This window comes from Sebastes fasciatus, chromosome 19, assembly GCF_043250625.1.
Source record: "Sebastes fasciatus isolate fSebFas1 chromosome 19, fSebFas1.pri, whole genome shotgun sequence".
NCBI classification, from domain to species: Eukaryota; Metazoa; Chordata; class Actinopteri; order Perciformes; family Sebastidae; genus Sebastes; species Sebastes fasciatus.
In genome coordinates this window covers 3,737,594-4,025,951 of record NC_133813.1, presented here as the reverse complement: position 1 = coordinate 4,025,951, position 288,358 = coordinate 3,737,594, and the positions used below count along the sequence as shown (strand labels likewise).

General features: G+C 39.6%; 12 protein-coding genes and 1 long non-coding RNA gene across 26 annotated transcripts in view; 6 read left to right on the top strand and 7 right to left on the bottom strand.

Annotated features, from left to right (window-relative positions):
• The window catches only part of otpa (orthopedia homeobox a), an 8,589-nt gene extending 5,637 nt beyond the window's left edge, over positions 1-2,952 (bottom strand). Inside the window, exons 1-3 of one of the 4 annotated variants that reach the window (XM_074617175.1) lie at positions 2,672-2,952; positions 787-1,205; positions 8-25 (exon numbers count right to left, since the gene is read on the bottom strand). In XM_074617175.1, the coding sequence (XP_074473276.1) occupies positions 8-25; positions 787-1,205; positions 2,672-2,747 (513 nt within the window). In that variant the 5' untranslated portion in view covers positions 2,748-2,952. The remainder of the gene's footprint in view (positions 1-7; positions 26-786; positions 1,206-2,671) is intronic. The other 3 variants (XM_074617178.1, XM_074617177.1, XM_074617179.1) reach the window with 3 other exon arrangements.
• Positions 2,953-10,179: 7,227 nt separating this feature from the next.
• Positions 10,180-23,578, bottom strand: tbca (tubulin cofactor a). Its single transcript, XM_074617184.1, has 4 exons — positions 23,424-23,578; positions 15,376-15,481; positions 12,657-12,743; positions 10,180-11,806 (listed from the first exon to the last, which is right to left on the bottom strand). The coding sequence occupies exons 1-4, from the start codon at positions 23,474-23,476 to the stop codon at positions 11,726-11,728; spliced, it is 327 nt and encodes a 108-aa protein (XP_074473285.1). The 5' UTR covers positions 23,477-23,578; the 3' UTR covers positions 10,180-11,725.
• LOC141757026 (uncharacterized) lies at positions 18,949-23,417 on the bottom strand. Its single transcript, XR_012591573.1, has 2 exons — positions 22,216-23,417; positions 18,949-21,951 (listed from the first exon to the last, which is right to left on the bottom strand). It is a non-coding gene; the product is annotated as an uncharacterized LOC141757026 (long non-coding RNA).
• A 42,921-nt stretch (positions 23,579-66,499) lies between the features above and the next one.
• ap3b1a (adaptor related protein complex 3 subunit beta 1a) lies at positions 66,500-131,600 on the bottom strand. 2 transcript variants are annotated; one of them, XM_074617158.1, is made up of 27 exons: positions 131,287-131,600; positions 118,074-118,149; positions 117,891-117,965; positions 115,468-115,563; positions 114,409-114,569; positions 113,208-113,274; positions 108,641-108,823; positions 107,237-107,392; positions 104,877-104,974; positions 104,697-104,751; positions 104,549-104,620; positions 104,297-104,359; positions 104,046-104,178; positions 103,159-103,268; positions 102,844-103,020; positions 100,981-101,167; positions 99,099-99,229; positions 98,043-98,175; positions 96,742-96,919; positions 93,897-94,053; positions 91,326-91,374; positions 89,993-90,096; positions 82,120-82,348; positions 78,069-78,153; positions 77,354-77,451; positions 75,484-75,622; positions 66,500-67,544 (listed from the first exon to the last, which is right to left on the bottom strand). In XM_074617158.1, exons 1-27 carry the CDS (start codon positions 131,409-131,411, stop codon positions 67,391-67,393), a joined length of 3,291 nt encoding a protein of 1,096 aa, XP_074473259.1. In that variant the 5' UTR covers positions 131,412-131,600; the 3' UTR covers positions 66,500-67,390. The 2 variants fall into 2 exon arrangements, with proteins under 2 accessions (XP_074473259.1, XP_074473258.1); XM_074617157.1 differs by lacking the exon at positions 131,287-131,600 and adding an exon at positions 120,602-121,250.
• Positions 123,526-130,708, bottom strand: LOC141757015 (uncharacterized). 3 transcript variants are annotated; one of them, XM_074617166.1, is made up of 5 exons: positions 126,707-130,708; positions 126,058-126,085; positions 124,573-125,627; positions 124,197-124,352; positions 123,526-123,964 (listed from the first exon to the last, which is right to left on the bottom strand). In XM_074617166.1, the coding sequence occupies exons 3-5, from the start codon at positions 125,608-125,610 to the stop codon at positions 123,737-123,739; spliced, it is 1,422 nt and encodes a 473-aa protein (XP_074473267.1). In that variant the 5' UTR covers positions 125,611-125,627; positions 126,058-126,085; positions 126,707-130,708; the 3' UTR covers positions 123,526-123,736. The 3 variants fall into 3 exon arrangements, with proteins under 3 accessions (XP_074473267.1, XP_074473268.1, XP_074473266.1); XM_074617167.1 differs by lacking the exon at positions 126,707-130,708 and having other exon boundaries at positions 124,573-125,022; positions 125,065-125,627; positions 126,058-126,507; XM_074617165.1 differs by lacking the exon at positions 126,707-130,708 and having other exon boundaries at positions 126,058-126,507.
• A 1,597-nt stretch (positions 131,601-133,197) lies between the features above and the next one.
• LOC141757061 (secretory carrier-associated membrane protein 1-like) lies at positions 133,198-145,608 on the top strand. 2 transcript variants are annotated; one of them, XM_074617225.1, is made up of 9 exons: positions 133,198-133,419; positions 139,744-139,821; positions 140,318-140,425; positions 140,897-141,008; positions 141,359-141,487; positions 143,210-143,369; positions 143,499-143,600; positions 144,356-144,473; positions 144,559-145,608. In XM_074617225.1, exons 1-9 carry the CDS (start codon positions 133,363-133,365, stop codon positions 144,706-144,708), a joined length of 1,014 nt encoding a protein of 337 aa, XP_074473326.1. In that variant the 5' UTR covers positions 133,198-133,362; the 3' UTR covers positions 144,709-145,608. The 2 variants fall into 2 exon arrangements, with proteins under 2 accessions (XP_074473326.1, XP_074473327.1); XM_074617226.1 differs by lacking the exon at positions 133,198-133,419 and adding an exon at positions 138,082-138,206.
• A 4,462-nt stretch (positions 145,609-150,070) lies between these two features.
• homer1 (homer scaffold protein 1) lies at positions 150,071-171,191 on the top strand. Of its 7 annotated transcripts, none has more exons than XM_074618585.1 (10): positions 150,091-151,037; positions 162,256-162,412; positions 163,993-164,124; positions 164,212-164,304; positions 165,823-165,876; positions 166,684-166,835; positions 168,088-168,247; positions 168,332-168,442; positions 168,541-168,621; positions 169,515-171,191. In XM_074618585.1, the coding sequence occupies exons 1-10, from the start codon at positions 151,033-151,035 to the stop codon at positions 169,701-169,703; spliced, it is 1,134 nt and encodes a 377-aa protein (XP_074474686.1). In that variant the 5' UTR covers positions 150,091-151,032; the 3' UTR covers positions 169,704-171,191. The 7 variants fall into 7 exon arrangements, with proteins under 7 accessions (XP_074474689.1, XP_074474686.1, XP_074474684.1 ...); XM_074618583.1 differs by having other exon boundaries at positions 168,061-168,247; XM_074618581.1 differs by having other exon boundaries at positions 168,058-168,247.
• A 340-nt stretch (positions 171,192-171,531) lies between these two features.
• On the bottom strand, positions 171,532-199,331 carry jmy (junction mediating and regulatory protein, p53 cofactor). Its single transcript, XM_074618580.1, has 10 exons — positions 198,054-199,331; positions 189,923-190,096; positions 181,289-181,439; positions 180,178-180,347; positions 179,252-179,417; positions 178,828-179,018; positions 178,647-178,727; positions 177,770-177,865; positions 177,176-177,686; positions 171,532-175,677 (listed from the first exon to the last, which is right to left on the bottom strand). Exons 1-10 carry the CDS (start codon positions 198,816-198,818, stop codon positions 175,367-175,369), a joined length of 2,616 nt encoding a protein of 871 aa, XP_074474681.1. The 5' UTR covers positions 198,819-199,331; the 3' UTR covers positions 171,532-175,366.
• A 6,907-nt stretch (positions 199,332-206,238) lies between these two features.
• bhmt (betaine-homocysteine methyltransferase) lies at positions 206,239-211,550 on the bottom strand. The gene is made up of 8 exons (XM_074617604.1): positions 211,392-211,550; positions 211,095-211,227; positions 210,609-210,721; positions 210,225-210,416; positions 208,807-208,954; positions 207,161-207,343; positions 206,847-207,075; positions 206,239-206,762 (listed from the first exon to the last, which is right to left on the bottom strand). Exons 1-8 carry the CDS (start codon positions 211,410-211,412, stop codon positions 206,582-206,584), a joined length of 1,200 nt encoding a protein of 399 aa, XP_074473705.1. The 5' UTR covers positions 211,413-211,550; the 3' UTR covers positions 206,239-206,581.
• Positions 211,551-219,821: 8,271 nt separating this feature from the next.
• On the top strand, positions 219,822-240,532 carry dmgdh (dimethylglycine dehydrogenase). Its single transcript, XM_074616721.1, has 16 exons — positions 219,822-220,078; positions 220,669-220,837; positions 222,869-222,967; positions 223,051-223,215; positions 225,011-225,215; positions 231,053-231,301; positions 231,381-231,579; positions 231,658-231,827; positions 231,935-232,088; positions 234,306-234,471; positions 234,555-234,685; positions 237,759-237,976; positions 238,321-238,478; positions 239,325-239,384; positions 239,509-239,643; positions 239,722-240,532. Exons 1-16 carry the CDS (start codon positions 219,954-219,956, stop codon positions 239,932-239,934), a joined length of 2,616 nt encoding a protein of 871 aa, XP_074472822.1. The 5' UTR covers positions 219,822-219,953; the 3' UTR covers positions 239,935-240,532.
• A 1,173-nt stretch (positions 240,533-241,705) lies between these two features.
• On the top strand, positions 241,706-249,146 carry LOC141756830 (arylsulfatase B-like). Its single transcript, XM_074616722.1, has 8 exons — positions 241,706-242,202; positions 243,905-244,091; positions 244,187-244,374; positions 244,718-244,925; positions 245,480-245,723; positions 246,013-246,083; positions 246,575-246,706; positions 247,769-249,146. The coding sequence occupies exons 1-8, from the start codon at positions 241,957-241,959 to the stop codon at positions 248,023-248,025; spliced, it is 1,533 nt and encodes a 510-aa protein (XP_074472823.1). The 5' UTR covers positions 241,706-241,956; the 3' UTR covers positions 248,026-249,146.
• Positions 249,147-250,982: 1,836 nt separating this feature from the next.
• LOC141757148 (arylsulfatase B-like) lies at positions 250,983-259,833 on the top strand. The gene is made up of 9 exons (XM_074617437.1): positions 250,983-251,345; positions 253,233-253,419; positions 253,515-253,702; positions 254,048-254,255; positions 254,810-255,053; positions 255,343-255,413; positions 255,905-256,036; positions 257,099-258,476; positions 259,054-259,833. The coding sequence occupies exons 1-8, from the start codon at positions 251,100-251,102 to the stop codon at positions 257,353-257,355; spliced, it is 1,533 nt and encodes a 510-aa protein (XP_074473538.1). The 5' UTR covers positions 250,983-251,099; the 3' UTR covers positions 257,356-258,476; positions 259,054-259,833.
• Positions 259,834-260,318: 485 nt separating this feature from the next.
• On the top strand, positions 260,319-285,957 carry LOC141757149 (arylsulfatase B-like). The gene is made up of 8 exons (XM_074617439.1): positions 260,319-260,681; positions 264,478-264,664; positions 264,759-264,952; positions 267,090-267,297; positions 271,193-271,436; positions 272,901-272,977; positions 279,922-280,053; positions 280,687-285,957. Exons 1-8 carry the CDS (start codon positions 260,436-260,438, stop codon positions 280,938-280,940), a joined length of 1,542 nt encoding a protein of 513 aa, XP_074473540.1. The 5' UTR covers positions 260,319-260,435; the 3' UTR covers positions 280,941-285,957.
• The last annotated feature ends 2,401 nt before the right edge of the window (positions 285,958-288,358 follow it).

Below are 288,358 nucleotides of genomic sequence, written 5' to 3'. Positions count from 1 at the left end.
GTCCTACCTGCACCCTGGACTCCGTCTGTAATAAATAAATAAATAAATGTACAAATTTCCAATAATTTAACACAATAAATTGATTTTTTTCAGACACAAAATAAGGAATAAAAGGTTGCTGCTAGGAGGGATTTAATTTGTATATTTATTACAGTATCGTGGTTATTAGCAGGTTTTTTTTTTTTTTTTAATGGACTTTTTACGCGGATTTATTCAGTTCTATAGCTCATATATTTGATGCTGCTTTAGATATCTCCATCTTAAATAACATGTCATTTTTTAAATTATTATTATTATAATATTAGATTTACTTATTTTTCTGTTTTTTTTTGGTCCTTTCCTTTTTTTTATTCCTTATTTTATTTTTATTTTTATTTTTATTTTTAGAGTACCATTAAAAAGACTGAGCAAAAAAAAAAAATAACATGTAAATGTCAAACGGTGCATGAGTCTCTGGGGTTTTGTGTCTGTGCATCAATAAATCTGCTGCAGAAAAACACTGATTTAGGATTTTTTTTTTATGTTTTTGGTTTTATTTTGCTGCAAAATAATACATTTTTTAACTATTTTTCTCACTCTTTTTAATTTGTATATTTATTACAGTATCGTGGTTATTAGCAGGTTTTTATTTTGAGTATTTATTTTATAGTTCTATAGCTCATATTTGATGTAGATATATGCATCTTAAATAACATGTCAAATGTCAAACAATGCATGATTCTCTGTGTTTTTTGTCTCATGCATCTAAACATGAAGATGCAAACAGATGAAAAGCATGCGTCCTACCTGCACTCTGCTCTCCGTCAGTCCGATCCTCAGAGCCAGTTCCTCTCGCATGAAGATATCTGGGTAGTGCGTCTTGGCGAAGCTCCTCTCCAGCTCGTTGAGCTGCGCAGGAGTGAACCGGGTCCGGTGTCGCTTCTGTTTCTGACTCTGACTCTGACTCTGGCTCTGCTGGCCTCCTCCTCCTGCAGACTGGTTGTTTGGGTTGTTGTTCTGCTGCTTCTCCTGCTGCTCTTTGCTGTTGACCTGCACGGTGTTGGATCCTCCACCGCTGCTGATCTCATCACCGGGGAGCATCGTGGAGCCTTCCACTCCGTCCGGACCTCCGAGCTCTCCAGAGAGTCCTGGATCAGGTCCTCCTCCACCGAGCCTGCATTTCAGAGCCTCTCTGTGACCCAGAAGCTCTGCAGCATCCTTCATCCCTGTATGCACAGACAAACCACATGCATGGTCACATTTCAACAGTAAACACTTTCGGCTATAGGAGGAAAAAAAACATTAGAAGCATTATATTTTAGCTGCAGTAGAAAATGATGCACATGCATTAAAACCATCTAGAAATTTAAAACACAGATAAAGAAATTAAGACAGCAATGAGTGCACATAGACCACTGCAGCATGCACATTACAATCTGCACGGCATCCTTCATCCCTGCACAGACAAACCACTTATTTTCTGCATCTGTGTTTTAAATTTCTACATGGTTTTAATACTAAAATATAATGCTTCTGTAAAGTGTTTGCTGGTGTTGATTAACATGTTCTCTCAGCTACAGGAGGGGGGAAAAAACATGTTAGTCAACACCAGCAAACACTTTACAGAAGCATTATATTTTAGCTGCTGCAGAAAATGATGCACATGCATTAAAACACTCTAGAAATTTAAAACACAGATGCAGAAATTAAGACAGCAATGAGTGCACAAGCTGTGGTTTGTTTGTGCAGGGATGAAGGATGCTGCGGAGCAGATTGTAATGTGCATGTTGTAGTTGTCTCTGTGCACTCATTGCTGTCTTAATCTGTGTTTTAAATTTCTAGATGGTTTTAATGCATGTGCATCATTTTCATTTTCAAGCATTATTATTTTAGCTGCTGCAGAAAATGATGCACATGCATTAAAACCATCTAGAAAGTAAAGAACTGGCAGCAGGGTTGCCTTTATGTTACCGTAAAATTAACATTATTATACTGTCGCTGAAATTTATAGCTTTGTACTGTTAATGAAAAATACAGTTTGAACTTTATTAATTTCACAGTATTTTACAGTTAATTTACTGTTTAAAGATACATTTAATAGCTGTTTTTCACCTTTCTTTTACATTATCTTACTGATTTGTTTTAATGCACTATTTAGGTTGTACAATGTACAAGCCTCACATGTGCAGATCAGGTCCCAGAATTAAATAAATACTGCATGAAACTGCATTAATACTGTTGAAATCCTGCTGTAAATTAACAGCAATTGTTTAGTCACATTTCAACAGTAAACACTTTCAGCTATAGGAGGGGAAAAAGAACATGTTAGTCAAACACTTTACAGAAGCATTATATTTTAGCTGCAGTATAAAAATGATGCACATGCATTAAAAACCATGTAGAAATTTAAAACGATGCAAAAGATGCAGAAATAAAAACAGCAATGAGTGCAGAGAGACAACTACAGCATGCACATTACAATCTGCTCCTTAAATACTCTTAATTCAATTCGATCACAGCGATATCTTAGGAAATTGTTAAATCAAATTACGCAGTAATATAATAATAATAATAATTACTTTTCCAATGAATTAAGCGAGTTTAGTTCACTTCAGTCACATTAAGATAATATAAGAAGCAAATTGACAATTTTCAGAGCTTGATTTGAAGATTAGAAGTGCCTCCAGCTTACAGTAGAGTTGAAGACCGGAGTTTGGTGATGATAACTCACCGAGGCGAGCATCCAGGAGGTCGGCATGAGAGAGCATTGCGCACCGCTCCAGGGCAAAAAAAAAATCTCTATGACTTTAACCTATTTAAGAAATATATATAGCCTAAATGAAAGCAAATTCGGTTTGTGGTTAAAAGGGAGGTTCGTTGCATTATAATGTAGTTTAGAGAAATGGGGAGGCGCTTAACAACGGAATGAACCCATGAGCTTCTCCAAACGAGGACCAATCACAGCTGAAGCCTGAGCTATGTCAGCTGCAGACCTCCAGCACCATACCACCACCTCCACCTCCTCCTCCTCCTCCACCACCATCCTCCTCCTCCTCCACCTTCCTCCACTCTCCTCCTCCTCTACTCCTCCTCCTCCACCACCTTCCTCCTCCTCCATCCTCTCACATCCACCCTCCTCATCCTCCATCCTCCTTTTCCTCCTCCTCCTCCTCCACCACCTCCTCCATCCATCCTCCATCCTCCTTTTCCTCCTCCTCCTCCATCCTCTCACATCCACCCTCCATCTTCCTTCTCCATCCTCTCACATCCACCCTCCTCATCCTCCATCCTCCTCCTCCACCCTCATCCTCCATCTTCCTCCTCCTCCTCCATCCTCCTCCATCATCTCATAACCACCCTCCTCATCCTCCATCCTCCAACCTCCTCCACCCTCCATCCTGCTCCTCCATCCTCTCACATCCACCCTCCTCCCTCCTCCTCCTCCTCCTCCTCCTCCTCCTCCTCCTCCTCCTCCTCCTCCTCCATCCTCTCACATCCACCCTCCTCCATCCTTCTCCTTCTCCTCCTCCTCCTCCTCCACCCTCCTCCTCCTCCATCCTCCATCCTCCTCCATTCTCTCACATCCACAACTTCATTCCTCCTCATTCCTGTAATTGGCTTTGATTTCTCCTCCAAATTACATCCAATAAAATAACCTGATTTAATATCTGTGTGAAAGCTTCGACCCATTTCAAGAAATGTTGGATCACCACAATATTTGTTTAATTGTGCATGCTGTTCTGTTTTTATAGTACACGAACATGGAGTTATTCATATGAGGAGGCTGCATTAACACATCCCATACTGGCTAATATAACACCTTGAATATATATTATTTCTTTATGTAATATATTATTTCTTTAAATTAATATTGTCTCTAGGTGGAGGCTTCAGATAAACCCAGCGTTTTTTTTGTTTGTTTTTTGCCTCTTCCAGCACTGTATATTATTCATTTATTTTTTTGTTATGTTGTATAGTCTTAAATTGTGTAAAACAAATAAACAAATATGAACTTGAGAATATGAAACTGCATTTATTATCATTATTCTTTTTTTTTTTAAGTCTCCATGATGATATTGTCGACCTCTTTAAATGCCTCTTGGAGACCAAGTGAACCTCTTCTAATATCCTCTGATTTCCCAGTCAGCCAAAACAACAAACTTTATATAATTCTAACCACCAGGCTCATTTTCAAGGCCATTAGGCTTTTTATGTAATTAGTGGAGAATCTATACGCCTTTTATTGCAAATATCAGAGTATAAATTAGAGGTAATTTACTAGTATTTAGGCCTGACTGTCAAAGAAAGGGAGGGACTTGGTATAAATGATGTGTGAGCAAATTAATGGAGGGGAGTTCAACATGATGCTGTGGATGATAAAGGGACACAGTTAATACACCTGAATAGATAGATGGGCAAACACCTAATCATGTTTACAACACGTGGAGATTGTAAACTCTTTATTCCTGATTTTTTTTTTTTTATATAATCTGTCTAAATTATTTATTCTCAAAGAGAGACAAGAAAAAAATAAGGAGCTCATTTTGTCCCTGAATAAACCACCACCACCACCATTAGACTCAATTAGCACAACTAAAGGGTCCTTTTTTTTATGCACACCAAAAATCAGACATGCTTTAGACAGATGTCTGGTCGTTTTGTGAAAGAGAGGAGCAGGTTTTATTTATTATGTGCTTGGAAAGAAAAGTGGCACAAAGGAGGCGTCCGAGCGTGAAACCTGCAGGCTCGTTTGGCTTCTTTTCTTTTCTTCATCCATCCATCCAGGCTTCAATCGCTTCTGCTCATCTTTTATTTGTCTGCAATCTGGTGGCACCAACAGCATGCAGACTGGGATGGATGCATGGATGGATGGATGCATGGATGGATGGAGAGGAGTCGAGTCTCTTTCGGATGCATCCTGGATGTGGACGCGTCTTTTATTCCAAGGAGGAAAAAGAAGAAGATGTTGGAGATATTTCTCATCGAGGCTCTAATTCTTTTTAGAAGCTGGACTTTCAATGGAAATACGCGTCTTTAATTCAAAATATTTAATTTTTTGTTTTTTGGATATAGCCCAGCATATGTAATTTATTTTATAGAATTATTAAGACGTTATTGCTGTTCGTATTTAATAATTACGCACAGATTACGCACAGCTTTTTTCTTAGTGCGCTTATACGGATCATTTAAAATCATCACATGATGGACTGCGCGCTTCATTTTACGACTTTTCAATAGCTCAGTGCTTTTATAGCTGCACAAACAAAAAGTGAATGACTCCTCTCGTGACAGCAGGTCATATTTAACCTAAAACAACCAGACAGAGAGAAGAGATGTCAGGAGGAAGAGGGAGATATTTGTTCTGTGGAAGGGCTGAAAAAAACACCCAAAATAAATATTATCTTTTCTGATATTTTTTTCATGGTGAATTATTGTTTTTTTTCCTCATATAAATTTGTGATTGCTGCTACAATTTATTTAGATTGAATCTTGCAAGATTTCATGCTTTATTTGGACAATTTATTAAATGCATTGGAGACTTAAAAACAAGCTATTATTATTGTTTTTGGGGTTTTATATTTATAAGCATTTTTTTCATGGTGAATTATTGTTGTTTTTTTCCCTCAAATAAATACGTTTGTGATTGCTGCTACAATTTATTTAGATTGCAAGATGTCATGCTTTATTTGAACAATTTATTCAATGCATTGGAGACTTAAACACAAGTTATTGGTATTGTTTTTGGGGTTTAATATTTATAAGCATTTTTTCATGGTGAAATATAGTTTTTTTTCCCCTAAATAAATACGTTTGTGATTGCTGCTACAATTTATTTAGATTGCAAGATTTCATGCTTTATTTGGAAAATAAAACAACAATTTATTCAATGCATTGGAGGCTTAAACACAAGTTATTATTATTATTATTGTTTTTTCTGGGGGGGGGGGGGGGGGGGTTATGTCAGGAAGAAGAGGTAGATATGTGTTCTGTGTAAGGACCAAAAAAATACCAAAAATAAATATTTTCTGATATTTTTTTCTAACATTTCGTTTAATATTTATAAGCATTTTTTCATGGTGAAATATTGTTTTTTTTCCCCAAATAAATTTGTGATTGCTGCTACAATTTATTTAGGTTGAATCTTGCAAGATTTCATGCTTTATTTGGACAATTTATTAAATGCATTTGAGACTTAAACACAAGTTATTATTATTATTGTTTTTTATGACCCAATTTGCTGTTTGATAAATCACTCTCCCTGGAAGTTGTTATTCCTATTAGATGCAATGTATTTAGTTCTAATTCAAAGGCATCTTTTCACTTAATAGTGTCAATAGATTGTGTGTGTGTGTGTGTGTGTGTGTGTGTGTGTGTGTGCATGAGTGTGTGTGTGTGTGTGTGTGTGTGTGTGTGCATGAGTGTGTGTGTGTGTGTGTGTGTTGAAGGTCTTGGTTTTGCTGACTTGATAAGGCTGTATAATTAGGGTAAACAAGGAGCACAGCACAGTTAGCTACATCTCTCCACTAACATGCTCGCATCAATCTTATCCATGACATAAATAAAAATAGACAAACAAATTCGCCCCCTGCAAGTTAATGTGGTGCATCTGAGCGGAAAGTAGACATTTTCACGCGTTGTGGAGATGAGGAGTGACTTTTAATAAAAACAGCAAAAAAAAAACACAGAAAAGTGTGATGCTGCTGCAGCTCTGATGCTGTGATGGTGTATATAAAGGATGGCTTTTTACCTTCACATCCATGTATGTATGTATTGCTGTTAATTTACAGCAGGATTTCAACAGTATTAACCTGTTATTGCTAAAAACATCACTTTACTGCTGATCAACTGTCTAAAGTATCATCAGTAACAGTTTCATGCAGTATTTTTTTTTTAATTCTGGGACCTGATCTGCACATGTGAGGCTTCTACATTGTACATGATTGTAAATCAGTGAATTAGCTTTATTGTTCTTCACTCACATGTTGTTCTGGTTTACATTCTGTGCTTGTAGCCAGCTATAGACACACATTTTGGGAAAAGTGTCAACAAGTCTATTATAGCCTTTTTTCCTAACAAGTGTCTTTAATTGTATTTAGTGTGACTATTCCTATGTCTTCCTATATTCCTAAAAAAATAATGTTTATTAAAATGTATGTAAAAAATAAATAGTGCATTAAAACAAATCAGTAAGATAATGTAAAAGAAAGGTGAAAAAAGCAGCTATATAATGTATCTTTAAACAGTAAATTAAATGTAAAATACTGTGAAATTAATAAAGTTTAAAACTGTATTTTTTATTAACAGTACAAAGCTGTAAATTTCAGCGACAGTATAAGAATGTTAATTTTACAGTAACATAAAGGCAACCCTGCTGCCAGTTCTTTACTGTTATTTATTTTATTTATTTATCTTAACAGTGTGTGATTGTTGTTGATGGACTCACAGTTAATACCATTTGGGGCTCGAACCTGTGGCCTTTTTGGTTACAGTACAGGCTCTCCAACACCACCACAAGGCCTGGGTGATTTTTTTCCTCTCCCTTTTCCTGTGATCCGCCTTTGCAGTCTGTATTCACTCAATTAGAGATTTCTGAGGAGAAAAACAATCGATCTTCCATCTGCACAAGCCCCAGTTTAACAAATGAGATTCTTGTTTCATGCAGCTGATTTGGTGACAGTCTTGGGGGATTAGGAGTAATAAGTTACTGTGTTGAGGAGGAGGAGGAGGAGGAGGAGAACAGCAGCTGATGCTGCAACTCGGCTGCAACCACAGCAGGCTGCTCTGCGTCCTCCTGCAACCAGAGGATAAAGTTTGACATGGACAAACAGCCTGTTTTTAATATCAATAAACTTGAAACTATCGGATCATTTACTGACTTGGATGCAAGCACATCTGGCTGTAGATTTAGGATGATAATGACATAATGATTCTGTAATTTGCTCTTTGTCTTCGTTTTAAATTATGTTTGTTGTTGTTTGTTTCTGTCCATCTTGGCCAGGACAGTCTTGAAAAAGAGATTTTTAATCTCACTGAGTCTTTACTCCTGGTTAAATAAAGGTTAAAATGTTATTTAGGTTACAGCAAGTATAGAAGTTCTGCTTTCAAAATTGTATTTAAAGCTATGTAAGTTCGCTATTAAAGAATCAAAGTAAAAGTAATCACTGTAAAGATATGGCCTCAGTAAGTAGCCTATTATATTAAACATTATAGGCCTTTAGGCTAATACTAATGATGCATTAACATGTAAGCAGCATATTAATGTTGTGGAGCTTGTTTGACCCATTTTATATAGTGGTTTGTATATGCATTGGATTTTATATATGGTCATCATAAGTTATTAAAATCTTCATCTGCAAAGTAGCATATAGTAAAAAGTACAATATTACCCGTTGGATTGTACCTGTGCTACAGTATATGCTCTCATTATTAGATTGGAAGGTAAGCTTGCTCCAGAGGTTATTTACAGGCCAATTTGTTCATTTAGTGCTAATTTTAGAAGGTCTATAGTCGGTTTCCCTGATAATTCACAGCAGATGAGTCAGGTGAGCTTAAAGCAAAGAGGTTGAAGCAGTTAGTTTTGTTTGAGAATTAGGAGAGTGAGAGTAACTATACTCAAGTGAGCCCCATTATTACTTTTTAATCAAGTTATAAGTGACCAATTGTTCAAGTACTGTACTTAAGTAGAATTTTGAAGTATACTTGCAGAGTATTTCCATGCCATTTATACTATAGTGCACTACATTTAACTCAATCTTAGTTTACAATATTATGCTTTTTACTCACTACATGTATCTGACACTTACTTTTTCAGATTTAGATTTTACATAGCAACACAAACATGTGATCAGTTTATAAAATAAGATGCATTTCAGTAGATTAAACTATTCATCACTAATTTACCAAATACATCATTAAAATGCTGCTCAAGTTTATGCATTAATAATATAAATCTAATGATATAACTCCCTGAAACTGTCCACTCTGCTGCCTAATTAGTGTTTTTATTTTGATAGTTTAGGTACATTTATTTTGCAGATAATACCTCCATACTTTTACTTAAGAAACTTAAGAAAATGCAGGACTTGTAACTGAGTATTATACATTGTTTACTGCTATTTTTCCTTCAGCATAGGATCTCAAAAGGATCTGAAAGTAACAACGCAGCTCCATATGCAATATTGCAAAGTAACCACTCAATTACTGTATTTAAGTCAGATTTTGAAGTATACCTTGGTATTTCCATTTTATGCTATTAATACTTCTAGTCCACTACCTTTCACATTGAGACATTATTGTGCTTTTTACTCCACTACATTTATCTGACACCTATCAGATTTAGATTTTACATACACAAACATGTGACCAGATTATAGAATAAGATGCATTTCAGTAGATTTAACTAATTAAAATGCTGCTCCCGTTTATGCATTAATATAAATCTAATTATATAATAACTCCCCACTCTGCTGCCTAATGAGAGCTTTTATTTTGATAGTTTAGGTACATTTATTGTGCAGATAATTCTTCCATACTTTTACTTAAGAAAATGCAGTATGTATTATTTGTTTACTGCTACTTTTCCTTCAGTATAGGATCTGAATACTTGCTACCCAGCAGCCACTACATGTTGAGAGCAGCCAGCAGCCTGCACGGGTCCTCTGGTCACATAAACCCAGATGTAGCGCCCCGTCGCCGCATCTCATGCCTCAATTAGCGCCGCTGCCCTCTGCACGGACTCGATTAGGCCGTGATTTATCCGAAAGAAATATAATTATACCTCCAAATAAAATAATCAGCATTGAAGAGCGATTTCCTTAACGAGATGGAGCGGGGTAGATGTCACGGAGTAGCAGCGCCTCATTAGGGCGGTAATGAGACTTTGGGGTGATCCCGATAATTATCGAAATCTGTAAAATAAGGATCAAGTCAAATGTAACCTTAATTTGTCTGGCAATTGAGTTCATTTATTAGTATGACTATTTAGGAAGGACTCTCTCAGCCTTAATACAAGGTGTCGTTATTTTAGGCCATTTGGATAATAGATGTAACGGCTGCAGGGACGTCACACTGCCTGTTTTATCATTCATGGCCATAACCAACATTTGTCTTTTGACTGACAGGGTTTCCCCAAAGTGCTCCTCTTTATTCTAGGTATCCTTTCCACTGCTCTTAACAGGATAATACAATTTAATCCATCAGTTCAGTGCCGAAACCATCACTTTATTAATCGATTAGTAGACTCAAAGAAAATTACAATCCCAACCATTTTCATGCCAAACATTCAACTGGTTTTAGTTCCTCAAATATGATCATTTGCTGCTCCTCAGCTGTTTTACATCACCGTTAGTTGAATATATATTTGTGTTTTGCACAAGCTGAGGAAACTTTTCTTTCTGACATTTCACAAAATCGAAAAAATGAAAATAATCGTTACTTGCAGCTTTGGTTAGTATTCTAGGATGCATCATCATCTAAAGTTTGGAGCAAAGATACGTAGAAAAGGAATGCAAAATCAATCTGAAATGTATTAATCTGTCACTTCATACTCACTACAGTTATCTGCAAGTTTTTAACCGTTTACAGTAGTCACCAGTGTAAAGCCTTCCCACTTCAAAACAACCCAGCAGTGGACCCACACCATTAAACGTGATGGTTATTATTGCAGAACAGACAAACGTGTGTGTATTTAATCAGCGTATTCTCATACAACGGTTCGTATAACATCTTACGAAATTATTTTTTTTTGTTTTCCTACAAATGTCCAGTAGCACGTGTCAATATCCGCTCATTACATGCATACAGTCTTTTCAAAATAAACTTCTCTCATCACAGGAAACTTGGTTAGGTTTAGGCAACAAAATTACTTTTTTAGGTTTAGGAAAAGATCATGGTTTGGCTTAACATAACACCGGAAGTGGCGTAACTTAAGTATGAAAGTCTGGTGTTTTTAGACTCACCCATGCATCCCGACCTCCTCCCTACACGGGATTCACCGCTAATATTTCTAAGGGCTGTCCCGAATACCATTATTTGGGCTTCAAATTTCTTCGGTGTGATATATTCTAAGGTATTCGATGCTTCGCGGAGCAGCGATTCAGTGCCGCTACCTCACACACACGTACCTCTACACACAACAAACCGTGATAGTCTGAGAATAACTAATACAAATTAATGATGAATATGAATAATGTTGTGGGATTATTCCTTATTTCATGAGCTATTTGGGGATTATTATTACATACTCATATAAAATAGTGATTTGGAGGTCGAATATCGTGGACATGGTCGAAGTTTCGAAGCATTTAGGTCAGCCCTACATTTGTTCTAGTTGACGATTACGTGGATTACATACAGATTGATATCGTGGGATATACACGAATTACAGTGCATCATTTTTCGTAGGTATAGCTATGAACGGTGTATGAGAACAGCATGTTGTAACCATGTCTATGAAGTCCAGATTGTGTATCAGTATGACGAATAAAATGTTAAGAAGAACCCCCTCTACTCCTCTCTGCTGTAATAAAGTGAATGTTTTATCGTGTTCTTGTGGGATTTTACACACACAGGAGGAGTGTGATCAAATGTGGTGGCACGTTAACAGTAAACAGTAGAAATAATTACATCAAGAACAGAGACGCTGAATGGATTCAGTTTGCCGCCACGGTTCCAAACAGGGCCTGACGAAAGGAATGGACATTTAAAGCAAGTGAATCTCACAGTGAGAACAGAAACAGATCAGAAATCATTCTTCAAGATCCACTGAGTCCGATATTTTTCTGGCCTCTTTGTACTCCTCTGATTCGCCCAAATCCGCTTCTGTTTCCTGGAAAGACACAAGCACACACACATGCTTTTGTTTTATTGCCATTTTAGGACAACATTGCCATCTCCGACACCCAAAAATTAGGAATTACAGCTGGCTACTTAAGAAATCCACAACTTTTTGTCTATTTAAAAAATATTTGCGCAAAAGTTGTTCTATGTCACTTCGTTGTCGTCATAAAACTTAAACGCCTGAGGTCATATCAGTCATTATTATTTTAGCGGGATCTAAATTTAGCAGTTAAGGGGTGGATCAAGAGATGGCGTGACTGTATGGTGTCCATGTCCCTTAATCAAGTGTGTGCAAGTTCCTGTGGTGGTCACCGAAGTGACAGCGCTATTAATGAACTGTGATGAGCGTGTGCAATATGTGCATGTCAGTCTAAAAGGAAGAAAGAAGGGAGGATGAGTGATATGAGAAGGGGACATGTTGCTAATTCCAGGTTAGCTCCCTCTGCCTACCAGCCAGCTCTCATGTGAGTGAGTCACACCACCAGCTGCCTGACTGTTGCTCTGCATTAATTGAGATGACCCTGAGACATGCATGCTTATGTTTGCTTCTCACCATATCAACTTAAGTCCTGAAGGGATTTGGACGCACACTGCGGTTGTACGGATACACAGAAATGTGTTTAATTGGTGTGACACGTGTGACACTTGAGCATATTCACATGTTTAGTTCATGTTTAGTGATTCTAAAATCACAAAAACATATATACCCCCGTAACCCCTTGTGGTATGTGGCCAAGCAGATAGTTGCAGTTTGGGCAAAGTGGATCTTTGAGCAAAATGCTAACGTCAGCATGTCCTGTTGTGAGATGGAAAACTTTATTTACACTTGTGTTACTTACTAAAATCTGAACCAGATCTTCATGTGCTTTCATCAGACGACGGCGGCAGTCTGGGATCATCATTTTGGACTCCTGCAACACCTCAATCTGAAACCAAACGGAGACCACATCAGTGCCATCACCGACTGTATTAATTGGACCCACCACTGCTCCTGTTATCATTCGTCATTACAAAAATTCAACACATCATCGAACATGTATTTTCCAAGTATAGAAGATTCATTTAAACAGCTAGGAACAGGCATATTCACTCGCTGCATTTCGTTGTAGGCTTGTTCCTGACAGTGACATGCAGGGTGTCCCACACACACTCGGCTGTGGTTAACATCTCCAAACAAGCCGGCGGTATGAAATATGTTATTGAGTTATCGATCGGGCAGGGAGTTGGGCAGCAGGGGACCACCTCGATCTGACTGCACACCTGGATAAATGAAGAAACCCTGAGCCGAGGGCACTGTGATCAGGCGTAAAGAGGTATTACTACGCCTGGAGTGAAACTGTGTTACAGCCTGGGGAACTTTCACAGCCGCGGCTAATGTGGAATTCCCCCAGCTGGCACCCTAAAGAGCAGAGAAGAGTTGGCTAACGCTGTCAGACACACTCACTCATGACAGATGCTTCCTCACCTAGGCCCTCTGTCGAGCTGGAGAGTCAAAACACGGACGCAGTTACACACATGTACATTACACGGCTGTGCACACTAACAGGCAGTCAGATGAACTCGTACGCAGGCGGGCTGGCAGACTAACTGACACGCTGAAAGACGGCAGACAACTAGTCGAGCTGGTTGCCATCTAGATATGACAAGGTGAGTCAGACTAAGCAGAGGAGTGCTGAAACAGAGAAAAGTCATGGTGCCCTCCCAGTGCAGTGGAATGATCCCATCAGTGCTGGATAAAGATGACACTTACAGCGTATTGATTCCATTAAAATAAAAACCTCTAATCCATCCTGCCTCAGACCTCTCATCTCCAACCATAATCCATCTGGCCCCCCAATCTCCACATTTAACACCAGCCAAGCCTGCTGCTCAGCCGGAGTCGCCGCTCTATGAATGAGCAAACAAAACAAAACACACACAGAATTTTAATTTTAGCAGTAAACACAATCAGACGCGGTGCCGGCTCTGCAGATCCTCCCTGCCTGGAACGTGTAGAAGTACAAAATCAAAATCAACTGGGACTCTGCGGAGCTGTACTCATGGACCATGCTGACGTTATTTGGCACTGTCCATATATTCAGGCTTTTTGGGATGTGGGGCATTTAATGTCAAGGTTTGATTTGATGTTTTGTTTCTCTCTTTTTGGAGATATGCCTAAAAGATTTGTGCCTTTTTATAAACACAACTACAGTATCAAAACTCCACTTTCCACGGGAAAAATGACTCACCCCAGAGGGGTGAACAAGACTTAAAAGTCTACAGCAGGGGTCTCCAACAAGTAGTTCACGAGCTACCCGTTTCTGAGTGTCCCGCTAAAGGTTCAAAGAATATTGTACATAAATGCACTTTGTAAACCTGTTTAAATTTCTATCCAATCTTTCCGGCTGGTAGCAGTCTACGAACAGAGAAGGTATAGGAGTTGAAAACAACTCTTAAAGGGACTGTTTGTAACTTTTTAAGCGTATAAATGTAGCGGGTCGCCACACATGCGCGTTCGCATATGCGCGCTCGCGTGTGGCCGGAGCCTCGTCTCCGCTGCCTGCTCTCCTTCACTCAGACAGCGCGCGCGTTCTCGCTGTCTCGCTCCACCTCTAGACTTGAACGCGCGCTCACTCCACACTGCAGAAGAGTTAGTTTAGCTCTGAGAATATCTAGTGAATGTAGAGGGGACGTTTGTGCAGAAATAACTGCTGCAGCTCCTCCAGACCAACAGAGGTTTTCTGTGCCTTGTGAAGTGACGGGGCTCCTCAACGAGTAACGTTATCGTCTCGTTACCAACCGGGTGCCGGTGTCTTCGGCTGCCGGCTGCGGTCGGGAGGCGATAACGTAACTCGTAAGCCTGCGCTGAGCAGGAAAAGCCAACACTAGGACCTTCGTCTGGTCAGCTAACATTACTGCCAAGCAGCTGAAATATAGAGTGATATTGTGGTTTTAGCTGACGTCTGTCGCCTCACTGTTTTGAGCGATGCTCGTTCATGTCTATGTAGAGCGAGCAAGCGCGAGCACGACGCTGACTTTCATTGATTTCAAGGCCACAGGTGTCGCTGTTAAGCAGCATTTCTGAATCTTACAAATAGTCCTTTAAATGACACAGTCGGTTTACCAAACTGACGAAGAAGGTCAACGCAGCAACATATCCGTGTTTTAGGGATTCATTCCTGTAGCACACGCTATGCACACGCAAATGACGGCGGGCTGCACGCGTAGTGAGAGAGAGAATGGAGAGGAGGGTAGGGACACTAAATTACCAGCATGTGTCAGTAATTATCAAACTCCTCTAAAGTAACATGATATAATTACATCTGCATCAAGCAAATTACAAAATCACTAATGATTCTCCTCTCAAAACCTAATTCTTCATTATCACTGTGGACTGACCTCATTACATGAATGAGGGGACACTCGAATCATCAAGATAGGATTCACTTCCTAACTATGGGAGAGCAAAAACCTCTTCACTTACTGGCTGAGATCAAACTGAAATGGATAATGCAAAGGTTTTCAAATTAAAGACACATGAATGTTGTACGGTATCCGATTGAAGCAAAGCACACATACCTGCTTCCTGAGGACATATTCATCTCCTGCCTCTGCTGTCATGCGATCAACCTTCTCCTGCTGCTGCACTAGTTCCTTTTTGTATGAAATCACCTCTTTCACCATCCTGCGGAGGACAGGAAGAGAGGAAAAGACAGTTCATAGTTAAAAGGCAGTGACACAGTGTTGTTCCACCAAACATGAAACATAAATGCACGGCCTCCCAGACAGATAATATAGGCCGGAGCATGAAAAAGGTGGGCTGTGATGGTCACCTTTTGCAGACAGGGCCATCTATCCTCATTCTCTCTCCAACGTGTCTCTGACTGAGGGGACACGGTGAGATCATCTCCCGCAGGATGGCAAGATACACAACCTCAATAACAACCACCCAACACATCAGTCCTCCTCACTGCTGCTACACACAGTACCGGCATCCAAGTGGAGATCAGCCTTATGCTTTGAAATGCAGTTTATCATCTACAGTATATGTTAATCTAAAGATACTTAGGATAGGAATACTGTATCTGAGAGAAACACTTTTCATATATTGTTAATATGAAGCTTTATTTCTGGAACAAACCTTCACTTTTACACTAAAATATTACTTATTTCGGAATTGATCGCAGTCACTGTTGTTCAAAGCTATGTATCATACAAACTGTTGCTACTGTATTTACTTGATTTTACCATTTTTATATAAATATAGATAGTAAATGAACATCATTCTTTCACATTTGATAACAAGAAATGATGTAATGTCATAATGCACAACACAAACCAAATGGTAACGCAACATTAGCACAAGTCATTTATCCAAAATTGACATTTGTCTTAAATTATTTTTTAACTGAATTGAATTAAATTTTCGAGGGATCAACTAATCCATTATTCGACCTAACGTTTCTGCACTGATCTCTAATCTAATGTATGTATTATATCAGAATCTCATCGTTAATGAAACATTCCTCTCACAATAATGGGCATGACGAAGTACAAGATGATAATCCTGATATATTATCACACAGACAACTGTGTGCTTTGCCTATTTCACGTTAATTCAGCGTAGGGATTTCCAGTACCAGAGACGTTTTTAAATATATACTCATAGCTGCCTTGCATGCTATTTAATTTAATTATTTTTTCTCTAGTGACACGGTTCACATCAAGATCATTTCAATACTGATAACAGATTTCTCTTTATTACCCCTACTGTAAAACAAACCGTTACCAATACATTTTTACAAATAAACGTCAGAATTTCTTAATTTTCAAGGGTCGAGTAACATCGAGCTCCAACTCCAACTTATTTTCTCGATTAATCGATTAGTTGTTTGGTCTATAAAATGTCAGAAAAATGTGAAAAATGTTGATCAGTGTTTCCCAAAGCCCAAGATGACGTCCTCAAATGTCTTGTTTTGTCCACAACTCAACGATATTCAGTTTACTGTCATAGAGGAGGAAAGAAACCAGAAAATATTCACATTTAAGAAGCTGGAATCAGACTCAAAATTACTCCAATTAATTGTTTATCAAAATAGTTGGTGATTAATTTAATAGTTGACAACGAATCAACTAATCATTGCAGCTCTAAAAGTCATTTTACAAGAAAAAATATAAAATGAAAAAACTAATTTAAGCTTCTAAATTGTGAGGATTTGTTGCTTTTCTTTGTCTCATTTGATAGTAAACTAAATATATTTGTCTTTTGGACTGTTGGTCAGACAAAACAAGGCTTTTAGAAACATTACCTTGAACTTTGGAGACGTTATAACGGACCTTTCTCACCATTTATAAACTAAACCAGAGTTTGAATGTTTCATATATGTGTTTAGGGCTGCATCTAACGATTATCTTTATTGTTGATTAATCTGTTGATTATTTTCTCGATTAGTTGTTTGGTCTATAAAATGGTGCAAAATGTCGATCAGTGTTTCCCAAAGCCCAAGATGATGTCCTCAAATGTCTTGCAGCAGCCACACAAATAAAAAACCTTTTGCTGTCCTCATGCCTTCCAGCTCACACATTATCGCCGAGCTTATCTGACTCCTTTATCCACCTCTATCGCCTCCACACACATACATACACCCACACACTTCTAGTCCTTTTTAGAGATTAATTGATCATCAATTTAGTCCCTAATTTGGACCAAGTCAGGTGGTAAATGGGCCTCTTTTCCTTGATTGTTAGTGAAAATGGGCCTGAGTACATTGATAAATTTTGATTATTTATCAATTACGGGCCAAATGGAACTAAATCTATTAAACAGATTCCGACCCTGATTGGCATAATGGAGTTTGAAAATATCGCTATTGATAATGATTCCCAACTAATAGTCTTTTTCCGGCTGTGCCTGCTTGTCGGAATGACAACACAAATTTAATTTTTCATAAAATCAGCTGCGCGTGCGTAAGTGAGTGATCCTTCATTAATCAGTAACATTACTAGAGACCCTTCCCTCCGTGTTGCGATGCTCCTTGCTTAGCCAAGGAAGCCAACAGCACTCTGTCATATTTTACATCAATTACCACTCATTCTAATACGGTTCCATCAAGAAGCTTTTAAACAGGCACCATATGCAATAGCAGCTCCACTCTCGTGCTTGATGCAGAGTGAGTGATGTCACCTGTTTAGAGTCAAAGAAGGTGGCAAAGAGAGGGGAAAGATGGAGGAAGGAAGGCTGGAATAATTTGAATAAAACTGAAGGACAGTCTAATAACAAAATGTCCATTCCTCCCCTTCCAGTCCTGATGTTAATTTCTTATTTCTCCCAGACTTGGAGCGCTGTGTGAATGAGGGGTGGGGTCGCGGCTGGTTTTAAATAGACCTGCCACCTCAGGCTTAATGGAAAAGGCAGCTCTCTGGAAAATAGAAAAAAAAGGGAATTAGAGCCAGCCGACACACACATTCGGCCGCCTCCTCTAGCACTGTATTTTTGAGCCACGATGTAGTCTGTGCTGGGACCGGAATGACAAAGGCAAATTACTGTTGTCATTTTATTAAGGGCATCCGCCTCGCTAGGGCAGAAAAGGCACTGACTGGAATGTGCAAAAGCCACTGGAAATAGGCCCGGCTAAAAGAGCAGGCAGGTTTCCTCTAAACTCCAATATATGAAAAGAGAGGAGGGAGGGAGCAAGGCAAGAGGAGAGAAGAAGGAGAAAGAGACTGAGCGGGAGGGACACCAGATTATGAAGAGACAGAAAGCAATGACAATCTGTACGTTTAAACCTAACAGCTTGATTAAGGGTCCATGTCAAGATATACTTTTGGTCTAGAGGGGGTGAGATGTAATATCTGTATCAAATAGTATACTCAGAAAGGCTGGGACGATGTTCCTATCTCCTGATACTTGGATGCCGATTCGATATGTATTGCGATTTTTTTAAGTATTGCGATTTTATATTACGATTTAATGTGATTTTTGTTAACTTTTTTAACACTAGACCATGGGAACAAGTTGAATTGTACACTTCTACTTTGGGAAATATCTAAATTAATACTGTAAAAATGTTTGATTTCCAGCAACCCAAAAATCAAAGAATAAAAGACATTTCCCTCACAAATTAGTGGTATTTTCTTTTTAATTTATAAGGGACATGTAATGTTTTATACTTCTGGTGAATATAATCCAATCAATCTTATTTCCATATATGTATGTTGTATATACAGTTCCCTTTGTTAACACCATATTTTGAAAACCGGACGTAGTCACATCTGTCTACTTCCTCTAACTTCTCCAAGTCCGTCTCTAGCTTTCCCGTCAGCTCCGTTCTCTTTATCCATCCATGTTCAGCTCCATCTGGGCCGTTTGAATGCATTTAACATAAATGTCAGTATCTGGGTGCTCTACAGTTGTAGCATCGGACGATTTGACCACATAGATGAGAGTGGCGGCCGGCTTGACCGTACGTTACCGCGATACAATAACGTTTCCTGTCCGTGACAGAGTTAGCATGCAGCTTTAGCCGTGATGTCTAGCTCTGCTTTTCCTGCAATGTGTGAAACCCAAAGTGTTTCCATCCTTTACTGTTTGTGTAGTGTTTACCACGCTGGATTTAACATGCGAGGGTGCAGGTCGTATCCACGTGGAACCTCTGCCGTTTTTTACATTTGCGTTTTGGCTCGCTGCGGTTTGTTTTGGTTGACGGATACGGAACGGATATGACGTCACGTTACTCAGACTACCACAATAAAAGCGGTAACTTTCTTCTACCTCCACATAGACTCAAATGCATTTAAATATCTTTTTTTTTTAAAATCACAATACATATGTGAATTGATTTTTTCCCCATCCCTAATACTCAACCTAAAATACATCAGTACAGTGTTAAGGGACAGTACTGGTTGATGAAGTACACTATTGTACTATTGTTTTTCCTACACACATTATCCTCTATGGGAAATCCAGCCACCATCATCACCACCTCAGGGAGCCTGTTAGTAATCTGACCCTCATCAAAACACGATCGATAGCACATTACACTATCACCACTGACAGGAGGGAATTAGAGGTCTGCCTGATCGACGACAGATACTCTCAGTCCATCACACAGAGACTTCTATACTGAGCACATTACCCCACCACATCTCATAATATCTACAGTATTTTCTATTCCAGCATGGTAAATCTGGACACGTTTAGCTCAGAATGGATGCCGACTCTATTAATAGGCTGGCTTAAAGTGGATGATGAGCTTGAGAGGTCCTACATCAAAAAGCTTGTGTTTTGTCCCCGATGTCATGTGCAAAACAAAACAGATTTATTATGCGACCGATTTGGAATTTCTATTCATTATTCTTTTGTACAAGTCCATTTTTTCAGAGACAAAAAATGAAGACAGCACAATCTTAGGCTACATCCATCATCAGCTAGAAAACAATGCAAACAGTAAAGAAGCAAAATGAATGGAGTGGGACATACAATTGCTTAAAATAGTGAACTTAGGTGTTTGGTCTTAGAAGCTCTTAAACATCTTGTGGATGCACACTGATGATATATTTTGTGTTTGACTCGTGGCTTATCTGTTTTTGCTGTAGATTTCTTTTGAAAAAATAAATGTGGTTTGTGAAAGCATCAAAATTAGAAATATTTTTACTTATTACTGTTATTTAATCACTTGACTCCTGTACGTGAATCAGATGTTTCCAATCAAATGTCTATCTATCACATCTGCAGCTGAAGCAAATAGTCAATTCATGATTGACAGAAGATTAATTTGGAACTATATTGATAATCGACTAAGTCATTTTTAAACTAAAAATGACAAATTCAGATTCCAACTATTCAAATGTGAATATTTGCTGGTTTCCTAGTCCACCACTGCTTCCTGGGGGATACCTTGATCTACAATAGTAAATTTACTATCTTTGGGTTCTGACCTGTTAATTGGACAAACCAAGCAATGTGAAGACGTCTCCTTGTACTATAGGAAATTGTGATGGGGCATTTTGCGCTCTTTTTCGGCATTTTACACCAAACGATTAATCAAATAAAAATTTGCAAATTAATATAACTTAGCAGTAGCGTAGCTTACCGGCATTCAGTGTTTGCTGTATTGTTTTGCAAAAAATATAACGTCATAGGTTACCTGTCTTTGTTTGCTCTTCCTTTTGATTTTAACATCATGACATTGACAGAAACATAATATATGTGTCCAAAATAAAGTCATAGAGGGTGCATGCACATCTAAAGATATCATCAGTGTATTGAAATCAGTATCCCAATAATAAAACCATTTAACTCTATTGGTATCTTAACAGATCAAACATTGTTTTCTCATGATCACAACTTAGGCCGTTTTGCCAGCAAACTTTCCAAGCTATAAAAGTTTTCAGGGTCTAAAGTATATATAAAGTAGTTTCAATGCCTTTTATTGAGATGGCTAAAAAGCCTAGTTGAAAAAGAAATTGAGCATCACAGCAGGTGCAAAGTGCTCCTAAAGGACAAGAGAGAACATGAGAGATTTTCTACTATTAACATGCTCTTACTGCAAACTCCACATTTCCTGCTGCTGCTTTTTACAGTAAAGGCCTTCTAACACAGGGAATTATGTACTGCTTTTATTGAGAAGTACTCGCAGTAAATCTAAAGTGAAGCTCTAATACAACTAACTTCCACTTGGATAATTGCAGCAGCTTAGTTTTGTCTGTTTTAAATCAGGTCAGAATTTGGTTTTACACTACATTTGCATTTTAACCACTCTTGTCGGTGGATTAGTTTTATTATCCATTCACTTCCCAATTGTTGCTACACAAATAATAGTACAAGCGTTTATAATGGTGTATTGTGTGTCATGACCGAAACAGGATATACTGAAGATTCCAGTCAAACCAGATCTGATGAACAATGACTGTACAAGATTAAACTTTCATTGCGCTGCAATACGTTTGTGTTTCTTGCAGGTAACAAAACATGTTCCATGCTTCCTGGAGATGTTTTGAATCCTACTGTTACTTGAGTTAAGTGATGAGCTGCGTGTGGTCTCATTAGTTTATGTGAATTATACAAATGTCTTAATAATCTTGCAATATTTGTTGATACAGCACCTTAACAAAGACGTAGCGGAGAGCTTGATGAAGGTGTAATATGAGTAACAACTCTGGGTTAACTAAGCTGAGGTTATATAATGTGGCTCGAGAAAAAGTTAGATAAATACTAAATGTTTAACTTTGCAGTTATTGACCAGAAACTGAATATTAAATGCCTCAGAACAAAATGATGGGGAAATAATTGATCAATCATTTGTCTTTTGCAGTTAATACAAATCAATTAAGAATCAAACAGCACCATACTTTACAAATTATAGGATGTTCTTATGTGCTGTGCTTAGTCACAGTAAACTTGTAAGGCCTAACAATAACCATAACCATACTAGCCTACATGATGCAGTGTCATCTGACTGTGCAGCTACATTTGTGTTTCTTGCGAGTAATAAAACATGTCCCATGCTTCCTGGAGATGTTTTGAATCCTACTGTTACTCACTGAGATCACAGATTGTGCAGACTGAGAATCAATAAGTTAAAAGAAGAGGTAGTTTAGTGATGAACTGTGGTCTCATCAGTTTATGTGAATTATACATATGTCTTATTAATATTGCAATATTTGTTAATAAAGCACCTTAACAATGACTTAGCAGAGAGCTTGATCAAAATGAAGTATGAGTAATGGGATAACTAAGCTGAGGTTATATACTGATGGAAAATAAATCCTTTTTGTGGCCTGAAAAGAAGTAAGATAAATTAGAAAATGAATACTAATTGAACAGATACTGAATATTAAATGCCTCAGAACAAAATTATGTGAAAACAATTGATCAAATGATGTGTCTAAATAGGTCTTTTTATTATTATTATTATTTAATAACAATATATTTAATAACAATGTTATTTTTTATTATTTATTGTGTTATTACAAATCAATTATAAGGATCAAAATTACACGTTTTAGTGTGGGAAATAAAACAGCCCCATACTTTACAAACTATAGGATGTTCTTATGATGTGATGAGCTTAGTCACAGTAAACTTGTAGGCCTAATGTGATGACCATACTACTAAAGGTAGCAGTAGCCTAAATGATGCAGTGTCATCTGACTGTGCAGCTGTTTCCTACATCTCCACAAATATCCAGCTATAGCATATATATATGAGCTAATAGTCAGCTCAGACTGGATGGGGAAAGTCTTGTTATATGGAGATAAAAACACAGCTACACAAAGCTGTGTTAAAAACAGCAGTGTAATATTAGTCAGTTTTCATTGTGAGCTTCTCTGGAGCTACTAGCTAGCTATGGTTTATTCTTATATTAACAGCTATTTAACTATTAAATTAATATAATATCATAAAAAAACAACTTTTAATGACCTCTTTCATCAGCATACATGACATTTAGAGGAATAAAGCAGCAGAATACCTCTCAGAAGAGACAAAAACGAGGTCACATGTTGTTAGCATTATGCTAGCTAACAAGCTAACTAGCACTGCATGTCTCACTAAAACACATTATTATTAAAGTAAAACGTTATTTAAGTCGAGTAAAGTGAGTTTGTATTATCACACAGAAGCTTACCTCCTGACGATGTTAGTTTTGATCTTAATCTGTCGTATTCTTGGGTCTGCCATTGCTGATGATGTGTGGTGTTAGTCGGCTGTAACTGCGGAGGCTAACTGTTAGCTGCTAACTGTGTGCGCAGGCTGGAAGTCAGTGATGACAAGCTGCTCGCAGATAAATCGATATCAAGGAGCAGCGGATGATTATCGAGTGTGTGGATCACAAACAGCAGAGTTAGAACTCGATGGAGGACAAGAATCATATGGAGGATTGAACCACTGGTCAACTATTGACCTATAAAATAAAATGAAATGAAATAAAATAAATTAAAATAAATTAAAATTAAATTAAATTAAATTAAATTAAATTAAATAGAATAAAATAAATTAAAATTAAAATATGTCTCTGTCTATTTAATGTATAATTCAACAATGGAGGAAAACAATCATATGGAGGATTGGACCACTGGTCAACTACTGAACAATAAAATAAAATAAAATAAAATAAAATAAAATAAAATAAAAAAATGTCTACGTCTATTTAATGTAGTTCAACAATCAATGGAGGACAAGAATCATATGGAGGATTGGACCACTGGTCAACTATTGACCTATAAAATAAAATAAAATAAAATAAAATAAAATAAAAAAATATATATGTCTCTGTCTATTTAATGTATAGTTCAACAAAGGAGGACAAGAATCATATGGAGGATTGGACCTCTGGTCAACTATTGACCTATAAAATAAAATTAAATAAAATAAAATAAAAATATGTCTATGTCGATTAAATGTAGTTCAACAATGGAGGACAAGAAGCATATGGAGAATTTGGACCACTGGTCAACTATTGACCTATAAAATAAAACAGAATCAAATAAAATAAAATAAAATAAAATTGTCTATTTAATGTAGATCAACAATTTATTTGATTCAGAAGAGGTAAAAAATAGTGCACAGTGGCTCACATTATTACACACAATAATGTGGTAGTGTTGAATTTTTATTTTCTTTATTCAACCTTTATTTAACCAGGCAAGTCAATTAAGAACAAATTCTTATCTACAATGGCGGCCTGGCAAATGGAAAAAAGCCTCTTGTGGGACGGGGGCAGAGGGTAAAATGAAACTTTACATTTAACAGCAAGCAAGGTATGCAGACTAGTAAACAAGCATCGGGCAGTAGCAGACAAACAGCATCAGGAAATACTACAATTACATATTTATATCAAAATATCAGCTATGCTAATGGACAATCATTGTTGTTGTGGTCTGTGACGGGTCAGGGAGCAAATATGCTTCTTTTTTCAACTTTGTAAGATTTTTTTTTTCTCAGTGATATGAGTCTAAAATTTAAAGCCAAAGAACTGAACTCAGTCCTTAAATGTTCTAGTGACAGAAACTACAGGGCGCTGACCGTGGTCCTGATCCTGATGCTGCCAGCAACAAGGGAGCTGTCTAAGGTACTGACACAGGTAGTAATGGTAATGGTTAACAGGATATTACAGCTAATGAATGACATGTCTAATCATAGATTTCACCTGTTTGTGTGGTTATACAGTATTTTCCATCTGCTGCTGCTTCCTCTGGTTGCTGAGTTTATTTCCCTTGTCTGATTTAACTATATGATAAACTGAGTTTTGTTATTGACACAGGCCTGGATCAACTTTATTGCTAGGTTTGTTGTTTTTTTGTATAGTGACTGTAGATGATAGAACCGTGTTGTTGTGTTTATTGTTTCGCCACATTAAAGTCACTCTGTCACTTTCAAATTATAACCATAACAGTGAATTTTTTTTTCATTATTATCATTATTATCCAATATGTATTTATTTATATTTTATTTTTACAAGATAATATGGAGTATACCACACTTACATTAACCATCAACAGAATAAAAGGCATTATTGTTTTATATATTTAGAGTTAGAGTAGTAGGTAGCTTTTAATCAGTTTATTGTTAAGATTTTAGTTATTTATGGTTTTTATTACTATTATCTATCTACATATCTATCTATCTTTGGCAGCAGTCAAATATAGTTTGGCCTTTTGTCTTTGTTGCTTTCCCACCTTGGATCAAACCATAAGAGAACTTGGGATATACAGTAAAATACATGACTTGGGTATCCACTGATATAATTCTGCTCTAAATCTTCTCCAGTGTATTTAACTATGTTTGCATTACAGTAACTTTGCTTTTACAGTAATATTTAGTGTCAGTGAGCATTAAGCTGTATATACAGACACATATTCAACGCTCTGTCTAAGTTAAGGTTTTATCAGCCTCAGAATAAGCCAATTTCTTTATTTACACAGTATATCACTTAAGGTAAACAATTGACATGGCTTATAAAGCTGTGTTACAAAGACAGCACATTCAATATCATTTGAATCTTTGTGCATCTGATATTGATTTGTGTGATCTATGAAAAAATAATCAATTTCATAGTTTTCTTCAAGGCTGCTTTTGTCAAAAGAATATATATATATTTGATTACAATCCAGTCTTCAGCATGCCAATACCATTAAAAGTTTATGTTACTCAACTACAGTTCTGCACATTATGGAATAAGAGCTTTAACACAGTTTTCCACAACAGTAGAATACTTCTTATATACATAAAAAAACAGCTTAATTGCTCATCACAACTGATCACAACAACTGATGAGCAGAGCAGTTGTCACGTTAAGGAGGAAATGAAAACAGCTTGATAGAGGGAGGAAATTTACACCTTTTCTCACGCAAAGAAATCCACAATCCAAATTCTCTCCATCAAAAAGAAATTGTGTTAAACACGTCCTCACCATTATATGTTTGCCATATAATTTGCAGTATTATTGACATTAGTTGACTGTGTGTTTGTTTCATCTGTCAAAATGAAAGATATTCCATCTTGTAACTGTCAGACAGAAGAACATAAGAAAAGTTGGAGTCCAATCTGAAGGTGTTTGAGTGGTGCAAAAATGATCAAATAGTGCATAAAATGCTGGTGTACGCAGACCCAAAATAGGTAAAAGGCAAATAACAGTTTGTTGTAAGTAGTGTGTCATCAGCAATATGTGGTGCTGCTGTTTGTTGTAACATAATTCCACTTTAATGCAGTATCACTCTTACATATCCGGCCTCAAATCAAGTAAAAATTAAAATATATACTCTATATGTTGTGATGATTCTCAACAAAAATCTATTTTTCTTGCTGCCACACAAAAAAATTATAATTTATTTCATGTGAATACATTAATTATTATGATTTTCATTTTGACATGACATTATTACTTAAAGCCTGGCAAAAAGAAAGAGACTCATTAAATGTTGCTTCTGCTTGTGTGATAGGCCTACCGGAAAATACAAATTCAATTCTACAATAAATTTGATATAAAAATAAACTCATCTTTATTACGCACGGTGGAGCGTTCTCAATACTTCTTGAATAACTGGCAAAGACGAGGTTTGCTGGAGGTAAACAGACATTAAAAAGTAATTTATTTGTATTTCTATCAAGGTAAATAGACATTATAACAACTTGAAGTTATAGATACAGATACATGCGTAAGGCAATGATGGAGTATAAAATACTGCACTTAAATGCAATTGTGAGGTACTTGAATACATCCATTTAATGGTACTTTATACTTCTACTTCACATCATTTTAGAGTCAATATTGTGATGAAAATACTGCAAATGCATCAGTAAAACCGATCCAATATAACACAGACAGGGGGCATTTCTCTGCATAATGAGTATACTTTTTATATTTATAATAAATTTAGCTGATTATACTTATATTTTGGTAACATTTTTAATGCATCCATCCTCCTCATTGCTCAATGTGCAGATCCACTGGCACAGTAAAGGGTTAAATTACAAAAACATGCAGGACCAGGATTCCCCTTCTAATGCAAAAATAATTATAATGAGTTGCTATTAATTTATATTATACCAAGACTAAATGGGTTAACATAAGAGGGTGGAAACCAGTTCATTCTCTCTGCAACCGGAACGATCTGATGATGTTAGATTTCAGATTTGCCATGCAATTAATGCACGACATTATTTAGAAAAATATTAATCCAAAAAGATATGAGCTTGTCTGGTAGACACGAATAAAACATGGTGCAGGGTTCTGTGTGTGTGTGGAGGCCTCCTCCAGGCCTGCATGCATGCAGGCATGGAGCAGCAGCAGCAGCAGCAGCATGGAGCAGCAGCAGCATGCATGGAGCAACGACAGCATGCATGGAGCAGCAGCAGCATGCAGCAGCAGCATCAACAGCAGCATGCATGGCAGTAGCAGCAGCATGCAGCAGCAGCAGCATGCATGCATGAGAGCAGCATCACCATGCATGGGAGCAGCATGCAGCAGCCATGCGTGCATGCATGCATGCATGGGATCGGCATGCAGCAGCATGCATGGGAGCAGCATGCAGCAGCAGCAGCAGCATGGAGCAGCATGGAGCAGCATGCAGCATGCAAGGGAGCAGGAGAGAAATCCTCTCCCGGGTAAAGCTCCTGTGATTGCATGTGAGAGGAGGAAAACCCCGCGGCTCTCTCTCTCCCTGCAGCTTCATGGCCGTTGATTATTGGTATTTTCCGAGTTTTCCAAACTAATAAGTGGCACTATCAAGCATTTGGAAGCGCCGCGAGACTACAGACAGACGGGCTGCTCCACTTAATTGATATTGAGCGAGGCGCTGGTCGGCGCGCACGAGGCCGCTGCTGGCTAATTTGCAGTTTAATCAGCGTTTGTAATGAGAGCCGCTGATTAGCGCGAGGTGGAAATAAAAGAGAGTTACAAGGAACGTCTGTCAGAGTCCGGTGATAATTCACGACTAATTGTAATGATTAGAGCAAACTGGATGACTTTGGAGTTTTCTAATGCGTTGAGCTCGTGCCTGTGTGTGTGTGTGTGTGTGTGTGTTTGTGCGTGCATTTGTCTTTATATATGGGCGTGCATGCGCTTGTGTGTGTGTGTGTGTTTGTGCGTGCATTTGTCTTTATATATGGGCGTGCATGCGCTTGTGTGTGTGTGTGTGTGTCTGAAAGAAAGAAAGATATGTTCCTTAGGCAATTTTCTCCATCAGAATGGGTAAAGCTTCTGCAAGTGTGTGTGAGAGAGAGATTCATGGTTTTCATGTTTGTTTGTTTTTTTGGGGGGGGTTGTTGTTGTTTTACATTTATCCTTTGATATTGTAATAAATTGTTATTAATTGTTTTTTATTTGTTTGTTTTATTTACACAACAAACATTAATTACTTCTTTGTTGTTTTCTTCCATTTACATGCATGTTCTTTTTAAATATCTATATATTGCAATTTGTTTAATGAATTGTATATATGTATATATATGTTTTTGTTTTTATTTTGTTCTTTTTTATTTTTATTTATTATTGAATTGACGCTTTGGCAATATTGTTCACCTGACAGTCATGATCAATAAAGCAAATTGATTTGAATTGAGAGAGAAAAAGAGAGAGAAAACAAGGCAGGAAGGAGGAAGAGGAGGAGGGAGGAGGAAGAGGAGAAGGAGGGAAGAGGAGGTGGAGGAAGATAGGGAGGAGGGAGAGGAAGAGGAGGAGGAGGAAGAAGATGAGAAGGAGGGAGGAGAAAGAGGAGGAGGAAGAGGAGGGAGGAGGAGGAATAGGAAGATGAGGGAGGAGGAGGAGGAAGATGAGGGAGGAGGAGGAGGAAGATGAGGGAGGAGGAGGAGGGAGGAGGAAGAGGAGGGAGGACGAAGAGGAGGAAGAGGGGGAAGATGAGGGAGAAGGAGGAAGAGGAAGAGAGGAGTAGATGGTTGATGGCCTCTGCAGTATAGTGAGGAGGGTGAAGAGGAAGAGGAGGAGGAGGAAGAGGAGGAAGAGGAGATTGTTGATGGACTCTGCAGTATAGTGAGGAGGGTGAAGAGGAAGAGGAGGAAGAGGAGAAGGTTGATGGACTCTGCAGTAGTGAGGAGGGTGAAGAGGAAGAGGAGGAAGATGAGGGAAGAGGAGGAAGAGGAGATGGTTGATGGAGTCTGCAGTATAGTGAGGAGGGTGAAGAGGAAGAGGAGGAAGAGGAGGAAGAGGAGATGGTTGATGGACTCTGCAGTATAGTGAGGAGGGTGAAGAGGAAGAGGAGGAAGAGGAGATGGTTGATGGACTGCAGTATAGTGAGGACTGAGGAGGGTGAGATGTATTCCTCGAGTCGAGCCTCGCCTCGGCCGCTGCTGGAATAGCAAATGAGAAATTAGTGAGAAATGTGTGTATGAACGCCGACGGTCAATTAGTGAGACGAAGAGAGGAAGAGGAGGAAGAGGAGGAGGAGGAAGAGAGGAAATCAGCTGGTACTCTCTCTCTCACACACCTTCTGCCCTCCCTCTCTCTCAGAAGCTTTATGTGATTTCCTCTGAATTATAATAAAAGTATAATAACATCTCTGACTGTGATGACGACATGAGAGATTATTATGGGATGTTTATCTGGTTGTATTTCCTGAACTCACATGAGTGGCTTTAATCACATTAAAGGGTCACTTCACTCAAATACAAACAACAGATTTTTTCACTCACCTCTGTGCAGATTGTCCATCTCCATTTGTACCTCTTTCTTAACACAATAGAGGTGAATGTGTTTTTCTTTATGGAGCTCACAGCATTGAAAAACTATATTTAATCCATTTTTTATTACTCTGGATAGTCTACAAACCTCACTGTGAACAGTTGTCATATTCTTCATTAGAAAGTAGCGCTAATAAAATGTGTTCACAGTGTTTTGTGGATTTTCCAGAGAAATAAGTTTTATTGTGGCTGAAGTTTTTTTTCTTCACATTTTCAGTTCTTTATTTTCCCACATGAGAAATATGGCCTCCAGCATGGCAAGAACACATTGATCCATAATCAATGCAGAATAAAATAGAAATAAAACTGTTATAGTTACAATAACAGCAAAAACAATAAGTAAAACGGGTACCACATAACTGCAATGTCCATGGTTGGACTCCTGTCATATGTCATGCATGTTTCCTGTCGCTCTCTGAAACTGTCAAAATAAAGGCAAAAAATGACTTATAAAAACAAGTTTAAAACTATAAAACAATAAGATATAAAACAGTTTACCTACATAGAGTGCAAATTAATTACGAGAGTAGAAATAAAGTCTATACTTCAACCTGAACTCATGTTGTTCAGCCAAACATTTTTCAAACCCACAGAACTTTATTTAATATCCTAGTGGGAGACACCAACGTTTCCAAATATGTGAAATGTGATATTTTTTTGTGTGGAAATGTGTCTACAATATAGAATATTTCCATTTGATGTAACAGTATAGCCATAAAAACTCAGCGATGCACAATATAAAATATGTAAAATAAGATGATTTTATGATCTTGAAGTAACTTAAAGGGAAAATAAACTGGATGTTAAGGGGTTAACAGAAGCAGCTCAAACACTTTATTTAAGGAGCGGTATATTGTCATTGTGTCATTGTGTTTGCCCTTTAACAGACTTCTCTATTAAATATGTTCATTAATACTTTTACTACCTTTATCAGCTTGTTCCTTTGTGTTTTGGTTGACCTTCAGGTTATTGTACCACCTTATGAGACCAAAGGTTAAAACAGACTCAATCAATAATCCGTTTTGTCATTTGGATGGTCTGGAGTCCATCAACACTGAGCATGCTGTATTTATAGTAACATTATTTATTTATCATGTAGAGAATAGCTGAGAAAACCAGCTGAAAGTGCTGATGTGGGGCTTACACACAGTATCTCACCATTAAAAATAAGTTTTTAAAACTGAATTGTTAATATTTTCAGTGATTTCAAGGCATAAATAGACTTTCAATAAAAAAACTATTGTAGTAGTATTTGCATTATAGTTTTATTTCTTAACATGTTTTCTGCTGTATTTGAGTATAAAATACTTTTTCTACAAACTTAAACTGTCCTACAATAATATTTTGAATGATTACCACTAAAGATTTGTAAATGTTCATAGGCGCCGGTGTAATTTTTCTTGTATTTTGGAGTTCCTGGTGGATTTATACTTTATTAAATTAACAAAATAATGAGTCAGACTTATAGCTGAGTTTATGCTGAAGCAAAACATACCGTGCACGTGGGGTCAGGACAGTTTAAAGGGTACAAAAACATTGAAGAAGTAATTTAATCCTGAGTCTTTGGCCTATAACTGAGAACAGTGTGATGAAAACGAGCCTTTTTAGTGACATGAATCAGTTCCTCGTTTTGTTGCCAGGAGGCCCCTTGGTGCCCCTCTCTTCTCAGGGGCCCCGTTGGCTCCTGATCCCCTTTTAGAGATCCACCACCCTCTAAAACCCTTATTAAAATGCATACGGCCTCCCTGGGCACCACAGCAGCAGCAGCAGCACGGATGACCTGCTTGGTATCAGGTGTGATGTGCCACTAAAGTGACCTTCTCCATCTGATCCTCTGGTCTGCTACACAGGTAGAGACGGAGCCGGACGGGCCGGCGTGGAGCCCGGCGATCGATTCTCCAGCGAGAGGTTATCTATACGTGGTATTTTAATGTCACGGAGTCAGGCCAAATTGATGGTGATAAATATTTGCCGGAAGATTAGGTGAGGGGAGTGTGTCGAGGGCGCTCTGTCTCAGACCTGTAACCCCGGCAGAGCTGTTTCCTCTCTGTGTCGGATTAGCCCCATCCATCCAGTGTCAATGGCTGTCTTGTTGAGAAAATCAGTGAGTAAACACGGCTGACAGAGAGAGAGAGCGTGTGTGTGTGTGTGTGTGTGTGTGTGTGTGTGTGTGTGTGTGTGTGTGTGTTAGGTGGTAGATAGGCGGCTGATTACTCATACAAATAGACTCCAAACTCCTCCTGGTCCCTCCAGAAATGTGTTTTCTCTCTCTTCACCTCCTCTCCTCTCCAATATTTACTCCCCCCTGCTGCCTCCGGAGGATCCCCTCCACCCCCCGCCTCCACCCTGTCCTGCTGTTCCCACTTTGTCCCCCATCAATCACCGCGGCATTGTGTCCTGGATGTTATATAGAGTGACTTAATATCCCCTCCTTCATCTCTATTCACTCCCAAACCCCATTCTGCATCAGGTCCAACGCTGCAGACACGTTTCTTTAAATAGGTGATGAGGGTATAAGAGAGTTTTTACTGTAAAACAATGTTCACTTTGTGTGTAATTCAATGATTCTCACATGTGAATTTGATGTAAATGTCTGAATTAAATTCAATGGTAATGCAGAGGTGCTTTATTTACGCTTATTTGCTTTCTTGCTGAGAATTAGAGACGAAGATCGAAGGGTAAAACAGCTAGTTTGGCTCTGTCCAAAGGTACTCTTTGTTTTTTTTTAGATGAGTTTTCGACGTGCTGCTGGGTAGATTTTGTCACATTCAGACAGGCTAGCTGTTTCCCTTGACTTCCAGTCTTTACGCTAAGCTAATCTAACCCTGTCTCCTAGAAATTCCGTTTATTTTAGGTCTGTCAATCGATTAAAATATTTAATTGCAATTAATCGCATGATTTCCCGTGGTTAATTGCAAATTAATCATATTTTTTATCTGTTCAAAATGTACCTTAAAGGGAGATTTATCAAGTATTTAATACTCTTATCAACATGGGAGTGGGTAAATATACTTTCTTTATGCAAATGTATGTATATATTTATATTGCCCAACAGGCAACAACAGCTGTCAGTGTGTCAGTGTGCTGACTTCACTATGACTTGCCCCAAACTGCATGTGATTATCATAAAGTGGGCATGTCTGTAAAGGGGAGACTCGTGGGTACCCATAGAACCCATTTACATTCACATATCTGGAGGTCAGAGGTCAAGGGACCCCTTTAAAAATGGACATGACAGTTTTTCCTCGCCACAGTTTTGCTCTAAACAGGCTACAGGAAATTTGGCAAAATGCAAACTACGCTGCTATACACAGGAACTAATAAAACAGGCTAAAAGACTAAAGTTTGTAAAGTAAATAAACTCATTTAGTCACTTTTTAGAAAACATAAACATAAAATCATCCAATTTCCTCTCTGATTGCTCACTAATTAACTTAGCTGGAGTCAATCTAAAAATATTCTAACTAGGTAATTAACTTGCAAACACTTTGATGCCATCCACTAACTTTATATTTCTGCAGCAGCACTTAGAACGAGCTGCAGGATTGTGGTTTAAATCCACTGGAATAGTATTTTGCCCTCTGTGTAAAATGAAGACATCACATCTCCAACGCCTCGTCCTCGTATTTTATGAAGGGTCTCTGACAAATAGGGCCTCCCCGCTACGCTTGGGTGGCCACCTTCATTCCGCACTTGGCTTGTTTACATAGCGCCAGGACCATTTCCACGGATTAAACAAATCACTGCCCGAGGGGGACATCCATAATCCGCTAACGGGTCACCAGCAAGACAGTTATAAATGCCTGTGTCTCGTATTAGGGGGGGTAGAATAGATGTCCGTGTCCAAAGATGACCTTCCCTGAATGCAGCACCCACTGCTCCCTGCAGTTTATTATAGGACAGAGAGGAGGAAAGGAAAGAAAGAAAGGCTTTGTCACAAAAAATGTTTTATTTTATTGTTATTAAATGGCTCATTTTAGCAAAAAGAATAAGAGTATTTCACTGGAGGAGGAGCAGAGAGGCTCGGTGATGAGAGCCCATCACCTTTTATCAGCTTCTATCAGTCTCTGAGAGCCTCTGTGACACCCACAGTAATAACGGGAGACGTTTTCTCCCACAAATACAAAGAAGATGGGTAAAATATTGTGTGGATCTCGGACCAATTTACTTCATCATTCCACATTACAGCCTCATGAATTGTTCAAATTTGATAACAAGCACTCAATTCACTTTATTATGTAAGTTAAATTAGACTTTTTCTAAAAAAAAGAAAAAAAGAAAAAGGAAAGCAGCATTCAGTGGCTCCTTGAATAAAATGTAATTTGTGTGAGAATTTGTTGTATCTGTCACAAATATTCACAATTAGCGGCGGTAATTATTTGATAGTTTCTGCAATTACGACTTAAACGGTGAAATTTGGAACTGTGTGGAACCCTAATTGGCCTAAATGCGATATTTTGCATATTTGCATAATGAGGAAATTGGTAGAAAATTGTGTTCATTCATTTGTGAAAAATCCTATGAATTTTGTGAATTTGAAAGGTCTGTTCCTGCAGTCTGTGACTTTGCTGGCGGCTCCCCGAGGAGCTCGATGGAAAGTGGGGCACCGGCAGACGGCCAAATGGAGGAGACTTGGAAGAGGAAGGGAGAAGAAAAAGGAAAGATGCAAAGGTTTTTAGAGAACTTTATGTTTGTCGTCTGGCACCAGAGATGATTTAAACGCCACTTAAGGTCCAAATTACAATGACCAAGAGGTTACTGAGAAACGTTGGTTGATTGTTTCTAAATATAAAACATAATCTCATTCTACATCTTTAATTGTCTTAATACATGCTGGTAAAGATCAACTGATTAAACATCTTTCAGAGTACAGATATTTGTTGCTTTAAGTGAACTTTAATGTACTTTTCCTGATTAACTAGAGCTGTTGTTCGATCTGGATTATTGTTCTTTCTTGTTCTCAATCTTCACGTTTGAAGGATAAGGCTGGAGACTTTCTACGTTTATCTTATTGTCAACAAATCCCATAAAAAGATCAAATCCAACAGTGAATTGATCCTACAAGTGTTGTCTAAAGCTCCATTATTGTCTAACTACTATTAAAACACACAAAGAGCCTCACATGTTCCTTCATTACCATGAACACACACAGAAAGTGGAAAATAGTTTAACAACGTTTTGTGTGTTGTTCTTGCATAGACTTAATGATATTTCTTTCACTTTACTAAAAGCAAACAATGACTACTTAGAGTAACTTATAATCACATTATAATGCATTATAAAAAAGATTATAATGTATTACAAACTGTGGGAATCATAATGCACAAAAAAAAGTCAGTGAGTGACCAACAATTATGAAGTATTGTTATAAAGCAAATATGAATCTTTATGAGTGCTTATAACTATAATTATACAATGCTATAAACAGATTATAACACATTATAAGTAAGTTTATAATGTGTTATAGACATGGGCATCATAGAAAGTGTTACCCATTTTGCGGTCAAACATAATTAAATTGCAATTATTATTTTTACTATTATAATATATAAGAATTATTCCTCATTTTCCTACGAATGTGCAGCGTCAATTCCTGCTTGAGTCTTTTCAAAATAAACTTTCATCTTCACAGGAAACAATTTTGTTTAGGCAAGAAACCACTTACTTAGGTTTAGGAAAGATCGTAGTTACGTTACGCGACACCGGAAGTGGCGTCACTTAAGTTACGTGTCAAAAACTACTTAGTTAGGTTGAGGAAAAGGTCGTGGTTTGGGTTAAAATAACACAAGAAGTAGTGTCACTTAAGTACGGAAGTTACGTTACAAATAAATCAACGTTGACTTCTGGTTTCACACAGGACACGAAAGTCCAGTATTTTTTGTTCGTCGCTCTTTATACTTCCTGGTTCCTGATAACATGGATTACATATAAATTGATTTTGTGGGATTTATACGAATTACAATGCATTTACTTTTCGTAGGTGTGAACGGTGTATGAGAACATCCTGGGATATGTGTAGCCACAGAGGAAGGAAGGAAATAAACAAAAAAATGAATATCTGCTTTTGATTGAAGTCTTTGACTTCCCAATAAGACGTTTTTATACAAACACTCTGACTCGTCGGGCCCCTGGGAGCCCTGTAGCGAGGACCCTTTCTTTAACATGCTAACAGGTGAAGTTATTAGCTCCTCGGTGTCAGGTGCAAGAAACCACATCTTTACAGTTTTCACTATCATGGTATATAAAAGTTTAACATGTTGGATTGAAATTAGTGAAATATTACATGATAATAAGATTTTAAAATGAACTTGTAAGCGGATAAACTGACATTTTAAGTGTTTGTTATTGTTCAGTATTTGTCAACAATGACTCATAGAGGGCATATGTTGAGTTTTAGTTGTTGATAAATAAACTTATATCTGCTTATAGCCATATTATAATCTATTTATTATGAGTGCTAAATAGGAGGAGTTAAAGTAAAGTGTTACCAACAAATCCATCCCTCTGAAACATGAACAATATGTTGATTCATCACTGACTGTTTGGCCTCTCTATTGATATAAAAACATTAAAAAAAAAAACTCAAAACTCAGATTGCATCATTTTCCTCTTAATGAGAATCTGCTTGTTTATGTTTTGTATTTTTGAGGATCATCCACATTAATTAGAATTTGACAGATCCAATTAAAACTGTAGGCCCATAATGATGCGACGGGGGTTGCCACCAGGGGAGCAGCCTCAAAACAAACAGAAACTAGTTTAATGTAAAGGTTGAGGGGGCCGGATCACAGAGCGTTGAGGAGGAGGAGGCGTGCGCGCACACGTGCACGCGGGCCTATTTTCCCCCTGTATAGCCGCTCTTCTCTGCCGTTTCCCCAGCACCTCATAAAGCTCATAGACAATAATGATCCTGCCATAGACTGTAATGATCCCGCCATTTCATGGGGTATTACACTATAATGATGATAGTCCTCCACATTTGCATCCCATCCAGCCTTTAGCTGCTGAGCTGCACCTCCATCTTTACCTGGCACGGGTAATTTATAGAGCAAAGGCGTGAATAAGCCGCTCTGGAATAATACAAGCCACACTTAGAGTCAACCGCGGAGATTTATTACAGGAGTGTAAACCCAAAAGGCAAATGCTTGGAGTAGTGTGTGTATGTGTGTGTTTGTGGTCGGTGTTCAAGAATGAAGACATCCATGACAAGCCGCCAATGACAGCACATAAAGGATGATGGGGCGGAGGGTGTGAGAGACCTGGGAGGAGAGGTGGGTGTGGTTGAATCATAAAAATATTTGTCTGCAAAAAAAAAAAAAAAAACTCCATAAATATGTTCTTTGCCCGAGAAATGTTTCACCACTATTCTTTACAAACAGAGAGACACGTGCAACACAAAGACGACACACAATCACTGCGAGGAGGGGAAAAAAAACAACAAGCCTGTGCGTATTTTACTCCGAGAGTTAATGGGAATAAAATACCTTGGTGGATGAGTGCAGATGTGTTTGATACAAATAGTCATTTTCCTATTTGCTGCCTCATTGAGCATGATGAATGATGGGAGTCAGGGAGGCGGCGTGATGAATGGCAGCACCTTGGCTCCATTGCATGCCCTATTGATTCTCCTTCTTTATTACTCCTACAACCCAGCTGGCTGCTCCTGCCCTCCCTACACTCTCTCCTCTCCACTGAGGGGAGAAGGAGGAGGACGAGGAGGAGGAGGGGGTCTTCTTCCTACTGTATAAGGCCCCACCTCTTACAGGAAGACTATGTGTGTGTGTGTGTGTAAACATGCAAGTGAACAAATGTGTGTGTGTGTGTGTGTGTGTGTGCTCGTGGGCTGCTGGGAGCTCATGGATAGGGGGGAAAAATGAGTTTTCTGATTAGCGGATTAGAGGCCAACCGTCTCTAATAGGGAGTTGTCTGGGAGCTGCTCAGTTAGGAGGAGCTCTCCGATGACGACGAGGAGGGAGAGGAAGCAACACAAGAAAGAAATCAGACTTTAAAATGTGTGATCAGAGGGAACGACAAGCGGACACGGGACAAGGACTTTACACAATTTATGCCAGGGATAAGTTAATAACAATCATCCTCATGGAAGGAGAAGAAGTCATTTTCAAATGGACAAAACAAGTCATTTGAGGACGTCATCTTCAACATCTGTCACCATTTTATAGACCAAACAACTAATCGATTTATCGAGAAAATAATCAACAGATTAATCGTTGCAATCCTAAACGCATATATTAAACATTAAAACTATTGTTCAGTCTATAAATGGTGAGAAAGCTCCGTTATAACGTCTCCAAAGCTCAAGATAATGTTTACAAAAGTCTTGTTTTGTCTGACCAACAGTCCACAAGCCAAATATATTTAGTTTACTATCAAATAAGACAAAGAAAAGCAACAAATCCTCACAATTTAGAAGCTAAAATATTTGAAAATAATTGTTATTTATAGCCCTAGTTTCAAGCATTTACACGTAAGCATTAGGAGGCTACAGTATAAGTTAGGTGAAATATATGTTTATTTAATTCAATTTAACATATATGCCTTTATTTAGAACATACGTAGCAGTCCTAAGAAATGTTTATTAAACTGATATTAAATTATTGTAAAATGTAATGTCCTATAAATCATAGAATTTAATAGTCAAATATATTTTTTACATATATATTTTACATTATATATATATATATTTTAAATAATATTACATTGAGTAATTTATGATGACACATATCTTTAACTTTTCTACATAAGTAAGGAGAGTTATAAAGTTGTTGCATGTCTTTCACACTCAATTATCTATTTCTAAATGAGATTTTTTTCTTTTTCTAAACGTTTTTTCTCAATTTGAATGTGTATATTTGATATTTACAGAGTTGCCCTTCTTGTTTGTATGTGAGCTTTTTTCTCATATTGCCAACAAATCCCATGAAAAGGTTCAACGCAACTATGAATTAATCCCACTAAGAAGTATTATCTGTGTACATCGTTGTCCAAAAACTATTAAAAACACATCATAGAGCCTCACTGTTGTACTGGGTGACATGTTGCTTTATTATAATGAATATATAATGTTTATTTTGACTCTTCTGCTGATGTAAATAATCCTAGAGCACCAAATGTGTATTAATCCGCCGCTTAAAATAGTCCCCAACAAATGCACTATTTACTCCTGTGTGAGTAACGTTTGATAAACACTACAGTGCCCAGCTGATTTAGGAAATCACTAAGTCTTTTTAAACATTAAACCTGTTTAATTCTTATTTCTTTTAGTCCCACTTCACCCGTTCATGACAGGCTAGAGTCGGAGCTGAAAGCCGTTTGAGTGGCAGCGCCGTGTTTTCTCCGTTAGAAGATGTGAGTCCACATCTTGCCGGGGACTGTAACCTCAGTCCCAGCGGCTCTGTCAAAACAAAGGCCTGTTCATCCATCCGTCCTCTCATCTGAGTCCACATCTGAGAGACGGAGGCCTCGGCCCGGACGACGGCCCCGTGGGGGGGTTTGTTGGACGTACGAGTGTGTTGTCACTGGTCTGTCTGTATGACAAGAGCTCATTCCTGGTGTGGCTCCAGCTTACTGCGACGTTATTGGCCAACGACATGACATGGAGAAGGATTAGATAAAGGTCATGACAGGGAAGATGTGGAGGTTGGAGACACAGTTCAGCTCCATTTCCAGACTTCGACTGAAATAGTTGCATGTGAAAAGATGCTGTGCGATTGAACTGGAAGAATGAAATGATTAAAGGACAATGAGACAACTTTAGTGGGTATGTGTCCAGAGTGAGCGACCCAACCTTATCAAGAATCTGATGTTATGATACAGCACATATGTAATTGTTGACATGTTCCAATGCTCTCTGCATTATTGTAACCAATAATTGCCTTTCTTATATGAATGTCTGGTAGGTTTCCTGCATGCTTGTTTGTTTGTTTGTTTTTGTTTCTTGATATACCTGTTATAAAACTCAATAGAACTTCAAATTATATATACAGCATATATATAATATAATATGAATATGGACAAATGAACTAATGACTGTTATTGCTGTGACTTTAAAGTAAGCATGCATCTGCAGAATCCTGATTAGTGAAACCTCCACCGCCCAAAATATCTCTTGTTCAGAAGTCGATCTAGCGGTTTGACCTGTTGCACTACAGATAATAAGAAGCATGTTGCATTCAGTAACGTTGTTGTCTTGGAAGAAACAGATTCATGGATTAAATCCATCTACAACTCACTGAGAATTAAACAACAAGCTGCAACGAAGCTGCAAAAGATGTTTGCTAAAGAAAAATCCCACATTTTAGCTTCTCCTCTGGAGCTAAACCCAGACAGCTTCTGAATGATGAGGTCTCCTGCAGTGGAGAGAACAGGTAGCTGTGCTAATGCTAGGTGAGCAGGAAAGACAGAGAGAGGTTCTCTTCAGAGTTTGGAGAGTCGGTCTGTTGCTTTTCTGCAGAGCAGAGTCACTACGATGGACAAGAACGACACCTCTAACTGTACAAGATGGCGACAGCTGCAGCTTCAAAATGCTTAGAAGACATACAAATTAAATATGCATGATGAAAATGAGACTAAAATTACACTGACGAAAAACTAGACTCTAAAATTTGACTAAAACATTACATTTTCGTCAAAAGACTAAAGCTAAATCCAGATCCAGGAGCCCAAACTGAGCTCCGCTGCAGAGTCATATTACCACAGTATTCAGCAGAAAGCAGATCTCTGTATGCATCATGAACGCCGCGTTCAACTCGGGTCAGTAAATCCAAATCCAGTCCCTGATTTGAAAAACAATACTCATTGAAAATAATGGGCAATCTCTGCAAGTGATGAATTAAATTTCGATTCATTTCCTAAATGGGCTGGGTAGAGATAGAAATGATCCCAACCAATAATATGCATACACATATCACCCTCCGAGACGCACACACACACACACTACCATCTTTGTCTCAGCATGGCCTGCGCGAAGCTTCCCAGACTAAATTACAAATGTTTCAGTGGATTGGAGTTGCAGGACATAATGAAGCAGTGCGGCACGCTGAGAGGTAATTACCCAGCAGCACTCCTGCCGTTCTGCAGCCCTGCGAGGTGAGAGAGAAGATGAATAGCCAAAGTACAAAACCACTGACCCCTCAAAAGTTTCATTTACCATCTCCCCCTTCTATCTCCCTCCCCCCTGGTTTTGGGGAGCTTGGAAGAGGTAATCATCTAGGGACAGTTTTGGTAGCTTGATGAATGGTGTGTGTGGCTTTGGTGCTCGTACACACACGCACACCTATTTATCTGCTCCGGCCTAAACCCAGCCGAGCAGGGCTGGAGATGCGGAGCATGCTGAGCCTTATTGAGTCACCAGAGCTAGTTGAGCGGAGAGACAGGCCAGGGGAGGAGGAGGAGGAGGTGGTGGAGGTGGTGGTGGTGTCGGAGGGATGGAGCGATGGAAAGAGGACAGACCGCCTGGCTGGGAGACGTGGAGCCGATCAATTTTCCCCTCCAGCCTATCAGTCATGTCCTCTCACTCTGTCCGTTTCTGCTGATGACACACTTTCTCTGCCCATCGGCCCATTTCCAGGCCAAGAGCGAGAAAAGAAAGTCGAGGAGGTGTGTGTGTATTTGTCTTACGTGTTTGTGTGTGTCAGTCAGGAGGCAGGAAGGAGAGAGAGAAGCACCTGGGGGTTGTCCGAGGGGAGCGGCGGTGAAGGCGGCGGGCTTCTGTCAAACTTTCCTCTCCCAGGAGTGCGAGCGAGGAGGACTGAGGAGCACGGAGGGGAAAGCAGAGCGGAGGCCCCTCAGGTGAGCCCGACTCAGCCTCCTCTCCCAGGCGTGCCAGCGGAGGTGGCAGGATCCAAAGCCTTGTCAATGCATAATGCATTAGAGGCCTCCTTCTACTGACAGCCCCCTCTGCCGCCTTCCACTCCGGCAGCCCGCCCGCTAATCAAAAGCGACACATCCGAATGTCCAGACGTACACACATGCGCACGCTCGCACACCCAAACAGACACACACACACACACGCGGGCAGAAATTTACTAATCAAAAAGTGTATTTCCTAGAGGCTGACTCCCAAGAGAAATCCAGCTGGAAGAAATTGGAATAATTTATTAGCTTACAAGTTTTCGTTGACAGTTAGCCCGAGGCTATTTATCTCAGTAATAGAGAACGTCTCCAATGTGGCAAAATTTACCAAATCAAACAGCTTTGATCAGAAAATGAATCTGGCAAGGCTGTCTGTCTCTGGGTGTCCCGCGAGGCGAGCGGGAAACAAACAAAACTGAGAGACGGAGAATCAGACTGCGAGAGAGAGAAAGAGAGAGAGATTATTTAACAAGTGACCACGGGGAGAGGGAGAAAAGCAGAGTGAAGGATAGGCTCACATTGCGAGTGAAATCTCTCGCTATAAATTATTATTAATTCAACAAAAGGGGGGCTTGGCGATAGTCAAAACGGAGGACATTGCTGGATAAATAATGTGACAACGGTAGAACATCAAAGCAATTTGTAGAGTTTACAGTCTCTCTTCATTGAGTTTGAGATGGGGGAAAAATCGTCCTGCTTTTTCATATTACAGCAACAGAATGGCTAATTCACTTTGTCAGCGACTAGAAAGACGGACGGAGAAAGTCCCGTCACACACGGAACAAAACTCCCTTCTGCTTTTTTGGAAATATTTCAATTCAGTTCCAACACAATCTGTGCACTCGTGTCCCAACTGTAAACCCTGAAGGGATTTGTCGACACCTCTAAGCCAAACCTATTTCCATTCCTCCACAGTATCTCTCTCTCTCTCTGTCACTCTGTCTCAGTGACAAAGACACTGAGGCGAGCTGTAAAACATGCTTTTGACATGATCCCCAGGCATGCCTCTCACTGTGAGGGACACATTCATTTGTCGAGGAGACTGACAGACAGTTCAAAGGGTCGTCAGGCTGACACCGAAGAGGGGACAGTAAACACACCACAACCGTCTCAATTAGTAGCCGGGGCCCTTTGATTCACAGCCGTCACGCGGAGATCCCGGAGATAGGTCTCATTATGTTAAATGCATGTCAATCACACTCGCCGCAGGGCAACAACGTGGAGAGATTGAGTCTGATGTGTGAGTTTAAAAAACAAAGATGAATCACATATTTGCAGCGTTTTTGAGTTTCACTCAAGCAGAATAAGAAACTCGGAGTCGCTGCTTTGACCTCGCAGCCGAACGGAGAAGTTTTACAGAACAAACAACAAAGTCTTTCCATAAGTGGAGAGCCTGCTCGGTAAAGAAACAATGATTGGATCACAGAGGGAAATTTCTCCATAGACTGGCATTAGCATTGACCCCCATCCTCCCCTCCATCCTCCCCCCCTCCACCTGTTCTGCTCCGCACCTCCTCCCTCTCCTCGTCCTCTCCAATCTATCCGCCTAATGAATTTTTACCTGGCACAGACTGTTTTAAACTCCATTTGGACTTGTGCCTACAATTACCTCCTCAGAGTCTCCAAAGTAACTGCGCTCAGCCTAATTAGTATGCATTATCAATTAACAAACTTAATAGCTGGCAGATTGATTGGATCCTCTGTAGGAGGGGGGGTGCTGAGGGGGGGCAGAGCTGGAGCGAAACACAAAATGAAAAATCATCTCCCTCCGCACTTCTCATTTCTCTTGCACACAGATTCATGTATGTACGTGAGTGTTTGAAGCTGTGAGCATGAATTATATGTAATATGAACACTGGTATGTTGGTTTTTATGATGTATTATCATTGGAAATATACAGAAAATATGGAAAAATTTGAATATATTTATATAAAATCTAGGCTACAGTTATATAATAATGTATCACTGATCAAAAACACTGCAGCAGAAGAAGCATTTTCATCCTTTACTGCAGTAAAAGCAGCAATACAGCAATAAAATACTCCATTACAAGCTCCTGCACCAAGCACAATGTACTTAAAGTATCAAAAGTAAAAGTACTTGTTATGTCACAGGATTAATATTTCTTATGCATTCATGTGTAAGTAGTATTTTACTGTCACAGTTGGTCGAGGTGGTTCTAAATACTTCTTCCACCACTGGGTATGCATATATATAATATGTGTTTTATGTTTGAGTAATCACAGGTTTAGTATGTACAATCTTACAAAATATATAGAAGTATAAAGCAGGATCAAATGGAAATAAGTCCCTAAAAATTGCTAAAACAGTACCTCTTCACCACCATAAAAATATATATATATATTACTATTACTATAAGTTGTATAAATGTAATAAATTACATATACATATATCCAGTTGCCGAGGAAGTAAAAGTAGCAATACTGCAATATAAAAGTACTCCAAACAAGTACAAATCATGCATTAATTTAGTTGCAGTAAAATGTACTTACAGTATGAAAAATAATATAAATAAATAAAAGTACTGTGTCATAGAATGCCCTATCAGTGTTATATTATTATATATTTTAATATTGGATTAATATATCTGATCATTTGTGAGTAGTATTTTACAGTCACAGCTGGTCGATGTGGAGATCATTTACTTTATACTGTTGGGTACTTTAATCTCTAACAATATATGAGCAATCATAAGTTTAGTATTTAAAATATTAACCTACAAAGTGTCTAAAAGTAGAAGTATAAAACAAGATAAAATGGAAATACAAGTACAAATAAAAATTGCAAGAACAGTACTGGGTTCCTCTTCACCACTATAAAAATATATACATTCTTTTACAAGTCATATAAATGTAATAAAATACATATTATATATACATATATACAGTGGTGGAGGACGTATTCAGTAAAAGTAGTAATACTGCAATATAAAACTCTATAACAAGTACAAATCCTGCATTAAGGTCAAAAGTAAAAGTACTCATTATGCAGAAAAACTGCCCTCCACTAGTGTTATATATATTATATTACTATTATATATCATACTATAGGATTATTATTACCGATGCATTACTATGCAAGTAATATTTTGCTGTTGTACTATAAACCATTGGGTAATTTAATGTATTATAATGCATCATATTTAATGAACTCATCATAGATTTAAGGTGTAAAATCGTAATATGTAGAGTAACTAGTAACTAAAGCTGTATATAAATAATAATAATAAAAGTAGTGGAGTAAAAGTAAAGTTTTCTTCTGAATTGTAGTTGAATAGAAGTATAAAAGTGCATAAAATAACCTTTAAAGGTCTTATTGATAACATTTTTTTGTTTTTAGAAAGGTGCCGAATAAAACTTTTCCTTGAAAAAAAATATTATTATTGTGAATTAATCAATTTAAAAATGAATGTTTTGTTTATCTGGCATTTGGTTCCCACTTCTAACAAAGCTTCTGAGCCAATAATATGACGTCGTTGGTATCACGTGGCGTCTCTGGGTCGTCAGTTAGTTGGCTAAATGGCTGAAATTAACGGTAAGTGTCTGGCAACGACTTGTTGTGAAGTAAATACAATGAAACGGGGGAGGGAGAATGTTATCAGTGGCACCTTTAAGTATTGTTCTTGAGTGAATGCACTTCGTTACATTCCTATATTTCTGCATATCTATCATCAGTTTTGTCCTTTCACACCATCACCACGTTGTCCTGCTCTGTACATACGATACGAGGCATTAAAGGACACTTCCTGTAATTCAGTATTAAGCAGCTTCATGAAGAAGAAAGGCGTCTGACGGAAGCCGCCGGCGCCGGTGAAAAATGAAAAGGCGTTAAGTGGCAGCCATGGGAGGCATGTTAGGCAAAGGAAACCAATTTGTCAGGGAGATGAAAATGATAGTTAAAGCAAGCATCCATTTTCTGGACATTGACGTCGCCATTAAATTATGCTGTCTGACATAAAAGTCGCTGAATGGAGAGGAATGTGTGCATTTTTCACTCTTCTCTTAATTAACGCCACCTGTTTCCACCCTCCAAAAACCCTTTCAGAATAATTCAGGAAACAGATCGCCTGCTGTGTGTTTGATGCTATACTGCCTTGTGTTGCAAAGCCTGAACGCTTCGCATAGATCCAACCAGACTTCTATGTTAAAAAGTCTTAATTTAATCTTATTATTGGGGTGCCATGCGGTGATATTATCCTGTTTGTCAGCGTTAAGCTGTGTAGCTTTAGGCAGCTACTTAGCAACACTACCAGTCCAGACTATTTAACTGCAGCGTGTGTTATGAGGGTAAATAATCCACCTTAATATTGCTCTTTATCCACGGCACTAATGCCCGAATAACATTCATAAACGCATTACCAAAACATGTTTGACAGAGTCGTTTTAGATGCAAATTGGCCAATACGTCCTCGGCTTTAAGTGCGCTGTCCGTGGCGCTAAAAATTACTGCTGCATTGATTCTCCGCATGCGCGTTGTAAATGAATCCAAAACATTTTCACCTGATTCAAACGGTTTGATTAAAGAAACTCGCTTATTTACATAAATATCAATAAGAAGACATTATGACAATTACTCGCCCTATTGGCCACAAACTTTATATGCTTGAAAATATACTTTATTTTCATTAGGAGGCATGAAATGCAGTCATTAGTGCATTAATTAAGGCCACTATAAACAATTATCTGGGTTAGTTTTTCAGTTATCCTGTAATGGGTCATTGTTGTGATAGAATCAACACCGCAGTGAGACTAATTTCTACACAATGCCACTTAGGACGCTACAAAGGCGGTGAATTTCTTGCAGCAAGAAAAGGACAAATAGAATAATGTTTGGTCTTTTATGGGAGGTTTTCTGTGGGAGAAATGGCATCTCAGCACATCAGCAGTTGGGGTCCGGAGGATAAAACAAAAAACAATCCATTACCGGGTGCAAACACCGGTTGTCCAGATAGTTCACAGCGCGGTAATACAGCGGCAGAAATGTGCTGTAAATGCAGGGAAGCAGCGAAATTGAAGAGTCACATACAATGAGTGTCACCTCAGGTGGGGGACAGTGGCCTCGGGGTGGGAGTCGGGGGGAGATAGGGGGAGTTAGGGGGAGTCGGGGGGAGACAGATGCAGCAGCACTTCCTAAAACACTGCAGCAACTTTGAAGAAACAAGAAACTTATCTTTCCCTAAATGTAAAACACTGCAGCCATTTAGACATTTTCTTTTTTTAAGTATGAGTTCACTTTTTAATCAGGAGGATTAATTGACTTCCTGATTAATTGGCGAGTCCATTAGTAGATCACAGTTAAATCAATGAGCAACTATTTTGATAATGAATATTCTCTGATTCCAGCTTCTTATATGTGAGGATTTACTGCTTTTCAGTGACAGTAAATTTAGTATTTTGGGGTTTTGGTCGGACAAAACACGACATTTTGAAGATGCCACCTTGCACTCTGGGAAAATTGTGATGTGCATTTATTCTGTATTTTTGACATTTCAAAGACCAAGCGACTTATCGAGGAAATAATCTGCAGATGAATCGATAACGAAAACAACATCAGTTGCAACTAGGGCTGTAAAAGTGAATGCGATAATAACGCGTTAATGCAAATTCGTTTTAACGGCACTAATTTGTGGGAATTTGCGATTCTTAGGTTGTAGCGGGCTCAGTTTTAGAGCTAGAGTGAAAATACTGGTATCATATGAAACTAGAAAACCTAAAGAAAAACACTCCAAACTTACACAAAATTTTGGCGAGGAAAAACTGGACATTTTCAAAAGGGTCCCTTGACCTCTGACCTCAAGATATGTGAATGAAAATGAGTTCTATGGGTACCCACGAGTCTCCCCTTTAGAATATATTAAGAATATATACATATATATATAAAGAATATATTAGAATACACAATACATATACCAGACTACTACTATTTTTAGCTTAATTAACCTATAGCAATGCAATGTATGTTATAAGACCCTAGGTTTTGTATATAAAAACAATTTAACTAGTATCTCCCAGATAAATGTAGTGAAGTAGAAGTGTAAAGTAGCTTTAAATGGAAGTACAAATACCTCAAAACTGTACTTAAAGTGTCAATCCTGAAGATTTCAGTCCTGGTTGATTTAGAATTTAGCAGTTTATCAGTATGGAGTCTTTTTGTTGATACGTGAGCACAGAAATAAATAGCAAGATTGTGTGCATAGTTGCATTTTTCGTGTGTATACAACAGCATATTTTCCGGGAATATCACCATAGACACCCAATTTATACTGCAAATATGTAAATATTGCATTACTTTCATCAGTATGCCAAAGGCTCACTATTGTGTTACCTCATTTGGCGATAGATAGTGACTTAACAGACGTTTATTTAGATTAAAATCGTCAAGATTGCCACTAAATGTATTCGGTTACTTTCCACCACTGATGAAAAAAATGCATTTTATTTGAGCTGAAACTTAAAAATCATGCGAGTGCAACAAACCAGCAGAAGGATGCAGCCCCATCGATGCCCGGCAGGTCCCCGAGGTGCACACAGAGGCTACAGAAAGGATGTAAATCACAGACCAATCAAGGAGGAGAGCCCACAGGTCCCTGTCCAGTTTAGCTCTTTAAATTGTGTCTAATCGACTGAGAGCACGTTTAAAAGGCGCGAATGAATGACTTATCACTAGTACTGATTCCATTTGTAGAGCTTAATGAACATCTGAATGGCTGCGGAGGCTCTCAGCACAAAGCAGGCGCAGTTATACTTCATACTATTGTGTTCTTTTACAAATGACCAAAACAAATATTATCTGGGTTTTACTGAACATCAATGTGTCAGGAGAAAGAGAAAGAGAAAGAGAGAGAGAGAGAGAAAGAGAAAGAGCATACAAGGGCATTGAGTCTTGTGTGTGAGCATGTGGCTCCTTCGTCTTTTTTTTTTTTTTTCACACTGATGTATATTTCGTTGTCCGCCGGCTTAATTTTGATTTATAGTCCGTCCATAAATTAGAAAAATATGTTTTAGAATTCCATCCCGGGGAAAAAGCGGCCCGTGATGTCAGGGGACTGGGTGATATTTAAGATGTCAGAAATACATATTGGATTAGTGCGCTTTGTTCCCCCGCAACAGCAGGTGTTTAATCATAGCTGATGGCTGGAGCGAAATGCGTTAGGACAGGCCAGCCACCAAAAAACTGGAGCTGCGTTCCCTTTGCGATAAATCATACGGCCCAGTGTTGTTACACCTCTCCCTCCTCCCTCTGTCTCCCCCTCTCTCTCATGCACACCCAGGTATGTTTACTCCATCACGTGCTGGCCACGCGCCTCTCACACCTTTCCACCTGCGGGTTAAACCAATTGATCAGCGGTGTAATTGAAGCAATAGTCCATTATCTGAGCCTGATGCGACGACAGTGAAACAAATAGGCTCTAATATTCATTTAGACCTAATAACAACACTCTGCCTTAGATAATGTGCTTTAAATACATTTATTTTTATTCTTCTTATGCAGCAATGTCACATAGTAGTTTGTGAAATTGTGAAATCAACCCGGTCTCACGGGAAGGCGTAAAAATACCACGACATTACACGGACATTCCGCGTGTCATTTGTACTCCACACAAACGTCCACAGTTAGGTTGAGGCAAGAAAACCACTTAGTTAGGGTAAGGGAAAACATCATGGTTGGGCTTAAAATAAGTAAGTAAACTATGTTAAATACACGTCACAAACGTTACCAAAAAACATGAGAAAAACGTCACTAACGTAACTTACAAAACAAGACAATGGTCAACAACAGTCTCGGGTCTCCTGGTTGAAAGTCCAGTGTTTGTTGTTGAACCCATCCACCTCCCCACCCGACCACCATAACTGGACTTTCTCGTTTTTTACACTACGTAACTAAACTCTTACCGCAGCATTTATACGCGGATGTGTTTACATTGCAGTCAGTATCGGGTACATGGAGTACAAGAGACACACGGAAATCAAGAAAGGCGTACTTATTGCACGCTAAACATCTTGCGCATTATCGTGGCATATATACGCCTTTTTGTGCAAACGGGCTGGCGAAATAGTCACGAAATTCAATGTATTGATTAGTGCACATAGACACGAATAAAACACCGGACTTTCACCCAGGAGACCGCTGTCCGTGTCCCGTGTGAAACCACCAATCAAAGTTGATTGATTTATTACGTAACTTTCGTACTTCAGTTATAGCACTTCTGATGTTATTTAACCCAAACCACAATCGTTACCTAACCCTAAACCTAACTAAGTAGTTTGTTGCCTAAACCTAACCAAGTCGATCTTTTCCTAAACCTAACTAAGTAGTTTGTTGCCTAAACCTAACCAAGTCAATCTTTTCCTAAATCTAACTACATAGTTTTGTTGCCTAAACCTAACCAAGTCGATCTTTTCCTAAACCTAACTAAGTCGATCTTTTCCTAAACCTAACCAAGTCGATCTTTTCCTAAACCTAACTAAGTAGTTTGTTGCCTAAACCTAACCAAGTCGATCTTTTCCTAAACCTATGTAGTTTGTTTCCTAAACCTAACCAAGTTGATCTTTTCCTAAACCTAACTAAGTAGATTTATTTTGAAAAGACTGGAGTGGAAATTGACACGTGCCTCACGTGTTGCTGGACATTCGTAGGAAAACACAATAAAATGACGTCGCTGAAAGTCGTGCTGAGCATCACGAAAAAGAAAACGGGAAATTTGTGTCTATGCACTCGCATCAAATAGATTAAATTCCTGCCGTGAGACTGTGTTGTCTGATGACAGTGAACGCAGCACAGTGTCATTTCCTCATATTAGCACGGATGAGCAGTTGAGGACAAACCCAACTACAGGCCTTTTAACGCTGATATAAATCAAATTAATGCTATCCATCATGCAAAGAAAAACACAAATTCACGCCTTGCTGGAGGTATAATTGATGTTTTGTTGTATTGTTTTGCCTTTGATGATCGTTTGAACTCCTGTTTTATGTCTCCACCTTCAAACCCATCATACCGTCATGATTATCAGCGTCTTTGTGCCCGGTACCGGCCTCTCTCCACGGCCCCACTGAGGCTCTGTTTTCCCCAGGATGGATGAGGGGTGGGGGCCCGGAGGGGGGGAGGCGGGGAGGCGTTTTGGAGAGCAAACATTTTCAAGGTCACCCGGTGAACTGGAACCGGGGAGGGGAGATGCATGGAGAAAATAGTGCGTTTTGACACCAGCGCGCCGTTTGATTAAAAGGCAAAGTAATGGGTTTAAACACACGCACCGAGAATGCCGCCAGACTCTGTTGGCTTTTTCCCCCGCAAATTACTTAACGGTGCAGTGATGGAAATAAGGTTGTAATGTTTGGTAATGGAAAAGAAAGCCTATATATTCTTTTTTTCTGCTCTTCTTGTTTTCTGACATACACAAAATAAATTGCCCGAGCTAATAACCATGGCGCATGAGATTTTTTTTTTTTTTTTTTTTTATCTACTCCTCCTCCAGTGTGTTGGGGGATTGGAGTTTTCATTTTACCATGAACAATAATGGTCAAAAGCATTAACAGTTGTGACTAGTGAGACAAATAGCATGGTGTGGACTTGTGGAGAGGAATTAAAGAAGTAGAAGAAAAACAAGAAAATGTCAAGCTTGCAGTTTCTAGTGTGGAGCCTTTAAAGGCACCTGCAGGATGAGAGGAACCTGCAGAGCATGAACAGAGAGGATTGCAAAACACACGGGGAAGATGATTTAATGCTGGCTGCGTGCGTGCGTGGGGAAAACAACCTCAAGCATATTAGCTTCTAGAGAAAAGTGCTAATCATGCATGCTCGCCAGTGGGAATACTCGCCTGCGAATCAAACCTCTAAATATAGGCTTTATTGAACATGGAAATTCAATAATCAAAGCACCTTGAAAAAGAGGGCAGAATCCACCGAGGGCCTCAGAGGCCGCGGGGTTTTTCTGTCTTTCTGTGTCTGTGATGGCTGCTCTGTTTATCCTGGAACCACCTCTCCAATGAGTCTCTTAATTCCTCTCTAATTCCGCGTGTCAGGGCCGTGTATACCCGCTGTCCCGCCCAATGGCCCTTTGTCGCCCCGTTCTCAACTCTCCCCAGCATTACTCAGCTCAATGACACACGGCAAATTGCATTTAATAAATTAGCTTAATGGATTCGACGATCGGTTAGCGGGCACAGTGTTTCCTCTGGTTAGGCAAAACATTTATATCCCACAATCCCTCTCTCTCTCTCTCTCTCTCTCTTACATCACACTATACAGGGATATGAACGCGTGCGTAAAAAGGCACCTTTTGTTTTGCTAATTCTGAAATCACTCATTCATAAGCTCACGTGCTTTCTCACTTGGCTCGAGCTCATTTTCCCAACATGTCTGGCAGTAAAAGGTGTCAGTTTTAACCTCCCGCGTCACTTAAACCACATGCGTAAAGGTGATTCCAACAACATTTTCTTCGCCTATAAATCACCATCATCATCACCATCACCGCGAGCATCATCATCCTCTCGTGAAGAGGCCACGCTGACTGCACGCGGTTAAATGTCATGACATCCCCCCCCCTACCTCCGCCTCCTCGCGCCACAACAATCCTTTATGGCCTCTGCATGTTTGGTTGCGCAAAACAATCTCATCGGACATTATTGATGTTACAGATGTTATAGTAATCAAATTATCGGCGTGTGAAGGGCCCCTCTGTCACCGCGCCGTGTGATGAATTATAGTAAAGGTCACAGCCTGCCGGTGCTTTATGGAGGTTTGTACGGTAACGCTCAGGTGAGCGCCTCCAGGGCCGACCGGGCGCGGTACCTCTCAAACATGCACACACACACATTATTCGTTCAGGTTAAGGGGTTCTTGCATCTCACGGGAAGCGAACGGAGGTGGGGAGTCACCTATTTTCATAACACAACTTTACCTTTTGCATTTACAGGTAATGGGAGCTTAACTTCCCATGAGCCTCTGGTGCTGAGAGAGAAGTTAAAGGCGACATATCGTGCTCATTTCCAGGTTGTATTTGGGGTTTCTGCTTGAACATGTTTACATGCTTTAATGTTTTAAAAAACACATTATTTTACTCCTACTGTCTGTCTGAATATACAACACAGTCTCACGGCAGTTTCTGAAATATTCATGAAATTTAATCTATTTGATTCGTGTACATAGACACAATTTTCCATTTTTTTCCATGACGCTCAGCACGACTTTCAACAACGTATTTTTAGTGCATTTTCCTACGAATGTCCAGCAACACGTGACGCACGTGTCGATTTCCGCCCCAGTCTTTTCAAAATAAAACTGCTCAATTTTTTAAGGTTTAGGAAAAGATCACGGTTTGGGTTTATATAACTCCAGAAGTGGCGTAACTTAAGTACGGAAGTTATGTAACAAAAACTACTTAGTTAGGTTTAGGAAAAGATTGCAGTTTGGGTTTAAATAACTCTGGAAGTGGTTAGGGTTAGGGTTAGGGTTAGGGTTAGGGTTAGGGTTAGGGTTAGGGTTAGGGTTAGTAAGTGCTGTAACTCAAGTACGGACGTTCCGTAACAAAAACTACTTAGTTAGGTTTAGGAAAAGATCGACTTGGTTAGGTTTAGGCAACAAACTACTTTGTTAGGTTTAGGAAAAGTTTTTGGTTTGGGTTTAAATAACATCGGAAGTGCTATAACTTAATACGGAAGTTACGTAACAAAAACTACTTAGTTAGGTTTAGGAAAAAATCGCGGTTTGGGTTAAAATAACTCCGGAAGTGGCGTAACTAAATTACAGATGTAAGTAAGTAAGGTTCATACTTGTATTTTAGGTTTCTACTAGAACATGTTTACATGCTTAAATGTTCAAAAAACAATTTTTTTTCCCTCATTCTGTCTGTCTAAATATACCCGTATTCACCCTCCATCTGTTTTAGAGCCTGTCTCTTTAAAAACCCTTCTGAAAAAGTTCAGTCCTGCTGCCACAAATACTCACTATAGAGAAACAAATCTTTTTTTGTTTAATGTTTACCAAAAACTACAGTACCCAGCTGTTGGAACCAATGTTAGTTTTGGTCTTTTCATGGGATTTGTTGACAATAAAGATTAACAATAAAGTAATTTATCTTTTAAATGCAACATGTTTCTGTGTGACTACAAGCTTAATCACATCAGACTAACTATTCTTATCTTCTCTACACACCCCCAAGATGCTGTTATTTATACACCCTTAACAGTATGTCTTTAATTAAGCTCTATATCGCATCTGTCTCTGTTTGAAGGAGCTAATTTACACCTGCATTGTCTTTACTTTGCTTTACACTGGTATCTGGTTTCAATGGAAAATTATACTTATTTATGTGAAAAGTATAAAAAGCAAAAAAACATTCCTGGTCTTATTCATTCCATATTCAAATATTTACCCTAACATGAGGCAATATACTTAATAGTATATATAAGTCAAAAGCATATGTCTGTTTGTACGATAAAATGGACCTTCATTTTTTACAGTTTACTGTTTTTCCATTGATTGTTTTTACTGTTTTGTCTTATTTTAATAATTTTGTATTCTTTTAAAGCACTTAGTGATCTTGTTCTATGAAAGGATATATACTAAATAAAACTTACTTATTTATTTACAGGTTGCACTGAATAACTTTGTTGGAATAATGCTGAAATGAGACGATTGGGCAAAAAATTAACCGCCAATAAGTCTGATAACAGAGTTATCGCTAACGTTTGCTTAATCAAGCTTCTCAAATGTAATGATTTGCTTCTTTTCTCTGTTTTCTATCTCTGCAAACTGAATTTCTTTGGGTTTTGGTTGGAAAAAGAAGTGATTCAAAGAGGTCACTTGGCGTTGAACACACTTTTGCGCCTCCTCAAACCTCTGCTACTCAATCTCATCCCACCCAAACTTCATCATCAACTAACAATTATTTTCATTGTTGATTATTTTCTCAATTAATCGATTAGTTGTTTGGTCTATAAAATGTCAGAAAATGTGGAAAAATGTGGATCAGTGTTTCGTCAAAGTCCAAGATGACGTCCTCAAATGTCTCGTTTTGTCCACAACTCAAAGATATTCAGTTTACTGTCATAGAAGAGGAAAGAAACCAGAAAATATTCACATTTAAGAAGCTAAAATCTGAGAATTTTGATTATATTTTTTCTTAAAAAATTACTCAAACTGATTAATCGATTATCAAAATAGTTGCCGATTAATTTAATAGTTGACAACTAATCGATTAATGGTTGCAGCTTTATATATTTGAACCTCAAAAATGTATTGTAGGTGGATAAACCACCTCCTAAATGAGGCAAACGTTAGGAATTATATATTAAGATCAATTAAATAAATAATTCCCTTCAAAGGGCCATACATTTCCTGAGGATTGGTGTCTCTTTACAGAGGAGGTAAACCGGTTTGGAGGTCACATTAATCCAGACGCAATCAGGTGTCAAAGTTTACCTTCCTCGAAAACTCTGTTAACTTTTTATCAAATCTTTTTTGTGACCAAGAAATCATCAGGAAATCAGTGATATTGAACAAACTAACCAACATCGTAGCATGTGGATCATCATTGCTGCTTTCAGGATGTTGATATACAATGATTACTAATAATTAATTATTACATTATGATGATTATTAAAGGTCATTTCTCATGATTTAATACATAATTACCTCATTTTTAAAAAATATTTTTGACTTACTTACATTTATTTCTTAATATTTTTTATTAAAACTAATAGATTTTTTTATTATTTTGTGATTTACAGTCCTCTTTATTAATATTTAGTGTGTTTCTTGACCAGATTAGTGAGCTGATGCATTCAACTGTCCCTGCAGGGATAAATAAATGTTGCAACCAGTGATTATATATATTATTATTATTATAATAAAAGACATACTGAACAGTTTCAGAAATAAAAGTGACTGTGTCAGATTGATATGGGTGTGCCATGTAGTCTGTAATATATGTAATGTTATGTTATGTATACTTGCCCCCTCTGCAGACCCTCAAACATGTGATACTGTTAATTCTAGCAGCCTATAAAAGGTGAATAAACCACCTCCTAAATGATGCAAACATTAGGAATATGAATCAATTTATATTCAGATCAATTAAATAAATAATTCCCTTCAAAGGGCCATAAATTTGCTGAGGATTGGTGTTTCTTTACAGAGGAGGTAAACTGGTTTGGAGGGAAGCTTTTGCTGTCAGTCCGGGTCACATTAATCCATCCAGACGCAATTAGGTGTCAGCAGCGCGCCTGTTCTCTGCGTCTGATGATGATAGCCTTGAGCTGAGAGAGAGAGGGAGAGATGGAGAGAGAGAGAGAGAGAGAGAGAGAGAGAGAGAGAGAGAGAGAGAGAGAGAGAGAGAGAGAGAGAGAGAGAGAGAGAGAGAGAGAGAGAGAGGGCCCTAATCAGGAGAGTAAACTCCGCTATATTTCAATTTGGGAGTGCGCTCTTCCGCTCCGGGGGTCTGTGGCACCGGTGATAAATAAAACGCCCATTTACTCCCCCTGTTCTTCCTCCTGCAGACATCATCCAAACTGCGCTCGCCACCAGGCCCGTAATCATAGCCCGCATTTGGACGCTGGAACATAAATCACACAATTGGAGACGCCATGATTAGAGATGCCAAACTCCAAACAAATGCAGCGTGTAACCTTGTCAGGCCTTGCGAGGCTGATCTGGAATCATCTCTCCAATCCAATGAGAGATGAAACTAAATGGAAACAATTGACTCTTATCCAAATATTCAAAACTCACACGATCCCGCGGTGTTAACCTAACAAGATTACAGCCCTCCTCTCCTTGTAATCCCTCAGTATTATGACACATCTGTTATTAACCGACGGGACAAAGGTGGCCGCACAAGTGGGCCAGGCCTTCAAATCCTTTTCAAATGTTAACCAGCATGTTCCCGTAGCCGGTTAAAGTGTTAATAGGCTGATTGAGTCCATTTATCTAATCCCTCCAGTTTCCCCCACTGCGCTCAGACCCTCCAAACCGACACTGGATTTGGGTGAAGTGCTGCACACGATCTCTATTCAAATATTTCCATATGACAACTGCTCCAATTAAAGGCCAGTCACTTTCTATTTAAGTTGCCTCAAAGGATCTCCGCAGTGTGCGTGGCGCAAACAAAAGGATCTATCCAAAAGCATTTAACTCCCCAAAAGTGACTCCAGCTCGACCCGGGACCCCTCAGAGGCCCCTCTCGGGGGATTAGAGGCTGGATTTGGGAGGAGAATTGGGGTTTGCAACACTGCCGTCCAACCCCCTCCTATTTCTTTTCTCTCTGCGCTAAAGAGGGGGCTGCATGTGCGTGTTCAGCACCGTGGAAATGAGATGCGCATTTAAATCTGAGAGCGGAGTCCACCGCCTGTGGCCGTGCGCTGCCAGGAAAGCTGCCCGCCCCGCCGGCCGGCCTGCCCGGGGGTTAATTAAGCAGCCTTCAGAGCTGCGGGAGAAGGAGAGGCCTGCAGGTCTGATGCTCTCTACATCTGTGATTTCTAGAAAATTCATCCACTCCCCTCCACCACCACACCACCCCCATCTCCTCTCAGTGCGTAAAGGGAGGATTTTTAAATAGCAAATTAGCATTCAGATGAGAGAGCCGTGCGTTATGGCGCTGCGCTGCAGAGCGGGACACAGTTACACATTATACAGTGAGTGGGGAGAGTTTTAAGTCTAAGGAAGGATACTGATGACTGCTGGTGACACAATCTGCTCTTTAGTGGGACAAAACACGAGTCAAACGCTGCCAAAGACGGTCCATTCACTGACTGGAGGGAAACCAGAACAGAAGTTCTCTCCTCAATCACATCAAGACTTCATGCAGCAGAAGACTTTAACACAAATAAAATACTTTCTAGGAACTTTCTTTGACATTTTGATGCATCATTTAGATTTTTGGAGCAAATTAAATGTATTAGGAGTGTTTTTCTTTTCTTCTTTTTTTACATAAGTTGCATACATCTTTTTTTTTAAAAACATGTCTCGGACAAATTGACATGAGAAAGTTTCTTTAAAAACACAATCTATGTTCTCCCTCAAATCAGGATGGAGACATATTAGTATAGAACAACAGAGTAACTGTGTATCCACACAAAGTGCCTTTAACCAGACTAACAATTACTTTAACTATTGATTCATCTGTGGATTATTTTTTATTGATAATGACAGAACAACAGGAAAGAGTATAGGAGAGAGGGGGGACACTTTTGTATCGACTCCAAATAAACTTCCATTACTCACACACTACTTGAGCAGTAATGCAAATAATTTGATCCCTGAACAGATAAAGGTGTCTGCTAACAGTTTATCAAGTTCTTTAGAGTCCAACCCAAACGTGAAAGGCACCGTTTTGTATACAAGGAGTGCATTTTCCCTACATTTTCCCTCCTCGGGTCATTTGGGACACCTTACTCTAGGCTACAAAATAGATTTCAAATTGAAAAAAGTCTAAATTTGAACACCTTACATTTACGATGGCACTTCTTTACACATTTCTTTGAGAGAAAGAAAACATTTCTAAAATTATTTTATTCTCATAAATTCCTGAGATATGGAAATTGGCAAAAACGTGTTTCTGACTGTCTGCTACTTGAGTAAACAATCACTCAGTGACTTCACAGTGGGTCTTATTCAGTTAGGAAAAGCCTGTGTCTTGTTTTTGTCTACTTTTTGTTGATTTGTAACAGGTAAGGAACTATAAACAATATACCGTCCCAACCGTCCCAACAAAGCAGCAAATCCTGACATTTGAGAAGCTGGAACCATTTGTACTTGATAGCCTGCCAGTGAGGGGAGATAGTCACACTTTAGCATCTTTAAACTTGAAAACAAGTGTCATATCATTACTTAATATCTTAGGGCTCATTGTTGATTAATGTGTTGATTACTCAGTAAAAGAAAGTCAGAAAACGGTGGTACATCCCCCCATCACAGGTCCCCAAACCACAAGATCTTCAGATCGCTTCTTTTGTCCGATCAACAATCCAAAAACCCCAAAAATATTCAGTTTACTGTCTCATAAGATCCTCAAACTGAAACCAGAGAATGATTTTCATTTCTGCTTGAATAATGACTGAAATGATCAATCAATTATCTAAATATCTGCCTATTAATCAACTAATAGATTCATCAACAAATCCAATTTTAATCTGCTTAGAATATTCTACATTTTATTTGTGGTGTTTCAAATATCTTGAGAGAGAGATGGAACCATACATTTCTATTATTATCATCAATGTCCAGTATCTATTATTATTAATAGGACTCCAACTAATTATTATTTCCATTATCGATGAATCATTCGATCTATAAAATGTCACGAAATAGAGAAAAATCAATCAACGTGACGTCTCCCAAATGTCTTGTTTTGTCCGATCCAACACTCCAAAAGTCCAATTTTCCGTCACATAAGATACACAAAAGCATAAAATCCTTGAACTGAAAAAACAAACCAGAGAATGTTTTTAATTTCTGCTTGAAAAATGATTGAAACGATCAAATGATTATTAAAATATATGCTTATTAATCAACTAATAGATTCATTAATCGTTAATCGATCGTTGCAAAATGCTGACTTTCCGACCACCATCTCAAATTTACAATATTCTACATTTTATTCGTGGTGTTTCAAATATGTCTTGATGAATGACTGAAGGCTCAACTAGATATGAGAGAGAGATGGAACCATACGTATCTATTACTATTATTAATGTCCAGTATCTGATACTATTATTAGGGCTGCAACTAATGATTATTATCAATATTGGGGAATCATTTGGTCTAGAAAATGTCAGAAAATACAGAAAAATCACAGTCAAAATTTCCAAAAGCTCAACGTGACATCTCCCAAATGTCAACCAACAGTCCAAAAGTCCAATTTATTGTCACGTAAAGACAAAGAACAGCAACACATCTTCACATTTGAGAAGCTGAAACCATCAAAGGGGAAAATAAACTCATGCAAACACAACGTAACAGGAAGCAAATCAGCGGTACGGCGGTGGCGAGTATGCAAATCATGAAAAATAAAAAGACAAATTCAGTTTTCTAAATGCAGGTAAATTCCTTGAATGAACAATACGTTCATTGAAAACAGAAACACACACAGAGAGGAGGCACTTCTCTGATTTCCAGACTCCACTCTGGCTTTTATGATCGCTGAGAGGACGGAGGGATGCAGATGCAAAGTGTTTGCGGGCGGCGAGGCCTGGCACTCTGCTCGCCGCGCTTTATTGTGTGCTCGCTGTCACATACAGGTCTTCATTAGGAGCGTCTAGAGACTTGGCGAGGGGGCTTTTGTGTGCGTGAATCACTGTGGTTTATGTGTCTTTTTGCACCACTAATACGCCACTATGTCAGATGGAGTCTGTTTTAGTGCAAGGCTTTATGGGGGCAAATTGGTGCCGAATAGGACGGCGGAGCACTTTAACAGCACTCACCTTCTCCTCACCCCTTTTAACTTATTAACTTATATTAACTCATTTTAACCTGTCAACAGCTCTGCATCTGTATCACAAATAAATCACAGCGGTGGGTTGTAGAAGAGTGTGTTTACCTCTGTGTGAAGCTTTTTACCTCCTCGTCACTATTAATGAAGCCAATCTCCGTTTTGACTGTGTGATCACTTTTTAACGCACTTGAGTGTTTTTTAAAGTGCAATCAAACGCTAATTAAAGGCTGGTGGAGGTTGTTTTTTTTTCTTTTCTAAATGCTCTTTTGTGCATGCTTTCACTATAAGAGAAACATAAGCATGAGTCAATTGTTAAATGCACCTGCAAGACGGCCCTCGGTGAGCTGCGTCTCTTTTAAAAGGGACACAGAAGTGGACGGTAAACAATGCAACGAAAGCCTTTCAAAGAATTAGTTCTTCCTTTTTGCTGTTTGAGTGACAGCGCAGAGCAGATCAGAGCATAAAGCCACAGTATACTGTCAACACACAGCTAATTATTCATTCAACATCACATCTCAGGAATAAATATTCTGATCACAAGAATCATAATATTCTCGTATCGCTGAGGAAATATTTACAGAGTGCTTTGTTACCTATACGAGTCAGAGCATGAAATATACGTTTCAATGTGCCATAAACGTCTCCTTCCTCGTCTCCTCTGGACTGTAGATTGATAAATGTGGGACACCAAAAAGGAAAGTGAAAAATCAAATCAGCAGAGCTGAATGTGTCTGTCCCTCTAATGAGCCGCTGATTGAACATTTCAGTGGGGAAACATGTAGTCATTAGTCTCCGTGCTCCAAAGAAGCATTTAAAAAGAAACTTCAGTAGAGGAAAAAAAAATCTAATTACAATACAGGAGACACAGGAATAGCTGTGAAGCATCAATTTAAGCATAATCACTACAATTACTGTTCCCACGGGTCTGCTGGAGTTACTCAGTGATTGTTTTGGGGGGAGAAATTGTATTTGTGTGGATATGACACCTTTTCCTCAGATGTCATGCATCTTCCCATTATCACGCAGGTCTTGGTTTTAAGTTAGGTGCGTTCAGCTCGTCGAGGGAACATCGTCTTGTGTTGCCGGAGGATTAACTGTGTTAGCGACTTGTGAAATGATCAGTTGCAGAATCTGTAATCTATTTATTAGCCTTTAACAATCACTTTTAGAGAGAAATCAGTTTGCCTGCAAGCGTAACGGCAGATTATACATTTTCATTTTGTTTCTTCTAACCCAACTTGTTTTTCTAGAAACACTGTCATGATTACTCTCACCTAGATGCAGACTTTGCTGTTTGGATTTTGAATATTTTTAAGAAATAGTCCCTAAACTATCTGCATGACTAGACACAACGGGGAGGTAAATGAGAAAATACATTTTGGTTTTGTAATTTTGGTGAATGGACCCTTTAAAGGAGCAGTGTGATTTGACTGCATCTAGCGGTGAGGCTGCAGATTGCAACCAACTGAGACTTCTCCCATTGGTGGCCGACGCAAAAACACGGATGTCCCTCTCTAGAGCCATCTGGAGCAGAGCCAGTGCGTAGAGTGTGTGTATATGTGGGATGTGAGTGGTGAAGCGAGAGAGAGAGCGGCGGCGACAGCAGCGAGTAACGTTATCGACTCCGGTCCAAGCAGGAAAAGTTAACAGTGTTTGGTTTGTCCGTTCGTGGCTTCTGTAGAAACATAACGGAGCAACATGGCGTACTCCATGAAAAGGACCCGCTCCCTATGTAGATATAAACGGCTCCTTGGTTAGGTTTAGGCAACAAAAACTACTTAGTTAGGTTAAGGAAAAGATGGTGGTTTAAGTTAAAATAACACCGGAAGTGCTGTAACTTAATTATGGAAGTTACATGACAACTAAATCAACGTTGACTTCTAGTTTCACACGAGGTATGAACGCCGGTCTCCTGGGCCAAAATCTGGTGTTTTTTTTATCCACCCATCCATCCTGACCTCCTCCTTATGCAGCGTTTGGCGCTCTTTATACTATACTGGTACACAATTACGTGGATTACATACAAATTGATTTTGTGGGATATATACGAATTACAGAGCAATACTTTTCGTAGGTGTAGCTACGAACGGTGCATGAGAACAGCCTGAGCAGAGCCGATGACTAGCATCTCAGTTTTATCTGAATTTAGGAACAGGACATGCTGTGAAAGTCAGTTTTTCACAGCAGATAAACAGGCTCTGATTTAATAATTTCAATTTGCCTTTACACACAACTTGTGCAAAATAAGCACAGGATGAAAACGGACCTCTCTCTGTCTCTGGGTGTGATATTTAAATATTCATCTGGTTGGTTATTGTTAAATCATGTGGCAAAAATGTCTCCATGCAGCGTCACTAACATGCATGTTGTTTGCCAGTGTAACAGTCTATAAATAGATAAGAGATAGAAAAGTCAAATCCTTGCTAATAAAAGGAGGAAATCCATAACTCCACAATGTGGACTGGCTCTGCTGTTTGTCTGTGGCTCCCTGTCAGAGGAACGAGCGGCTGATCAGAGACACGCCGGCTAATGAGAAGTTGCTCTCAGTGGTAAGGTCAGACAGGCGTTTCCTCAGCTGGAGGATCCTCTGCTTTTACCCCCCCTTTCATCGTCCCCTTCCTCCATCCTCTCTACTCTCTTCAAACACACACACACCGTGATAAGACCAACTGAACAGGCCCATCATGTCACTGTGCTGCAGCCCAGAGAGGGAAAGAAATCAAGCTGTCACTGCACAGCCATGTTGAGGGAGAGCTGAAGGGGAGGAGAGGCAGCCCCCCCGTTATCCCATTCCCTCCCCAGAGCCTATTATAGCAGGTGCCAACACCGGGAGATGGATCACACACACACACACACACACACACACACACACACACACACACACACACACACACACACACACACACACCCTTGTGCATCTACCAGTATGAGGACGCCCTATGTTGAGTTAATAAAAACTCTTTAAACTCTAATCTATACTTTACGAAGCCTCCGAAGTCTGAAAAGATGATAAAAAATTTATCATAAAACAAGACTTAAGTCTACAACCAGGATAGCAGCTCTGAGGTGCTAACATCAGCATGCTAACATGCACACGATGGCAATGCATGGTAATGTTAAGCAAGTATTACCATGTTCACCATCTTAGCATGATAGCATGCAACGTCTCCTCATACTGTACAACGGTTTGTATGACATCTTATGTAAAGTTATTCCTCATTTTTCATGCATTTTCCTACAAATGTCCAGCAACACATGTCAAATTTGGCTTGTTACATGCATAGTCTTTTCAAATCGTGGTTTGGGTTAAAATGAAGGCTGTTTAAGTTAACGCAATCATAACACGTTAACGCAAATTAGTTTTAACGCCAATAACTTGCAATTTTTAGGTTGTAGAGGTCTCAGTTTTAAAGCTAGAGTGAAGATACTGGCATCATATGAAACTAGAAAACCTAACAAATCCATTGGTACCAACCATGTCATACTAGCTTGTAGTGAAGGAGGTTAAATAACGCTCCAAACTTACGCTAAATTTTGGCGAGGGAAAAACTATCATGTCCATTTTAAAAGGAGTCCCTTGACCTCTGACCTCCAGATGTGTGAATGTAAATGGGTTCTATGGGTACCCACGAGTCTCCCCTTTACAGACATGCCCACTTTATGATAATCACATGCAGTTTGGGGCAAGTCATAGTCAAGTCAGCACACTGACACACTGACAGCTGTTGTTGCCTGTTGTTTGACATGTTATGATTTGAGCATCTTGTTTTATGCTAAATGCAGTACCTGTGAGGGTTTCTGGACAATATCTGTCATTGTTTTGTGTTGTTAATTAATTTATAATAATACATATATACATACATTTGCATAAAGCAGCATATTTGTCCACTCCCATGTTGATAAGAGGATTAAATACTTGACAAATCCTCCTTTACAAGGTACATTTTGAACAGATAATAAACGCAATTAATCGCGATTAACTATTTTAATCGATTAACAGCCCTAAAAATATCTGTTATAGCTACTTTAACTTCTCATCTACCGTTTGTTTGTATGATCAAATACCTGGAAAATGAATAACATTCCCATCAGCCTCAGCCTCAGCCTCACAAACATCAGCACCACTGTTCCCAGGTACAGCAACACAGAGCTGCTAGTGTGGCTGTAGACGTGTTTTCTTGTTTCAAAGCAAACACAAAGGAAGGAAGTGTAAATTAAATGTGTGAAGTCTTTCTAATTGGTCTTATTTTAATGTAGAACTTGTGAAATAGGTTTGATTCTGAAGAGTCCAGATGCTATCAGTATAAAAGCCTTAAAATGGTGAAACAATGTGTGTTGGTGTTTTTTCTATTTGTGAAGTTGTAAAATGTGGAAATAAGTTTGAAAATCTTCCATGTGGCTGTGGATCTGTGTGTGTGTGTGTGTGTGTGTGTGTGTGTGTGCGTGTGTAATGGGAACAGCTGGCTGAGGGAATGAGTACAGAGGGAGAGGTGATGGATGCGAGTGGAGCTCCTGTGACAGATGAGCTAACAGGTGTTCACCACAGCCCTCAGAGAGACGCTATTTATGAGCCGGAAAAGACAGCCAGACGCAAAGCACACTACGCCACCGCCGGCCCGCTCAACGCTAAAACACATCACGTACATCTGCACAACTTTACTCCACAATGAGCTACACAGCAGAACTGTCTGTAGGCGGCGGATTGGCTTTAGCTTGCTAAGAGCATCTTTACTCAGCAGTCGAGCTGAAGTCATCATTCTGCCTGCACAAAGGCCTCGTACATCTTCTTCTGCAGAATATTAACATTAAATAAATCTACAGCTACAATACAGTTTGCAGGAACAATCACGTAGTTGTTCTGTTACTACTCTTAATACCGACTCTATGGAATGGAGTATGGAACCTGCAAAAATAATAAATGACTTGATAAATAAATAAATAAATATGTCATTAAATGTAGAAAAAATAATTTAAAAAATAAATGTAGCCATTATTTAATTCATAAAAGGTGACATCAATTGATATTTCTGTTTTAATTTGCATCTTTATTTATTTATCTTTGTATTAATTCCCTTATTTATTTACTCTTCTGTTTAATTTTCCATTTTATTTATTTATATATTTATTTTTATTATTTTTTAAATCTATTTATTTATGTTTTCATTTTGTTTTATGTATTTATTTTTAAAATATATTTATTTATTTTTTCATTTTGTTTTATGTATTTATTTTTATTATTTGTTAAATCTATTTATTTATTTTTTCATTTATGTTTTATGTATTTATTTTTGTATTTATTTTTAAATTTTTAATATTATTTTTGCTACATTTAATGACATATTTATTTATTTATTTATCAAGTTATTTATTTATTTATTTTGGTACGTTCCATCCTCCATAGTTTTTGTTTATCTGTGACTTTTAATTAATTTAAGAATAAAACAGGTTATAAAACTGTTTGTTTTAGAGGCAGATATTTTCCCTTTAGTAAGTGCAGCTTAAAAAAAAAGATGGGGATGACGTATGTCTTTGCTCTTTTTGTACGGCACAGATTTAACGCTTTATTTTGTGTGTAAAATAAAAACAATAGAAACTTGTGTCTATTTTAAGAGAATAAATGCGTTCACACTGACAAGTATGGTAAAATGCACTTGAAATACCCGGATGGTGTACTCGCTGGACACTGTTACTACTGTAGTCGTCATTTCTGTTCTATTTCTGTTGGTTTGATACATGAATATATAATGAAATTAAAACGGTTTGTACTTCTTGTTTCATTAAGTGAAGTGGTAGATTTATGTTACAAGGTCATATTTATTATGATTTACATTAGCCTTCTATTTATCGTATCATTTAACGTAAACTATGGAAGTGAAAACTCTTCAGCTGGGGCCCAGATCACGAGTGCCTACTCCTGGTTTATAGGATACAACGCAGTGGATGGTGGATGTAAAACATGGGAGGAGAGGCGGAGGAAGAACATATGTCAGCAGGTGGAGTGACAGATTCATCAAAATCATGAAGTCATGAGTACATGGTACGCGCCTCAGCCTGCCAATTAGCAGAGCTCATCATTAACGACTTAGTGTTGCAGCCACGTTCATCTAAACAATCAGAGATGTTGGAGAGACACCGTCAGGTTAATATATAATAAATATACATATATATATATATACAGACAAATATTTATTGTTTTAATAAATTCACTTTTTATTGTTCAGCAAAAGCGATACAAATAAAAAGGCCTGGTTGATTTAAGTCTAACACATATATGTTTGGTTTTCTAAATAACATTATTTTCACGTAGAAGGCACTTTAACAGATGTGATTTGGGGGTAAAGGTTGGAATGTAAAACTACATCAGGGACAGAAGAGTGTTTATGATGTAATGAGAGTGTTTTAATGGCGTAGAGAAATCCTGCTTTTCTCTTATTCTTGGCACTAAAAAACAAAATCCATCAGTGCAAACACGCCGTCGCTTGGCTTGTGCACAGATGCCGATGAAATACAGTCAATGCTTTAGTGGAGTATCTCAATCTGTGTAACCGTTGAAGAGGGAGAGACAGATTGGCCTGTCGCACTGTGAATGAGGCATTGATATACTCTTTCTCCCTAAATATACGTACAGATGTTTGTACATAATAATGGTTGGTCAAAACCATAAATGGCGTAACATTTAAACCGTCACCACTGAGGTAAAAGACCAGTAGGTTTGACATGACGGGATGGAGGAGCGTCATGTTTAGAAGTGACGTATAAAGGAGAACGTAAGGGTCACATTTTATACTTCTATGATGCCTGCTGTGTGTTTTAAAAAAGGAGATCATCACTTTATTCAAGACTTTCAAAGTTATTCCTGTGATTCAGGACAATCCCTTCAAAAAGCACAGATAATAAAAATGACCTCCTTTATTTCCAGTTCATCCGGTGAAGTTTCTGATAAAAGTGCGTAAATGTGTCTGACTGAATTATCCTGAACCACAGAAATCAAATATGTGAAACCTTTAATGAAGTGTTGTTCCTCTTTTACCTTTACTATTGGGAGGATGGAGGAGGGAGGAGGGAGGAGGGGGACTCTACGCCTGGGCGAGGGCTTGTTTGAGGTCTCGGAGCAACATTGACGCCATGACGCTCTTCTCTGTGTTGATGGTAAGGAGGGCAGCGGAGGACTCCTTCAGCTCCAGCGACACCAAGACCAGGGCTCCGCTGCTGACCGTCCGCCCGGCAAACCTGCAGGAGAGTTAGAGAACGTGGGTCAGATTCACAAAACCACTAACTGATACTGAGCTGCGCCTTAAAGGGAGAGTTCACACAACTGTTTTCCATGGAACTACTTTCTACCAAAGAAATAGTTCCTATAAAAACGATGTTGTGTGGTTTATCTACAGTAACAGGGACAGTGTTTATGGAAAGAGAAGAAGAAGTGGAACTTTTAACTGGTTATGAAACAGACTCAATGTAATACTGATGCCTCTATATGACCTACATAAGCAAACAAGACAATCGGAGAGAAGATAGTTATTCTTAATGCTCGGCATCGGGTCCGATTCTCCACAACATCAGACGAAACGATTTACGCCTCGCAGGTTCACCAGAAACTCCTTCAGCTCAGACTCCAGCTCAGACTCCAGCTGGGCCTCCACCGCGGAGAAGACCAAAATCAACACAAAATGAAACGTCCTTATTGTGAATTTAAGTACGTTTTTCACTGCTGTGAGCACCACAGACAAAATCCCATTCACCTCCATTGTGTTGGGGCTGAAATTTCAGAGACAGATATCTAAAAAACATAAACAAATAATACCAAAGCATGGTATATAACTCTAGGGGTAAGTGAGACAACGGCTGCGGTCAAATAGTATAACAAAATGACGTCTTATGTCTTTTCCTAAACACTTTTCCTTGACCTCGATGGAAAACGTCATGAAGTCACGGAAAGATGTGAAGGAGGATTCATAAGGACTTCTACATGATACATAATTATGCAAATGTTATTGACGTGCATCTGCAGTGGTGCTGCTGCAAGGAATACGGCAACATCTCCTTTCCTCTTTTAAAGAATGGTCCGGTGTGCTGAAGGAGATAAGAAAGGAAGCACCTTTCCTCAGCATTTAGAGTCCAGCTCTCACCGTGGTTGCTATTTAGATTTCTTCCAGGTCATTTCACTCAGTTAGGGAACCTTCCTAAACAAAAAGACTATTCGACAGCAGCCAATTCTTTTTTTTTTTGTAATTTGGTTGACGCAAAAGTGGCAAAAATAAATCCAGAGACAAAACAACAGACAACGCACTGATCACAATTTCTAAATAGCTACTGAGTATTTTCCATCTACATGTCAAAGATGTGAATTTTTTTAATATCATATACATGTTTCAACAATTGATCATTACTGGGCAGGAGGATGAAGTGGGTTGGTGGTATTTAACGCTATTTGAGAATAAAAACAAAGGTATGCACATCAGTTTTATGTAGAATGAGACTCATTCGTACACTGAACTAAGCCTACTTCATTATTTCTATTCTTGTTATACAGTATATTCAATGCCGTGCCTAATCTCTTTATCGATGAAAGACTAAATTTCACCTTTCCTTTTTCATAATTCTCATAAAACACCAGGACGTGACGTCAATAGTTGACCGCTACATCAACGAACAGTTAACGTATAACAAACAAATCAAAAAGATAAATGCGTTGTCCAGCCTACACACTTAACTCACATTTCTCCCCCAAACCTGTAAATCGTCACGTTAGAGAATTCTCCAACACCTCACACCTTGTAATTACTCTAAATTAGTGAGCGAGACAAAGAAGGAAAATGATGTGACAGGAAATATAGAGAGCAGAGTAACAGACAGTCCATTATCCCAGCTGACTAAAGAGCCATTAGGGCTGAGACACGCCCTTCATGCCAGTCAAACTGAATTCAGCCTGTTTTTATGGACTGTGGGTGTCTATGAGTGTGTGGGAGCCTCTGGACCGGTATGGGGGGACGCCCCGTCCCACCGGCTCCCTCCGGACCAGCGGGAGAATTCTTGCTCCACCGTCTCCTTGGATACGGTCCCTGCAGACTGGGGGCAAATCTGGGCACACATGGTCCCCATTGAGAGCGCTAACAAGAGGCAGACAGGGGCTATGACCCAGCGTGACCCTCTTTGAGGGCGACAGAGCCGAGCCGAGCCCCCTCTCCCGCTCCCCTCTGCATCTCGGAGCCTCACGTGGCTAACTCCCAGCCATCTGCCTCCATTTAGCACTACATCCCCGCAACAAAGACCCCCCGTGGCAGCCCGCTTAGGCCTGACAAACAGCCCACAAAGAGCCCCACTTAGGCCTGACTAAAGCCTGTGAAGAGCCCCCACAGGACGGCCCGGACAGGCGCTGTCACAGAGCGGCGTGCTGCGCGGCAGGAGCGGCTAGCACGTCCACCAATTAGCACGCACACGTTAAAGACGGGGAGGGGGGACATGCATACACAATGAAACGCCGCTGGCTCACAAGCCTAGTGTGTCTGGGTGCGTCTCTGGGGAGCTGCTAAATTACCATCAACAGAGGAGAGGGAGTTTATCAGGGAGCTCTCAGGGAGGAGAGAGAGTCCTCCTCAGGCTTAATTAAAATATTAGCCACTTCAGCAGGAAACACAAGCCATTCAAGAAGAGGATTAATTTCCCTCAAAAACACCAACCTCTTTGCTTCTTTAAATAATTCAGGGGTTGCATATCAATCCAAATTACCAATTGTGGGAATTTATGCAAAAAATCCAACACAATCCTGAAAACCGGTACAGTAAACATACATCCGGTTCCCTTCAGCCCGTCTCTTTGCCCCCTCTGTCAGCAGCTTAAGGTGTCTATGTGGTCCCCGTGGCTTTGCTAATGGATTTAGGATATAAATCTATCATTTACTCAGCCAGTTAACACTACCCCGAGGCTGCTTTCATTTCGTCTCAGGAGACGCTGCTGTGGGCTTTTGTTCATGTGTTGTAATAAGAGCGAGTGAAGGCGTGTTTTGATTGTGTTTGACTTCCAAGCGTATTGCGTTTTGTGGTCGTGTGCACGCTCAGGTGCAAAGATCTACAACACAACATAAGTGCATTTTTAGGGACTAGAAGGGAAAAGATTAAGGACAAGCGGGCCTTAAACGGGTCATTGGTATTCTCCTGCACTCTTCACATACTGGGCTAAACACTGGATTAATTGCGGTGTATGGAAAAAAAAGCAAAGCATAACCCCTGGACTTAGAGCAGGCGGATTGGCATCGATCGGGAGGGCTACGGCTAAGCATCACTCTCCAATTATCTGTGATTCTCCTCAGTGCAGAGAGCCTGTGTGTGCCATCTGCCTCCCCTCCACCCTGCCACTGCAAACACAAAGTGGGGTTCACCTTTACATTCACCCTCACGCAGAGAAGACACGGGACGCCGACGATTCTGCAACCGAGAATGCAGGACTTAACCGACAGCGAGTACACGAGCCCCTCTGCATCTTAAGCAAACATTCGACCAGTGCATGATGTTCTCACTGAAATCAGAAGGCCGAATGTGTGGTGGTGGTGGCGGTGGTGGCTGCAGCTGGATATTTTTGTTCCATCCTGGTGTTTGGCCAGGTGGACAAGTGGAGGAGTGTCCTTCAACTGAGTGGTCAGTGAGGCCAGACCAGAGCCGAACACATGCGAGCAGACTCAAACCAGGCAGATGGCCAGAGCTATTAGCCCCAATTAGAACCAGGAACCCTCCACGCATCTCCAGAGCTCGGCCATACGGACAAACTGCAGCGCTGCACTCGAAGGGCAGACGGACGTGAAAGGAAGGAGAGGACACACATACTACAGAGGCTGATGGGAAACAAGAACTCAACGAGGATTCGAGCAAAATGCTCCCTACAACTGAGCTAAACATGCAAATGTGTTGCATCCTCATTGTTGCCTATTAACAATTGCACTCTTTGCATCATCTGAAGATAGATCATAAGCCTGCTGAAGCAATGTATAATAAAGAGACCAGTCGTTTAATTAGTCAGGTTATAAATGAGAGTCAATTAAACTTTAGATAGGAACAAGAATTCAACTTCACTGGAAAAAGGAAAATTCGGTGTTTTGAGAAACATAATTTAATTATATCAAAGTGTAAAGTAAAGAGAAAGCATAGCTTATAAATCAACGGGTTCAGGTTTTTTTTTTTTTAAATTAGGCTCTAACCAGAGGGATTGGCAATGCATGCAAAATTCGATCAAATTTGCTTTCAAACGGACTGAAAAATAGAGCACATTTATTCTATTCCGCCTGTTTAGACATAAACAAGAACAGCGTTTTCTACATTTGCTTTCTTGCTTGATTTATTGCCATCCTCCTTTCCAGCAATCAATTTCTGTGTTTCAGTGGCATCCCCCTCCGCTCGGCCTCGACGCCTGTTTGGGAAAAGCAGTGCTGCACCCTGCTGATAAACAAGAGGAGTGCAGCGGGGATGCACAGGTGCATGATGGGGGTAAAGGAAGGCTGTTGCTTTGTTAAACAGAACCTGTGTTAACTCCAATACTGCAATCTATCCCACAAGGTACCTGAGGTCAGTTTAAAGCACAGGCAATGTGTGTTGTGAACTGTATCATTCTTAGGATTCATATTGAAATCCCATCCATTACTTCTACATTAAAGCCAATCCCTCTCTCCTCCGGAGGGCAGAGACTTTGTGTGATCTCACCCGGATTAGAGAAGCCTTTCTCTGGGGAGATCAGAGGAGAAAAAGAAGGTCACACATCACATTTAATGCCAAGTGACCTCCACAATAAGCTCTCAGTGGGTGTATCCGATCAGATCGATCACTCTGCTCTCTCGGTGTGTGTGTTATTCAAAGTATGCAACACACACCAAAACACCACGACTAAAATGATCAGCGCTGAAAGGAAATTTAATCAACAACAATTAATTGTTTCAGTCATTTATCAAGCAAAAAAAGGCCAACATTCTCTGTTTCCAGCTCCTCAAATGTGAGGATGTGTTGCTCTTCTTTGTTCTGTATGACTGTAAATGAATATATTGGTTGGGCTGTCAATCAATTAAAATATGTAATCGCGATTAATCGCATGGTTGTCCATAGTTATTCACAATTAATCGCACATTTTTTATCTGTTCAAAATGTACCTTAAAGTGAGATTTGTCAAGTATTTAATACTCTTATCAACATGGGAGTGGGCAAAGATGCTGCTTTATGCAAATGTATGTATAGATTTATCACATTTAGCATTAAACAATATGCTCAAATCATAACGTGGCAGCCCAACAGGCAACAACAGCTGTCAGTGTGTCAGTGTGCTGACTTGACTATGACTTGCCCCAAACTGCATGTGATTATCATAAAGTGGGCATGTCTGTAAAGGGGAGACTCGTGGGTACCCATAGAACCCATTTTCATTCACTGATCTGGAGGTCAGAGGTCAAGGGACCCCTTTGAAAATGGACATGACCGTTTTTCCTCGCCAAGATTTAGCTTAAGTTTGGAGCGCTATTGATCCTCCTTCATGACAAGCTAGTGGTACTAATGGATTCCTTAAGTTTCTAGTTTTATATGATGTCAGTATCTTCACTCGAGCTTCAAAACTGAGCCCGCTGCAACCTCTGAAGATCGTTTGCGTTAATGCATTAAAGAAATTAGTGACGTTAAAAAGAATTTGCGTTAACGTGTTATTATCAAGGTTACTTTGACAGCCCTTGTTGAGACACTTGAAGAAGTCACATCATGACGACACATCGAGTTGGCGACTTAAAAGAGTAATCGTAACTAGAGCTGCAGCTGTTGATATATTCATTACTGTTTGCTCCGACGATTATTTTCTCCATTTATTGAACAATGTTTGGGGTAATAGAATATCAGCAAACAGTGAATAATGCCCGTCATAAGAGCCTGTGGTGACATATGCATGTCTTGTTTTGTCTGAGCATCAGCCCAAAACCCTAAAATATTCAGTTTACTGTAATAGAAAAGTAAGAAAATCTGAAAATATTCATATTTGGGAAGCTGAAACCAGTGATTTTTGGTGTCTTTTTTGCTTAAAAAGGATTAAAATAATTAATTAATTGAATAATTGTTGCAGCTCTAATCATAAGAAAAACCATAATTATATCAGTTAATTATTTGAACATGTGTGGCACCAAATAAAAAACATAAATGGACAGATTTAGAGATATTTGCGACAGCTTCCCAAAGACGAGGCTGTCAAACCGGCCCGTTACGTTTTGAGGAGAGAAGAACTCCATCATCTCCAATAAATGGACCTCCTGAGGACGGCGTGGAGGAGCCGGTCAACGCCAGCGGACGATATGGAGGAGAGTGTCTTCATTATTATAAGACTACGGGGCAGCAACATTGGGAGACGGTCTTCCTCTTTAGCCGTCACAGAAGCAGAAGAGAGATTGATAGCGTGGCGTCATTTGAGCTATTGGTTATTCTGAATGAAGTATGGGCTTATTGGATGCAGGCCTCTCCCGCTGGCTAACATTGATTTCCACTCACTCGTTCAGCTCTCGGTGCCCTTGTGCTTCTGTCGCCCTCTTATTCTTTCCCTCCCTGTCCCTTACTTATTCACTGCTTCCTACATGCTTCCTCTATTCCTTAAAAAAAAAAGAAATGATCACCAAAACGCAAGATCATTCAAAGACGAAGACACGAGACATGTCTGCTCAGAGCGAGGTAATAAAAAGACGGACAGAGAGGAGGACAGAGCACGGCGCAGAGGGATGGAGTGAAAGACAAAGAGGAAGTGAAAGAGAGACGGCGGCGTGGAGGGAGAGACAGATGGGGGCGCAGAGATGAAGTGAAAGAGAGACAGAGCAGGAAACAGAGGGAGAGAGGGAGGTGTAATTATCTATCAGGTGTTCGGGTGTGCGTGACAGAGGAGGAAGCTCATTAGCACACTCTGTGTACACCAATTACACAGCCAGGCTTCTCAGGGCATTCCCCTGGCATGTCTGTGTGAGGCTGCTGGGGGACACACAGACACTCTCACTCTGCGATACCCGCGTACACACTGTAAAACACAATTAGAACGGGCACGTGTACGCATCATTTTATCACTCAGACAGAACAAACAAACTCACAAAATAATGTCAAAGTCAGATTTTGGGATCTCTGCATCTATTAACAGTACTATGACAGCGTATAGGGGCGATTATAGGTAAAAAAATAAATAAATAATACAAATATGGATGCGGGGGAGGAGGATATCATTCCAAGAAACACAACTGAGAAGTTCCAAGAAAAACAAATTGAATATTCTCTGAAATTAAAGTCACAAATTTACTCAGAAAAATGTTGTTTGTTTTTTGTTGTCAAGGAACCACATCGCTTCACTTTGCAAGGTTTTAACCAACCTCATCACACCACAGACGCCACCATTACATTTATATTAGTATTTTTGTTAATAAAAGAACACAAGGAATGCGTATATGTATCTTTCAGGACCTTCGCCTCGCTCAGAGGTTGTCCGGTTATCTTTAGGATTTATCCGATAACCTATTGTTCACATTAATGAGCTAATATGAGAGTGGTTAAATCTTCTCATCTAACTTTCAACCAGAAAGCGAATAAGCATCTTATCCAAAATTGTATTCCTTTAATGGTTTTCATGACTTGGATCTGTTTAAATCTCTGCTGACACAGTAGAGGCACAGTTAGTACGTCAAAAGGACTGGTAGGTTCAATTTGGAAAGCTGTTTGGTACCCATATTATTGGACAAAGCCTATAACAGCAAAATTGTAAATAAACTGGATTTTGAGGCAGATACCGATATCATCTTATAGTTATACATTTTAATGTTTATTTTTTTAAACTCAACTTAACAAGAAAGATAAACAAATGTTTTTATCAGGATCCCCTAAATGTGGTTATTAAAGGATCTGTCGTTTAGTGTGAAATGCTCCGTCAAAGGTCTTATACAGTAAAGTGTACAATTACTCTAAAGAAGACGAAAAAATATATATATATTTATATATAAAAACTTACATTTATCTATCAGGCTGTATATCAGCTCAAGTATTATAATAATATCTGGATAAACTATCTGAATATGTAACAGTAAAACATAAGAAGAACGTCACAGAGCTTATATTAGACATGAACATGTGTGGAAATGAAGAATTGTATAATAACTGTGAGGTGAACGAGTGCATTCTGGACACCTCACCTGTGGAAGTTGTTTTGGCTGGATGAAACCTCTCCTACGTTGGAAACCGACAGGACCTGCTTGCTGATGGCCTGGCTGGAGGTGTTTGCTGTTGCCATGGTGACGGTTGCCGAGGTCTCATTCATGCCCAGGAGCTTACCTGAGAGGATGCAAAATGTTCAGCCATCAAACAAGGACAAGGTGTTTAAACTTAAGACTAAAAATATAGCAGCTGTATTTATACTACCAGTATAAAGTGTTATGGATATAAAACATCCATTAACTTGCTTGCTAAGAGTATTTTGGGACCTTTTTTTAAGGACAGACAGTGATGAAACAATAAAAGATAAAATACGTTTTGACAGTAACTAAAACGGGGGGAAGCTAAACAATAAAAGAGGCGCCGTCTTCAATAATGCAAATAGAGCTGGAAAAAAAGACTCTCAATTGAAGGCAAAGAGCCAGTTCATGTGCACTTAGTAATGAGCAAGGATTTGAGAGTAAGAATGGAGATAAATATGCACAAGTTAGGTAGAAATAAAAGAGGTCTTAAAGGCAAATATAATGAAAAACCTGTAAACTGAAAGAATTAATTAACTTCACTCAATTGGCATAAAGCAGCAATTTGCCAGAGAGAAAAAGGTCCAGCAAAGTAAGTTGTTCCACTCGGTTTAGTGTCTGAGTGCAAGGTGTATTCAGCAGAGCTCAAAACACGGCGAATGAAGATTAATTAAGGCAGAAGCAGCATTAAGGAGCCACTTAAGAGCACACTGATGGCTGAGATATGAATGTGCTTTCAGCTCTCAATAGCTGCCTCAGTATGAAGCTCTACAGGTGTGTGTGTGTTTGTGTAGGACATAGCATTAAGTGCTTCATAAGAGGAAAGCATTTTGCCTTAATGACAACAGTGAGGAAATGTTTATTAGAGGCAAGCCACTAGGATTTTATTTCACTTCATAAATATCATTTATGAATACTGCATACAGTATAAAACTATTTTAAAGATTTAAACCCCTATCTTTGTCGCTGTTATTAGGTCTGTAAAATGTATTTTAGATTAATCGTTAACAATTAAATCATCTTTAAAGAATAAGAGTGGTGATATTCTATATTTATTTTACTGTCAACATCCTTTTTACGTTATGTATTATGTATATATATATGTATATAAATATATATAAAATCTCTATATCAGTATCAGCCTAAAAAATTCAAGCCTACATTGACTGCTGCTGTAAATCCTCGCTAGAGTGCCTAGCTAGTCTGTCTATTAAGCTGAAAATAGTCCCCAACAAATGCACAACTTACTCCTGTTTGTGTAACGTTTGGTAAAAACTATAGTGCCCAGGGAAAAAAATGGAACTAAATATTTGTCAGCCTTTTTTAAAGATTCCTTATCCTTTAATTACAATGTTATCAACTAATTTGTGAAAAGATTATAGTCACTTGGGCATGAGATAATTCTTTCATTTGAGATCCAGCAGTCTTGAAACATTTACACAAAAGCTAAAAATGTGTGGTGGTGTCTGTATCTACAGAGAGCCTGCAGCCCTCGGCCTGGATGCTCTTATGTTGCTGTGTTCAGGCGACATTTCTGGGCGTCAACCTCTATAAAAAACGTAGCGACCAGGTGCCAGATCGTAAAGCACGCATCCAAGAGGAAGCTACGAAAATGGCAGACACAGCGCAGAAAAAACGCAAATAGTGAGATGAAACGTCAAGCGGACAAAGCTCGTTCCAAAACGAGAGTGAATCTGGGGTTGGCTTTCACCCGCCTACTTTGAATGTTGTGTTTACAAACTGCAACCGACAAATCCTCCTCATTGTGCCTTTAAGCTTATAACAAGAGTGTTTTTTTTATTTTGCAAACATTGATGCAAATGTAACCCACCTTGCTCCTTGCTGAAGTCTTGCTCTGACATGCTACTGGGCATTAATAGCTCTCCCACAGCGGGCTGGATGGACACACTGAACTGGTCCTCCTTGGTGCTGAGGGAGGGAAACAACGGAAAAGAAACATTGACAGGATGTCCAACATAAAGACACAATCTTGTAAATTAGAGCCTGCAAGACAACGTTCCCTTCTGCTCCGTAGTTCAAATTCATCTTAATCTGAGAGATGGGATGATGACGTGTGGTATAGTGTGCATGTTTTGTGCACTTTGTTTGTGTATTAAATGTTTCTCTTGTGATTGCCTTTGCAGACCGATCTGCGCTCTGTGAATGGCATTTTGGGCCAGATTGATTCCCCCATCCTGAACAGATTTTCTGATAAGGTTATTGATCAGCTGAGCAGCGGTGCCGATGGCATTCAGCAGGTTGATTTGAGCTGGGGCTGATTACTGGAGGAATAATTGTTATCCCAGTGAACCCAGATCAATCGTGGCTGATGTCTCACCTGGGAGCGCTGGCACAGAGCGGGTAGGAAAAGGAGAATTACCAAAGAACAAATGAGAGGAAAAAGGTAAGAGAGGATGCAAATGAACGCAAGAGAAAGAGACACGTGATGTGAATATAGAGACACAGGATGAGAGTAGGAGCAGAAAGAGATGTACTGAAGAGAAGAAAAGCCTGACTTGATATGAGTGGATGTCAGGTTGTCTCACCACAACTGGAAGTTGGCTGCTTGTGTCGAGTCGCTGAAGTCAATACCCATGGAAACCGTCACCGAGGCCTCTGGCTCCAGCCGCTCTGAGAATGGAGAAGAGGGGAAGAAAGACGAGAGGAGAAAAGGAAGAGTGAGTGACAAGGGCACAGTGTGCAACATGGGGAAGGATGGAGCAAAGGGAGAGGAGGTGGAGGAAGAGGAGGAGGAGGAGGGCAGCAGCAGAGTGGAACAGACAGGCATCCACACCACTTGTGTTTTCTACTTCACAAAGCAAGGCCACCGTGTGTGAGAAATCTATCCTTCAATCTCATCCCCCCCCCACAACACACACACCTCTAGCCTCGGGGAGAAAAAAACACACTTGAAGGACTAGCATATTTCCAAAACAACAGGCTTGTCAAAGAGAGCATCAGCATCAAGAGAGACGAGGTGAGGGAGACAGGCAGAGCCGGCGAAACGAGAGCTAGACGGAGAGTTAAGTAAAGCCAAAAAATGCTGAAGAGGGAGTCTGGACAGCTGGATGGGAGGAGGAGGAAGAGGAGGAGTAGGAGGAGGGGGGAGGTTAAGGATGAGAAGAACACAGACAGACAGAAACATCCTCCACGCTTCCCCAGTCGGCCTGTGTTTCTCTCTCCGCGGAGCAGAGCTATTTCACTGTATAACTCTTTCCACAGACGGAGGAGAGAAGAGACTCCAGAGGAAACCCTCTGAAAACAGAGCCATCATGGACTCACTTCACATCCAGCCTTCACAGCTACTACAACAGCCTTTTCCTGGTTCATCCTTTATTTGATCTTTTTACAGACTCCTTCTCCGTAGTCCGTCAATCGATTAAATATTTAATCGTGATTAATCGCATGATTTGACAAAGTTAATCGCGATTAATTCCAAGTTAGTCACACATTTTGTATCTGTTCAAAATGTACCTTAAAGGGAGATTTGTCAAGTATTTAATACTCTTGTCAAGATGGGAGTGGGCAAATATGCTTCCTTTAATCCAAAATCAACGATTTATCTAACAGATTAAACAAAAGGGGTATACTGCGTGTTCATTAGTGAACTTTAGAGGTGATCGTAGGCGTTACCTCTGGACGGAGCCAAGCTAGCTGTTTCCACCTGCTTCCATTCTTTGTGCTAAGCTAAGCTAACTGGCGGCTGGCTGTAGCTTCACGTTTATAGTACGACATGAGAGTGGCATCGATCTTCTCATCTAGCTCCAGACAAGAAAGAAAATAAGCGACTGTCCCAAACATCACACTAATTCTTTTAAAGGATAAATCAACAACTTTGGTCTTACTATTACTCTAAGTCCCGTAGGACATGGAAGAGGAGAGGTAAGACAATCAGACGGGTTGAAAACAGATTATCTAAAACACTTTATGTCGAGGTAAAACAAAGAATATGTGCACCTAAAATGTCAGTAATAATCTATCTCTGTGTGTACCCAATGACTGTAAGTGTGGTAGGTCAAAGTTAAAGCAGGAGGTCAGTGTGTAAACTGTGACGGATGTTTACAATAAAGTTGTAATTTGGCTGACCTGGGGGTCTGTTTACAACCTGTACGATCATTTGACTGCTCATGTTTCTTGCTCTGCTGGACTTCTTGCAATGTCACCGTGTTCCCAGATCTCCAAAATGAGTTTGGTGAGTATAACGTTATTATTACCGAGCTAAGCCAGCTAACAAGCAAGATGTTATAAATGATTCAGGGACACGTCGGTGGACACAAACAGTGAGCAAATCACAAACACTATTTCATTTCAAAGTGTTAAATTACAGGTTTAACAAGCGTTCACATGGAGATGAGCAGCAATGAAAGTAATGCACCTTGTAGTGCAATATTTCTAACTAAATGCAAACCCTGTCATGTATTATCCCTTAACGAACACACACAAAACAGCCTTACATAGAGCTTTGTCTGTATTCATCCTCTGCAACTTCTCCAGACCAACTCCAGCCACCAGCTCACAGCTAGCCAGGCTCAATCGATCCAAATTACCCACTGTTTGGCTGCTTGAGTTCCTTCAATGCCCAATCAATCCCATGCAATTGACAGTTTTAACGTGCTCCAGCGCACACCGGCTCTGCGTGTTTGTGTGTGCATGGAAAAGAAAATCTTGAGGGACTGAGCGCCGTTCTCAGTCTTATATTATACCGAGTGGAGCAATCATACAACAGTGTGACAAGAAATATGGAGATGGCGCATGTTTGCTGGCCCTGGTCGATACTAATGAACAGGGATTAGCTGAAGTAATATTGGCTGTTTTCAGGTGGGGGTGGAGATGGGACGGGGCTATTTGCTGAGCTGATAGGCTTAAAATGATCATTTAATATCTGTCTGAGAAAACAATCATAGTATAGGTAGAAATTCCAGAAAGACACCATGAATGAAAAGGAGAGACAAGAAATCTTCCACAGATTGTAATAAATGTGGTTGTTTACATTATACAGGGGGAAAAACAACAACTTAGTTTGACCCACTTGTCACCCAACATGTGTGAAAACTGGCAGCAAGTTTAACAATCGTAGGCCAGTAGCATTATAGTATACATAATAATAATAATAATAATAATAATAATAATAATGCCTGTCTAACTCTGACAGGCTTTCTTGGGGAAAATGGAACAAAAAAATCAGAAGACCCCTTTAAATTATTTGTATTTATATAGGAAGTTAATGACACAGTGATTGAATAAATAAAGAAAAGATATAATATCAAACATTTAACATCACAGTTTTAGCACCTCCGGTTCCCTTGTCTGGAAGTCAATGGGTTTTTAGTTAGATGCCTGAAATAACAAGCTGAAGAGATTTTAACGTTTTGTTCTACGACATAAAATACGTCAGTAAATGTTGTGAATTTTGAAGCTTTTACGTGTCTTAAAAAGCCGGTTTCTAACAAGTGGCTAAATGAGACTAGAGAAGATGTCAGGGACATTGTGCTGGTAAAATACAAACATGCTGCACATTCCTAAAGTCATGACAGGTGACACTCGTTGCCCTTAAGGCCTATTTCTGTTTCGGTGTTGGTTACCTAGTCAACGAACTTGTAGCGCCTATTTGAGGACAAGTAACCCTAAAAAGCACAGAAGTGTCAGTCAGACAGACAATGTGAGATATACGACTGTGAGCATGCACGCAAGGGTATAAATGTCACGAAACGGAGAGACTCAGGGCTCTCAGCCCTGAACATTTATGTTGGTGGTTGTTTGCCCACTTGCAAGTGTTTATTAAACCTTTAAAAGGCTCTCTTGATTTCCGAGTCCTTCTTCATAGAAATTGCCTTCACAGACATTATACGTCATAACGCCAACTCGTCTGCCTTTACAGCCTCGTCGTATTTATAAAGCATTAACGTTGAACCCTGAGCACTCTATTGGAATTTCAAACTACTATTTAGTTTTAGATTGTAGAGAAGTGTTTGCTAAACGGTTAGTGTGAAAACAGTGCTGCGTGATATGACGACAGAAATCTGTAAACAGACAAAGATTTGTATTTACTGATTAAACTAAGAAGAGCGTATGGCTGGCAATATTTTATACTTTAGTTAATGTCAACAAATCTTGTTAAAATACCAAAAACCAATAATGCGTTTGTAGCCCGTCTCTCAATACTTTCCGACTTCCCAATCCTGTCTGTGACTCTCAAGCGCCAATTCCATTGGTTCCTACGTAAAGATGTAAATCTCTAAAAACAGGTCATAAACTTTCAATCTTTAAAAAGTTAACCAACTTCCTAAAGCTGTTGGGCGCTGTAGTTTTTATCAAACGAGTAAGAGTATATAGCGTATTTGTTGGGGTCTATTTTCAGCGGCGGATTAATCCACATTTGGTGCTCTAGTGAGAATTTGTGGCAGCAGGACGGTGTATTTTGTTGATGTATTTTTAATAGTTTTTGGACAACAATGGAGCTCTATGACACAGAGGAAGAAAATATATCTTAGTTAGAAGGATCAATCTATTGTTGGTTTGTTGACAAATATAAAATAACAGTGTTACAAATCAGTGAGCAATACTGGATGTACCTGAGAGTGTGGCACTCGTACTCACCGATGGTGTTAAAGCAGTGGATGTTGAGGCTCGCCGGGCTTCGGTCTCCTATATGGATCTCCTCCAGGCTGTGGTCTGAGCTGTTGGTCAGTATGACCTGTACAGACACCATACTGGGCTGGTACAAACAGGGCTGCCTGGGGAAATGGTACTTGGCTGACAAACCTTTTCCAGTCATATGGTGAAGCAGCTCATAGGTTTTCACTGGGCCAAAAGATGGAGTGGTGACCTAGAGGGATGTATGAAAGACAGGAGTAAACCTCAACAACCTTGATTCTGAGTTGTGCAAACAAACAACTACATCTCGATTATCAGAGAAATAACCTGCAGTATGGACTGGACTGATCTATTAACAACTGAGCACTGCTGGAAAACAAGAGCCTGAGAGCAGAAGCAGAGAAGGAAGATGAGAAAAACAGTAGATGCAGAGCGTTGCCCGGAAGCCTCAGGCTCTCCACATCAACACAATATCCAGGGACGCCTTGTACATTACAGTACAAATGCATCCACACAAGAGGACAGATTAATACAAGAATCTCCGGTCTTTCCATCGCCTATATTCAAGCAATTCAGCGCGTCCAATCAGCAGGCAGAATGCAGCACGAGTGGGACCGAGGGTTGGCGGATAACTCCCCCACCAACCCTCCCTTCATTAACTCTGTGGGGTAAAGAGGAGCCCATTTAAGAAATGTCCTCAATCAGCCCAGTTAGATGGAAATGGGCTGGATGCTCGGTAGAACCAGGCTGAATAAAAACAACCTCTAATGAATAGAAACACAAGTGCCTGCATGGGCCAAACCTGCCACTCGCAGGCCTTTTTAAAAGGGGCTTTTACCTTTTCAGAGGCAGGAAATTGCATTACCTTTGAGAGATTTGGAAAAGAAAGGAGGCGGACGCGGCGGTGGTGGCGTATTCTTTCGTCTAAAAATTAACATCTTGTTACTTTGCTCACACTTTCAGTTTTTCACTTGACGGCGGCGACTGTCAGCTCTCGTCAGAAAGAGAAGTTCGGCCCACACATCACAACACATTAAACATATTTCACTCATGAGAACATTCACATAACGTGCACAAACTTCAGACTATCCTCAACAACACAAAGTAATAAAAAGCATCACATAAAGTATGACAGCTTTGAGTAGTTTCTTCAAGTCATAGAGGTCCGTCTGCCTTGAGTGACGGCACTAATTAGTTCAAAACATCAAGACAAACAAAGCCGTTTCACACCCTCTAAAACACTTAGCACCTTAATGTATTCATACGCTGACACAGTGGCAACACTGGTGCAAATGAGGAGGAGTTCAGAGACTGAAAAATTGCTATTTACCACCTCAAAGTGATGAAAAAATAAAAAAAGAAGTTGCAAGAGAGGCAAAACTAGTGAGAAATATCATGTAGCAGTATATGAAAAAACAGCCGGTGGTACAAAAACAGATCCTGTAAATAACAGACTTAAATGATTAAGCAAGGTTTGTGAACTAATTAAGCTAATTGAATATAACTTATAATATGATATGAAGAAACACAGTGGAAACACGCAGCTCAAAGTGTTGAGTGGTGTCAGTGTACATTGTGTTATTGAAGCTGGACGTACTGGCAGTGTGTTCTGAGAAAAGTACGACGCGTCCTCCTCCTCCTCCGACGACAACGACGACAACGACGACAACGACTTGTCATGTGGTGTGTGAGGATGAAGAATCGGTTTGACATACGACCAGAACAGTGGAGATGAGTTTCAGTGTGTTCACTTTACAAGGCGAGATTGTTCAGCAGAAAGAAAACGCTCACTGTCGTTGTATTGTAGCAACAAGACATGTAAAATAATAACAGGTTTGATAGTTAACGGTGCAATGTGTGTAGGATTTGGCGGCATGTAGCGGTGAGGCTGCAGATTGCACCAAGTGAAACTTCTCCCCGTAGAGCCAGCGTTTGGTTTGTCCGTTCTGAGCTACTGTAGAAACACGGCGGCCGGCTCTGTGAAGAGGATCAGCTCCCTATGTAGATAGAAACGGCTCATTCTGAGGTAATGAAAACACAACGATTCTTATATTCAGGTGATTAAACACTAAAGAAAACATACTTATTAGGGCTGTCAATCGATTAAAATATTAATCACGATCAATCGCATGATTGTCCAAAATTAATCGGGATTAATCGCAACTTAATCACACATTTTTTATTTGTTCAAAATGTAACTTAAAGGGAGATTTGTCAAGTATTTAATACTCTTATCAACATGGGAGTGGACAAAATTAAGCATACGTCCTTCACGACAAGCTAGTATGACGTGGTTGGTACCGATGGGTTCATTAGGTTTTCTAGTTTCATGTGATACTAGTAGTTCACAAACTAGTGGTTGACGTCACGGTGACTACGTCCACTTCTTACACACAGTCTATGGGTGTACGAAATAAACTGTAAACTAAGTGTATTTGTGACCTGATTTCAAAGATGCAAGTCTTCGGTAGGGGTGAATAGGTTTGGGTTTCATACTGCCACCGGTATGAAACATTTAAAAACAATAACCTGCCCAAGTCACATTAGATAGAGAAGAAACTGTCCGATCACAACACCGTCTCTCGACCCCCTTGACAGAGCAGCAGCGTCTCTTGTGCCCGGACCGCCCGAGCGCCTGTAAAGGAGGTCAAACAAACATTTGTTGCTGTGCTGCAACGCCACTGCGCCCTCACAAGCGCCCGTCACGCCACCGCCAGCCTGCAAATTTATTGGGCCACTTTTGAATGTGTCAGAGCAGTCGGTGTCGATAAAGCTGGCCATAATGTTTGCCACCCCATCACAACAGAGATTTACCTCCCTGACAGACACATCCGGCTTCAAGGTCCTGTCTGTCGCCTCGCCACCGAGCAGGTGGCGACAGGAGGGAGGAACGGAGACAGGACGGCGCTTCAAACTGCTTATTATCACCAATTTGACACAGTGGACAGTTAAAGCCTGACACGAGTGCCCACACAAGCCCCTTCACTCCTGCCATCCATTGTTGTCCTGCTACGCAGCACGAGCCCATAACACCTCAAGTGTAAATAAGAGAAGAAGAGGGATGTAACCTTGACTTCTCTGTCAGTCTCCCTCTCTTTCTTTGGCTCGCCATCCTCCGCCCTGGACAGGAAGGAGGGAGGTGACAATGAGGGAGGAAGTTGATTGAGAGGCTCTATTATGCATCAACTTAAAGGAAGCTCCCGTGATGGATGACACAGACACCAGTCACCTTCAGAGCCCGGACGCCACGCTCCCAGCATCCTCTCTGGCAAATGACCTGAAAATCCCGCTGACATATTCAAAAAGGGCTAACCGGAGCCGGGTAGCCTTGTGCCGTGTGCATAAGAGGGCCAATTTAAAAGAAAGTACAGAGATGTATGGGCATATATTGAAAATCCATTTCTGTTTTTCAGACAGCGTCTACCTCCTACAGCAGCAGGGACAGGATTTCATTACGCTCTACAAGAGTTGTGAGGATTAAGGTAAGGGACATGTGTTTGACTTTAAGGCCTAATTGTTCCCCTCTGTCAGGAGATGACAATTAATTGAGGGGCGTCACAAAGACCTTGACAGCAAATTGGATTAAATAAATGTTACTACAGCCATCTAAAACTACTTTAATGTAACAAGAAGTCTCTCCAGCGCGTATAGACAGAGGTTACTTCATTTATGCCAATTTGTCAGTAAATTAGGTATTTTAAAATGATTAATTTTGAAACTTTCCATTAAAGAAGATTAGCAATAATAGAGGATTGTTATTCAGAAACAGTATTGTCCTTCATTTAGCTCTGCAAGTATTGTTAACAAACTGCCAACAGTTTCTTTGTGTTAGCATTATATTTAATAGATCTAAGGCTGCATCTAATGATTATTTTCATTATCGAATAATCTGCTGATTATTATTATATTATTATTATCGTATAGTCAATAAAATGTTAGAAAATAGTGAAAAATGCACATCACAAGTTTGCACAATCCAAAACCCAAAGATATGAAAATATATAAAAATGTGTATCTTTCTAAAACATTTAAATTAAGACTACCAAATATTTTTTGCATATGAATCACAACAGATTATTTGATCTTGTCACTCTCATAGATCACTATTAAATGGTAAATAAGTAAATAAGTAAGTAAAAGATGTATATTATGCATACAGTAACACTGGCTACAGAATATGAAAGAAACTTTATACATCTTCTACTGTTCAAATACTTATATAAATATACTTTTAGTTCATTATTGAGTCCTAAAAGTCAGATTTTCTTAAAGCTAGTGAAAACAAATCTGCCATTGTGGTCATTTAATTATTTATTTTAACATAAGATAACTGGGTTCATGAATTTTTTATTTTTCTTGAATCTAGAGTTTCAATCCCTAATTTTGTCTTAATTTAAAACTTAAAACTGTGAATGCAGGACCTTGTAACTTACAAAGTTAGCATAGTATAAAAATAGTATGTAAAATGATTACGTTTGCATGTAAAGGGAGTAAAAGATCTGAATACTTCCTCCATCACTGGAAGAAACAAGCTGCATAATACCACAGCAATGTGTTCATGTAGGCGTGGCTATGGCATAATATTTATGTTTATAAATTCCAAAATAAAAGGGTTAAGACCCTAATTCACTTGCTTACAGTAATTAAATAACTACGTGGTTTGTTGAGACACGTGGAAGTCTCAGTTGTTGCAACACGTATGATTATCAAGATTTTTAGAGGTCGCCGTCAGTGACAAAAGGAAGAAGACAGAAAAGATTAAATGCCCACACACACAGAGACAAAAACATAGTCACTAAAACAAACTAATAAGAAAGGAGAAGCTGCAGCAGCTGCATTAAAACACAAACATTTCCCAAAGTATCCACTTGCTGCGTAGACCACCGGCCAGTTCTGTGTGGGCATTTATTCCTATTTAAGAGGCAATCTCCGCAGTTTGAGTGGCAGCAGGAGGTTTGGAGGGCAGGGTTCTGCTATATTCGTGGCGCTCGGGGTCCTTCTGCTGATTCATAATTAGACGTGAACCCAGAGCGCCCACTACGGGGAGGTCAGAGGGGTGAGGAGGGAGGCGGTGGAGGAGGAGGGGGCGAGCTGGCGCCCGCCTGATGGACACCAAATGAACAAATTATGATGGCCCCCTCTGGGCGTGATGGGGTCAAACGCCGTGCGCCCCGCCGCTGACAGTTCAATTTCCCCCCAACGCAGCCCCATTCGCTGACTGCTAATTATGAATGAAAAGTTATCAGCCTCAGCCACCCCGCCGCACACACGGACAGCGGTCGGAAGAGGTTTGGGGCGCGGGCGGGGAGGGTGGCGGGGATTTAAGAGGCATTTGTGAGAGATCCTAATGTCAAAATGTTATTAGAGAGAGCGGTAGCATGCAGAAACTGGGGAGAGGAGGAGGAGACAGAAGAGGAGGTGGGTCAGAGACAGTGACCAGGGTTAATCTAAATGCCTTTGATAACCATGCAGTAATTCTCTAAAAGGGCCCGAGCGCTCAGCTGAGACAGACTCGCTGCCTCTGTGGGCAGATTGCTGAGAAATAGAAATGACACTGGGGCCAGTGTGTGTGTGTGTGTGTGTGTGTGTGTGTGTGTGTGTGTGTGTGTGTGTGTGTGTGTGTGTGTGTGTGTGTGTGTGTGTGTGTGTGTGTGTGTGTGTGTGTGTGTGTGTGTGTGTGTGTGAGCTGATATGTAAGCGTGTGCATGCGTGGGGAGGGGCGAGTGTGAATAAAGGTGAGGTTATTTACCCTTGTCTATGAATCCCGATGCCCATCATGTATTTATGCATAGAATTGACTCTAAATCAGATGTTGATGTGCAAAAAGTTCCCTGTTTCTAATCTGCATTTCTATTCTCTATTACTCCGTGGCCTTCACCTGAGGAGGAGAGAGGGACTAACAAGACTCGCGCTGCATAAACGTTGGCCTGAGAGCAGCTGTCAATCACGCTGACTGACAGGCGGGCGGCCTCAGAATACAGAGTAACTCACCACGAAGCTCAGCGAAACACCAGAGCTGGGACAGTGTGGAGGCTGTTCAGACAGCCGGTGAAAACACATGCAGGCAAACAAATTGTTTACCATAAAAAGTTAACACAAAGACTGAGAGGAATCAGTCACTTAAGTTTTCTACCACACACCAGTACTTACCTTAATTTAGACTGTAAATGAATCTAACTCCTTCATACTTTTACAGATTGCCTGAAACTCTTTAAAGCTAGGGTCGGTAATCTTGAGAAACCAGCAAGAGTACACTAGACTTTAAAACTTATCCAACCTAAAAACCAGCCCAGTGTTGTCAACACTTTTCCGATGAAAGTAGCTGGAGGCACTTGCTCCAAAAGTCCGATTGTTTTTCTTTTTTTGTCAGAGCATTTGATTTAAAAATGTTTTTGAAGATTACCAACTCTAGCTTTAACTTTAGAGGTGCTTATATACGGATTTTATCAGAATCAGAATCACTTTATTGATCCCCAGGGTGGAAATTGGTTGTCCATAGTGAATCACGATTAATCGCAAATGAATCACACATTTTTCATCTGTTCAAAATGTACCTTAAAGGGAGATTTATCAAGTATTTAATACTCTTATCAACATGGGAGTGGACAAATATGCTGCTTTATGCAAAAGAATGTATATATGTATTATTGTAAATCAATTAACAACACAAAACAATGACAGATATTGTCCAGAAACCCTCACAGGTACTGCATTTAGCATAAAACAATATGCTCAAATCATAACATGGCAAACTGCAGCCCAACAGACAACAACAGCTGTCAGTGTGTCAGTGTGCTGACTTGACTATGACTTGCCCCAAACTGCATGTGATTATCATAAAGTGGGCATGTCTGTAAAGGGGAGACTCGTGGGTACCCATAGAACCCATTTACATTCACTGATCTGGAGGTCAGAGGTCAAGGGACCCCTTTGAAAATGGCCATGCCTGTTATTCCTCGCCAAAATTTAGCGTAAGTTTGGAGCGTTATTTAACCTCCTTCATGACGAGATAGTATGACATAGTTGGTACTAATGGATTCATTAGTTTTTCTAGTTTCATATGATACCAGGAGCTTCACTCTTAATAGGAATAAGAAATTAGTGGCGTTAAAACGAATTTGCATTAACGCGTTATTTTAGCGTTAACTTTGACAGCCCTAAAAAATTGGGTCAAAAACCTGTGTGAATGTTGAGCTTATTAAAAACAGACCATCAACGTTCTGATTTAAAACCTCCAAACAGCAAAGTTACCACCGACCTGCAGGCTGTGAGACACTAAATAGACACCGCAGCAGCAGAAAAAATGGTCTGGACATTTCCCTCCCGGGGGGGAAAAGACAAGATACAAAATCTACAGACGTGTAGAGTCGCTCACACACGGAGGAGAGAAAGGAGCCGTCACACTAGGAAAGGTCAACCATCAGATATACACAACACCGAGACACAAGGGACACAACATCTGACAGAGAGAGATGGAAGGTGACAGAGAGGAGGAGAGAGATAAGAGAGAGAGAGAGAGAGAAACTGAGTGGGTGGACTTATAGATGAGACACAGAAATAGAGTTCAAGGGTGTGGAAGAGCAAAAGACAGCGAGGGTGAGAAAGACAGACTATGAGAGATACAGGAAACAGGAAGAGCAGTTGTAGCATCCTCACTGGCTATAAATATAAGAAGGCAGAAAAGGTCAATAGTTGGCGTCTGGGAGCAGAAATGTTCCACAAGGGAGAGAGGCTCATTTCACCATCTCATATGCTGCTCTGCTGTTCCCTCAGTGTCAGACAGAAAAGGAACAATTGACTCTCAGCACACGTTGATGGAGGAAATGTCATCCTGTGTTTCTAATGCACAAACACACACACACATGAGTACACTAACCTGCATGGTGGAGGAGATGTTGGAGAGAGAAAGGCCCTCGAGGTCGGACAGCAGACTCGAAGAGATGACTGCAGACTTTGGTGCATTTGTGGGTGCAGGAGAAACTAAAAGAGCGCAAAGAAAACAGAAACTTTAGGATTGTTAAAGCCACTATGGAATAGCAGCCCGTTCTCATTCCCAGGGCGTCAAATACCGACGCTTTGTCACGGCTGTCGGTGTTTGATACGAGACGCTCTGGGCTTTCCGTTAACTCCAATGTAGACCCATCCACGGCAACAGTAAACGCTCAGGTAAAGTGCAGTGGTGACGTAGTTTAAAGAGCGAAAGAGACACACAGGGCGGACGGGAGGGGAGGCGGATGTTCGTCGGGTCAAGTGTTCACGTCAAGTCACATTTTCACTGTGCAAACGTCGTACTTTTAAGCCCAACCATGTTGTTTTTTCCTAAACCTAACTATAGTGGTTCTGTTTAATTCACAACTTTAAGCTTGTGTTTACTGAGAATGGTCGGCAGATGGCGCTTTGTTTCATGTACGTATCATAACAACAGCTTGTATATCCGCCGTCCTCGGTCTTCCTGTTTCCCTTTCTGAATGACGAATACAGACTACCACCGCCTGCTGTTAGGGAAAGTTATTTTATCTCACGCAGGAGCAGAACGTGCGTGCTAACTGGACGTCGGCTGTGGTCTTTGCGATGTGTTCGAGTGCAACTTTTTGGCCAAGACGCGAGGCGACGTGACGTGAGGCGAGGTGACGTGACGCGAGGCGACGTGAGGCGAGACGACGTGAGGCGAGGCGACGTGAGGCGTGAGGCGAAGTGAGGCGTGAGGCGACGTGAGGCGAGGTTAGGCGAAGTGATTACTCCTCTATATCTTTACATATTACATTAATGCTCTGGTTATTGTATAGAGCACCTTTAATATTGACGTTAATGTGTTATAAATTGCCTATTTACACATCTAGCAGATGCAGAGCAACACTGGCATTCATTTGGATCTGGCCACCTGACAAATGCTACCCAATATTCACTCTCGTATTAGCTCTCTTCAGCTCCAGAGAAAAAGATCTGGGTCATTATTAGATGGTAGATGCTCGATTTTCTTCAGTGGGAATTTGCTAACTTTCTCTGTCTGGTGTTGGGCAGGTAGAATACATTTAATTTATTTTTTGGAGCCTGCTGCCGCTACTGAAAACGGGGTATATGTGAGCAGAATTTGCGGGTTGTAAAACCAAAACAACAAGATCCACTGTTTTTAATAAAAATAGCTTATTAGTGGAGCATTAACCTTCAAAATTACAAATAAAATTTGAGTGATTTACAGATAAACTCACAGTCATCTAGATCCAGTAAGGAGACTTCCACCTTGGACTTCACTTCCACCTGAAAAACAAACACGACGATGAGCAACACAGAGGAAGAGAGAAAAATGACACCTCAAAACAAAAGTAGTGAAATTGTGTGTTGCGCTATTCAGTGGGTAAAATGTTTCAATTCTGCTGTCTCTCAAGACATGACACATTCATCCCAAAAACAGATACTCTGCATTTATATGTAACACGTCTGGAGTTTTCAATGACCAGTCATGCACAGTGTCGTGTCACAACCGATACACGCCACCTCGTGCGACTGAGGCGAGCTTGTCAGGTGTTGACTTGTGGGAATTACAACACACGGCTCTAGCTGGCGCCACAACAGGCCCAATAAAAACGCATTTAAACATACGAGCGCTTTTATCACCCTTTCTCCACACCCTCCTAACCGACCACGGCTCCATTCACGTCACATAAAGAACCATAAAATTCCACTCTGCATACTCCAGACCGAGGGGAAAAAAAACAAACAAGAGGGAGAGTGAAAACAAACAATAAAGTTAGAAGCCGTATCTTATCAGATCGTCTCTGATTGACGCTGGGTGGCGGTAACAGCGACGGAAACCTTGTTAGTAAAGAGAGGTGTGTAGAAAGATGCATAATTCATAGGCCATGTCCAAATGACAAACTGTATGAAATGAGAATTTCATAGTGCAGAAGAGGAAAGGGAGGGTGAGAATAATGTGCTGAGCATATAACAGGTAAGAAAAAGGTGGCGAGGGCTGAAAAAGGGGACGAATGAAAGACTTGAGAAGAAGAAAATAAAGCTGATAACAGAGGAGCAAAATTATACCCCGCAAAATAAATTGAGATTTCGACGCTCTCGCCACGTGTGTGTGTGTCTGGGGAACAACAACTTCCCCAGGAGAACCTAGTGTTGATACAGTTGAACAGATGAGAGACAAAACAGGAGTCTATTCATTAATCTTGTTTACAATAATATCATATTCTACGCGGGTTTAAATAGGGCTGTGTGATGGCAAGAATCTGCCGATACGATACGTATCATGATACAGGGGTTACGATATGGAGGACAGAACATGCCAAAAGCAAAAATAAATGACTAGATAAATAAATAAATATGTCATAAAGTGTATGGTAGCATTCGTATGCTACACTCTCTTTGCGCAGTCTAATCAAGCCAGTCATAAACAAAGAGCGGATACCTACAACAAGCACACACACAATCCTCTCAATTTGGGATTTTTATAATAGAAAATGTTCATTCTTTTCAAATTTGAGATAGTTTCTGGATAAATCAAGATGCAGATAATGATGACAATCATATGCTAGATTTTTTTTTCTTTCATTTTAGTATGTGTCATGAGAAAATAGCAAACATGCTCTAAGATCTCCTATAAGTCCCATGACTACAACTGTGTATCAGGGCCATTGTAGGTAAAAAAATTAAAAAAAATTTAAAAAAATTATGGAGCCGGGGGAGGAGGTAATATTCCGAGATTAAAGTCGTACATTTACGAGAAAAAAAAACTAGGATATTCTCTGAGATTTAATTGGCAAATTTACAAATTTACAAGAAAAAAACTCTGAAAAATTGTTGGGTTTTTTTTCCATCAAGGAACCACATCACTTCACTCTGTACGGTTGGATCAACCTCATCGTCTATTATGTCTGCAGTGGAGGAGCTAATCAAATTATACTTTGCAATCAGATTCATCAACAAGGAAACACTCATGACTTTAGCCCAGAATCACCAGTTTATCATCAGCATCTGGACTTTGAAGAGACATCGCTGTGAATTGGGCCTATTGAGAAGAAAACAACCTACTGACTTGAGTATTTTTCAGTTCAGTTCAGTCATCGTATCAGTTATGTACGATGACGTATTAGGGCCATTGTAGGCAAAAAAATAAATAATTACAGAGCCGAAAGAGGGGGGCAATATTCAGAGAAAAAACTCTGAGATTAAAGTCGTAAATTTACGAGAAAAAAGGCTTCAGATCAATACGTTGTTTGAATAGGCCCAATTCACGGCAATGTCTCTTCAAAGTCCGGATACTTATGATAATAAGAATAATAATTCAATAAATCACTGCAGACATAATACATGGCAAGCTGTGCTGTGATGAGTTTTTTTCTCATAAATTTGTGACTTTAATCTCAGAAATTCTGAGTTTTTTCTCGCACATTTATGACTTTATAATCGCAGAGAATATACAACGTTTTTTTCTTGTAAATTTACAACTTTAATCTCTTTTACATCTAAAATTGTTCTTGGAATATTACCCCCCTCCTACAGCTCTGTAATTATTATTTTCTTACCTACAATGGCCCTAATACGCTATGACTGATCAATACTAGAAACCTCAGACACCATCCTCATTAAGGCAAGATGAAAACTAAAAACATCTAGTGATTAGAGCAACGTCTACTGGGGAAGAGTTGTGCGACATGTTTTATTTTTGTGGCTCACTGTTTGTTAGAAATTGTTCTGCTACTCAGTTAAACCATTTCTTCATCCAAGATACAAACTATCTCAGTTTACTGGACTCAACTAACTCATAACGTCACCTTGGGTTTGGACTTCACATCTCTCTTCTTATTCTGTTGTGTTGCGGGGGAATCTGAATCTGAGTCGTCTTCGGAGTCGGTCTCTGAGCCGGAGGAGCTTTCAGCTGACGAGCTGCTGGCTTGAGCTACAGGTCCGTTTCCGTTTTCATCCGAGTCACTGAAACACACAAGAAGAGCAAACACTGCCTCAGTAGAATAGAATACATGTATGAAAATAATAGTACTATAAACAGTTACATAAAACACATACTGTACAGCTTCCATGTATTTCATTTGAACAAATAGTCTCATCGGAGATAAAACTTGAAATGTCTTTAATAATATATATTTTCCAAAAGCTGAAGCGTGTCCCGATCAGAACAACAACGATCAATCTGTTTTTGTTTGTGAAGTTAATTCAATGTTGCATTCACTCAAAAAGATCTTTCCCATCTTTCTCCTCTCTCTTTCACTCGCTCTGTCCCTCTTCAATTTGTCCCGATAATGAGTGTTTACTCCGCCTGCCTGGGATTTTCAGCCGTTAAATTAATGAGGGGAATTGTGACGGTAACTGGCTTTTTAACTTGGGCGATGATGAAAAGCCAGTATTAATTTGGCCTACAGATTTCATTTGCTGCGAACAGGAAAAAGTGATATAAATCACTGTGGGCCTGATTAGGCCCTGCCTGAAATGACTGGGCCATAATGAGGGCATTATGCTGTGTTTGTTGTGGAAGCACTGGGGTGAGCTGCTCTAATTACTGTGTGTATGTGTGAGTGTGTGTGTGTTTGAGCACTGGGGTGAGTTGCTCTAATTATACTCTCTAATGGAGAGAACAGGGTCAGCCGGCGGCCTGTCACACAGCAAAATCAGGTACATTCGCTGTGAGTTTGTGTGTCCGTGAGCAAATGAAGTAGAGTGCATAAGAAACTAGATTTGCCGGTGTGTAAGAGAGTGTACGTGAGCATATTCAGTAGTAATGACTCAAATCTCATTCATTGGCAACACCAGGCTGCTAAATGACCAATCAAAAGTCATTATCCATTAGCCATGTAAATGTGGGTTACGCTACTGGAGGAAAATTCTCCTTGATTAGCTTGTTAATGGAACTCACACTAACGATATTCTAGCAGCTCTGCCAGCCTCATGTGTCTCTGTGTGTCTCTGTGTGTCTCTGTGTGTCTCTGTGTGTCTCTGTGTGTCTGTGTGAGTGTGTGTATATACAGTACAATAGCTGTGTATGGCTCACAGACTGTCACCTCCTTCAAGACAGTTGGTATGATTGTCTTTCTGCTGACTGATCTTTGCTCCCATTGTTTAAAAGGACATTAAATCGCGATTGAAATATTTAATCGCGATTAATCGCATGATTGTCCATAGTTAATCACGATTAATCACTAACTAATCACACATTTTGTATCTGTTAAAGGGAGATTTGTCAAGTATTTAATACTCTTATCAACACGGGAGTGGACAAATATGCTTGCTTTATGCAAATATATATATATATAAATATGCTATATTTAGAATATTTTCACCGCTCTACATCGCCATCAGACAGCCCTTTCTGACCAGGAACTGAAGCTGTTATCTACGCTCTCTTCAAAGCCACCAGACTCCATTAGCAAAAACAGTCATTTTACCTCGCATTACCTCAGATTCACCAAAATCACACAATAACGCAAACATACTAATCGATCGAGGCAGCGGTAGAACAACAACTACCGTGTTCTACGAGGTCAAATTACAGTTTTTGTCAAAGGAGTCTTGCGGCTTTGAAGAGAGCATAGATAACGGCTCTAGTTCCCGTCAGAAAGGGCTGACTGACGGCGAGGTAAGAGGTGGAATATTCTAAATACAGCGTACACTTAAACTAATATTGATTTTTTTAGGTAGGCCTTTCTTTTCGTACTTTTGAAAGTATATTTTGATGCTCACACTTTTGTACTACTGAGTACTTCTTCCACCACTGGCACTTACGCAGTTGGCTGCAACCTCGCCTATGGGTTAAGACTATTTCTTTTGGGTGCAACATCATGTGTGAGAGACCTCATGTGACTTACTACACTAATAACATATTTAGGCAAAATATGCACAACAAAGTGTGTTTGTTTCCTCCAGTATGGGCTTGAAACATTGTCATTTTCGTAAAGTAAAAAAGAAGAAATTTCGATCGTGAGCAGATGACGGTGTTGCGAGTCCTTCCTGACATAAAATTCACAAGATATGCACATGATACTGCAGATGTGCTTGTTTTTTCACACTGATTATATCTGAGTTTTGCATTATTATTGTCATTAATTTATCATTTATTAATTATCGTCTCTTAGTTACCTCTTATGCTGCCACATATCAGTCAGAAAATCAAACCCAGAAAACACATGCAACACAAACATATATTGCCGGAGAGGCTACAGCTTGGAGCTGGAGAATTGCTCAGCTTCTACTCAGGCATAATGACGTTTTTACGGCCCACAACTTGTTCGGGGTGTGTTTCATCTTTTTCAATGTATCATAAAAACTTTGTTCTTGCTGTTGCAGCACAGAAATAAAAATCCAGCAACTATAAGAATCTAAATTCTCTAAAATTTCAGGTTCTTCCTGGTAACCATACTGGATGAAGCGTAAGCTGAACAGAAGGAAGTATCAGCCAGAAGGCGGGTTGTCATATAGATTATAAAAATGGCTGAAGTTGTGAACAGATGGAGGTTTGAGCTCGTTGATGCAACAAAGCGCTGATCGCATTTGTTGTTGCCTACGACTCTCACAAACACACACCTGTCTCATTAGCTAAAGAGGAAAAAGAGAAAGAAACAGGTAACATCTGGACACAGAAAGTTCACAGACGGGAGGGTTTAACTGTACCTGAAGGCAGCAGTTGGTTTGCTTTTCTTCTGCGGAGCCTTCTTGGTCTTTTTCTTCTGTTTTTGTTCTGATTCAGATTCACTGGAGCTCTTTTCAGATCCACTGGAGCTCTTTCCAGAATCACTGGAGGTCTTTCCTGACTCTTCACTGCTTTCCTCCTCACTCTCGCTGCCTGACTCTACAGACACATACAGATATACAGTCAGTATATATATATATATATATACACACAGAACATTAAAACATATAAGCCTGGTGAATTAAAGTTCGATTTTTCATGAAATGAAACTCAGTTTTTGATCATAAATACAAAATACATGGTTGGAGAACTGTGTATGAATGTCAACGTTAGACCTGAGCTGAATAGCTTGGTGGTTAAATGGCATTTGATCAACAACAATATTTAAATCATGTCTAGTTATTTAATTCTTCAAGACCAGACTGCATGTGAAAAACAATTAACTGTAAAGCAATCGCAGCATAGCGTCATTTCCTGGAATGTCAAGTCCGTTCAGTTTCTGTGGTTCAATGTCAAAAGAAAATTCAAATTGACAGAAATTCATGCTGTCGCCTTTTTTTCGGTAGTGATATATTATAGATAAAAACTAAAACTGAAATGAATTCATGTTCATTTTTATTTCATTTTTTATAATTTCTTTTAAACAGGCAAAATGGTTTCAGTTTATTTTTTCTTAAAAAAGGATATAGTTTTATTTAGTTTCAGTTTACAACTTTATTTCTCACTGCTTATTTTCATCTAAGTTCATGACAATAACAGGAAACGCAACGCAATGTTAGAACTGACAACAATCGTTCTTCAAAAATGTGTGTACAAAACTACATGTTCATTTTACATCAGTTTTAAATATTGAAGGAAGTAATGAAACAAGGAGCAGCAACAATGAGCTGTCAGACACCTCCAAACTCCTCAGCAAGGTAACCAACTCATATGTGCTTTGCTGTTGTGTGCAAAACTACTAGTCCAAAATCGCCCATTATTAAACGACTTCTTTATTAAAAAATGGTAAATTTGTTTTGCTGCACTATAAACTGATACACCCGTTGCTTTTCTGTTGTATTTCTGACAATGTAGCTGCTAAGCGAGTGTTTGCTTTGAATTCTGGGACCTGTAGTATTAAACTGCACTTGCCGTTACCAGCAGTGAGCACAGGTATCGCAAAATCAACCAGAAATATTAAGGAACTTTAATACACTGTCCCACGAGGACAACAGTACATAGACTTCATCGTCTATCTGCTAGACAGAAACATGCACCTTCAAACACAAAGACAAAACTTCACCACTACTGCTGCTGTCTTCACTGCCGCTGCTCTCAGATCCTTCCTCTTCTTTCTCCTCTTCATCGTCCGAGTAGAACTTGTCAGATTTTTTTTGTTTCTTGGTCTTCCCAACTAACGGGGCCCACTCCTGCACCTACACAGATAGAGTGGAGGGAAGTGAGGTCAGTTAAATTACATCATCTGAGATTCATCATTTAGAGATGAAATGATTCTAACATCTTATTCAGAAGCTTTATGAAATAGTTTTTGCTTTGTAGGTGTTTAACGTGAAGAAAACAAATCAATTAAAATATGTTTACAGACTCAACTATTCACACAAAGTAAAGCGTAAAGCATGTAGCCATTAGCAGTGTGTGAAGAGCTGGATATAGTGGATATATGCACACTTTATACCTCTCAATCGCTTTAATCAGATGCAATGGATTAGTCAATTAACCAAATTAGGTCAATAACTTTTTAGACGGATTTATTTTGTCCAGGACAACACAGATTTCCCAAGTTACCAGATATTTTTTCTGTTAAATCAGCCTTATATTTAAAGGTATAAAGTTTGTTGAAGTGACCGCTTGAGTTGTGCTTTATTGTTGTTTATTGTTTTATTAGGATCCCCATTAGCTGCCAAAAAGTAATAATGATAAAGCTGGTGCTCTGAGAATAAACAGAATCAATAATATCCCTCAATGAAAAACAAAGCCCTTTAATTTCTGTAATTTTTGTTCTTAAACTTATTACGAGGCTCAAAAAGTTCTCGTCTTCGCCGAATGGAAGAGAGGAGGGAATGTTAATTTCTCCAACACAAACTGATTCATCCCACTAAACCAGGTTAGAAAATAATAACGTTGCAGGTCAGTAAATGTCTTTTTCAAACATAAGTAATCTGTTATCATGTCTATAATTCTGTATTTGTACATTGCTGTTTATTATTGTCATTGCCTCATCGAGGTTTGTCAGACATAATGAGACGCTGAAAGTGAAGAGGCGACAAACTAACAAGTAAAAGTAAAAAAGTAAAGTAAAAGTATGATGCGGAGTGTGTCAGGAAGGTGGATGTCTTACTGGCTCAATGACCTCCACGTTCCTCACAGACTGGTCCGGAGCAACAGCTGGCCAGTCTGAGAGCTCCTGGTATCCAGTAGCTTTAGAATTGAGACTGTGGGAGAGAGTGCCCAGTTGGTAACGGTCTCGATCTGAAAGTAGAGAAAAATGACAGAAAATGAAACACAAAAAAAGCCACAGTGTTGAAAATAAAAGAGTAGTGAAAAAGCAAGGGGAAGGTCATTTTAAAGAAATAGAAAATAAAATAAAAGATAAGATAAGAAAAAAAACAAAGGAAGTTTCAAAAGTGGTGGAGAAATTGTGAGACAGAGGACGATTCAAAGTCACTGAAGTCTGTCCTTAACCTCTTCCACGCCTTGAGGACGCCAGCGACCTTGGCCGACTTTACATTTTTCAAAGGCTGTAGTGGGCTCAGTTTTAGAGCTGGAAAACCCATTGGTACAAACCAAAGCAAAGAAAAGTAAAGCTGAGACTCTTGTGGATCCAATGAGCCCAACTGTATTCATGTGTGACGATGTTAGTCCCCATAGGAGACATTTCATTGTAAGGAGACCATTTTTTAAAATTTGACCTCACTGTATAAAATGATCTGTGGTGACCTCTAGGATAATCACAGCCTCATGAAACTTTACAGCCACAAACTACAGACCTAGAGCATTCAGAGGATGGATGGATCAAACTAAAGACCTAGAGCATTCAGAGGATGGATGGATCAGACTAGAGACCTAGAGCATTCAGAGGATGGATGGATCAGACTAGAGACCTAGAGCATTCAGAGGATGGATGGATCAAACTAGAGACCTAGAGCATTCAGAGGATGGATGGATCAGACTAGAGACCTAGAGCATTCAGAGGATGGATGGATCAAACTAGAGACCTAGTGCATTCAGAGGATGGATGGCCTCCCTAGCTAGATTGACAATAAGGGGGTTTCTGAGCAGTGTACACAACAGAAGTGCTCGCCAATCCAATTGCCGAAACATGTAATTCTTGCAGAAATCTCCAAATGTTTCAAAAGTTTTTGAAACCAAATCACAGCATGGCTTTTTCTATTGTGTTCCTCAAGGTATTGGTGTCTTAATGTGGTATTTTGGAGGGATTATTGATCATTTTTATCAATTCTCGAGTGGTAAAAAATTATTAAAACGTCTCTGTGTGGGTCTCAGAGGGTTAATGAGGGAGCCGGTGGCTAAATGTCACTGTATACATATAGAGACCTTTAATATAGGAACTAGGCTTCCTCATATAAACTCTGTTCTTGTGTGCACACAAACACACATTCAGTCTTCTCCCTCCAGTGTCCAACACAGGAAGATAATCAGTGTCTGTGCCTTGGGAGGTTTGCTCTAAAAACTGTGCTTTGCAAACCAAGAAGAGAAAAAAAAGTTGTGAATATTAAGAATGACAGGGGCGGTTAACGCTTTCCATAAACATCCAGTAGGTGCAAACTGACTCTGAATTTTAATGTTGCAGGAGGCAGTTTCTGTCCCTTTTGTCAAGGAGAGAGAGAGAGAGAGAAGAGCAGAGAAGAGCAGAGACAGCTAAATGAGGGAGATTTTTTTCCCTCCGAGTGTCTGAAAAAGGTTAGCATTAGCTCAATAATTTACCCATCTCATTAGTGCAAGGTAAAGGGGTCTGACCTAACTGCCCTTCAGAGAGACAGACACACCAGAATAATAAAACCACTGCCTGAATCAACTTTGCATACTACTGGAAATAGAAGTGAAATAGAGGTCCAGTTAATATGGATTCAGTGACTGGTTTCAGATGAATCACCAAACAAGAGAGGAATGGTATTCATCTTAAATATTCAACCTACTTAGAGGAGTTAATATGTTCCAAAATAAAGATAACGGGTTGAAATTGCAAAAGTATGAAGTACCTTTGAAGGCAGACTCAAGCACCGGGGCTGGTTTGGGGGCCAGTAGGATGCGTCGAGCGTACTTGTTGAGGGCGCCGCTCTTCTCGTTGGGCACGATCAGTTGTCTTATGAAGCGCGTTCGGTCCCTGATGTCGTAGCTCTGGTCGTATTTGCCGAGGTTCAGGATATACTGGGTCAGCAGCTTAGTCTGAGGTCAGAGAGGACAGAGAAGTAGGATGACATGTAAGACAGCAGACGAGGATAAAAGACAAGTGAGTAAAGATTGTTGGTTTAAACTGATTCAGCAGAACAGAGGGATTAACAAGGGATGGATCGACATTTTAAGAAAGACACTTATTTGGTTGATGCTGAGAGTTGATTGTTACAACTCTTGTGTCTGTACCCGTAAAAAACACAACTTGTCATTTCTACATTCCTGTTTTTGTTTGGATTAAACAAACGAGATAAAGCATGTTTACTGTAGAGCTTCTGAGGTGTTGGTAGGTTTATTTTTGAAATTTGGAGCCTGTTTCCATCATCTTTATGCTAAGCTAGGCTAAACTAACTGTGTCCTGGCTCTCGCTCTGCACTTCGGGAACATACATGAGTGGTAGGGCTGCACAATTATGGCCAAAATGATAATCACAATTATTTTGATCAATATTGAGATCACGATTATTCATTTGATTTTCGGGGCAAAATATTTGTTCACATTGTTTCACATTTAAATAAACAGAGCACTTTCACGCTACAGTCCTGCTGATGTTCAAATCTTTGCATCAAAATAAGACTTAAAAAAAGGTTCTTCTTCACCTGAATTGTGTCTGTTCTCTGTTAAAACGGGTAATATACGGTACATTACTTTTCTACTCTGGACTGCAGCCACAACATTCAGGAAAGATTTTCACACACTGCCGCTGTTTGGTTCGTGTACAGCAGCATGATAGCTCCCCAAAAGTGAAGCCAAAACATCTGGATCGCCCCCTGGTGGCTGGATGTTAGTTTGGGAAGCGCTTGATTTGATATGCAGCAGAGTTTTCTATGAGCAGATGTCGTAGTCGACCATGTTCCTTTAACTGTGGGAAGCCAAAATCATGATTGTGTTTTATATTCGATTAATTGTGCAGCCCTAATGAGTAGTATCAATCTTATCATCTAAATATTGGCAAGAAAGAGAATTAGCATATTTCCCAAAATGTTGAACTATTCCTTCCTATTCCCAAATATCGATAAAACTGGAATAAGGCTAAACACTTTGTGTACAATCAGTTGTGCAAGGATTGCCGTTACCCTCTTTTGTCTCCTTATTCCCATATTGTGGTTCTTATTTCACCCTGGATAACTAAAAAACCCTTCCTCTCTCCCAAAACAGCGAGAAAGAGCACTTGCACTGACATATATTATTTAGGCAGCCATAAAAACAGCAGCATTATAACCCAAATCCCTTTCTGAATTGTCTTTGTCTCTCCTTCTCCATCCTTCCCCGACACATTACGAGGAGCAAGAGGTGTAATGATGTGCTCGTTTGAGGAGGCGGCGTCTGGGCTCATAAACCCAGCTCGGAGGCCAAAATCACCCCATCTCACTGAACGGGCCTGTAGACACCAAGCTGTGCTAGGAGATGCTCCATTACGTTAAAGCTGTCTCGTTCACGGCTTTATATTTAAACTGAGCATTTAGCTCGGAGCTGCAGAAGTGTTCAATTACTGCAAGACGGCGCTGTGTCTTGTGAAATAAAAAACCTAAAAGGACGATTCATGGGCTCATATTTAGATAACAGAATCTGAAACAGCTCTTTTTAATATCATTATTTGGCACCATATCTGCTCCATGTTCAGGTCAACACATTAAAATTCTCTTGGCACTTTGTATTTAATGTTATACCTGCTTGGAGTTGGTCAGGTAGAGTTTGGCTGCTAGGTTGACCGTCTGCAGCTTGACAATGTCCTCCTCTGCTGTGAAAGTCTTCGCCATCTTACGGAGGACATCAGGTGCAATTTTTGGCACCCGCTCACAGTACTCTCCCATCAGCCACAGGATGCTGGCTCGGGCCATGGAGACCTGCATGTTTGGGTGGCAAATCAAAGAGAAAGAGCAGCAGTTACTCTGAGTACAAGCATAAATGTTGTCACGTTGCTATCTTATATTGAACAGATAGAAATGGATCAACAGTACGAAAAATACAACGATGAAACGTACAGTGATGTTGTCGAAGAGCTTGGCCATATGTTTGATGATCTCACTGTGCTGGGTCGGCTGAGTCTGCAGCAACTTCTTGATCACCACCACGCTCTCGGCCACCACAGTCTCTGCAAAGACAACACAGCAAGTTCTCACAACAGACACAAAAGTGGACAGTCACCGCACCCTAAAGGGAGAGTTCGGATGTTTTGAAGTGGGGTTGTATGAGGTACTTATCCATAATCAGTGTATTACCTGCAGTATATGACGGTCGGCATGCCCCCAGTTTGGAGAAACAGACAAGATAGCTGCAGCAAAACGGGTTTTAGACACCTAAAAACTGGGGAACTGAAGTGGTTATATATAATCTCTTCAAAGCCACCAGACTCCATTGACAAAAACAGTAATTTCACCTCACTGAACACAGGAGCTGCCTTGATTGATTAGTTTATCTGTGTTATTGTGGGACTTTAGTGTTTTAAAAGGGTTGGTTTGGATTCACCAAAGTCACACAATAACACAAACTAATTAACCGATTGAGGCAGCGTTAGACCAGAAACTCACGTGTTCTGCAAGGTAAAATTACAGCTTCAGTTCCCCTTTAGAAAGGGCTGTCTGACAGCGAGGTTAAGTGGTGAAAATATTCTGAATATAGCGTACACTTAAACTGATATTGATTCTTTTAGGTGTCTAAAATCCGTTTTAGTACATTGCTTTGCTCCCGTGCTGCTACTCCTGTCTGGTTCTCCAAACTGGGGGCGTGCTGACCGCCATCTACTGTAGGTAACACACTGACTATGGAGAAGTACCTCATACAACCCCACTTCAAACCATCCAAACTATCCCTTTAATATACAGAGGAAGGTAAAACACTCAGATATCTGTAAACAATGAAGGTATTTTACCGTCTCTGTTGGAGAGCAGCAGCACCAGACCGTTGAGACAAGTGTCCGTCACGTCGGAGATGTTGGTGGCACATCTGCCGATGGCCTGAATGGTGGCTGCTGCAAACGGCTTGTCCTGGCTCTTCACATAGGTCTGAAGAAAAAAAAACGACAAGACAAGGACAGTGAGGAGAAGTAATACCCCATATCTCAAAGTAACCCTCGACTGTTGATGTCGATTACTGGTAAACATTTAGAAAAAAAACACAAACCTGAAATTCCCTCAGAATAGTGGAGATGTTGGCTTCATTGGCCAGGTTGGTCAGGATCTCCAACTACAAGAATTATAAGGGAGGCTTGGTTAAGATGATATATCCTGAGGGAAATTGTTGTGCAGCAGTTGTAATACAAAGTGGGAAACAGTACAAATATATAGAGAGGAAATAAAACAAAATATTGTCTCTTATTTGAGCCCATATTGTGCTTCAGTATGTATATAATGCAGAAAATAAACTGGTAGTTACCTTTAGTGTTTTGATGTGTGTGGCATCGGTAGATCTCACATAGAAACTCTTCATGAAGGGCTCAAACATCCCCTGTTAGGAGATAACTCCTGTTATTAGAGAGCCTTCGTCAATGAATCAAATCAACGTCATTGTTCTGCACACTTACCTTCCTCTGAATAGACATGGTGGCGATATTCTGAAGCACAATGTACTGCACCTCTCTGTGCACGAGAGAGACAATAATCAGACATCAACAATGTGGACGCAGAGATACAGTCGAAGAAAGATGGTAAGTCATCACAGCTGACTCAGGAGAAGGCGGCATATATATATTTTTTTGCATTACCTGTGGCTTCTTAGTAGTCGGACCAGTGACTTGGTGACGATGTTGACTTCATGCTTAGGAGCCAAATGCCAATAGAGCTGAGCGACAGACATCACCACCTTAAACACACCAACACAGTCGGGACTTATTTCTCTTGAAACACCTTACAGACTGGCTTCTAGTCAGTGGTGGAAGAAGTATTCAGATCCTTTACTTTAGTAAAAGTACTAATACCACACTGTGAAAATACTCTCTTACAAGTAAAATATGTGCATTCAAAATATTACTTAAGTATGTAAGTATTATCAGCAAAGTGTACTTAAAGTATGAGTATGTTGCATTTTACTGCTGCAGATGTTTAAAAGACCAGTGAGTAGCATTTTGGGGGATCTATGAGCAGAAATGGAATATAATATTCATAACTATGTTTTCATTAGTGTATAATCACCTGAAACTAAGAATCGTTGTGTTTTCGTTAGCTTAGAATGAGCCCTTTATATCTACATAGGGAGCTGGTCCTCTTCATATGGAGTCCTCCATGTTGGTCTGCCATGTTTCTACAGTAGCTCAGAACGGACAAACCAACCACTGGCTCTAGAGAGAGACTTTCATGTTTTTACGTTACCTGAAGGCCACCGTAGTTCTCTGACACGCGGTTCAGTGAGACCAGCTCTCAAAGATTCAGGTAATTTCTTAATTGATTCCAAGAAGAGGGAGCAGCAAACTTGAATGTCCTTTTTCCCAGTTCAGTACGGACTTTGGGGACAGTTTATAGGATTAAGTCCTGGGAGCGACGACAGTAACTTCCTGTACTTTTTTGAAGGATGTAGATCGGTATTTTAACTCCTTTACACTCACCGGCCACTTTATTAGGCACGCCTGTTCAATTGCTTGTTAACACAAATAGCTAATCAGCCAATCACATGGCAGCAACTCAATGTATTACGGCATCTAGACGTGGTGAAGACGACTTGCTGAAGTTCAAACCGAGCATCAGAATGGGGAAGAAAGGGGATTTAAGTGACTTTGAACGTGGCATGGTTGTTGGTGCCAGACGGGCTGGTCTGAGTATTAAACTGCTGATCTACTGGGATTTTCACGCACAACCATCTCTAGGGTTTACAGAGAATGGTCCCAACAAGAGAACATATCCAGTGAGCGGCAGTTGTGTGGACGGAAATGCCTTGTTGATGTCAGAGGTCAGAGGAGAATGGGCAGAGTGGTTGGAGATGATAGAAAGGCAACAGTAACTCAAATAACCACTCGTTACAACCAAGGTATGCAGAATACCATCTCTGAACGCACAACACGTCCAACACGTCCAACCTTGAAGCAGATGAAGACCACCCGGTACTAGCAAGGTGTACCTAATAAAGTGGCCGGTGAGTGTATGTAGTGGAGTAAAAAGTACAATATTTAACTCTGAGATGTAGTGGAGTAGAAGTATAAAGCAGCATAACATGGAAATACTAAAGCACTTGAACAAGTGTACTACTTAGTTACATTCCACCACTGCTTCTCGGTAACGTCTTTGCATTTCAGTCTTCTTGTTGTTTGTCTTAATTTTAACAACCACTTTCCAGAATGTGCTACTAGCTTTTTATTCTCTAACTCTATATGTTATACTTCTCCTTGAGTTCATATTTAACACTCTGAACACTTTGTAACTTGTAAGTGCTCTAGTATTATTATTATTATTATTATTACCACACCACCATGAGTTTATTGCCACCTGCCTACCTGAGCTTAAATAAAATTCCTACGCATTCCTTTCTTCATGACACGACTCTATAAAAGGTAATTTTTCAGCGGAGCTTTAAAAAGCAGGCGGACGTGTGTCCATCGTTGCAGGCAGAATGAAAGGGTTCAGCCGTCTACATGAAGATGGAGGATGTCACTGTGTTGTCGCGTGTAAAGACACAGCATGTCACATTTTAATCAACACTTTCATTTGGGAGCATTTTTCCTCCCGCTGCTCCACAGCGACAGAGACCTTGAGACTCCTGGGTGATGGAGATCTGCACTCACTACGTTTTTTATCTGTTTTTTTCTGCACTATGGCAGGTGTGTGTGTGTGTGTGTATTGTCTTTACGTTGTGTGTCCAGGTGTGCGTGTTGTATTTGTGTAAGAAAAGGTATCTTAAAATGCATTACTGCTAGGAAGTGAATTTGAAAGTGCGTGTACGTCCATACAGAAATACAGCAGCTCTAGTTATAGTGTAGCTTTTATCTCTCAGACAGTGGTGACATACGAGCAGAGGCCTTGATCAGTGTTTATACCTCTCGACAGCTTAAAAAGCAGCACGCACACGTACACGCTCTCCTCCTAATGGCTTGACTACGGCTGTATATGTCTGTGTTTAAGTGTCCAGCTAACTCACAGCAGTGTTCCTGCTCTGCAGCAGAGGTTTGGTGTTCCTGAGCAGCAGTCTGTGGTCTGGATCCATGATGTACGGCGTGTCCTCCGTCTGCTCTTTCTTCTCCTCGGAGTCAGAGTCGTAGAACGCCTTCTCGTTGTTCTCATCAAACATGGCGCCCTGAAACACAAACATACATAACACAATGCTTTTCACTGGATTATTGTGAACCAAAATTGCCCAAACTTAAATATTTTATATTGGCAATATTTCAATTATAGTAAAAGTGTTTTTCAGTGACTCAAGAATCAATCACCATCTTAACTTCTCTTGTATAGAGAGGCCATTACACATTTCCTCATATCATCATATGAAACTAATAAACCTAAAGAATCCATTGGTACCAACCATGTCATACTAGCTTGTCGTGAAAGAGGCTAAATATTGCTCCAAACTTACGCTAAATTCTGGTGAGGAATAATTGGCATGGCCATTTTCAAAGGGGTCCCTTGACCTCTGACTTCCAGATGTGTGAATGTAAATGGGTTCTATGGGTACCCACGAGTCTCCCCTTCACAGACATGCCCACTTTATGATAATCACATGCAGTTTGGGGCAAGTCATAGTCAAGTCAGCACACTGACACACTGACAGCTGTTGTTGCCTGTTGGGCTGCAGTTTGACATGTTAGGATTTGATATATTATATTAGCATATTGTTTTATGCTAAATGCAGTACCTGTGAGGGTTTCTGGACAATATCTGTCATTGTTTTGTGTTGTTAATTGATTTCAAATAATAAATGTGTACATACATTTGTATAAAGCAGCATATTTGTCCACTCCTGTGTTGATAAGATATTAAATACTTGACAAATCTCCCTTTAAGGTACATTTAGAACAGATAAAAAATGTGTGATTAAGTTGCGATTAACTATTTTAATCGATTGACAGCCCTATAAAAAACACAAAGACTGTAAATCTAAACACGAGAGTGTAACTCAAATATTAAAATCTACAATCCCTAAATTGTGAATTCAAATTCTCTCTCATCTCTTTCATGCATCTCAATTCATACATTTGTAGAATTATTTTTTTAAAAGGTTAAGGCTGTTGTTATTCATTATTTAACCCCACGAAAAGACCAAAACCAACAAAGTGTTGGTTCGACTCTAAATACGTTTCATCTTCCTCAGCCTGTTTGTGCATTTATCCCCAGGCCCATTGCTTCCTTCTGAAGATGTAAACTTCATGGGTCCGGAACCTACGGTTTCATTTTTTTAAAAAGGCTCAGTAACTTCCTAAAACAGCTGCTCACTGTGATTTTTAACAAATGTTACTCAAACAGGAGGAAATTCAACAAAATGCATTTGTTGGGGACTATTTTCTGCAGTAGATTAATACACATTTGAGGGCGATGAGTGCCTCACCTCCTTCCAGGGGCTGGTGAACTGCGTCCTGGCGTAGCGCGTCAGCATGGAGATGATGACCACCTGGCCCCACTCCTCCACGTCCACCAACAGGTTACACAGCTTCCTGTAGTTCTTATGGATTAGGTCGATGCGATCTGGACACACCTCATCAAAAGACATCACCACGCTGCCGGCCACCAGCTAATGAAAACAAGGGAAGAAGAAGAAGAACTCATGAGGGGAATGCTGTTGTTTTGTATTTATTTCTCTCCAGTATTAACACTGGAGTTAATGGAAGTCATCAGGATGTGTAGCAAATTGAACATCTACTCTATCTCTAAAAAAGCCGTACTATAAAGACTCTAGAGAAATAAAAGACCGGTTAACAGATGTGACCCTGGTAGAAAAAAACACTTAAAAAAAAGCACAATGTCAATTTACCACTTTGATTATAATACCCCTAGTAGTTAGCTGATAATTAGATAGAAAAGGTTTGCGTTTATAGTTTTAACTCACTTAAATTACACAATCCTGTGAAAGAAATCCATCAATCAGAGTGTTTCTCATATGTTTCCTGTAAATTATATATTTTTTTCTCAGGTGCAAAACTCATTTAATGTTCAATTCACAGAGAAAGGAGGACGAGGAGGAAGCAGCAGCTGAGAGATCCAATAATCAACTATGTTTTAACCCCCCCACCACCGCCGCCACCACCGCCACCGAACCGCCTGCTGGCTCGCTGACTGTGCGAATGAGTGAGTGACATGGCGGCGTATTAATATGCAAACAGCATTATCATGGGCAGGCGAGGGTGAAGAAGAAGAAGAGAAAGGGAGCAGAATCTGGTCTTCCCAATTAAAGCCTTCTGGCCCCCAGTGGCCCTGTGGGAACCCAGTGCATTTACCCATCAGCATTGTCATGAGCCTGCATTGATTGTGTGTGTGTGTGTGTGTGTGTGTATGAAATGTGTGTGCACGGCTGCTGTCTGTAGCTTCTCTGAGAAATCTGGACCTCATATCTGAGTGATGATTAGCTTTTTCTGACAGTCACACACTAATACTGATGAATGGATCACTGGAGGATCAAACAACTACATCTCATGGTGTCAGTCTGATGTATGAATGTACATTTACAGAGTGACCCGAAGAAATTCTAGTTACATTCAAGACAATGACACTCGCAGGTAGATCTAGAAAGTAGCTTAATACCAACAGTCATGCATGAAAATGCATGTTATCATATGTGACAGAGTTTTATAGAGGTGTTGATTCAACAGTACGAACATTTAGAAGGCTGCAGTTTGTGGTAGGGCTGCAAAAACCTGGCAATACAATAGGTATCATGATACGATGGGTAACGATTCAATATATTGCGACACTGTAAGCAAGGCAATATATTGCGATTTTTAAAAATGTTATTTTAGGAAAACTGTCATACTATAAATAACACACCATTTTAGAACAGGCAAAAATAGCACATTTGTACTGCATGCCAAAAAACTGCATGGTTTTTGCCCCAAACTGCATGTGATCATCATAAAGTGGGCATGTCTGTAAAGGGGAGACTCGTGGGTACCCATAGAACCCATTTTCATTCACATATCTTGAGGTCAGAGGTCAAGGGACCCCTGTGAAAATCGCCACGCCAGTTTTTTACTGTAACACCTACTTATTTATGTTTTTGTCATATATGATCTTTCCCTGTTTTGTTTTTTTATTTGAAGCACATTGAGTATGAAATGTGCTATATAAATAAAATGTGATTTGATATAATTTCATTTGGTTAATCCAAAAAAGAAAAAACATAATATAAACTGTTTTTATAAATACTAATAGAACGTATTTCCAATGAAAAGTGTTCACAGGAACTGATGTGCAGTATAAACAAAATCATGGCTTGTAGATACAGTATCTCTGTTAAAGTAGCCTCACAGCAGCTTGAAGCACAGCTGGTCTTTTCAGTTATTATCTCTACCAACATATAATTCTACTGTAGATAAACACACTCATTAGAATATACGTATATTCAGCATGCATTGGCGACGTGTATTTTCACTCCCCTGGCGTCCTCCCTAGGCCTCTCGTGTCTCTGAGGCTATTACAGGCAGCACACTGTTTCTGGATCCTGCTGCAAGGCTTTGTGCATTCTCTCCCAACTTCCCCCATTAGACAACAGCTCCAAGGTAAACTACATGCACCATCAACAAAACTGACACCCCAATCTATGGAGTTCATACACCTCCTCCCCCTCCTCGACCGTATTATCTACCCTGCGTGACAAGCCGGTAATGGAAAAATCACACTAAGCAAATGGTTCTTCTAATAACAATAAATTTCCTATAAAATTATGAAGGGCCCAAACCGTTTCCTTGCATCTATTTTGCTATGAATTCTAATTAGGGTGCCAGAGAGGCAGAGAGTGCTGGGTCATCACGCCAGAGACAACGTGCGCCTTTTTGATTGATGGCCCAGCGCGGGGTCGGCCTATCCTCCCTTTCGCTCGCTCTTCTCCTGCTCTCTTCCTCCTCCCTCCTTTTCCTCTTAAATTAATGGGCATCTCACCTAGCCCCTGATCATACCGCCCCTCCCCGCCCCCCCGTCCCTCCTTTCTGTTCTCATTTCAATTTTGCAGAAGGTGCAGGGGGGCGGGCTGGTGGGAGGGATCGATCATTTATCTTGTAATGGCTGGATAATAGATCCATCACGGTAAAACAGCTGCACAAACTCCTATGTTGTCTCTGTCATCGGGCCTTCCCATTTTCTCTTTAAACCATCCTGCCTATAAGCAGCCCCCCCCCTCCTCCCGTGTGTCACAGCCATTTAACCAAACAGGCACATCTGTAAAGGTAAACGTCAGCAGGCCTGGACGATGACACAGGCTGGAACAATAACCAAACGTTTCCTTCTTCTACAGGCAGCACACTGACATCAGCTAAATAGCATTTACCTAAATTAATTCATTGATTTGCAGTTAAATTGATTCATTAACATTCGATCTGGTAAAACTGTGTTACAAACCTAAAGGTGTCTGGAGAGCTGGCTGTCTAAGGCCTGAAAAGCTAAAGTACGCTGGCAATAGAGCTTTTTAACAGCATTTTTTTGTCATAGCAGGACAAGCACAGGTGTAATTATTAACATTAGGACTCGGGCTCAGTTTGAAACCGCATACTACAGTATACAGGCAAAAATAACATGTTTTTTTTGCATGGTTTTTACCCCAAACTGCATGTGATTATCATAAAGTGGGCACGTCTGTAAAGGGGAGACTCGTGGGTACCCATAGAACCCATTTTCATTCACATATCTGGAGGTCAGAGGTCAAGGGACCCCTTTGAAAATAGCCATGCCAGTTTTTCCTCACCAAAATTTAGCGTACGTTTGGAGCGTTATTTTAACTCCTTCACGACAAGCTAGTATAACATGGTTGGTACCGATGGATTCATTATGTTTTCTGGTCTCATATGATGAGTATCTTCACTCTAGCTTTAAAACTGAGCCCGCTACAACCTAAAAATCGCAAGTTGTGTTCACGAGTTAAAGAAATTAGTGGCGTTAAAATGATTTAGCGTTAACTTTGACAGCTCTAAAATAAACGTGCCTTGACAAAATTCCTGCAGAGGACATTATAAAACTGTTTCCCCAGGCTGTGCAGACTAGTAACCTGACCTTTACGTGTAAAATCTGTGATGTTCCCCTTTACGTATACATGATGACAGCACTGATTCAACAGCATCCTTACATAGAATTACTGCCAGTATATAGACAAATAAATAAAAAGGCATCGTTGTGGGACTTCTTAATGCTACATGGTATCGTCCTAGTATCATAAAAATGCATCGCCAGATAGCTATTAAGGCTCCACTATGTTTGGGTTTTTCGCCATTCATCAGCTACTGATAGTGCTCTGTGTGATGATAGTGCCCTCTCTCTCCGTCCCCAGCCTCACAATGTGGGCTCCAACAGGGGGAGAAGTCATCTGTCTTCGTTAGCGTCCGGGGCTAAATATGCTATGCATCTGGTACTGGGCTTTCCATCCCCCCTTGGCCTCAGCCGCTTTGTTTTGTTTGTATAATGATAGGTATACGCTATGAATACATAATTACGACAAACTGTGCATGACTCGCACGTACAAACACAACATACTCTGCATTCTGTAGCCAACGTCTACATATTTGAAATTGGCATTTAAACACCTTCAGTATTCACTGTGACCTCCTCAAATTAATGTGCTGCCTGCTGACTTCTAATGGGGCTGCCTGCGTTGTGTCTGAGACCGGCCTAAACACAGAATTTGAGAATCCAACTCATTTACGGTCCATTGTGGGGGTGGAAAAAAAAAAAGAGAAGAAGTTGGCCTTTGAGAAAATTAAGCTGACACTAGCATCAGTGCGAAAATTCCTTCCAAATGGACACTTAACAAGGAGCATCTGAAGATGTGTGGGTTTAAGTGGGTGTTAACAAACCATGGCATTGCCGAATGAGCTGTGGGATGGAGAGATAAGAGGAGAATCGCTTGACTGGGGCGCCCTCCAGTGGTCGACGACATGGGGAAATGTACAGTACAGTAGAGCTCAGCCTGTACTTACTGTGCTTTTGTCTTTCAGCAGTTTCTCTATCACTTCGATCAGCTGCTCTTTCTGGTCTGGATCCAGGCTGGAGACAAGAGAGAGAGAGAGAGAGAGAGAGCGAGAGAGACACACAAATTGTCAACTAAGGAATGGCAATTATTCACATAACATGAAAACTTGATGGACTTACAAATTAAATGATGTCCCCTCTGTGTGCTCAGAGTACGGAGGTGGCTGCGTGTCACATCAGCTGTCAGTGAGCATGTTTTATTTTCTGATCTAGACTTTCACTGCTCCCTACATAACAGACACTCGGTAGTTTAGTCCAGTGGTTCTCAACCTTCTTCCTTAAGGGACCCCCTTTTCTATCATTGAGTAAACTGACGACCCCTGACTAAGGGCGCTTTCACAAACCGTAGTCCGTTTGGCCAGTCCGAATCAAACCCGTTTTCTATTTAGTCTGGTTCTGTTTCACAGTGCATAAATCAAAGTGGAAATAAGTTGCTGAGGGGTGTGTACGAAGGAGCAAATACATTTATCTTTTTCGTCTCGAGAGCTGCCACTTCTATGCAGGGAATCGCAGACTTTCTTTCATGTTGACTCGGCACTGATCTACTGTACACACAAATCCCTTCTCCTTCAGTTCATCTCAAATGACTTTATAAAACGTCACACTGTATTTGTGGACTTTATTTATCATATTCTCTATGTTCTCTTCTGTTCTTCTGCAGAAGTCCAGGTCAGTCCTCTCTCACTCATGTTACCCTTACCTTTGTCCATCTCACCTTTTACCATTTTCTGATATTTTATAGATAACAAAATGAATCAAGAGAATAATCAATAGTGAAAATAATCATGAGTTGCAGACCTAAAATAAAACTGTGCAAAATAAAAATAATACTCTATACTGTACAGTAAAACAGGTTAGATTTCAGACATAGCCCTAGTGCTGCAAATTTAAACTAAATTAAACATGCAACTTATTCATTCAAGTTCAGTTTTACTACTTTACTCATATTTTAAGCCCTCATTCATTCTTTGATCCATGCCAGTCTCAGAAACACTCGGTTGATAAGAGCAAGATAACTGCAGGGCAAAACCCCTTGTATCAACATTACCCAACATTTACTGTATTAACTCCACAGCCATGAGGCGGTAAGGAGAGCCAGTCAAGCTGTAGATCTGAACTCGCCAGAAATCCGATGCACAGGATTATTACCTGTAGAGCTTCTGGATAGCATGGGCCGATGTCTTCCTGACATACGGGGACAGGTCAGCTGCTGCCTCCTTGATGGCCAGCATCATGATGGGAACAATTATGGGGACCCGGATACTGGACAGAACCCTCAGTGCGCTGGCCCGGATGAACTGGTTTGGGTCCTATCACAGAGATACAAAAACAAAAAGCACTTGTGTCAGTGTGGGAAAGAAAGTTTTCTACTAATAATGATTACTGTATCTACTAATTTCTTTAACGCAACTAATTTCTTTAATGCATTAATGTAACTTGTGATTTTTAGGATGTAGCGGGCTCAGTTTTAAAGCTAAAGTGAAGATCCTGGCATCATATGAAACCATTAAACCTAAAGAATCCATCAGTACCAACCATGTCATACTAGCTTGTCGGGAAGGAGGTTAAATAACGCTTCAAACCTATGGCAAATTTTGGCGAGGAAAAACTGTCATGGCCATTTTCAAAGGGGTCACTTGACCTCTGACCTACAGATCAGTGAATGTAAATGGGTTCTATGGGTACCCACGAGTCTCCCCTTTACAGACATGCCCACTTTATGATGATCACATGCAGTTTGGGGCGAGTCATAGTCAAGTCAGCACACTGACACACTGACACACTGACAGCTGTTGTTGCCTGTTGGGCTGCAGTTTGCCATGTTATGATTTGAGCATATTGTTTTATGCTAAATGCAGTACCTGTGAGGGTTTCTGGACAATAGCTGTCATTGTTTTGTGTTATTAATTGATTTCCAATAATAAATATATACATACTTTTGCATAAAGCAGCATATGTGTCCACTCCCATGTTGATAAGAGTATTAAATACTTGACAATCTCACATTTCAACAGATAAAAAATGTGCGATTATTCGCAATTAACTATGGACAATCCTGAGATTAATCGTGATTAAACCTTTTAATCGATTGACAGCCCTGTATAATAAAAAGAACGCGATTAAAATCTCAGCATTAAAAGACAAAAGGCAAGAAAAGACAGCTTTTTACCATGTTAGTAATAATGAAGACAGAAGTAGAGATGTTACCTTCAGGGCCCGCTGGAAGGTGCTGATGGATAGCAAAGCCAGGTCCTGCTGCTCCTCTGCATACCTCACCAGGTACACATATACCAGCTTCTTAAGCTGCAAAGGACAATTAAATCAAACAGCTATAAATTGAAGCAGCTGTAAAGGGGAAATTAATGCAGCACATAGGGAAAAAAAAAATCAAGGAAACCAGCTGTGTTCTAAAAGTTCATGAGGTTTCTGTGAGAGGACGTGATGCATGCTGTTAATAAAAAGATAAAAGACTGCAGCTTTAAAAGGATTAAATGAACAATAATGAATGAAACAGGAAGAGTGTTCTCTTTGATGGTTTTTCTGCGGGAAATTTAAGTTTATTATTTCAAGGGGTGGAAAATAAAGTTGGAATAGAACGTTTTTCCTGTCTCGATATCACTCGCTGCAGAGAGCGATTATGTTCTGTATTTTTTTCCCTTTCAGATATTGCTATTGAATTAATCGCCCCGCAGTCTTGTGTTTTGGCTTCCACGCCTCTTCATTTCTCGCAGGAAAGCCTGAGATAATATTTGTCCTGCTTTGTGACAAGTTTAACTGGAGGCCAAAGGTTGCTCGTCTGCTGATTCACATCAGCTATTCAGAAAAGAAGAGAGCAGAACTAACAGAGCTGATTTGTGTCTCTGTGGGTTCATAAATAATGGAACTACAAGTTATGAAAAATGATGATTTATTTCAAGAACTATTTATAATTTCATTTAGGAGTTGATTTAAGCTCGAGGTCAGGGGTAAGGTCATGTTCCAGGTACAATCGCCAAGAGTTTAATTAGTAATCAGCACCATGCTTTCTAATGTAGTGAGTATTGACCTGCAGCAGTGCACCACAGTTCTCAATCATCGTTCTGGTCATTACTGCTGGAATTAATGGCATTACTCACTATAAAACGGAGACACAACCCATCTGCCCTCAAGGATCTGGTTTCTTTGACCACAAAGCACACGACTGATTTCATTTTGAACCGCTAAGTAGGCGATTAACAACTTCCTCAGCAGCAAAGGAGATTTTATTTATAATTTCTTTTCTCTTCTTGTCACTTTAACACGCACTCAAAAGCACACACAATCATGCCATAACGTGCAAACACACACATTCGTGTATGATATGTGGTGTTAAAACGAAGCGGAGCAGTGATTAAAGCAAATAAAGCGCACTGATATTAAATCACGCAACACTGTCAATAACCTGCATGCTCTTGTGCTGTTTTCTAATTAGCGGAGGATCAATGGCAGCTCACGGTGACAAGGAGAGAAGGGTGGGAACAAGAGGAGAGGCCTTTTTTAGAGAGATGTACTGTAGGTGAGTAAAGTGTGGAAGAAACCGAGAGAGAAGTAGCTTAGCAGCTGGTGTATACGAGGTGGGAGAGAGGAGACGTGACTGTGGGCTCTCCGCTGCCAATTACATCCACCCACCTGCTCCCCTACCCTGCCACGAGCTGCTTCGGCTGCATGCCTTGCACACAGCGCCGGGCGCTTCAGGCCCCCCGCTCACATGCTGCCCCTCACGCTACCTGATTATTCTGCTGCTGCTAATCAATATTCACAGGCTCTGGGCATGGGAACCCCTCTTGAGCTGTTGCTTAGCGTTTGGTCATTCACTGGAATAGTCTGCCATGATTTAGTGGAGTATTTACACAGACCAACAGTATCTTACAGGATCTTTTTACTGCTGATGCTGCTGCACCAATTTATGATTTGCAAGAATAAAACTAGTTGTGCTATTATTGATTGATAAGGGAATATACTTTTTAAAATGTTTTCTCTGATGAGAGACAAATAAGTCAAACCTAAAAAAAAGATTAAACTAGAATTACCGCCTCGCAGTTGTTTGCTTCCACCAACCAGTCAAGTTGCAGTTTACATCCTGTCCATTTTATCCTGTTAGACATTTGTGTAAAATTGTTATAATTAGCATATGAATTCTTGAGTTATGGCTATGAAGTCACAGTGACCTTGACTTTGACCACCAAAATCTAATCTGTTCATCCTTGAGTTTGAAGAAATTCGTTCCAGGTGTTCCTGAGATATCGTGTTCACGAGAATAGACCGGATGTACGGACATATGTAGAGACAACCCAATACATGATTGATTATTAATTTGCGTAACAGAGACTTTGTTTATACCTTGTGTTTATTTAATTTCTACATCTAATGTCATTACTCTTGGCAAGTTTGTCTGTTTAACTCTGAAATACAAATAATTAAATGAAGGAAATGCTTTGAAATGAAAGCCAGTCCACATGAGCCTCCTATTGTTCTGGATGAGGAAGTTCCCTCTGTAACGTCACGCAGAGAACCCACGTGCTGTGTCACATTTAACACAATTACAATGACTCACAACAACCAAAAAGTAATGATGATGTTTTCCTGCGGTGTATTTCTCAATACTGTCATACCTCGATGTTCTTACTCGCAACGTTCTTCACCACAGCAGGAAACAGCTCTGACGCATTTTTCCCTTTGGCAATCAGCTGAAAACAAACAAAAACAATACAAACATTTTATCCACCTTGTCTTATTATCACTGATACTAAACTCTGAGAGAAGACACACACAGCAGTTTCCCATGATGCACTCACCCCAACAACCCTCTTCATGGCCTCCAGTTTGAGCGACTCCTTGTTGCTCTCCAACATCTCTTTAAGGTCTTCATTCCTGAGGACAGAGAACAGTGTTACTCTGATGATGGTCAACGTTAGCAGGCGCAGTAAGCACTGCAGAGACTAATCAGTTTCAAGAGTTAAAGCTTGACCAAAGGTAGTGTGAACGCTCCGTGTATACAACATCTGTGTCAGATTACAGGGTCACATTGGCTCCTATAGATCAAACAGTTCTGGACATTATTCGGCCTATAGGAGCCAAACAGTGCACCGACACAAAGCACCCAAACACACAGCAAGAATGTCATGTTTACCAACGCATCAGCAGCATCGCACCAATTCCTGCTAAGATTCCTGCGCTCACATGATACGACACACAACGCTCACTCCTTGACTCATGCTAACACACATTGTTATTGCACAACTACGCAGGTTGTTTGTTCCACGCAGAGGATAAACGTTGAGAGATGTTCAGATGGAAAACAAAATGTGGGACAGATGCAGATAGAGCTGCAACAATTAATCGATTCGTTATTAAATTAATCGGCAACTATTTTGATAATCGATTAATCAGTTTGAGTAATATTCCAAGAAAAACAGTCAAAATGCTTTGATTGCAGCTTCTTAAATGTGAATATGTTCTGGTTCTTTTACTCCTCTATGACAGTAAACTGAATATCTAGGGCTGTCAAAGTTAACACGTTAATTTCTTTAACGCATTAATGCAACTTGTGATTTTTAGGATGTAGCGGACTCTGGGTTTTAAAGCTAGAGTGAAGATACTGGCATCATATGAAACTACAAAAACCGAAGGAATCCATCGGTTCCAACCATGTCAGAGTAGCTTGTCGTGAAGGAGGTTAAATAACGCTCCAAACATACACTAAGTATTGGCGAGGAAAAACTGTCATGGCCATTTTCAAAGGGGTCCCTTGACCTCTGACCTCTAGATATGTGAATGTAAATGGGTTCTATGGGTATCCACGAGTCTCCCCTTTACAGACATGCCACTTTATGATAATCACATGCAGTTTGGGGCAAGTCATAGTCAAGTCAGCACACTGACACACTGACAGCTGTTGTTGCCTGTTGGGCTGCAGTTTGCCATGTTATGATTTGAGCATATTGTTTTATGCTAAATGCAGTACCTGTGAGGGTTTCTGGACAATATCTGTCATTGTTTTGTGTTGTTAATTGATTTACAATAATAAATATATACATACTTTTGCATGAAGCAGCATATTTGTCCACTCCCATGTTGATAAGAGTATTAAATACTTGACAAATCTTCCTTTAAGGTACATTTTGAACAGAAGAAAAATGTGCGATTCATTTGCGATTAATCGTGATTCACTATGGACAACCAATTTCCCCCTGGGATCAGTAAAGTGATTCTGATTCTGATTCTGATAAAATCCGTATATAAGCACCTCTAAAGTTAAAGCTAGAGTTGGTAATCTTCAAAAACATTTTTAAATCAAATGCTCTAACAAAAAAAGAAAAGGAATCGGACTTTTGGAGAAAGTGCTGCTAGCTACTTTCATCGGAAAAGTGTTGACGAGTTATGATTTGAGCATATTGTTTTATGCTAAATGCAGTACCTGTGAGGGTTTCTGGACAATATCTCTCATTGTTTTGTGTTGGTAATTGATTTCCAGTAATAAATATATCCATATGTTTGTATAAAGTAATCATATTTGTCCACTCCAATGTTGATAAGAGTATTAAATACTTGATAAATCTCACATTAAGGTACATTTTGGAACAGTTAAAAAATGTGATTAATTTGTGATTAATCATGATTAAGAGTTGTGATAAGGGTTGTGTTAAGGGTTGGTTTATATATACTTTATAACTCCGGATGGTTATGTGGGTTGTAAAAAAACTTGGGATGCTGTTCATATATTTAATTTGGGATGTAAATAAATCTGAGATAGTTTATATATTTTATTATATTATCATTCTACGATATATGAGTTATTAGAGGAGAAGTGAGAAAGGGGTAGGGAAATATTAGTTTTACTTCTACCTACTCCTTTTCGGACACTATTACTCTTGTTTTGTTTGTTATTATTTTGTATCTGGTTTTATTTATTTTTATGTTCAAAATAAAGTCTTTCATTCATTCATTCATTCAACTATGGACAATCATGCGATTAACCGTGATTAAATATATTAATTGACTGACAGCCTTAGATTAAATACAAAATCTGTTAATCTTGCATGGCCATTATATTAAAATAAATTATTAATTATAAATGTTATTTTTCAAGTAAAATTATTTGCAACAATACCAAACATTTCCAAGAAACTTATTCAGAAACATGATTTTAAATGTATCTATATTTCAAACAATAGTCACTAAAGAGACATTGTTTTTATTTTTTAAGGTAAGCAAACTTGAGCTGAGGAAATAACCTGAACTAAAACTTACATCCCAGAAGTAAAAACACAGTTTAGGGTATGTCTCCATCAGAGTGCTGTGGTGGGTGATCTTACTACAGTACCCGGCTTTGTGTGTCTCCTTGGGGCTACTCTTGGGGAGTGTGAGGGCCTGTTCTTCCTGACTGATCTTCCCGGTCTTCAGAGTGAGATGTAAGTTCTCAGCGGACACCATCGCTGTCCTCATGGCTCCCACCGCCTCCGAGCGCAAAGAGAAAGCAGCATCCATACCGGCTTTCCTCCACAGCAGTCCAAAAATACACTCAAGAGTGTGTGTGTGTGTGTGTTAGCCGTCTAAAGAATAGAGTCCACAAGCCCAACTGACTCTATTTCAAGTAACTCAAGAGTGAAACTGATGATTACTTTCCTTCAGGCTGTGTGCCCTGCTCTCTTGGCTTTATTTACAGTTGTCTTCTTGACTCGTTCTTGTTCATAACTGTCAAAGCTGGGGGAGAGTGTGGAAAAACAGCACAGGCTCCACTGGCTTCGTGCCTGTCATTCACTACTCCCTTCCTCTTCTCTTGGGCAAAAAGAAAAGTCACAAGATGCCCTGTCAGCTCCGCTAATGGCAAGTCATACTCGAGGGTCTGTCTGTAGTCCACGTTCCTCCTGAAACTTGCTGGTCAGCTGTAAATGTAGATTTTTCTTCTGGACACTGGGCTATGTCACCTACCTCCTGGCTGTGTATGCGACTGTGTGTCTCTCTGTGTGACTGTGGTCACTTCCCTCTAGGGGGAAAAAGGAGGGCCTTATCTACACTGGTGGGTAAACACCGCGCTACTTTTCATCACCTCCACAGCACAATAATCCACTCAAGCCCAACACCACTCTGAGCACATACAGTACGCTGCCAACAGGACAGGCCTACCTCAGAGATAACAGCACCGAGCTGAATGTCAGGAAATACGCTTTAACATGTGAATGCTGCAGAAGGATTTTGGAGGGGGCTGAATTTGCTTCCTACCGTTTCTTTGGAAAATGATTTAACCAACAACTCCAGTCACAAGCTAATAAATATATCACAAAAACAATATTTTATCATGTCCAATATAATACGATATTATCACGAAACTTAAATCACAATGTGATCTCATTGTGATTTTAAACATTTAATCGATATATTGTGATTTATTACCTTTTTTCAACTGCAAATTATGCAGTTTGTCAACATCTGTTTTATCTAATAAGATACTGTTTTCACTCTGTTCATCTCAGAGTTTTCATTCACATATCTTGAGGTCAGAGGTCAAGGGACCCCTTTGAAAATGGCCATGTCAGTTTTTTCCTCGCCAAACTTTTGAGTGTTATTTAGCGTCCTCCCCGACAAGCTAGAATGACATGGTTTTCTAGTTTCATATGATGCCAGTATCTTCACTCTAGCTTTAAAACTGAGCCGCCTACAACCTTCATTCACATACCTTGAGTTCAGAGGTCAAGGGAACCCTTTGAAAATGGCCATGACAGTTTTTCCACGCCAAACTTTAGCGCAAGTTTGGAGCGTTATTTAACCACCTCCGCTACAACTAAGTATGACATGGTTGGTACCAATTGATTCCGTACATTTTTTTTGTTTTATATGATACCAGTATCTTCACTCTAGCTTTAAAACTGAGCCCATTACAACCTAAAAATCACAAGTTGCATTAATGCGTTAAAGAAATTAGTGGCGTTAAAACAAATTTGCATTAACGCGTTATCGCATTAACTTTGACAGCCCTAGTGGCAACATAAAAGATTAGTATGATTATGCAACTGCTGCCAATAGCCTGAAAACAATAATCAATATAAGCAAGGGAATAATGTTGTTCTATCAAGTCAATCTGCAGTGTTTCAATCACTGTTTTCTACGTGAAACACGTCACACGCACCTGGTGAGCCTGTAACCAAGAGTGCAAACCTTTCCAGTGTTTGACATCATTCCAGTTAAATCTATTAGTCTAATTTCCACGTCATTCAGTGCTTTTTGGTTGAAATATGACTGCTTTTTACGTGGAGAAAGAAAGAGTTTCTTAGACAGATGTAGGCCACCATAAACCCAGCCTAACCTACCGATGACAACCCTGTTATAACTTTTAATGCAGCTCAAATACAACTCTTCATACAACAAATCCATGAAACCAAACCACTCAGCCACAGTGAAATATCTCTTTAGTCACAGATAATAAATTAGTCACATGTTTATATGCCTGGATCAGGCCTGGCATAGAGCTTTCAGTCAGAAAGAGGAATAAAAAGAAGCCTATAAGACAGTACAGAACATTGCAGAAATGTTGCTGTGCCTTTCACATGACAAACGTTTAGGACTTTCAAATAACAAAAACTTGATTTAACTTTAGCAGAACAGGCTCAACTATTGAAACAAGCTGGTGCTAACTTTAATACAACATATAAATGCTTATGAGGACAAAGCTTGTACACTGAAAAAAAAAGTTCTTTGGATTTACTAGATTTTAATGTGGACATCGGTCCCACATGATCAGAATGTGGCCAACTGACAATTTTCTTCTTTTTCTCAATCAATTATTGCTTGTCAAACCAAAATTTGTAATTCACATTAGACTGTTTAAAAGAATCATGTTGATTCAACACATTATTTTCCAGTTACAATAATACCAATTTATTGTGTAATGTTAAAGTAATTTCATCATGTAACTCCAACTTGATTTGTTAATGCTGATATTATTCAAAGGTATTGTGTAACTTTAAAACAATTCTATTATGTTCCTGGTACTCGAGTTAGGTCTGTAAATCTAACTTGATTTGTTAAAGTTAACTCTATCCAAACGTAGACATCGGTTCCATGTCCCGATTAAGTGAGTGCAAATACAAAATCATAAATGTAAAAAAGCTGATTTGCATTGACAAGAAAAGGCAGAGTCAGAGTTCTGTACCAAAATGTTGCTATATTGAGCCCTGCATCAACAGCAGTGGATTCAAACATAAATACATAATGCAAACCACACAACTGTTTGTGGTTTCACTGAACAGTGGATTCACAATAGAAAATGAAAAAGCAGTCCAAATGGTATAGCAATACCGTAGATGCTTTTGAGGACAATTCAAATATCCTTTGGTTTTTAGTTTTTTTGCTGGCAGTGCAGTGTCTCTGACCCTTTCACTGAAAGAGCCTGTTTTTTAGAGTGAGTGCTTTGTTAGAAAGTCTACCTCCATCCAGTTCCATGAAAATCTTTTGGACTACCTCAAAAGGTGAAGCGGAGGTCAGCAGGGTAGCTGAGGTTCAGGGCAAACATGAGTCCGAACAGCATAGCAACAGCTAATGCTACATTATCCAGATCTTGCAACACCTTGATGCCTTCAAGGACAATTCCAATGTCCTCAGGTCCATCACTTGAAGCATGTTCTTTAAGAACATAAATCCCAACAGTGGTGTCTTCAATGGCCTCCTTGACATCATTTTCATCCATGCCCTGTACAAAACAGATAACGGTAGGTAAATAAAGGAAGGTAAATAAGAACTCCGGAACAAGGTTCTCTGGATCTTCACCCATGTAGATACAGACTCCCGTAATGATACGCTCTCGTCCAGCATCTACATCATCACACTGACAAGAGATTTTCTTGATTAGCGTCTTATTTCAGCCCATGTGCTTTATTTTAAAGTCAACTACTGGTGTAAACTGTCATATGGGTATCACTTACATCAGCCATTTGTGCAATGATTGTTTTGAGCCTTGCCCCTAACTGTCCTCCTCTCTTTTGGAACAGCCTCGTCAGGTTATCAGAGTAGTGGTCCAGCTGAGACAGGAACTTGGATTGAAGTGGGACGGTGGTGATTCTCTTGAATTCAGCGTTGATCTGAAAACAGATAAAGAGCACAAAGGAATCAGAAAAACGTTAAACATCAAGGAGAAAGCCACCATCACACATACTGCAGACCAGGACAGTCTAGGAGGAAGATATAGCACAGATGAATAATAAACAATCAGGCATATTAGCAGTTTGCTAGTGTACCCAAAAATGTCCTTTTATCTAAAGAAAATCCAAGATGAAAACTCGAGCATGAGATAAGCCTTACCTCACTGACTTCAAACAGAGCAGGCCACCTAACCATGAAATCCTCCACCATTGGTACATCACCAACGACTTCATGTCTTCTGTGTGCGAAAGTCTTTTCCATCTTGAGTTTCACAACCTCTCTGTTGTTCCTCTTCTTTACATCTAAGAGTAGAGCTTTCTGCATGGCCTCCAGACTCTCCTCAGTTTCTGCCGATGGGTATGTCGGGCAAAAATTCACCTCAGCTCTCTTTGCCTTGTTGACACCTAAGGCTGCACTGCGCTGTCCTGCAGGTTTGTTTTTTAAAGAGTTCACTATCACCTCTGGGCAGCCCAGTTTTCTCAGGTGTGTGCGGTAGTTAGATAGTTTATATTTTAAACTGGTCTTCCATCCGCCACATCCAGTGCAGGACCCTTTCTCAGTTAAACATGGATGCGTCTTGATAAGACCCTGGGCTACCTGTTCCATCTCCTTATCACTGACAAAGACTTTATACTGCACAATTTCCTGCACTAAACCATCAAGGATGGATGACTTCAACTTGGGATCTGGAATAAGTACAGTGCCATTTTGAATATAAGCTAATCTTGCCTGCTGAAGTTTTAATTCAGCATCGTAGGTGAACTTAGGCACATAAAAAACAGCAGGCCAAGAGGACCGTGAGCTTGTAGACTCACTCGATGACAGTATATCTGTATCCACAGATCCATCTGACAGGGACGAAGAGTCATTTACAGGGGAAGAAGTGAATGCTTGGGGTCTTAGGACTGGATTGAAAACAGTGGACCTCTCATCATCATGCTGCATAGTGGTGGGCCTTGACATATCAATGACTTTAAGAGTACCTTTGTGTTCTACTTCTGAAACTGAGGTGAGGTTAAGGAACTCATTTCCAAACAAGTAATCCATAAATTGAAGTCCAAAATTTCCCTGAAGTCCACACTGTTTCTTCACTTCAACGATGAGGTCATCAATGGATGCAGGGAGTCCAGGGGAGAGAGTCAACCTCTGGCAGCTGCCATCAGTCAAGATGATCTTAAGGATCACAGCAGTCCCCATCCTCAAAGCTGTTTACTCTGCACAGACACACACAACAATGATTAGACGTCAGACATACATACATTTTAGATTTCAAGTTAGATTTAATACTTTTGAAGACCTTTTTAAAGACAAATTTTAACTATATTTCAGGCAGATTTTGGCCAAATCACCTTTTCCCAATTCAAACCATCACAGCAGGTCAGTATAAAGGTCAGTACTGTATATCTGGTCCACGTCAGAGGTTGACAAAAATACATTTAAAAAGTTGATGTTGAAATGAAGACCTCATGAATTCATATATATATGTATATATATGTATATATATATACATATACATATATATACATATGTATATATATATATATATAACACCTGTAACAAATAAGTGATAGATACAGGCATAAAGTAACCCTCCTTCCCATCTATAACAGGAACACAACATAAAATAAATGTGACAGCACTTACCAAATTCTGTGCAAATAGGATGATGGACCTATGAAAGAGAATATTTAGAATCAGTGAGGTGAACTCAGTGGATTAACTCAATTTCTTAAAAGACCACAAACAAATATAACAAAAGCACAAAGCAAAGATCCAACAGACATTAACTTTGAAGTATTTTCTGTAATATGACACAATGGCAAGCTGAAAATATTTCTAAATCAAGTTTGAGTCTGACTTTAAGAACGTTACTTCATTCATTTGAACACTTAGCGGATGTATGTGAGGAGAGAGGGGATGAGAGAAACTAACATGATTAACACAGGTTCTACTCGACTGTGTCGCGCGCAAATCACCCGCCACAGTCACGCTGCCCGGGGCCCCTCCGGAGCAGAGGAGCGAGGCTCGGCCCGCTGATTGACTGCTCTCTACCGGTTGTGAGTACATTGAAGCACTGTTATCAGCAGCGGGACCTACAGTAGCCAATGTAAGTATTGGTGTTTAGCTAGTTAGTTAGTTAGTTAGGTAGCTAGCTATCTAAAAGGCTAAAATATGTAAACAAACAACTCGACTGACTGTTGTAATTGATACTTAGTGTAACGTTACGAAAACAACATTCTCGTGGCAATGTCGCCTACTTGAACACGAATATAAATGAATATGATGAACTTACTTGTTCAGTAGTTAGGTCTTTGTTGGAGGCAACATGTTGCTGGAGAATCTTCAGTTTACGCGGTTAACGCTTCTTCTTCTTCTTCTTCTTGTATTGCGACGGTTGGCCTCCAGCTGATTGGTGCATTAGCGCCACCTCCTGCTCCGCAGTGACCAATGACAGTTGGCCCCGCGCGTTTTTAAATATATTCCATTTCCGGTGGTGACAAATCTCAATTACATCGATTTCAATTTTTCAATTCAATCACTTTCTATCAACGCGAGAGAAACTTGTATATTCAACATTTCCCATAAACAACTGAAGTCTACATGATTAAACTATGTTTACACAAGGAATATGAATGAATTGTGTTACATATACTAACTACATTTTTGTAAATTCAAAGACCTGCTATTTCCCTTTTTTTCAGTGTATGAGATACAGATATTTATACAGGCTTGGGTATTGTGAATTGTGTCAGACAGACACGTGCAAACAAAAGCATCATTCATGTCCTTGCATTTTCTTTCTGGTCGTCCCAGTTTGGCCTAGAAGCAGGCAAACATATGACCTAGCCTTTACTGAGATGGTCATGTGAGACAACTTAAGAGGTTCACTTTAGCAAACTAAGCAACATTTAACACAAAAGAATATCATCAAAAAGACATTCATGTTGGGTAAAATCCTGTTGCAGAGGATACTCTACTAAATCAGAGGCTGCAGAGTAACCTCACACAAGCATTTGCCAGATTTCAGGACATTTAGTAACATATTTCTTGTTGGAATTAACCCATAAAAGCCTGTATTTTGCAGCTCAAATGTACACCTGTGGAGGTGGTGTGGTGTGTAGCTTCTCACCCAACCAGAGGGCACTAAACCAGAGTAGCTAAACTGCATAAACACTGATTTTACAAGAAATTACAAAATGCAGAGGATGGTTAGAGTGATGATTGTCTGCCCTCTAGTGGAAGGTTTCTGATAGGACACTCAAAACATGCTGACACTCCAGTTTCAGTTTTAGACAAGTGAAAAGTTAATTAAACATGGTTTTGACAAGCTAATAAAGTAACCGTGATGTGAAGTTAATATAGAAACTCAAACTCTGAATATGTAAATTTTAGTACAAATCGTTCTTTTCTGAATCCCTCCACACCCGGGCAAGATAATGGAACACAGAGTCACTTGGTCAAGCATATAAAACAAAATTTAACAAGCTGCACGTTTCAAGTTCATATTAATTCAATACCTTGTTGCTCTTCTATATAAAAAGTCTATAACATAAATCTCTAAGTCCAAACAAAGACATTATTCCTTTCAAAATTCAATCCTGCCATCACATAGCCATCAAAAAATCCCGCTCTCTTTCACCTGACCAATTTTGTCTGAATGATTTAATCAGAGATTTTGTTACAGGTTGTTAAAGACACACACTGTGCATATCACTACTACTACAACTACTACTGTGCACTATCACTAAGTTTATAGCACTTCAGTGTCATCATATACAGTAGTCAACACAGTATTCATTTTATGCTGACAATTAAACACACCCTCTAAAATTAAAGGTCAGTCCACCTGCAAGCGGAGATGTATTTTAAATTTTTCACATGGTATGAACGTGTCGGCTCATTTTATGCCAACACATTCTCACTCCCGACTCGTCAAATACCGCCGCTTGGTCAGTGCCCCTCGGCATCGGGGACCGACGCACAGAGTACCGCTCTTGCGTTACTTTTGGACGGACCGGGGACGGCGTGTCAATATATACTCGTTACATGCATTGTGTCCTTCCAAAATAAACAGGAAGTTAAGTTTAAGCAACACAACCGCTTAGTTAGGTTTAGGAAACGGTCGTGAACAGACTCTCACGCTATTAATACTACATCAATTGCTCTAACCGTCGAATAACGCCACGAGTGGGTTTACATTAGAGTTATTTCAAAGCCCGGTTTGTCACATGCTGTCGATTCAGGGTGCCTCCGTGCGTCACTTTCCGATGCAAAGGGGCGCTGCCCAATCAGCGTTATTTGATGAGTTGGGTGGAGACTTATGCTGCTTTAGTACAGATCATAATGATGAATGAAATTAAGTGCAGAAGGATTTTGGTAATATGTTGTTTAAATATATTTGGGTGCAAATTCAATTTCATTGTCAATGTGGATTTAGAGATTCTTGACCCCTGAGAAATTAAAAGAATGAGTATACTACACCTTTTCAATAAAGTAAGAAGCTCACTCATTCATAAAAGCTCACTTTACAGTGTTGGCCTGCTCAACAGCTTCACTCTCCAAAATAAGCACACTTTATGCCTGCTTATTAATACTGTACACAAATGTGGAGGTCATTCAGTTTGAAGCCTAGGTGTCATTTATTTCTGCTAACTCTGAAGAAAAACACTACTGTACATATTTCATGAAGCGCTCTGTGCAATGGCTAGTAAAGACTCACTGATCTGGTTAAAGATGTGTTTAATGAAGTGGATCTAGTCATTGTAGTTTAGATTAAGTTAGAGACCTTTCCCAATGTTTTTTCTTCTTCCTACTCTACTCATTGCGGCAAATTGTATAAGAATTAAGTTTTTATTACTGTGTCATGCATACAAGAGCAGAGCTTGCAAGACATCATAAATTCATATAAGCCAGAGCCAAAGTGCTGCGTAAACCTTTTTAGACAATAATAAAAGTTGTGTTTGTTTGTTTTAAATAGAAAATCAACTTGAACAACTCTCACAATCAAGTCATCAGACTTTCATCATCTCCAACAAAACATTTACTGGAGAAATCAGAGTAAATAAGCTATTAAATAATCCATCTCATCCTCTTTTAAACACATAAAAATTAAATAAATATTCCAGTTGTTGATCATCCTGACACCAGAGTATTTCAAGGTTTTGTAGAGACATTTCTTGGCGAATTGACTCTCTTAAATCACCACAGTTTGTACAGTACAACAGAAAATTGACTCACTTTATATTTTACATCACACAGCTCGTACATATCTGTTTTCCTACTGAATATTTGTTATCCTGCCAACCTCAATGGAGGAGGAATACCAATTATCAACTGTGCAACTTAAGATATTTGGCTGCAGGATAAACAAGATTTAAACTCACTTTCCAGTTTATTATGTTCACCTAGCTAAAACTAATACAGTCTAACACACAGGCCTGCAATAAATCCTTACTTTTCAAGAAGGAAATAGGTATTAATTTAACACTTACGTTGTGGTGCTGCTGCTGAATAATGTGATGCAACTCAACAGAAAAACAAACTACAGCATCCAAAATGATAATACAGTTAAATCAACATCTCTCTTTTAAAGTTTTAACAAAAGCTGAATATTATAACCTTCATGAGAGTAGGATTTATTTGCAGGATTGGAGGACTTAAGATATTTGGCTGCAAGATAAACAAGATTTACACTCACTTTCCAGTTTATTATGTTCACCTAGCTAAATCTAATACAGTTTAACACACAGGCCTGCAATAAATCCTTACTTTTCAAGAAGGAAATAGGTATTACTTTAACATTTAACACTTACTTTGTGGTGCTAAATCAATATAATGTGATGCAGCTTAACAGAAAAACATACTACAGCATCCAAAATGATAATTCAGTTAAATCAACATCTCTCTTTTAAAGTTTTAACAAAAGCTGAATATTATAACCTTCATGAGAGTAGGATTTACTGCAGGATTGTTGCAGTCTGATGTAGTCTAACACACAGGCCTGCAATAAATCCTTACTTTTCAAGAAAGAAACTGTTTAAAAGGGGCATTCATTTAACATTTAATTTGTGGTGCTGCTGAATAATGTGATGCAACTCAACAGAAAAACAAACTACAGCATCCAAAATGATAATACAGTTATATCAACATCTCTCTTTTAAAGTTTTAACAAAAGCTGAACATTATAACCTTCATGAGAGTAGGATTTACTGCAGGATTGTTGTATTAGTTTTAGCTAGTTGTACCTAATAAACTGGCACCTTAGTGTATTTCTTTCTGTAGCTTTATACTGTAAGTTAGTCTAATATTAATTATTAGTATTAATTTAACACATACTTTGTGGTGCTAAATCAATATAGTGTGATGCAACTCAAATGACAAAAATTACAGCATCCAAAATGATCATACATACATACATAGTTAGCCATATCAACATCTCAATAACTTATAACATGAATAATGAGGGTAGGATTTATTGCAGGGTTGTTGCATTAGTTTTAGCTGGTTGTACCTAATAAACTGGCACCTGAGTGTATTTCTTTCTGTAGCTTTATACTGTAAGTTAGTCTACCTTGTAAATAAAGGCTTTAACTTACCCAGCAAACACTGATAAACAGGGGTAAAATAGAGTAAAAGAGTCTGTACCAGAAACGCTCCACAGAGATGTTTCAATTCTGACAGTTAGCTAACTAACAGAACAACCAGCTGCCAGTCAGTCGCCATCACTGCCTCCTACTAGCTTGTTGATGATGCTGGCTTCTTCTCAAGTCAGCTAACTAGTAGTTAACCACACAAACTTCACCATAAACGGTCTAACTTTACCACAAACTAACAACACTGACTGAATATTGAACTCATGCTCAGCTATCTTACTTTTTGAAGTCAGAGCTGAAGAGTCCGAAGGCAGCAGCAGCTCCGGAGGTCGAGCTGTTCTCCAGTCCGGCTTCCACCGCTGCTTCTGCTCCTCCTTGGTCGTTGTACAAGGCGATAGTCGACATGTTAAGAGTTTAAACAAGTAACCGTATGTTCTGCTATTAAACTGCTCATAAACGCGAAGGTTTGTTAGTGTAACGGAGCGTTTAAAGTTCCTGTAAAGCCCAAACTTCTCCGAGATTTCACCCAACTTTTCTTTATGCACACACTCACAGTACAAGGCCCATTGACAGGAGGATGGAGCACGCGTCATCAATACGTCAGAGCATCGGGGAATTGAGCCAATCAAAACACACGACCGCAGTTTAAGTTACACTACGCATGCGTTGTATCCCAAACACCCAAAACCAGTGTCCTAACCTCCTTCTATAGGCCTTGATATAGTAAGCGGAAGTGTGAGCTGGACAAGTTGGTGTCACATGACAAGCTCGGGACATAGATCTAGAATATCTAGAGTATAACTGTTTGCTACTCATACAGTGCCTGTAAACTAACGTATTGTGTAGTATATCTAGATCTATGTCTGAATCTATGTCTGAAACGCCCAGAGCCTTTGTGTTGCCATGGCAACAACGGATTTTGATCAGAGAAGAGAGAAAGTGAATAATTTGCGTACAACGGTTTTGTTTTTTTTACGTAAAATAACCAAAAAATATGTACTTTTTTTTTTTTTTTTTTTTAAATTTTCTTCACAAACAGACAAAAAAAGAAGAAGTAACATCTACAGACAGACTCACAAACATTCCAACCCCACATACAGAATAATATAATACAAAATAAAAAATAAATAAAAATAAATAAAAATAAAATACAAATAAATAAAAATAAATAAAATTGAGTAATGCTACTAATAAAAATTAAATTAAATTAAAAAACTGGATGTTACGCAGTGGGGACTTCAGCTAACAGTCGGGGGAGTCAAGGTGTCTAATAATTGGGCCCCAAATACACTCAAATTTCATTTTTTGCTATTTGCTATTTGCTATTGCCTGTTTTTAGGAAAGTAAAAGCAGTAATACCACACTGTATAAATACTTTGTTACAAGTGAAAGTCCTGCAATCAAAGTTTTAGCCTCAAAATTGACTTCAGCATATTGAGATGCATATAATAATTATAGCATTTTAGATGGTGAATTAACCCCAATTCAATAATGTGTATTCAATAACCCCTCATTTGCATAATGAGGCAGAAATGCACAAAGAAATGTTTAAAGAAAGGTATAACGAAAAGAATAGAGAAATAGATAAGTTTGGGCAATAAATAAGTCGTGGAATGCAAAGGGAAAATCGTGCATAAATACATTAAAACAAATGCATAAATAAATACATACATTTAAATATAAATATAAAATAAATAAACAATAAGTGCAAAAATAATTGAATAAATGCAAAAATAAATAAAAGAAGAAATAAAAAATAAATGCGAAAATTACGAAAAAATCGTACATAAATAAATAAATGCATAAATCAATACATACATTTAAAAATAAATAAAAAGAATGGCAATAAATGAATACATAAATAATTTTAAAAAAATTAATAAATAAATAAATTTGAAAAATAATAAAAATAAATACATAAAAGGGAAAATTAAACTGAATAGTAAATGAATAAGGGAATCAACACAAAGATAAAAGAATAAACAAGCAAATTAAAACATAAATATCAATTGATTTCACATTTTATTAATTAATTAATGACTTAATATTATTTTGCTACACTTAATGACATAAGTAGGGCGTGACGTTTCATTAAAAAAAAATAAAAAGTAAATAAAAAGTAAAAAATTAAAACCAGGTGACGTTTCTTTACTTCCGCCTTACATTCCTAGTGTATCCTGCATGTGATCATCTTCTCCTCCTTCTCCTCCTCCTCCTCAGATAGTATCTCTAGACTCAGTTAACTTCACCTCTAAACCGTCTGTCATCTGTCGGATCTACCCCTCTAAACCTCTTATAGTTATACTAGTTTAGAGACTCCTTTATCTAACTGTTAGTCGTGCTTCTATGTGACAGGATGTCAGACTTTGACAGCAACCCGTTCGCGGATCCGGAGATCAGCAACCCTTTCCAGGTAACGTCAGCTAGCAGCGTTAGCCACATTAGCATTATTACAACATTACTCTCAGCCAGGCAGGTATTGATCTGTGATAAACAGCTGTAATCAAGATATTAGACTTTAATAATAGTGATAGCAGCTATTAGTAAACAGTTAATTCACTTGTTTTTATGCTTTAGCTTCAGCCTGTCACTTTGTTCACTCTGGTGTGACATAACATGGAAAGGTAGCAGGTAGTGTTGTGTTAGCTGGCTTGATGTGTTGTGTTAGTCTTCCTTATGATTCAGCTGTGTGGTGTTTTATTATAAACAAATAACTTTAAACTTTCCACCTGTCTTTACAGGTAAATAAAAAAAAATATTAATAAATAAATGAATGACTCAATAAATAAATAAATACAGTACATGTCATTAAATGTAGCAAAAATAATATTAAAAATAAATGTAGATAAATAATAGATAAATAAATACATACTAATAATAATAATAAATAAATAATAATAATAAATAAATACTAATAAATAATATATAAATAAATACAGATAAATAAATACAGTACATGTCATTAAATGTAGCAAAAATGATATAAAAAATAAATGTAGTCATTAATTAATTGATATTTCTGTTTCAATTTGCTTCTTTATTTATTTATCTTTGTATGAATTCCCTTATTTATTTACTATTCCTTATTCTATACTATTTTCCCTTTTATTTATTTACATTTTTTTTTGCATTTATTTATCTTATTTATTTTTGCATTTATTATTTATTTATTTTATATTTATATTTAAATGTATGTATGTATTTATTTATGCATTTTTTTTAAATGCTTCTGAAATTCAAGGAGCTATTCAAAGCTGTTTTCATGCATGTTTGATTTGATTTGGACATTACATAGATTAGATCCCCATAATGGACTTTACTATACCAAACCACAGATAATAACTCAAGCTGATGTGCAGGATTTGAGGGGATGATTCCATTTAAACAGGCTGTCAAAACAGTCATTTCAGTCGTTTTTTCTTTTTAAAATAGAGAAGTCAATAAGGGTAGAACATAAATTTTTTCACTGTCATGCTTTCATTATGATGTTATCTTTGTTTAGTCATTGAACCATACACAGTCTTGTGTTAATAGTGTCTTGTCATGGTGAAAATATGCATTTGATCATGTGCTCTTGAACCTTTCAAGTCTGCAATAGTGTTTTCCTCTCGATTTCATCATATACATTAACATAGGCATTAAGGCAGCAGCAGCTAATTAGCATTTACAGTAGAGTTGAAAAGTCAAGTCAAGCTAATATTTTGATTATCGTTTAATTGTTTAAAGGTCCCATATTGTAAAAAGTGAGATTTTCAGGTCTTTTACATTATAAAGCAGATTTAAGTGCTATATAAATACTGTTAAACTATCAAAACGCTCAATCTACGGAGAAATACACACATCCCGTATTCAGAAATTGCGCGTTTGAAACAAGCCGTTAGGATTTCTGTCCATTTATGATGTCACAAGTATACAATATTTTGACCATTACACAGTTTTAAACGTAAACATTCTAAATGTGTCCCAGTTTATTTCCTGTTGCAATGTATGTAAATAACATCAGCTGACAGGAAGTAAACATAGCCCCAAACTGTTGCCTAGCAACGCAATTCCATTGAAATGCACTAAAACGGAGCGTTTCAGACATAGGATGAATACAGGTAGATTCAGGCAGACAGAAACAAGGAAAATAAAGTGTTTTTTGAACATTACAGCATGTAAACATGTTCTATTAGAAACACAAAATACAAGTATGAACCTGAAAATGAGCACGATATGGGACCTTTAAGAAAAAATGCCAAACTTTCAGCTTCTGGTTTTCTTATTCTTCTATGATATTTAAATGAATATCTTTGCATTTGCACTGTTTTCATTATGGATTAAGTAGAGTAAGGGATAATGTACAGTAAGCGTGTCATTGTTGTGAAATAAACCCTGACAGGTCTTGCATCGCCCTGAAGGGGTTTATTTCAAAACAATGACCCGCTCGCTGTACATTATCCCGCTTATTATTGACACAGTAACTATATACTGACACAAAAACCGTCCGCCAGAGTCTGACATCAGAACTGCGTCCTTAGCAACGGTCTCTTATACATAGCAACGGTCTGCTATAAAGAAATAACAGACGGTGATTGACCAATCAGAATCGAGTAATCAGCAAAGCCGTGTAATAACATACGATAAATCACATCTGTATCATGTCAAAAATAATAGTAGAACTGCAACGATTTGTCAATTAAAAAAGATAATTAACTGATAATTGACTAATCGTTTAAGTTATTTTTCAAGTAAAACTATCAAACATCAAACATTTGATCGTTCCATGTCCTCAAATGTGAGAATTTGCGACTTTTGTTGGTCTTATATGATAGTTAATTTTTGGGGGACCCTGGGACAAAATCTTGGGGGGTCTATGGTCTAATTTGTGTCAGTTTAGGGGTCCTTGACGTAAAAAGTTTGGGGAAACTGCTCTAGGATACTGTGATGGGCATGTTTCACTTTTTTCTAATGTTAATGCTGAGGTTAATCAAGTAAATAATTGTCAGAATAAGAATAGAAATAATAATTAGTTGCAGCCCTGTTTTAGATTAACCACTTGGCCTGTAACATGTCAAACATAATGGAAGGCTAGTGCCCTTCATAAATTACCAGAACTGATTTATAAAGATGATCTACATCACCAAACACAACAAAGTAATCATTTTATAAAGATGTGATTAAAAAAAGAAAGTCATTTGTGCAGCTGTTATCAGCACATCTGGCTTTCTTAATATAAAAAAAGAATACTCAATTAATTCATTTTCTTTTGACTGAATAAGAATTAATTGGCTAAAAGATTATGGCACAGATATTTCTGAGTTCATTAGCTATAATAAATTATTTCTCCCATTTTAGAGTCTGTAATGTTTCGTAGGATCTTAAAAAGTCTTTCCACCATCTTGCTCACTCGCTGTGTGACGGTGGAAGATGCTGACGGCACAGTTTGACCGTACGGAGTCTTGGAAAGTGAATTATTCATGGAGCCTCATTAACATACTGACATGACTACTGAACCCCTGCTGCTCTGCCAGTTTTCTGTCATTTATTGGCTCACACTTTTCTTTTGTTTAGCCTGAGGAGAAATGGAGCTTTGTTCCCTTCTCTGAGCTATCTTCAATACTTCATGAAATCATATGGTGCCGTCATGGCGACATGTGGTGCGAGGATCCCCGCTGGCGCCTTTCCTGCTAAATTTCATTACTCCCATTCCTGCATCAGATTGTTAGCGCCACCAGGAGATTATGTATTCGGTGGTGTGTGTGTGTCTGTCCACATCTAATCTCATTTACTGCTGGACCCATCAGCCAGATGTTTATGACTGTATGTTCTAGCACCTCTCGTGGTTGCAGCGATTCACACTTTTTTGAAGCTTTAAACAGTCAACATGAAGCGTTAGGGTTGCACGATTTTGAAAAAATATCTAGTCATGATTATTTTGACTGATATTGCATTTGCGATATTCAAGGGAATGATCATTTTTGCATCAATATTCTCATTTTCATTGAAAAACATAATTGATTTTGAATGATTACGGTGTGATTTTTGCAGGGATGAAGTTTTCTGAAGTCTGTAGAATATGATGTGTAGGCCAGGACATCTCTGCAGCACCACAATATTTAATTTAAAATGGTATTTTGACACACATTACGCCTTTAACGAATATTGCGATTTTAACAAATACTGCGATTTGAAAAATTGCAGTAGGCCATATTGCGATTTCGATAAAATTGATTACCTATTCAGCCCTAGTCACACAGTGAACTGCAGTTTAGCTGTACAGAGCCGGTGCAGACAGCTGCATAGATTAAAATGCGAGCGTATCTGTTGCGTCAGACATGCATCTGATACGCGTTGCGGTGTAGATGACGGGCAATTGTGGTTTGTATTCATTCAATCAAACATCACAGCGGTGGTCGTTGGCGGAGATCTGCACTCTACTGAGTTAACTTGTTCTAGTTCATTCTGTTGTGGCCTATTTCTCTGGATGGAGGCTAATTAATACAGAAATTAAGCTCCAATATGTATTTTTAAAAAAGCATTGTAGTAGGGCTGATCCAAATGTTTCGAAGCTTCAACCGTTGCCATGGTAATCGACCTCCAAATCAGTATTCGAAAGCTACGTTTTTGATTTGTTTTTTATATAAGTATGTAATCATAATGTATAAATCCCCAAATAGTCCATGAAATAAGGAATAATACCACAGCATTATTCATTATTCATATGAGTTATTCTCAGACGGATATCACTGTTTGTTGTGTGTAGAGGTGTGTGTGTGTGTGTGTGTGTGTGTACAGTAGGCACTGAAACGGGGGAGTCGGGGAGAAACTTGCAAGTTTGTGCCTTATTAAGTGACATGAAATCCACAACCATGAAATTAGTTTTCACACAGGCAGTCAGACGTGCAACAGGTGGATCATTTGATTTTGTAGATTTCAAGATGAAAGCTGGGTGAATATGCAATGCGTTTGTTTGGCTGTGCAATAGGGTGACATTAAACTTTAAACACAACATACCCTGAAATATTGATGACCCTGGTCTGGTGACAAGTTGCAGCCTGTGAGTGAGTCGGGTAGAGGAGGAGATGCTCCCAGAAACTTAAGAGTCAGAGAGACGGCGAGAGGACTGGATAAGGATAGCACTGCAGGATTACGCAGATTGGATGTTAATCTGGAGCAGCAATTTGAATGAAACTAGTGCGAGACTGACAGCAGCTGATGGTAAGGTTAGAATAAAGAGACATTTGTGATAATGTTGATTAACTGATGCAGGAACAGGAACTTTACATGCAAAAAAAAAGGCAGAAGATAATACACTGTGTACTTTCAAAGTAGCTGATATATGATAGTTGAATACTATGGAGGATGGAACCTGCCAAAATCAAAAACAAATTAATAAATGACTCGATAAATAGATAAATGTCATTAAATGTAGCAAAAATAATATTAAAAATAAATTCAGTCAATTAATTGATATAATGTGACATAAATTGATATTTCTGTTTCAATTTGCTTCTTTATTTATTGATCTTTGTATTTATTCCCTTATTTATTTACTTAATTTTATAGTTTAATTTTCACTTTTATTTATTTATTCATTTATTTTTATAATTTTTTTGCATTCATCTTTTTATTTTTGCATTTATTTCTAATTTCTTCATTTCATTATTTTTGCACTTATGTTTTATTTATTTCATATTTATATTTAAATGTATGTATTTATTTATGCATTTTTTAAAATGTATTTATGCACTTATTTATTTATGACAGGCTGTCACTCAATGTGTGTCAGGGTGCACGACTATATGCTAGCTAGCTATTGTATACATATATAAATAAATAAAAGGGAAAATTAAATAGGGAGTAGTAATAAGAGTCCCTTATTCATAGAGTAAGTAAATAAGGGAATTACTACTGAGATAAATAAATAAAGAAGCAAATGACAACAGAAACATAACCGCCTTGGCAGAGGTAAATATCAATTAATGTCACATTTTATCAATTAATTAATGGCTACATTTATTTTTAATATTATTTTTGCTACATTTAATGCCATTTATTTATTGAGTAATTTATTTATTTATTAATTTATTTTCAATAGTGGCAGGTTCCGTCCTCAATAAGAAGATACTACAATATGTACTTTAAAAGTTTGTGCTGATATTTGATGGTTGAATACACCCCATAAGTAAACATAGTTGCACTCCACTTTAAGAGGCTGAACAATGTCGGGCTTTTTAAGCGTCATCCTTTAGTCCACTCTGTGTGTTTACTGTACATACAGTAGTAAAACTGCCTTTATGAACGAGGTTGTTTGACTTTGCTTGTCTTGCATACGAAGAATGTGCCTAAAAGGATCAGAAAGTGCTTTGGTAGTTTTTGTGCCGAGCGCAGCACACTATAAAAACACAAAGTCTCTCTTTTTATTTCTGTCTTTAGCAGCCAGAAGCATTCCCCCCCCCCGTCCTTCTGAAACTCAAGGACATGGTTATTTATAGACGTCTTCCCGTGAAAATTATTGGAATCATCCCGTCTTTGCCAGTATTGAATTATAGGCCTGTTGCGTTTTAAATGAAGAGGGTTGTTTGGCCTTCATCTGACACAATAATGGAGGGCTTCTACACTCACATGAGACGTTTCCACTGCTGTCCTTGGAGGAAAAACACAAAGATAGACATATCAACACTGACTCTGATTCTCATACCAAAACTATTCAGAACAGTTGAGTTCATTTACTACCTTGTTTGTGTTTTCTCAGGATCCATCAGTGACACAAGTACGCCAGGCTGCTCCTCCAGGGCTGGAGGAGTACAATCCCTTCACAGATGCCAAACCAGTGAGTACTTTTACACTCAATCCAACGGCAACTAGTTCACACTTCAAATAGATTTCAACGACATTAACAGGATTGATTTAGTTCTAAAGAGATCCGTGTTATTTCTGACTCTCACGTGATGCGATAGCCATGAGAATATAAATGGTTTAATTAAAGATTGTGTTAAATGGGAAGTAAGACATGTTTAATTCCCAGCGCTCATCACTCCTACAGATCATCATCCAGTAGGGATCACACACCACAGAGCTTTGTAAATATATTTTGTAATTACAGTCAATAAGTCGCCAAAAAATCAGTCCCAGTTTATTATTTAGCTCTCATTTTAATACTTTTAAATGTATTTTAATTACAATGAAAATAAATATTGAAGACCTAAATTAAAATAATTGATCACATAATTATCAAGACTTTATGATTCAAGTTTTATATTCTAATTGCACAGAGCTCACCACATGCAAGTTGTGTATATAAACGCATATATATGTTTCCTCCGTAGACGCCTTCGGGTATGGCGCCCAAGACTGCGGCGCCCACCATGAACACACAACCCGCCATCATGAAACCCACAGAGGAGCCTCCGGCCTACTCGCAGCCTCAGGTTCAGGTAGGACTGACCCAAACTGGACCGCACACAGACAGAAACACTTTACGCTGTTTGGTCCGGTTAGAAATGAAGGATTTAACAGACCTGTTGTCACCAACGCTGGTTTTTATTGAGTCTGAATAAAAAAGAGATTCTGTACTGAGGGCAGAAAATACATTAACATGACAGCTGGTTTCATGCTGAGTTTGTGGCGGGAACGTAGCTCCGCAGGAGGCTGCTGCTGTCTGAGACCGGGCTCTGTAGCCGCTGAGGGGAACACCGCCTCTGAGAGGAATAACTTGTGATGTGATGGTGCATCTCATTTGTCGTCGGGCTCCTGGGAACGAGTTGTGATGTCTCTCCTCCTCCTGCAGAGAACTGGATTTATTCCAAAAGTAGAAACAAAGAACTCCTGTTGAGCTGAAAACACGCTTCTGTACTTTTATCGTCTGTGTTGACATCTGTTTTATATATGTGTGTGTGTTGGTGTAGGAGCAGTCGGGAGCAGCTGCTGAGCTGTTGAGGAGGCAGGAGGAGCTAGAGAGGAAGGCTGCAGAGCTGGACCGCCGGGAGAGAGAGATGCAGTCACTGAGTGCTTCAGGAGGTCAGCATCAAACACCAACACACCGCCTCAGACACTGTTCATTACATTAACCAAAACTATGACGACATATCCGTCAACGACCTTTTTTTCTTGCCTATGATGAGGCGATGACGTCATTAAACACTAACGGTGGCGATATCAAACATGCAATATCGTTGACGAAGAAAGAAGAGACTAAAATGTAGAACAGTAAACACACACAAGTCATACTGTAGCATCTCCTCTGTATCTCACTGCCAAACCGATGATGAGTTTGTCACTTTTATAGGATTTTTTTGTGACTGTTACAGAAACCTTGGTTACTGTAAAACATGAACTCTTGTTTCTTTTTGTCTCCCTGACTGTTTCAGGCAGGAAAAACAACTGGCCCCCCCTCCCGGAGAAGTTCCCCGTGGGTCCGTGCTTCTATCATGACATCACAGTGGACATCCCTGTAGAGTTTCAGAAGACAGTCAAGATCATGTACTACCTCTGGATGTGTGAGTAGCTCTCATTAGTCCTTCACTTTATTCAGTTTGTCCTCATGTTGACCCACTAATATTTAGGATCTCTGCTGCATTGTGAGGAAGTGTTGGCGGTGAATTAACCCACATATAAAGTGAAGAAGAAGAACCAAACCAAACAGCCATCTAGAGCTGGAACAATTAGAACAATTAATAAGTTAGTAGATCATCAAAACAATCAACAACTATTTTGATTTGAAGTCATTTTCAAGCAAAAATACTGAATATCTTTAGGTGTTGTAGCGGACTCAGTTTTAAAGCTGGAGTGAAAATACTAGCTTGTCATGAAGGAAGTTAAATAATGCTCCAAACTTACGCTAAATTTTGGCGATTGGCCATTTTCAAAGGGGTCCCTTGACCTCTGACCTCCAGATGTGTGAATGTAAATGGGTTCTATGGGTACCCACGAGTCTCCCCTTTACAGACATGCCCACTTTATGATAATCACATGCAGTTTGGGGGCAAGTCATAGTCAAGTCAGCACACTGACACACTGACAGCTGTTGTTGCCTGTTGGGCTGCAGTTTGCCATGTTATGATTGGAGCATATTGTTTTATGCTAAATGCAGTACCTGTGAGGGTTTCTGGATCAATATCTGTCATTGTTTTGTGTTGTTAATTGATTTACAATAATAAATATATACATACATTTGCATAAAGCAGCAGATTTGTCCACTCCCATGTTGATAACAGTATTAAATACTTGACAAATCTCCCTTTAAGGTACATTTTGAACAGATAAAAGATGTGCAATTAATTTGCAATTAATCATGATTAACTATGGACAATCATGTGATTAATTGCGATTAAATATTTTAATCGATTGACAGCCCTAATTCAAACATAATGCTTCCACCCCACACATTGTAGGGCTTTGCTGCCAAAAGAAAACACTTCCAAACTCACAGAAGAAGGGGAATTAAAAGATGTAGTCTTTGTCTTTAATTGGATTTAATGCAATAAATGGGCTGGTTCACGTTGATATTATAGGTGTAGATCTGCAAATAAAGCTGGGCTGAAGACATAATATCTTCATTTTTTCCTACAACCTTTACAGCTCCGTTCTGGTGGTAGTAAAACACATTCCATCTTTTCCCAGTCTCCATGTGGGATTCAGGGAATGAATGACTTCAAATGACATCCAGCAGCCACATGACGGAGCACGTGGTGCAGTCATGTGTCCTGATGACTTGGTCAGATGATTGCTTTGGTTCAGAGAGCAGTAGATACTCCTCCTCCCTCCCTTTTAGTTTCTTCACAGATTAGTCTGATAGAAGCAAAGAATTTCTTACTTTTTGTTGAGGAAAACCTCCAACAACCTCAAATAGAGAGGATGTTGAGCACACATCAGCACCAGCCCCTGCTGAGTCAACCAGCAGGCTCATGTCATATTTCACATTGTGATGTCAAATCCCCTCACTTTGACTGTTAATGTACAACGTCTTTAACCAGGCAGGCACTGTTAGGACCCTGAGAGCAAATGGTAATAATGAATAATTCAATAAATGTGTGTGTGTGTTCTCAGTCGTGTAACGTGTTGAAATATTAAGCGTCAGTGTGCAGCAGCTTCAGGACACTGGACACTGAAAAGCAGCCTGGACATATACAGTGACACACCAAGACTCCGACGCTGTCCCACTTTCACTCAAAGCACCACCCAGACACTGAATGTACGTTTCCTTTGTGCTCCTGCGTCAGTTCACTCTGGTACACTGCTGGCTAATATGGTGGGCTGCCTGGCCTGGTTCTGTGTGGACACATCTCGCGGGGTGGACTTCGGCTTGTCCATCCTCTGGTTCATCCTCTTCACACCGTGTTCGTTCGTCTGCTGGTACAGACCGCTCTATGGAGCGTTCAGGTAAACAACACAAACGTGTTTGACCTTCGGATGTTCAAAATGAAATAATTATAATAAAAATAATAATCTTGTTTTTATTCTCTCTTTCTCTTTCTCTTTCTCTTTCTCTTTCTCTTTCTCTTTCTGCAGGAGTGACAGCTCATTCAGGTTTTTTGCGTTCTTCTTCGTGTACATCTGTCAGTTTGGCATCTACGTTATCCAGTGTATCGGCATCACTAGTTGGGGCGCCAGGTGAGAAATCAGAGCAAGAAGAGACACAACAATGTGTATTTAAAATGTTCAGTAATGTTTAGTGTTCCTACCCCCGAGGGAAGAAAACTATCATAGATTATAACATGGTTTTTAACGGCAATGTGTGTTTTAAGAGCTGTGACGATTAACCAGCAACTGTTTTGATAATTGATTTATCGTTAGTCATTTTTCAAGCAAACGTGATGGCTCCAGCTTCTTAAATGTGAATATTTAACATTATAGATACTTAAAAATAGGGCTGTCAATCAATTAACATATTTAATCGCGATAAATTGCATATTTTTAATCTGTTCAAAATGTACCTTAAAGGGAGATTTGTCAAGTATTTAATACTCTTATCAAAATGGGAGTGGACAAATATGCTGCTTTATGCAAATGTATGTATATATTTATTACTAGAAATCAATTAACAACACAAAACAATGACAAATATTGTCCAGAAACCCTCACAGGTACTGCATTTAACATTAAACAATATGCTCCAATCATAACATGGCAAACTGCAGCCCAACAGACAACAACAGCTGTCAGTCTCTTTAGTGAGCAAATGTTACTCAAACCGAGTTAAAAGAGCATTTGTTGGGGACTATTTTTAGCTGCGGATTAATACACATTTGATGCCCTGTTTAGTATTTATGGCAGCAGGGTGGTGTATGAACTACAAGTTCATTGTTGACAAAAAACAACATAGATAATATGACGACTTTATCCTGTGTTGTCTTTCTCGTGCTCAGCGGGTGGATCTCAGCGTTGACCGGCCTGAATCGCAGCATCCCAGTGGGCATCATAATGATCCTCATTGCTGCTCTCTTTACCTCACAGGCTGTCATGTCCCTCATCATGTTCAAAAAGGTAGAAACACACACAGCAAACCTTACAGGACGTTAAAGTCTATTAAAGTCCGCTCAGTCATAACGCATCTCTTCCTCCTCGTTAGGTCCACGGGATGTACCGTACCACCGATGCCAGCTTCGCGAAGGCCCAGCAGGAGTTCGCCACGGGCGTCATGTCCAACAAGACGGTCCAGACGGCCGCTGCTACTGCCGCCTCCAGGGCTGCAAAAGAAGGCTTCAAGGAGCAGATCTGATTGGCTTAGAGAGCGCGCTCATCTCTCCGTCCAACCCTTACCCCTCCTCCTCCTCCTCCTCCTCTTCCTCTGCTCACACCCAGCTTCCACTTGAGCCAACTGCCCTGTTTGAACACATGGAGCGTCCCCCAGCCTTCTGACAATGCCGCCGTGGTTCATACGAGGGCGCTACGGTCGGCCATCCAGTCGCCCCTGATCTGTAATCTCAGTCCGAGTGAGAACACGACCACTGCTAACCGGATTCAAACTCTCATCTCAGACTCCGGGACCCCCTCGCTGACGCTGCACTCCTACCGCTCAACCAACTTTACTTTCTCTGTGTGAGTTTGTGTGTGAGTTTGTGTGTGTGTGTGTGTGTGTGTGTGTGTGTGTGGCCAACTACATGAATGTTTGTGTGCCTCTTTAAATGTCGGGTCTGTCCTCTGCAGACGGATTCTAATGTAGCTGAACCAAGTCAGACTTTCTAACGTTACCGGGGCATTTCACCCCGCAATCCTCCGCAGCATCATCGGCTTCCTGTGTGTCTGAGGCTTTTCCTTCATTTAGCAGCCTATGTTAATTTATTATCAGACAAATGGAAGTCGTATAGTACTGTCTAGTTGTCGGTTAATGCACACGCAGCAGCATCCTCTCATTTGTTTTTCCATGAGTTCATAATGTAACACTGCTGCCCCCCGGTGGAGTGACCGTGTATTGCTGAAGATGAATGCTGTGCATTCCAGTTCACTGCTTTGCCTTCTTCTTTCTGCTCTCCTCACTATTTGGTTTTTAGAAAGTCTCCTTAAAGTGATGCTTCACCCAAAATCTGGGTTAAAAACCTGAAGAGCTTCAAACCAAGAACACATCTCAAACATCTCAAAACATCTCAAACATCTCCAGACATCTCAAACATCTCAAAACATCTCAAACATCTCAAAACATCTCAAACATCTCAAAACATCTCAAAACATCTCAAACATCTCAAAACATCTCAAAACATCTCAAAACATCTCAAACATCTCAAACATCTCAAAACATCTCAAAACATCTCAAACATCTCAAAACATCTCAAAACATCTCCAGACATCTCAAACATCTCAAACATCTCAAACATCTCAAACATCTCAAACATCTCAAAACATCTCAAACATCTCAAAACATCTCAAAACATCTCAAACATCTCAAAACATCTCAAAACATCTCAAACATCTCAAAACATCTCAAACATCTCAAAACGTCTCAAAACGTCTCAAACATCTCAAAACATCTCAAAACATCTCAAACATCTCAAACATCTCAAAACGTCTCAAAACGTCTCAAACATCTCAAACATCTCAAAACGTCTCAAACATCTCAAACATCTCAAAACATCTCAAACATCTCAAACATCTCAAAACATCTCAAACAGATGTGTCTAAGTAGCAAACACATCATTATCCAAGGAGATATATTCAAATTGTCTCTGCTATTGCAAAGATATTCAATTTACAATAATGCACCACTTTGGTTCAGACTGAAATATCTCAACAAATATTGGACGGATCGCTATGAAATGTTGTGCAGACATTCATGTTCCCCAGAGGATGAATCCTAATGACTTTAATGATCTGACATTCCCCTCTAGCGCCACCTTGAGGTCCAAATGTTGTCGTTTTTCAGTGAAATATCTTCACAACTATTAGATGGATTGTCATGACATTTAGACTCAGACATTCGTGTTCTCCTCAAGATGAATTATAATCATATTGATCCCTTCCATTTTCATCATCAGGTCAAAATTATAATTTGTCAAATACTTTGCAAATTCCAAAAACCTGCAAAACCTGCAGACACTCCCATCAGCCTCAGCTGTGCTTGGTGTGTTTAGTGCTAAGGAGCAAATGTTAGCATGCTAACACGCTAAAGTAAGACGGTGAACATGGTAAACATTATACCTGCACAACAATAGCATGTTAGCATCGTCATCAAAGAACGTATATTGCTAAGAAGTGACAGTCAATCAATTGCAACGTCAGAAACCAGCAGCAGAGCTACGCTCCCGCCATTTTGGACTAAAAGCAACGCCACTAAAACGTCCGTCTACAGAGTGTCGTACAAAAGTAAAACTAAATTATTTCTATTCTATTGTTATAGTCTACCGAAATGGCCGGTGTTGAACAATAAAATATTATAAATATAATAAGCGTTTTCAGTCCAAAATGGCGGCTGTTGTCAAAAAAACACCGGAGTTTCATCTGTTTGCTTCTCTTCTCTTTGGTGTCATCATGTCGGCACGCTGACGTTAGCATTTAGCTCAAAGCACCGCTAGCATGGCTCTAGAGTCTGGTTGCTTGATAAAAGGACTGGAGTAATTCGTCGATTGTCAGAATACTTGCCATTCGATCGACTAGTCGACTAATCCTTTAAGCTCCAGGACTGTAGGCATGGCAACATTTTAACAGCCACCTCTCCCACCTGAAGATGTTTTAGATTTTTGGGTGAATCATCACTTTAAAGTTTGCTTTCAAGTATTTCTTCTACATATCCATCGTGAAATTTACGCCAAGTTGCACTTTAAATCTTCCATTCTTTGTCTGCACTCTGTAATCTGTGCTAACGGAAGGATATTTATAATACCGGCCGCTCGCCTTCCTGCTCATTAGTCTAGTATTCGTACATGTACCAATCACCAGCTGAGTTCAGCAGAGTTTTCACATGAAGCCGACCTTTTCCTGTCATTTCCTGAGAAATAAATTACTTAACAAACCGTAACAATGAGATCCACTATCCTGTATATACAGACGCATGTTTATACAGTTGTTTTTGAAGAGGAAAGTGTAACTCGTCTCCAGCTTTTCTTGTGTTTCCGGGAGACTTACCTCAGTTTTACTCAGGATGTACTCTTCACTTGCATGACGAGGCTGACAAACAAAATATGAGATTGTATGAAATTAGACACTAACTGGCCCCTGTTTTTAAATAGATGTGCTGTAAATTGATATATTGCAATAAAAAGATGACAAAAATGGGCCAGTAATGTTGATGTAATGTTCTGATAACTGCTTGCATATTCATAATTTGACAATTGTGGATTGACGATCACTGAACTCCAGCAATCAAATCTGTATCATGTTAGGTCTCTTTCATTTCCAGTTTATGGTCATTAAGTTTCAAAATGCATTTTACCTGCTAGGATGTCTTTGAATGTGTCTTTTTCTACCTACGTTACGTTGCTGCAAATCGGTTTTCCACCTTTTGAATGATCTCTTTGGTCTGTCTTTGTCTCATGTTTAAGCCAGTTAAGCCTTTGTATGTATGTGATGTGTAGGAGTGTAAATAGAGGGGATTTGGCCTTTAAGTCTTAATCTGTGTGCAGGGCAGAGTCTGGCTGTGGGTCTGGGATCCTTCTTGACTTCCTGGACACTTTTCTTTATTTTATAAAGCTTCCTGCAACATGCCTTGTTTTGCTCTCTGCTCACTTCTCCTTTTTTTTTTTTTTAAATGTCACACTGGCTTTCTTTGAACCAGTGCATGTGTATTCCTGAGTACAATCATGTACAAAACATGAGCTTATTCCTTAAAAAAGAATCAAACTGAGTGGCACTTACAGTATTTTGCTGTTATTTTTGACTTGCTTAAAAAAAAAAAAACATGTTAAATGTGAGAAAGGCGTTAGATTGCAATGCAATGTGAACTGTGTGATGTGCTGTAGATGGGCTGTGGCTTTAAGCTTCATAATCAACATGGTTTGTGGTAGAAACACTGACAATTAAATGAATTCATAAGCTCTCAACAATAACATCTTAATTAAATTATTGAAAAGAAATAGTAAAGGATGTTTGTATATTTTGTACGATGTACAGATGGTCGGCTATTTGCTCTCAATTGGTGTGATTTTAAGATGCACTCTGGTTTGACCTTCAGTCGCATGTTGAGTAGTTTGAGTTTTGTATATTTATTGTATTAACACTAAATAAAATTCTTCTTCTGTATGTGTTTCATGGTTTCTCTTATATATACATTTGTACTATATGTGATATAAACATCCAGACCTTTCTAGGGCCACCTGTTTCCAGTACAGTGAAGGATTATGTAGAATAAAGTGTTCAAAGACTTGCAGTTGCCATTTTTGGCCTCAAGGTGGTGCTAGGAAAAGGTAAAGTATTTTTATCTATACATATATATATTTTTTTTTTTTATTGTACACATGTTCATATACAGAGGTATAAACAGATACATAGACAATTAAATTAATAATAAGACAAAACAAAAATGAATTGCATTTCATAAAGCCAGACTGTTTGTGTTATATGCTTCATATTGTATTGATTTGAAGGTCTTAATGGCTTTTGTTTTTAACATTGGGTAAGATGGTGCTATATTGTTTGAATTAATTAATAAAGTGCAGGAAAGTTGGATTGGTTTCTGACCATTTTTTCTAAAAAAATATATATATTTTTTGATATACAGCAAAACTAAAATATAGCATTACATCAAACATATTTATTTCAACATGAATTTTAGGTTTCTTTTATAGAAAGTTGGCTGCATCAATCCAGAACATTTGTGATTTGTGATTTTGGGCTATAGAAATAAAATTTGACTTGACTTGACTCGACTGGAGCCAACTCAGGGAACCTGCGATTTGAAGAGTTTTGAGGACAACAGCGCCCAGAGATGACAGCTGCGCGCAGCCCACTCCACACTGCAGAAGAGTTAGTTTAGCTCTGAAAATATCTAGTGAATGTACAGTGGAAGTTTGTGCAGAAATAACTGCTGCAGCTCCTCCAGACCAACAGAGGTTTCCCGTGTCTTGTGAAGTGACGGGGCTCCGCAGAGAGAAACGTTATCGTCTCCAACCAAAACTCCGGTGTCTCCCCTGTTCCCCCCGACCACGGTCGGGAGGCTGAAGCAGGAAAAGCCAACTCTAGGATCAGCATTGATTCATGGAGAGACCTTCGTCTGGTCAGCTAACATTACTGCCAAGCAGCTGAAATATAGAGTGATATTGTGGTTTTAGCTGACGTGTGTCGCCTCACTGTTTTGAGCGATGCTGGTTCATGTCTATGTAGAGCGAGCACAAGCGCGAGCCCGAGCAAAAGGACGCTGACTTTCGTTGACTTAACGGCTACAGGTGTCGCTGTTAACAAGCATTTCTGAAAGGTACAAATAGTCCCTTTAAACATGCTCAAAATTTCAAATAACTTTAACCTAAAGGTTAAAAACAGTGCTGCTTTATGATACCTAAAAAAATACTACAATACATTTTAGAATATAAAAATGTAAAATTACCTTTTTGTCGAGGGAACCCATGAGGGAACCAATGAGGGAACCAATGAGGGAACCAGTACTCACTTCCGGGTTGGCCTCCAAAATACGTCACATGTCACCGGATGTTTTCTTTATAGGCGACGTGATGACGTCACCGGTTTAATGCTCCCCACAGAGCAGCAGCAACAGAGAGAGGAGGATGGAGAGCCGAGCTAAATGAATGAGATGCGGGCTGATAGAGACCAAGACAGGTGGATGATGAGAGGATAAACCAAGCCGATGGATCACCAAGACCACAATCTAAATCCCGGTTTTAACGCTTGGCTAAATTACGTGAAGAATTACGCGAACAACAAGATATAAAATTAAATCTGCTGTTTTATGAGTGAAGGCTGGTACTGTCGCTCCTACACATTGACGTTGGTGCAGCTGATCGCTCTTGGAAGATGATACAACCTGGACTATACACCAAATATTTTCTCCAAAAACACCAGACATGAAGCCCTCTGTTGAAGGAAAACATCCAGCATCGCAAAGCAGCGTTAAAAGTCTGATTTGACAGTTAAAAACTACACAATACCAGACTCCATTGACGGAATTTGATTTTAATGGCACAGCGGACTAAAAGAAGGAGCCAGCGACTAAAAGTTGGATTTATGAACAGTCAATGTATTGATTATTTATTCGGCTGAGGTTAAATATCGCTGCATGTTACCAGCTTGTCAGATTTCAGTGTTTTTGCACCACCAGCTGCAGCTAACGGATGGATAAAACTAGCTTATTTTAGCACTATTTTACAGCTTTAGCTACAGCTAGCTGCTAGGTAGCATCAGCTGCTGCTTCTCTGCTCATCATGCATGCACAGACACGTTTGCATGGATGAAATCACCAAACAAGAATGCACCTAAGGGCATAATAACAACAACAACAGCACCAGAACAGAGCCCATGCCTGGACTGAAGACACAACCAGCAGATCAGCTTTAGTTGGACAGAGACAGAGGATCAAGCTGTAGCCTCCAGCCTGCTCAACAACACACCACCGACTGAGAGGATCATTTACGACTCAACTAAAGCCTCCAAACATCCAGCAAAAATGGGGTATGTGAAGCTACAGATCTCACTCACACATGTCAGGGTGTTAATGCACTTTGTTGTTTGTACATTTGAGCAGATTTCTGCAGACACTTGTAGCCCATAGCCACCCTAACTGTGGCTAACTGTGTAGAAGAAGTACTCCTGTCATCTCCTGTCAAATACTAAAGAAAATGCATGAATTGCCCCAAAGATACAACAAATAAACCACATACTCCTGATAGAAGTCCCTCATTATATACACTCACATTCTAGATTAGTGAAGCCAAAAGATTAGGCTGTAATGAAGCAAGCTACTGTAGAGGTTTTATTTAAATTAAAAAATAAATAAATAAATTACTCGATAAATAAATTATTAAATGTAGCAAAAATAATATAAAAATGTATTTTGATTTAAAAAAATACAAAAAAAATTATCTTCGTAGTAATTCCTTTATTTATTTACTGTTCTGTTTAATTTTCCCTTTTATGTATGGATTTTTTTTTTCAATTGTATTTTTTTTTTTTTGCGTTTATTTTTTATTTTTGCATTTATTGTAGCATTTTCTATTTATTTTTCACTTATTATTTATTTGATTTTATATTTATTTATTCACGATTTCCCTTTGCATTTCACGACTTATTTATTTACTATTCTGTTTATTTTTCCCTTTTATTTATTTATTATTTATTTTCACTTATTATTTATTTATTTATTTTATTTTATATTTATTTATTCACGATTTTCCCTTTGCATTTCACAACTTATTTATTTCCCGAAACACACCACCAAGAGGATCATTTACGACTCAACTAAAGCCTCCAAACATCCAGCAAAAATGGGGTATATGAAGCTACAGATCTCACTCACACATGTCAGGTTTGTTGTTTGTACATTTCAGCAGATTTTCTGCAGAGCTGAAACACTTGTAGCTTATAGCCACCTTGTGTAGAAGTACTCCTGTCAAATACTAAAGAAAATGCATTAACTGCCCCAGAGATACAGCAAATAAACCTCCTGATAGAAGTCCATCATTACTGTACATCCACTCACAGCCTCCATATACACTGACATTTTAGATTAGTGAAGCCAAAAGATTAAAGCTGTAATGAAGCAGGCTACTGTAGAGGACAGAAGCCGCCAAAATTAAAAAATAAATGAATAAATAAATAAATGACAAGATAAATTAATTATTAAATGTAGCAAAAATAATATTAAAAATAAATGTAGCCATTAATTCATTGATAAAATGTGATATAAATTGATATTTATTTTTTTTTATTTTCGTAGTAAATCCTTTATTTATTTACTATTCTGTTTAATTTTCCCTTTTATTTATTTATGGATTTATTAATTTATTTATTTTTTCAATTGTATATATTTATTTTTGCATTTCTTTTTTATTTATTCATTTATTTATTTTCACTTATTATTTATTTTATTTTATATTTATTTATTCATTTATTCACGATTTTCCCTTTGCATTTCACAACTTATTTATTTCCCCAAACATACTACATAAATGAATAAAAGGGAAAATTAAACAAAGAGTAGTAATAAGAGTCCAATTTTTTAAATGTATAGCTAGCAATAGCATATAGTCATGCACCCTGACTCCATAATGACACACATAATAGTGGCAACCCCCTCATTTGCATGAGGCAGCAATGCATAAAGAAATATAAAAAGAAATGTGTAAAAAAAGAATACAGAAACAAATTAGTTTTGGGAAATAAATAAGTTGTCAAATGCAAAGGGGAAATTTTGCATAAATATAAATAAATAAAAAATAAGTGCATAAATAAATAAATAATAAATGAAAGAAATAAATGAAATAAAAAATAAATTCCAAAACAAACAGAATTAAGCAGAATAGTAAATAAATAAGGGAATGAATACAAAGATAAATAAATAAATAAAGAAGCAAATTGAAACAGAAATATCAATTTATGTCACATTTTGTCAATTCATTAATGGCTATATTTATTTTAACATTATTTTTACTACATTTAATGACATTTATTTATTTATTGAGTCATTTATTTTTTATTTTGGCAGGTTCCGTCTTCCATAGGCTGCTGGTGAAAGTATCACAGCTCAGACAGTAGCTTATTTTGTTGATTGAAAGGATGTAAGACATTGCTGTTTTTCTGTCTGTTCCATAAGAGTATAATAATTTATTTTGTGCAGCCAAAGAGAAACCAAACCAACTTACATCCCCCACCACCACCACCACCAGACAATACTGATCTTGGCTGGTGTAATGCATGTAGCTGGACCTACAGATGTATGGTGATTCTCCTGATCAAGAGCGACCTAGTTCTTAAAGCAGATGATGTAGCATGTGATTGGTGTGTTGTCATATTGTGGTGGTGGGATGGGGGGTTGGGGTGCAAAGCACATCCTCTGTAATTCTCAAGGCCAATGCCTATAATCCAGTCCAACGATCAATTCCTCAGACAGAAAGAGAGCATGTCCTATGCGTGCACTTACATACCCCCATAATTAGCAAGTCAGACCTCCAACAAGTACTGGAGCTTCTGTTCTTCTATAATAGATGACTGTAAACAAGCCGTCCGCCTCAAACTTGGCACTCCTGAATAAAACAGAGTCCAGGGAATATTTCTACTTAACCGGTGAGGCCAGTAGTTCAACTTGCCGCCAGCATGTTTTCACTGGAAATAGACACATATTTTGGAAGCAGAGGGATTCAGGTGTGAGCACATTATACGGGTGAATAGTGAGATAACACATCCATTTATAAAAGTCTTATTTTGACACCTGTTATGCCAAGACCATATAAGGCAATATATCATTATTTTTTACTTTTATTGGCTGACAGGACGAATATAGCTCTGGATAATTTACTAGAAACTAAGAATGTTTTCGTTCGCTTACAATGAGCCCTTCATATCTACATAGGGAGCGGATCCTCTTCATGGATTCCTCCATGCTGCTCCTTCATGTTTCTACAGTAGTCCAGAACGGACAAACCAAACTCTGGCTCTAGAGAGAGACTGTCACGTTTCTACGTCACCTGAAGGCCAACGTAGTTCTCCGACACGCTTGTGAAATTGCGGTAACGTGAGCCTCAGAGTGTAAAACCGTTGTACCGCGACAAATGGTGACACAGACGTGCCATGGGAATTTGGAAATACAGCAGTATCTTAAAGGTCCCATATTATAAACAAGTCAGATTTTCATGTTTTTTTTATTATAAAGCAGGCTTAAGTGCTATATAGATACTGTGAAAGTATCGAAACACTCAATCCACAGGGAAATACACACAGCCCGTATTCAGAAACTCTGCATTTGAAACAAGCTGTCAGGATATCTGTCCATTTGTGATGTCACAAATATACAATATTTGGACCCTTTACACAGATTTAAACGTAAACAATCTAAATGTGTCCCAGTTTATTCCTGGTTGCAGCGTATATGAATGTCATCAGCTGACAGGAAGTACACATGGACCCAAGCTGTTACCTAGCAACGCAAATCTGTTGCAATTTCATCGCAATTCCGTCGAAACGCGCTAAAACGGAGCGTTTCAGACAGAGGGTAAATACAGGTATATTCAGGCAGACAGCACGAGGAAAATTAAGTTTTTTTTTTTAACATTACAGCATGTAAACATGTTCTAGTATAAACACAAAATAGAAGTATGATCCTGAAAAAGAGCACAATATGGGACCTTTAAAGATGATATGTATCAATGATATTGGATCGCTGATCATTGAATCGATGTGTCGATTAGGGCTGACCTGAATGCTTCGAAGCTTCGACCGTTGCCATGGTAATCAACCTCTAAATCAGTTTTTTTTTGGTTTTTTTTTTTTGGTTTTTTCATACATAAGTATGTAATAATAATGTTTAATTTGCAAAATAGCTCATGAAATAAGGAATAATCCCACAATATTATTCATTATTCTCATTCAACAATAATTATGTTTTTGTTACTGTTTCTTCTTGTTCACTTTTTTTTTTGGTCGTATTATATCTTCCACGGATGTCAAGGAGAAGTTATTTAAAAAGGCAACAGATATATCGATATGTTTTTTTGACTTATTACATCCAGACAAGGGTTCAGCCGTCACTGCACCTCTGTATCTTGAGAAATTGTAAAAAAAAAAAAAAGCTTGAAAGTGGCAACCAAAACCTTCCTTACTCTCCACATGAACACACCCATTCTTCTTCTATGACTCTGAGCCGTGCACCACCGGTGAAAGCCATATGTGTGTTTTGTTAAAGTGATGGAGGTTGAGCCTTGCCAAGCCCCCGCTGCCTCCCTCTGCAAGTGGATGAAACCCGACAGCGACGCTGCCATCTGATTGGGCGAGGGAGCATGTGGTGGGAAGCAGAGAGATGGACAGAGAGAGAGAGATGGAGAGATGGAGAGAGATAGTTGGAGGATGTTTGCAGCTCATGACCAGCCCTGAGTCACATGGCCGTTGCCATGACGACGCAGCAGCTAAGTTAGTAATGCAGGGTTATTTTTTCCCTGCAAGCACAGACTGCAGCCGTCCGTGCTCTGACACCGTGTTTGATGAGTGAGGATTTTTTACTGTTTTATACCATGAGTTAATACGGCCTTTAATTCTTCTTTTAAGAGTGTGAAGAAGAGTTCTTTATAGGAAGGCTTTGAATTGAGACCGTTAATTTATAGTCGACTGACAGAGAAGTAAATTAATTATTAATCTATATATCTTCAGATTTTGGACTCTTGATCAGACAAAAAAAACAATTTGAATATGTCAGTTTTATGACAAATGGTGACAGACATCTTTAGCTTTTATTATGACATTTAATAGACCAAACAGTGAATCGGTTAATTGAAAAAATAAACGGATTATTCAATAATGGCACAAGATTATTTTGTGTCTCCATGTGAGACACATCAAAGACAAATTAATAATAATAATATTTTTTTATTTATATAGCACCTTTCAAAACACAGGAAGTGCTTTACAATAAAGGATAATTAAATATACTAAAAGCCAATAACTAAACACATAAAAACCCAGAGAGTTAAACAACTAAAATGTCATAAAATATAAATAAAATCACAGAAAAGCAATTGTGATTTAAAAGGTGTTAAATGTTTTCAAATTCCCACGTTAATATTAAAATTAGCACTGAAACATCCTCTCAAATGTGAAGATTTAACTGCTTTCTCAGTTTTATGTCATTGTAAATTAAATATATTTGGGTTGTTTGCACAAAACAAGATATTATAAATCAGAAAATAATCATCAGATTAACTGGCAAAGGAAATAATGGTTAGTTGCAGCCTGAGGATTCAGAGACGGAGGGTCATAACCATCATAAATTGGGATAATTTGAGTAATCCTTTGAATCCATGTTGAGGATAAATGTGGCATCAACGAGGCTCGATGTCCTGAGTGACTGATTTGCAACAGACCAGATAAGGAACGTTTTGTACGTAGTTACAGATAATCTGAACACATTAACTTTCAGCCACAGACACGTCTTTGTTTCCCAGCATGCAAACACTGTGTGTGTCTTCTGTAAGTGGAGAACTGCTGATCTGATAACATCTGCGGTCAGATTCCTCTGTCAAAGCTCTTGTCATTGAGACTTGAATGCCTCCGTGCGTTTCATTGTGAGAAGGGATTATGGGCTAACAATCGCCCCACACACTCTCTCTCACACACACACACACACACACACACACACACACACCACGGGGGCACATTTTGATCTAGGCCACGCCGTCACACTAATGAATGAAATATAAAATGAGCCGCTATAAAACGTGGTCAGGACGCCCGCTGCAACCCCTTTTAAAAACAACGAGACTTTGACACTGTGGTTGAGCAACAGTCACATTAAAGCAGTGACATCATCTAGTCAAGCCTCTGAATACCAGACAGTTTCTCTGAAGCAGTATGTGGAGAAAATTTCTGTAAAGAAGGACTTGAAAATCAAGAGAAAGTCGGTTTAATAAACACTTGCAAGTGGGCAAACAACCATCAACATAAATGTTCAGGGCTGAGAGCCCTGAGTCTCTCCGTTTCGCGACATTCATACCCTTGCGTGCATGCTCACAGTCGTATATCTCACATTGTCTGTCTGGCTGACACTTCTGTCCTTTTTAGGGTTACTTGTCCTCAAATTGGCGCTACAAGTTCGTTGACTAAGTATGCAACACCGAAACACAAATACGCCCTAAGGGCAATGAGTGTCACCTGTCATGACCTTAGGAATGTGCAGCATGTTTGTATTTTTCCAGCACACAGTATTTAGTGTTTACTAAAACCAGGAAACAACACAAAGTATTTACAAATTAGATTTCAAGTTCATTTTCAGTTGGCTGAATTCACTTTCTGCTCCCTCCCTTTCAAACTCGAACACAGTCGACCTATTGATCGTCTATGTTCTTTGTAATTGGAAGAGAAAAAATCACAAAGATCACATGCAAAATTGAAGTTGTATTAAGCCACCAATCTAAGTCATTAGCTGATAAAACTGTCTTCTACAGACATGGGAAATATAATTCACTCGCCAAATCATCTGCTGGGCATCTAAACACCAACAGAAGTTTGTAAAACAAATCATAAAGTACCAAAATCAGATATTATGTAGATATTTACATCCTCTGGAGAAGCAGTTTGTTTCCTGAAAGACAGGCAGACATATTTAATTGATTTCCAATTAAAAATGCTGTTTACTGACGTCTTTAAATGTGACAAATATAAAACAAAATGCTCAATGATTTCAACTAAACTACATCGGCTGCTTCATCACCTATTGATAAGATAAGATAGAACTTAATTGATCCAGAGGGAAGTTGTTGTGCAGCGCTACGAAGTGAGGAAGAGTCCAAATTAAAAGAAGATATAAACAATAAAAAGCTTATCAATAAGGTGCAACAACCAAATGTACACAATGCCAGAAAAGTAAAAAGGTTACCGGTAAGTGTCATAAATATATAAATATACACAATGTCAAACATAAGATTGACATTGTGTTTAGATATTTTTGATAAGTTTTCAAGATGAAAACTCCAAAAGTTGTCATAAGTGACACGTGTAGAAGTTGTGAACCAGTTGCTGGATAATTAATTAATAATTTTTAGTCAATGCCGTTCGCTAAACCCCTCCCCTGATCAGTGATTGCCCAATCACAGCTTAGACGCCGAATTCACACCAGAGCAGCAGCGAAGCGCGGCGAGCTGCCGTGCACGTCTATGAAAAGCAGCGGTGGCTGTTCAATTCTGCGGCGAAGTGCGGCCAAACTAAAAGTTGGGAAAAGTGTAACCAGAGAGTATCAGCCAATCAGTGAACAGATCCTGTGACTCCTTTGACGTGTTGACCTGTGTTACAAAGAATTTCTTCCCGCCTGAAACACATGAACACGTCTCCTGGCTGCAGAAAAATGGAATTATTGTGTCACTTCTCCGCTGCTTGGTGTGAATTCTGCGTTAACGGTGTTCACGGGGTAAAAGAGATACCTGTCATCTAAAGAGTTTGGAGAGCGTTTATTTATCTTTTCCAAAACCAAAAAGAGCAAAGTGTAAAGATCAAACATTGAGTTTATCTGCTGTAACAGAAGCGTGTCGGCTAACCAGCCTACAGCCTGCAGTAGTAACCTACTGTGCAGCATTAGGATCACATCATTAGTTAACTACCTTTAGTGGAGTTATATCTGTTAGCACATCCACTGGTGCTATCAGAGTTCAGGCTCCCGTAAGCAGCTCTGTCTCTCTTTATTGGATTTGGTTACGTTTTTATTCCAGTAACCTCGGCCAACCTGGTTATCCAAGATAAGGGACAGTAGGTTAGTCCTCAACCTTAAAGCCTTTGTAACCCATGTCACTGGGCCTTAGATGTGTACCACCCAGTGTCTACCGTAGTGTGCTAGAGCTGAGTCCGGTTACACCTTTCTTCTCTTGTAAAGTGAAAACATGCTGTTTATAAATCCAACAATCAGGGCTGTTAGAATGAAATAGAGTCTAATCTGACTCCTTATCATGCTTTACTACTACGACACCAGGACTAACTCGCTCTGAACTGCAATGCAAGAGCACTGCTGCTTCTTTATTTCCACAATGACAGTTGTCACTATAGCTGGCAAAACCAGCAGTTCACCAACTAGAAATGAGAAGCCTGATTTTATCTACGTCTGTGTGAAATCAGAAACCCATTGTTTCAAAAAAAAGACTTTGAATTTCGATGGTAAATCTGCCCCTGTTATTGTAAATGTGCAGATACTGTGCAGTAACATGTCAGTTAAGGTCCCAAACTGTCCTGTGTTAAACCGTGCTGGTTCTCCATGCAGTAATAGCTCATCCTGAACATGTCGTGGACGTGTCCTGAACGTGTCCTGAACGTGTCCTGAACATGTCGTGGACGTGTCCTGAACGTGTCCTGAACATATCTTGGAAGTGTCCTGAACGTGTCCTGAACGTGTCCTGAACGTGTCCTGATAGATGATAGGGAAGAGATGCTGTAAGCAAATCATGTCAGAGGAAGTAAAATGTCTTCATGATGATCACACGGAAACCTCCACAGCAAAGACAAATAGAGTTAGTGAAACACACCCAACAGGAACTCTGATGCATTAAATCTAAAACTTTATTTCAAGAGCGTTGTTTGTGTCTGGTTGTCTAGAGTGACAGACGTTTGTGAAAGAGGAACTCAATTATCCAGCAGATTTTGTTTTGCATTCCGATAACCTGTTTCAGATAAGAGTATCAGCAACGGCAGCCAAAACATTTAAGACGTCACTCTCGGCATGACTTGTTTTTAGCCAGGCTAGCAGCTAGAGAACGGCAACATCAGATTCAATTTGAATTGTAATAACTTTTCGTTGAGACCATCAGGTCATCACATCAAAATGAAATGTTCAAATACCATCAGCCTCATCTGCACTCTCTCTTTTATATGAGAACATTGCAGCATAGTCTGTGTATATTCTTATATTTAAGGTGGTAACACATGTAATTCTCTATTTTCATTGTAATATTAGACAGTTATTCCTAAACTTTTATATACGACATTTACATTTTTAGTCCTTCCTTTGAGCTGGAGGAGATCATCAGTCCCACGTTTTGATATTTTGAAGGTCATATTGGGACATTCACAGACAGAGTCTGGACATCTCCCGGCATAAATGTGCTCTTAGTTATTCGTGGATTTGTTGTGGAGCGTTGAGACCAGTCACAACCAGACCGTTCCAGCTTGTTCTGCTTTTAATCCAAGACCCTGGGAGCTTTTCATCCATAGCAACGTCTGGACGCCGTCCAGAGCCTGCTGATCTCTGTATGTTGGCACAGGTGCTTCCAGGTCACCTTTGGCTTCACTCCACTGTCTCTACGTCAGCGTTCAACCTGCTGGTCACTCACACATACGAGGCCTCACATATAACATGCTGCCGCTTCTTCTTCTCGCCAAATCATTGGAGCGTGTCACGTTTGAGCAGGTAAACACCAGCACTAGAAATATATATGGAAGCGTTCCAACTCTCTCCACAATATCGATCTGAAGCTCCCACATGATCTCAAATCAATCCACCAAATCTCCGTTTTGTCATGCAAGTTGCTCCGGAGCTGCAGCAGCGTTGAAAAGAGGCGTTCAGAGCCTTCGCTGCACCTTCGCCGCAGACATTCAGGGTCTTTAGGGCCGTCCTGTTTTTGATTCAGACTTTCTGACGCTCACAAAATACACGAGTGTTTGATGCAGCAGAGTAAATATCACTTAGGTCGCCTAAATCTGAGCAGTATGATTGTTTGGATGACATTATTTCTGTCATAAAATGTGGTTTTATTTTAAACATCAATCCTTTTTAATGACTTCATTACGCGCTTGCTGCAAAGCTTCATTAACTCCAAGTACTGGAGTGATCTACATTATGAAGCGCATTTTAATATTTGCAGATTTATTTGATTTTGAACCAGGCTATCTTTATTTTATTTCTCCTACCAAGTCAGATACAAAGCGAATAGAGTTTGTTTACTGTCTGATATCCTCGTGTTCCACTTCACACGTTTCACCACATGTGAAGAGGGAAAGCCGTTTGTACATAACCTCACTAGTTCTCAGTGTGGAGGCCTTAATGGGTGTCGTCCAGCGCAGCAACACAGCAGGCTGGTGAATTATGGATGTGATGGGATCAGGGAAGCTGTTTCTCTCACCTTCCTCAGGATTCATCACGTTCCTCAACACTTCCACTTCCTTTCCTCTGGCAGGGCGGCGTTAGATCGTTCATGTGGAGCCTTATTCAGCCACGTTAGAGATGCTGCTCTAGGAATGACACTGTGGTTCCAACAACTATTGGATGGATTGTAATGAAACTGTGTACAGACATTACTGTTCCCGTCAGGATGAAGCCAGCCCAGTAGCACAGCAGATTGTTATGTACTATTTTTAGAATAACCCGGAAGTTAGGCCGTGTCGTCGCTGCCAAGACGGCGACGGCCGGAGCCGCCCACTTTGAGCTTCACAACAGCTCTTCAGAAGCCTCTGGGTGACGTCATGGAGACTAATCCATATTTTATACATGCTGGTTCGTACATCCCCTCAGGATGAATTCTAGTTTAGCGCCATCATCAGGTCAACATTTGTAATGTGTCCAATAACAAATGTTAAACTATGGCTACGTTCCAAATTGCATACTTCTTTTTTACTTTTAGTACATACTGCAGCTGCCCTCACAAAGCACGTACTGTTGCTTGCAGTATGCATACAATTGGGACAGACTACTTCATCATAACATTGTGTCTTGAACTTTGACCCTCTTGCTCGTACAGCCGCTGTGCAGAGGATTGTGGGTCAGAATAGCCAGAAAAGCATGCTGGCTTGAATACTGCAAAATCATTTTTCTGGCGTACTAAATAGTGAGGAGGTACGGGTAGTGGAACGCACAGTAAGATGGCAAACATGGTCAACTTTATACCTGCTAAATATCAGCATCTATCAGCTCAAGGCGCTGCTGTATAGCCTCACAGAGCTGGCTGTAGAGGCTACTGGTATGAATCTACGTCTACTTGAACACAACGGTTTGCTGGATTGTCGATGTGGCGTTAGTGTTGACTAAAGTGTTTGTTGTTTTTTTCTATTTTGGTGCAACCAAAGCTGTTTTTTTTCCTCCTCAGTGGCCAATATTCAGTTACACATCGCAAAATGTAATGCTCAGAGTTGAGGTCTTTTTAAGCAGATCCTGACTCTCCCATCTCCATCTTCTTCTTCCCTCCTCTGTTTCCTCCTCCTCCTCTCTGCACAGCGAGCAGCCCATCTTCAGTACGCGGGCCCACGTCTTCCAGATCGACCCGAGCACCAAGAAGAACTGGGTTCCCACCAGCAAACACTCCGTCACGGTCTCCTACTTCTTCGACAACACCAGGAATGTATATCGGATCATCAGCCTGGATGGAACGAAGGTGTGTTTGGTGTATTTATGTGTGTGTGTTGTGTGAGAGCTCTCAGTCCAGCTTAACTTCCGTCCGTCGCCATCACTACATTTGATTTTGTCAACACATCCCACCTCCTGGTCTGACTGGTTCGCCTCGGCCTGGCCTCTCTCTCTCTCTCTCTCTCCGTGCTGAGGCAGGGAAGGAGGCGGTCGGGTCTGTCATATCTATGTGGCAGTGATTATTTTAGTCTGGAGAGAGGTGCAGGGGTGGAGTTAGCATAGTTATGTAACAGCCTCTCTGGGTGACTACTGCTGTTGTTGAACCAGCAAGTTTTTTTTGCTGTGTTCTGCTGGAAATAGCCGAGATCGGGTGGGTTGGAGCTGGAGCTGGAGCGCGAGCACGTTATTATCCAGACAAACAATAAGTCTTCTCAGCAGAGAAACAGAAAACACACAGAGACAGATGCCACAAAATGAAAACTATTTCTGCTTGTGTTTCTTTCCAAATTCCAGAAGGGAGAAAACTTTTTTTCGAAATGTGTTTTGAGTTTTTGAAATGAAAATGCCAGATGAGTTAAGCCCAAACAATATATCTGCAAAGTCATTCAGTCATTGGTTGCACACGTCTATCAGTTGTGTTCAGTTCAACCAAAGAAGAAGAATGAATGTTGTTTTTGTTTTACCACAATATATAAGAGAGAGAGAAGTCTAAATAATAATAATAATAATACTTTATGTAGCATAAATATGTTATTATTTGTGGAGGTTTACGTCTGGGTTTGGCTTCCAGAGTTGACTGCTGTATAATATTACATTTACAAGCTGACTTCCAGTCATAAAGGTCACTTTTTTGATCTATACAACTGCAGCTGCATCTGTTTTTTTACCCAGTTTGGTATTTGCAAATCTCTATTTTCACTGCTGACTCTTTACAGTCTTTGGAGACACTTTCTGTCGACCTGCTGAGAGTGTAAACAACAACCAGTCGCCAAAATAACTAAGAATTTGTGAGGACATTTTGTGCAAAATTGCAATTTCCTGTAAGCTTTTGAAGACATACTGTGTCAAGCTGACCTATAAAAAACTGTGTCAGTGTTTTATGCCACACCCAACAGACATTTTCACCGGGTTTAAGAGTCGCTCTTTAAAAAAGATGTTTGACAAAACAATCTCAACTCAGCGTCCTCTTACTAGCTCGTTCTGGAGCTTTTGACCGTGTTTTCAGCTGCTGTTTCCTCAACAGTGATCCGTCAAGCTCAACTTTTAAGTTGACATGAATGAGAAGCTCGAACAGTTTCAGGGATAATCTGCTGATGAGAACAGTCAAAAGCGAATAGCTTGAGTTGAGATCTCTTTTGTCAAGAACAAACTGTGAATATTAAAAGCATCTTAACGGTAAATGTTTCTCCTAACCATCTGTGCTCGCCTCTCTTCCAGCGAATCCTCCCACACTGATCAATAACATGACAGTCAGTTGGACTCATTCAATACAAACCCACGTCTGACCACAACACACAGATATCAAGACATCCAGCTGCTCTTGTCAAACCCTCCGTTCCAGATGTTTCCTGAATCAATGAGGCTTTGAATTTGTTTTGTCCTCCGCAGGCCATCATCAACAGCACCATCACCCCCAACATGACCTTCACCAAGACGTCGCAGAAGTTCGGTCAGTGGGCCGACAGCCGGGCGAACACCGTCTACGGCCTCGGCTTCTCGTCGGAGAGCAACCTGGCCAAGGTGAGACCACTCGGACCCACAGAAGAGTCTTTTCTCTTTAAAAACAACATGATGAGCTGTATTATAAATCACTCCTGTTGTTTCTAGTTTGCAGAGAAGTTTGCTGAGTTCAAGGAGGCGGCGCGGTTAGCGAAGGAGAAGTCTCAGGAGAAGATGGAGCTCACCAGCACTCCCTCTCAGGTAACAAACACCAGCACAACCACCACTGCTTCCTTTTGATTACTCTGAAGAAGTGAACTACAAGGTTCAGCTTTAATATCATTATACAATACAGGATCACACAATGAAACGCAGCTGTAGCTCCCTCCACGCTACACACACAGAAAACATACAAACAGATATTTAAATTAGAATATAAACAATAAAACAGAAGGAACGTGCATAAAAGTAGCACTAAAGGAAGGATTATAAAGAAAAACTATTATATTTACAAGACCTATATATACCTAGATAACTTCTGTTATGATTTGACGCTATATAAAATGTAATTTAATTTAAAGGGACTATTTGTAACTTTCAGAAATGCTTGTTAACAGCGACACCTGTGGCCGTTAAGTCAATGAAAGTCAGCGTCGGGCTCGCGCTTGCTCGCTCTAAATAAACATGAACGAGCATCGCTCAAAACAGTGAGGCGACACACGTCAGCTAAAACCACAATATCACTCTATATTTCAGCTGCTTGGCAGTAATGTTAGCTGACCAGACGAAGGTCTCTCCATGAACATGATTTAGATCTGATCCTAGTGTTGGCTTTTCCTGCCTCAGCGCAGGCTGATGCAGCGAAGCCACGCAGCATGTCTCCCTGCTCCCTCCGCCCGCAGCCGGAGAGAGCAGGGAGACACCGGCACGCGGTCGGTAACGAGAAGACAACGTGTCTCTCTGCAGAGCTCCGTCACTTCACAAGACACGGGAAACCTCTGTTGGTCTGGAGGAGCTGCAGCATTTCTGCACAAACGTCCACTTATCACTAGATATTCTCAGAGCTAAACTAACTCTTCTGCAGTGTGGAGTGAGCGCGCGTTCACGTCTAGAGGTGGAGCGAGCTGAGCGAGAATGCGCGCTGTCTGAGTGAAGGCGAGCAGGCAGAGGAGGAGGGTACAGCGGCTACACGCGAACACGCATATGCGAGCGCGCATGTGTCCCGACCCGCTACATTTATACGCTTAGAAAGTTACAAACAGTCCCTTTAACATTAACAAGTTGCGTTAGCATGTATGAGTTTCCATCTGTTTTGTTGCTGTGTTAAAAGCATCGAAGCGTCGTTATTCTGGATGTCACATTAGTAATGTTAACATGTGTGAACTTCCTGCTGTTTGCCATCAAAATACACCAGATATTACGTATACAGATGTAGAGCCAGATGTCTCATAAAGCAGCATAAAGCCCAACAGATGTTCCTGTGCAAAACTATCCACCACTTTATTCAAATCCAGGGATCTGACCAGAATGCCGGATGCCAACAGCGGTTTCCTTCTCCTCTCAGTCGTTCTGGTTTAATATGTTTTACAGTGGAGTACGTTTTCTATTCAGAATCAGTGTTAGTTCATTGATTGTAGCTTTGGTAACGAGCCCCAGTGAAAAGAGTTAGAAGTTGATGTAATGGTGTACTGAGATGTTTCATGTTTCACACAGCATCATGCTCACATTCCAGCCACTAAGCTAACGCCTCCTCTGCTCTCCCTGATGAATCCTCCTCAGGGCGGCGCTGTAAAGAGGAATGTGTTGTCAGGAAACAAACCCGGTAAAAAGAAGGTAAAAAATAAATGGACTGAATCATTTTCACGACTCCGATGGCCCTTTTTTCCCAGTTTTACCTCCCAGTTAATGATGCAAACTCCCCTCAGGTTTCTCCTCTGCAAGAAAAACAAATGTTCTTTTCTAAACAGTGTGAGCATAATGGTGGATTTCAGCCAAAGTCTGATCACTTATTGTCATCTTTAACAACCTCGTCTATCACCCTGATGTCAGACTAACACCCAGAGGAACCCCCGTCTCTGTGAAGTTATCCCACATAACCCTCCGCCTCTCCTCTCATGCTCTCAGAAAGTCACAGTCAGCTGTAATGAGGGATGTTTCAGCAGCTGACAATCACAAATAACTACGATTATACGTAGATAAAAGAAAAAGGAGATACAAGGTCTTCAGAAAAATCTGAAAAAGAGTCTGAAATGTGTGAAAGATGCACTGTAACGTTAAACCAGCAGCTTTCAGCATCCCGAACTACATGTCAGCAGGAAGTACTGAATGTTTTTGAGAGCACAGAATCATTATTCATTGTTCATTTATTGTGTCTCATAATCCAAATTCAAAGGGTGGATTCAGCCTTTTGGGAAATGCACGTGTTCGCCTTCTTGCCGTCTTTATGCCAAATATGAAGCAGAGCCAGGCTAGCTGTTTCCCTCTGTTTCCAGTCATTATGCTAAGCTAAGCTAACTCATATTTATCACACAGACATGAAAGCAAATAAACTTTTTTTCCCTGAATGTTGAGCTGTTGCTTCGACTAAAACTCTTTTCAAATGATATATTATTTTTCTGTTTCCCCGATGTGTGGAAGCAGGAGTTGGTCCCGGGTGATCTGCTGTCACCTATGACCTCAGAGAGCATCAACGGAACAGACGACGAGAGAGTCACGCCAGACACGCCACTCACGCCTCAGCACAACGAACCCAGAGCAGAGCCTTCCCAGAATGCACTGGTCTACTCACACAGGTAAACCAAAGAACGTACTGTGTATTGATAAGAAGTGAAAGTCAATTGTTCCATTGCAACGTCAGCGTCGAGCAGCAGAGCTACGCTTCCGCCATTTTGGACTGAAAGCGACTACCAGACGCCAGTAAAACGTCGGCCTACAAAGAGACGTACAAAATGTTTTCTATTCTGTTGTCATAACTTTAATGTCTCTACTGAAACTATTTAATTACTTATTTATTTATTAAACTAAAAAGAGGAGCATAAATGAAAGTTAGAAAAATCCAGCACACAGATTTTGAGATCAATCTCAAACTCTTTCATGTCAAGGACCTTCAAAATCGATGTCCAATAGACCACAGACCGTGGATGTAGAAGAGGGTCCAACAGACCACAGACCATGGATGTAGAAGAAGTTGTGTCCTGTGCTTTTGATCCTGCGTGTTAGTAAATATCCTACAACTCCATTAAACTCTGTTGATGTCGTGCTACTAGCACTACTAGCTACTGTCCGATAGCCGGTTGTTTGGGAACAGAGACGTTAATACATCCACCACGGTACAGGCTTACAGCATACAGCGCATGGGTGTATTATAAGATAATAAAAGTGATGAATTACAGCCAATATATCCATTATTACAGCCACATACAGCTAGGAGGAAGCTGGCACAACCGGATATGTCATATGAGCGTGCAGGGCGGTGCAGTCCCGTGGGTCTGATGACCGTTCAGGAAAATAACTCTGGATTCAGCTGTTACATAATGATTTAAATTTAAGCTTTCACACTGAGAAGTTGATTTACACACGTTTCTTTTTACATCCATGGCCACAGACTATTTGTTATTTAACAATGGGGGGACTTTTGTCCCCCCATTGTTAAATAACGTCCTCCTGATCCTGAATCCCGTTCAGGAGAGTACATTAGGTATGTGAGGGTTTCTTGTCCGTTAGTGACTCTCTGGAGTGCTGATTCAAAATGAAGTCGGTACAGTGCAGCTCAGAGCGCCGCAGCTCATGTCGATTCATTCATTCATTATTAATGTTTCTCCCCCGGGCCTCTGGACAGCATTAAAGCATTACATTAAAACACTACGCATGCTTCCTATTAATTATAAACCACTGAATGAGTGCAGATAGTTTTGTCCGTGGTGCTTTAGGGGATATTGATGCAGCAGAATTTCTTTTTTTTTAAAACCACGTAGAGATGAAAGTTTTCTAAAAATGCTTTTCACATTGTTCTAGTAGGCTAACAGTCTCCCCCTCACCTCCCAGTTCATCCAACATCAACAAGCACTGGGAGGCGGAGCTGGCGGCTCTAAAGGGGAACAACGCCAAGCTGACGGCGGCGCTGCTGGAGTCCACGGCCAATGTCAAACAGTGGAAACAGCAGCTGGCGGCCTATCAGGAGGAAGCCGAGAGGCTACACAAACGGGTACATGAATAAATAACATGATCTGATTTATTAAAAAGCACATTTTGACCACGTTGTGATGAAGATGTTTCTGTTGTGTTCCAGGTGACGGAGCTGGAGTGTGTGAGCGGCCAAACAACAGTCATCAAATCCCAAAAGACAGAACTCAACCAAACGATAGAGGAGCTGGAGTACGCTCTGAAGGCCAAGGAGGAGGTACGAGGAGGCTGTTACAGTACAGGACGCTCAACGTGTTTTCATACCTACACATCTTATTACATCTTTAATGTTTACTCTCTTTTAATAACTTCCAGGAGTTGGAGAGACTTAAAGAAGAGGTGGAGAGTGCCAACGAGTTTCAGTCTCTAAAAGACTCCCTCACACAGAAACTACAGGTGAGTAAAGCAGGTCAGCATGTTGCTGCTAATGCTACATTCACATCGTATTCTACAGACGGTAAATATGAGCAGCTGAAACTCAGACTCCATATGGTGAAGTTCTAACACCTAAAATATCTCCCAGCCCAGAAGTCTCTACAAATTGGTGCCAAATTGGCTGCAAAGCCACCATCTCCTGTAGTTCAGTATAAATAAAATCCAATCATAAAATGTCTACAGTCAATACAGTTATTTAATAAGTCGTGTACATGATATGCTTGGTGTTCAAGTCGTGAGAACAGCGCTGCTAAGCAACGGCAATATTAGCCTTACTGTCGACGTAACATAATGCAGGAAATGTGAAGGCACAATGACAGAGGAAAAAGATGAGGGAATATCAACATTTTCCTCAGATATATTATAAGATTACAAAGACAAACAATATACGACTAAAGTTACAATATATTAACTTATTATGCACCAAAAAAATGTGTCGACAAACACGTCGCAACTCTTAAACTGGGAGCTTTCAGAAGACTTTCAGAAGACTATTTGACTCTAAATGGGACCATAATTTACTAAATGAACATCATGCTGTATTGAAGAAGACTTGAAACTAGCGATTGAGACCATAAACTCATGTTTACAATGTTTACTGAGGTAATGAATCAAGTGAGAAGTAGACTCATTTTCTCATAGACTTCTATACAATCAGACTTCTTTTTGCAACCAGGAGTCGCCCCCTGCTGGCTGTTAGAAAGAATGCAGGTTTAAGGCTCTTCAGCTTCACTTTTCAGACCCGAAGTTGCACAATAGTCCATATTTTATACAGTATATGGTGAAAACATATGAGAACAACTGTTTAAAACTAGTTTGATGAATCAAATACCAAACCTTTTGTTTGTTTTCAGGACACGGAGTCGAGGAACCAGACGCTGGAGGCCCATCTGAGCGGTCTGGAGCAGCGTCTGGAGAGCAACCAGCAGGAGCGGGAAGCCTTCCGCACGAGCCTCCGCTCGCTGCTGGAGCTGCTTGACGGGAAGATCTTCGAGCTGACGGAGCTGCGGGACATGCTGGGGAGGCTCATCGAGAGCAGCTAGAGAGCGACGGATACACACCGTCACCACCAACAGCGCCCGGAGAAGAAACCACCTGCATGTTGGCACTCACGTCGTCACTGACACTTGAATTTTTTTTTTCCACATTTCTACGTGTAAAAGTTTACACACGACTTTATGCATTAATGATACACAACTTTTTTTTTGCTACGGTACACGTTTACAAACGAGCCAAGTGAAAGAGGCTTTGCTTGGACCATGCCTTCCCTCCGCTCCACTCTGGAATATTATCTTAACTACATGAACAACTCTGATTTCCTTTTTTTATTTGTTTCTTGAATATCATGCAGTTTTTGCGTGGAATTTTTGTTCCTTCAATCATACAGACTTTAATTAATTAATGAATTAAAGACAAGTTGCGCTTTCTCTTTTGGTGCATTCTGCAGCCGCCTGGAGCCGGTGATTATTCGTGTTTTTGCTCCATCTTCTTGTTTTCATCGTCAGCCAAATGAACACTTGGGAGTCGGACGAGAAGGACTTTTCCTACTCTGATTAGTTTTTGTTATTTGAACTCTGGAGGGCGCTTGGAATGTCACGAGGAGACAAATGTTCCTCCTGTGATTGAAATCTACGAGGGACTGCCAAAAAAAGAAACAAGCGTCCGGTGAACTTTGTCTTATATTCTTCTACAATATATGAGCAATACAAAAAAAGGGAGCATCAGAGGGTAAATAAACACTTTCCACTCTCACGTTCAGGTACTTTTACTCCTCTCTCGGATACGTTTAGACCACAAGCGAGATTTTATTCACTTTCTTTCTATACACTTTTTTTAAAGAATATAAACAAATTCATAGTGCACTTGTAAAAATGGAGTTTGTGTGTGTATGAGTGAATCTTTGTTTCTCCTCTTGTTTCTGTTGCGACTTGAAGTGCAATGAATCCTCTTTTTGTTCTTGTTAATTTATTGTTCCTGAAGATGAAAGTTGTACAAAAGCAAAAGATCTTTTATTTACATCTCGTTTTCACTTAATCTTCTTTTTTTATTGTCTGGTACGTGGGGTCGTCGAGGTAGCTTTGTTCTTTTTGGAAAAAAACTGGCAATATTTTTGAACTATTTATGAAAATGAGAATATAAAGAAGGCGATCGCAGGTTGGATTTGCAGAGAATCTTTTTTCTTTTGCCAAATAACGTTTTCCTGTACAGATTTGAATCGTTGCCTTTGGTAACTAAACTAGCGGTACTTTATTTTTTTGTGGGATTTACTATTGCCAAAAATTCAGCGAGGCTAAGAAGAATAGTATATACACCTGAAGAACACTATTTAAGGGCTTGTTGTTGGTTCGGGTACATTTGGGAGACTTGAATGACTTTAGCGGTGACTTTTTGTGTGTGATCACGTTGACGAATATTACAGCTTGAAAGGGAAAAAAAAACATTTGAATAATACTTTTAAATGTTGATTATACCACATGCTTAAAAACACAAATTGTAATTTTGAGTTTATAGTAAAAGAAAACCAAATGCAACTCATGCTGTCGTGTCGTTCTTTCACAATCTGGTTTCATCACTTTCATCATGTTACACTTCGGCTTCCAAGTATTCATAATAATAATAATATTAACTAATATCCCCTTTTTAAATTGTGTGTGGTTTTCTGATCTCTTGTGCTACATGTTGGGTCTCTGTAAATTATAGAGTATACGCTCTAGACCTGCTCTATATGGAAAGTGTCTTGAGATAACTTCTGTTATGATTTGACGTTATATACATACATTGAATTGAAAACTGAAATTGAATTACTTTCATTGTAGTTCTGATACTTTTTTTTATTCTTAAAAAACACGGAGTATTCAAAGACAACATGTTGGTGCTTCATTTTATTTTGAAAGGAAAATATATATATAATTAGGATATAGAAAGCAGAGAGGAATGTCATGATAGGAACAAAAAAAAAAAGCAACAAAAAAAAACCTTATAAAGTACATTTACATTTGTATGCTTTTTTAAAAATCATTTAAAATATGAAGTTTTCAATAAATACTTCAATACATTTAGGCATGCGGATATAATTTTACATTTCATTACAGTATTTAATTCATAAAAATGACTTTCTTCTTATTTATTGCACTTACGTTGTGATGGGTTTGTCCTAAAACCAGTCACATGCATAAGGTCAAAAGGTTAAAAGGTCAAACTAGTGTCATGTTCAGGGTCAGAGAAAAATCTACACGTTTGACAAAAAAAAGGTTCTTTTTAGAAAAGCACGATGGTTTCATTAGCTCAAATGAAAATAAAGGGACAGAGCAGAGTGAGGGAGTTACAGTCACTGAGCGAACATCTGCTGCCAACGTTCATGTAAAACATGTTTCATATCATTAAAGATCTCTGTGGATGAAAGAGAAGCACAGTTTGAGCCACGATGTCGTCGTACTGCATGCAAGATGTTCAAGAGTCACGATGATTTTTAACACGTAGCAACAGTTTCTCTGTTTGAATGGCAGCAGCTGTGACTCCAGATGTTTACAGGAATAGTTTGACATTCTGGGAAATACGCTTGCTTTTTTTTGCAGAGAGTTAGACGAGAAGATTGATACCACTCATGTCTGTGCGGTAAATGTGAAGCTACAGCTAGCAGACGCTTAGCTTAGCTTAGCTTAGCATTAAGACAGGAAACAGCTAGCGTGGCTGTCTAGCATCTCTAAAGCTCACTTAATAACACGTTATATCTTGTTGCATTTAACAAGTCGGTGCATGACTTGTTAAAGTTTCAGTTAAGACAGGTTTGACACAGTTTAACACGTAATAAAAGAGACAGAAAGGTATAAAAATCACACACACACACAAACACACACAACAAACTCAAACAACAACTTCAGTAAGTAAGTAAGCCTGCAAAACAAATGTTTGAAGGCGGTGGAAAGAGACCAAAAACAGGAGAACTGATTCATTAATTGACCTTATACTGAACTTTCATTCTGAACATTCGGAAGATGGACGCTGCCTATGACACTGTTCAGCACCGTACAACGATCAACAAACTACAGGACATGACTGGTGACCTCGACCTGGTATCATATGAAACTAGAAAACCCATCGGTACCAACCATGTCATACTTGCTCGTCAGTAAGTAGGCTAAATAACGCTCCAAATTTCGGCGAGGAAAAACTGGCATGGCCATTTTTAAAAGGGTCCCTTGACCTCTGACCTCCAGATATGGGAATGAAAATGGGTTTTTCTTGAGTGTTATTTAGCCTCCTTCTGGACAAGCTAGTATAACATGGTTGGTACTAATAGATTCCTTAGGTTTTATAGTATTTTTTAGGGGTGCTGAGATGTGCTTCAGCAGCCCTAAAAAGAGTGTAACTAAGAGTCCTTGGCTGGGCAACCTGGAAGTCTCTAAACAGACTGCAAAGCACTGATGAAAGCCTGGAACTGCAGATCAGTGCAGACCACGTCCCACCTGCTGAACGACATCTGAGATCGCTATGGACTCCAAATAAGAGAAGAATAAATATCAGGACTCTCTCTCAGGTTAGTAAAAATAAATATAAACATCACATATGATCTGAATGTTATCAGATATGGAGGAGCAGGAGGCTGCGTCTGTTACCAGCAGAGGGTGATGAAGCCTCAGACTTCAGTTAAACTGATCCCTGCAGACAGGCTTCAATATGCTGCATGGAACAGTTTCTTCATAACATATCCAAACTAGATATCCTCCATCTACATTTTAATCTGCAGGTTATTTTCCTCAAGTAAATGATTAATCATTAAGTCTATAAAATAGTGAAAAAATGCTCAAGATGACGTTTTTAAAAGTCTTGTTTTGTCCGACCAACAGTCCAAAACTGAAAGACATTCAGTTTAAAGTGACAAAAAACAGAGAAAAGCAGCAACTTGTCACATTGGTGAAGCTACAACCAAAGAATAATCTGAGTTTTTGCTTTAAATAATTGCATAAAATAGATATAGAATAGATTTTCATCATCTGTCTGAAACATATTCTGGCTAATTTAACGGTAATATATCATAACGGAAGATGATCACAATGGAGGTCATTATTATTCCTCTTCATATATTAAAATATTATATCCATCCATCCGTTCTTTTCTAAGTGATTGCACAATCAAAAAGAAAACGACCAAAGCTAGATTTATATTTCAGAAATACTGCCTCGGTCTAAATGGCATCCTTGGAGGAGGAAAATCTGAGGATGCACAGATAAGTCAACAGATAATATTTGTTATGAATATTTAAATGTAAAAACTACAGCGGTTTGTGTGCTAATATTTCTGACCCAGCTGTGCTCCTGTGTGGGCTGCAGGTAAACAGTTTATTTAGATCATTTATATCCTGCAGCTCTATCAGCTACCTACTGCGTGTTAAACTACATTATCAGAGTGACATGTAAACAGTAAATATTAACTCTAACTAAGCTCTACGTTTTGGAATTATATTTCCCATGATGCCTTGGGGGATGTACACAGGAAGTATAATGTCATGGAGTCAGTGAGTTACACTGTGGGCTACAACTTAAGACCCCTTTTGGCAAATTGGCACCATTCAAACTATGCCAAATTAGCTGTTAGCCGTTCCTGTTCACAGTGTACTGATTGATGTACAAACAACCATCACTGGGATACTTTGATACTGTAGAAAACTTAAAAATGTGATGAAGTTCTGCAGTTACAAGCAGCGTCTTTTTCCATGATTTCGAAGCAGATTTATCGGCGTTTATCCGAGATGGATATTGGCGATACGGACATCCTTGAGAAGTGTACATCACACTGAATCTAAAACTATGTGAATCATGTCTGTGTGTTTAGATTTGACTGAGTTATAACTCAGAGAAGAAGTGCGATTTTAGGTTTTTAAATCACCTTAATTGCCTTGATGAGATGCTGCTGCTCCAACTTCTGACCGTGTTAAACTACAATAATTAACTTCCTGTTGTTTTCAGGACAGATATTCGATATCCTTCCTCCATCTCTCCCTCTGGTTATATCATATATATATGTAACTATTTATCTATTTTTAAGTGTAAATGCTAAAAACAGGCATGGCTGATTTGCTAAATACACAAATCAAAGCCAATTTTCAAATTTTTTCACATGAAAATGACCCAAATTAGCAAATTAAAGTTGAACATTTTGGGAAATATTCTCCTTTTTTTAGCTTAGCATTTCTTTATGCTAAATATGAAGCTACAGCCAGCAGCGATATATCTCCCAAAATGTCTAACTCTTCCTTTAAGGAAGTTGGAATTGTCCTATCCTGCATGGCATTTTATGCACTGAAACATACAGTACAAATGAATGTAAAAATGTCCGACACACGTATTCAGTGTATTCAGTGTCGCTGTAAGCGAGACGTAAAAAAAAACTAAATACTCACTTCCTAAAACAAACCCATCACAGCTACAGTACGACTCTGACATGTAGACCGACATAATGAGAGGTTAGAGGTTGTATCCTCGCCAAGAATGCCACAGCAACGACATAAAAAAAGATTAGTGGTCCATCTTTACAAACAACACACAGAAGTATGAATAAAAAAAAACAACGACATACTTCTGATATAAAAAAATCAAGGGTTTTTGTTCAAATTGCACCAAGGTATGTCCAGGTGATTTAACCCTGGCGTGTCCGCTTGTTTCCTCTTCGTTTTGGCTCCACGTATCCATAAAAAAATGAGCCAAACTCAGTTTTCCCAGTCAGTGCATGGGAGGCCTTCATCCTCCGACTCCGACTCGGGCGAAGCCTCTTTGATTCTCCTCAGGGCCTCGTGGATGCTGCGCGTCAGAGCGTCGGCCGAGTGGGTGAAGCTCTTGGCGTGGCGCTTCTGCTCCGGTCGGGTCCGTACCTTCTTCAGCCGGACGCCCTGCCGGATCTGAGCCAGGATGTTTTCGCTGTCGTCGTCCGGGTCGGGGGCCAGAACTCGCAGCTCGGCCTTCCTCAGGTGGAAACAGCCGCGTTTGAGGGAGGCGAGCACCTCGTCCATGGGAGAGCTCGCTGCAGAGAACACACCGATGCAACAGTTAGCCTCACATACAAGGTAACAACTTTATAATACCACAGAATGTAATTTAAAGACAACCTATTATGCTTATTGTTCATCTATTAGAACATGTTTACATGCTTTAATGTCCAAAACATGCTTTATTTTTCTCATAGCGGCTGTGCTACAGCACCTCTTTTCACCCTCTGTCTGAAACAGACAAACACAGGTGTTACTAATCACACTAACGATGGCTCTGCTCTATTCAGGTGTGCCAGTGAGCGTGCGAGTGAGCCGACATGCATGATACCAGGAACCTAAAATGAAAGCAGCTAAATGGAATTAAATTAATTATTTACACCTGCGCTTTTCCTACTTTAACAAGTCAAAATGTTTTCCATGAAAAAGGCCTCCCATGGACCAAAACTGTAGAACAACCTGCTCATAAATGTCCGCCATGCAACTTCTATAAATGTCTTCAGTTTTATTTTATTCTTATTATTATACCCTGGTTTATTGTATTCTAATGTTTTTCTATATACAATTTGATGTAAAGCACTTTGCATTGTTATTAAAGGTTATTTACATTATGTAATTACATCTCTACAGTAGCAGGGTCGGCCATTCCCGTGCTAGAAATCATGAAATCAGATTCACATTGCACACGTCACGGTGGAAAAAGACAGGTTATCGTCTGACTTCTTTATTAAAACATGAGTTTGTTTGGCTGCTTTGTAAACAGACACACCGGCTGCTCTTCTGAAAAAGTAGCTGCTCAACAAGTGTTTGCTGCTTTGAATTCTGGGAACTGTAGTATTAAACCATACTTGCTGTTTTCACAAGTAACCACAGGTGTCGCCAATAGACTGTATGTAAAGATTAACGACATGACAGCTCCCCAAAAGTGAAGCCAGAACATGTTGTGGTGGTGGCTGGCAGAAATGACAAATAAATAAATAAATGTCATTAAACGTAGCAAAAATAATATAAAAAATAAATGTAGCCATTAATTAATTGATAGAATGTGACATAAATTTATATTTCTGTTTTAATTTGCTTCTTTATTTATTTATCTTTGTATTAAGTCCCTTATTTATTTACTCTTCTGTTTAATTTTACTCTTTATTTATTTATGTATTTAATTGTATTAATCTTTGAATTTATTTATTTATTTTTGCACTTATTTTTTCTTTATTTTTAAATATATTAATTTATGTTGCATTTTATCAATTAATTAATGGCTACATTTATTTTAAATATTATTTTTGTTACATTTAATGACATTTATTTATTTATCGGGTCATTTATTTATTTATTCATTTATTTTTGATTTTGGCAGGTTCTGTCCTCCACAGGGAGGAAGTGGAGACGCGTCGCCATCTTTATATACAGTCTATGGTATCGCCAAATAAACCAGGACTGAAATCTTAAAGATTACAACTTTAACCAAAGACTTTTCATTTGTTATGAGAAATGTCAAAAGAAGGTGAAAAATGTGAGCTTCCTCCTCACCTCTTCTCCACTGTGTCGAGTCCAGCGAGGCCGTCTTCTTCAGCTTCTTCCTCGCCGTCTGCAGCTGACTGCTGTCAAAGAATCGAGGGGAAAATGGAGCGAGGGGTAGAGAGGACGACTCAGACTGGCATTCATGATGCCGCATCGGGCTGGGTTTATCCTCCCGGCCCTCATCCTGCTGCTCCTCTGAGGGAGGAGGTGGAGGAGGAGGCGGGGGAGGTGGAGGAGGAGGAGGACCCAGTGACAGAATAGATGGCGAGGCTGAGAGGGGAGGCAGCGAGAGGAAGGGAGGCGAAGAGTCGAGAGTTTGGAGGTCGACTGTAGGTAAAGAGACGCTGTCGCAGCTGCAGGCGTCGGGTGGAGGAGGAGCATAGAGTTCTGGGAGATCTGAGATGCAGTCGGTCTGAACGCTGGCTGAGTGAGTGCTGGGCTGCTGGCTGCCTTTCCTCCGGCCGTGAGGCTGGCTCAGACGCAGCCGGCTGGACTTCAGGGTCACCTGGCCGGGGTAACGCTGATATGGAGAGTCAGGACACAAGGATCAGTCACAGGTCAACGGTGCTCTTTAGGAGAATTAGTGGATGTCGGAGTTCTCACCTGTTTGAGGCTGCGGAGTCTGTCCAGAGTCCTCTGCCTATCCTGACTCACTCTGGCGTTGCTCTTGGCTTCATCATCTTCCTCAGCTTCACCTCCCTTTACAGGAAACAAAAGATCTCATGTAGCAACAAGTGGGATTGTTTGGATTGGTGGGTTTAGCCGGTTTAATGTGGTTCATTTAGAAAGTTGTGAGCTGTCAACTGAACTCAAACTAAACAACCGGACCTCAACCGTTTGAGGAGGAGTCTCTCACTCAGTCTGTTTCTAAGCTGACTTAGATGTGGTTGGTTTGTAGTATGAAAGCAAAGCTTGCAGCTGGTGAGTGCAGGGAAGAAAAGCCGTTAAAAACAGGTGTGTGTTGCGTTTGTGTCTGACTCCATGTACTTTAGTAGTTCCTCATTAAAAAACACACAGTAACTTAGAAAAATCTCTGCCAGGTGTGTCTGCAACGACCACTGATGTAATGTTTGATTGAACGAATACAAACCACCTGTGTCTGTCTGTCTGTCCCCGTAATACACCACAAGATGTCATTAAAAAGCCAACTCAACATATTCAGACAACCAAAACAAGAAAGCAACTCATGGCTCGACTTCTGGATACAATCACAATCACGGTCAGCGGTACTCCTGCAGCAGCACCACCATGAAATGGTTACGTTTTTTTACATTGAAAAAGCAAGATACTAAATTACGGTATTTATGTGCTTTAAAGGCATTTATGCAAACTGAAATATATGTTTATGTTGTGTTTTTTTCACTATTAATGGATAGTCTCCATTTACTACACCAAAAACTCATTTAAATAATATGCAAATGCTTATTTATTGTACGTAAATCCCATCAGATGCAGCCACAGATAAATATTTGAGTCTTACCTGTTGCAGTGTCTGCAGGGAGTCATCATGGCTACCTTGTCGCTGTTGTATCTTCTGGTTGTGATTGACAATACAGATTTCCTATTCAAGAAAAAGAAAGCACATAAATGATGCACTAAACTAACCTGTGTAGCAGCAGCCTCAATATCTAGCTGTTAACTCGTTACTCATCGGTGCGTACCTTCTTGTTTTTGAGGTAGACTTTCTTGGCGGTGATGCGGCCCCGGCGGGCTTCCAGCTGCCGCGTCCTCTGATGTAGGACGCTCATTTCTTCATCTCTGAGGGGGGGCGGTGGAGTTGTGGGATCTTCATCACCCTTCATGGCATCGGGGCTCTCGAAGGCATCGTAGTACACCACCTCATCCTGTCGCTCTGGTGCAACATCACAACAGATTCATCAAGATGTAGTTAGAAAGGAGCGTAGATAACAGCGTCAGTTCCCCGTCGTAAAAGGCTGTCTGACAGCGAGGTATTAGAAAATACCTGTCTGTTTCTCCAAACTCCATCTACTGCAGGTAATACACTGACTATGGAGAAGTACTTTATACAACCACACTTCAAAAAACACCTGAACTATCCCTTTAAAGAAGAGAACCGATGCTCACCTGTCATTTGCCTCCGTAAACTCTGCAGCTGAGCGGTGAGCAGCAGCTCTTCACAGCGCAGCATCTCCGCCTGAATATCATACAGCTGCAGCTGCAGCTCATAGTACAGCGCCTCCAGCTGGTCCAGACGCAGCATGGCGTCCTCTCCACACTGCAGACTCTGCATCTAAAAGCACAGACACACACTTCCATTACTCTTCTACCCCAGACCAGAGGGCAGCACTTCCTGTCATTTGTTTTGAAGTGGAAACTGAGCCTGAGTCAGTGTTCCTGTTCTCTCTCTAAATGCTGAGCTACACCACTCCAGCATACACCAGGTACTTTTTTTTTATGTATTTACACATGTCCAGCAAGTATTTGACCCAAACAATAATTCCCAATGAGTCATTTCCATCGCTGTTCACCAGGATGTTATTCAACCCACTGCAGGATGTCTGAGCCATGAGGTCATTTTACCAACACGTCCATTATCTCGTTTTTTTTTTTTTTTTCCTTCTCTCAACTTGTCTATATCAAAGCATTGATGTCTCTCACTCAAGTATATTTACTCAAGTACTGTACAATTTTGAGGTATTTGTACTTGAATGTTTCCATTTTATGCTATTTTCTACTTCTACTCCACTACATTTTAGTAGTTTATTACTCTTTTTACTTCACTACATTTATCTGACAGCTTTAGTTACTTTGCAGATTCAGATTATTCATACAAAATAGAAATCAATTTATCAATTATGATGTATTAATATAGATGAAGTTACCCAGCAGTTCATAAAGTAGCTGAAATCAGCTTGAAAACGCCGAGGTAGTGTGGACGCTAGGCATAAACCTAGCAAAGTTATGCGTTTTAAAACGAAAACGTAATAGTGGGGTCACCTTGATCTCCATAAGTGATAAACGTTCTTGTGAGTATCATCGGTGTACGTTACCTCCTCCTTCAAGCCATGTTTCCTCTGTTCCAGGCAGATCTCCTTGGCCCTCATCAGCTGCAGAGTTTCTTTAGAAACGGCGTACTGCAGCCGCTCCATACGCTCAACCGCCGCTGCCCACGCCGACTTGCCGAACTTCCTCTGGTCAGCACGCATCCGCTCATACAAAGCTGCAACACATAAACCAACAATAGTTGATCGACATAAATTAAGTATTTAAGTAAAGAGTAATTTTTAAGAAATATTTTCCTGGTGTCTGTTTGTTTGTTTAATTATTTAACATTTATAGAAAATTAAAAAGATATAATATATAATTTGCAAGGGCCTAAAAAGTGGCCTTCTCCAGGCAGCATATTACATGAAATAATTACAGTAATGTAATATACACGGTTTGAATGGATCTATCACTAATTTTAGACATGGTACAAAACATAGTAAAAAACAGAGACATACTGTAGTTTAACAAAGTACTTGATATCAATGCATCCCATAAACACCAATCGGTTATGCAAATATCAAGAAGACTCATTCATAATTCACTGTCAAAACTAACTTAACAAACTAAGAGCATATGCTCATGTGATATGGTTTAGAGTTTTAATAAGACAAGATTTTCTGCTTTTCTCTGTTTTCTATCTTTGTAAATTGAACTGAATATCTTTGTGTTTTGGGTGATTTGGTCAAACAAAACCAAACACTTGAAAACGCCATCTTCATATTTTGACGATTAATCGACTAAGCAAGAAAGTAATAAACAGATTAATCAAATAAAATGATTGTTAGTCGCAGCCCTTAAATGGAAACTAAAGCAGTGTTTTATATAATAGTGCTTGGACTCGAGGTAAGGGAAGCCTGTTCCACGTCTAAACAGAAAATCAGCTGACGTGTTTCCCAGCAGCAGTTCATAGCTGAGATGGTTTGAGGATTAAAATACTTTTGGAGGAAGGGGGGGGACTTGTAGAAATCACTTTGGTATGTGAGAGGTTGGAGATCTGAGACTGTACGTGGAGCGTTAACTGCACTTAGTTATGGAGTAAACAAACACCACAAAAGGTTCAAAGGTCACAGCAAACACAAAAGATAGGAAATGCCTCCTTTCACACGTGTTTACCTTTCTGTGCCCGAGTCGTGGTTTCAAAGAACTTGACAGTCAGGTCTTGTATGGAGAGAACGGCGGCGTGAGCCTTCTTCTGCCACTCCTCATCCTCTTTCCTCAGGCCCTCCACTCGACGAGGACCAAGGCGCTCCGTCTCCAGGGAGATCTGATGGGGGGGTCAAAGAAGGTCGTTACAGCGAGTTCAACGTCAGCACAGATAACAAAATTCAGTCAGTACAGACACTTTGTCCCCCACCACATTACATCTATACAGCAACATGACAAAAGTTTATATTAATAGCTTTTCTTACTCATAATCATAGCTTTGGGGGATGTAAACAGGAAGTATAATATTTGGTAGCTGTGAACTTTATAGGCAATATTTATTATTAGGGCTGTCAAAGTTAACGTGATAATAACGCGTTAATGCAAATTTGTTTTAACGTCACTAATTTCTTTAATGCATTAACGTAATTTAGGATTTTGAGGTTGTAGCGGGCTCAGTTTTAAAGATAGATTAGGCTAAATAACGCTCCAAATTTATGCTAAATTTTGGAGAAGAAAAACTGTCATGTCCATTTTCAAAGGGGTCCCTTGACCTCTGACCTCCAGATGTGTGAATGAAAATGGGTTCTATGGGTACCCACGAGTCTCCCCTTTACAGACATGCCCACTTTATGATAATCACATGCAGTTTGGGGCAAGTCATAGTCAAGTCAGCACACTGACACACTGACAGCTGTTGTTGCCTGTTGGGCTGCAGTTTGACATGTTATGATTGGAGCATATTGTTTTATGCTAAATGCAGTACCTGTGAGGGTTTCTGGACAATATCTGTCATTGTTTTGTGTTGTTAATTGATTTCCAATAACAAATATATACATATATTTGCATAAAGCAGCATATTTGCCCACTCCCATGTTGATAAGAGTATTAAATACTTGACAAATCTCCCTTTAAGGTACATTTTGAATTTGCATTTAATTGCGATTAACTATGGACAATCATGCGATTAAGTATGATTAAATATTTGAATTGATTGACAGCCCTAATTTGTTTACATTTTGGCATCATTAAAAGTATGCCGAATTAGCTATTAGAAGTTCCTGTTTGAAATGTAGCAATCGGTGTACAGACAATTATTACTGGATTACTTTGATACTGAAGAAAACTTAAAATCGTGATGATTCTCAGGCAAGTTCTGTAGTTATATGCAGATTTATGGACGTTAATTTGCGATGGATATCAAAATTAAATCCTCAGAAAGTCACAATATACCTAAAAATAGTGTTATAATGTCTGTGTGTTCAGATTTAAGTGAGTTATGACTCCATAAAGGAGTTTTAATTGCCTCCATGAGCTGCAGCAGCCAAACTACAATAACTTCCCGTTGTTTTCAGAACACCTGCATAAGTACAAGTAAGCACCTGTCCCTTTCACCTCTCTTCCCCCTGAATCCTTGGCACAGACCATTCACTACAGTGTTGTGTAATACCAGTAAGTGACAGCAGATGGTGGTAATAGTGATGCCTGGCATGCTTGTGCATGTTTCTGTTTAGAGTGACACTAACCCAGTGTCCTACTGGGCTGCTGGAACAATAAATAAAAGAAAAAAAAAACTCTGATAACAAAACAGGAAAACTCTGGGAGGAGTTCATATTACGTGGCACGACATCATTCACGTCAACCAGAGTTCACTTTTCAGCAGCTCGTGTCAGTGCCATGTGAAAAAGAGTGAGAAACAGAGGAAAAAGCAGCGCCACGTGGAGTCCTGAACCCTCCTCCTCCTCCTCCTCCTCCTCCTCCTCCTCCAGGAGAAGACCACATGGAACAAAATGTACACAGACACATTAACTCCCTGTGAGGGCCTCGTGGACATACAGTCACATATTAATCTCTCAATGTAAAACAGATGGGTGTAGGTGCTCAAAAATAAACACCAACAAACCTCAAAGGCCTTGATTTATGTCGGCCAGCAGACTCAACTCAGTGCTGTATTGTGTGTCTGCACGTGAGGCACCAGAACAGGGAGTGGTTTTGGGGTGAAACCGGGAGCGAATGGGGGAGGAGAGATTACGTCAGAGACCAGAGAGAAAAAGTTTCTAACAGAAGAAGAAAAAAGAAATCACTTCAGGAATGAGGAATGTCAAAAAAGAGAAAGAAAATATTAAAACTTAGCAGTGATCTCATTGTTCAGGTATCCTTCAACAGAACGGATAACAAAGCACCAACATGTGAAGAGAAAAGCAGACGCCAACATTTAACACCCACAGAGCGCCAAAAGGCAGATCAGTCAGACCTGGTGGCATGTCACACCGACACCTGTGACATTTAACAGCATCTGTTGCTTAACAAACTAAAGCAAAACATCTCTGTATCCAGTTAGACCGTCAGTCTGTTACTGGTTTTATGCAAAGCAGAAAGCATCCATGCAACTGACAAAACACATCTTACTGTTCTCGTTTTTCCAGTCAACGTTCAGTAGCTTATTGACACAAAACATAATTTTAATATTAGAATGAGGGCTGTTAATCGATTAAAATATTTAATCGTGATTGATTGCAAATTAATTGCACATTTTTTATCTGTTCAAAATGTACCTTAAAGGGAGATTTGTCAAGTATTTAATACTCTTATCAACATGGGAGTGGGCAAATATGCTGCTTTATACAAATGTATGTATATATTTATTATTGGAAATCAATTAACAACACAAAACAATGACAGATATTGTCCAGAAACCCTCACAGGTACTGCAGTTAGCATAAAAACAAATGTGCTCAAATCATGACATGGCAAACTGCAGCCCAACAGGCAACAACAGCTGTCAGTGTGTCAGTGTGCTGACTTGACTATGACTTGACCCAAACTGCATGTGATTATCATAAAGTGGGCATGTCTGTAAAGGGGAGACTCGTGGGTACCCACAATAACACACAATGTCAGCACCATTCCTTCATCACAACTCATAATCATACAGCGTGAGACAGAGACACATAAATGTTGATTTAGAGTCACAACTCATTCATATTTTAGTAGCTTTGGGGCACATTAGAGTGTTGTAACCTATTGGTTTGTTAATGTGAGGATGTCTGTAAATACAAGTAAACATCATTAAGTACCAATGTTACACCTGTACAGTCTCTTGTTTTTGTCTTCTTGTGTACACCTAACAGACAGGCAGGAAGCTGCGGGGGAAGATGCAACTGTGTGAGTGATTTCCTTTAACACCTCTGGTCGACAGCTTGTGGCGACGAAACACAGACGTGTCAAACTCTCTGAAAATAGAAGTGACGCCAGCTCTCACGGTAAGAGTGCTGGGATTACGGCGTGGATAGTGTCATGATGGTACGTTATCTCATCTGGTTAAAATAGTGCTAGATACTAGTAGGCAGTGTTTATCAGGCAGCTGTGGGGGAGGGATGGATGTAACATTGGTGAGCTCCACAAAGGTTAAGATGATGATGGCCAGCAGATTTTTAGTCCAAAACAAAGAAAGGAGTATTGTGTGTGTATCCAAAGCCTGATATATCTACTTCCTCTGTGCCATAGCGCTCCATTGTTGTTCAAAAACTATTAAAAACACATTAATAAGCCTCACTTAGGACTGGGTGACATGTTCCTTCATCACCATGAACACACACACTGTAGTTTATTCTGACTCAATCCCACATACACTGTCATACTGCTGCCACTAATACTCACTAGAGCACCACATGGGGATTAATCCGCCGCTGAAAATAGTCCCCAACAAATGCAATATCTCCTCCTGTTTGAGTAACATCTGTTAAAAACTAAATGAGTATATTTAGTATTTGGACTGTTGGTTGGACAAAACGAGACATTTGAAGAAGTCATCTTGGGCTAAAGAAAATTATGACAGGCATTTTTCACTATTTTCAGAAATTTTATAGACCAAATTATTACTTGAGAAACTAATAAGATCAATCGATAATGGAAATAATCATTAGTTGCAACGATATAATAAATTGTACACCAGTAACTTGGTAAAAAAAAATCTTCAAAATGAACAGATTTTTTTATTATTATTAAAATAATAAATTGTACACCAGTATTTCGGTAAAGAAAATCCTTAGAATTAACAGATTCTTTATTTATTATTAAAATAATAAATCGTACACCAGTAACTTGCTAAAAAATCCTAAGAAATTAAGAGAATTTTTATTTATTATCAAAATAATAAATTGTACACCAGTAACATGGTAAAAAAATCTGAAAATTGATAACAAATCTTCAAAATTAACAGGAATTACAATTAAAACCTTTTTAATGCAGTATATAATGTATATACTGTCTTAAACATAGAATAGAATTGAATAGATCGGATCCATTGTCACCGATAGCCGATCCAGTTATTTGGGTCAGTATCATACCCTAGTACCCTAGTTAAAGTTTTTTTGTTAGTCATGATGTATTTAATTAGAGAAACTACTTAAATCCAGGCCACAGAGCTACTTGATTATCTTATGTGATATTTAAAAATCTGTGTTAAATTAGCTGGAGGTAAATATAGCAGGTGTTTAAGGGATCGCCATGACAACCGTTGCCAAGTAATAATGCAGTCGAAACAGTAACTGGAGCTCACTGTGGTACAAAAGTATCTCGGACACGTTACAGAGAAACCACATGTTTAATTCATGGCTGACCTCTGACCTTCCAGGCAACAGGACACCGACACCTCACCGCTCCAACATGCAACAGGACCTCCAACAATGCACCATTCACCAAAATACTCCACACCTTTTGTTGTTGATTCATTCAGGTGATCATTCATTCACTGCTCCATCTGCTCTATCATTCACTGGTTCAGTAAAGCTATACCATTGAGGAGAATAGAAAGAGTTAAAAATATAACATTTCACTGTAAAGCTGCAACGATTAATCGATTTGATTCATTGTCATTTTTCAAGCAACAGTTTCAGCTTCTCATTTAAGAGGATTTGCTGCTTTTCTCTGTGTAATGTAATAACACTAATAATAGAGCTGAACGATTAAGAAAAAAATATCCAATTGCGATTATTTTGACTGATATAGTAATTGCGATATGATTTGCGATGTTAGAGGGAATGTTTTTGTGAGTGATGATGTATTTAATTAGAAGAGCTCGATACAAACTATTAATAGAGACAACAACAGATCATTCAATAATTAAAATAATTAAAACTCTGAATACAACATCCTTGAAATATCGCAGCTAAAAACACAGTATTAACTTCTCCTAACCTCACTACATCCTCTCTACTGTCTGATGTCTCTGGTTGACAGTCTTTTAACTTGAAGCTCTGTGTTGTCTTCACAACATCCTCATATGTGTCCGTGTGTATTCACACTCATACTATCAAGCGACTGATACCCGGCTGCTCTGGTCCTTTTCACATCAACTTTGCGACATTAAGTCGGATGCAAACTGCATGTAAATTAAAGCAGCCGACTGCCTCTCCTTCCCCTTTCCTCACAAAAGCGGAGGATCTCCACCCCGATCCCCTGACTCATCAGTTTGGGAGAAACCAACCGCCTCTACCGGCATCAAGGGTTCATTTGCATACAGCTTTGTTTCCAGCCGTTGGATCGCCCTGAGGGCAGCAGGTGGTAGAGCTGGAAACTTTGGCATCCTGCAGAGTTCAGATTCTCAGAAAAGCTCCAGAAAACATGTCAGAAACATGCAGAGTTATCCAAGGTGCTTCGGAGGTTGCGCTCCTGTCGCACCTGCCGTTACTAAGCAACCAAAACCTGCGTGCTGCGATGACGATGACGATGATGATAAAGTTGCGGTAATTTCGCAGTAAAAGCCTCACTGACTAAATTAAACAAAGTCAAAACCAAGATAAATAGATATCCAGCACCGTAAATACCTCCCAGTAGCTTCACTGCTCGATTTCTCTGTCAAATTGGCTCACCTATCAACCGGATGTTGTGACGTTCTTGGACAGAAAGGGTGAAATAGTAACTGAAAATAATCTGCAGATTTATTGATGATCAAAATAATAATTAGTTGCAGTCCGTTGGTGATATTTGATGCCTTTTTTATTGTCAATAAATAACACGAAAAGACAAACACCAACAATGTGTCTGTATCTCAATACTTTTAGGACTTCCCCAGCCTGTCTGAGCCCCTTAGTCCTTAATTGTTTCAGCTCTAAATGAATGAAATGAATAGTGTGCAATTATGTACATTTTACAGCAGATAAAGCAGACTCAATTTAGACATTTATAATTATGAATACAAATACAGAGGGATCGGGTTTCAAGAGAGATGGAGGAAGATCCAAATGTTTACCGTGATTCCCTGATAACCTATCACTTGTCCAAACAGGTCTCGTATCTTAAAGGATAAGGCTGGTGTTTTTCTATATATCTTTCTTTAAAAACCTCTCTGAAAAAAAATATAATGTTTGATTCCTTAGGGCTAAGAAATGTCCTAAAACAGCTGGACACTGTGGTTTTTTAGCAAATGTCACTCAAAAAGGAGGAAATAGTGCATTTATTGGGGGACTATTTTTAGCGGTGGATTAATCCACATTTGGTGCTCTAGTGAGTATTAGTGGCAGCAGGATGGTGTATGAGGGATTTAATAAAAATATACTACAGTATGTGTGTTCATGGTGATGAAGGAACACGTCATTCAGTAACACAGTGAGGCTCATTGATGTGTTTTTAATGGAGCTCTATGGCACAGAAGAAGAAGAAGAAGAAGAAGAAGAAGAAGAAGAAGAAGAAGAAGAAGAAGAAGAAGAAGAAGAAGATCAGGCTGTGATACAAAAAATACTTTAGTTAGTTAGTAGATAAATTCATTGGTGGTTTTAGTCTTTTCATGTAACAGAAATATCAAATATCACCAGACTGATCCTTACAGAAAAAGTGCTGCATAAAATTTTGATGATTCAGTGAAATTTCTTAATTTAGATCAACACCCGCCCAAGAACCCAAATACCATCATCAAACACTCATAAAACACACCCACACAGGCATTTAGTGATGACATGGAGCTGGATGAGCTTACTGCGTCAGGAATGTGGTTTAGAGACGGGAAAGTTCTCACAACACAACAACAGAGAAAGACTGAGAAGATACAGAGATACAGAGATACAGAGACAGCATGTGTCCAGTTAAACAGCAGCACTCAATACTGTGTAACATAATATCAAAGCCTGCACAGTCCAGTCAAACTCTTGATTCCTTGACCACTCAGGCTAACAGATGTTCTGCTCTTGTTATTTCACACTGCTGGTCAGATACGCCTGTTATTTTTGCCTCTCTACCACCAACTTTCTAGCGGCTGGATTCGACTCCACCTTGAACTCATGAACTTATGTGGAACGGACACACCTGTGCACAGAGGTTACTTCAAGTACAAACGCTGTGTCCGAAATCCCTCCCTATTAACTATATTGTGCATTACATTTACTGCCTGTTAACAATCCAACAAAGCAAAGCATTTTATAGAATTGCAGTTGTGCAATGGTACACCTGATGATGCAAAATGATGATGATTCAGGTGATGAAGCATCCAAAATCTCTATTAACTGAGCTATAAACTGTGAGGTCCACAGAGGGAGGTTAAGATACCGTGTCAGGTGATTTAGTCCCAAATTAGTCATGTTTGCACACACAGATGTGATACACATACTTTTAGATTAAGTGTGACTTCCACTTTCCGAGGACATCATTATCTCAGATGTGCAATGCAAATAAACTTCCATAAATCAGTTTAGAAATTATAGAAAAAAAGACATATTGTGACGTATTGTAAGCAATTTCCAAGTGATGTAATTTGCTATTAGCAACACCTACTATAAAAGAAAGCATACATTAAACACGTAGAGCTAATGCTAGCAGCAGTGAAGCTTTACGTCAGCAAAGACAGGAGCTTTGTTTTGTTGCTGTATTGTTGTTATTTATTGGAATGTGGAATTTTATATTTGTATTTTTAAAAAATCCTCATTCATTCTGCCTTTGTTCATGAATCACTTAAATGTATGTACCTTCTTCCTGCTGGGCTGTTGAACTAGTGAGTGTGAAGGACTCCGACCTATTGACCCGAACCAGTCATGTGTTAAGTCTGAACTCAGCTCTATGAGACAGTAAAGATTACCCTGCGGATTTACTTCCCTTTTCAAGCCTCTAATGAAGGAAAAACAACAAAGATGGAGTGGAGAAAGAGTGTGGAAAACAGAAGAGTGTGCTGAGGCTGCAGAATTACTGAGTGGTTTAGTGGCTGCTGTAATAATACTTATGCTGGTTGTTAAGCCGCTCTGGGTGGAGGGGAAAAAGCCTCTCCGGCTGATCCTCTGCCCTCCACAGCCCCCAGATGCAAAGCTACAGCGTAGCGCAGATCGGCTACTACATCATCATCACCAACAACATGTATCCTCAGCAACTAATGTCATTACAGTGGGCTTAGGAGGCTCAGTGGAGGACATTACCATGCAGTGGTTCAGGGCTTGTTTCCCAGCACTAACCGTGGCTTTTAAAACCACAAGAATAGCATCATAACTGGTGGAGTATGCTGTAGCAGAGAGGCAAAGTGTGTTCCAGGACAGGCTAGTTAGCCGGCTACAGTGAGGTCTAAACCTGCTTAAATCAAGCCCTAAAACAGATGGTATTTGTATCAGTGTGTGTAAGTATTACCTTAATCTGCTGTCTGCGCAGCATTGCCAGCTCCCTCATGTCCCTGAAAGGCTGAAGCAGGTAGTGGTAGAGCTGAGTCGTCGCCTCTAGCAGCTCGCCGTACGCCTCGTCCTCCTTGGGGTACACCTGCAGCAGCTCCACCATGCTGTCCATGGCTTTGTGTTTGTCCAACACCTGAGACAAAAACATGTAGAGAAGAGATGTAGCAGGGAAACTGGTGCAGTCAGAGACACACAGGGTGCAACATATTCCACCTCAGCATTAAAAGGACAAAGGTGATGCTAATTTAGACTTTTCTTATTGTCAACAAATCCCATGAAAAGACCAAAACCCAACGACGTGTTAATCCTCTCTCAGGCAACAACAGCTGTCAGTGTGTCAGTGTGCTGTCTTGACTATGACTTGCCCCAAACTGCATGTGATTATCATAAAGTGGGCCTGTCTGTAAAGGGGAGACTCGTGGGTACCCATAGAACCCATTTACATTCATATATCTTGAGTTCAGAGGTCAAGGGACCTCTTTGAATATGGCCATGACAGTTTTTCCTTGCCAAAATTTAGCGCAAGTTTGCAGCGTTATTTAACCTCCTTCATGACAAGCTAGTATGACATAGTTGGTACCGATGGATTCCTTCTGTTTTCTAGTTTCATATGATGACAGTATCTTTACTCTAGCTTTAAAAAAGACGGATAGACGACCCGCCAGATTTTTAAGAGGTTAATTAAAAATCGCAAGTTGCGTTAATGCGTGAAAAAGAAATTAGTGGCATTAAAATTCATTTGCGTTAACGCGTTATCATCGTGGGTTCAACCATGTAAAACACTTTGTAACTTTGTTTTGAAAAGATTAGTTTTAACGCTACTAACTTCTTAAATGCATTAACCCAATCTGAGGTTGTAGCGGGTTCAGTTTTAAAGCTAGAGTGAAGATACTGGCATCATATGAAACTAGAAAACCTATGGAATCCATTGTCCATATCATACTAGCTTGTCACAAAAAATGCTAAATAACGCTCCCAAAAAAACTGGCAAGGCTATTTTCAAAGGGGTCCCTTGACCTCTGACCTCAAAATATGTGAATGAAAACTCTGAGATGAACTGAGTGAAACCTGTATCTTATTTGATAAAATAGATGTTGACAAACTGCATAATTTGCAGTTGAAAAAGGTAAGAAATCGCAATATATCTTATGTCAATACTCAGCCTATTGCAAAATGATTAAAATCGCAATAAGATCATATCGTGACTTAAGTATGGTGATAATATCGTATCGTGGGGCCTCTGGTGATTGTCAGATGTAGCAAAACAAAAGAGCCTATTTAATAGTTAATAGTTATAAATGAGACAATGGGTGTGAAAACCTGGACTTTAGTGTGTATTGAGTAAAAGTCATGATTACAATGAGTCCTAAACAAAAGCTTTTTCAAAGCTCAAGGGAAAGATCCTAACCTAATCTCTAAAAGAGAGTCTCTGTATGCATGTGTGTGGTCAGTAATGATACCATTAAATATATTGTTTGAGTGCAGTACAATGAGAATAAATTGGCCCCAACTGTTGCTGATTCGTACCATATGTCCTACTATCCACAGACTGCTCATTGTTCGGGAGATAAACGCTATCAGAACAGCTATTGTGCACACAAACACAATTCATCTCCCGGCTCTCAGAAACCAGTAGCTCCAATTCATGCAGCAACAATACGTCTCCTTCACTTCTGCCTCAGATGATATTGAAATGTGCCACCACCCAATCTTCGTCCAGAGCGCCGGATAAAGTGCTCTTCTCTCTGCAAGGAGCTATAGATATGAATAGAGACTCTTATATTAACTCCAGGCTGCTTTTCCAAAGCCCTCCACGTTGGGGATAGACACTGCACGATTCAGCTCGAACACTGCTCCTACTGTTTACCTTGGGCCCGTGTCTCCGTGGTAACCACTGGCCAACCGTACACCAGCTCCCTGGCCAGGAAAACCCCTGGGCTGAATGAGCCCACTGCTGCCTGGGCACCAGCTACGCAAACCTACTAAGTATTTGTGTTTTATGTGCTATTTTAACTTATTAAACTTTTACAGATACAAGCACTGGAGTCAAGAAATCTCTGCCAGTGGATTTTTTTTTAGTACTTCCTTTGAAGACAGAGCTGTTTCTTTATAATACAACATTTCCTGCTGTAATTTTATTTGCATAGTCAAATCGATTCGTTGATGATGAAAGGCAAAGAGCCAGAGGGCCTGTGACTACTTAGTGTTTGAGCTGATGAGCCTGCACTTCAAAAAGGCAGCAGGGCTACTTGTCTTAATTAGAGCCAAAACAATTAGTTGACTAATTGATTAGTCAACTGACAGAAAAGAAATCTGCATCTATTTAAGTCATTTTTCAAACAAAAATGCCAAACATTGCCAAGTCCCTCCGTACCGTGTCCGAGTTCGGCCAGACGAGACTCCATTTACAAAAACAGTCATTTAAATTTTTTTGCCATTGCGTTTGAAATGTGCTATATAAATAAACTTACATCTATCTTTTCACATAGTTTATATATCATTTGTTTAAACCCCTTTATGTTTTCTGGTATTGTTTTTGTAACTCTGGTTTTCATTGCCGTCTGGTGACCTCATGGCAATGTCTTTAATTTTTGTGTTTCATTTAGTAAAAGGCAGCAAATGTAGTCTCATTTCAATTTATATATTTATTACATTTTTATTGTTGGTAAATCACCAACATTGCGTTCTTTTTTCCAAACAAAAATACTGACTAGACATAAGAAAAATGGATGAACTACAAGGGTGAGTGTAACATTAAATGTACTTATTTCTCACTTACCAACTTATTTGAAAGATGTCATTAAAATAAACATGATTGTGTTTTAAATTTAGCCGTTAAGTCTACAGAAAGCACTCCAAAGTGCAAAGACAACATAATTACAGGAGCGATAAGAGCTATAGTATAGACGCTCCAGCCCTATCATCAGGACTAACTCTTCCAGTTTGTCAGTGCTAAATCTGCTCCGTCTTGCTGGAGCACTTTTCTCTCCACCTTTTAATTGAAGCATCTCACAGTCAGGAAGAACACGCCTCGACTGTGATCAGAGCAGACACTCTGTTTAATGAGCTGATTGCTATTTAGGAGACATGAAATGCTGAGGGGGAATACCAGTTAGCACTCAATGGCAAGCTTCTTTGCAGAGCTGCACACCACCTGTGAATCAACTGAACTCAGACCTGCAGCTAGAAATCACTGGCACAAAGTGGGTTAATTCTGCACAATGTTTTTGCTTTGGGGGAAGCACAGGAGGATTAAACGGCACCTGTAGCCAGCAGAAGCAGTCTCAAAAGGTAACATGCACCTTGCACACAGTATTACTGCTTTAAGCTCAAAGATAAAACAGATGGGCGCATTAGTTGTATTGCAAATAAATATGTGTTAGTAGGCAACACAAATTAAAAAGCTACCTGCATACCCCAACGTGAATCATGCAATGCAGGCTAAACAAAGTGAGCTAAATGTAGTCCCACAAAGCCACAGCATGGCAGACTAATCCCACAGCGGTATCGGTGGCTAATGTGCACATTCACCATGACAAAACACAAACTGTGGGCATATACACATTAACACACAAAACATACAGTAGTAAATGAACTGCCTATTAGGGGTGGGTGGAAAAAACGATTCACCTACGTATCGTGACTTTTTGTATGTATTTTAAATTGATTTTTTAATGTCAGAATCGATATATTTGGTTAATTTGAGTCTATGCGGAGGAAGAAGGAAGTTACCGCTTTTATTGTTGTAGTCTGAGGAACGTGACGTCATATCTGATACGACCTGCACCCTCACATGTTAAATCCAAAGTGGTAAACATTACACATTCAGTAAAGTATGGAAACACTTTGGGACAGGAAAAGCAGAGCTAGACATCACGGCTAAAGCTGCATGCTAACTCTCTCACGGACAGGAAACGTTATCTAATTTAGATATTTTCCAAAGTAAAAGTCCCTAGAAGTGTGTGATTCAACTTTTTCTCATGGTCTAGTGTTAAAAAAGTTAACAAAAAAGTATTTTGATTCGATATCGCAATAAATTGTAATATCGAATCACAATACTTAAAAATCGCAATACATATCGAATCGGCACCCAAGTATCGTGATAGTATCGAATCAAGAGATAGGTGTATCGTCCCAGCCCTACTATTATCCCTTTATGACTAAGTAAATTGTATAGAGAGCGAGGAAACTAGTCTGATATATATGTATGTAGATGCTAGAGAGAAAACTAATCTGCAACAATTTTGATAATCATAATCGTCTTTTTTTAAGCAAAAAATACCAAAAATTCTCTGGTTGTGGCTTTTCAAATGTGACTCTTTGCCGGTTTTCCTTGTCTTATATGACAGTAAACTGAATATCTTTCGGTTTTGAACAGTCAGTTGCACATAACATTTAAATATGTCAGCTTAAAAGGTCTGGATTTGATAATGAAAATAGCTGCTGCAGTCTGAATGTGCATTATCAGCTTTTACATTACACTCACACCTGTATGTTGGATACCAAACACTGTATAATCCAGCCAGCTTTGACCATGCTGTTTAACTTCATCCAACCCTCATTACAAATGTAGTTAATGTTTAAACAGTTTTCACACGCTTTACATTATCACCACACATGAACAACGACAAAGCAAAGCCATTAAAATCTAACTATCAGCTTGCTTCAACGTGTCAGGTTTACTGTTTAACAACAGGCCGCACAGATAAGGAAAAACTATTAAGTCTCTGGTCAATGATTGACTGATTCATGCTCTGTGAAGTGGTTTCCACCAGTTGGTCTTTTTGCATATTTGTCCCAGTTACCATCACAGACAGGGCTGAGATTGAGGCCGCTGCATCTTGTGATAAGGTGTGATACAACAGTGATTCTCCAGCTGCTCCATCCACACCAAACAGTCTAGACTAAAATCGGTTGTGATTCCCTTATTGCGAGCGGCCACTACTCCCAGACCCAGTGAGCATCTTCCACTAATGCTCTCCTCCTTATACTTTCTTCTAATCACATAATATTTTAATCCCAGTCCGTATGGTGGTATGGAGGAGCTGCATGAGGTATAAACAGTACATTAGAGCGTAATGTGATGGTTATTTTCTCGATTTATTGTTTAAAATGTTAGAAAATTAGTGAAAAATGTCCTTTATAATTCACCACAGTCCAACATAATGTATTTTAATTAGGGCTGTCAATCGATTAAAATGTCTAATTGCGATTAACTGCATCGCCTCACAGCAAGAGGGTCACAGGTTCAAACCCAGCTTGGGGCCCTTCTGTGTGGAGTTTGCATGTTCTTCTCCGTCTCTATGTGTCAGCCCTGTGATAGTCTGGCGACCTGTCCAGGGTGTACCCCGCCTTCGCCCAATGTCAGCTGGGATCCCCCTGCGACCCCGAATGGGATAAGCTAGTTACAGGTAATGGATGGATGGATGATCTACCTCTTGCCTCTCAGAAATAGAGGAGGAGCCTCCTCTGCCTCTATGGACCAGCCTCCTCTGAGATCAGACCATATCTATGTAATGATCTGTGTCATATTAATAAAACCAGGTGGGTCACTATCTGCTTCTGAGCTCTGTCACATACTGTATAAAAAAAGTGACATTAAATACTTTCTTTCCTGGTTGGGCCAAGCCTTTACTCCGTTGTGTGTGTGTCATTCAGTAGAACAAAACGATAGGAGGTGAAAGACTCTGACGCCTGAGGCTCTGTCTCCTCAAAACACACTGAGTGACTTGATTCATGACTTTTATTTAGACTTCACAGTAGTTTCTGCGGTAGTCACGCTAGATTTGTTACGTCTGCTCTAACAGGTAGATGACATTTGCAGTGGTGGAATGTAATTACGGTAAGTACATTTACTCAGGGTCTGAAATTAGCACCCGCCACCCACCAAATGCTGGTAAAGTTTTGGCAGTGGCGGGTGAAATCATCAGGCCATCCGCCACTTTGCCAGGCAGGGAAAACGACAGGGATGGGAATACAGAAACAGTTCCCATTGAGAACAGGTTCATTGTTGTCAGATTCCTTGGCATCTCATGCCTTCGTAATTACCAATTCCTCTGTATTGATGCTTTCCAACAGTTACGCATGTACAATGACGCATTCGCACACTCTATCGTGTTTGTTTGGGACCGGAGCCATGACGGAGAGAGAGAAAAAGCGCTCAACAGCATGGCGCTGCTACTACTACTAAACCTGAAGGAACGCATCCTAATTTTTCCCTGATAATGCGACACTGAACAACAAATCTGTGTTGAAATCAGCAGGAGGAGAGTTAGTAACGTTACCTGTTAGCAGCCGGCGGGCAGTACAGTCCTGACTGGCTAAATAACGGAGCTACTAACTTAAACAGAAGTTGCATTGTGATGTGTTCCAGCTCTATTCAGTAAAAATGACTATTGTCAGAAGCTAAATTACAACGTCACCATGATGTGTTCAATTGTAGTCTCGTAAAATGTAATGCCAAGATTTTTTTTTAATCAAAGCAAATATTTAAATAATCATAATCATTTGGATTGTGTGTTTTTATGCAAATAACCACTATAGATGATAATAGCAAGGTACAGTACGGTACAGTGTACAGTTTTCTTTGTCTTATTTGATAGTAAACTAAATATATTTGGCTTTTGGACTGTTGGTCAAAACAAAACAAGACTTTTGGAAACATTATCTTGAACTTTGGAGACATTATAACGGACCCTTTCTCACCATTTATAAACTAAATAAGAGTTTTAATATTTAATATATGCGTTTTGGGCTGCAACTTGATTATTTTCTCAATTAACTGATTAGTTGTTTGGTCTATAAAATGTCGGAAAATGGTGAAAAATGTTTATCAGTATTTCTCAAACCCCAAGATGACGTCCTCAAATGTCTTGTTTTGTCCACAACTCAAATATATTCAGTTTACTGTCATAGAGGAGGAAAATAAACCAGAAAATATTCACATTTAAGAAGCTGGAATCAGAGAATTTAGACGTTTTTTTTCCTTAGACTATTACTCAAACCGATTAAATATAATAGTAAAACACTGACGGGGAACATTTTACTGCACTGTGAGTATTTTTACTTTACTTTAGATATGCTGATACATACTTTTACTTAAGTAAGGTTTTGAATGCAGGACTTTTACTTGTAGTGGAGTATTTTAACAGTGTGGTAATAGCACTTTTAATTAAGTAAAGGATTTGAATACTTTCTCCACCACTGGCACATTCCCTTGAATGAAAACACATGTTAGCATCTTACATGTTTTGTTTTTCTAGCTGAATACATGTCTTCAGCTGTGTGGACTAACACTTGAAACAATCTCACCAGCTGTGGTGACACATCATTTCTGTAACTCCACCTCTAATTGTTCTCTTGTCGTTTCTACGAGACTCCCTTCAGCCAACTAGAGTGTGATGTCTGGCCAGACCAGATCATATTACAAGGCCTGTGAACGTGCATGCAGCAACAGATGGTAGATCATAGGGGGTGGACAAAGGAAGAGGAGGAGGATAAGCAGAACATGAGGCACAATTATGTTCTGAAAACTACAGTTTTAAAAATGCCTTCCTATGTAATATAATGCTGATTAGAGAGTATACAAATTAGGGGTGGGGAAAAAATAAATTCACCTATGTAACAAAGGAGGACGGTCTGCAGGACAGATAATAATGCACACAGTGCACTTTCATAAACTATGCTACTGGAGTTAACCTGCACTATATTCATTTTTAACAGTTTCTTCTGCACTATATTCACTTTTGTAATAGTCGTGTATTACAGCTGTTACCCTGCACTATATTCACTTTTAACTGTTTTCTTCATCTCCTTGTATTTTTATATCTGGTATATTTTTTTGTACTTTGCACTACTAACTTTTTTACTGCCTTTTTTACTAACAAGATAGATAGATAGATAGAGAGTAACTTTATTGATCCCGAGGGAAATTCAAGGTTCCAGCTTCACCCATCCATCCATTTGTCTGTCTATGACAATAAAGCTTTCTTTCTTTTTTTTTCTATTCTATTCTATTCTATTCTATGTATCACCTTTTCTCCAAGTCATCATCTCCTGCATCTCATCCATGAAATCCTGCATTAACTCACCTCCTGCATGCATCTTTTGGCCCTCTCCAGAGCATCCTCATAGCCCTTCTGCCTCAGCTCACTCAGGCTCTCGTAGTACTCCTCCGTGTCCTCGCTGCCGGAGAACAGCACCTCGGAGAGGATCTTCCACCCGCAGGTGTCCAGGGCATGACCCAGGTACACCTGCAGCTGGTAGCAGAGAGCATCCGTCTCCCGCTGCGACACACCAGCAGAGCCGAACAGCACCGACCACAACACGCCGGACTGCTCCTCTGGGAAGGAAGGTAAACACGGCTCCAGGTCCGAGTTGACGGCGCACAGCTGGAGGTGGGCTGCTCGAAGGTCCTGGAAGGAGAACACCCCGGCCCAGCTGAAGTCCTCACGGCTGTCACTTTCTCCTGCTTCTGCATCATCATCATCATCCACCGGCTCCAGGAGCTCAATATCTACCAGTTTAGGCGTCACAATATCCCAGGACGCTAATGTAGGACTCACACACTCTGTTGTGTTTGAACCACCCGGTTTTAAAGCATTTGTATCCCCAATATTAGTCGCGACAGAGTGTGGTCCTTCAGCGGCAGCAGCAGCAGCGTCGAGTAACGGGTCCAGAAGCAGAGTAGTCCGCCTCTGCACGGTTCTGTTGTGGCAGGTTATGGCGAACTTTCCCTCGATGTCGTTCCAGGCCACGATGAAGACGAATTTATGCCTCTCATTGTCGTCGAAAACCCGCGGTCTGACGGACACCCAGTCGGACTCGACGTGATCCTCCATCATCGTGAATGACATCTCATTTAAAAAAAAAATAACCGTTAAAAAACAGAATGTGATGCTAACGGCTACTAACGGCTACTTAACGGCTACTAACGGCTAGAAAAGTGAGATTCGGAGCAGTTAACGGCTGGATTTAAAGAGGTGAAACAAAGCGTTGTTTACCGAGCTATAACGTCGTTATCCCCCTCCACCACCACCACCACCACCTCCACCACACACGGCCGGATTCAGCATCCAGACATGGAAGAAGTTTAAACGGCCAGACTCTCTCCTCCACGACGACGGAGGAGAGTCGTCGTCAGCTTCTTCTTCATAACCGTTGTTGTTGTCATAGTGACACTCTGGTGCCGTTTATTTCAAATTTAAACTGCTCTCTCTCGCGCTCCAGTAGTGATAATAACCGTTGGGCTCGTGGAGGCTCTTTGTTTGTCCCGCTGTAGAGACAATGATGCAGCCCAGCTCGAGCTCGAGCTCTCGGTGTCACGTGTGAGCTTCTGTTTACAAGCAAGTCAAGGTGCGTGCGTGTTGTCAAATCCGGGGAGGGATTTAACTGGTGCACACACACACACAGTGAGGCACTCATGGTCCATGGTGAGAATAGGAAATATAAGTGATAGAAAAAAAGCACTGAGAAATACTCTGTTAAGTACTTAATTAAAGTATTAAGTATTTATTATTTAACTTTGAACTTCTTCTCCCACAATTTGTATTATTTGTATTTAAGGTATTGTTTAATAAGTATTAATAAACTATATATTTAAGTATATTATAGTGTTGATATCTATCTATCTATCTATCTATCTATCTATCTATCTATCTATCTATATATATATATATATTTATCTATCTATATATATATATTTATCTATATACATATATACTATTACTGCTACTATATACTTTTATAACTATTATTAAAACTATTTTATTTTATTTTTTTCTTCCTCTGTCATTTTATCGCTATCATTTCTTGTCTGGAAATGGTATACTTTTCTTTCTTTTAGATATTTTTGAAAATAGTATAATATAATTGGTAGCAAGCATAAACAGCTGTCTTTAATTTCAGTGTTAGTTTTATTTATTTTCAACCCACCTGTGCATTTATTTATGTTATTGTATGTTTCTTCTCTTTGGTTTTATTTTAATACATGCACAAATAAAGAACTAAATAACTAAAATAGTTGCAGATTGTTGTTAGATTGTTAGATCTGTTGATCTGATTAATTAATCGACAACAAATAAATACAAATAAAAATATGCAATAAGTGAAAATGATGAAATAATTGAGTACCTTAAGGACTCTTAAGGACTATATATATAATATATATATCATTGCATTTGAATTATTAATGCATTAATGAGTACAATATTTTACTGTTGCTGGTAAAGGTGTGGCTTATTTTTTACTTTATATTCTGCCTGGTAGCTTGTGAATTTCACCAAGGGATAAATTAAGTCTTATCTTAATTGAATTATTTGTTGATTATAGTTTTTATTATTAATCTGAATCTGCAAAGTAACTAAAGTTATCAAATAAACGCAGCATCAACTTCACAATATAGTTTGTATAATTTGCTTTTAATTTTGCACTTCTTCTCCCACATTTTATTTAAGTTATTGTTTAATAACTATTATTTAACTATTAAATCTAATATCTAAGTACAGTGTAGTGTTTATCAGTATTGTATATTTTTTTGCTCTTTATATGTCTTTTTGTGCTCTAATCTATCTATCTATCTGCTCCTGTTCAATCATGCAACTGTTAAAGATTACAGCTTTTATTTTGTGTAAAATGTTGTTGTGTGTTGTGTTGGAAATGTACACTGAAGTGATCAGGAAAGTTAATAAAAAAAAAAATAATAATGATGAATTTAATGTTAAAATAGAGCACAACTGACATGTTTAGACATGTTTCAGGCTAGTAAGAAAAAATCCCCATAGAAGCATGAAGCGTATGCACATTTTCCCCATGCAACCTGAAGGCATCACAATAGTCCCTTTACTGTTAGAGTTTATTAAACCAAACTACAGGCAGAGGATTAAAATAAATCCTCTATAACTCGTTTTATTATTCTACAATTTAATGTTTTTAATTAAAATATTTGTCAGTTTTCCTCAATTGTCCCTTTACTGTCTATAAATACTGTCTTTCTGTCTTTCTGTCTTCCTGTCTGTCTCTGTCCTCTGCAAACCAGCTGCAGAAGTGCACGAGGAGCATAAACATCTACACGTGGGCAAATCCATGACGTCAGCGCGTAGAGAACGTGACGACGGCTGGACGCTGGACGGCGAGTCAACTGGGACAAAAGACAAGCGATTATAAACAAACTCCTTTTTTTCTCTCCATACTTTATTTAGAAATCTCAACACAGGAGTTACATAAACATGTTCAAAATTTTCATTACAAGAATATTCAGCAAAATATATTTTATAGTATAAAAATAATATAAAAAATAAACTAAATTATACAACAAATAAAATATAAGGAAAATATTGAATGGAAAAATGAATAAAAACAAAAAAAAACAGTTAGGGTCTGTTAAACAATTGGAATAAACTTGAAATGTCTAAATAATAATAAATAATTAAATAATTAAAAATAAATAATGATATCCAACAGAAAATTATTTCCAAAAGATAAGAAATACAATTATATTAATTCCTCTTCATGGGTACTTAATGTTGAAACAACCCTACATTTATTTTTTATTTTATTTCTCCAGATATATTCATTGTAGGCTATAAAGATGTGCTGTTTTATGTCGGTGGTTCAAAACAAAATATTATTTCATCCATTTTTTTATCGTCTTCACATTTACAAAAGTACATTTTGTAACATAAAACCTTAAAGGTCTTATTGATAACATTTTTATGTAGACGATTAATTTTAAATTAACAAAACATCCACAGAGCTTTTAGCAAGGTGCCAAATAAAAGTATTGCTTAAAATAATTATTATAAGAAACTTTGGCAGGTCCAAAATGAATGTTTTGTTTATCTCTGTGGATGATGTCTGATGTCTGGTTCCCACTTCTAACAAGGAGTGACATCTAGTGGCTGAATGTTATCAATGTCATCAACAGCACCTTTAAAAGACTAATAATTAATAAATTAAATGAAACAGTAGGCTACATTTAAACTGCTCAGCACACAGTTATTTGTCTTTATATTTCCACATGTATTTATTCTTTTATTTATTTCTCTTTGTATTTCCACTTTTTTTAATTCATTCTTTTATTTATTCTTGTTTATATTTCCACATTTATTTTCTTATTCTTTTACAGATTTATTCTTTTTATGGCACTCCTATGACTCCTACTGTCCAACACTAACAAACCTCCCAGAGGTTAGTGTCCCAGAGGAACCATCTCATGGTTAACAGGAAGTTGTAGCGGCCTGATTCTGGCTGACCTCTGGTGTCAGATGATGTCACTAAAACCCGACTGTTTTTGTTGTTGTATTAATATTCCTCTATCTGATCAACTCACATAGATTCTCTACAGATCCATTTGTTTCAAGGATTCCTGCAAAATAAAATACAACAGCATATATTGCTTATAAAATCATTTAAGTTTATCACTATAATAAGATACTCTGCACTGTTTAAAAAATTTAAATGTGACCCATTACTGCCTTTGGTGGTATAGATTGGTTAGTTAGCACACTCATCTGTCAGTACAACATGTTTCCTGCCTTTAGATTGGGACCTCTGGTGGAAGGTCTCATGAGTCAAAAGCTTGGTAGCTTGGAAAGATTTTAAATTCCCTGGTTGAAGGTCATGCATTATATCTAAAGTTAGTAAGACCACATCGTGATGTTTCCACATCACTGTGCAGACAAACAGGAAATCACTATTCCCTTTGGACATCCAGTTTAAACACACACACACACACACACATAAATGATCTCTGGTATAAAAAATAAAAGCACTAACAATGTATATAGATTATTTGTTTATTGTAAACCACAAGATAAAAACCTACATTGATTAAAAACAATCAGTTAAGTATTGTCTAAAGAGTCTTTGTGTTTTGAACACGTAATCAGTCATACACTGTCAATAACTCTTTAACACGAAATATCTGCTGCTGCTGTTATAGATTATAATTTACAGTCTTTAATGCACAGTTTTAGAATTATAATTTAGTCTTTAATGCACATGTTTAGATTATAATTTACCATTTTAATGCACATTTTTAGAATTATAATTTAGCATTTTAATGCACATTTTTAGATTATAATTGACAGTCTTTAATGCACATTTTTATAATTATAATTTAGCCTTTAATGCACATTTTTAGATTATAATTTACCATTTTAATGCACATTTTTAGATTATAATTGACAGTCTTAAATGCGCATTTTTAGAATTATAATTGACAGTCTTTAATGCACATTTTTTTAATTATAATTTATCGATGCACATTGTTTTGTAATCATATGTTACTTTATGTACATATTGTAATGTGCACATACCTGTCACTGTAAATATATATCCTACTCACATACAGTATATAGACATCTCAACATTTACATCAGGTCCATGTATATCCATCCAGTATTTCTTTGCACCTTTTATATTGTTTACAATTTCCAGAACACTTGACTTGTATACAATTATTTTATTATTGTATTCTTTTATTCTGTTATTTCTATTCTGTGTAAGTACATATGAGAGAGCTGCATAAAACCAGAGTCAATTTCCATGTATGTATTTACTATCCAGAGAGGAGGACATTAACTCTGCTATTAATTGCATTTTTTGGTACTGTACCTTAGAAAACTCTGGATACTTGCAAACATTCAGTTGAATGAACCAATGAAACCACTCTGACCTCCAGAACTGACGGGTTTCAAAATACTTTTACAGGAGTTTTAAACTACAATGACGTCCCAACATCTCACACATGCTGATTTTGTTCAATTAGAAGTTTACTGCTGCACATCATTCACTTCTTTTGTTAGACAATAATGGGCACTTTATTTTTGGAAGAAGTACGATGTTGTACTAAAGTAAAAGTACTGTAGTAATACTACTCTGTTACAAGTAAAAGTCCTGCTTTAAAAATGTTTTTATTAGCATCAAAATACACTACTCACTATGCAGAATGGCCCATCACAGAATATATGTATTAAATTATAATTATTGATGCATTATGTGTGCATTACTTTAATGTTGAAGCTGGTAGAAATGGATGTTATTAAGTAGCAGAAAATGGAAATACCTGTACCAAAATTGTATGTGTACTTGGTTACTTTCCAACATCTATACACCAAAACTTAGATACCACATAAATATTCAATTGAAGCATCATTATATCTTTCACTCTTTTTTTTTTTTTTTTTTCCACAATATTTTTATTATGCTTTTAAACACAAACACCGACAAAACCAACAATAAATCAGCACACATTGGTCACAATAACTAAACACCAGATTTAGATCCCTAACACACAATATACATAGCACCTAATATACTCAAAGAGATGATTTTACACAATCACATATGTATTTGAAAAATCAAAGCATCTATGTATGTATATGTATAGGGATAAGGAGGCGCTCAGTCCGTTACAATTTATCGCAATCGACACTGATGCAACAAAACATTTTAAGAAAAATAAGAAAACAAAACAAAATAAATAAGTCAACAAATAAATATCTCGCCCTACGACCCAAAAATGGCCCTTTGGCAAATTTTCAATATTGCAATCTATCAGACCCTTTAGTTCAAGTTTTTCACCAACATATTTAAAAAAGGATATCCAAGTCTTAAAGAAATCACCCATTTTATATTTAAATCTGTATGTTAGATATTCCATTGATATTAGCTCAAATATCAGTTTATACCACTCCACAACTGTTGGTGTTTTGTTTTTTTTTGTTCTTTTTTACACTAATATGTTCATTGGGTTTTCCTATTTTCACCAACACAATAAGGATAAAGGAAAAAGAGAAAAAACAACAACAACAACAACAACAAAAAAACACTGGTACAGCTCAGGTAAAAAAAAAAAAAATGTATATAGGAGGTCATAGGAAATAGTCCATAGTGCAGGGAAGTCACAGGATATATGAGGTAATGTTTAAGAGACTCCTTGTAAGATAATGGAAGAGAGTTCGGGTCCAATATAATTCAGATAGGGTTGCCAGATATTATGGAACTGATCTACTTTGGTATGTATAATATTTGTCAGATATTCCAAAGGGACCATCTCAAATATCACTTTTCGCCAGCCTTGTACAGAGGGTTTCTTATCACTGATCCACTGTAGTAGTATATTTTTTCTAGCAGCAAATGTAAGAATGTTATATAACCTTTTGTTGGCTGCAGTAATTATATTTGTACTTGGGATTCCTAAAATCAAAGACATTGGATTCATTTCTAAATCCTTATCAAATATCTTTTCCATTTGACATAATATTTCAGACCAGTACTTCTGTAATTTATGACACGACCAAAGGCAATGGGTTAAGGTACCTATTTCTGTTTTACATTTGAGACACAGAGGAGAAAGTGAGGGGTCAAAGAAATGCCTGCGATTAGGGGATATATGTATTCTATGTATAATTTTAAATTGGATTGCTTTCATCCGGGTACAGATAGATATCTTTTTGGCATGACTCCAAATATCGTCCCATGTCTCATCATTAATAGTCACTGACAATTCCTTCTCCCACACACTCCTAATCCTTTGTGTATTTGTAGTATACTTGCCATTCATTACATTATATAGCAAACTCAAGAGACACCTTTGTTGGTTGTTGAAACAGCATTTTCTCAACAGCAGACACCTCAGAATGATCTATAATGGTTGTACTCTTAGTGACATAATGCCTTATTTGTAAAAACCGAAAGAAATCTTGTTTTGGGAGTTGGTATTCCCTTATCAATTGTTCAAATGACATGAGACTATTATCTGAAAGTAAGTCTCCCAATTTTGTAATATTTTTATTGTTCCATTGTCGGAAACCAGAATCCAATATCCCTGGCAAAAATTCAGGGTTGTTTATTATTGGGGTAAGTGTGGAAGTTAATTTGGACCTCCCCTCCAGACGACGGACTGATCGCCATGCCTTTAAAGCATCGATTGTTATTGGATTTATACAATTACTTCTTATGTCCTTAAAATTCTTAAAAAATAATAAATCCTGTAGTCTACGCTGGGACAATGATGCTTCAATGTTCAGCCAAGCAGAAGATGCCTCATCTTTCACCCATTCAGATATAAATCTCAAGTGAGCACACAGCTGGTATACTTTGATATTTGGCAGGTCTTTCCAACATCTATACACCAAAACTTAGATACCACATAAATATTCAATTGAAGCATCATTATATCTTTCACTCTTTAAGACATCCAGTTATTTAAAAAACAGGAAAGATAAGTCTGCATCCTACCAAAAAACAAGAAAAACAAAACACACATGCTGATTTTGTTCAATCAGAAGTTTATTGCTACACATCATTCATTTTTTTAAGTCAACATTTGGCACTTTTTGGAGTGTTAAAGGCATTTTCTTTAGGTGCATTCACAGCCGCTGCTTTTGCAGCTACAGTGATCTCACAAGGTTCACAGCTGTGGTAATGTTACTTAAAACAGGCACTCATTGTTGGTTAAGGCTGCAAAGCTAATTCAAAGTTATCAGCATACGATATCAGTCTTCAAATACAGTAAAAATGGTCCTAAAAAGACAGAAAGAACTTCAGCATTTCAATCTTTTTGGTATGTAAACTTCAGGGAGTGTGTGAGTACACCTTCTCCTAAAACGGGAGCTCAGTGACATTTGTTGGCCTTGTCAAAGAGAACCTTCAGCTGCTGCTGGGAGGTGGCCTCCTTCTGCTGCATCAGGTCAGCGTGGCCTTTGGTGACCCCCCAAGCGTCGGGGGTGGCCATGGAGGGGCAGAAGGGACGGCCGGACGCCGGCTTCAGCTTCTCCCAGTAGTCACGACGGGCCCTAGAGACAGGAACACCTTGTTATTAACCAAACTGGAGGCATTTTGAGAGGAAACGTAAAGAAAAAGAGAAATCTCTTCCGTACCTCGCTCTGACCCAAGGCTTGGTGTGCATCTCCAGACCACTGCCCCAGATGCCATGCTTCTCAGAGCCAGCAGGCAGGAAACCCCTCTCAGTTGCCAGCTCCTCAGCCAGGGCGCGGATGTGATAGGGCTCAAATCCACAGCAGCCTCCGATGTAACGGATGCCGGCGTTGTACGCTTCACGGGCGTATTTCTGCATGTCCCATCTGGTCAGGATCCTCGGCTCCAGACCTGATGGAGAACACACAGGATCGTAGAGATCAGAGAGGTCTTAGGTTGAGACATTCAACGCTCAGTTTGGAGTGTGTGTACATACTGAAGGGGAACTCGGGCAGATCGATGAAGCCCTGGCAGTTGCAGTCGGGAGTGTGGTAAGCCAGCGGCTGGCTCATGTAGTGAGCCTTCAGACCGGCTCTCTCCACTCCCGCCTTCATCATCTTCACCGTCTTCACACAGGTCTCCGGGTCAAAGTGGCAGTTGACGCCCACAATCTGAGCTCCTACGAGGAGGAAACACACAAACTTCATCACAAATAAGTCCCATTATACATTAAAATACTGCAAGTAAAAACTAGTGCAGCATGTGTGTTGCTTTCTGAAGCAGTGTTTGTCTGCCACAGTGTCACACTTCCACTTGATGGCGCCAAAGTCGGATCATTTCAAATCCTATATGGACTTTAAATTATACCCTCCATCACCAGTGGGGATCTGAGCTGCAGTTTGGACACTATGCATCTATTGCAGAAAGCCTGTGTTATTAAGAATACTTGTATTTTATTAAGTGTATTTGGGCAGACTAATGGACTTATGGCATATGAGATGCATTTCTCTCCATCAGCTAAATTGGATGACATCATAAAGTTTGATTTATGACCACTAACAGTTTTGTACATGGTAAAGTTTATCAGCCAATTTCACCTGTAGTTTGGGATTTATCCAATAATTATTAATTTAATTATTTTTTTAGTTATACTGTCAATGTGTACTTCATTTTTTATCATATTTTAAATCTTTTTTTTTGTATTTAATTTAACTTTGTTTTTTGTTCTTTATCCCTTTTTGCGTCAGCAGTAGGTGAGGGTTGGTTGGGAAAAATACCAAAATATGGAGAGACAATTATTTACATTTATGCTCCATTTGTATGTTTCTGTAGACCTGATGTTACTCCCAATGAATTAGTACAGAAAAAAAAAAGAGATGTTAAATTAGACTCTTACATTAATCCAAACATTCTTTATGCTATGAAGATTTGCATTTTCCATCCTCTTCGTTTTTAAACATTGGACAGATCTTTCCATCTTAAAACTGATTTTTATTGTACATTTCTATGTTATATTTAAGATTCGTAACTTGCAGTACTTGCCTTTTCGTTTCTCTTACTATATTTGTGACCATTATGCATAAAAATATCAAGGAAAAGTCCTTGTTTGAGAAAACCGACTTGGAAATAAGGGGCTTACTATTGGGAAAGATGCTATTGAAATTGCATTATGGAAAATGTAAAGTCTTTATCCACACTAGAGGAATAAAAGTCAGGATATATCAGCCTAGCGTATACAGTATATCTAGGTAGGCTAAATAACAGAAATACCTCTCTAGTTCAACAGTACCACAAACTACATCCTCCAAAATGATCATACGGGTTGAATCTCTAAAACAACAAAAATCTGAATATATAACCTTCATGAAGGGAGGATTTATTGCAGGACTGTTTTATTAGACTACACTGTACTTAATAAACTGGCAACTGCGGGTAATTTGAACAGATGTCTGGAGTATCCGTGCATTCCTGCCACAAGTTGGAAGTTTTCAGATTCTGCTGTGGCTTTCATTTTGCATCATCAGACCTCCTGAGTTACAGGAATCCTGAGTTTGATTGAGTCAGCCACACCTGCCAATAACCGGCTCATCGGGCCCTGGATCTGACCTTTACAGCAGCTTGATTGAGATATTAATATCATACCGGCTTTGACGAGTCTGACGGCACACTCTCCGGGGGTGACCCCGTTCAGGTCTCCCTCAGGTCCAATGCACAGAGTTGCAGCCACAGGCTTCCCGGTGGTCCTCAGAACCTGGACGGCCCACTCCGCCTCTTCCACGTGCTCAAAGTACTGCAAGCAAACACACAAACAAACATGAAGAAAAGTTTCATTATTATTCTTTTAAATGGGTGTTTTTATCCACACGATTGGTGGCTTAAAAACTGCAGCCTCATTTCCTGATATTGCCCCAAGGAGCGTGAAAAAAGGAGATGTCATATCTTTGGCATACAACACACACATGCGCAGTAAAATCTGATCTGCAATCGCCCAAACTGAGCCAATACCAACACACACCCGCAGCTCTAGTTACACTGCACATGGGTCATACCCCAGAGCTCAAAACCATGTCCCAGTGTCTTTCAATAGGCCTTGATATTGCCACTTTAAAAGCTGCTATAATCAGTATTCTTTTGAGTCAAATGACTGTAATGTGAGGGCCTGCAGCTCCACTGTGCATCACCTGCTCAGCAGCAAACACAGAGACTAGCTAGTGGAGCATAAAGAGTCAGATATTTCCCTCAGGAGATACTAAAAATGCAAAAGTTAAAAGTTAACACTGCACTGTTAACAGCTGGATGTGTTAACTGGTTTCACATCAACTTGTAGTAAACTGTATATCAATGTGTTTCAGCTTGTTTCTGCTGCATCTAAATGTGTTCCTGCAGGTTTAATTACCAACAGAACAATGATCAGGTGTTGCCAATCAGCACTGAGCAGGCTGGTTCAGTTCCAACACACTCTCTGTGTGCAGCAACATGTTGGTACTAGTTGAAACTATGACAGTAAATCAATGCAGTTATCAGAGATATGAAGATTGCTCGATGGTGCAGTGATGACTGAGGCTTGACTGTAGGCCAACGGAAGTTATTCATGAGGTTTGGTGCAAGTAAAAAACGGTGTCACGCTCTTCAGGGGCACTATGAAGCCTTGAATGGCTCTGAAGCTTTCTACAGTCTGAGACAATAACCCTGATGATGAACACGAGGCAGGGAGGGTCTAATAAGTTTTCCAAAGTTTTTTGACCTTTATCAAACCTCAACTTTTATTCCTTGGCTTTTGGCTCGGCATGAGAGTTGCCTTTTTTAATCCTTTCCTATTGGTCTTAACGCTTTTATTATTTTAACGTCCTGTTGGTTTTAAATTGGTCTCAGTGTTTTATTGTGTTGTAAAGCACTTTTAGTTGTTTTTAAATGTGCTTTATAAATAAATCTGGATTGGATTTACTAAAGGGTCTAAAATCCTCCATTTTTATCTGCCTCTTGTGAGTCCTCCAGCTTTACTGAAGTGCAATAATTGATATTTCAGCTGCAGATTTTGCTCTCCAGTGTTCTCTACATACCTCTGCAATCAAGAAGTCCACATTCTTCTTGACAAAGACATCCAGCTGTTTCTTAAAGGTTGCCTTGACATCATTCTCGCTCTTGCAGCTCAGGTAAGAGGGAGTCTGAGAGACTCCTCCAGCCACCAGAGCATCACCCTCATTGGCCACCTCTCTGGCCAGGTCACAAGCTGCTTCATTGATCTGCTGACCCTGAAGATGAGGTAAGAAAAAAATACTTTAAAATAACTTTCATGTGCAGAGAACAAAGTTCTTGCTTCTGTTTGTTTTTTTGTTGCAGGCGGTTGGTTTCCTGCCAGCTGTGCTGCCAAGCTGCCATCAGCTCTCCAAGACTCTGGATGAGTCTCCAGAGCAGCTGCACAGTCACATTAAAGATGTACTCACAGAGAAGCGCTGAGTGTGGCCCCTGTTCTCCAGTTTATCATCGCTTGCGTAGAAAGTGAATGTCTGCATGACATTGGAGCCTGCTCTCAGGAACTCCCTGTGCAGCTGGCGCACTGAAACAAACATGGACCTCTTAGCACATGGAACTGGATTTACAGGTTATAGGAAACAGACACCACAGGCTATTGAATGCACAAGAGAAAGTTGTTCTGGTTTGCATTCTGTGCTTGTAGCCAGCTATAGACACACATTTTGGGAAAAGTGTCAAGTCTATTATAGCCTCTTTCCTAACAAGTGCCTTTAATTGTATTTAGTGTGACTATTCCTATGTCTGTAACATGCTAAGTCTATTCATCTAGGCAAAGATAATGTAAAAGAAAGGTGGAAGACAGCTATATAATGTATCTTTAAACAGTAAATTAACTGTAAAATACTGTGAAATTAATAAAAAAAAAAAGTTCAAACTGTAAATTCTGAACCGTGTACCTGCTTCTGGGTTCTCTGCTGCAGCCTCAGGTGTCCATGGTCCTGCCTTGACATAACCTCTCTTCTCAAGGGCGAAGACAAAGCCTCCATCTCCAAAAACTATCTCTCCTGCATCCAGACGCTCCAAAATCCCCTGCAGAAAGCAACCAGGAATGCAAAGTTTTGTTACACTTAACTGCTAGTTTGTGCATGCAAAACCACTTCCTTCTGCACAAATATGCACAGCTGTGGTCTCCAAACTTGAACAAAACACGTGAAATTAAAATCAAGTGAAGTGCATGAATGTTCTTAGCTCACCTTCTTTGCTCCTGGTGCCATGATTATTGCAGCAGTGACCAGCCCTTCTCTCTTCAGCTCTAGAGTCCTTCTGAGTTTGGAAAGGGATTTGTACAGACATCCATGCTGCCTTTATAATCAGAGAGGGGTGTGGTGCTCCTGATGTCACTCTGCAAGAACCGCCTGCCTCTCTCTCAGCTCAGCTCCTCTTTCTTTCTGTTTTCCTTTTTTTTCTTTTAGGTTAGTTTGCATAAGACATCCTACAACAGCCTATTGTTCCAGCTACTGCAGGATTTCAAGACTCCTGCTGATTATTGCATGCTTGCATTATTGCATGATTGCAAGGTTACATGTGGAATTAATCAATATGAAGATTTAGTGTTTTAGTAGATGAGAAGAAGATGATTATCAGTGCAAAAGTTTAGATAATTTGACTCATGCAGAGCAAAGTATAATCAGGATTAACTGCCTTTTTTCCACATAAATCAATGCAAAAGCTGTAAAAATGCAGATGTTATAGATGCTAGAGATGAGTGCATTTATTAAAAATAACCTCAAAGAAGCGAGGAGACTATTTGTTAATGTGGACAGATCTTGAAGTAAAGCACGCACCATCACACCACACTAGATTACATACATATTAGATTAGATCATGGTGCAGATTAATGTAGGAATATTTGATTTGTGGTTCTTTTATTTATATTTTATTATGATTTTATTTTGATATTATTTGTATTATTATTTGGCATATAGGAGTTATTTGATTTGTTGATCAAAGTGTGATAGTGTTCATGTAAAAATCAATAAAATACTAATTACAAAAAAGAAAATAACCTCAAGGCTAATGCATTGTTAATGTGGACAGATCTTGAAGCACACACACGCACATGCACATGCACACACACACTCTATATGTCTGAAAATGAATTGGTTGCTTGATCATGGTGCAGATTAATGTCGGAATATGTATTTGATTTGTGTTTCTTTTGTATTTTATTATGACTTTAAAGATATTTTATTTTGATAATATTATTTTTATTATTATTTGGCATGTATGAGTCATTTTATTTGTTGACCAAAATGTGACAATGTTCATGAAAAAAATCAATAAAATACTAATTATAGTAAAAACAAAAAGAACCTCAAGGCTAATGAATGTGTGTAACAGTTAGTTTGCAGCAGTCATATGACTTAATGCTGTGAGCAACTAAAAAAATGATAAAAACTTTTCTGGAAAGATCCCCAAACCAGAAACATGTGATGAACTAGAGAAGCCCTGATACATGCACACTTTGTGCAGGCTGGTGCTGAAGGAGTGATGGACAACAATCTGATTTTAATCCTTTTATCCTCCTTCAGTGCTCATTATTACTTCACCTGGCTGTGGGAGCTTCTCTGTGCAGATGGATGTACAGATGGATGTACAGAACGTGCCGTACACATTTGACACTAGAGGACTGTTTTCACACTCATCTGCTGCTGCTGCACAGTTCAGTATATGAGCAGGATTTAGTGACTTCTCCACTGGTTAGTTGCGGTACAGTACAGTTATGCAACTATAGGAGAGTGATGTGGAAACTTGAAACCTCCAGTGCTCAGACAAAGAGACAGGGCTTTACAGGGAGAGGAGGGGGACATCATGTGTACAGCTGTTAAACTTTTGCAGCGACAATAAATTAGCATTTATTCATAGAGTCAGGATTTTTTATATATAAAACATGTGTGGAGAGGATCTTTAACCGTCTATGGTGCCATTTATCACCCTGAATGCAACGTGCCCTGAGCCTATATAATATATATGATGTGGTCATCATTAATTTTTTCCTCTGTCTATCTTCATTGTCATTAAATTCTCAATATGTTTTTGTTTTTTTACATGAATTTATCTTATTTATAAAAGATGGAAACTACTAATGTGTTCAGTTTGCTTGTAGATGCAGCAATCTGTGAAAAAGGAATCCCAGGAATTGCTTTTGGCTGCAACTAACGATTATTTTCATTATTGATTTAGATTGGATAGATAGATAGATAGATAGATAGATAGATAGATAGATAGATAGATAGATAGATAGATGACAAATGGCTGCAAAGAAAATCACACTTGCAACAACAGACTGGTAAAAGATGTATGCATCTTGCTGCACACATTAAAGGACCTAAGCCTCCTCAAGAAGTAGAGTCTGCTCTGTTCGTTCCTGTAGACGACCTCAGTGTTACACTTCCAATCTAGTCTGTTGTCAAGGTGAACACCCAGGTATCTGCAGCTCTCCACCTCCTCCTCTTCCCCCCAGGATGGAAATGGTGTTCAGATTAGTCCTGGTCCTCCTAAAGTCCACCACCATCTCTTTGGTCCTGGCCACATTTAAGAGGAGGAGGTTGTTCCTGCACCATGCACTCCACAAAGCGCTCCACCAGTTCCCTGTGCTCAGTCTCTTCTCCACCCGTGACACACCCCACAACTCCTGAGTCATCTGAGAATTTCTGTATTATTTCTTTCTAGCAATCGTTTGGTCTATAAAATGTCAGAAAATAAGGAAACGTGTCTGTAATTATTTCCTAAAGCCATAGGTGGCTTCTTCAGATGCTAATAAGAATGATAAGGGTGTGATTAGTTCTACTTTTAAAGAGTAAATCAATCAAGCATGGTCTGCACACACCCACAGTTTGAGAAGAGGTCTAATCAAGCAGAATAATTAAAATCACCTGTTCTGGTTTAACATGTATGCAAGGTCTTTTTACTTTTGGTGTGTTTGAAGTAATTTATCCCCTTCTGAAAATGCAACAAAGAAGAAATAAATAAAAAGAAATGTGTGCAGATATACATCAAAGAGGCTAGAATTGAGAAATACACTTTAACAATATATACTTAATATACTTTAGTTACAAAAGATGCAAAACATGCATAAATGTAAAGGTATCTGGTATCTTGCTTAATCTAAAGCTGCAACGATTAATTGAGTAGTTGTCAGCTATTAAATTAATCGCCAACTATTTTGATAATCGATTCATTGGTTTGAGTCATTTCAAAGAGAAAAAAATTATAAATTCTCTGATTGCAGCTTCTTAAATGTGAATATTTTCTGATTTCTTTACTCCTCAATGACAGTAAACTGAGTTGTGGACAAAACAAGACATTTGAGGACGTCATCTTGGGGCTTTTGGGAAACACTGATCGACATTTTTCACCATTTTCTGACATTTTATAGACCAGACAAATAATCGATTAATCGATTAGTTGTTTGGTTAGTTGCCCTAACCTCATCCACCACTACAAAAAAAGTGTTTACCACATCAATACACCCATCGTACCCAAAATGAATCATTAGAGACCAAAACTAAACTGAAAAGTAGAGAAACACAATTTATTGTTTACAGCCCTGACACGCTACCGGTCCAGATTACCATGGCGATGACACCATCCAGCCAAGATTAACACAACAGAGACCAGGCAACCGGTGGTATGTTGTTAGACTGACGGGGGGGCAGAGAAGACTGGAGAGTCAAAACTCTAAACTGAGTCAGAGGAGAAACACTGTGACTGCTAGAATCAGCCCACATTTATATAAGAGGATCATTATAACTTTATAGCCGACCGTAATGATTCAATGCCCTTTTTTGGACGCTCCTCTAGAGTACATCTCTCTATATGTCAGAAAGAACGCCATGTGTAGTAATATAACGTGATATTCTGTGACCGTACATGATGTACATGTATGCCACATTTGTTGTGGATGTTCTGGTTTATATGTCGCATGTCAAGAGTTGGATGAAATGTAGCGTAACTAATGCAGGATAAAATGCTGGTAATTCTCATCAAGCTCATTTATACGGTGGTGATGTATGGCTCAACGCACTGCATATGCGAATCGACAAAACACGTGCAAATACAGAAAACACAAACAAATAGTGGCACTAGATAAGACGAGGGTCATCCTCCGATAACATGAATGTCTGTAGAAAGTGGGGGGTTTCTGGCACAACTTCACCTTCTTCCAAGGTGCATGGAGAAGGGACAAAGAATGAAGAGGTCAAAACTCCAGCAACATTTGTGGTATAAAGAACAACTTTAATGTGAGACCAACGTGGTTCTGCTTGTGGCCTCAATCAGGTTCATCATGAAACACATTACAAACAACATTTAAATAGGGTAGGTATCCAATAATACACACATATCAGCCAATGGCACACCTATAAAGGTGGGTTAGGTATATGGTCATGTGGCTTCAGGCCAGTCGTTGTCCCATCATGGCAGACAGGAAAGGGGCGTGTCCAATCAAGGACATGAGTGATGCCATTTTGGTCCATAAAAATCAACTAAGCAACTAAAGGGTGTTACTAAGTTTGTACAGAGGAGCCCTTAAAGATATAGTTTGGGTGTTTTGATGAGGCACTTATCCATCGTCAGTGTATTACCTACAGTAGATGGCGGTCAGCACGCCCCCAGTTTGGAGAAACAGACGGATTTTAGACACCTAATAAAATCAATATCAGTTTAATTGTACGCTATATTTAGAATATTTTCATCACTTTACCTTGCCGTCAGCCAGCTCTTTCCGACGGAGAAGCCGTTGTATCCATCTATGCTCTCATCAAAACCACCAGACTCCATTTAAAAAACTGTAATTTTACCTCTCAGAACACAGGAGTTGCTGGTCCACCGCTGCCTCGATCAATCAGTTTAATTGTGCTATGAAGCGACTTTGGTGTTTTAAAGGGTTAGTTTCACTTGTGAAACTGTGGCAACGTGAGCCGCAGAGTGCAAAACCATGGTACCGCCAGCCACCACCTGACTTACATTGCTCCTAAAGTAATGTTATTATGGTAAGAACGGCCTCTGAGCGAGGTGAACAGCGTTACCACGGTCTTGCAGCTCACGTTGCCGCAGTCTTGAAAAGAGAGGATTGAGCGGAGGGGTACTCATTTGGTTGCAATCTGCAACCACACTACTAGATGTTGCCAAATCCTACACACTGTACCTTTAAGGGATCACCAAAGTTATTATAATGCATCCTGAGGGGAACAACACTCAACACCACAAGAGTCAGCCTCATGGTGGCGCTAGAGGAAAAGTCAGGGGATCACCAAAGTCATTAGGATTCATCCTCTGGTGCTTGTGAATATATGTACCAAATTTCATGGCTATACGTCCAAAAGTTGTTGAGATATTTCCGTCTGGACCGTCGACATGACTAAAAGTAAACACACACAGAAACAGATTAATGCAACAGAGCAGATTAACACTGATCTCATGTTTTCTGTTGTTTTCCTGCTGTATTTGCTGAAAATCCACCCAGAAAGCTTTGCACTAGTTATTTGTTATCTAACTTGTGTAAAATGTAAACAACAGGTCAAAAGAATTGAACCATCCTGTCTGACATTGATCTCTGAGCGGTCCTTGAGCCTTTAGTTGCAATACAGCTTCCTGTAACCCACCTGGAACAGCTGCAGCAGGTTTCAACCAGATGTTTATCTTCACAGCTGCTTTATATAAACTCTGAAAGGCAGAAACAAACGTATTTATTAACATATTTATGAGTGCACGAAACAACCAGGAGTGGAGGAAGTATTCAAATCCCTTACTTAAGTAGAAGTACTAATACCACCCTGTAGAAATACTCTGTTACAAGTAAAGTAATCAGGAAAATGTACTTTACCTAAAGTAAAAGTATTTTAAACTCGTTTGTATTGGACTACAACTGATTAAATAGTCATTATGGATTTATGTGCTGTTATTTTCTCCATCAGTTGATTGATTGGGTAATTGTGACAGTATTTCTCATTTTTTTCTGAATATTTACAGAGCCCAAAAAATACTTGTTTTATCCAAACAGTAACACAAACCTCAAAATAAAAAATAAAAATAAAATTATATTTATAATAATAGAAAATAATAATTTAAAATTAATATATGTTTAAAATAATAATAATTAACATTAATATATATTTTAAAAAATAAATAATTGAAATTAATATATATATAAAAGTAATAAATGTTAAAAAAAATATATTTAAATAAAAAAAAAAAGCAGCAAATGATCATCACATTTGTGAATCTGGAATCATGAAATGTTTTTGCAAGAAAAATTACTTAACTATTAAAATAGCTGCAAATTAATATTTGATTAATCGACTAATTGTTTAAGGTGTATCTGTATAAACTGCTGGGTAGTTTAATTTATAACAAAACATCATATTTCATAAGCTCTTTGTATGTTTTGTATGCAAAAATCTTAATTTGTAAAGTAACAAAAGCGGTTAGAAAAGTGAAGAAAAAGTACAATATTTGTGGCATGAGAAGAAATGACTCAAGTACCTAAAAGGTGTACTTAAGTATAATACTTGAGTAAATGTACTTAGATACAGAGTCTGCAGAGGTGTAAGTGGAGCAAATGTCACAGATCATTTGACCAAAAACAAGAACCCACTCCGTTTATAAATCCAAAGATCAACTCACAGTTATTCTATTACTTCATATAACGGTGAGGCAAGAGAGTGAGTCAGAGAGAAATACATCAAATAGAAGTATTTTGGTTGTTCTCTGTTTACCTTGTGATGACCATGGATGCAATAAAGGAGTTAATACGTTTGTAAGTGTCAGCAAACACAGTGCACTAGACTTATATAACGTTACACAACGACACGTGGAGTATATAGGCTGCCACTATCTCTGGTGGGACTGCAACAAGCTGGACTTTTGTTTGTACTCAATATAGTTTTTACCTGCAGAACACACACTGGGAGAGTATTATTGGTACAGCGGATAAACTCTTATGTTATAACAATTGTGATTTTCATGAGAAAAACATGACAGTTCTAACATGCATAGCAGTGCATACTTTATTTTCAGATGTGGACAGAAGGCAGATTTGACCTTTTTTCTCGTAAACCTCTGACTTTATTCTCGAAATCTCCGAATTATTTTTTTTCCTCAATGTGGCTCTAATACTCCGTCGTACCATAGACCTACAACAATGATAAATAAAAATGAAAATGTAAACAAAAATCTGTTATTCATTTCCATTTTTATAAATCCACAAGGAGCCATTGGAGAGGAGTTGAAGAGCTGCATGTGGCTCTGGAGCCGCAGGTTGCTGACCCCTGCCCTAGACATAAAATGTGAGTTCTCTATCTCACAGAGTTGGCTACATGTACTGTAGCTAGACCATTATGTTAACAAAATAATGCCAACGCTAGCTAGCTAGATAATTGTTGTGATTATCCACCTCACTTAAGAAGATACCCTAGATGTAAAACGTGGTATGGTGGTTGGTGCTAACATTTAGTTTTTTGTGTTCCTGCCGTGGTGATGTCAACAGAGCGTCACTTCCTGATGGACCCTACCCAGTCCTCTACATCCAAACAATCCAAGCCACCCAACACATTACTAACTGGGACATTTGTATCCTCTGCCAAGTAGTAACCGATGAATTTTAAACCACCAGGATGAGCTGTTATAACTTTGATCTCCTGCCACCATCAGGGGAACATTTAAATTTCTATTTGCAAAATTAATGATATTCCCATCAGCCGCAGCTGCACTTTGTGTTTAGTGCTAATAAGCGATTATACCTGCTCAGCTAGTGGTGGAAAGTAACTCAGTACATCTACTCAAGTATTGTACTTCAGTACAATTTTGAGGTACTTGAGTATTTCCATTTTATACTTTAATAAAAAGTCAAATTGCAGTGATGTCCCAGTTTCATTTTTAAATTATCTACATTAAGGCTACATCATACTGTCTTCTTTTTTTTTTTAAATCTTGAGTTGAGCGCGTATCTTAATTTTTACCCTCATAACTTCTCATATGGCTTCATTTAAATAAATGTTCGAGGTCCAAAGAAGGAAAATGATCTAACATTTTACAAAAAAAAAGCATATAAAAGAGAAGAGAACAGTCTGGAAAAAGTCACAAATCTGTGTAGTAGAATTACCTTTCTTCTCCTTCCTTACCCCTTTAATCATTTTATGACCCCTCAGATTTGTCTGGTGACCCTTTAGAGATTCCTAGGTTGGGAACTAAACTGTATATAAAGTAAATAAAACTAGCTCCACTTGGAGCAGCTCCAACAGTATTTATGCGTTATTATAAATCAAATAATATAATATTATGAGTCACAGGGGCCATTTCTGCGGAACCAGTACTTTTACTTTTTATACATTAAGTACATTCCACTAATACTTGTGTACTTTTACTCAAATAAGATTTTGAATGCTGGACTAATAGAGAATTTTTACATGAATTTATTGGTACTTTAAGTAAGGATCTGATTACTTCTTATTCCACCACTGTGCAGAGAGAAACACACCTGGTAGCTTGACTGTAGATAGAATAAATGCATGTTTAGTGAGGGTCCCTGTGATATAGATTTGGGGGTTATGGCACTCAAAGCGTTAACAGGTCTGAGGGCTGTTCTGGGTAAAGTTTCTGTCCTCGACCTGTAGCTGTGGGCGTGCCAGCAGCTCTGAACACGGCTGTCAGTGTGTAAAACAGGGATATTTGTGACAACACGCTGCAGAGAGAGAGAGAGAGAGAGAGAGAGTTATGCTTTAAGTTGCATGTTTTAGTGTTTTTTAAACTCAATAATGTCTCGGATATTAAACCTGATCAACTGTCATCTGAGGAGAGATTTATCCTCGTGTGGAGGGAGTGCTCGGCTTCCTTTACTGAGAACCATCTGCTGCACTTCAAGGAAACAAGCACAAGAGAGGTGAGATAGTTCAGCTTACTCACATGTGCACATTGAACACGCTTTGGTTGTGCAATGAGTTATAAATGAGTGCGTAAAATAGACATAATGAACGTGCAGTGCGTAAAATGCGCGTAAAGCTGCACAGCTTGGTGCAACTTTACGCATAACAGAAGTCGTTGTGGTGCTTCTGCATGATGGTTTAGTTCTTTAACTCTGTTTGCAGGTGTGACAACACTGCATGTTGGAGCTGTAATAATTCACCTGTAATGTCTTTGTCTTTCTTAAAATAGACATAATTAACGTGCAGTGCGTAAAATGCGCGTAAAGTTGCACAGCTTGGTGCAACTTTATGCATAACAAAGTAGTTGTGGTGCTTCTGCACTATGGTTTAGTTCTTTAACTCTGGTTGCAGGTATGACAACACCTGCATGTTGGAGTTGTACTGATTCACCTGTAATGTGTTTGTCTTTCTCCAGTGATGCATCTTCAGCTCTGTAGTTGTGGTGCTTCTGCATGATGGTTTAGTTCTTTAGTTCTGGTTGCAGGTATGACAACAATGCATATTAGAGCTGTACTGATTCACCTGTTGTGTCTTTGTCTTTCTCCAGTGATGCCACCTCAGCTCTGAGGAAGAGGTGGAAGGACACTGCAGAGACTGTCATCATCGGTGGGGGATGTGTGGGGGTCAGCACGGCCTATCACCTGGCCAAAGGTGGCATGAAGGATGTGGTGCTGCTGGAGAAGTCTGATCTGACAGCTGGCTCCACCTGGCACGCTGTACGTCCACCAAAGTCTGCTTTTATTTATTGAATACAGGGAATGTGAAGGAAGACCCAGGTGATCTGTGTCACATAGCACCAGTGTATTGTCACATTTAAACACTTTTCCATTTCCATTTAGGTTTGCAGCTAACAATTACCAACATTATTTATTATTTTTGGTCTATAAAATATCAGAAAAATGCCATTACAATTTACTAAAGCCCAAAGTTATGTCATCAAACATTTGTTTTATCCATGCAACAGTCCAAAACACCAAATATATTCGGTTTCCAATCACATAAAACTAGGACTGCAACTAACTTGTTATTTTAATTCTCGATTTAATCTGCAGATTATCTTCTCAATTTAATAGTTTTTCCCAAAGTGGCATCCTTTAAATACTGGTTTTGTCTGACTGACAGTCATTTATGCATTGTTGCAGCCAAATCCTCCCAATGTAGAGGCTGGAACTAGGCAATATTTAACAATCGTTTCAGCCCTGTTTCCTCTAAAATTGCACTTTTTTCTTATCCCCTTTGACAGGTGTTAAACATGGATGTCTCAACTTGGATTTCTTTAATATAACGGGGCATTTTCTTGATAATTATAAACAAAATTAGTGTGTCAATCAGTCCTCTGAATAATATTCCAACTGACCACTGAGCGTCTAACGCTAGTAGTTAAGTATGGAGATCTTTCTTCCTCGACAGCCTCGTTTGGTGAAGGTGTTTGCGTCGTATCCATCGATGGCAGCTGTTAGAAGTTTTCAAGGCATCTGAGGTCTTGACCTACTTACCCTCCTACACCGTCACTCATTCACTTCACTCTGATGCTATTAATACATGTTTGACCTGTCAGATGGGAACTTACTCTGATTATGTTACTCTCCTCATCTGGGGGGGCAGGAGTCTAGTATCCCAGCATGCATTTGGGTAAGAGGCAGAGATGTGGGGGATTTTAGATTCATGTGTTTTTTTACTGTGGGAGGAAACTGAAGCACCTGAAGGACATTATACAAACACATATACCTCCTTTAGGAGTCAGTTTAAAGGTTTTGACGAACTTGTGAAAATTAATCTTAATTAAACTTTGTTTATACGCCATGTGTGGATGTCGTGCGAGCTACTAGCATGCATAAAATGCGTTTATGCTCAAAGTGTTGCTCTTTGCAGTATTCTCCAGAACACCAGAGGGAATACAAACAAAAGATTCTGTGAAGAAGCAAGAAGTCAACGAGTGTTACAGACAAAACGCTGTAAAACAAACTCCTCAATGTCGAGATGGAATTGTAATTGACTGTAAACTCATATCTTATATTCATGGACGCACTATATCACCTTTATACAAGAAAGAGTCAAGTATTAAATGTATTATAATCAAACGAAGGTTGGAAGGTTTACAAAAATTCAGATGTGCACGACCAAGTGCTGCGACAACTGGCGGAGCCTTGGCTTTGTCACCCTCGCCAGGAACACTACGGCCAGCATAAACCCCACTCTACTCTTTCATTCACAGTATTATGTTATAGGATAGTTTAGAGGTGTATTAAAATGCTGGAGAGGGTATTAAAGCTGCTATAATCATTATTTAAAGGAGTCGCGGATCGTGACAAATAATTATCACCCAACTCTGCAGCTCATCTGAGCGTTTTGGCATCTTTAAGCTCATTGTTTTGGTTTTACACCCCTCAACGTCACTGTTTTGGTTCACTCTCACTGCTCTTATTATCGTTGTTAACTGTTAAAACTGACTGTACGCTACTTGTTGATCACCAAACAGCAGGCAGACAAAGTTAGCAACCAGCTAGTGAACATAGTGGAGCATTTAGCAGCTAAAGAGGAGTTGGTGGAGACCAAAACGGAGTTAAAAGAGAGAGAATATTGGACTTATATTCATCAGATGGACACAAACACGAATCCACGTGAATGATCATGTTGCTCTGTGTCTTTCTGGATGTGTAAATAAGCAACTGTTGATGCATCTTTAAGTTGTGGGTGTTGTGTCTTTGTGGATGTATTTTCTCATCATGGTTTGTTTTGTATTTCAGGCTGGTTTGACGACATATTACCATCCAGGCATCAACCTCAAGAAAGTCCACTATGACAGCCTTAAACTGTACGAGAAGCTGGAGGCTGAGACTGGACAGGTGAGGCGCCTCGCTCGTCTCTCCTGACTGTGATGTGATGATGACGTTTTATCTGAGTGCTCATATTGTGTTTTTATCTGCAGGCAGTGGGCTTTCATCAGCCCGGCAGCGTACGTATTGCTGCAACGGCGGCTCGAGTGGACGAGATGAAGTACCAGATGAGCCGAACACACTGGCATGTGACGGAGCAGTACATGATCGGACCGGAGAAAGTCCTCGAACACTTTCCTCTGCTCAACATAGACAAGGTCCGTACCAACCAGGGAGTTTTTACTCTTATAGAGAATGTGATTCTCATCTTCATCATCTCAAAGCAGAATAGTATGACTAACAACTAAACACTCTCCTATACAAAATGTTTGAACTTGTGCAACCTCGCTTTGGTTTTGCACTTTCTTGCCGAGAGTTAGATGAGAGGATTGATGCCGCTCTCTTACCTGTCTGTTGGAAATATGAATCTACAGTCAGGACGAAGAAGTGAGACCACAAAAATGACATAATAGACAAAACTATTATTATTATTATTATTATGCATGTGTGGACACATATTCAATTCTAAATAGTTAGGGTGGCATTTCTATGTTCTATGTTAGCAGTTAAGGATGGGAAAGTCAGTCAGTTTGTCCATTAGTGTGTTGGTCATTTGGTCAATTTGTTTGTTAGATAGTCTCAAGATATCTCAACAACTACAGGTATGTACAGTATATTCATGATCCCCAAAGAAGTCTGATTTTCGTGAGCTCCTGTCCTTTTGTCAGGTCGAATTTACCCTTTGTGCACAAAGATTTTCCATGAAATATACCAGCTAAGGCTGTCCTAGACCAAAGAAGTTCTTAGGGTGCTTTCACAAGCAAACATTTAGCCTGTTTTAATCAAACTGGTGCGGTTTGTTTGGGCAGTTGTGAACGCAGTAATCGTACTCTGGTGCAGACCAAAACAACCGGACCGAGGCCGCTTACGAGAGGTGGTCTCGGACCGTTTCCAAGCGAACCAAATGTCGAATTTGTTGAGATGGATACAGGTAAACGACAGGTTAACACGAGTGGGAGAGGACCGACCTGGACTTCTGCAGATGTTTGATGTTTTCTTGACATCTGGGCCGAAGAGAACATACAGAATACGATAAATAAAGTCCACGTTTATAAAGTCATTGGAGATGAACTGGAGGAGAAGAGATTCATGTTCACAGTAGAAAGAGAAAACTCTTCAACAGCAATATATCAAAGTGTGTGATTCCCTGCATAGAAGTGGCAGCTCTGAAGATGAAAATGATAAATTCACTCCTTCCTACATGACCCTCAGCTAATTTTCTTTTTAAAAATTTGGTCCGCTTTAATTTGTGCACTCTGAAACTGAACCAGACTAAATAAAAAACGAAACAGAAGTATAAATTTGACTCTGATTCGGACTAACCGAACGGACTAATGCTTGTGAAAGCGCCTTTAGTCGACCAACACTCATACGATTTTGTCGACTAATCAATTAGTTGAATTAATCAACAGACCTGTGAAACTGAGTTTCTCTACAACAACCCACAGAAGCACCACTTTAAATCTTGTGTTTACCAGAGATGTGCTCATAAGTTTCTTAGAAATAAGTCATTCAGCATGAAAGAAGCATAAAAACTGACTAATCGACTAAAGATATCTTAGTCGACTAAGACCAAAATGACCAAGTAGGTGACTAATATTGTTACATTAAGGCATTCATGCTCCTCAGACTAAGAGCTTTTTCCATTTGAAGTCTTGCATCATCTTCAGGAGGCCAAAATGTCAAGTTGTCTCACACAAAAAACTCTTTTCAAATCATCAAATATTAGGCACATCATGCTCACAGGTGCATAAACCCCTTTAGTTAAATAAACCATGAACATAATAGAAAATCTGTTGATATGTTTCCCACTTTAGTATTAAGAGTATTATGTATAGTAATGAACATTGCAGCTTCAAGAATTTAAGAGACGTGTTTGATCAGTTAACTTCTGTGCATCAACGAAAACATTAATAATGATTAATATTGATTGTTACCTGAATATATTTTCAGGTGTTGGCAGGTCTGTACACGCCAGGCGACGGCCACATTGACCCTTACTCTCTGACTATGGCTCTGGCTGCTGGAGCTCGTATGCACGGCGCCCAGATCTACAACCCCGCCCCGGTCACCGCCCTCACCCCGACCGCTGACGGCAAGTGGGACGTCCAAACTCCTCATGGGACCATCCGCGCCAACCGCATCGTCAATGCAACGGGTATGTGCAGTACTCAAACCAGAGATAACGTCATGTGGAATGTCAAGTGTTCTTTCAGGAACATATCAAATGTGGATGGTTTGATCTTTGGTGCAATTTCAGGCTTTGATGGGGATTTTTATTTGCATCTTAGTCTGCTTTAGTTACAGTAACTAGAGGCTCATAATGTACACACTGCAGTCCATGCACCAGGGTTTATGTTAGCCGGCATCACGTGTCGTTATACGGCAGATGAAATTGTCAACGGTTAAAATGTCCGTTGGGAAATATGTCAAATAAACAAATGAATAGCGTATTAAATAGACTCATATTGAGTGGCCTATAAGATATATTGCTAAGACAACTTAATACACAAGACAATACACTTTTTGTCAAATTCAGTGAATATCTCTTCACGGTCCGCCGCCGTTCTGTGTGTGCGCTGAAAAATCAACTCATAGACGGCCCTGGTTGTGTAAACAAAATGGCTCGGACCAAGCCACTATAGGTACCGAATGTCTTTTTCTTTTTACAATTGAAGCTTTTATTGATGTTTTTGAATGAAGCTTTGAATGCCTGTCGTTATATTTTATCATGTTTTTTTGACCGCAGTGAAATTGTTGTTTTTGAAAGGCTAAACGCCAACAAATATGTATTGAAGCAGAATATTTTGTTAGATAAAAACTAGGGCAGTCAAAGTTAACGCAAAGCCGTTTTAACGCCACTAATTTCTTTAATGCAACTTGTAATTTTTTAGGTTGTAGCGGGCTCAATGTTAAAGCTAGAGTGAAGATACTGGTATCATATGAAACCTAATAAATCCATCGGTACCAACCATGTCATACTAGCTTGTCATTAAGGAGGTTAAATAACGTTTCAAACTTACACAAAATTTTGGCATGGCCATTTTCAAAGGGGTCCCTTGACCTCTGACCTCCAGATATGTGAATGTGTGAGGGTTTTTGTCCGAAAAAATGTCCAAAAAAAGTCAGAAAATTGTCCCAAAAAATTCTCAAATTGTCCCAAAAATGTAAAAAAAAAGAAAAGAAGAAAAATCAGAAAAATGTCCGAAAACAGATTCAGTCAGAAAAATTTCCGATTTTTTTTGTGAAAAATATAAATATATAAAAAAAAGTCTGAAAAATGTCTAAAAATGTCCGAAAAATATAAAAAACAAAAGTCTGAAAAATAACTGAATATGTAAGAAAAAAAGTCGGAAAAAAGTCGGAAAAAATAGTCGGAAAAATGTCCCCAAAAAATGTTTGAAAAATATATATTACATTTTTTTTTGGAAATTGTAAAAAAAAAAAAAGAAAAGAAAATTGTCTGAAAAATTTCCGAAAAAAATACAGATACTTTACAGACATGCCCACTTTATGATAATCACATGCAGTTTGGGGCAAGTCATAGTCAAGTCAGCATGCTGACACACTGACAGCTGTTGTTGCCTATTGGGCTGCAGTTTGCCATGTTATGATTTGAACATATTGTTTTATGCTAAATGCAGTACCTGTGAGGGTTTCTGGATCAATATCTGTTATTTTTTTGTGTTGTTAATTGATTTCCAATAATAAATATATACATAAAGCAGCATATTTGCCCACTCCCATGTTGATAAGAGTATTAAATACTTGACAAATCTCCCTTTTAAGGTACATTTTGAACATTTTTAGTTATATAGTGCACAAAAAGTGGAAAAGTCTCTTACTGAAATGTAACTTTCTGCTGATTAAGACAATGCAGACGTCCCATAGTGACTGTCCTATCGACCATGTTATCTGTGCACTGCAGCAGCAGCAGGAGACCTTTGCCCATGCAGACCACTGCTTGCAGAGTTCAGAGAAATTCGATTTTGGTTTGAACTTGGTCAAACCAGTTCTGGGGGGATTTTGTTGGCAAAGACTTCTTTCATCCTCGCTGCTGTTGCTTGTTTATCTGACGAGGTTCAGGAATTTGCTTCAGTCTGTCCTCCTCTCTATCCAGGAGATTGTGTAACATATAGGTCATGCATATTGGTCCTTAGTCACTTTTGTCTGCAGGAATAGTCATTTTAAAGTGAACTAACAAAACAAATGAGATAGAAACTGCAGAAAAATACTGATATACTGTATATGCATGTTTAAAATAGTGCTTTAACAGTCGCTGCGATGCATTAACTTAATGTTCTAGTACACCCCACAAGCATTAAATTGCCCTCGCAGAACACATTTTCTATAGCTCATTCACGTCTTCTTGGTCCATATTTCCGCCCCCTTTAGTTTGCACATTCTGTACTCTTCTGGTTGAAGCCAGCAAACGTTGCGGGTCCCGCTGGCATTTTGCCTCCTCTGTGTCCCACAGCCAATCCAAACAGGCCAACAGTTCACATTTCATCCAATCTTGTAGCAGCAAATCTTGCACACCTCCACACAGAAAGGTCTTTTTTTCAGCATTTTCCTTCTTTTTGTATCCAGGGACTGAAATGTCAGACTGATAGATACATCACCTGTGTGTTTGTTTGCATGAATCTTTGTCCCACAGTCAGATAATTTAACATTTTTTGTAATTTTTCCATATTGATATTGAACATGCAAATGTAGGCTTCTGCAAGTACAGACTTGTGCATTTGTGAGGTTTGTTTTTGTGCTTCAAAGATTGACAACAGATGCCGAGCTGCAGAAATCATCCCCATAATGAATCCCACATAGCAAAGGAAGAAAACAACTTCATGTTATTGTTTAAAACCCGTTGCCCACAAGCGCCTGTTTTGTTGAGCTTGCATAGCGCCAACCAACTTTAGTTAAACCTTCTCTCTGCTCTTTCTTTTAGTCTCTTATTCTCTACTGACGCCCCCATAAAGTCTCATCCAGAACCGTAACCACCTCGTTTGTCCAGCAGTCAGTCTGGAACGCAGGCGATATCCCCTCATTCCGATAAAGACCATTGAGGGCCTAAATTAAGGGCAAAGGTCAGAATGTGACCCCATAAGATCAGTTTCAAGTTATATGTCAGCCTCGTTTTGACCATTGTGTGAACCTGCAAACCTATAAATGTTATCAATAATATGCTTTAGCTCAGTGGCTCCCTCTAGATGTTGTTTAACAATGTTAATTATATAAAAGTTTATTGTTATAATTGTATTTTTTTCATGCAATGTAGGTCAGTTTGGTCAAGTCTGCATTGGAATAGCATCTGGATGTTTCAACCATTTACCCGTTGTTACTATTTAAGCCGTTTAGAGCTGCAACGATTAATCGATTAGTTGTCAACTATTAAATTAATCCCCAACTTTTAAAAGTTAATACTTTAAAGAAATGTGTGGTGTTATTATTTTTATTATTTATTATTTATTTATTATTATATAATATTATTTATTATTTATTTTATTTGTTTTATCATTTATATTTTTTTTAAATCAAATTGCAATTTCTATTTTATCAAATTAATTAAGTGTCCTAACGATATTTCCACGTATCCCCTGGCAATGAAATGCATAGTTACCCTCTGGTATTTAACCTGTGACCTTCTGAACACATTTTGACCTCAGTATTACACATTTAGATTAATAAATAACAGCGTGGACGGCTGCCGTGGTCGCAGCAGGACTCGTTTCAAAGGATGTTTTTATTCCGGTGAGCTTGTTGACTCCATTCATCACTGCTCCTGGGTAACCGGGTGAATCGGCCCTGTGTGCAGGCGTCTGGTAAACACGCTCCTCTGCTGCCCAGCTCTTGCATAAACTGCCTTATCTGGGTGTTGTGTGCATGCACCTCCACCCTCATGAGATAAAAGTTCACACATATGGTGCACATACATGATATACATGTTGGAATGTTAATTGGCTGCAGACTTGTATGCAATTAAACATTTGAAATCTAATGGCGGCAGCAGGGATCAACAGGTTTGGTGCCCCCATCAGGATCCAGCCTCACCCTCCAGGTCACAGCAGCTGATTTGGCACAAAGTCCACATTGTTCAGTTCACATGTCCCACATACAGACGGCATATTTGTTGTGTGTCTGTTAATGTATGAACCAGCTGGTGGAACATTTAGCAGCAGAAAAAGACGGGTATTTTTTTACCGTTTGTATCTGCTGGATGAGCTGCTGAAAAGTTTCCGCTGTTACATAATGTACTGTAAAGCCCAGAGGCTGCTCTGAAACAAAATGACATCCTGTGTTCTCACAGACGGGTCCGATGTCTTTTAGAAAACACATATATAATGTTGGTGGTTTGGTCTGACAGTGTGGCTCGGGGAAGAACTGTTTGAGCTGCTAACATTTCATTTAACCACACAATTGTATTTGCACTTTATCGGCTCTTGTGCTTTTGTTTTTTTGTTCTATTTTATAAATACTGGGGCGTTAAAACAGGAGGTCCTCGTGGTGATTACAAAAAGTTCTGTGTGGGCACTGGGTTTCTATTTTTGTTGTGCTTATTTCTGAATGTTTGCATTTTACAGCCTTAAAATCACAGGATGATGCATGCACCCTGTCCTGTATATATTTTTAATCTACTGGTACAAACCTTCTAATTAAAGGGTCAGTTCAACCACATTACCACATTTACCCCTGGTGGTTTCTATCCCTTTACTGTAATCACATTTCCTGTGTTTTTGGTCCGTCTGTTATCTCAAAAGACAATGAAAGTAATTATAAACCTGTTGGAAAGTCCGATCACGGTCTGTTAAGTCGCTGCTGAATCATTTCCTACCAATTAGAGTAAGAGGGGCGTCACTGTGGGCGTAACTTCTTACTTACAAACAGATTCATTCATCTTTGCGTCCACCAGGTGACGTAAACTCCTTAAAGATCCAATAAGAACATACTGAGAACATACTGAGAACATACTGTACTGCCAAAAGTTGCCTAAAGACTGGTACAGTGGAAGCAGTGGGGAGGGAGATAATTTGCTTTCTTGCGAGGAGTTAGATCAGAAGATTGACATCACTCTTATATGTGTCTGTTGAATCAGTCAGCAGGTTAAAGCTTAGCATAAAGCTCTGTTTAAAGCTAAAACAATGTGCCTATATGTTGTGTTTAATCCATACATTTCTTGGCAGAGCGCCGCCGGCTCCTAACTGCTCATAAAAAAATAGCAGCTGCGTCGTTTTTCCACTCGTTACAAGAAAGGAATGAGAAACTCTGTTCTTTAATGAGATTTAGAGCTGCTGGTTCGGCAGGTTTTGTTACCTGTGGACAGAGACAGGCTAGCTGTTTCCCCCCGTTTCCAGTCTTTATGCTAAGCTAAGCTAATTCTTCTTCTCTCATGGCTGTAGCCGTAAGGCCGGGATCAGATAGAGTACGTTTTGCAGGTGGAAAACGCAAAGTGGACCGCTTTTTGTTGCCTGAACAGTTGCTAAGTCTTTTATTTATATATATATATATATATTTATATTATTTATATATTATTATTATTATTATTATTATTATTATTATTATTATTATTATTATTATTATTATTATTATATATTAGTAATATATAATATATATAATTATTATTTTATTATTAATAATTATTATTAAATTATTTATTATATATATATAATGATGTTGGGTGCTTTTCCGCCCTGAGTTTAATTGTTTTTTAACTCGAGGCGTTCAGGATGCTTCTGTAAAAATGCGAGGTGCTTAGAGGAGAAAAGCGCTAGGCGCTCAGCAACTCAAAAGCAGCGTTCGAAACGCTTCTCTCTCATTGAACAAACAATTACAAAAGGCCACCCCCGGCTGCTAAAACACACTCATCAGGACCTAATATCTACTAGGGCTGTTTTTAACATTTTTGAACTAACATATAATTCATTGAAACTAATTCAAACCCACATAGCAGATCTGACTTTATCTTGTTAGTTGATTTATCTCTGTTTGTTGGTTTTTAAGGTTTCTGGGCGCGGGAGGTGGGCAAGATGATCGGGTTCGAACACCCGACCATCCCGGTGCATCACCAGTACGTCGTGACGGCGACGGTACCGGAGGTGAAGGCTCTGAAGAAGGAGCTGGCCGTCATCAGGGACCTGGAGGGTTCGTACTACCTGCGCCAGGAGAGAGACGGCCTGCTGTTCGGCCCGTATGAGAAGATGGAGAAGATGGTGCTGCAGGACTCCTGGGTCAGAGATGGAGTTCCTCCAGGTCAGTCTGCCGTGGACACAAATTCCTCTGGAAACCATTTTTTATATCTTTGAACTAACCGTCTGTGTCTCTGCTGCAGGTTTCGGTAAAGAGCTGTTTGAGTCGGACCTTGACAGGATAATGGAGCACGTTGAGATGGCCATGGAGATGGTCCCTGTGCTGAAGAAAGCTGACATCATCAACATCGTGTCCGGACCAATCACGTACACCCCTGACCTGCTGCCCATGGTCGGACCACACCAAGGAGTTCGCAACTACTGGACGGCCATTGGCTTCGGGTACGTGTTGGGGGACAGAGGTCGGTTTGCACCTTTTAGTTACAAGAGGCCTGAGTCATAATGTTTTTGTATTTCCAGGTATGGAGTCATCCACGCCGGCGGTATCGGTAAGTACCTGAGTGACTGGATCAGGAACGGGGAGCCTCCTTACGACCTGATAGAATGCGACCCCAACCGCTACGGCAAATGGGCAGACGTGCCCTTCCTGTGCGCCAAAGCTCGAGAATCCTATGGCTTCAACAATGTGGGTAAGAAGAAAACACGACACAGTTGCACATTCCTCAGTCTAAACCTTCTCTTTTTACCATCACTAAACGTTTTAACCGTCTCTTCTTCACTCTGTTGGTCTCTCCAGTCGGCTACCCGAAGGAGGAGCGATTCGCCGGTCGACCAACCTACAGAAAAAGCGGCGTTTACGAGCTACTGAAGGACAAAGCATCCATGGGCTTTCACGCTGGCTGGGAACAACCTCACTGGTTCCACAAACCTGGAGATGACATCGGATACAAGTAAGGCCTCCAGTTAGCAGAGCTGGTATGAAACATTATGTTAACGAGTGCAGCGCCCGTTCAAAACATGCCTGTTTAGAACGGGCCGAGTGCTTGGCCTGTGGTGTTGCTGCTTGATCCGCTCATACAAACAACTTCACATTCAATACTGCAATTCCTTCGGTCCTGAGCAAAACACCTGTCATGACAAAGGTGCATCACACACCCAAGTTGTGGCTAATTGCAGTCAGAAACATCGGTGAAATACACTTAGCGAAGGTGTTAATTTCCAAATAGGCATCTTAGTCTCTTGCTTTGACATAACCACCGTAATTATAAAGTAGAGCAATTAGCGGAGGTATTTTGCTGGAGGTAACGTTATTAGTGGGGCTGTCAATCAATTAAAAAGTGAAAGGTGATTAAACACATGATTGTCCATAGTTAATTGCGATTAATCGCATCTGTTTAAAATGTACCTTAAAGGGAGATTTGTCAAGTATTTAACACTCTTATCAACGTGGGAGTGGACAAATATGCTGCTATACCAAACAAAGATGCTTTTTGAAGTCTGTAGAATCTGACATTTAGGCTAGAACATCTCTGCAGCACCACGATATTTAATTTAAAGTGGTGTTTTGACACACATTTCACCTTTAAAGGTCCCATATTATAAAAAAGTGATGTTTTCATGTTTTTTTTATTATAAAGCAGGCTTAAGTCCTATATAAATACTGTGAAAGTATCGAAACACTCAATCCACAGGGAAATACACACAGCCCGTATTCAGAAACTCTGCATTTGAAACAAGCTGTCAGAATTTCTGTCCATTTGTGATGTCACAAATATACAATATTTAGACCCTTTACACAGATTTTAAGCGTAAACATTCTAAATGTGTCTCAGTTTATTCCTGGTTGCAGTGTATGTGAATGTCATCAGCGGACAGATAGTACACATGGACCCAAGCTGTTGCCTAGCAACGCAATTCTGTTGCAATTCCGTCAAAATGCGCTAAAACGGAGCGTTTCAGACAGAGGGTAAATACAGGCATATTCAGGCTGACAGTATGAGGAAAATAAAGGGTATTTTGAAAACATTACAGCATGTAAACATGTTCTAGTAGAAACATAAAATACAAGTATGAACCTGAAAATGAGCACGATATGGGACCTTTAACAAATATTGCACCTTCTGCGGTTTGAAAATTGCAGTAGGCCATATCACGGCTCTAAACTGTACAACCCAGATATGAGGGAACAAAAGACGTCGTGCAGTCAGCGGTGACTCTCCCACATCTCCCAACAACCCTGCGGCAAATCACCACAAAACCTAATCTGGTGTGAATGCAGCCATAGACCGAAACAATAACCGGCATGTCAAGAATAAACATTTGAACAAAATGTTCCTGTAACTGCTTTATAAATATAATTACTAACTGCTGTTGCAAACCTGTATTTAACCAGCTTTCACACATTGCTGCAGTAGAGCAGCACCACCCTCACTTCCTGTTTGACAGCAGCCTCTCATCACTGTGGAGGAAGACGGAGAATATAGTAATTTAGTGACAGCAGAGCACAAAGAAAGACGCTTTCTGCTGGATATGCAGGCTTGTTGGAATAAATGTTTCAGGACACAATGTTCTTGGCTGGAAGCTCAAACACATGTTCTCCTCCTGAGCTCCACTCAGCACACATCATCCAACTGTGAGCAGCAGCATAAGAGAACTATTTAGATATATAGATACCACACTGGGAAAGAACAGGACAGCTGCTAACACACTGCTAACACATGCAGATAATCTATCAATGCCTGCGTTTAACACAAACTTCACATGTGACGGATCTCATCCTGAAGATATGTGCTGAGACATTATATAAAAACCACACCGGCGAGTGTTTGGAGTCTTGTCAGACCAGTTGGTCCGCTCCGTAGCTGCATACCTGGCTCATATCTGTGATATGGAGGTTTGTGTTTGTACAGTCATAATAGCTGTATTGTATTTTTAGGAGCACTGTTGGTATGTTTCTATAGGGGGAAGTCAATGTCAGTTTGTTGATCCACTACTTTACTTAAATATCTCAACAACTGTTGGATGTATTGTCATGAGATTCTGAGTAGACGTTCATGACTTTGAGAGGATGAATCTTACCGACTTTGGTAATCCTCTGACTTTTATGTTCAGTATTTTTATTATAACAACCGATATAAAGTGATGATTGATTGCTTTGTATTATACAGGCCCAGTTTCAGACGCACCAACTGGTTCAGCCCAGCTGGCAGAGAGTGCAAACTGGTGATGGAGAAGGTCGGAGTGATCGACCTGACGCCGTTTGGCAAGTTCGTGGTGAAGGGGAAGGACTCGCACAAGCTGCTGGACCGCCTGTTTGCCAACACCATGCCCAAGGTAGAGCTCTTTATTAACACCAGTGTGGGTTTTTAGATGTGAACGCCTCCTCATCAACGACTCATCACCCTTCTGACCTTCAGGTGGGACTGACTAACATCAGCCACATGCTGACACCCGCTGGGAGAGTCTTTGCCGAGGTCACCATCACCCAGCTGTCACCGGGAGAGTTCCTGCTCATCACCGGATCGGGGTCGGAGGGACACGACCTCAGGTGAAACTCTTTACTCATGCTTGATCTCACTCAAGTTCATATTTTTCATCAAAAGTTGTCGCACGTTTACGCATCGAAAAAGAGTTATTTGACCACTCAGAGCCACCGTCCCTGCAAACGTCATCATCTAAATGGCGTCTGATAAGCTGATTCACCTCGTCTCCCAGCACAAAGCACTTCACAATAAAGAAATAAAAGAATACAGATGCAGAATTTAAAGGTAGATTGTGGCAGGTGATTGCAGAACAGCTTGGAATTGGGATGATCACAAAACAAAAGGATGTAGGGAAGATTTGACAGTAGTGATTGTGCTCTCGGCAGCTAAACGATAGCTTCTTGCCAACGTCATTCATTCATTAGCCATAAATATACATATTGATTGACAATTTTCTAATTGTTGCACACAAGATATAATTTGTTCCCTCAATTAAATTAAATCGTTCCCATGTTTTGATTAATTTGGGTGCACAACATAGTAATTCATGGCCTCAATTTAGTGAAAACGTGCACAGCAGATCCGCTGGTTACATTTTGTGCAAACAGCATCAGACAGCATCAGACATAACTACAGAACCTGTCATGCTTACGTGTCGAATTATTCTACACAGTTCCTTCTGCACATCAACAGGCGTGTAGGAGACACATTGAAAAGAGTTCACAGCTCTAAGAACAGTTGGGTGCGTCATCTTTTTTAAAACCAGACTGGCGGTCTGGTACCCTACATATTTATCTATTATAGCGTACAGGTAGATGTCAGACTGTGATTAGCAACACAATGAGATGCTCCCTGTCAGGTGCGTCGGGGGTGTGCCAAATGTACTTCTTGTAACTCCGTGGCCAGGTTAATTCAGTGCACCTGTGGCGCCCTTAGGCACGGGGTGGGATCAGAAAGAAGGCTTTATTATAGGAAGGTGTATTAGTGGCTGTGACAATCATATTACATTCCTTGAATCGCAGCGCTCTCCCCGTCATGATGCACTGACAGTTTTGAACCTAAACAATCTCTAGCACATCATGTTGCTCATTGCAACCACACATCTACCTGTAGACTATTATAATTAAAAATGTGGAGCTCAGACAACATTTTGGCCTTGTTTAAAACAGATGATGCACGGGTGAAAGACTTTATGCCTCGTTCACGCTACACAAGCTTTTTGGAGCTCCCTGACAAAAGCCCCAGATCAAAGGCAAATCACATCGGCCTCTCGAGCGTATATCTCTGGAGATATATATCTCCAGATATATCAGGACCTATCAGGGACTCCGGCCACGAGCTACAGCCAATGAGAGCGTGAGACACGGGTTGATGGGAAACCTGGAGGAGGAGGGGTCGCCTGTAACAACAGGAACTTACTGTATGTGCTGCATTTGCAACACGGAGCAAAGTTGTTGTTGCCCCGAGAGGAATAAATAGTAAAAAAGTTTGTGTAAACAGGCTATTTTGTGAACACGTGCCAACGACAACATCAGCAATGTGTCTCCCGTACGGTATCACGTCATTTACCGTGTATTTCTTGCATGTGTTTTTGTGACTAAACGTAGTTTGGAGACCTCATCGGGGGTTCCTCCTGGTGAAAGATCTTGTTAGTCTGTGACCTGTCGTCGGTCAGTCATGTAGTGTGAAAACCACGACGACTTAAAGACTCCCGATTACAAGTAAGCAAGTCGTGTAGTGTGAACTTGGCTTTCAGGAGCGGACTGTCCGGAGGGAGTTATAAGTGGAGCGAGAAGTTTTAAATGATTCACAATTTTTCACTTACACGCCTGTTGATGAGCAGAATAATTAATCAAAACCACACGTTTGATTTTGATGTGCACATTAGCACGAGGGGTTGAGTCTGATGCTGGTTGCACGAAATGTAACCAGCACATCTGCCGTGCGTAATTGAAACTGAGGGAACGAATTAGATATCGTGCGCACAAATTAGTAAATTGTGGCCTCAATATATATATATATATATATATATACTTTTTTCACTGTATGGTCACTCCTGGGTTCTGTAATTCTCTAACACAGTTGTTCATGTTTTGTACTGATGATTCAACTGATAGAGTTTCACATCCATCCAAACTAAAAGGAAAGAAACGTTTGCTTCCAGGGGCGCCCAAAGTCTCAAGGATTCAAGGAATTTATTGTCACATGCATTAAAATGCCACCAGTGCATTTTCATACAATGAAAAACAGTCATTAAAAAGGTTAAAAAATAGCTCCTTCCACTTTGCAAATCTATGAATTGTGGTCATTGTAGTTTTAGTGCTTAGAAACATTGTGTCATGCTTTCTGAAAGACGACACTCTAAGAAATGTCAGTTTTGATGCAGTATTTTCATGCATCTAATTAACCACGGCCACATGCATGAACCTGCACACACAGAAGTAGACAAACTATATTCATTTAGCAGAGAACAGCGAGTACGTGACGTTAGTTCGGGGTCACTCACACCCTGGACAGAGTCGAGTCTCAAGCTGTGCTGAAGAAAACTCTCTCACCGTCTGTTTTATACGACAGAAACCTAAAACCTCATAGCAGCTGTTAACACAACTCCCCTCCGTTTGCTCCAATCAGGAGGCAGTACGTTAAAACATTCACTCAAACCATCTCTCTACAGCAGCCTGAGGGAGGACGGGACCGTTTCATGCTATGTAGCGAACTCTAGTGGTGACGCCACCACGCTACAGAGGAAGAGTTCAACGAGGTCACATCACCCTGAGACTCTTCACACGTGGCTGAGATGTGGCAAAATGTGAAATACTTTTAGTTAGGGAAAGAAATTATGCTATTAAGTCAGCGTAACTCACCAAAACGCATTTTGTGTATCCTTGAGGTGTAACAAATGTTTCCTTCCTCTTCCCTGTCTTTGTTGGCACTTTGCTGTATGTCTTGGCGAACTATGGCCTCCTAAACGGGGACACACTCATAGAAAAATAGTTCCATAGCGCTACTAGACTCCACAGGGAACCTTTAACCTTTAACCCTGTATAATGCATTTGTCACTCAGGCAAATAAGATGACATGCAGAGAAGCTGTAATGATACGATATTAGAGTCTTCTTCTTTTTGGATTTGACCTCAGGTGGATCGAGGCAGAAGCTGAAGACGGCAGATACGACGTGGACATCAGCAACGTGACAGAAGATATCGGCGTGTTGGGCATCGCAGGACCAAACTCTCGTAAAGTTCTCCAGAAGCTGACAGACGCTGATTTGAGCGACGCCGGGTTCAAATTCCTCCACTGCAAGTCCATCAAGTTGGCCGGCATTACCGTCCGGGCCATCAGGATCTCCTACACAGGTACTGCACACTTTGAGAAGTTACGTCCTCTTTGCCTTAAAGGGAGAGTTCAGGTGTTTTGAAGTCGGGTTGAATGAGGTTCTTATCCATAGTCAGCGTTATCAATTAATTGTTTAATTTCGCAAGCAAAACCTGTCAAACGTGACGTTTTCCAGTTTCTCAATGTGAGAATTTGCTCCTTTTCCTTGTTTTACATGATGGTAAACTGAGTATCTTTGAGTTTTGGACTCTTACTATTAATGTTTCTTGTTAAATAGGTGTATTACAAGAAGAACCACAAATACACTCATGCACTAAAGACTACCTGTGCTGTGTATCTTGTGTGTCTGTGTGTGTGTGTTTAGGTGAGCTCGGCTGGGAGCTGTACATCGAGCAGAAGCACATGGCAGCTGTGTATCAGGCCATGATGGACGCAGGAAAAGACCAAGGCATCGACAATTTCGGCACCTACGCCATGTCCTCCCTCCGACTGGAGAAGGGCTTCAGAGGCTGGGGAGCTGAGGTACACACACATACACACATACACACACACACACACACACACACACACACACACACACACACACACACACACACACACACACACACACACACACACACACAAGGGGGAATTAAAGGAATATTTCATCACAACTTGTCATTTTTTGTTCAAATCAAACAAACGCTATATAACATGTTAATTATTGAGCTATAGAGCAGCTGGTAGGCGTAGATTTTGTTACCTTTGGACAGAGCCAGGCTAGCTGTTTCCCCCCCTTATCTGACAACTTTAAAGAAAATCAATATCAGTTAAGGTCTACGCTATATTTAGAGTATTTTCACCGCTTTACCTCGCCATCAGACAGACCTTTAACAACGGGGAACTGAAGCCGTTATATCGCTCTCTTCAAAGCCACCAGACTCCAGTCACAAAAACAGTAATTTTACCTCTCAGAACACGGAGTTGCTGGTCTACCGCTGCATCGATCGGTTAGTTAGTTTGTGTTTTTGTGTGACTTTCTGATCTGAACTAACGTGGCGTCCACAGCAGTACGTTGCTTAGCCTCCGTACCGGTACTCCTGTCTGCTTCTCCTAACTGGGAGCACGCCGACCACCATCTAAGTTACTGTATGTAATGTTAATACACTGACTTTAAGGATGTATATATACTGTGCATGTAGCAGCGTCATCATACACAAACCTACGTCAGGTCACGTGGGAAAAAGTCTTTAGAAGGACTTGAAGGGAAAATAGTATTTTGACTCCAAAACATACTTTGACTAAAATGTTAATGTTTAGATTTGAATACAGAAGGAACACCACTGGGAAGTTACAGAATGACTTCATGAGTTATGTCGATCTTTACAGATGAACTGTGACACAAATCCTCTGGAGGCTGGATTGGAATATTTCATCAAACTGAACAAGGTAACCATCCATCCTGTGCATTTTATTTACATACATTAACTGTTTTATATCCAAGTATCTATGATGTATTTCCTGTATAACCAGGAATAAGTTCTGAAGGCTGTCTGTTTCTGTGTTCGTTCAGCCCGCTGACTTTATTGGCAAAGCAGCCCTTCAGGAGATCAAAGCGAAGGGCCTGAAGAGGAAGTTGTCCTACATCACGCTGGACACGGACGACATCGACCCTGAAGGCAACGAGACCATCTGGCTCAACGGCAAGGTTAGCAACAGCCGAGGTTGTTTTGGTGTTATTTGGTTATTTTGTGGTTATTCTCACATGAGTGTCTCGTCTCACCAGGTGGTCGGTAACACGACATCCGGCGCCTACAGCTACAGCACCCAGCAGAGCCTGGCGTTCGCCTACCTGCCTGTGGAGCTGTGCTCGGTGGGCCAGAAGGTGGAGGTGGAGCTGCTGGGGAGGAAATACCCCGCGATGGTCATCCAGGAGCCCTTAGTCCTCACCGAGCCCACACGGACCCGGCTGCAGAAGAAAGCAAAGGGGAAAGCATAAGACTGTCCTCGGATCAGTTTCTCACCCGCTAATGAAGAACGATTTTACTGTGATGTATCAATGAGAGTCTTATGTGGATGTGGATGTGTGGCCAGTTTAGGGGGAAAAGAGTCGCATCACTTCACAACTTCCTGTTTGGTCTAGACGAGGAGGAAGTTCAGCATGTGAGACTGCTTTAGTACGTCTTATGAATGTGTTTATGAGCAAAGGGAAATCAACGACTGTCTGTCCACGATGTCTTACGGTGCTGGAAGAGTAATTTACTTTTTTGTAATTCCTTGAATGGATGTGAAATGTTTTACAGGTCAACAGTTTGCTTGATTCTTGAAATTTCAGCTGAAACGGTACAAATGAAAAAATGTGTTTATTTGAAAACAAAAAAAATAAATAGCGCTTCATTTTTCATGATCATGATAAGAGCGCTCTGGGACTGTGTTAAATGTGACAACATATATAAACACCAATAACCAAAACAAACAGAATGCTTGCAAACTTGTACAAAGATTGTTTTATAAATCTGTCTTTTTTTTCTAATATGTAATTAAATCTGTTTACATTAATAACTTGATAATTAAATCAATGCACTCACTGTCTCATATGAAGTGTTTGTGTCTTAACTCCTTCCTCTCCTCCATCCTTCCTCAGTCTTCTTTCATTTTCTTAAGCTTTATAAGATTTTATTTTTATTTCATAATAGTTTTTATTTAAAATTACCTTTTTTCAAAAGTCTATTTTTCCCAATTCTCCTGACTGAATAATGTAAATAGTAAGAACCACTTTTGCAACAACGGCCCCTGCTTGTATAATACAATACTGTAATATACAGTACATACATTATGCAGTAATACAATATAATGAAGTATATACTGTATAAAAGAAATAAAAAACTACCTTGACATATATTATAATTTAATAATATATATAAAAGCACAATATTAGGCTATATATATGGCGGTATGAGTAATATAATGCAATGTAAAATATATTACTACTTCTTCATTACATCCAAATTTTCATTATCAATTAATCTTTTATTGGCTCATTGATTAATTGTTTTCTCAGAAATTAGTAAAACATTTTGCACGTTTTGTCTCAACAGTCCAAAACCCCCAAAAAATAATTTAAAGAGACGGAAAACAGAGAAAAACTGCTAATTTTAGAGGCATTTTTGCCAGAAAAATGAGTGAAACGACTAATAAATAATCAAAATAGTGGCAGATTAATTCAAGATTCAAAATTCAAGCCCTTCATTGTCATTGTGTAGTGCAACGAAATTATATTGTGACAATCCCATAGGTGCTAATGAAAAGACAATACAAAAAAAAAGAGATAGTGCAATATAAATATAAAAAAATATAAAAGATAAAAATACAATATGTATATTGATGAGATGACAGTTTTGTCAGATTATTGCACAAAGTGTCAGATAATTATATAATTATTGCACAGCATCACATTATTAATTATCTGTTGATCGGCTAATTGTTTAATTAACTATCTCCTCAGCTGTGATCCAGTTATTGAAGGTAACAGCAGGTTTATTTGTTTCTATCAGGTATAAAACGCGAAGCATATATATATATTTACCCAAGTGGGCTTCCATACACTCATCTGATTGGCTGTTTCTTTTCCAGTCTTCTGATTGGCTGTTTTTTTCCTGTCATCTGATTGGCTGTTTTTTTTCCTGTCATCTGATTGGCTGTTTTTCCAGGCATCTGATTGGCTGTTTTTCCAGGCATCTGATTGGCTGCCGTAATGTTTTCATTCTGCTGAACACGGAAGTGACAGCTAGTGACACATGTAGTGACAGCTATACGGGCGTTTTTAACTCGTTTTAACTTTAATAATTCAGTGATTTATGTTTGATTTCATTACAGTGAAGGAACACATATCGGACCAGCAGCTACCTGAGCTTTTTATCTGCTATATTAGTCTTTCTTCGGCTGTTAAACAACCTAACAGACGTCCTTGTTTACTTTGTAACATCCTAGTTGGAGTTCACAACAGAGAAAGCAGCTAAAGATGGGTTCCTCTCTGATCTCAGCTGTGTTTCTAGTGAACTTCTCTGTAGTTTTAGCCTCTAAACAGCCCAACATCGTGTTCATCCTGGCAGATGACTTCGGTTGGTATGATGTCGGTTATCACAGCTCAGAGATCAGAACCCCAAACCTGGACAAGCTGTCAGCAGCAGGAGTCCGCCTGGAGAACTACTATGTTCAGCCTCTGTGTACCCCCTCCAGGACCCAGCTGATGACCGGCAGATACCAGGTGAGACCCAAAGCCTGCTGCCTGCAGCCTGCAGCCTGCTGCAACACACAACACAGGACCTATAGGTTCAAGTTAATACTATTCACAGAGTATAGAGGTAAATATGATTCATTAGTGGTTGGACCATATAGCATATTATGTCAAAATACAAAAACAGAACAAGTTATTTTGCCATAAATATTAACAGGACTTTGTATTTATCCAACATTAAACCTTTTATGATTTGATGTTAGCTAAATATCAGCAAACACAGAGAGCTGTTCAGCAAGGAGATGTTCTTTCAATAATATTTTAAATAGTTTTTTGCTATTTTCTTGAATGATATAACCAGGCAGAGTGTTTCATGTCACAGGGTCCTCAAGATGGGTTCAGGACAGGCTCTGAAATGAAGTTTTTCCTCAATGTCACTGAACATTTCTAGAAAAACACTAAATTTTTACGTCATGAAATCTATGTTTAGAATTATAAACCCTGAGTCACTGGTACCAGACAGTAGAAATATGAAATATATCATGTAATCATGTGACTATTTTAAATTTAGGAAATGCTTTTTAAAAATGTTTTTTTTTTATTATTATATTATTTTTATTGACACATTGTATTGATTTTATTGTTATTGTTTCTTTTTTATTATATTCTTTCTTTTTATTATTATTATTTATTTTCTTAATTTAAATTTTGAATGTTGAAGTTGTTTTCTCTAGTGTACTTAGTGAGTTCGTCTCTAAGCTCAATTACTTAAAACATGGTTTATAAACTATTATAATTACGAACTATAAATTGCATATATGAAAACAACCTCGATAAAAAGGGAAAAACGTAGTATAGAAAAAACAAAACACAAATTTACACATTAGGTAGATCGATAAACAGATAGACGTCCACCTTAGTGGAAATGTGTCTTCTCCAAATGCAGCAAAGTTACACACAATATACATAGACGGCCAGACGGGAGCAACATTAATATTTCCTACTGCAGTTTCTAAAAAAAAAAAAGCTCATGTCACACATATAACAGGAGGAAGTAAGTGCAAAAGGGGGGAGAAGTGTGAGACAGAAGAACAGGTTAGAGAAGAAGCCAGACGAGCTGTCAGGTGTGATGGACTTGATGTACTCGAGGTGTTTTTCTTGTAATTCTTACAGCCTACAGTACTTCATCAACAGCAGTTGAGCTGCATTGCAGAGCAGCGGGTCCTTCAAGTTTCCTTCCTCTGACAGGTAGATTTATCTGTCCTGAAATCTGTACAGAACACACGTCACTGATGGTAAGCTGTCATCGTGTCAGAAGTCATAGAGCCCTCTGGCTTTCTCTGCCAGGAAGAGTTTCACCTATCAACTCCCCTGTGAAGCTCATCATAAGGAGCTTCATACTAAAGAAGCCTCCAAGTAAAATCCAGAGTATATCTTTGGATTTGTACACTTTTCCATGTTTAGAAGAACTTTCCAGGAGGGAAAAAAAATCTAATTTGGACGTTGGTGGAAAGTAGAACAAAAGGACAAAGTTGTTATTTTGAAACTTTAGTTTGCATCACCGTCACCACAGACACTGCTGGTTCCCCCTTTACTATTCCATTTTCCACACATGGTGCATTTATTTCCTAACAACTGGCCTCATGCAGAAACATTCTCTTAAATTTCTCTTATATTTTCTCTTAATTATATTATTAAAAGGCCCAATTTGTGTTTGTTTTTTTAACTACAGATCCACACGGGCATGCAGCACGAGATCATCTGGCCCTGTCAGCCGAACTGTGTTCCTCTGGATGAGAAGATGCTGCCCCAGCTGATGAAGGAGGCGGGGTACGCCACACACATGGTGGGCAAGTGGCACCTGGGCATGTACAAGAAGGATTGCCTGCCCACACGCCGCGGCTTTGACTCCTACTTTGGTAGATTTCATTAAGAGTAAAGCCTTTGATGTGACTATGGATGCAGTTTTATTCCTGATATCACACGTTTATGTCTGGGTTAATGTGTGCTCCAGGCTACCTGTTGGGCAGCGAGGATTACTTCACTCATACCCGCTGTTGGGACATCTCTGCTGGTGCCAACCGCTGTGCGTTGGACCTGCGGGACGGAGAAGAGGTCGCCACCGGATACAAAGGAGCTTATTCCACTGAGCTGTTCAGCCAGAAGGCCACCAGCGTCATCGAGAACCACAACCCTAACAAGGTGACACACACACACATGCACACAGTGTCACAATGTAGAGCAGTATTTATTTATTATTATTTATTTAATCAGGCAGTCTCATTGAGATTAAGATCTCTTCTCAGAGAGAGACCTGAGAACAAGAAACATAATACAACAAGACAATAAACAGGAAATAAAAACAGTTACAAGAATCATGAAAAAGCATCAGATCACTGATAATACTTGTGTACTTTTAGGTGAGTAGGATTTTGAATAGAGCGCTTGAATTGGAGTATTTCTGATTTGTTGTATTTGTTAACTGCCCTTTACAGCAGTACGTCACAGAGGAGAGTCTTCACCTGCTGTTCTCTTCATCTTTCAGCCTCTCTTCCTCTACGTGGCGATGCAAGCGGTCCACTCACCGCTGCAGGTGCCCGAGCGCTACGTGGCCCCGTACAGCTTCATCAAAGACAACGATCGCAGGCAGTTTGCCGGCATGGCGTCAGCCATGGACGAGGCCGTGGGCAACATCACGTCGTCTCTGCAGCAGGCGGGACTCTGGGACAACACCGTCCTGGTCTTCTCAACAGGTAGGTTTATTTTGTAGATGTTTTTTTGAGATGTTGGATGATGAACTATTTATCTTCTCTAAAGTATTGTGGCAAATTCTAAAGGGACAGTGTGTAGGATTTTGCGACATCTAGTGGTGAGGTTGCAGATTGCAAACAACTTAGTACCCCTCCGCTCACTCCTCCCGGTAATGTGGTAACGTGAGCCGCTGAGTGCAAAACCGTGGTAACGCCGTTCACCTCACTCAGAGGTCCATACCATAATAATGCTGGATAGTTTACTGAATAATAATGCATCATATTTTAGTTGTTATATTTTGTGAGTCAAATCTGAAAAGCTGCAATGTAACCAGTAACACTTCTCTGTCAGGTAGATGTATGAGTGCAATGTTTTCCTCTGAAGTAAACTACACCTTCCACAGTAAGGAGTGTATGGTTGGGTTGCATATTTTCATAAGTTATTTCGGGGTACAATGAGTTAGAATAGTAACATAATTATACATCTTCATATTTCCTGATTTGAAATCTATCTTTGTCTCTTTTCTCTCTTTGTGTGGTGTCATTTTGACCCTCAGATAACGGAGGTCAGACGATGTGTGGCGGCAGCAACTGGCCGCTGCGAGGGAGGAAGTGGTCGCTGTGGGAAGGAGGGGTCCGGGGAGTCGGATTCGTCGCCAGCCCGCTGCTGAAGAAACCCGGTACCGTCAGCCGCGAACTCATGCACGTCTCCGATTGGCTGCCAACATTTGTTGGCCTGGCGGGAGGGAGCACCAACGGCACAAAGCCACTGGACGGATTCAACATGTGGAACGCCATCAGGTGAGCGGAGCTGTTTTACTGTAAATGATTCTCACACATCTGGGACTTTAATTCTTCAGCTGAGAGTGTTTCTGAGGTCAGAGCTGGTCAGAGTCTTCAGGGACTATTGTGAGTCTCAGAGGGTTAAATATAAGAAGCTGATAGTGATTTAATAAGTCATATGCAGCTGTAGGACCACAGATGTTCAGGTCCTCACAGGAGGTGGTTTTACAGTTCATGCATCAGACATGCTGCTGCTTTGTGTGTTGCTTATGTATCCGTATGTTTAACACTGCTTTCTATCTTACAGCAAAGGCTTTGCCTCACCCAGAGTGGAGCTGCTGCACAACATTGACCCTCGGTATGATGACCGCGGTGCATGTAAGTCCACATGTTTCACTGTTCATAAACGCTCCTGTTAATACCACCAGCTGGGTTTCATTTGTGCATTTGGACAAAGTTGAGTTTCTAACTGCCCTGTTCTGTGTAACTGGGTATGTACAGTATATCTATGTTAATATGCTCCCACACAGACCTGGTAAAGAATTTCAAAAGTTCCACAGGTTTGAGGAAATAGTACGTACAACAATTTCTGTTCTTAAAGGGAAGGATTGTTTTGAAGTTCCTGCTGTTGGTTTTACAGCACAAAAAGAGGGCTTTATTATTGGTGTATTTATTTTGACACCTTCACTTGATTCCCAGGTATGCACTGACATTAGGTGCCTACTGGTATGGTTTACATAGACACCACAGAGGGCGTTTTGTACCCGCTGGTAGTTTAATATTGTCTTAATCAGCGGTTTCTCCTTTTAGAGGTATTTTTAAAGATGGATGACCTCCATGATCAGCTCTGTCCTCTCCGCTCTCTGCAGGTCCTGGCGCCGGGCGCAAGTTAACTTTGGCTCAGATGGTCAGCGGAGACTCCTGGCCCAACTCTGGCTTCAATGTGTCCATTCACGCCGCCATTCGATCCTCAAACTGGAAGCTGCTGACTGGCTACCCGGGTCAGTATCTTCTATCAGCCATAATGACATGTTTAGTCTGAGTGGGGAGCGGGAAATCAAACCCACTTGTGCACAGAATCACTGCTTATCTCTGCTAATCAGTGGAGGAAGAAGTATTCAGATCCTTTAATTAAAGGTCCAGTTTGTAGCATTTAGGGGCAGAAATGGAATATAATATTAATTAGTATGTTTTCTTTAGTGTATAATCACCTAAAAATAAGAAAAGTTGTGTTTTCCTTAGCTTAGAATGAGCCGATTATATCTACATAGGGAGCGGGTCCTCTCTTTATTGAGCCGGCAGCCATGTTTCTACAGTAGCCTAGAACGGACAAACCAAACTCTGGCTGTAGAGAAAGACATTCACGTTTTTTGCGTCGGCCACCGTAGTTCTCCTACACGCTTGGCACACGGGAGAAGTTTCAGAAATCAGACGAAATCCTGCAGGTTCACCAGAAACTCCTTCAGCTCAGACTGCAGCAGCGACCAACCCACTGCGAACAGACCCAAATCCGGCTTCGCTGGCGCCTTCGACCTGCTGTCGGAACTTCGGCGGGAGGTGGAGAGCTCCGCGACCGGCAGCAGCGGCTCCTGCTTCTGCTTCTGTGGAGTTTGCGTTAGAGTCTGAGTTGTGGTGGAGGCTGGTCGTCGTTTGTTGGCGTTAACAGACTCCATTTCTAACCGAACACTAGCTATCGTTGCACACTGTTAGGCCTGTAAGCGGATCTGAAAATAAAGGCACTCGCGAGCGATCATGACGTCACATCCGTTGGATTTTTCCAGAAAACCCGGCCCGGGTCCTTCGCATTAAAATCAGTCTACAGGCTGAGAGAGGAAACCCAGAAAGTCGCGGAAGGTCTCATTTTTTTTAGGTTAGTTTACAACCTGTTCATACATTGGCAATAAAAAAACTTTTAAAAACTTCCCTTTAGTCCCTTTAACAATGCATTTTATTTAATAAGCATATTATTTGTCTTTTTAATGTAAAACTACAGCTGTCAGATAAATGTAGTGCAGCAAAGTAGTATTTACTTTCAGCTGCTGATGTCCTTCATCTTCCTCCAGGTTGTCCCACTTGGTTCCCGCGGCCCGGCCAAAACACCTCTGAGTCGAGGATGGATCCTCTGAAGTCCGTGATGCTGTTCGACATAGAAAAGGACCCAGAGGAGAGGGATGAAGTATCCGCTCTCTTCCCCACGGTAGTGGAGTATCTCCTCGGGAGGCTCCAGCAGTACCAGAAATCTGCTGTGCCGATAATCTTCCCAGATGAAGACCCCAGATGTGACCCCGGCCCCGATGGAGCCTGGGGACCCTGGGCTTAGATGGCAATGACATGATGAAGGTGGTAGCACCTTGTTTACTGTGAATTACATCAGCAGGAATCTATTCTGGAGATTTTTTTACTCTATGATGATCAGATTTTAATGCACATTCATCACACAATAATTTCAAACAGTCTAACCTCAATTATGCAGCTTTTTCGCTTATATTTTATCATGTGACCAACTAGATTCTTTACTTTTCCAGTGACCAGTGGAGTCATTAACTGACTGATGCTGCTGTTATTATTGATCTGGGTGTCCCAGCTCTGAGAGGCTTCCTGAAGTGATTGCGTAAACGCTGTCAGCTACACATGTTGCTGATTTGTAAAGACTATACCTCCCTGCTGTTTCAGGTATTTGCACTTCATTTATCTACTGTTGAGAAGCTGCAGGCGACATGGATATGTCAAAATATTCCACCAACCAAACGTCAGATAGATGGATGGATGGATAAAACTGTTAAAACTACGGTTGACATAACAACTGCTAACAGGTCAGGGAATCTTTTAGTTTGTTCAGGGCGAGGATCGTTGAGGGAGTACATTTTTTTTCTGGGCCAGTGGGACTTTGTAGCGTCCTGGAGGATTGGTGGAGGGGATGAAAGGAGTCCTGCTTGATCAGAGTGGCTTTCCTGATCAGTAACCAGGTCTACAGTTTGAGGGCATTGTACCAGGATGAAATGTTCAAGTGACCTGTAAACCAGGATTAAAATGTCCTTTCTTGTGCACTGTGTGCTGGGAAAAGGACAGGGATGTGTCTCCGTCCCAAGGTATCTAAATAACAGTGTTTGTTCCAACCTCTGGGTCTGAAAAGTGAAGCCAATGCTGAAGTGCCTTAAACCTGCATTCTTTCTAACAGCCAGCAAGGGGCGACTCCTCTGGTTGCAAAAAGAAGTCTGACTGTATAGAAGTCTATGAGAAAATGAGTCTACTTCTGGCTAAAAGGAGAACAAATATTGGACTTTAACACGACAGGTTGCCTGAAACACGACTCCAAATGAAGGACAATGTTGCTCTGTATCTGCTGGATGTGTAAATAATGTCACACAATGTGTGATTGTGTCAATGTTGTGTTTACATCTTGTTGCATTGCCCCAAATGGCCAAAAATGTCATATTTCAGGTTTGAATTTATTTTTTAAAATGCTTTAAATTAACGCTGCTCTACTTTTTTAAAATGTTGTATTCATTTTGCACAACAATATTCTTAAGTGCCTACTGGTCAAAGCTTAAGATGTGTTACCAAATGTATGTGTTTTATTAAAAAAAAATACTTAAAGGGACTGTTTGTAACTTTTTAAGCGTATAAATGTAGCGGGTCGCCACACATGCGCGTTTGCATATGCGCGCTCACGTGTGGCCGGAGCCTCGTCTCCGCTGCCTGCTTACCTTCACTCAGACAGCGCGCGTTCTCGCGTACTCGCTCCACCTCTAGACGTGAACGCGCGCTCACTCCACACTGCAGAAGAGTTAGTTTAGCTCTGAGAATATCTAGTGAATGTTCAGGGGACGTTTGTGCAGAAATAAATGCTGCAGCTCCTCCAGACCAACAGAGGTTTCCCGTGTCTTGTGAAGTGACGGAGCTCCTCCACGTGTTACGTTGTCGTCTCGTTACCGACCGGGAGCTGGTGTCTCCCTGCGGCTGCCGGCTGCGGTCGGGAGGCGATAACGTAACTCGTTGAGGAGCCCCGCTGCCTGCGCAGAGGCAGGAAAAGCCAACACTAGGATCAGCAGTGATTCATGGAGAGACCTTCGTCTGGTCAGCTAACATTACTGCCAAGCAGCTGAAATATAGAGTGATATTGTGGTTTTAGCTGACGTGTGTCGCCTCACTGTTTTGAGCGATGCTCGTCCATGTCTATTTAGAGCGAGCAAGCGCGAGCTTGACGCTGACTTTTATTGATTTCACGGCCACAGGTGTTGCTGTTAACAAGCATTTCTGAAAGTTACAAATAGTCCCTTAAATAAAGAGGCAAAAATGCAGTGAAATGGTTCTGGATGCTGATCTTCAGCTCTAGCAGTATGAGTAATGTAGTGCAAATAAAATGCTGGTAGATATGTCACTACTTCTTCAACTAATAATTATACTCATTATTGATTAATCTGCTTTTTATAAAAAAAAATCTCAAACAATAATGACAATATTTAATTTGCTAGTTTTGTCTCATCAACAGTACAAAACCCTAAAATAATCAATTTAAAGTGATGTGAAACAGAGAAGAACAGCTAATTTAAGAGGCATTTTTGCTAATGCTTTTACTCTTGTGTTAGACTCTATTTTAGCTTCTATCCTATAGCTTTTATTTTTAGCTTGTTTTTATTTTCTAATCTTTAATGTTTTTATAACTGTTTTAATTATGTCTTAATGTTCTCTTGCACTTTGTCGCAATGATCTTGAATGTTTATGTAAAGCACTTTGAATTGCCCTGTTGCTGAAATGTGCTCTATAAATAAAGCTGCCTTGCCTTATTCCACCACTGGTAATTTGTTTGATTTTAATCTGTGTAAATTAACTTTCTGTTTAATTTTCCCTTTTATTTATGTATTTATTTTTTATTTTTTATTTTTTATTTATTTATGTATTTATTGATGAAAGAAATGTGTGAAGAAATGTATAAAGAAAAGAATACATAAATAAATAAGTTTGGGAAAATAAATAAGGGGTGAAATGCAAAGGGAAACCGTGCAGAAATATATGCATAAGTACATAAATAAATACACACATTTAAAAATAGATATATAAAAAATTAATGCAAAAATAAATACATAAATAAATAAAAGGGGAAATGACAATTTTACACTTTGTCGCAATGTTGTTGAATGTTTATGTAAAGCACGTTGAATTGCCCTGTTGCTGAAATGTACATGTAGTGACAGCTAGGGGGGGTTATAACTTTTATAATTCAGTGATTTATCTTTGATTTATTACACAGAATGAGCACAGTTATGACAGGCAGTTACCTGAGCCTCTTATCTTCTATATCAGTCTTTCTTCTCTCGTTAAACAACCTAACAGACGTCCTTGTTTACTTTGTGACATCTTAGTTGGAGTTCATAACAGAGAAAGGAACTAAAGATGGGTTCCTCTCTGATCTCAGCTGTGTTTCTAGTGAACTTCTCTGTAGTTTTAGCCTCTAAACAGCCCAACATCGTGTTCATCCTGGCAGATGACTTCGGTTGGTATGATGTCGGTTATCACAGCTCAGAGATCAGAACCCCAAACCTGGACAAGCTGTCAGCAGCAGGAGTCCGCCTGGAGAACTACTATGTTCAGCCTCTGTGTACCCCCTCCAGGACCCAGCTGATGACCGGCAGATACCAGGTGAGACCCAAAGCCTGCTGCCTGCTGCAGGGTGCAGGCTTTAAAGGGTTCATTCTTGTATTCTTTCTTTTATTCAGATCTCCATTAGCTGTGTCTGAAGCCCAGCTACTCTTCCTGGAGTCCACTTAAATCACTTTGAACTGTTTTAGGCTACAATTCAGTACACAATCACATTACAATCTTTACCAAACAATGACCACAACATGAAAACACAACAATATTCAAGACACAACCCAACACACAACACAGGACCTATAGGTTCAAGTTAATACTATTCACAGAGTATAGAGGTAAATATGATTCATTAGTGGTTGGACCATATAGCATATTATGTCAAAATACAAAAACATACAAAAACAGAACAAGTTATTTTGCCATAAATATTAACAGGACTTTGTATTTATCCAACATTAAACCTTTTATGATTTGATGTTAGCTAAATATCAGCAAACACAGAGAGCTGTTCAGCAAGGAGATGTTCTTTCAATAATATTTTAAATAGTTTTTTGCTATTTTCTTGAATGATATAACCAGGCAGAGTGTTTCATGTCACAGGGTCCTCAAGATGGGTTCAGGACAGGCTCTGAAATGAAGTTTTTCCTCAATGTCACTGAACATTTCTAGAAAAACACTCAATTTTTACGTCATGAAATCTATGTTTAGAATTATAAACCCTGAGTCACTGGTACCAGACAGTAGAAATATGAAATATATCATGTAATCATGTGACTATTTTAAATTTAGGAAATGCTTTTTAAAAATGTTTTTTTTTTTATTATTATATTATTTTTATTGACACATTGTATTGATTTTATTGTTATTGTTTCTTTTTATTATTATTATTTATTTTCTTAATTTAAATTTTGAATGTTGAAGTTGTTTTCTCTAGTGTACTTAGTGAGTTCGTCTCTAAGCTCAATTACTTAAAACATGGTTTATAAACTATTATAATTACGAACTATAAATTGCATATATGAAAACAACCTCGATAAAAAGGGAAAAACGTAGTATAGAAAAAACAAAACACAAATTTACACATTAGATAGATCGATAAACAGATAGACGTCCACCTTAGTGGAAATGTGTCTTCTCCAAATGCAGCAAAGTTACACACAATATACATAGACGGCCAGACGGGAGCAACATTAATATTTCCTACTGCAGTTTCTAAAAAAAAAAAAGCTCATGTCACACATATAACAGGAGGAAGTAAGTGCAAAAGGGGGGAGAAGTGTGAGACAGAAGAACAGGTTAGAGAAGAAGCCAGACGAGCTGTCAGGTGTGATGGACTTGATGTACTCGAGGTGTTTTTCTTGTAATTCTTACAGCCTACAGTACTTCATCAACAGCAGTTGAGCTGCATTGCAGAGCAGCGGGTCCTTCAAGTTTCCTTCCTCTGACAGGTAGATTTATCTGTCCTGAAATCTGTACAGAACACACGTCACTGATGGTAAGCTGTCATCGTGTCAGAAGTCATAGAGCCCTCTGGCTTTCTCTGCCAGGAAGAGTTTCACCTATCAACTCCCCTGTGAAGCTCATCATAAGGAGCTTCATACTAAAGAAGCCTCCAAGTAAAATCCAGAGTATATCTTTGGATTTGTACACTTTTCCATGTTTAGAAGAACTTTCCAGGAGGGAAAAAAAATCTAATTTGGACGTTGGTGGAAAGTAGAACAAAAGGACAAAGTTGTTATTTTGAAACTTTAGTTTGCATCACCGTCACCACAGACACTGCTGGTTCCCCCTTTACTATTCCATTTTCCACACATGGTGCATTTATTTCCTAACAACTGGCCTCATGCAGAAACATTCTCTTAAATTTCTCTTATATTTTCTCTTAATTATATTATTAAAAGGCCCAATTTGTGTTTGTTCTTTTAACTACAGATCCACACGGGCATGCAGCACGAGATCATCTGGCCCTGTCAGCCGAACTGTGTTCCTCTGGATGAGAAGATGCTGCCCCAGCTGATGAAGAAGGCGGGGTACGCCACACACATGGTGGGCAAGTGGCACCTGGGCATGTACAAGAAGGATTGCCTGCCCACACGCCGCGGCTTTGACTCCTACTTTGGTAGATTTCATTAAGAGTAAAGCCTTTGATGTGACTATGGATGCAGTTTTATTCTTGATATCACACGTTTATGTCTGGGTTAATGTGTGCTCTAGGCTACCTGTTGGGCAGCGAGGATTACTTCACTCATACCCGCTGTTGGGACATCTCTGCTGGTGCCAACCGCTGTGCGTTGGACCTGCGGGACGGAGAAGAGGTCGCCACCGGATACAAAGGAGCTTATTCCACTGAGCTGTTCAGCCAGAAGGCCACCAGCGTCATCGAGAACCACAACCCTAACAAGGTGACACACACACACATGCACACAGTGTCACAATGTAGAGCAGTATTTATTTATTATTATTTATTTAATCAGGCAGTCTCATTGAGATTAAGATCTCTTCTCCAAGAGAGAGACCTGAGAACAAGAAACATAATACAACAAGACAATAAACAGGAAATAAAAACAGTTACAAGAATCATGAAAAAGCATCAGATCACTGATAATACTTGTGTACTTTTAGGTGAGTAGGATTTTGAATAGAGCGCTTGAATTGGAGTATTTCTGATTTGTTGTATTTGTTAACTGCCCTTTACAGCAGTACGTCACAGAGGAGAGTCTTCACCTGCTGTTCTCTTCATCTTTCAGCCTCTCTTCCTCTACGTGGCGATGCAAGCGGTCCACTCACCGCTGCAGGTGCCCGAGCGCTACGTGGCCCCGTACAGCTTCATCAAAGACAACGATCGCAGGCAGTTTGCCGGCATGGCGTCAGCCATGGACGAGGCCGTGGGCAACATCACGTCGTCTCTGCAGCAGGCGGGACTCTGGGACAACACCGTCCTGGTCTTCTCAACAGGTAGGTTTATTTTGTAGATGTTTTTTTGAGATGTTGGATGATGAACTATTTATCTTCTCTAAAGTATTGTGGCAAATTCTAAAGGGACAGTGTGTAGGATTTTGCGACATCTAGTGGTGAGGTTGCAGATTGCAAACAACTTAGTACCCCTCCGCTCACTCCTCCCGGTAATGTGGTAACGTGAGCCGCTGAGTGCAAAACCGTGGTAACGCCGTTCACCTCACTCAGAGGTCCATACCATAATAATGCTGGATAGTTTACTGAATAATAATGCATCATATTTTAGTTGTTATATTTTGTGAGTCAAATCTGAAAAGCTGCAATGTAACCAGTAACACTTCTCTGTCAGGTAGATGTATGAGTGCAATGTTTTCCTCTGAAGTAAACTACACCTTCCACAGTAAGGAGTGTATGGTTGGGTTGCATATTTTCATAAGTTATTTCGGGGTACAATGAGTTAGAATAGTAACATAATTATACATCTTCATATTTCCTGATTTGAAATCTATCTTTGTCTCTTTTCTCTCTTTGTGTGGTGTCATTTTGACCCTCAGATAACGGAGGTCAGACGATGTGTGGCGGCAGCAACTGGCCGCTGCGAGGGAGGAAGTGGTCGCTGTGGGAAGGAGGGGTCCGGGGAGTCGGATTCGTCGCCAGCCCGCTGCTGAAGAAACCCGGTACCGTCAGCCGCGAACTCATGCACGTCTCCGATTGGCTGCCAACATTTGTTGGCCTGGCGGGAGGGAGCACCAACGGCACAAAGCCACTGGACGGATTCAACATGTGGAACGCCATCAGGTGAGCGGAGCTGTTTTACTGTAAATGATTCTCACACATCTGGGACTTTAATTCTTCAGCTGAGAGTGTTTCTGAGGTCAGAGCTGGTCAGAGTCTTCAGGGACTATTGTGGGTCTCAGAGGGTTAAATATAAGAAGCTGATAGTGATTTAATAAGTCATATGCAGCTGTAGGACCACAGATGTTCAGGTCCTCACAGGAGGTGGTTTTACAGTTCATGCATCAGACATGCTGCTGCTTTGTGTGTTGCTTATGTATCCGTATGTTTAACACTGCTTTCTATCTTACAGCAAAGGCTTTGCCTCACCCAGAGTGGAGCTGCTGCACAACATTGACCCTCGGTATGATGACCGCGGTGCATGTAAGTCCACATGTTTCACTGTTCATAAACGCTCCTGTTAATACCACCAGCTGGGTTTCATTTGTGCATTTGGACAAAGTTGAGTTTCTAACTGCCCTGTTCTGTGTAACTGGGTATGTACAGTATATCTATGTTAATATGCTCCCACACAGACCTGGTAAAGAATTTCAAAAGTTCCACAGGTTTGAGGAAATAGTACGTACAACAATTTCTGTTCTTAAAGGGAAGGATTGTTTTGAAGTTCCTGCTGTTGGTTTTACAGCACAAAAAGAGGGCTTTATTATTGGTGTATTTATTTTGACACCTTCACTTGATTCCCAGGTATGCACTGACATTAGGTGCCTACTGGTATGGTTTACATAGACACCACAGAGGGCGTTTTGTACCCGCTGGTAGTTTAATATTGTCTTAATCAGCGGTTTCTCCTTTTAGAGGTATTTTTAAAGATGGATGACCTCCATGATCAGCTCTGCCCTCTCCGCTCTCTGCAGGTCCTGGCGCCGGGCGCAAGTTAACTTTGGCTCAGATGGTCAGCGGAGACTCCTGGCCCAACTCTGGCTTCAATGTGTCCATTCACGCCGCCATTCGATCCTCAAACTGGAAGCTGCTGACTGGCTACCCGGGTCAGTATCTTCTATCAGCCATAATGACATGTTTAGTCTGAGTGGGGAGCGGGAAATCAAACCCACTTGTGCACAGAATCACTGCTTATCTCTGCTAATCAGTGGAGGAAGAAGTATTCAGATCCTTTAATTAAAGGTCCAGTTTGTAGCATTTAGGGGCAGAAATGGAATATAATATTAATTAGTATGTTTTCTTTAGTGTATAATCACCTAAAAATAAGAAAAGTTGTGTTTTCCTTAGCTTAGAATGAGCCGATTATATCTACATAGGGAGCGGGTCCTCTCTTTATTGAGCCGGCAGCCATGTTTCTACAGTAGCCTAGAACGGACAAACCAAACTCTGGCTGTAGAGAAAGACATTCACGTTTTTTGCGTCGGCCACCGTAGTTCTCCTACACGCTTGGCACACGGGAGAAGTTTCAGAAATCAGACGAAATCCTGCAGGTTCACCAGAAACTCCTTCAGCTCAGACTGCAGCAGCGACCAACCCACTGCGAACAGACCCAAATCCGGCTTCGCTGGCGCCTTCGACCTGCTGTCGGAACTTCGGCGGGAGGTGGAGAGCTCCGCGACCGGCAGCAGCGGCTCCTGCTTCTGCTTCTGTGGAGTTTGCGTTAGAGTCTGAGTTGTGGTGGAGGCTGGTCGTCGTTTGTTGGCGTTAACAGACTCCATTTCTAACCGAACACTAGCTATCGTTGCACACTGTTAGGCCTGTAAGCGGATCTGAAAATAAAGGCACTCGCGAGCGATCATGACGTCACATCCGTTGGATTTTTCCAGAAAACCCGGCCCGGGTCCTTCACATTAAAATCAGTCTACAGGCTGAGAGAGGAAACCCAGAAAGTCGCGGAAGGTCTCATTTTTTTTAGGTTAGTTTACAACCTGTTCATACATTGGCAATAAAAAAACTTTTAAAAACTTCCCTTTAGTCCCTTTAACAATGCATTTTATTTAATAAGCATATTATTTGTCTTTTTAATGTAAAACTACAGCTGTCAGATAAATGTAGTGCAGCAAAGTAGTATTTACTTTCAGCTGCTGATGTCCTTCATCTTCCTCCAGGTTGTCCCACTTGGTTCCCGCGGCCCGGCCAAAACACCTCTGAGTCGAGGATGGATCCTCTGAAGTCCGTGATGCTGTTCGACATAGAAAAGGACCCAGAGGAGAGGGATGAAGTATCCGCTCTCTTCCCCACGGTAGTGGAGTATCTCCTCGGGAGGCTCCAGCAGTACCAGAAATCTGCTGTGCCGATAATCTTCCCAGATGAAGACCCCAGATGTGACCCCGGCCCCGATGGAGCCTGGGGACCCTGGGCTTAGATGGCAATGACATGATGAAGGTGGTAGCACCTTGTTTACTGTGAATTACATCAGCAGGAATCTATTCTGGAGATTTTTTTACTCTATGATGATCAGATTTTAATGCACATTCATCACACAATAATTTCAAACAGTCTAACCTCAATTATGCAGCTTTTTCGCTTATATTTTATCATGTGACCAACTAGATTCTTTACTTTTCCAGTGACCAGTGGAGTCATTAACTGACTGATGCTGCTGTTATTATTGATCTGGGTGTCCCAGCTCTGAGAGGCTTCCTGAAGTGATTGCGTAAACGCTGTCAGCTACACATGTTGCTGATTTGTAAAGACTATACCTCCCTGCTGTTTCAGGTATTTGCACTTCATTTATCTACTGTTGAGAAGCTGCAGGCGACATGGATATGTCAAAATATTCCACCAACCAAACGTCAGATAGATGGATGGATGGATAAAACTGTTAAAACTACGGTTGACATAACAACTGCTAACAGGTCAGGGAATCTTTTAGTTTGTTCAGGGCGAGGATCGTTGAGGGAGTACATTTTTTTTCTGGGCCAGTGGGACTTTGTAGCGTCCTGGAGGATTGGTGGAGGGGATGAAAGGAGTCCTGCTTGATCAGAGTGGCTTTCCTGATCAGTAACCAGGTCTACAGTTTGAGGGCATTGTACCAGGATGAAATGTTCAAGTGACCTGTAAACCAGGATTAAAATGTCCTTTCTTGTGCACTGTGTGCTGGGAAAAGGACAGGGATGTGTCTCCGTCCCAAGGCATCTAAATAACAGTGTTTGTTCCAACCTCTGGGTCTGAAAAGTGAAGCCAATGCTGAAGTGCCTTAAACCTGCATTCTCTCTAACAGCCAGCAGGGGGCGAGTCCTCTGGTTGCAAAAAGAAGTCTGACTGTATAGAAGTCTATGAGAAAATGAGTCTACTTCTGGCTAAAAGGAGAACAAATATTGGACTTTAACACGACAGGTTGCCTGAAACACGACTCCAAATGAAGGACAATGTTGCTCTGTATCTGCTGGATGTGTAAATAATGTCACACAATGTGTGATTGTGTCAATGTTGTGTTTACATCTTGTTGCATTGCCCCAAATGGCCAAAAATGTCATATTTCAGGTTTGAATTTATTTTTTAAAATGCTTTAAATTAACGCTGCTCTACTTTTTTAAAATGTTGTATTCATTTTGCACACCAATATTCTTAAGTGCCTACTGGTCAAAGCTTAAGATGTGTTACCAAATGTATGTGTTTTATTAAAAAAAAATACTTAAAGGGACTGTTTGTAACTTTTTAAGCGTATAAATGTAGCGGGTCGCCACACATGCGCGTTTGCATATGCGCGCTCACGTGTGGCCGGAGCCTCGTCTCCGCTGCCTGCTTACCTTCACTCAGACAGCGCGCGTTCTCGCGTACTCGCTCCACCTCTAGACGTGAACGCGCGCTCACTCCACACTGCAGAAGAGTTAGTTTAGCTCTGAGAATATCTAGTGAATGTTCAGGGGACGTTTGTGCAGAAATAAATGCTGCAGCTCCTCCAGACCAACAGAGGTTTCCCGTGTCTTGTGAAGTGACGGAGCTCCTCCACGTGTTACGTTGTCGTCTCGTTACCGACCGGGAGCTGGTGTCTCCCTGCGGCTGCCGGCTGCGGTCGGGAGGCGATAACGTAACTCGTTGAGTAGCCCCGCTGCCTCAGCCTGCGCAGAGGCAGGAAAAGCCAACACTAGGATCAGCAGTGATTCATGGAGAGACCTTGGTCTGGTCAGCTAACATTACTGCCAAGCAGCTGAAATATAGAGTGATATTGTGGTTTTAGCTGACGTGTGTCGCCTCACTGTTTTGAGCGATGCTCGTCCATGTCTATTTAGAGCGAGCAAGCGCGAGCTTGACGCTGACTTTTATTGATTTCACGGCCGCAGGTGTTGCTGTTAACAAGCATTTCTGAAAGTTACAAATAGTCCCTTAAATAAAGAGGCAAAAATGCAGTGAAATGGTTCTGGATGCTGATCTTCAGCTCTAGCAGTATGAGTAATGTAGTGCAAATAAAATGCTGGTAGATATGTCACTACTTCTTCAACTAATAATTATACTCATTATTGATTAATCTGCTTTTTATAAAAAAAAATCTCAAACAATAATGACAATATTTAATTTGCTAGTTTTGTCTCATCAACAGTACAAAACCCTAAAATAATCAATTTAAAGTGATGTGAAACAGAGAAGAACAGCTAATTTAAGAGGCATTTTTGCTAATGCTTTTACTCTTGTGTTAGACTCTATTTTAGCTTCTATCCTATAGCTTTTATTTTTAGCTTGTTTTTATTTTCTAATCTTTAATGTTTTTATAACTGTTTTAATTATGTCTTAATGTTCTCTTGCACTTTGTCGCAATGATCTTGAATGTTTATGTAAAGCACTTTGAATTGCCCTGTTGCTGAAATGTGCTCTATAAATAAAGCTGCCTTGCCTTATTCCACCACTGGTAATTTGTTTGATTTTAATCTGTGTAAATTAACTTTCTGTTTAATTTTCCCTTTTATTTATGTATTTATTTTTTATTTTTTATTTTTTATTTATTTATGTATTTATTGATGAAAGAAATGTGTGAAGAAATGTATAAAGAAAAGAATACATAAATAAATAAGTTTGGGAAAATAAATAAGGGGTGAAATGCAAAGGGAAACCATGCAGAAATATATGCATAAGTACATAAATAAATACACACATTTAAAAATAGATATATAAAAAATTAATGCAAAAATAAATACATAAATAAATAAAAGGGGAAATGACAATTTTACACTTTGTCGCAATGTTGTTGAATGTTTATGTAAAGCACGTTGAATTGCCCTGTTGCTGAAATGTACATGTAGTGACAGCTAGGGGGGGCTATAACTTTTATAATTCAGTGATTTATCTTTGATTTATTGCACAGAATGAGCACAGTTATGACAGGCAGTTACCTGAGCCTCTTATCTTCTATATCAGTCTTTCTTCTCTCGTTAAACAACCTAACAGACGTCCTTGTTTACTTTGTGACATCTTAGTTGGAGTTCATAACAGAGAAAGGAACTAAAGATGGGTTCCTCTCTGATCTCAGCTGTGTTTCTAGTGAACTTCTCTGTAGTTTTAGCCTCTAAACAGCCCAACATCGTGTTCATCCTGGCAGATGACTTCGGTTGGTATGATGTCAGTTATCACAGCTCAGAGATCAGAACCCCAAACCTGGACAAGCTGTCAGCAGCAGGAGTCCGCCTGGAGAACTACTATGTTCAGCCTCTGTGTACCCCCTCCAGGACCCAGCTGATGACCGGCAGATACCAGGTGAGACCCAAAGCCTAAAGCTTGCAGCCTGCAGCCTGAAAAAAATGTCTGAAAAAAAAGTTTGAAAAAAGTTTGAAAAATGCCTGAAAAAGGTAAAAAAAAAAAAAAAAAGTCTGAAAAAATGTCAGTAAAAAAAAAGTCTGAAAAATGTTTAAAAAAAAAGTTTGAAAATTTTTTTTTGAAAAATGTTGGAAAACAAAAGTCTAAATAATGTCTTAAAAAGGTCAACAAAAAAAAAACTGAAAAAAAAGTTTGAAAAATAAGGTCCGAAAAATGTCTGAAAAAGAGGCTGAAAAATGTCTGATAAAAAAGTTTGAAAAAAAAAGACCGAATAATTTTGGAAAACAAAATTCTAAACAATGTCTGAAAAAGGTAAAAAAAAAAAAAGTCTGAAAAATGTCTGAAAAAAAAGTTTGAAAAATGTTGGAAAACAAAAGTCTCCTTAAAAAGGTAAAAAAAAAAAAAAGTTAAAAAATGTCAGTAAAAAAAAAGTTGAAAGAAATGTCTGAAAAAAAAGTCCGAAAAAAGTTTGAAAAAGGTTGGAAAACAAAAGTCTAAACAATGTCTGAAAAAGGTCAAAAAAAAAAAAAAAAAGTCTGAAAAAATGTCAGTAAAAAAAGTCTGAAAAATAAGTTTGAAAAAAAAGTCCGAAAAATGTCTGAAAAAAAAGTTTGAAAAATGTTGGAAAACAAAAGTCTAAACAATGTCTGAAAAAGGTAAAAAAAAAAAAAAAAAGTCTGAAAAAATGTCAGTAAAAAAAAAGTCAGAAAAAAAAGTCCGAAAAAGGTTGGAAAACAAAAGTCCGAAAAATGTCTGAAAAAAAAGTTTGAAAAATGTTGGAAAACAAAAGTCTAAATAATGTCTGAAAAAAGGTCAAAAAAAAAAAGTCTGAAAAAAAAGTTTGAAAAAAATGTCTGAAAAAAAAGTTTGAAAAATGTTGGAAAACAAAAGTCTAAACAATGTCTGAAAAAGGTAAAAAAAAAAAAAAAAAAGTCTGAAAAAATGTCAGTAAAAAAAAAGTCAGAAAAAAAAGTTTGAAAAAAAAGTCCGAAAAATGTCTGAAAAAAAAGTTTGAAAAAGGTTGGAAAACAAAAGTCCGAAAAATGTCTGAAAAAAAAGTTTGAAAAATGTTGGAAAACAAAAGTCTAAATAATGTCTTAAAAAGGTCAAAAAAAAAAAAAAGTCTGAAAAAAGGTCAAAAAAAAAAAGTCTGAAAAAAAAGTTTGAAAAAAATGTCTGAAAAAAAAGTTTGAAAAAGGTTGGAAAACAAAAGTCTAAACAATGTCTGAAAAAGGTAAAAAAAAAAAAAAAAAAGTCTGAAAAAATGTCAGTAAAAAAAGTCTGAAAAATAAGTTTGAAAAAAAAGTCCGAAAAATGTCTGAAAAAAAAGTTTGAAAAAAGTTTGAAAACAAAAGTCTAAACAATGTCTGAAAAAGGTAAAAAAAAAAAAAAAAATGTCTGAAAAAATGTCAGTAAAAAAAGTCCGAAAAATGTCTGAAAAAAAAGTTTGAAAAAGGTTGGAAAACAAAAGTCTAAATAATGTCTGAAAAAGGTAAAAAAAAAAAAAAGTCTGAAAAAATATCAGTAAAAAAAAAGTCTGAAAAATAAGTTTGAAAAAAAAAAAGATCAGAACCCCAAACCTGGACAAGCTGTCAGCAGCAGGAGTCCGCCTGGAGAACTACTATGTTCAGCCTCTGTGTACCCCCACAGGACCCAGCTGATGACCGGCAGATACCAGGTGAGACCCAAAGCCTGCTGCCTGCTGCAGGGTGCAGGCTTTATAGGCTTGTTCACAGGGTCCTCAAGATGGGTTCAGGGCAGGCTCTGAAAGTGTTTTCCTCACCTGTCACTGAATATTTCTACCAACCACAAAGGGACCTTGTGGACAATCATCTCAGTGCTTTAAGACTAATGAAAGGACAACATGCAAAGTGTCTCCTCAGAGCTTATGAAGAACTGAACATATATGATGATGACCCCTAGAGCTACTATGGAAGAGTGCAGTCTCATTATTATTTATTTATTTATTTATGCATTTCTTTTTTTTTGCTCCTTTAATTTTCGACCCCCTCTTTTATTTTTGTTATTATATTATTTTTTATAATTTATCTTTCATATCCAATTGTGCTTCGTATGTTAGAAGTATTGAGTTTAGATTACAATGCCTTAATGTTTGTAAATAAATTATCTTCAATAAAAAAAGATAAATAAAAAAATACTATACTCAGGTACAATGACATTTCACAGGCTTCCCTTGTTGTACTTAAGATTCAAACAAATAAATAAATAAATAAAAGCTGTGGTTATAAAGACAGTAAGAGCAGCAAAAAATAAATAAATAAATAAAAAATAAAAAATATATATATATATAGAAACAGTAGTAGCAGTGCTTAAATTTAAATTTACACATTTACAAAGGTACAAATTTACTAGGGGTGTAAGAAAATATAGAGTATTGCGATATTATGTTTTGTGATATTGTATCAATTCTCAAAAATAATGAATCGATTTGTATTTAGTTATATATATAAAAAGTTAGTTTATATAGTTTACATGCAGCAAAGATTAGCTCTCACTCAATACTTCATTTCATTGGCAAAGAGAGATGCACCATCTCAGTGTATGTGTCCTCTCTAAGAAGTGCTATAACGTTGGATGTTACAGGGAATGTCATAAATGCAAATGCAGATCCAACTGTTCTGATTGCATAAAAAAAAAATACTTTTTTTTACTCAGATTGTATGCATGTGGCGATGTATTCTTTTTCTATGACAGTTTTCCTTAAATTTGATAAAAAAAAATTGCAATATATTGCCTATATTGAATCGTAACCGCTGTATCATGATATGTATTGTATTGATATATTCTTGTCAATACACAGCCCGAATTTACAGAAGTGGATGTTGAAGACGGATGTTTGAAGAAAAATCTTTTCTACCCTTTATTTAGCAGGTGCTAATTTAATTCCCTGGTACAAGGAGTGTTGGAAGAACTACTCAGATCCTTTACCCATAAATACTGCAGCACACTCCGGTGCGTTATGCCTCTCTCTTCAGATGATGTTTATAGCAGTAAATATAATGTATAATAAATATAAAGGCTAAAGTCCAATAAAGTATAAATATAAAGGCTAAAGTTCAGCCTGAACTTCAAAGCAATAATAAAATAGAGCCGCTCTGTAATGGAAGAACAAAACAGACATGTGGGACATAATTCAACTTTGATCCTTCTAGAGTGTTTTGTTGCGAGAACAAATAACTTTTTGAGAAATATATCCTGCTGCAGAGATAGATAGATAGATAGATAGATAGATAGATAGATAGATAGATAGATAGATAGATAGATACACATGCAGACATAGACCTACAGTATATTACTATTGTTACTGATACTGTTAAATAAACTTAAACAAAGTAAATGTGTTTTTTCAGAGCATCAATACTGGTGTTTACAGGAAATCATCTGATCATCTGGGTTTTTATAGTCTTAATTGAGATCGATGGACCAATAATATTGATTTATTTAGCCCACAAATTTAATAATCCAATCATTATAACTACTCTAAAACATAAGATAATCTAAATTTGTGTGTTTTTTTATGTTCCTCAAATTTATTTTTCCTTTCGTTGGACAAACAATTTGTGGACGTTAAAATCAAGATGTTTTGAATCCCAGAAATCACTTGGAACTAACACAATAAGAACAAATCGTGGATACAAACAAAAATTAAAGGGAATTTGTCCGTATATCACTTCCTGTATGAGGTCCAATGTGTGTGTGTTTATTCAAACCTCAGATCCACATGGGCATGCAACACGAGCTCATCTGGCCCTGTCAGCCGAACTGTGTTCCTCTGGATGAGAAGATGCTGCCCCAGCTGATGAAGGAGGCGGGGTACGCCACACACATGGTGGGCAAGTGGCACCTGGGCTTGTACAAGAAGGACTGCCTGCCCACACGCCGCGGCTTTGACTCCTACTTTGGTAGATTTCATTATTTCAAAGCCTTTGATGTGACTGTGGATGCAGTTTTATCCCTAGTATCACACATTTATGTCTGGGTTAATGTGTGCTCCAGGCTTCCTGTCGGGCGCCGCGGATTACTTCACTCATTCCCGCTGTTGGGAGATCCCTGCTGGTCCTAACAAGACGTTCTGTGGGTTGGACCTGCGGGACGGAGAAGAGGTCGCCACCGGATACGACGATGTGTATGCCACTGAGCTGTTCAGCCAGAAGGCCACCAGCGTCATCGAGAAACACAACCCTAACAAGGTGACACACACACACACACACACACACATGCACACAGTGTCACAATATAGAGCAGTATTTATTTATTATTATTTATATAATCAGGCAGTCTCATTGAGATCAAGATCTCTTCTCCAAGAGAGAGACCTGAGAACAAGAAACATTCACAAGAACACAATAAACAGGAATTCAAAACAGTCCTGTCAGGTATAGATGAGAACAAAGATCCCACCAGATTTCATGAACACCAAAGGAACTGTTTTCCAACCTGACTTCCGTTTGGGGAGCGCTATGGAGCCGGCTGGTCACGCCTGAGTCCAATCACTGCACGACTTTGCAGTTTTTTAGCCAGTTCTGATGCGCTTGCCGATTTCTGTGAGTTTTAATGCATCTAAGACCCTCAGAAATGCGATTCAGCAGCAGAATAATAATAATCATCTTTACAAAAACAATGGGTTTCCTCGCACTTCTTGCCAGTTGGGCCTCTGGCATTTTAGTGCTCGGGCCCTAATTAGGAGACGCAATAGAGCAGACGTGCCACACCCAAGCCCAATTATGACATCAACTCTAAACAACTACTAGTTTGAACATTGGTGCAATTCTTTGTGAGTTTTTGTGCATCCTAAAGTCCTCAAACATGAGTTTGTAAAATTAAAATTAACACTCAAAATCCAATTTTCAAATCTAAAATTTCATGAACATCAAAGAACTTTCTTCAAACCTGCCGTGCATTTGGGGGCGCTATGGAGCCCGCTGGCCACGCCCGAGTCCAAACACTGCAGAACAATTTTCACCAGTTCTGAAGCGTATGCCAATTTTGGTGAGTTTTCGTGCATCATAAGCGCCGCTGGGCCCCTGGCACTTTCATGTTTGGTCCCTAATAAAGTTTTAAAGTCTCTAAAGGGGAATGTTGAGACTCTCGTTTGAGAGCAGATTGCATTCATTCCATTTAAAAGGTGCATCGTACCTGAAACCAGTTCTGCCAGCCAACATTAGTGCGTTCATGGGGGACATCTGAGGTGAAGTAGTTACCGGATTTATGAGAGAAGAGATGTGACGTCGTTCTGAAGCTTCAACAATAGAGCTTTATAAATGAATAACATGAGATAGCAGTAAAACCTGATTTTAATCATCTTTATGAACTTTAGTAATGTTCAACATAGACAGAGAAGACAACGGACTATCGACTGTATATATAAAGATGGACGACGCGTCTCCACTTCGTAGTGGTCACCCGCCTGAACCGATCACGAGCCGAGCACAGCTGCAGCTTGTCAGAGAGAGAGAATCACAGCTGTCAATCATGACGTCTCATTAACTCACTAACTCATTAAAACCAAACTTATCAGAACAATCAACACTTGAACAAACATCAGCGTGATAAGAACTACCTAAAATGACAGAAACCGTCTTTGGGAAAAATGTATTTGACGTATACTTTGACTCTTTAGTTCGGCCCATAACACTGAGGGGGCGGGATTTATGACCTATACTGCAGCCAGCCACCAGGGGGCGATCCAGATGTTTTGTCTTCACTTTTGGAGAGCTGTCATGTTAACCATCTTTATGTACAGTCTATGGACCAAGAGGAGTTATTGTTGTCCCATTTCAATACTACACACTGATAGTATACTGTCCTACTGATTTTCATAGTATACTGTGCCATCAGGATGCAATGCGCATGTCGTCAGACGTCAATCAAACTGCGTCTTTTGAATCTCACTGCCAGTTAAAGCGAGACGGTGTAAGTTTTTAAAGTGTTTTTAGTCCATATTAAAGGGTAACTTCGGTATTTTTCCACCTGGACCCTATTATCTCATACTTTTGTGTAGTAGGAACAACAATTTCTGAAACTGGTTTAGTATTGAGGGAGAGAAATGTCGATCAGTGTTTCCCAAAGTCCAAGATGACGTCTTCTAATATCTTGTTTTGTCCACAACTCAAAGATATTCAGTTTACTGTCATAGAGGGGTAAAGATACCGGAAAATATTCACATTTAAGAAGCTGGAATCAGAGAATTTAGACTTTTTTTTTCTAAAAATGATCTTAATAGTTGGTGATTAATTTAATAGTTGACAACTGATCGATTAATCGTTGCACCTCTACTGTTTAAGTCACAGAGGAGAGTCTTCACCTGCTGTTCTCTTCATCTTTCAGCCTCTCTTCCTCTACGTGGCGATGCAAGCGGTCCACGCACCGCTGCAGGTTCCCGAGCGCTACTTGACCCCGTACAGCTTCATCGAAGACAACGATCGCAGGCTGTTTGCCGGCATGGTGGCGTCCATGGACGAGGCCGTGGGCAACATCACGTCGTCTCTGCAGCAGGCGGGACTCTGGGACAACACCGTCCTGGTTTTCTCAACAGGTAGGTTTATTTTGTAGATGTTTTTTGAGATGATGAACTATTTATCTTCTGTAGAATATTGTGGAAAATTCTAAAGAGACAGTGTGTAGGATTTGGCGACATCTAGTGATGAGGTTGCAGATTGCAACCAATTTAGTACCCCTCCGCTCACTCCTCCCGGTAATATGGTAACGTGAGCCGTTCTCAACAGGTATGGGACGCTGGATAATGAACTATTTATCTTCAAGATGTAAGAAATAGCTGCACATTACTGAAGCAGTGGATCATCTTACTTTGTTAGAGTGAACTTCTACCATTTCAGTGGAAACCTACAATGAAAGAACAAAGTTTTATTTACACATAAACAGGATAATCAGGTGATCGTCTGTGGGAACGCTCGTATATTTTCCACAGCTTTTGTTTTCTGTCTCCCTCTGACTCTTTTATAGCGTGCCAGAATGGAAACCGAATCACTGAGTGCTAAATAAAGAAAAGCAAATTACATTAAAAGCACATTTTGTTTGTGCATCAAAGCCAGTTTATCCAGGGTTGTTGAGAGGTTGAGAGGAGTTCAGGTGACGGTTTATTGAGTTAAAGCATCAGAGGGTTAGATAACACAGTTTATTACACAACACGGTCAAGAGAGAGGCACATGAAACAGATATCTTTACAGGATTCTCAGGGCTGGTTACACTCAACTTGTAATACTCTGGATGTCCACTAGAGAGCAGTGGGTTGTTGTATTTGTTCTAAGAGGTTTTTTTTTATTAGGATGCAGAGATTTACACACAGAAATCACACTTTAACCTCTTCCACTTCCACTTTTTTAGGGGGGTACGGGGGTCTTTAGGGGGAGATAGCAGGTCAACAGTAGATGTCACATAGAAGTGGTGTACATCATCTGAAAGCTGGGAACCTGGAGATTAATCTGAGATGCAGCTCAGCACTGTGTGTCAAGTTAATTCATTAAAATACATTGTGAAAGTGTATAAGGGCTTGATTATGGCGATTCCCATGCATAAGTCGTTGCAGCATTTTTTGGGTTGATACCATTTGTTACGCAGATTTGGTGCTAAATTTAACCACTTTTTACCACTCAAGAACTGATAAAAATGATCAATAATCCCTCCAAAATACCACATTAAGACACCAAGACCTTGAGGAACACCGTAGAAAAAGCCATGCTGTGATTTGGGATCAAAAACTTTTGACATTTTGGAGATTTCTGCAAGAATTGCATTATTTGGCGATTGGATGGCGAGCACTTCTGTTGTGTAAACTGCTCAGAAACCCCCTTATTGTCAATCTAGCTAGGAAAGCCATCCATCCTCTGGATGCTCTAGGTGTCTAGTTTGTGGCTGTAACGTTTCATGAGGCTGTGATTATCCTAGAGGTCACCACAGGTCATTCTATACAGTGACGTCAATGAAATGTCTACTATGGGGACTTACATCATCACACATGAATACAGTTGGGCTCATTGGACATGATTGGTACTGATGGATTCCTTCGGTTTTCTAGTTCTCAGTACTGTTGAACCTTGAAACAAACCCGTCATAAAGACCTCTTGATGAAGAACAGAACATGGCTGAAGACGAGGAGGGCGTGCAGCATCATCTAAACATGCGCCTCCTCTCAGGTTTCCACATGTGGCTCCTCTAATGAATCTCATCTGCAGTAGGTAACTCCTTTGAGGGTTATTTTTAGGGTGTTTTTAAAGGCTAATTAGAAGACAATGCTGTGAAAGTAAAGTTTTTTTAATGCCTGCGGTAGGTGGCCTGTTTCATTGTTCTGCTTCCACACATCTGACTGGAAGCTTTCAGCTCGCCATGTGCCCGGCAGACACCATCGACTCTACTGATGTGACGCTACTTCCTGTTTCCTTCTGTGTCGATGTGATGCACTGGTTATGTAATACCTGACCAGGATGTCGTTTTTAAACGCATAAACATCCCTTCCTGTAAATAGTCTGAGTAAGGTCTACTTATTAGTCATATCTACGATAAAATAAACAATAAAATTATAATTAGCTCGCATGTACGAGGCCCAACAGGAAAGAAATGACCTTGAAATTCCTCTATGATGAAACGTTGTGCCTCAGCGGGACGTTACTGTAAGCAAATAAAGCGTAGCGAGGTGAAACTGTAAGGGGGGAAGCTGGGAGAGTCGGCCCGCAGAGAGCCAGAGCAGCTTGAAAAGGCATTAAGGAGCTTTTCCAGAACAGTTCGGGAATCGGCACAGACTACTTCCTGGACTCGTATGACACAGGGAGCCCTGCCTGGATGTGATTGGTCAGGTGTGTTTATACTGGACAGGCTTGTTGGGATGATGACAGTCAGTCTAACTGCCTCTGTGTGTGTGTGTGTGTGTGTAGTAGTTAGATGTTATGCAGGAGGAGACAAATGGATGAACATTGCTGTGTTGTTTTAATGCTCTATGGGTGGTTATGATATATATCTCTGATTGATGAAATATCTCTTCATGTATCGGATGGATTTCCATGAACTTTGGTACAGACTGTCAGTCCTTAAAGGGAGATTTGTCAAGTATTTAACACTCTTATCAACATGGGAGTGGACAAATCTGCTGCTTTATGCAAATGTATGTATATATTTATTAATGTAAATCAATTAACAACACAAATCAATGACAGATATTGATCCAGAAACCCTCACAGGTACTGCATTTAGCATAAAACAATATGCTCCAATCATAACATGGCAAACTGCAGCCCAACAGGCAACAACAGCTGTCAGTGTGTCAGTGTGCTGACTTGACTATGACTTGCCCCAAAAAAATGTGATTATCATAAAGTGGGCATGTCTGTAAAGGGGAGACTCGTGGGTACCCATAGAACCCATTTACATTCACTGATCTGGAGGTCAGAGGTCAAGGGACCCCTTTGAAAATGGCCATGGCAGTTTTTTCTCGCCAAAATTTAGCGTAAGTTTGGAGCGTTATTTAACCTCCATCACAACTAGCCACTATGACGTGGTTGGTACCAATGGATTCTTTAGGTTTTATAGTTTCATATGATACCAGTATCTTCACTCCAGCTTTAAAACTGATCCCACTACAACCAAAAAAATCACAAGTTGCATTAAAGAAAGTAGTGGCGATTAAAAAAATTAATTTGCGTTGACACGTTATTATCGCATTAACTTTGGCAGCACTATTTTATACGTAATAAAGTTAATTAATAATAACATGTTAACGCAAATTCGTTTTAACTGCACTAATTTCTTTAACGCATTAACGCAACTTGCGATTTTTAAGTTGTAGCGGGCTCAGTTATAATGAAGCAGAAATGCATAAAGAAATGTAAAGAGTAATATATGAGGAAAAAAACAAGTTTATGGTTTCAATCGCTAGTTTCAAGTCTTCTTCAGTACAGCATGATGTTCATTTAGTATATTATGGGATGCTTTAGGGCGGGGCTACCTTGTGATTGACAGGTCGCTACCACGGAGTTGTCTGTGTTTCTGTCTTGCAACTTTAACCCTAATTATAACATTTTGGTCGTCTAAAAAAGTCTTGTTCAGCGTTTGGTTGCACTTAGCTCCACCCTCTCGTGTCACTTCTGGTTGCAAAAAATCAAGGTGGCGACGGCCAAAATGCAGAAATCGAGGCTTCAAAACGACAGTCCTCAAATCACTCAATCAGTGACGTCACGGTACAGTATATGGACAATATTTCCACTCTGCTCTCCGCTCTTCTTCTTCACTGTAAGTATGTGAAATCTGCATTGTGTGGAAACATTGCGTTTAAACGTTTTGGTTCCTATGTGAGACGCTAGACTCTTCAGTACACTGAAACCTCCCAGATCTCATCTTTACATCTTTATCTTCATATTTCCTGATTTGAAATCTATCTTTGTCTCTTTTCTCTCTTTGTGTGTTGACATTTTGACCCCCAGATAACGGAGGTCAGCCAGGGTTCGGCGGCAGCAACTGGCCGCTGCGAGGGAGGAAGTGGTCGCTGTGGGAAGGAGGGGTCCGGGGAGTCGGATTCGTCGCCAGCCCGCTGCTGAAGAAACCCGGTACCGTCAGCCGCGAACTCATGCACGTCTCCGACTGGCTGCCAACATTTGTTGGCCTGGCGGGAGGGAGCACCGACGGCACGAAGCCACTGGACGGATTCAACATGTGGAACGCCATCAGGTGAGCGTAGCTGTTTTACTGTAAATGTTTCTCTCACATCTGGGACTTTAATTCTTCAGCTGAGAGTGTTTATGAGGTCAGAGCAGGTCAGAGTTACAGCGGGAGTGATACCAGCTCTGAGCTCTGACAGACGGCCCTCTCTCGGTGCCTCTTTCCGATCCTTCCCCCCATGTGCTCTCCCTCTGTCTCCCTCTGTCTCCCTCCCCCAAACTGCATGTGATGATCATAAAGTGGGCATGTCTGTAAAGGGGAGACTCGTGGGTACCCATAGAACCCATTTTCATTCACATATCTGGAGGTCAGAGGTCAAGGGACCCCTTTGAAAATGGCCATGACAGTTTTTCCTCGACAAAATTTAGCGTAAGTTTGGAGCGTTATTTAACCTCCTTCATGACGAGCTAGTATGACATGGTTGGTACCGGTGGATTCTTTAGGTTTTGTAGTTTCATATGATGTCAGTATCTTCACTTTAGCTTTAAAACCGATCCCACTACAACCTAAAAATCACAAGTTGCGTTAATGTGTTAAAGAAATTAGTGGCGTTAAAACGAATTTGTGTTAACGCGTTAGGGCTTATTTTAATACTTGACTAGAACAACTTGACGCACAGTGTTGAGCTGCATCTTAAATTAATCTTCAGGTTCTCAGCTTTCAGATGATTTACACCACTTCTATGTGACATCTACTGTTGACCTGCTATCTCCCCCTAAAGTACGACCCTAAAAAAGACTAAAACGGGTCTATTGTGGGTCTCAGAGGGTTAAATGTGTTTTGGATAAGAAGCTTATAGTGATTTAATAGATTGATAGTGATGCTGTGAGTGCAGCTGTTGGACCACAGCTGTTCAGGTCCTCCTCACACAGGCTGTCACTGACTCCTGTCTGACTGACACATTATATTTGTAAACTAAATGTGGACACAGTGAAAGGAGGTGAAATTGAGGCCTGCAGCAGAGCCCCAGCAGAAAATCAAGGCTTATCCTGGAACCGCAAACTACTACTCGTAGCCTCCACTTGACTGGATTGGCTGACGCACGTCAGCTGACCGCCGGCTGTGGCCCGTTGCCGTGTGAGCTGCACAACAACGCGGGGCCCAAACTGATGTTTGTTATTTTTGCTGCTTTACATTTTCATTCTGTTTTTTAATTGGCTCTCCTGGAGCAGAAAGCAGCCGTCTGACAGCTCAGTCCGGTGGAATAAAAACCAAATGAAGGCCCAGAACAGTAGGCAGGCAGGGGAGAGTTATTTTAGTTGTGTTATCAGACACTGTGGTCAGTGAGAGCAGTGTGTTTTCTCTGTGGTGGAGTGTGGTCAGAGCATATGACTGCCTGGTGAACAGCGGCCAGATGGTTTAGATTTCCAGATCCCAGAGGGTTTTACAGTGCATGCGTCAGACATGCTGCTATGTGTGTGTGTGTGTTGCTTGTGTATCCATATGTTTAACACACTGCTTTCTATCTTACAGCAACGGCTTCGCCTCACCCAGACTGGAGCTGCTGCACAACATCGACCCTCTGTATATTGACGGCCGCGTTGTAGTTTGTAAGTTCCCATGTTTCACTGTTCATAAACAGTCTCTCTGTCTACACTGTGATTTATATTCATCACAAGTATGTATGCTCCCACACAGACGTGGTACAGAGAGAATGCTTTTGAATTTTGAAATATGATCTTGTGAAATACAAATATTGGCGGACACACTTTACTGCCAACAGGCTGAGATCATCTCACTTCTTTTAGTTTGCATCCAGTTTATTTTATACCAGTGCAGCTACAACATCCTGAAGCAAATGGAAACGAGGTGATGAAGTGGGGTTACTTCTCCATAGTCAGTGTATTACCTACAGTAGACGGAGTTTGGAAAAAAGACAGGAGTACCAGCACGGGAGCAAAGCAATGTACTGCTGTGGACGGAGGCAACAGCAAAATAGATTTTAGACACCTAAAAACATCAATATCAGTTTAAGCAAAGAGACGAAACTCCAGTGTTTTTTGACAACAGCCGCTGCCGCCATTTTGGACTGAAAGCGCGTACTATATTTGTAATATTTTATTGTTCAACACGGGTCATTTCGGGAAAATATGACAATAGAATATAGACAATTTAGTTTTACTTTTGTGCGGACGTTTTACTGGCATCCAGTAGTCGCTTTTAGTCCATTATGGCAGAAGAGTAGCTCTGCTGCTGGGCAATGATGTTGCAATGGAATGACTATGGCAATATACGTTTTTTGTTATAAATGTACGCTATATTTAGAATATTTTGGCCGGTTTACGTTGCCGTGAGACAGCTATATAGTGTTTCTGACGGGGGAACTGAAGCCTCCCCAAAGCCACCAGACTCCATTGGAAAAAACAACAATTTTACCTCGCAGAACATGGGAGTTGCTGGTCTACCGCTGCCTCGATCAGTTAGTTTGTTTGTGTTATTGGGTGAATCCGAACTAGTCACACAATAAGACAACTAACTAACGTTTCAAGGCGGTGGTAGATCAGCAACTCCTGTGTTCTGCGAGGTAAAATTACAGTTTTTGTCAATAGAGTCTGGTGGCTTTGGTGAGCTGCTAACAGCTTCAGTTCCCCGTCGGAAAGGTCTGTCTGACAGCGAGGTAAAGCAGTATATTCTAAATAAAGCATACACTTAAACTGATGTTGATGTTTTTAGGTGTCTAAACTACCTTTTGCTGCTGCCCCCATCCACAGCAGTACATTGCTTTGCTCCCGTGCTAATACTCCTCTCTGTTTCTCCAAACTATGGAGAAGTATCTCAGACAATCCCACTTCAAAACACCCAAACTTCCCCTTTAATATCCCTGTAAATCATCTGTTGACCTCTCACCTGGTTGGGAACCGCTGGTTTCAACTCATGCATTGATTCTTTATCTATAAATCCTGTGCAGGGTCACGAGGGGAGTTGGAGGGGAGGCGAGGTACTCACTGCTGGAGCTGGACCGATCACCAGTCTGTCACACGGCTGACAAATATAGACAGAGCCATTCGCTCCTACATGCAATTTAGTTAATAGTTAGTTAACCTGACCTGCATGTCTTTGGACTGTGGAGCCATTATTCAGGTGCCAGCGACAACAATCTGATAAATCACGCTGAGGTGATGGAAACCTCATGTGACCTCTCCTCCTCTCTGTGTTCAGGATATCTATCTAAGTGTGTTCCCTTCGTCTCTAATGTTGTAATTCTACTGTTTTCTCTCTCTCTTCCCATCGCGGCCAACAAGTATCAAGAGGCTCATTGTTTGAGCCGGTATATTCACAAATACACCAGGCGTCGTGAATCCAATTAAGTCAAGTCAAAGCAGACCGGGGCCTCAGAATAGCATGCCGTTACATAACACCGGACTAAAACTCACATTAGAAATCCACCTTGTGTTTATTGTGAGTGAAGTTGAAATTTGTTTGAGTGGATTAAGAGTTTATGAGGAGGTGAGTCTCACATGGTGTCTGGATTATTATCGGTGGATGTTGGTAGCTTTATGAAACGTTTATTATTCCAGCCCATGAAGGTAATATTCTATAAATATTAGCTATCTCTAATTAAACTAGAACATTTTCCACTTGTGTACAAATGTTATCTGAATTGTTTTTTGTACCTTATAAAATGGTATTTGTTATTCTGATAACTCAAGGTTGAAACTGTAATCGGTCAGCGTTTGAGGTTCAGGGTGTGTGTGCGCTTACAGTTTAAACTCTGTGATTGTAGGGAGGTTTCCAGGAAATGGGTCACGTGACTGCCTCTTTCTTTGGGCTGTCAGACACCGTGGAGTGGAGCGGAGTGGTCTCATTCTTGTCTAAACCACTTAATATTAGGTGGTCCTGGTCTGAGGCCTCTATTTCTGACTCTGTGGAGAACGCTGCACCTTTAGTTACACATTCAGAAATAGTAGAGGTAAAGGAGGAGGACATTTTTGTGCTGAAATGTTTCACAGATGTGCACATAATGGGCACATAATGGGTCTTGAATGAGAATAGATGCATACTGTTTCATTCATCTTTGAAAAGTACAGTTCTTCTCTTCTGGCATGTAGTTGGGTATGGGGCGGCTGTACCTCAGTGGGTAGAGCAGGTCGTCCTTTCAACGCAAGGTTGGCGGTATGATCCCCGGCTCCTACTGTCTGCAAGTCGAAGTGTCCTTAAGTGAGACACTGAACCCCAAGTTTGCTTTACAGCAGCCCGCTGCTCCTAATGCTTAGGATGGGTTAAATGCAGAGGTCTCCAGCTGCCATCTGCCATCTTCATTTGGAGCCAGAGTCTGCGCAGTAGAGATTGGGCGGTGGAGCTGTGGTATTGAGGTCCCGCCCACACACCTGCCCGAGCCAATCACTTGTTAGCGTGAGCCACCTAGCTGCTACGTTAGCACCATGGTAGCTGTTTAGAAAGTAAACTAACCATAATATCTCTATAACTACATTCATGATCAAATTGACACATGTTCTATTACACAGACTTGTGACGGTTAAGGAAAGTTAAAGTTACATCTCCTCTCTCGTACAATTCCCGAGCCTCCGGCTGCGACTATACTCAATCACGATGTCTGATCCCCTTTTTATAGCATCAAATAACTAATTAAAACCAAACTTATCAGAAAAATGAACACTTGATCAAACATCAGCGTGATAAGAACTACCTAATATGACAGAAATCATCTTTGGGAAGAATTTATTTGACTTTTTAGTTTGGCCCATGTCCCGTCTGCTAACATGGAGGAGGCGGGCTTTATGACCTACTGCAGCCAGACACCAGGGGGGCGATCCAGATGTTTTGGCTTCACTTTTGGGGAGCTGTCATGTCCTCCATCTTTATATACAGTCTATGCTCTGAACTAGTATTGTTTAGTTTGACTAGTTAAAGTCACCGGCCAACCATTACAGAGATCTGGGTCCAGTTTCAGCTTCAAACACAACTGGTAGCGCTGTAAGCTCCCTTTTAGCTCTGTTTTGGTCTCCACCAACAAAAATATCTAGATCCTTCTCCGTTAAATGCTCCATTATGTTCTGTTGGTCTGCTGTTTGGTAGCGTACAGTCGGGTTTGTTGCTTGTTGTTGGTTGTCTGCTGCAACTGGAAACAACTTTGATAGAAGCGGTGAGACCAAAACAATAAAGTTGTGGGCCGTAAAAACAAAAGAATGAGCTGAAAGGTGCTAAAACGCTCCGTAAAGCTGAGATAATTCCCTGTGGGTTTGTTACTACAAACAACACCTTTTGACATCTCATCTCTCATCTAAAAAGTAAAGAACTACTGGGAAAACACCCAAGTAGCTTGTTTAAATGAATACGTGTATTTATAGCCCTTATTTATCACTGATTTATCACATTTTAGACGCGGCTGTTTATACAGCTCTAAGCCAGCGGAGCTCAAATTATCCTCAACCTTTACTGTTGGTCATTAGCATCTAAATCATTCTGATGATAAGAAACCCCAGTGAAGAACAACGCTGCTGCTTCACAAGCGTTTTATGTTTGAGTCTTTTATCGTCCGCCACCACAGTGACAACCAGCTCCTCCTGATGCATTCCAGGCTCCTCTCTTCCTGTTAACCGGCCTCGCTTTGAGACCTACTCCACATTTCTTCTTTTGGTTTCTCTATTTAGCTCATGAAAGAGCTTTGTCCCCCTTCTTACATACTTTCTCCCTTTCAAGTCGCTTTTCAAAAATCCCCCTTCTCTTTGCTCTCGCTCTGTGTGAGAAGAGGGATCCCGACTAAATGGGTCACAGAGGGGTCCCTGAACTTCTTGCGGAGAAACCCTGGACTTGGCCCAAGCCTTAAATCACCCCCAAATTTCCCCTCCATACTCTCTCAGGGTCTCTTCCCACTCACCCCCTTCGCCTCCCTCCTCTTTTCTTGTGAATTCTCCTGCTGTGGATCCAGATGAGCAAGGCCCCGCTTTGAGGCGCTGAATGTAAGAAATGGGGCGGTGGTAGCGTCGGGGTTTGAGGCCCCTTTCCTTAAAGAAGCAAGAGCTAGAAATTAAATCTAACCACCTGCTTACATAACAGCTTTAACACCTTGATCTGGCTCAATGTCAATACTGTAGTTTGCCCTTCCTAAAAGAGCTCTACAAGTCTGGTTGTTTACACAAATCTGGTTTGGTTTTGAGGGATCGCCCAGCGTTGAGCAACCCGGCCTAATGCATGTGAGAACAATTAAGAGACCCACATGGCATTTTGCGCAATGATCAGTGAAGGAATCAATGTCAGAGCTTTTATCATGTGGCTGCAAAAAACGCTGAGATCGGAAATGTTTTAATTCTCCAGTCATGTAGCTGTGGTCGAGTCGACTCTGTAAAAACCAGCTCCGATGGGAACGTTGGCTTTGTGTGGGAGGGGATTCGTCTATATGCAAAGAATGTGAGTTTGAACACTTGTTTTTGACAGGGCGGCGGAATTACTGTCTAATCAGGAGCACGTTGTCCGGGGCAAACTCTCAAGGCCACTCACTGTTTTTTAGAAAGGTGTGCTCACTTCTGGGAGAGATTTTCCATTAGAGCAGAAATAGCTCGTGGCAGGAGGCTGCAGGAATGTCAGAACAAAGATAGATTATGCCAGAGTTGTGAAAAAGTTCCTTTAATGTTCATGAAATTTGGTGGGAACATTGTTCTCATCTGTAGACCCCTTTTCTGTTAGTAAACATGATGATGTGTTTTGTGGGCAGAGCGTAAAGTTGAGGTTAACACGTTGGTTAACGCTGGCTAGCAAGTATTGTTGGCTTGTTTTTTTTTCTAGTTTCTCTCAATATGTACTGCCACTCACTCTCCAGGAGTGTTAGTTGAGAAAGTTAACATTTGTTGGGCTAATTTTCTGGTGGAATTAGCAAGCGTTCATTTTCCTTTTACCAACCCATGTTTGAGGACTTTAGGATGCACATAAACTTAGCTTTCGATGCATTTTTGATGCCCTTGGTATACTCGAACACTCACGAAACTTAGCGCATACAACAAAACCTGTGAACATTGCAAGAATTTACAGCGATTCATGTGTGGGTTCATGCGTGTTTAGCGGGCTCGATAGCACCCCCGTGGAAGTTCTTAGTTGGAACATAGTTGCTCTGATGGTCACAAAATTTGGTACTCACATTACTCTCATCATTTCGGACTAGGGATGCTCATTTTGAAAGAAAATTCTTAACTGATAACCGACCCTCGTTAACCGATTATTAACCGTTAACCGTCAAGATTTGTGCCTCGTACCAGCTGCAGGAGCACAAAAGATATTCGTTGACGGGAGTCTCCAGTTCACCCGTCCGGGAGTGTTAACTTGGCAGCTTAGCTGACATGCAGCCACTTTCCCAGTAAAAGTCTCCACCGCACATTTAGTTTAGTTTAGCAGGTTGTCAGCTGTGTGTCTGCCCAGCATAACTTTAGCGAGTGTCCAACAAACAGTGAGTGTATTTGTGCTACGTTAGCAGCTCTAGCATTGCCGGAGGCTTCGTGCTTGCCGCCGCACACGTAGTCTGCGTAACTTTAGCGAGTGTCCAACAGACCGTGTGTGTGTTGGCGGTGAGTGTGAGGTTGTTGGTGGCGTTATAGCTGTGAACGTAGGTGTAGCAGTGTGTGGACACTTTATTTTTTGGTGAATAAATGCTACGAAACTACAACTCCTCCGCTCCACTCAAGCGAGCTGGAGAGACCTCTTAAGGTGGGCTGTTAAGGTGGACCAGCTTTTCTCCTTAAAGTAACGAGCCGCTCAGCTTTTGAGTTAATTATTAACATTTCTTTTAACCGTTTTCACCGATAGCGTTAATCGGTTAAAATGCTTAAAGTGGGTTAGCGGTTAAACAGTTAATTTTGGACATCCCTATTTCGGACATATTTCCCATTGGCTTTTATAAGTCGTACATTTTGAATATTGTGCGTTTTTAGAGACGGTCACAGAAATGCACAGCCACGTCAACCAGCGTCCCAGTAACCCCAACGTGCACGTGGGGCGAGGGCCCGTTCATCGCTGCTTGCAGCTTTAATTTGCTTTTTGTCTTTTGAAACTGTTAAAATGATGCCAGTTGGTAACTGTGACCATTGTTCCACGTTTGCTTTCTCACATCTGCCCAACTGCAGTAATGTAAAAAGTAGTTCATTGTGCTTGGCAGAAATGATCCGGCTGGTGCTGAGTTGACCACATTACCGCCATATTTGTCAAATTCCTCCAGCCCTAAAAGTTCCACATGTTTGAGTGAAATTAATACGTACAACAATTTCTGTTCTTAAAGGGAAGGATCGTTTTGAAGTTCCTGCTGTTGGTTTTACAGCACAAAAAGAGGGCTTTCTTTTATTGGTATGTTTATTTTGACACCTTCACTTGATTCCCAGGTATGCACTGACATTAGGTGCCTACTGGTATGGTTTACATAGACACCACAGAGGGCGTTTTGTACCCGCTGGTAGTTTAATATTGTCTTAATCAGCGGTTTCTCCTTTTAGAGGTATTTTTAAAGATGGATGACCTCCATGATCAGCTCTGTCCTCTCCGCTCTCTGCAGGTCCTGGCGCCGGGCGCAAGTTAACTTTGGCTCAGATGGTCAGCGGAGACTCCTGGCCCAACTCTGGCTTCAATGTGTCCATTCACGCCGCCATTCGATCCTCAAACTGGAAGCTGCTGACTGGCTACCCGGGTCAGTATCTTCTATCAGCCATAATGACATGTTTAGTCTGAGTGGGGAGCGGGAAATCAAACCCACTTGTGCACAGAATCACTGCTTATCTCTGCTAATCAGTGGAGGAAGAAGTACTCAGATCCTTCACTTAAAGGTCCAGTGTTCAGCATTTAGTTTATAATATTAACAAGTACGTTTTCTTTAGTGTATAATCACTCACGTTTTCAGGTTTCTACGTCTGTAGAACACGTTACACGCTTGGCACATGGGAAAAGTTTCAGTTGGTTGCCTCCCATCTACCTCACCGCTAGATGTCGCCAAATCCTACGCACTGCACCTTTAGGTCTCATTTTTGTAGGTTAGGTTACAACCTGTTCACACATTGGCAATAAGAAACTGTTAAAGTGACTCTATGTAAGAATCAGAAATTGCTTGTTAACAGCGACACCTGTGGCCGCTAAGTCAACGAAAGTCAGCGTCCTGTTGCTCGCGCTTGCACTTGTGCTCGCTCTACATAGACATGAACGAGCATCGCTCAAAACAGTGAGGCGCCACACGTCAGCTAAAACCACAATATATGTAAGAAGTTACAAACAGTCCCTTTAAGTTAAGTACCTCAACTACAGTATTTGTGTAAATATCTTCCTCCAGGTTGTGACCTTTGGTTCCCGCGGCCCGGCCACACCACCTCTGAGAAGATGGAGCCTCTGAAGTCCGTGATGCTGTTTGACATAGAAAAGGACCCAGAGGAGAGGGATGAACTATCCGCTCTCTTCCCCACAGTAGTGGAGTATCTCCTCGGGAGGCTCCAGGAGTACCAGAAATCTGCTGTGCCGATAATCTTCCCAGATGAAGACCCCAAATGTGACCCGAGCCCCGACGGAGCCTGGGGACTCTGGGCTTAGACGGCAATGACATGATGAAGGTGGTAGCACCTTGTTTACTGTGAATTACATCAGCAGGAATCTAATCTGTAGATATTTTTACTCTATGATGATCAGATTTTAATGCATATCAACTAAAATTCAATAATTTCAACTCAAATTATGCAGCTTTTTCACTTATATTTTAATATATGACCAACTAGATTCTTTACTTTTCCAGCGACCAGTGGAGTCATTAACTGACTGATGCTGCCGTTATTATTGATCTGGGTGTCCCAGCTCTGAGAGGCTTCCTGAAGCGATTACGTAAACGCTGTCAGCTACACATGTTGCTGATTTGTAAAGACTATACCTCCCTGCTGTTTCAGGTATTTGCACTTCATTTATCTACTGTTGAGAAGCTGCAGGCGACATGGATGTGTCAAACACAAAGGCTGTTTTTAGACCTGAGAGAAATATTCCACCAACCAAACGTCAGATAGATGGATGGATAGATAAACTTTACTATCTGTCACAAAGCAAGAAGAAATTCACCTTTTACAGGGCTCAACATCAGACAAACACATTTAAATCACATTTAAAAACACACACCAGCCCGTTCTCATTCCAGGGCGTCAAATACCGACGCTTTGTCACAGCTGTCAGCGTTTGTTACCGTCACACAAAGCACCCTTTATCGCCGTTATAAGATGCACCAAGCTTTCTATTAGCTATAATGTAAATAATAAATGCTCAGGGAAAGTGCTCTGGTAACGTAGTTTAAAGAGTGAAAGACACACTTGAGATGGATGGGTTCAACAACCACAAGGCTTTCGTCGAGGACACTGCTATTTGTGTCCCGTGTGTTCAGTTTCATTTTCACTTTACAATCCGCTGTTAGTTTGTGTCCCGTTTTCACAACATCAAGTCAAATTTTTACTGTACAAACACAGCAGTTTTAAGCTCAACCATGTTGTTTTTTCCTAAACCTAACTCAGAGTAATGTACAAGGTAATGAGGACACACATGCTGACCAAAAACAAAGCTAAAAGGAGAGCGAATATTGGATTTATATACGCCATGTTGCTAGGAACATGACTCCAAATGAAGGATAATGTTGCTCCGTATCTGCTGGATGTGTAAATAATGTGACACAATATAATGTCAATGTTGTGTTTACATCTTGTTGCATTGCCCCAAATGGCCAAAATGTCATATTTCAGGTTTAAATTTTGTTTTTAAAATGCTTTAATTTAACGGTGCGCTACTTTTTTTGATTTTTCTTTTTTTAAATTTTGTTCGTAAGTGCCTACTGGTCGAATCTTAAGATGTGTTACCAAATGTATGTGTTTTGTTCTGGAAAACAAACAAAAAATACTTAATAAAGAAGCAAAAATGCTTTTTTTAAGCTTACTTGTTTCCCTTCCAGTTGCCTTCAAGTTAACGTGTAGGTGCTAAACGGGTTAGCAGCGTATTTCTGTTTAGAGGTTGAAAATGTGAAGAATTTCTTGTGCATTTCACGTATCCGTTATGTTATGACTTCAGCAATAACTCCCACATACCAGTCATTCATGAATGTACAGTTCTCAAGGAGGTGATTTAGGTAGAGTTATGGTGATATATATATGTCTTCTGGGTTGCATTTTGTCACCACATCATAGAAAACAAACCTGCTAAAGAATAAAAATCAGGGATCATTTACATGTTTGGAATCTGCACGGGAGAAACTAATTTCCTTACTTTGACCTTTTGGCCTCTCTGTGATTGACCTCCCACCGGCAGCAGCATGCACACTACCACAGGAAATGCTCCCTGCAGAGAGTGGGCGGCCCGGTCCTAATGCGGGCTGTGACCTTTAACCTGCAGATGTGAATTGATTGGCAGCTGAGCGAGGCAAACAACAATGCTGGTTACTGTGGAAAACAGTAGAGCTGGATGGAGTCAGATGTCACCGACTCTTGTTTCCTTTATAAATGTGTTTCAATTGCTAGATCACCGTAAAAGCCAAAGCTGTGTTGTTGGTTTTAATGTTGTAGTTTGGCTAGCGTTAACCCACTGGCTAACTGGCTAGATTGATACCACTCTCTTGTCTACAGCACGCTAACGCCTCATTTCCACATAACTCTGTGTACGTATGCAAGTCAACCAGAAGTTCATTCATTCTTATGGGAACCTCCGTGATAAATCATTTGAAATTTTCATTTTATTTTTTTTGACAATTAAATCTCAACCCAAGTCCATTGCCTAGCTTTTTCCAGAGCTTTCAACTGTATCACATGGTCTTCCTCAATGGATGGAGTCTTTGTTCAGTTGTCTTTGAGATCGATCTGTTTACATGCGAGTGCAGCTGCTGTTTTGATTTTCATTTCAATCATTCATTTCACTTTTAGGGACCTAAAATCATCCTTAAAATCTGTCCTGTGATGAAGACTGTGTGATATGGTTGAAAGCTCTGAAAAAAGCCAGTAAGTGGACCTGGAGTTGGGATTCTTTTGTTGTGAAACAAAGCCCAAACTGAAGTTTGATGCTTAATTAATGAGTGTTTTTTGAGATTTTAGGTCACTGAATTATTTATTTAGGAACAGTCTGCTCCATATGGTCCGCCCAAGGCCGCCGTGTGGTGCCACTCACATGCTTAAATTTTAAAAACTTAACTTTTTAAAATCTAGCTTTTTTAAAGGTCCCATATCATGCTCATTTTCAGGTTCATACTTGTATTTTGTGTTTCTACTAGAACATGTTTACATGCTGTAATGTTAAAAAAAACTTTATTTTTCCTCATTCTGTCTGCTTGAATATACCTGTATTCACCCTCTATCTGAAACGCTCCATTTTAGTGCATTTCAATGGAATTGCAATGGAATTGCGTTGCCTGGCAACAGTTTGGGTCCATGTTTACTTCCTGTCAGCTGATGTCATTAACATACACTGCAACCAGGAATAAACTGGGACACATTTAGAATGTTTACATTTACAACCGTGTAATAATCTAAATATTGTATATTTGTGACATCACAAATGGACAGAAATCCTAACAGCTTGTTTCAAACGCACAATTTCTGAATACGGGCTGTGTGTATTTCTCCGTATATTGAGCGTTTTGATAGTTTAACAGTATTTATATAGCACTTAAACCTGCTTTATAATATAAAAGACATGACAATCTCACTTTTTACAATATGGGACCTTTAAGAATAAGTGGTTTCTAATTCTGAGTAAGTGAATGTATGAACTCAAGTGTATATGTGAAAATAAAAGCACTATTTTCTACCAAAGTGGCTGTTAACTGGGATTTAATCTGGGATTTTGGTAACGGCCTACTATACCAGAATACCACATAATGATTTGATGTTTCTGAGAAAGCACTTCTTACACTGCTGAGGCTACAAATTTGTCACTCGCTCGTTCTGTTAGTTTACTCTACAATCAAAACTCTGCATTTTCGAGATGATGGGATAGCTCATTTAATTAGATGTTGCCACTGCTCATCTAAAACCCGAGTTATGAGAAGCTTCTTTTTGCACTCTTCATACCCCATTTGTGGTGAGCTACCCCTCCTGACGAGTTATTCCATCTTGTCATTACGAGTGTCACGACTCATCTCCTCCTCGGAGCGGTTTCGGTGTGTCTTTCACACTTAATCCTGCACTTTGACTCGTCCCTGTGAAGTCTGCCTCGCAGAGTGACAAACACACTCTGATTTGCCTCTGCTGAATCAACACTGCAGGATTCACAAGCGCTGACGTCGCCCCGACCCCTTTACGTTTTGTTTTCTCAGCTGTGACAATGTGTGCCACCGGTGTGATTGCCCCTGGAAGATATGACAGCGGAAAAGATATGATAGCCGGCGTGAGGCTCAGATGTTCTGCTGGGGAGCACATGTGGGACACAAAAAAAAAATGGCTGCCACCCTTGATTCCTCTGGTATGTCCACAAGGAGACACCGAAGGTCTCAGAGTGGAATTCCAAACAAGATTGTGTCTGTCTGTCTGTGAAAACAGATTAAAATCATACTGACCAGTGCAGCCAGGAATGTGTTGAATCTTGAGCCTCGAAGGGGGGAAATCCGACAGCTCATCACACCTAACAACAAAAAAAGGCCCTCACAGCGAGTGTTTGAGGACCACCACAGATAAAAGATCCCCTTCAGGGAGGCATTATAAGACTGGAAACCTTAACGTGTTACGTTTAGAGCTGTCAATCGAATAAAATAGTTAATCGCACATATTTTATCTGTTCAAAATGTACCTTAAAGGGAGATTTGTCAAGTATTTAATACTCTTATCAACATGGGAGTGGACAAATATGCTGCTTTATGCAAATGTATGTATATATTTATTATTGTAAATCAATTAACAACACAAAACAATGACAGATATTGTCCAGAAACCCTCACAGGTACTGCATTTAGCATAAAACAATATGCTCCAATCATAACATGGCAAACTGCAGCCCAACAGGCAACAACAGCTGTCAGTGTGTCAGTGTGCTGACTTGACTATGACTTGCCCCAAACTGCATGTGATTATCATAAAGTGGGCATGTCTGTAAAGGGGAGACTCGTGGGTACCCATAGAACCCATTTACATTCACTGATCTGGAGGTCAGAGGTCAAGAGACCCCTTTGAAAATGGCCATGACAGTTTTTCCTCGTCAAAATTTAGCGCAAGTTTGGAGCGTTATTTAACCTCCTTCCTAACAAGCTAGTATGACATGGTTGGTACCAATGGATTCTCTAGGTTTTGTAGTTTCATATGTTGCCAGTATCTTCATTCTAACTTTAAAACTGAGCCCTACAACCTGAAAACAGCATGTTGTGTTAAAACGAATTTGCGTTAATGTGTTAACTTTGACAGCCCTAATTATGGTATTAACATTTAGTTTATGTAGCAGAAGGTGCAACTTATCGCAGTTGTTCCTAAAGCATGTCATCACTTTTAAAGACGACCTATTATGCTTTTGTGCTTTTTCCCTTTCCTTTAGTGTGTTATATAGTTTTTTTTGTGCACGTAAAAGGTCTGCAAAGTTACAAAGTCCAAAGTCCACGCCAAAGGGAGTTACTCTCCCCCACAGAAACACTACTCCTCTGAAACGCCTTGATTGAAGTCCCGCCTTTTTTTCCGTAACGTGGTGATGTCACCAAGTAACACATTTGCATAATACCGGCCTAGCAGCTAGTTTGGCACGCCCTCAAACAAAGCTGGTTAGAGCGGAGTCCGAAGAGTTCAGACAGAGGGTGAAAATAATTATTGTAGCACAGCCGGTATGAGAAAAATAAAGCATTTTTTGAACATTAAACATATTCTAATAGAAACCCAAAATACAAGTTTGCACCTGAAAATAAACATAACAGGTCCTCTTTAAGACTAATTTGCAGATATAAAAGCTAAATTCCTCCTTGGTTTATATTAATGATAAAAGGTATTTAGCAGCATGGGCTCAGTATACTTCCCTTAAATCTTATTCTCAGACAGGGAGCCTCTATGTCCTTTCACAATAGCTACTGTATATGCTTAACTTAACTTAAAACTTAAACTTGATTACTATAATCATGTACATACAAGTACATACATAAAATCTGACCTCTGCATTTAACCCATCCTAAGCAGTAAGGAGCAGTGAGCGTTCAGTGTCTCACACAAGGACACTTTGAATGACTATTTGTCCCGGTGTAATTACCCAGTAAGTACTTTATTGATACCCCATAAATAAATAATTATACCGTATCTAAAACAAAGCCAATTGTTCCTAAACAGTTGAACCAGTGAGAGTTTAAAGTCCATTCAGATCTCAGATTGGGAGCTCAAACTGCATTTATTGGAGGAATTCAGTCACGTATTATATGTATTAAATTATGTATTATAGGAGTCTTTCTATTGCAGACTATTGGTGACTTTCGGTTTATACTGTCAAACCAGTCAGTCAGGGTTAATGTTGATGTTAGGAACTGGATGGATAACATCAGGGCTGTTATTTTGGATGATAACTGTTGTTTAGTCATGAGACTTCCTTTGTGTTTTCACTACATTCAAGTCTCATTGGACTGACCGAAGTCCTGGCTCCAGTTGGTCCTCTCCTAGTCTCAACAGCCTCAAAATAATCCATTCACACTTGTTCACTTGTCGTGCAAAGCTTGCACGAATATACAAAAGTTGTTGTTTTGCACCGTTCCTGAATTTGGCAAGAATAAAAGACTATGAATGGGATGTGATGCAGCATAGACACATGTCTGGAAATAATGCTAAGTATGGCTTTCTGCTGTGTAGCGTATAGAGCAGGGGTCAGCAACCTTTACTATCAAAGAGCCATTTTAGGCAAAAAAAAAAAAAAAAAATCTGTCTGGAGCCACAAAACATTTGCAGCGAGGTATGGGGCCACATTGAAGGGGAAAAAAATCGGAGATTTCGAGAATAAAGTCATAACTTTACGAGAAAAAAAGTCGTAATATAACGAGAATAAAATCACAACTTTATGAGAAAAAAATCATAATACTACGAGAATAAAGTCATAACTTTACGAGAAAAAAAGTCGTCATATTACGAGAAAAAAGTCATAACTTTACGAGAAAAAAATAAAATAACACGTAAAATTAATACTTTATAATATTAGGACTTTATTCTCATAATATTTAAACTTTTTTTCTCGTAAACCTATGACTTTATTCTCGTAATATTATGACATTATTCTCGAAATCTCAGATTTATTTTTTTCTTCTCAATGTGGCCCTAATACTCAGTTGTACCGTCGTACCATAGACCTACAACAGTGATGTCAAAAATATCAACTAAAAACAGTTATTCATTTCCATTTTTAAAAATCCACAGGGAGCCACTAGAGAGGGGCTAAAGAACCGCATATGGCTCCAGAGCCGCAGGTTGCAGACCCCTGGTATGGACGGACATGTTGGACCTAAATAGATGTATAGCTTCCAGAATGTGAGCAATCTGCATTAGCTGGTGTGAGCTGTGAGTCTTTAGCTCAGCTGTTAGCCTCCCAGTGAAGGTTAAGACTCAGATTTAGAGAATGTGATATGAAGACAACAAATGTTCATGTAATACCGTGTGAATATTGTCTTTACAGTGAGTGGTAATCAGAGATGCTAAAGCAACAACTGTTTCAGATGACAGAATGTGGAAGGGAGCAGGTTTGTCTGTTCTGGGCTACTGTAGAAACACGGCGGTGCAACATGGCGGACTCCATTGAAGAGGACCCGCTCCCTGTGTAGATATAAACGGCTCATTCTAAGGCAGGGGTCTGCAACCTGCGGCTCCGGAGCCACATGCGGCTCTTTAGCCCCTCTCCACCGGCTCTCTGCGGATTTTTAAAAATGGAAATTAACTTTTGGTGATTTTTTTCTCGTAAAATTACAACTTTATTCTCGTAATATTATGATTTTTTTTCTCGTAAAATTACGACATTATTCTCGTAATATTACGACTTTTTTTCTCCTAAAATTACAA

What these genes read in the sequence shown, in the direction of transcription:
- tbca (XM_074617184.1), bottom strand. Translation starts at nt 23,476, where the DNA reads ATGGCAGACCCAAGAATACGACAGATTAAGATCAAAACTAACATCGTC. An exon ending in AATATGTCCTCAGGAAGCAG is followed by an intron (nt 12,744 to 15,375) that starts GTATGTGTGCTT and finishes GTTTGGTTTCAG; the next exon opens with ATTGAGGTGTTGCAGGAGTC. An exon ending in AAGATCTGGTTCAGATTTTA is followed by an intron (nt 11,807 to 12,656) that starts GTAAGTAACACA and finishes GTGTCTTTCCAG; the next exon opens with GAAACAGAAGCGGATTTGGG.
- ap3b1a (XM_074617157.1), bottom strand. Translation starts at nt 120,765, where the DNA reads ATGGATGCTGCTTTCTCTTTGCGCTCGGAGGCGGTGGGAGCCATGAGG. An exon ending in GCTATCCAGAAGCTCTACAG is followed by an intron (nt 113,275 to 114,408) that starts GTAATAATCCTG and finishes TCTTGTCTCCAG; the next exon opens with CCTGGATCCAGACCAGAAAG. An exon ending in CCATGTCTATTCAGAGGAAG is followed by an intron (nt 104,621 to 104,696) that starts GTAAGTGTGCAG and finishes ATCTCCTAACAG; the next exon opens with GGGATGTTTGAGCCCTTCAT.
- LOC141757015 (XM_074617166.1), bottom strand. Translation starts at nt 125,610, where the DNA reads ATGGGGACTGCTGTGATCCTTAAGATCATCTTGACTGATGGCAGCTGC. An exon ending in CTCTGTTTGAAGTCAGTGAG is followed by an intron (nt 124,353 to 124,572) that starts GTAAGGCTTATC and finishes ATCTGTTTTCAG; the next exon opens with ATCAACGCTGAATTCAAGAG. An exon ending in TCATTGCACAAATGGCTGAT is followed by an intron (nt 123,965 to 124,196) that starts GTAAGTGATACC and finishes TGTTTTGTACAG; the next exon opens with GGCATGGATGAAAATGATGT.
- LOC141757061 (XM_074617225.1), top strand. Translation starts at nt 133,363, where the DNA reads ATGTCAGACTTTGACAGCAACCCGTTCGCGGATCCGGAGATCAGCAAC. An exon ending in CATGTACTACCTCTGGATGT is followed by an intron (nt 141,488 to 143,209) that starts GTGAGTAGCTCT and finishes CTCCTGCGTCAG; the next exon opens with TTCACTCTGGTACACTGCTG. An exon ending in ATCACTAGTTGGGGCGCCAG is followed by an intron (nt 143,601 to 144,355) that starts GTGAGAAATCAG and finishes TCTCGTGCTCAG; the next exon opens with CGGGTGGATCTCAGCGTTGA.
- homer1 (XM_074618581.1), top strand. An exon ending in CGGAGAGCAACCTGGCCAAG is followed by an intron (nt 164,125 to 164,211) that starts GTGAGACCACTC and finishes TGTTGTTTCTAG; the next exon opens with TTTGCAGAGAAGTTTGCTGA. An exon ending in CCGAGAGGCTACACAAACGG is followed by an intron (nt 168,248 to 168,331) that starts GTACATGAATAA and finishes GTTGTGTTCCAG; the next exon opens with GTGACGGAGCTGGAGTGTGT.
- jmy (XM_074618580.1), bottom strand. Translation starts at nt 198,818, where the DNA reads ATGTCATTCACGATGATGGAGGATCACGTCGAGTCCGACTGGGTGTCC. An exon ending in GACTCCGCAGCCTCAAACAG is followed by an intron (nt 177,687 to 177,769) that starts GTGAGAACTCCG and finishes TCTCCATATCAG; the next exon opens with CGTTACCCCGGCCAGGTGAC. An exon ending in CTCGACACAGTGGAGAAGAG is followed by an intron (nt 175,678 to 177,175) that starts GTGAGGAGGAAG and finishes TGTTCTCTGCAG; the next exon opens with CGAGCTCTCCCATGGACGAG.
- bhmt (XM_074617604.1), bottom strand. Translation starts at nt 211,412, where the DNA reads ATGGCACCAGGAGCAAAGAAG. An exon ending in TGGCACCAGGAGCAAAGAAG is followed by an intron (nt 211,228 to 211,391) that starts GTGAGCTAAGAA and finishes TGCTTTCTGCAG; the next exon opens with GGGATTTTGGAGCGTCTGGA. An exon ending in TCTGCCCGAGTTCCCCTTCA is followed by an intron (nt 207,076 to 207,160) that starts GTATGTACACAC and finishes GTTCTCCATCAG; the next exon opens with GTCTGGAGCCGAGGATCCTG.
- dmgdh (XM_074616721.1), top strand. Translation starts at nt 219,954, where the DNA reads ATGTCTCGGATATTAAACCTGATCAACTGTCATCTGAGGAGAGATTTA. An exon ending in TGGACGGCCATTGGCTTCGG is followed by an intron (nt 231,580 to 231,657) that starts GTACGTGTTGGG and finishes TTGTATTTCCAG; the next exon opens with GTATGGAGTCATCCACGCCG. An exon ending in TCGGAGGGACACGACCTCAG is followed by an intron (nt 234,686 to 237,758) that starts GTGAAACTCTTT and finishes ATTTGACCTCAG; the next exon opens with GTGGATCGAGGCAGAAGCTG.
- LOC141756830 (XM_074616722.1), top strand. Translation starts at nt 241,957, where the DNA reads ATGGGTTCCTCTCTGATCTCAGCTGTGTTTCTAGTGAACTTCTCTGTA. An exon ending in CGTCCTGGTCTTCTCAACAG is followed by an intron (nt 244,926 to 245,479) that starts GTAGGTTTATTT and finishes TTTGACCCTCAG; the next exon opens with ATAACGGAGGTCAGACGATG. An exon ending in GTATGATGACCGCGGTGCAT is followed by an intron (nt 246,084 to 246,574) that starts GTAAGTCCACAT and finishes CGCTCTCTGCAG; the next exon opens with GTCCTGGCGCCGGGCGCAAG.
- LOC141757148 (XM_074617437.1), top strand. Translation starts at nt 251,100, where the DNA reads ATGGGTTCCTCTCTGATCTCAGCTGTGTTTCTAGTGAACTTCTCTGTA. An exon ending in CGGCTTTGACTCCTACTTTG is followed by an intron (nt 253,420 to 253,514) that starts GTAGATTTCATT and finishes TGTGTGCTCTAG; the next exon opens with GCTACCTGTTGGGCAGCGAG. An exon ending in AACATGTGGAACGCCATCAG is followed by an intron (nt 255,054 to 255,342) that starts GTGAGCGGAGCT and finishes TCTATCTTACAG; the next exon opens with CAAAGGCTTTGCCTCACCCA.
- LOC141757149 (XM_074617439.1), top strand. Translation starts at nt 260,436, where the DNA reads ATGGGTTCCTCTCTGATCTCAGCTGTGTTTCTAGTGAACTTCTCTGTA. An exon ending in TGATGACCGGCAGATACCAG is followed by an intron (nt 260,682 to 264,477) that starts GTGAGACCCAAA and finishes TTCAAACCTCAG; the next exon opens with ATCCACATGGGCATGCAACA. An exon ending in TGACGGCCGCGTTGTAGTTT is followed by an intron (nt 272,978 to 279,921) that starts GTAAGTTCCCAT and finishes CGCTCTCTGCAG; the next exon opens with GTCCTGGCGCCGGGCGCAAG.